We start from the raw sequence: 288,358 nt of genomic DNA on the forward strand, positions 1-288,358 counted from the left end.
GGTCCAATCATCAGGAACAAACAGTCTACCAGGTGGGCAACGATCCGGTCTATCCGCCTGAAACTCCTGCAAGGCCCGCCGCAGGTCTGGAGAAACGGCAGACAATATCACTCCATCCTTAAGGATACCTGTGGGCTCAGAATTACCAGGGGAGTCAGGCTCAAAACTCCTAGAAAGGGCATCCGCCTTAACATTCTTAGAACCCGGTAGGTATGACACCACAAAATTAAACCGAGAGAAAAACAACGACCAGCGCGCCTGTCTAGGATTCAGGCGCCTGGCAGACTCAAGGTAAATTAAATTTTTGTGGTCAGTCAATACCACCACCTGATGTCTGGCCCCCTCAAGCCAGTGACGCCACTCCTCAAAAGCCCACTTCATGGCCAAAAGCTCCCGATTCCCAATATCATAATTCCGCTCGGCGGGCGAAAATTTACGGGAAAAAAAAGCACAAGGTCTCATCACGGGGCAGTCGGAACTTCTCTGCGACAACACCGCCCCAGCTCCGATTTCAGAAGCGTCGACCTCAACCTGAAAAGGAAGAGCAACATCAGGCTGACGCAACACAGGGGCGGAAGAAAAGCGGCGCTTAAGCTCCCGAAAGGCCTCCACAGCATCAGGGGACCAATCAGCAACATCAGCACCCTTCTTAGTCAAATCACTCAATGGTTTAACAACATCAGAAAAACCAGCAATAAATCGACGATAAAAGTTAGCAAAGCCCAAAAATTTCTGAAGACTCTTAAGAGAAGAGGGTTGCGTCCAATCACAAATAGCCTGAACCTTGACAGGATCCATCTCGATGGAAGAGGGGGAAAAAATGTATCCCAAGAAGGAAATCTTTTGAACCCCAAAAACGCACTTAGAACCCTTCACACACAAGGAATTAGACCGCAAAACCTGAAAAACCCTCCTGACCTGCTGGACATGAGAGTCCCAGTCATCCGAAAAAATCAGAATATCATCCAGATACACAATCATAAATTTATCCAAATAATCGCGGAAAATGTCATGCATAAAGGACTGGAAGACTGAAGTGGCATTTGAAAGACCAAAAGGCATCACCAAATACTCAAAGTGGCCCTCGGGCGTATTAAATGCGGTTTTCCTCTCATCCCCCTGCTTGATTCGCACCAAATTATACGCCCCACGGAGATCAATCTTAGAGAACCACTTGGCCCCCTTTATACGAGCAAACAAATCAGTCAGCAGTAGTGTTGAGCGATACCGTCCGATACTTGAAAGTATCGGTATCGGAAAGTATCGGCCGATACCGGCAAAATATCGGATCCAATCCGATACCGATACCCGATACCAATACAAGTCAATGGGACTCATGTATCGGACGGTATTCCTGATGGTTCCCAGGGTCTGAAGGAGAGGAAACTCTCCTTCAGGCCCTGGGAACCATATTAATGTGTAAAAGAAAGAATTAAAATAAAAAATATCGCTATACTCACCTGTCCGACGCAGCCGGGACTTCAGCGAGGGAACCGGCAGCGTTGTTTGTTTAAAATTCGCGCTATTACTTGGTTACGTGAATTCCCGGCTTGTGATTGGTCAGGTCGGCCATGTTGCTGGGACGCGGACCAATCACAGCAAGCCGTGACGAAATTACGTCACGGCTTGCTGTGATTGGTCCGCGTCCCGGCAATATGGCCGCCCTGACCAATCACAAGCCGTGACGTCACGGGAGGCTGGACACGCGCTCATTTTAAAATGGGCGCGTGTCCAGCCTCCCGTGACGTCACGGCTTGTGATTGGTTGCGCCGCGGTCAACCAATCACAAGCCGGGAGGCTGGACGCGCTCATTTTAAAATGGGCGCGTGTCCAGCCTCCCGTGACGTCACGGCTTGTGATTGGTTGCGCCGCGGTCAACCAATCACAAGCCGGGAGGCTGGACGCGCTCATTTTAAAATGGGCGCGTGTCCAGCCTCCCGTGACGTCACGGCTTGTGATTGGTTGCGCCGCGGTCAACCAATCACAAGCCGGGAGGCTGGACGCGCTCATTTTAAAATGGGCGCGTGTCCAGCCTCCCGTGACGTCACGGCTTGTGATTGGTTGCGCCGCGGTCAACCAATCACAAGCCGGGAGGCTGGACGCGCTCATTTTAAAATGGGCGCGTGTCCAGCCTCCCGTGACGTCACGGCTTGTGATTGGTCAGGGCGGCCATATTGCCGGGACGCGGACCAATCACAGCAAGCCGTGACGTAATTTCGTCACGGCTTGCTGTGATTGGTCCGCGTCCCGGCAACGTGGCCGACCTGACCAATCACAAGCCGGGAATTCACGTAACCAAGTAATAGCGCGAATTTTAAACAAACAACGCTGCCGGTTCCCTCGCTGAAGTCCCGGCTGCGTCGGACAGGTGAGTATAGCGATATTTTTTATTTTAATTCTCTCTTTTACACATTTTAACATTAATGTTGTTGCGATACCCGATACCCGATACCACAAGAGTATCGGAATCCCGGTATCGGAATTCCGATACAGCAAGTATCGGCCGATACCCGATACTTGCAGCATCGGAATGCTCAACACTAGTCAGCAGTGGTAACGGATATTGATATTTAACCGTGATTTTATTCAAAAGCCGATAATCAATACACGGCCTCAAAGAGCCATCTTTCTTAGACACAAAGAAAAAACCGGCTCCTAAGGGAGATGACGAAGGACGAATATGTCCCTTTTCCAAGGACTCCTTTATATATTCTCGCATAGCAGCGTGTTCAGGCACAGACAGATTAAATAAACGACCCTTAGGGTATTTACTACCCGGAATCAAATCTATGGCACAATCGCACTCCCGGTGCGGAGGTAGTGAACCAAGCTTGGGTTCTTCAAAAACGTCACGATAGTCAGACAAGAATTCAGGAATCTCAGAGGGAATAGATGATGAAATGGAAACCAAAGGTACGTCCCCATGAGTCCCTTTACATCCCCAGCTTAACACAGACATAGCTTTCCAGTCGAGGACTGGGTTATGAGATTGCAGCCATGGCAATCCTAGCACCAAAACATCATGTAGATTATACAGCACCAGAAAGCGAATAATCTCCTGGTGATCCGGATTAATACGCATAGTTACTTGTGTCCAGTATTGTGGTTTATTACTAGCCAATGGGGTGGAGTCAATCCCCTTCAGAGGTATAGGAGCTTCCAAAGGCTCCAAATCATACCCACAGCGTTTGGCAAAGGACCAATCCATAAGACTCAAAGCGGCGCCAGAGTCGACATAGACGTCCGCGGTAATAGATGATAAAGAACAAATCAGGGTCACAGATAGAATAAACTTAGACTGTAAAGTGCTAATTGAAACAGACTTGTCAAGCTTCTTAGTACGCTTAGAGCATGCTGATATAACATGAGTTGAATCACCACAATAGAAGCACAACCCATTTTTTCGTCTAAAATTCTGCCGCTCGCTTCTGGACAGAATTCTATCACATTGCATATTTTCTGGCGTCTTCTCAGTAGACACCGCCAAATGGTGCACAGGTTTGCGCTCCCGCAGACGCCTATCGACCTGAATAGCCATTGTCATGGACTCATTCAGACCCGCAGGCACAGGGAACCCCACCATAACATCCTTAATGGCATCAGAGAGACCTTCTCTGAAAATCGCCGCCAGGGCGCACTCATTCCACTGAGTAAGCACAGACCATTTACGGAATTTTTGGCAGTATATTTCAGCTTCATCTTGCCCCTGAGATAGGGACATCAAAGCTTTTTCCGCCTGAAGCTCTAAATGAGGTTCCTCATAAAGCAACCCCAAGGCCAGAAAAAACGCATCCACATTGAGCAACGCAGGATCCCCTGGTGTCAATGCAAAAGCCCAATCTTGAGGGTCGCCCCGGAGCAAGGAAATTACAATCCTGACCTGCTGTGCAGGATCTCCGGCAGAGCGAGACTTCAGGGACAAAAACAATTTGCAATTATTTTTAAAATTTTGAAAGCAAGATCTATTCCCTGAAAAAAATTCAGGCAAAGGAATTCTAGGTTCAGACATAGGTGCATGAACAACAAAATCTTGCAAATTTTGTACCTTCGTGGCGAGATTATTCAAACCTGTAGCTACACTCTGAAGATCCATTTCAAACAGGTGAACACAGAGCCATTCAAGGATTAGAAGGAGAGAAAGAGAGGAAGGCTGCAGTATAGGCAGACTAGCAAGTGATTCAATTATGAGCACACTCAGAACTAGAGAAAAAAAAAATTTTCAGCAGACTTCTTTTTTCTCTCCTTTCTCAGCCAATAATTTAACCCTTTTGGGCCGGTCAAACTGTCATGATTCTCAATGGCGAGAGAACATAGCCCCGCAATATATAAGAACTAGCTCTTGGAAGATGGAATCTAAACTGACCATGAACTAAACCTGCCGCACAATTAACAGTGGCCGGGTAGCGTGCCTACGTTTTATCCCTAGACGCCCAGCGCCAGCCGGAGGACTAACTAATCCTAGCAGAGGAAAATACAGTCCTGGCTCACCTCTAGAGAAATTTCCCCAAAAGGCAGACAGAGGCCCCCACATATATTGGCGGTGATTTTAGATGAAATGACAAACGTAGTATGAAAATAGGTTTAGCAAAATCGAGGTCCGCTTACTAGATAGCAGGAAGACAGAAAGGGCACTTTCATGGTCAGCTGAAAACCCTATCAAAACACCATCCAGAAATTACTTTCAGACTCTAGTATTAACTCATAACACCAGAGTGGCAATTTCAGATCACAAGAGCTTTCCAGACACAGTAACGAAACAGCAGCTGTGAACTGGAACAAAATGCAAAAACAAACAAGGACGAAAGTCCAACTTAGCTGGGAGTTGTCTAGTAGCAGGAACATGCAAAGAAAGGCTTCTGATTACATTGTTGACCGGCATGAAACTGACAGAGGAGCAAGGTTATATAGAGACTCCCACATCCTGATGGGAACAGGTGAACAGAGAGGATGATGCACACAAGTTCAATTCCACCAGTGGCCACCGGGGGAGCCCAGAATCCAATTTCACAACACCTGCTTATATCACCAGCCATGCCCACCTGCCTGCCTAGAGTGCCAGCCATGCCCACCTGTCTGCCAGGAGTGCCAGCCATGCCTGCCAAGTGTGCCAGCCATGCCCGCCTGCCATCCAGAGTTCTAGCCATGCTTGCCTGCCAGAGTTCCAGCCGTGTCCACCAGAGTACCTATCCGTACTTGCTCACACCTGTCACTTGTGTTTTGTCCCTCAATGGGATCAGCTGCCACAGCCAGACACCACCCTGGAGTGGTACCTGGCAGCTTCCTGCCGCACAAGCCTGATCTCACCATCAGAGGCTCCAGTGAACACCAAGGTAGCTGTCTCGTCACGCCCCTTTCAGGGTAGTCTGGTTTGTGGCACAGTGGGACCACAATCCCCCCGCTCATGCCACCCAGTCAGGGTGTGAGAGTAACAGCAGTCATGGGGGCTGTCAGCAAGTTTCCAGGTTTTATGACAACTCATTGGCATAACATGATTGGGTAGGGTAATGATGACCACCTGGAATTATGCACCCATAGGATTCCACACCCTAAATGTCATTGTTGAGATTCACAGAAGCATTTAAAGGGAATATTTCAGTTTTTTTCTATATAATCTGAAAGCTGCATAATGTAGGGCATGAGAGTCTGATTACAGTGATGTATCACTTACTGGGTTGCTTGGTGAATTTTTCATGCAATACCTGCTTTGTCCAAAGCAAGTTTTGCAGAGCGAAGATTTCTGCTCCATGTATAACCCCGCCCACACCCCTGGCCGGCAACTTCCTGTTTACACTGTGCATTGTGGAGTGGTGGAAGCGGGGCTGCTGTGCACAAGACATATAGTCCTGTATTGTTAATCTTATGCTTATAAAACACTGTTTGCATTGAAACTACAACACACAGAAAAATAAGTGACACATCCCTGGATTCAAGGTCTGGTGCTCTATATTATGCTATTAAAAGATTTAATAGAAAATACCTGCTCACAGATTCCCTTTAATAGGTTAATAGCAGTGATCAAAGGCTAACTCTGATAGCTGCTATTACAGTTGGCATCTGCCAGTTAAGGTATGGGTCCCCCTGGCCGCTTTATACACCTACACCCAACATGTGCTGCACATGACTTTTCAAAGAAAATCTGTAGCAAAGAATGATATCCTGACTCCCAAATTATTATATTACAGCCAGAGTGGTGTGATAATGCCTCTTTAAATGGGAAAAAAGTTTACAATCTCCATAGGAGTCTTACTTTTTTGCTTTTCAACTGATTATTTTTACCATTTTTTGTACTCTATCTTTAAATACCAAATAAACAGTACACAGTATTGTCCAATACTTATTATGTAATATTTATTTTTCCATGAAAATAATGTGGATTTTTAAAATTAATGTTATCCAGGCACGTCCATACAAAAATTAATGTATTGAAACCATTAGATTTTTAGCCTAAATTTTCCATTCAGATAGCAATGCTAGATCAGTCTATATGTTGAAAATCTGATAAAATGATAATGATTTGCAGAGCAAATGTTTTTTAAAAATATTTTGCCTTTATTCTTAACGTTTCTGCACTTGTAATGATACTTAGAAAATGTAATAATTAGTGATGAGCGAATATACTCGTTACTTGTGATTTCTCGAGCATGCTCGGGGGTCCTCTGAGTATTTTTTAGTGCTCGGAGATTTAGTTTTTCTTGCCGCAGCTGAATGATTTACATCTGTTAGCCAGCATAAGCACATGTGGGGGTTGCCTGGTTGCTAGGGAATCCCCACATGTACTTACGCTGGCTAACAGATGTAAATCATTCAGCTGCGGCAAGAAAAACTAAATCTCCGAGCATTAAAAAATACTCGGAGGACCCCCGAGCATGCACGAGAAATCTCGAGTAATGAGAATATTCGCTCATCACTAGTTATAATTTATTTGATTTTATGTCAACTCTTCCAAGAAGACACGTTAAGAAGTTATTCCAGTTGGCAAAGCAAAATCACAATTCTGTGTAACCTGTAACATTGTACAATTTCAGTTATACTATAATTTCTTCCAGTATTCATACAAATATCAAAAGGTAACAAAAACTACATTTTCAGAATGTTTAATATGATGACTTATTAATGCTTAAGTTATGTGCACACAATGCATTTTTTATGCAATGGTCCAAAAACGTAATGGAGTACTTATACAATGTAATGCAATGACAATCCTGAAGTGTTGTTGACATGATCAGTAAATTTCCATCTGTATTTGCAGCATTTTATTTCGTGCAGCATGTCAATTCTTTTTAATTTTCTGCAGCGTTTTCGACTCATTGACTTCAATTAAAGGGGTTGTCCACTACTTTCAGTTAACCCACAATGTATCCCCCCGAGGCCCCTAATCAATTTTATAAATACCTTCTGTTGCCGTTTTCACCTGTGAGCGGCGCTATGGCGGTGGCTGAGTCCGGGTCACATGACGCCCAGGCTGCAGCCACCACTAATTTCCGCTGACGTCACGTCAATTTCCAGACTCTGGAAATTGACGTGACATCAGCAACAGGCGTGTCCCAGCTGCACAGTCAGCAGTCACGCCTGTGGGCGGGGCTGTGGGATGCCTGCGGGGCTGTGCTGGGGGTGGGCGGGACTGTGCTGGGATCTGCTGGTCGGCCGCGCTTGTGTGCCGAGATGTGCGGCCGGTGCATCGGCAGCGTTTGTTGCGGTGGCCCGTGAGGCTGCCGGTGCATCAGCGGCGGGCGGGGCCGTTGCGGTGGCCGGCAGCGGTGGCCGGTGCCGTGGCGGCGTTTGTTGTGGTGGCCCGTGCGGCTGCCGGTGCAGTGGCGGCGGCCGGTGCATCAGTGGCGGCTGGCGGCAGCGGCTGGTGCCTTTGCGGAGGCTGGCGGCAACAGTTGGTGCCTTTGCAACGGCGGCGGCCGGTGCCGTGGCGGCATTCTTTGCAGCGGCCCATGCAGGTGCCGTGGCGGTGGCTGGTGCATCAGTGGCAGCCGGTGCCGTGGCGGCGGCAGGTGTGGCGGTGGTGGTGGCCTGTGTGACGGCGGGGGTCTGCGCGGTGAAATCAAAGGTGCTGGAGTGTGGCTGTGCGGTGGTGGTGGCGTCGTCGTGTCTGTGTACAGGCATCGTCCGATGGGACTACAAGTCCCATCGTGCTCTGCCTGCTACAGTGACAGTCAGTGACACATTAGCCAATGATGGGACAGTAGTAGTCCCATCATCCGGCTAATTTGTTGAATGTGAAAAAAAACCACACACATATACAGTACATACATACATAGAACACACATACAGGACATGCGATGACATGCACTATGCGGTGCCATGCGACATGTGATGACATGCACCATGCGACAACATGCAGCATGCGAAATGTGACATGCACCATGCGACATGCGACAACATGCGCCATGTGATGACATGCGACGAAATGCGCCATGTGACATCATGCAACATGCAGCATGCGACATGTGACATGCACCATGCGACATGCTACATGTGACAACATGTGACGACATGCAGCATGCGACGACATGCAGCAAGCGACATGTGACATCATGCGACATGCAGCATGTGACATGCGACATGCACCATGCTACATGTGACAACATGCGATGACATGCAGCATGCGACGACATGCAGCATGCGCCATGAGACGACATGCGCCATGTGACAACATGCAGCATGCAACATGTGACATCATGCGCCATGCGACGACATGCAGCAAGCGACATGTGACAACATGCGATGACATGCAGCATGCGACGACATGCACCATGCGACGCCATGCGCCAACATGCAGCATGCGACATGTGACAACATGCGCCATGCGACGACATGCACCATGCGACAACATGCAGCATGTGACATCATGCGACATGCCACATACAGTACATACATACAGTACATACATACAACATACATATAGACATACAGTACATGTAACATAGAATACATACTCACCATCACTTGTCACTTTGTTCCCCGAAGCCAGTGTCATCTGTATAAAATATTAAAATAATAAACAACCAATATACTCCCTGATCTGCAGAAATCCAATTAAAACGAGTGTCTCTCGACGATCTCCCGTGGAGAGCAGGAGCATCTGCTGATGCGACTGCTCTCCAGGGGCTCCAGGAACACAATGATGGAAGGTGTCCTTCCACAATGTATTCCTCACAATGTATTCCTCACAATGTATTCCTATGCCCCTGTGAGAAAATAGTCCCTAGTCTCACTTTATGGCATTGCTGTATGAGACATTTTCCCAGGCAGCAATTGCCATAAAGTGAGACCAGTGAACTATAGTAACCTCTCAGTGATACACTGCAGGAGCCATTGTCTTCTGTCAGTGTGTCACTGAGGGTCCTATAGAGCAGTGACATCACCCGATGTCACTGTTCTATAGGGGAGATCATCATGGGACACACGTTATTAATTGGACTACGGCGGACAGGTAGTATGCGGTTTATTATTTTACGTTTTTTGCAGGCGCTGAATTATGGTAAGTATGGTGAAATAAAGAATATTAAAATACTTTTTTCCTAATGTGTGCGTGTTTTATTATCCCTTTCTTATTATTGGAATAATGACGGATAGGCGTCTTGTTGACGCCTCTCCGTTATTAAACCGGCTTAATGTCACCTTACGATAGCAAGGTGACATTAACTCCTTATTACCCCATATCCCACCGCTACACGGGAGTGGGAAGAGAGTGGCTAAGTGCCAGAATTGGCGCATCATACAGATGCGCCATTTCTGGGGCGGCTGCGGACTGGTATTTGTAGCCGGGGGGGACCAATATCCATGGCCCCTCTCTAGGCTATGAATATCAGCCCACAGCTGTCTGCGTAGCCTTTCTGGCTATAAAATATAGGGGGACCCCTTGTAATTTTTTTGGGGGTCTCCCTATTTTAATAGCTAGTAAAGGCTACGCAGACATCTGCGGGCTGATATTCATAGCAGGCTACAAATATTGGCCCCCGGCCGTCGGCTTTCCCCCTCTGGTGCAGAAAATTGCGCGGGAGCCCACGCCGTTTTTTTATTAAATTAAATGCTCATAAAGGCCTATTTCACCCTTGCATCAGTACGGGTCCGTCGCTATGCATCGGGCCTACGTACTGACGCACGTTGTGAAATTTGTGCACGTCGTGGGCAGCGATGCAGTTTTTCAACGCATCCGCTGCCCATTCTGAAGTCCAGGGAGGAGGGGGCGTAGTTTTGGCCGCGCATACGCGGTAGAAAATGGCGGACGCGACAAAAAAACTTTCACTTGAACGTTTTTTCATCCCGACGGGCCGCCAAAACACGACGCATCCGTTGCACGAAGGACGCGACGTGTGGCCATCCGTCGCGATTCGTCACTAATACAAGTCTATGGGTAAAAAACACATCCTGCGAGCACATTTGCAGGATCCGTTTTTTTCCCAAAAAGAGGGATTGCTAAAAACACAAGTGTGAAAGTAGCCTTAAGCTGCTTTCACACTAGCATCGGTAAGGGGCCGTCGCGCTGCATCGGCCCGACATACCGACGCATACTGGTCCAGTTTAAGATGCTTCCGCTGCCCCATTGCAAGGTCCGGGGAGGAGGGGGCTGCATTTCGCCCGCGCCATCAAAAATGGCGGACTAGACGCACCAAAAAACGTTACATGTAACTTTTTTTGTGCCAGCGGTGCGCCAAAACACGGCACAACTGTCGCACTGCGTCGCAATGCGTTGCTAATAAAAGTATATGGAGAAAAAACGCATCCTGCGGGCAACTTTGCAGGATGCGTTTTTTCTCCACAACGACGCATTGCGACGTGCAGTGCACGACGCTAGTGTGAAAGTAGCCTTAGAAACATCGGCCTTTCTATTATATATCTATGAATATATCTATCCATAGATATATTTATAGATAGATATATCTATAGATACATAGATTTATCTATCCATATATCTGGCTGCTTTCACATCAGGTTTTTGCCGTGAGGCACAATCCGGAGAGTTTTGAAAAAAACTGATAAATTTTTTTCCGCCGGATCCGTTTTTTTCTCATATAGATGTATTAGCGCCGGATTGCGCCTGATGGCCACACGTTTCATCCGTTTTTTGCTGGATCCGTCAAAAAAGCTGTTTCCGCCGGACGGAAAACACATACAGAGGAACATTTTTTCTGTCCAGCGAAAAAATGCACAGCGACAGATCCGTCAAAATAACGTATGAAACTGAGATGTGAAATGATGAATCCGGCCTTGGAATCCGTTTTTTCATGCATGTTTCCATTCAAATCATGCACATTTTCCGTTTATTTATTTATTTCCAAAAACGGCATTAAAACAGCGCATAATCCGCACCAAAAAAAGCATCAAAACTGCACCAAAAACTGCATCAAAACTGCATCAAAACCTGGTGCAGTTTTGCAGTTTTGGTGCGGTTTTGATGCAGTTTTTGGTGCAGTTTTGATGCGTTTTTTGTGCAGTTTTGATGCGTTTTTTATGCAGTTTTTTGCACGGTTTTGATGCATTTTTTAATCGCTTTTGGTGCAGTTTTTATGCGTTTTGGAAAGCTAAATAAAGATGTATTATTGAACAAAAAAAAAATTTTGTGATGTCATTATTGTCCAACCTCCTCTTTTACGTTTGTCCAACCCACACTCCATTACACACACAGACAGATAGATGAAATGGATAGACAGATCTACATATAGATAGATCTATAGATGCATACATCTATCTATTCATATATCTATCTATATATGTGTCTGGATAGATAGATATATCTATTGATAGATGAATGGATAGCGTAGGGTGTGTGTCCACTGTCCGGATTACATCCGAATGAGCTGCAGATTGGATGCTGCATACTTGTAGTCCCACCGGATGATGCCTGCACACACACCCCAAAAGACCCCCCGCACAGCCCAGCACACACCCGAACAGTCCCACACAGGGCCGCACACATCTGAACAGTCCCGCACACATCTGAACAGTCCCGCACACATCCGAACAGCCCGCAGACCCCCCGCACACACCTGAACAGTCCCGAACACACCCGAACAGTCCCGCACACACCTGAACAGTCCCGCACAGCGCCGCACACATCCGAACAGCCCGCAGACCCCGCACGCACACACATACATGCACACAGTCACCACCCACTTTCTGCCCACACACTTCCCTTCTCCCGAACTGCAGCATTTCTCGGACCCACATTTGCCTCTAAACTGCAGATCTTTTTTACATCTGCGGTTTTGCTGCAGATGTGCCCAACTCAATGAAAGTCTAAAGGTGCAGAAACGCTGCAGTTCCGCACAAAAGAAGTGTGCACAAGTCTGCGGCTCCCATAGACTTACATTGGTTGTGCACTACACTGCGGATTTGATGCAATTCACTGCGGCAAAAAATGCTGCGGATCTGCAATCAAATCCGCAACGTGTACACATAGCCTTAGCATTTAGTGAACCTAGCAAAAAGGCCAAGCAAAAAACAAGTGTGGGATTTGCACTTTTTTGCAATTTCATTGCACTTTGAATTTTTTTCACATTTTCTGTTACCCAACATGGTAAAACCAATGATGTCGTTCAAAAGTAGAACTTGTCCTGCCGAAGATAAGCCCTCACATGGCCATATTGACGGAAAAATTATGGCTCTGCAAAGAAGGGGAGCGATAAAAAAAAAAAGCTCCAGGGGTGAAGGGGTTTAGAAACATGGATATGGACATATCTATGGAAATAGACATAGATATATAGATATATCTGTATGTATTCATCTATCTATCTATCAATCTATCTATCTATCTATGTGTAATGGAGTGTGGGTTGGACAAATGTAAAAGAGGAGGTTGGACAGAAATGACATCACAAATCTTTTTGAAGATAGAGGGGGGAGAGGAGGGAGGGGTTGGGGTGTGTTTTGGAGTGGGTGTGCCAGGTGCAGAGTTACAGGCGAGTGCAATGCATCATGGAACTTGTAGTATTAGAGCGCAGTAAGTCAGGAGAAAGGAAGTTGTCGATTAACCCCATGAGAGCTGGATCCAGCAGTAAAGATGTGCTGCTACAGCATGATAAAAGGTAATATTGCTAAAATAAACACAGTAGATGTTTTTAGTGGCACATAATAGCAAGATTTTTTTTTTTTTTTAAAGTTATAGTAGTGGACAACTTCTTTAAGTCAGTCAGATCTGCAGCAAAACCGCAGGTATAAAAAGGTTTGCATATTTGCTGCAGATTTGTTGCCAAAAATGCTGCAATTTATCAAATGAAATGATGTCAGAAGGAGGAAGTGTGTGTGGGCAGAGAATATGTGCGCATGTCTTTGTGTGTGGGTGGAGAATATGTGTCTGTCTGTGTGTGTCTGTCTGTATGCGTCTGTCTGTGTGTGTGTACCCATGCAACGTGTGTACACAGGCATAATCTGATGGGATTACTACTCCCATCTGGCTATGTTTTTGACACATATAACAGAGACAGCATGAGCCAATGATGGGAGAATAGTGTCATCATCCAGCGCCTGTGTAAAATTGTAAAAAAAATTAAAACATTTACACAATTACATACATATTCACATACAAAATACATACTCACTAGTGTTGAGCATTCCGATACCGCAAGTATCGGGTATCGCCCGATATTTGCTGTATCGGAATTCCGATACCGAGATCCGATACTTTTGTGATATCGGGAATCGGGATCGATATTAATGAGTAAAATAAAGAATAAAAATAAAAAATATTGATATACTCACCTCTCCGACGCAGCCTGGACCTTACCGCTGTAACCGGCAGCTTCCGTTCCTAAGAAAGAGCGCTTGAAAGACCTTAGATGACGTCGCGGCCTGTGATTGGTCGCGTGAGCGGTCACGTGACCGCCACGCGACCAATCACAAGCCGCAACGTCATCTAAGGACTTTCAAGCGCTTGAAAGACCTTATATGACGTCGCGGCTTGTGATTGGTCGCGTGGCGGTCACGTGACCGCTCACGCGACCAATCACAGGCCGCGACGTCATCTAAGGTCTTTCAAGCGCTCATTCTTAGGAACGGAAGCTGCCGGTTACAGCGGTAAGGTCCAGGCTGCGTCGGAGAGGTGAGTATATCAATATTTTTTATTTTTATTCTTTATTTTACACATTAATATGGATCCCAGGGCCTGAAGGAGAGTTTCCTCTCCTTCAGACCCTGGGAACCATACAGGATACCTTCCGATACTTGGTGTCCCATTGACTTGTATTGGTATCGGGTATCGGTATCGGCGATATCCGATACTTTTCGGGTATCGGCCGATACTATCCGATACCGATACTTTCAAGTATCGGACGGTATCGCTCAACACTAATACTCACTGAACGCCTATTTCCCAAAGCCTATCTCCTGCAAAAAATTAAAAATAATAAACCAGCATATACTCACCTTTACGCCGTAGTCCATTTAATATCGTGTGTGTTAGGGCTAGCAGAACACACCAAATAATTAGAGAAAAGGAATAAGGTGCGTTCGCAGCCCGGGGTCCACCGTGCAGAGATGGAACCTGCTGCTAAGCAATGACGGAATATATGGCAGTACAATGAGGATACACACAGGTTAGCTTCACCCTGTGTGATGGAAGCGAACCCTGTTGCATCACAGGGCCGCAGTACCGCACGTAACAGAAATAATAATTAAGTAGCAAGAGAGTGCTTGTGGTGCCGCACTGGCGGACGCCACTAACCACCCAGACTTGGAAAGCGTGGTGATAGCGCACGGCGCCGCACTGGCGGTCACAGTAATAGACGCTGTTTGAGTACCAGTGTTGGTAACAAGTCGGGCGCTAGATTACAATCATCCTCCTTACACGAGTATTCAAACACAAGGGAGGGGATGATTAAAGAGTGACTTTCACTCACAACACACACACGTAAACAAGTGTATACTAGCGCATGGCCGTGCGGCCATGCGAACCTTTTATAGCTGCAGCAAGTTCAGGACCTTCCTAGAGGACCAATGAGAACTGCTACAGTAACTGAGCAACTTCAGGACCTTCCTAGAGGACCAATAGGAGCTACTGCAGTACCTGAGCATGTGACCCCAGACCTCCACTGAGAGGTCTTCCTTTGGGCATTCTCAGAAAGGGAAAAGCAGGACTTGGTCCCAGAGACGTCTGCTCGAAACTGATTAGTACAGGCTACAATGGCAGAGTCTGGAAAGGCAGGATGTAACCCTTTGCACAGAATCAGACTGAGCGAGATGCTGGGACCGACGTCTCCGTTGAGCAGGCTCCACAGTGGCTGATGCAGAATGAGAGACCGCAGAAGACATGTTTCGAGATCCCCCCTATTCAGCGGCAGGAACTTGACTACTAACATTACCCCACCAAGGCCCGTGCAGAAGGTAGCCGTGGAAGCGACATCAAGTGCACCATCTTAGAGAAATGATTCGTGACAACCCAGATAATGGTGCAGTTACGAGACTTGGGTAAGCTCACCACAAAGTCCATCCCGACCATCTCCCAGGGCCTGTCTGCCACCGACAGGGGGTAAAGTTGCCCTGAAGGCCGTTGCTAAGGAGACCGATTCTTGGAGCAGGAGACACATTCCTTAATATAGTCCCCGATGTCACGGGCCATTTGCGGCCACAAGTACGTCCTCGCCATAAGCTCAGATGTCCTCTTAGTTCCAAAATGTCCACCCACCCTGGACAAGTGAGCCCAAGAGAGAACCTCCAGTCACAAATTAGATGGAATGGAAGTCTTGCCTGGGGGCACAGACTCTAGCGAAACTGGAGCCACAGTTCTCAGGCTCTCAGAAGGGAAAATAGGCTGAGAAGGCTCCTCCTTCTCAGATGACACTACAGAGCAAGAGAGAGTGTCGGCACAAATGTTCTTCTCCCCGGAGAGAAAATGGAGAGTAAAATGGAACCAGAAGAAGAACAGGGACCATCTAGCCTGGCGAGAATTCAGCCGCAGGGCCATCTGTAAGTACACCAAATTCTTGTGGTCTGTGAACACTTGGCAGGGAAATCGAGCTCCCTCCAAGAAGTGTCTCCACACTGAGAAAGCCAACTTCATGGCTAACAACTCCCTGTCCCCAATGGAATACTTCCTCTTCGCTAGTGAAAAGGTCTTGGAGAAGAAGCAAGGATACTTCTGACCTTGAGCATCCTTTTGGAAGAGGACTGCTCCAGCACCAACGGATGAGGCATCCACCTCCATAATAAATGGCTTATCTACATCGGGGCATGTGGGATGGGAGCACTGGCGAAGTGTGACTTAATCAAGAGAAAGGCCTTGGAGACCTCCTCCAACCACAACTTGGGATTTGCTCCCTTCTTGGTGAGGGCAACCAAGGGAGCTACCAAAGTTGAGAAGTGTGGGATGAACTGGCGATAGTAATAAATGCACCCCATAAAGCGCTGCACCGCTTTAAGAGAATGGGGTTCTTGCCTGTCCATCACAGCCTGTAGCTTGCAGGATCCATAGCCAATCACTGGGCAGAGATGATATAGCCAAGGAAAGGCAAGGACTCCTGCTCAAATACACACTTCTCCAACTTGGCATAGAGGGAGTTTGCCCGTAAGACGTCGAAAACTTTGTGAACATCTCTCCGATGGGAGTCAATATCTGGAGAGTAGATGACAATATCATCCAGACAGACTACGACCGAGGTGGTGAGCATCTCCCAGAAGATGTTGTTCACAAAGTTTTGGAAAATGTCTGGGGCATTACAGAGCCCAGAGGGCATCACCAGATATTCATAGTGCCCATCCCTTTTGTTAAAAGCCATCTTACATTCGTCCCCCTCACGGATGCAAATCAGGTTGTAAGCACCCAGCAGATCTAACTTAGTAAATACCCTTGCTCCCCATAGCCTATCAAAAAGCTCAGATATCAGGGGTAGTGGGTATTTATTCTTAACAGTGATGGTGTTAAGACCCCTGTAGTCTATGCATGGACGTAGTTCTCCATTCTTCTTCTGCACAAAGAAGAACCCAGCCCCTGCAGGTGACACTGACTTCCTAATGAATCCTCTTGCCAGATTCTCTTGAATATACTGGGACATTGGATAACGGATAGACTTGACCCCAGGGAGGCTCTGCATCTGGCAAGAGGTCAATAGGACAGTCATAGGGGCCTTGAGGCAGAAGGGTCTCCGCAGCCCTTTTGGAGAACATGTCCGCATAGGACCAATAGTGCTTGGGGAGAGAGGAAAGATCAGCGGGTACCTCTTTAGAAGCAACCTGAACGCACTCCCTCTGACATCTACCCTCACATGATTTACTCCATCCCAAAATGTTCCCTGAGGACCACTCTATATGAGGAGAATGATAGCGAAGCCATGGTATCCCCAACAGGACCTCATCAATTCCCTCAGGAATGACTAATAGGGAAATAATCTCCTGATGTGATGGAGACATAGAAAGAGTGAATGGAATGGTCTGATGTGTAAACTGTGAGGGTAGTGTTGACCTATTTACCACTCGAACGGTCACAGGTTTGGCGAGCATCACCAGGGGTATTGCATGACGCTGGGCGAAAGCAGATGATATGAAATTGCCTTCCGCCCTGGAGTGCAGGCAAAGCTCTACCATAAGAGTGGATGGGCCTATGGTAATTGTCCTTTTGAAGGACAATTTAGAGGAGAAAGTCTCCTTGTCTAGTGTACCTTCTCCAACTACCTCTAGACGCTGACGTTCCCCCGAACGCTGAGAACACTTGGAGGCAAGATATCCTAACTGCCGGCAAACATGACAGACCATAAGTGCACGAGCGGACCGGGACTTAGATCCTGCACGCAACGCCTCTATGGCCTCATGTGACTCGGATGCCTGGACCGGAGATTCTTGAGGTTTGGCGAAGGTGGTAGCCAGCCGAAACCTCTGCCTACACTGGGCTTGCTCCAAGCTTCGCTCGTTAAAACGAAGGTCAATGCGGGTTGACATAGCTATGAGCTCCTCCAGTGTGGCAGGAATCTCCCTAGTGGCCAAAGCGTCCTTCACATGGTCAGCCAGCCCTCTCCAAAATACTGGGATAAGGGCTTTATCCGACCATTCCAGCTCAGACGCTAAAGTCCGGAAGTGGACGGCAAAATGGCTGACCATGGATGAACTCTGAGTCAATACCAGCAGTTGGAGCACCGTATCATGGGTGACTTGGGGTCCTAAAAAGACCTGTTTCAGAGTGCTCAAAAACCGAGGAGCACTCTGCACCACATGATCGTTGCACTCCCACAGTGGCGTAGCCCCCTCCAATGCCCTGTCCGACAGCAGAGAAATTATGAATCCCACCTTTGCCTGCTCTGTGGGAAAACGTGGAACCAGGAGCTCGAGGTGTATACCGCACTGGCTCACGAAACCCCGACAGTATTTACTGTAACCAGAGTATTTCTCTGGCAGCAGGAGGTGAGATAAGGTCAGAACAGAGATGGCAGTGGGTAAAGCGGCCGCAGCCACGCTAGCAGCCTGAACAGCTATTGCGGTAAGATCCACCACTGAGGTTGCATGCGCGAGAGCCACCAACCTGCCCTCCAGCAGCTGGATGTACCCCTGCAATCACTGTTCATCCGTCATTACTTAGCCAGACCCTGGCGCTAGTATAATGTTAGGGCTAGCGGAACGCACCAAATAACTAGAGAAAAGGAATAAGGTGCGTTCACAGCCTGGGGTCCACCATGCAGAGAAGGAACCTGCTGCTAAACAGTGATGGACTATATGGTGGTACAATGAGGATACACACACGGGTTTGCTTCACCCTGTGTGAAAGAAGCAAACCCTGCTGCATCACAGGGCCGCAGTACCGCACGTAACAGAAATAATAATTAAGTAGCATGAGAGTGCTTGCGGTGCCGCACTGGTGGATGCCACTAACCAACCAGACTTGGGTTTGGAAAGCACGGTGATAGCGCATGGCGCCGCACTGACGGTCACAGTAATAGATGCTGTTTGAGTACCAGTGTTGGTAAGAAGTCGGGCTGTTGTGAAATTGGATTTTGGGCTCCCCCGGTGGCCACTGGTGGAATTGAACTGGTGTGCATCATCCTCTCTGTTCACCTGTTTCCATCAGGATGTGGGAGTCGCTATTTAGCCTTGCTCCTCTGTCACTTCCATGCCGGTCAACATTGTAATCAGAAGCCTTTCTGTGCATGTTCCTGCTGCTAGACAACTCCCAGCTAAGTTGGACTTAGTCCTTGTTTGTTTTTGCATTTTGTTCCAGTTCACAGCTGTAGTTTCGTTTCTGTGTCTGGAAAGCTCTTGTGATCTGAAATTGCCACTCTGATGTTATGAGTTAATACTAGAGTCTTAAAGTAATTTCAGGATGGTATTTTGATAGGGTTTTCAGCTGACCATGAAAGTGCCCTTTCTGTCTTCCTGCTATCTAGTAAGCGGACCTCAATTTTGCTAAACCTATTTTCATACTACGTTTGTCATTTCATCTAAAATCACCGCCAATATTTGTGGGGGCCTCTGTCTTCTTTCGGGGAAATTTCTCTAGAGGTGAGCCAGGACTATATTTTCCTCTGCCAGGATTAGTTAGTCCTCCGGCCGGCGCTGGGCGTCTAGGGATAAAACGCAGGCTACGCTACCCGGCTACTGTTAGTTGTGCGGCAGATTTAGTTCATGGTCAGTTTAGTTTCCATCCTTCCAAGAGCTAGTTCGTATGTTTGCTGGGCTATGTTCTCTTGCCATTGAGAACCATAACAGTTTGACCGGCCATAAAGGGTTAAATTAATTGACAGAGAAAGGAGAGAAAAGAGAAGTCTGCTGAAGATTTTATTTTTTTTTTCTCAGTTCTGAGTGTGCTTGTAATTGAATCTCTTGCAAGTCTGCCTATATTGCAGCCTTTCTCTCTCTCTCTCCTTCTAATCCTGGAATGGCTCTGTGTTCACCTGTTTAAAATGGATATTCAGAGTTTGGCTGCAGGTTTGAATAATCTCACCACGAAAGTTCAAAACTTACAAGATTTTGTTGTTCATGTTCCTATATCTGAACCTAGAATTCCTTTGCCAAACGCTGTGGGTATGATTTGGAGCCTCTTGAAACTCCTATACCCCTGAAGGGGATTGACTCCACCCCATTGGCTAGCAATAAACCACAATACTGGACACAAGTAACTATGCGGATTAATCCGGATCACCAGGAGATTATTCGCTTTCTTGTGCTGTATAACCTACATGATGTGTTGGTGCTTGGATTGCCATGGCTGCAATCTCATAACCCAGTCCTTGACTGGAAAGCTATGTCTGTGTTAAGCTGGGGATGTAAGGGGACGCATGGGGACGTACCTGTGGTTTCCATTTTATCATCTATTCCCTCTGAGATTCCTGAATTCTTGACTGAATATCGTGACGTTTTTGAAGAACCTAAGCTTGGTTCATTACCTCCGCACCGGGAGTGCGATTGTGCCATAGATTTGATTCCGGGTAGTAAATACCCTAAGGGTCGTTTATTTAATCTGTCTGTGCCTGAACATGCTGCTATGCGAGAATATATAAAGGAGTCCTTGGAAAAGGGACATATTCGTCCTTCGTCATCTCCCTTAGGAGCCGGTTTTTTCTTTGTGGCTAAGAAAGATGGCTCTTTGAGGCCGTGCATTGATTATCGGCTTTTGAATAAAATCACGGTTAAATATCAGTATCCGTTGCCACTGCTGACTGATTTGTTTGCTCGCATAAAGGGGGCCAAGTGGTTCTCTAAGATAGATCTTCGTGGGGCGTATAATTTGGTGCGAATTAAGCAGGGGGATGAGTGGAAAACCGCATTTAATACGCCCGAGGGCCACTTTGAGTATTTGGTGATGCCTTTTGGTCTTTCAAATGCCCCTTCAGTCTTTCAGTCCTTTATGCATGACATTTTCCGTGATTATTTGGATAAATTTATGATTGTGTATCTGGATGATATTTTGATTTTTTCGGATGACTGGGACTCTCATGTCCGGCAGGTCAGGAGGGTTTTTCAGGTTTTGCGGTCTAATTCCTTGTGTGTGAAGGGTTCTAAGTGCGTTTTTGGGGTTCAAAAGATTTCCTTTTTGGGATATATTTTTTCCCCCTCTTCCATCGAGATGGATCCTGTCAAGGTTCAGGCTATTTGTGATTGGACGCAACCCTCTTCTCTTAAGAGTCTTCAGAAATTTTTGGGCTTTGCTAACTTTTATCGTCGATTTATTGCTGGTTTTTCTGATGTTGTTAAACCATTGACTGATTTGACTAAGAAGGGTGCTGATGTTGCGGATTGGTCCCCTGCTGCTGTGGAGGCCTTTCGGGAGCTTAAGCGCCGCTTTTCTTCCGCCCCTGTGTTGCGTCAGCCTGATGTTGCTCTTCCTTTTCAGGTTGAGGTCGACGCTTCTGAAATCGGAGCTGGGGCGGTTTTGTCGCAGAGAAGTTCCGATTGCTCCGTGATGAGACCTTGTGCTTTTTTCTCGCGTAAATTTTCACCCGCCGAGCGGAATTATGATGTTGGGAATCGGGAGCTTTTGGCCATGAAGTGGGCTTTTGAGGAGTGGCGTCATTGGCTTGAGGGGGCTAGACATCAGGTGGTGGTATTGACTGACCACAAAAATCTAATTTATCTTGAGTCCGCCAGACGCCTGAATCCTAGACAGGCGCGCTGGTCGTTGTTTTTCTCTCGGTTTAATTTTGTGGTGTCCTACCTGCCGGGTTCTAAGAATGTTAAGGCGGATGCCCTTTCTAGGAGTTTTGAGCCTGACTCCCCTGGTAATTCTGAACCTACAGGTATCCTTAAGGATGGAGTGATATTGTCTGCCGTTTCTCCAGACCTGCGGCGGGCCTTGCAGGAGTTTCAGGCGGATAGACCTGATCGTTGCCCACCTGGTAGACTGTTTGTTCCTGATGATTGGACCAGTAAAGTCATTTCTGAGGTTCATTCTTCTGCGTTGGCAGGTCATCCTGGAATCTTTGGTACCAGGGATTTGGTGGCAAGGTCCTTCTGGTGGCCTTCCCTGTCTCGAGATGTGCGAGGCTTCGTGCAGTCTTGTGACGTTTGTGCTCGGGCCAAGCCTTGTTGTTCTCGGGCTAGTGGATTGTTGTTGCCCTTGCCTATCCCGAAGAGGCCCTGGACGCACATCTCGATGGATTTTATTTCGGATCTTCCTGTTTCTCAGAAGATGTCTGTCATCTGGGTGGTGTGTGATCGTTTCTCTAAGATGGTCCATTTGGTTCCCCTGCCTAAGTTGCCTTCTTCTTCCGAGTTGGTTCCTCTGTTTTTTCAAAATGTGGTCCGTTTGCATGGTATTCCGGAGAATATCGTTTCTGACAGAGGTACCCAATTCGTGTCTAGATTTTGGCGAGCATTCTGTGCTAGGATGGGCATAGATTTGTCTTTCTCGTCTGCTTTCCATCCTCAGACTAATGGCCAGACCGAGCGGACGAATGAGACCTTGGAGACATATTTGAGGTGTTTTGTGTCTGCAGATCAGGATGATTGGGTTGCTTTTTTGCCTTTAGCGGAGTTTGCCCTCAATAATCGGGCCAGTTCTGCCACCTTGGTGTCTCCCTTTTTCTGTAATTCGGGGTTTCATCCTCGATTTTCTTCTGGTCAGGTGGAATCTTCGGATTGTCCTGGAGTGGATGCTGTGGTGGAGAGGTTGCATCAGATTTGGGGGCAGGTAGTGGACAATTTGAAGTTGTCCCAGGAGAAGACTCAGCTTTTTGCCAACCGCCGGCGTCGGGTTGGTCCTCGGCTTTGTGTTGGGGACTTGGTGTGGTTGTCTTCTCGTTTTGTCCCTATGAGGGTTTCTTCTCCCAAGTTTAATCCTCGGTTCATCGGCCCGTACAAGATATTGGAGATTCTTAACCCTGTGTCCTTCCGTTTGGACCTCCCTGCATCTTTTTCTATTCATAACGTTTTTCATCGGTCATTATTGCGCAGGTATGAGGTACCGGTTGTGCCTTCCGTTGAGCCTCCTGCTCCGGTGTTGGTTGAGGGCGAGTTGGAGTACGTTGTGGAAAAAATCTTGGACTCCCGTGTTTCCAGACGGAAACTCCAGTATCTGGTCAAATGGAAGGGATACGGTCAGGAGGATAATTCTTGGGTGACTGCCTCTGATGTTCATGCCTCCGATTTGGTCCGTGCCTTTCATAGGGCTCATCCTGATCGCCCTGGTGGTTCTGGTGAGGGTTCGGTGCCCCCTCCTTGAGGGGGGGGTACTGTTGTGAAATTGGATTTTGGGCTCCCCCGGTGGCCACTGGTGGAATTGAACTGGTGTGCATCATCCTCTCTGTTCACCTGTTTCCATCAGGATGTGGGAGTCGCTATTTAGCCTTGCTCCTCTGTCACTTCCATGCCGGTCAACATTGTAATCAGAAGCCTTTCTGTGCATGTTCCTGCTGCTAGACAACTCCCAGCTAAGTTGGACTTAGTCCTTGTTTGTTTTTGCATTTTGTTCCAGTTCACAGCTGTAGTTTCGTTTCTGTGTCTGGAAAGCTCTTGTGATCTGAAATTGCCACTCTGATGTTATGAGTTAATACTAGAGTCTTAAAGTAATTTCAGGATGGTATTTTGATAGGGTTTTCAGCTGACCATGAAAGTGCCCTTTCTGTCTTCCTGCTATCTAGTAAGCGGACCTCAATTTTGCTAAACCTATTTTCATACTACATTTGTCATTTCATCTAAAATCACCGCCAATATTTGTGGGGGCCTCTGTCTCCTTTCGGGGAAATTTCTCTAGAGGTGAGCCAGGACTATATTTTCCTCTGCCAGGATTAGTTAGTCCTCCGGCCGGCGCTGGGCGTCTAGGGATAAAACGCAGGCTACGCTACCCGGCTACTGTTAGTTGTGCGGCAGGTTTAGTTCATGGTCAGTTTAGTTTCCATCCTTCCAAGAGCTAGTTCGTATGTTTGCTGGGCTATGTTCTCTTGCCATTGAGAACCATAACATCGGGCGCTAGATTACAATCATCCTCCTTACGCGAGCATTCAAACACAAGGGAGGGGATGATTAAAGAGCAACTTTCACTCACAACACACACACGTAAACAAGTGTATACTAGCGCATGGCCGTGCAGCCATGCGAACCTTTTATAGCTGCAGCAAGTTCAGGACCTTCCTAGAGGACCAATGAGAACTGCTACAGTAACTGAGCAACTTCAGGACCTTCCTAGAGGACCAATAGGAGCTACTGCAGTACCTGAGCATGTGACCCCAGACCTCCACTGAGAGGACTTAGTCCCAGAGACATCTGCTCACCGCTGATCAGTACAGGCTACAATGGCAGAGCCTGGAAAGGCAGCAGTAACCCTTTGCACAGAATCAGACTGAGCGAAATGCTGGGACCGACATTTCCGCTGAGCAGGCTCCACTGCAGCTGATGCAGAATGAGAGACCACAGCAGACATGGTTCGAGATTCCCCCTGTGCAGTGGTGGGAACTCGACTCCTAACAGTGTGTCCCATGCCGATCTCACCCAACCACAGACGATACACTGACAGAAGGTAATCACTCCCGCAGTGTATCACTGAGCTGCCGTGAGAGTTCACCTGGAGTTCATCAGCTCATCAGCTCCGATGCTCTCACTTATGGCACTGCTGCATGAGAAAGTTCTCACACAGCGATAGTACCGTAAGTGAGAGCACCGGAGCTGGTGAACTCTCATGGCAGCTCTGTTATAAACTGTGGGACAAGTTAACTCCCATCAGTGTATCGCCGGAAGCCAGGTAGAGCGGTCACATCGAGATGTGACTGTTCTACATGTGAGATCACCGAGGGACACTTGGTATTAAGTGGACTACGTCAGACAGGATAGTATTATATGTTGGTTTATTATTTTTTGCTTGTTTGCAGGAGACGAGGGTGTCGGGGATTAGCTATTCAGTAAGTATGGTAAACTTAGATTCAGTAGGAGCCTGGGTGATTATTTCAAACAAAGGACTTTATTTTGGGTGTCTGTGTTTTATACAATATTACTATGGGGTTTGTAATGGATAGGTGTCTTGTAGACGCCTCTCCATTACTAACCTGTGGGCTAGATGTCACTTGACAATACAAAAGTGACATCAACCCAATAAATATGAAACTCACTTGCCACGGCTACAGGGCAAGTAGGAAGAGTGAGGTTAAGTGCCAGAACTGGGGCTTCTATAAGATGTACCATTTCTGGAGTGGATTAGAGCTGATGTTTTTAGCCTGGGTTGTGCCAATATCCATGGCTCTTCCCAGGCTATTAATATCAGCCCACAGCTGTCTGCCTAGCCATTGCTGGTTTGATATTTTAGGGGGACACATGTCAATTTTTTCTGGGGTTCCCCCTAGCCAGTAAAGGCTAAACAAACAACTGTGAGCTGATATTAAGAGCTTGGAAACCTTTGGCTATTGGCTCCATCCCAGAATATTAACATCAGCCCTCAGCCGTTGGCTTTCCCTCTGCTGGTTAAGAAAATTAAGAGGGATCCCACACAATTTTTTTAATTTTTTTGAAAAATAAACATTGCATTTCATGCAGATTTCTGACAGTTGCTGTCTTGTTACAGCATACATATGTTAATTATGTTAATTCTCCTACACAGGCTGGTGACTGTGTGTATGTGTGTATTTATTTAATTTTAATAAAGGTATCTGGCTGAAGTGGTTGAACAAGAAAATTACATCACAATTTTTTATTTTTAATAATGTATCTTGATTTAGCTCTGTGGAATTACAAAAATGCATGCAGAAATGCATCAAAAAAACCTAAAAAATGTGTGTATTTTCAGCTGCGTTTTTTTCTGCCAAGAGATGCAGAAACCTTGCAGAAACTTCTGCAAGCAAATATGCAATGTACGCACATAGCCTTAAATTAAAATACCAAAAAATCTATACAATGCAAAGAAAATAAAATGATGGGTGAGTCTAACAGTGAAGAAAAACATCACTACATTGTTGTAAGTTCTCGCATACATTTTGCCATTAGTCCTTTTACCTTTCATGACTTTATGTTATATGCTTATACTATGAGTTATAGAATATGGCTTAACATTTCAGGACTTAAAGAAGCTCTCCCATCATAGTTTTTATTCTCTTAATAATCATATTCTATGGCACTGTGTACTTACAATTGCTCATTTTGCCTTTCCAAACAGCTAATTCTTCAGTAAGACGCATTCCCGGGAAGATTGTCAACTGTCTAGAATGTTTTCCATTTGTGAATTATCTTTATTACTGTAAAATTATAGACTCGAAGACATTTGGAAATGGACTTATGGTGTAACCCTTCCTAGATCTTTGGGCTGCAACAATTGCTCCTCTAACTCATTGATGATGTCTTTGCTACTTGGCATAATGTTAATACTTGAATGCTACAGCCAACCACATTTTAAAAATATTTGCTGGTGAACACTGGGGCATTTGATTAGCAGTGTCTAGCCTCTACTAGCCTTCTTAATTTTTATAAGAGCAATAAGGGTGTACTTAATTTTTATCACACGACGTCTGCATTTTTAGATGGTTTTTTTAAATAAATAAATTACAATGTAATTTGTCATGACTGCTTTTCATCTGAGGCTGTAATTATCTAATTTTAAGACTTTAAAAAATATTGTTTTATTCTGTTCTTATCTATTAAACTGTATAATGCAAAGAGCACTACATTTTCTTATGATTGTGCATGAGTATTTCATTTTTTGCCACCTGCTTGGCTCACCCATCATCATCTTTTATCTGTCTCATTGTATGCATTTTGTTATTGTATTTTAATTTTTGCATTATTAGCAGTAATAACAAAATGTTCTGATTATGACCCACATACTGCTTTCTGGGTGGCTTTATAATAAGGTTATGCATGGGGACTATGAATATTACCATTGATAGCTTTATTTGCAAGTTATCCTCTTTATGCAGATGACCTATTTTGTTTCTAAAGACTATGTATTATTTAACTTGTTCGGAAAATGTGCACCATTCTCAAATTTGGCACAAACATAGCTCACTCAGTTTCGTGTTCGTATTCCAAAGCATTTTTCCTTAAAATAGGTAAAAGTTGGCCAAAGTTCAGTAAATGACAGAGTTCATTAAGGGCTCTCTTGGATGCCAATGTTCCAGTAGCAGCATGGGCTGAAAAATGTCCCACACACATGCACACTGATGACAGACAGATGACATCTGTGCATCACTGTAACACGTACTGGCACCTGGGAATCAGTGGTATTGTTCATGCTGCTCCCTAGTGCCAGGTGCTGAAGTGAAGACAGCTTTCATCACGGTAGCCTGAAAAAGTCACACAGTGCAGCGCTGGTCTCACTGAGGTCCCTGCATTTTAGGAATTCTGGCTGTGAACGCAGCCTTAGTGACCTGCACAAGCCACGATGACATCATCGCTAGTCATTTAGGCTGCGCTCGCAGCAGTTCATTCCTCAGTGGTTCTCAGCCTGGATGGTCGCATCTTGGCACCATCCAGATTGAAAACTGTTTATCTCCAAAAATGGATTAGATTGTGGGACAGAATGTTGGACCGGTAAGGGATATGGTTATTTTTTCTTTTGTTTCTTTGTTTTATTACAAAGAGACCATGGCTTCAGTGGAATAGGTTGTGATATGAGTATGGTTTAATTTAGATTAATTAATGGAATCTGAGTCATTCTTTCAAATAATGAACTTTATACTGGTGGTGTTTATTATACAATATGACTATGGGGTTAGTACTGGGGGGCACCTTATAGATGCTGTTCCATTACTAACTTCTGGGCTTGATGTCACCTGACAATACAAAGGTGACATAAACCCCCTAACTATTATGTCACTTGCCACCGCACCAGGGAAAGTGGGAAAAGTTGGGTAAAGCACCAGAATTGGTGCATCTAATATATGCACTTTTCTGGAGCGACTGCAAACTGCTATTTTTAGACTGGGGGCAATATCTATGGCCCATTCCCAGCCTGAGAATACCAGCCCAAGCTGTCTGCTTTTGCATGGTTAGTTGTCAAAACCAGTGTGGAAAACCACATGCCATTTTTTAAATTATTTCTTTAACTAATTAAAACTTCATGACACCCCTCTATTTTTAATAACCATCTTTGCTAATGCTGACAGCAGAGGGTTGCAGCCCGCTGCTGCCAGTTCTGTCTGGCTTGTTATCAAAAATACAGGGGAGCATATGTCATTTTTTTCCATGATTTTATAGTGCAGGCGTTGGATGATGAATACTTTCAGCAGCGATATCTGCTCTAACTGTTATCAGTGGCAGTAGGCGTACGCTGATGTGTGCAGTAGTCCCATCAGCCAACACCTGTAACCAGTGGTAAAATTTTTACCTCCGTTTATAGCTGCAAGCTCACACTGATAGATAGGCCATAACAACCACAGGGGTCTCCGGCAGACACCGGGTTGTCATGCCAACTCATTGGACCCCCACGGTCATGTGACAGCGTGATGAGCGTGATTTGTGGTGCATGCATGGTAAATGTTGCTCTCGAAACTCGACAGCAGCATATAACATGTTAACAGCCGCTTGTGGATCGTGTACCTGAAAAGGTGCAGGGGGAGGCGTGACTTTTGACGATTGATTTGTTGAACCGTTTGTTGTACATGTCAGCGAATATTTAAATGTTTGCCGAACCCAACATCAAAAGGTTCCCTCATCTCTCCTAAAGACAATATTTTTTATTTTTTTTTATTTTGCTGTTACCTTCTGGAACAGAGGTGAGATCAGTCAGCTGCAAATCGACTTTAAGTGGAGTATCCTGAAATGTGCAGGTTCCCGTGAATTAAAACTAGTTGCGATTAAATTAAATGTAAGAACTGGCACACTCCCTAATTTATTATCATTGCATTGCTGGTAAGTTGCAAGCCCACAAAAAACAATCTAGCATCTAGCAATTCTAAGCTTGAGTAGCCATGCAAAAAGTGGCACTATAGATACATAAATTGTTGATTTTCAGTTATTTTAATATATTGCACTTGTGAACTTACTTCCTCATACATTGTAGTATGTGATTTAACTGCATCCTGCTGGTAATGACAGATAAGTAGGAACTGGTATTTAAACCTGCCCTTTAATCTGTATAACCATGAACTTTATAGTGACATATTTAGTGAATCAGAGAAAACATAGTTTTAGTTTCTATGGCAACCATTCAAACTCTAAGTTTCATTTTCTAGTAAAAGCCAGAAAACTAAAGCTAAACTCTGATTGGCTTTTATAAGAAATTAGACTACTTTTTGTTTAAGACAACTTTGATACAGAAGGCCCAATGTGTCCTCTGGGATTTTTCTATTCTCTAATACTGCTTTGAGAGTTCCAACTGTTTTAGTTACAATTGTCACAAACGTTTCACCTCCGAAAGGATTGACAACCTTTATTCAAACTATAACCCTACATTATATGTAACGTCAATTTCTGAAACTGAACATAATCAACTTTGATATAAAAGGGATAGATTTAACATCAGTTACATACATCTTTGCAAGCTGTAGTTATATGAATAGGACACTTTCAGACATATCTGCTTTAAATCTACTATTTTTGAATATATATAATATATTTTATTATGACATGGTCACTGGCACTGTTTGTGAGGGGAGAGATGTGTCATAAGTTTCTCTCCAGCATGCTATGTGCTGAAGGGGTTAACAAGCCATTATAAGGGACTAGGATTTTTGGTGAGTAGGTGAGAGACTGGGTGGAGCACCTATTCACCATATCTCATCTCTAGGGCGTGACTGAGGAGTTCAATGTTCAGCCACTGTTTTTTTTTCTCTGTGTTGTGTGTTTGGAGACAAAAGACATTGCTCCAGGAGGTACCGAAAATATATGATGGTCTGAGCAGGCGAACCCCTCAGAGACAGGGACTTTGCAGTGATTTATCTTTTGTTTTGCCGCTATGCCAGAAAGACCATGTTTATTTTGTTAAACCCTGCCATGGTTTATGCAGTCTTCTAATAAACCAGGAGACTATTTACCCAAGAAGCATTCCTGTGTTTATCTCTGCAAGCAGCAGAGTGAGTCAACCCCTTACAGTTGGTAGCGAATGTGGGCAGCGATCCAGGAACACGCATAGTGGCTGTGGATGAGCTGCATGTCCTGGGTAAAATCCATCATTCAGCAGATGTCCAACAGCATGGAAGTCTTATCAAGCATATGTTCCAGGTCCAACAGCAGCAACAAGCGGCAAGTCAACAGCAGCAGCTGACGCAACAGGAAACAAACAAGCTGTTGGCACAGCAACTCCAACAGTAGCACCAAAAGCAGCAACAGCAACAGAAGGCACTAACATGGCATATGGAACTAGTTGCCGAGGCTGTTCGTCTGAGGCCGGCAGTCCTTTTCCCTACTCTAGGTGATGACTCGTATGTCCGAAAAGTGGTAAGAAGAGCCATGCAATAGATGACCCCTGCAATAGATGACCCCAGGGATGATGTTTAAGATTTTCTGTTTGTTTTCTAGAGGGTGGCTGAACAGTAGAAAATTCCGCCAGAGCAGTGGCCAGAGGTTCTGGCACCATATTTATCTATCGAACCCCAAAACGCGTATTGTGACTTAGCATTCCAGGATGCCAAAGAATATGCCTAATTAAAGACTTAAATCTTGGCATACCTGGGAGTATCTATGTCAGTTAGAGCTCAGCGAGTTCACCACTGGGCGTATGCTGATGACAAATCCCCTTGCTCGCAGATGTTTGACTTGTTGCATCTAGTCCAAAAGTGGTTGCAGAGACTTCCACTCCAGATGGTCGAGCGTGTGGTAATGGAGAGGTTCATCCACTCCCTTACCAGGCCAATACAGACAAATGAGGGGCGTCTCAATCTGGCTGAGTGGACCCCTAAGGCTGTTATTAAGGATGTAGTCTGTTTGCAATGTCCTGGAGCAAAACATCTGGGTATTTATATATTTTATTTACATATATACACACATATGTATATATATATATATATATATATACATATATATATATTAAAAAAAGGAACAGTACAATAGTTCACAGTGGGTGCGAGGCCTCCAGGCGAACAGTCTAATACTTGCCAAACTAAAGGAGGAGGAGCCAAAACTTTTCCCAGGATGAGTGGGGCAGAATAAAGTTTTTTCTCTTTTTTCCACCTGTAATAATTGGAGTGCTGCCTTCATTTTTTTCTTCTATATATATATATATATATATATATATATATATATATATATATATCAAGAGAGAGAGTGTTATGGTTGGCGGATTGCATTAAATTAAAATAAACTATAAAGTGCAATTGCAACACCCCCAGTGTCCACGGTGCAGAGATGTAAAACTGCTGCTAGTGTAAATAATGACAAAAAAAACTAGTGAACATTCATCCTTATACACACTGAGTTAACTCCACACAGTGTGAATGTAATGCAGAAAACCCAACCCAGATAACACTCAGAGGTGCACAGGGAGAGGAGTACCAACTCAGGTAACCATCGAGAGGTACAGGGACAGTAAGTACCAGCTCAGCTAACCACTGAGGGGTATAGGGAAGGGAAGCACCAGCTCAGCTAACCACCAAGGCTGGAGCAAGATGCTGGGACTAATGTCTACGCTAAGCAGCAGACTCAGTGGTCGGGCCTGAATGGGAAACCAGAGCACCACACAGTGCCTGCAATATATCCTACATGGCAGGGAAATAAATCCTGACCTCTATACATGAATTGGCCAATTTGTGCACTAAGAACCTTCATTTTTCATTCATAACCGTTTTTTTTTGAGTAGTAAAATCAAAATGGAATGTTTTTAATGTTTTTCTGTGTTTTCACATGGCCTTGTTTCATGCATAGTGCTACTGTGCTTTTTTCTCTATATAATGTAGTGTGATAGCGTGCACTTGTTCACATTAGGAGATGCTGGTCAGGTTTTTATATATATACTAGCTGAAGAGCCCGGCGTTGCCCAGGCATAGTAACTAACTGTGGTTAGTTATAACAAATTATAATGATTATCCTCCATCTCATAGTCCCTTGCCCATATACCCATCATATACTGTATATCCTCCATCCCATAGTCCCGTGCCCATATACCCATCATACATAACCTCCATAACACAGTCCCATGCCCATATACCCATCATACACATCCTCCATCCCATAGTCGCCTGCCCATATACCCATCATATATATCCTCCATCCCATAATCCCGTGCACATATACCCATCATACATAACCTCCATAACATAGTCCTGTGCCCATATACCCATCATACACATCCTCCATCCCATAGTCCCATGCCCATATACCTATCATACACTTCCGTCATCACAAATTACAATGCCCATATACCCATCATACATATCCTCCATCCCATAGTCCCATTCCCATATACTTATCATATACACTCACCGGCCACTTTATTAGGTACACCATGCTAGTAACGGGTTGGACCCCCTTTTGCCTTCAGAACTGCCTCAATTCTTCGTGGCATAGATTCAACAAGGTGCTGGAAGCATTCCTCAGAGATTTTGGTCCATATTGACATGATGGCATCACACAGTTGCCGCAGATTTGTCGGCTGCACATCCCAAAGATGCTCCATACAAGGCAGGATGGATCCATGCTTTCATGTTGTTTACGCCAAATTCTGACCCTACCATCCGAATGTCGCAGCAGAAATCGAGACTCATCAGACCAAGCAACGTTTTTCCAATCTTCTACTGTCCAATTTCGATGAGCTTGTACAAATTGTAGCCTCAGTTTCCTGTTCTTAGCTGAAAGGAGTGGTACCCGGTGTGGTCTTCTGCTGCTGTAGCCCATCTGCCTCAAAGTTCGACGCACTGTGCATTCAGAGATGCTCTTAGGCCTACCTTGGTTGTAACGGGTGGCGATTTGAGTCACTGTTGCCTTTCTATCAGCTCGAACCAGTCTGCCCATTCTCTTCTGACCTCTGGCATCAACAAGGCATTTCCGCCCACAGAACTGCCGCTCACTGAATTTTTTTTCTTTTTTGGACCATTCTCTGTAAACCCTAGAGATGGTTGTGCGTGAAAATCCCAGTAGATCAGCAGTTTCTGAAATACTCAGACCAGCCCTTCTGGCACCAACAACCATGCCACGTTCAAAGGCACTCAAATCACCTTTCTTCCCCATACTGATGCTCGGTTTGAACTGCAGGAGATTGTCTTGACCATGTCTACATGCCTAAATGCACTGAGTTGCCGCCATGTGATTGGCTGATTAGAAATTAAGTGTTAACAAGAAGTTGGACAGGTGTACCTAATAAAGTGGCCAGTGAGTGTATATTCTCCATTCCATAGTCCCGTGCCCATATACCCATCACATATCCTCCATCCCATAGTTTTGTGCCCATATACCCATTCTGACATCATTGTCGCCATGGCAACTTATAATGACATTATCATCATCATGGCAACCATTATGAAATAACCGTCACCATTACAACCTATTATGACATCATCGTCACCATGGCAACCATTATATCACCCTCACCATTGCAACCTATTATGACATCATCGTCGCCATGGAAAACAATATGACATCATCTTCGCCATGGCAACCTTTATGATATCATCATCGCCATGACAACCATTATGAAATCATCGTCGATACACACACATACACTCGCATATATATATATATATATATATATATATATATATATATATATATATATATATATATACGCTTTTAGCTAGCAGATCACACTTGTTTTGACTAGGGAGAAAATCACTATAGAATAAATGGTGGCTCTGTTATTACACTGAAAGACACCTGTCCTAAAGTTAAGCATCTACCTGTGCTCACCAGTGCTTTGTCACCCTCCCCTATGGCCAATGCCCTCTGCTGTGCAACACGCCAGTGTTTACAAGAGGCGCAGCATGCTCTCATCTGATTATCTGCCTAGGACTATATAAGGCCCATTAAGACATGCATCTTCATATTGGCATTAAGACCCTTAGTTCTGATTGTTTTTCTGTGCACCACTATCTGCTCCTGGCCTAATTTTACCCACCTTGTTTTGAACTTTCCTGCATCTTCTCTGCCTGTGGCCTCTATTGTCCCAAATCTGTGTTTCATATGCACTGGTGTTTTCTCCGCAAGCTTTAAACATGCCTCAATAACACCTATCCTCAAAAAGCCCTCTCTTGACCCATCCTCTGTATCGAGCTATCGCCCTATATCACTTCTCCCCTATGCCTCAAAAAACTACTGGAACAACACGTCCATCTTGAACTGTCCTCCCATCTATCTTCCTGCTCCCTCTTTGACCGCTTACAATCAGGCTTCCGGTCACACTACTCCACTGAAACTACCCTAACTAAGGTCACCAATGACCTATTAACCGCCAAGAGCAAGTGACACCACTCTATCCTCCTCCTGCATGACCTGTCCTCTGCCTTTGACACAGTGGACCATCCCTGTTGCTGCGGACCCTCTCATCCCTTGGCATCACAGACTTGGCCCTATCCTGGATCTCATCATACCTAACTGTCCAGACATTCAGCATCTCCCACTCACACACCAACTCCTCACCTCTCCACCTTTCTGTCAGAGTCCCCCAAGGCTCAGTTCTAGGGCCCCTGCTCTTCTCCATTTACACTTTTGGCCTGGGACAGCTCATAGAATCTCACAGTTTTCAGTATCATCTCTATGCTGATGACACACAGATCTACATCTCTGGACCAGATATCACTACCCTACAAACCAGAATCCCTCAATGTCTATCCGCTATTTCATCCTTCTTCTCTGCTAGATTTCTAAAACTTAACATGGACAAAACAGAATTCATCATCTTTCCCCATCTCACATGACTTCTCCAAATAACCTATCCATTACAGTAAATGACTGCCCACTCTCCCCAGTCCCACAAGCTCGCTGTCTTGGAGTAATCCTTGACACTGATCTCTCCTTCAAACCGCATATCCAAGCCCTTTCCACTTCCTGCCGATTTCAGCTCAAAAATATTTCACAAATCCGTACATTCCTCAACCAAGAATCTGCAAAAACCCTAGTCCATGCCCTCATCATCTCCTGCCTCGACCACTGTAACCTCCTGCTCTGTGGCCTCCCCTCTAACACTCTCACACCCCTCCAATCTATTCTAAACTCAGCTGGCCGACTAATCCATCTGTCCCCCCGCTATTCCCCAGCCTCTCCCCTCTGTCAATCCCTTCACTGCCTCCCCATTACCCAGAGACTCCAGTACAAAAGCCTATGACATACAAAGCCATCCTGTCTCCTCCATACATCTGTGACTTCGTCTCCCGGTACTTTCCTGCATGCAACCTCCGATCCTCACAAGATCTCCTTCTCTACTCCCCTCTTATCTCCTCTTCCCACAATCGCATACAAGATTTCTCTCACGCATCACCCCTACTCTGGAACTCTCTACCACAACATATCAGACTCTCACCTACCATCGAAACCTTCAAAAAGAACCTGAAGACCTACCTCTTCCGGCAAGCCTACAACCTGCAATAACCACCGATCGACCAAACCACTGCACGACCAGCTCTATCCTCACATACTGTATCCTCACTCATCCCTTGTAGACTGTGAGCCCTCACGGGCAGGGTCCTCTCTCCTCCTGTACCAGTTGTGACTTGTATTGTTCAAGATTATTGTACTTGTTTTTATTATGTTTTCCCCTCCTCACATGTAAAGCGCCATGGAATAAATGGCGCTATAATAATAAATAATAATAATACTTTCCTGTATCCTGTCTGCCTGTAGCCTCCAGTGTTCCAAGTCCTTGCTTCATGTGCTCCTTTGTGCTGCTGCCTCAAGGCCCAGTATTCATTTGTTCACCTGGACCAGGGAATTAGAGGTTCCACCATACAAGGGGAGCCTAACACCTAGACTGTTAATAAGACAGGTACAGTGGCTTGCAAAAGTATTCAGCCTTTTGACTTTTTACCTATTTTGTTACATTACAACCTATGTTTAAATATTTTTGCAATCTGATTTTTGTGTGTTGCATCAGCACTAAATAGTCTAAGTTGGTAAAGTGAAGTGAAAACAATATAGGCATAAATTAAATGTATAGGATCAAATAGCTAAAAATTGGAATGTGCATATGTACTCACCCTTTTTGCTATGAAGAACCTAAAACAATCTGGTGCAAGTAATTACCTTCATAAGTCACATGATTAGTGAAACGAAGTCCACCTGTGTGCAATAGTCACATAGTCTTTCAGTATACAGTATACATAACTTTTCTGAAAGGCCATAGAATCTGCAATACCATTAAGCAAGATGCACCATCAATCAAACAACACCATGAAGATCTCCAAATAAGTCAGGGACAAAGTAGTTGAGAAGTGCTAGTCAGGTTTTGCTTCTAAATAAAAAATAACCCAATCTCAAATCCATTATAATCAAGTAGAAAGAACATGGTACCAAAACAAACCTGCCAATAAAGGACTGCCCAGTGCCCACCAAATATCTCTGACCGGGCAAGGAGAGCATTAATCAGAGAGGCAGCTCAGAGACCAAATGTAACTTTGAAGGAGCTGCAGAGTTTCAAAGCAGAGACTGGAGTACCTGTCCATTCGACCACAATAAGCCATACACTGCAAAGTATTGGCCTTTATGGAAGAATGGGAATAAAAAAGCCTTTACTTACATACAAAAATTGTATGGCTCATTTTGAGTTTACCAAAAGACATGTGCAACACTCCCTAAATGTATGGAGAAAAGTCCTGTAGTCAGATGAGACAAAAATGTAACTTTATTGCCATCAAGGTAAACACTATGCCTGGCGCCAAACCAACAAAACTCATCACTCCAAGAAGACCATCCCCACAGTGAAACATGAATGTTGCAGTATCATGCTGTGGGGATGATTTTCATGAGCAGGGACAGGGAAAATCATCCGAGTTGGGGGGAAGATGAATGGTTCGAAATACAGGAATATTCAGGGACCTGATTTAATCTGTCATTGAATTGAGACTGGGATGGAGGCTCACTTACAACAAGACTGTAGAAGAGGAAGTGCCCCAAAATGTATATCTTTATATAGAGATGTGTTTAGTGCATGTTTTGGGTATTTCCCCCACATGCATACCACATGGAGCAAAGCCCTCCCCCCTCCAGCCTGCTGTAGAACAAAGCTGCCATGAGCTGGAAAAACACTGAGGAGGTGTATCTTAGTGGACAATAGACTCGTGACCTCATCCCCACACACCTGGGGCTGGACACACCTGTTCTTGGTTGGACATAAAAGGTGTTTAGAGGGCTCTCTCTTGCTGTGGCTGCATTTCCTGGAATCACCATGGATGGTGGATAAGTATACTCTGTATCCCCTTTTCTTACTAGGCCCTGCAACCTTTTAGGCCTTAGGGTTAGTAAGCTATAGATTGGGAGGGCTGATATTGCATGTGTGATTTGGGTAATTTCGACAGGTAATTCAGGGTGGGTTATTACTGTGTGATATTGTTATATTACTGCATACTGTAGTGATATTACTGTATTAGAGTTGTAGTATCTGTATATTGTGTGTGTATATATATATATATATATATTTATAGTCACCAGCTTGGGTATAAATATATATGTATGTTATAAACTGCAGACTTGTGTGTGTGTAATACATATCCTTTATTGTTACACTGTTTTGTCTTAGTTAGTATATAGTATAATGTAAAGATAACGTTGTGGTAATATTAAGTGGATATTAATTATTAATAGCTAAGTTCGGCGTTAATAGTTAATATCGGACCTCAATAGAGGTGTAGGGAGGTTTCCCCCCTTTAGTAATTTGTGGAGGGAAAACCCTGTCCTTTTGCAATGGCGAGCTACAGGCCCACTATTTAGATTTATTTTTCATGTTTAGCTGTGTGAATTTCTGGTCATCATCTGTGAACTGATCAGGCCGGAGGGACGTGGACAGATTACATTGATACAGGGTGAGCTGTTGTGTAATTCTGTGCGTTCAGAGCGCTGATAGTTCAGACGGGTGACGCAGATTTTCAATACAAGCTATACACAGAATAAAATCCATAACAGAGAACCAAGTCTTCTGATTTTTAACGGTTTTCTTTTTCCTTTGCTTGAGTATAATCTAGTTTGTGGTGATCTTTGCCAGTCCATTGTTCCAAAGAGTTATAGTCGTTCTCAAGGTAAAGTCCAGCTGGTCAGGAAAAGGTGTTCCAGAGTTAAAAGGACCTTTTCAAGCAGCAGAGAAGGGACAAGGAGGACGACCAAGATGGCTTCAGGAAGAGTGAGTATGGACTTATCGACCCTTAAAAGATTAGCAAAGCACAGTAAATTTAATCCAGTAACCCCCACTGTACCCAAATCTGCAGAAATGCTGTGGTCTGCCCTATTGGAACAAGCATGTGGGTATGACAGCATGTGCATAGAGAGACGGTCGGTCTTGAATAAATCAAGTAAACGACTACAAATGTTAGCTAAACTGATCTGTGTGTATGAGGTATCCCTGTGTAATGCAGATTCCCCAAATTTCCACTGCCAGTGTTGTGTGACTAATGTGCAGAGTGTGTGCCTTACAGACACAACTGGCAGAGAATGAACAGTATAATGTAGACAGAGATAAGCAGATTGCCAGCCTTGAATCACAACTGCTGAAAATTAAAAAATCATTGTGTTGATATGGAAGCACAGCTGACTCAGTCTGGGGCCGAGATCAAAGCTGTGAAGGAAATGGCAGCAGCTAGTGATGCCATTATTACTCAGTGCAGTGTGGAGCTGGACATTAGCTCCCAACTGATTACTAGTCTGAAAAATATCATCAATGATTTTTCAAATGTGGCGCCGGCCTTCTCTTTGTCTCTGAACACAAGGTCAGATCCCCGACCAATTGTGCCCTGTGCAGGGCTAAAAGGGGGAGTGATGGAACAGGTGAAGGATCAAATATTTTATCAAATTTTGATCCAATAACGAAAAGTAATGACAGGTATGGGCTGCCTAAATTACAAAGAAAGTTCAAACGTGACATTGTTAAGAGTGCATCCTTAGTAATGGAAGAGTTTAAAAGTTTCAGACAGAAGGAAGTATGTTCTGTCCAGGCCCCTAAATCAGGCATGGCATGTGTTAGATGTTATGTCTGTGCTGGCTCCGGCCATATAGCTAGGTACTGCAAATGGCCGGGTACAATGAAGGAGAGGAAATATTATTCTGTGAAATGTTTTAAATGTGGTCACTTTGGACATATTGCAAGGAACTGTTACTGCACAGGTAATTGTGAGGGGTCTAGCAATATTGTCAAGGAGCCCAGGCATTTTCACAGAAATAATGGCATTTTCTCTCTGTCTTTGCCCAGCCATGGGCAGACTCCTAAAAATGGCCAATTACAACCAGGGAGGCTAGTGAGGCCTTGATGTAAACTCAGATTATAAGAGTTTCTATCTGGCCTCTGGTCTTTCTGATTGTTTGTTTTGTTTTAGTTCCTTTTCTTCTTCTATTTGCTAAGTTTGCTCTTTTGTCATTGAAATGAATTGTTAGACCAGTGTGGTTAAGGGTACTGTCTCACAGTGGCACTTTTGTCGCTACGACGGTACGATCCGTGACGTTCCAGCGATATCCATACGATATCGCTGTGTCTGACACGCAGCAGCGATCAGGGACCCTGCTGAGAATCGTACGTCGTAGCAGATCGTTTGGAACTTTCTTTCGTCGCTGGATCTCCCGCTGTCATCGTTGGATCGGTGTGTGTGACACCGATCCAACGATGCGTTCGCTTGTAACCAGGGTAAACATCGGGTTACTAAGCTCAGGGCCGCGCTTCATAACCCGATATTTACCCTGGTTACCATCGTAAAAGTAAAAAAAAAAAAAACAGTACATACTCACATTCCGGTGTCCGTCAGGTCCCTCGCAGTCTGCTTCCCGCTCTGACTGACTGCCGGCCGTAAAGTAAGAGCAGAGCACAGCGGTGACGTCACCGCTGTGCTGTGCTTTCACTTTACGGCGGCACTCAGTCAGTCCGGGAAGCAGACGGCAAGGGACCTGACGGACACCGGAATGTGAGTATGTACTGTTTTTTTTTTTTTACTTTTACGATGGTAACCAGGGTAAACATCGGGTTACTAAGCGCCGCCCTGCACTTAGTAACCCGATGTTTACCCTGGTTACCCGGGGCCTTCGGCATCGTTGGTCGCTGGAGAGCTGTCTGTGTGACAGCTCCCCAGCGACCACACAATGACTTTCCAACGATCACGGCCAGGTCGTATCGCTGGTCGTGATCGTTGGAAAGTTGCAGAGTGTGACAGTACGCTTAGACAGGAGGCAGAAGGGCCTTATCTGAGGTGCAATGTGATTGCACTGATAACAAGATTTGTTAGTTGTTGTTTTTTTTGCTGTTTTCTATCAGACCCCCTGTGAAGTAAATGAGGTTATTTACTGGTACTTGTGTTTTTAGCTCTAGTTTTCCATGTAATTCATAATGATAAGAGTAACACAGATCGCAGGATAATAGAGTCACATCCATGGATGCTCTGATTTGTTACTTGAACTAATATAGATAGAGAGGTGTGTGTTCACCAAAGCTTTGAAGTTCAGCTGTAAAACTGACTTTGTTTTCCTGTGCATCTTAGGGTACCGTCACACAGTGCCATTTTCATCGCTACGACGGCACGATTCGTGACGTTGCAGCGTCGTATGATTATCGCTCCAGCGTCGTAGACTGCGGTCACACATTGCAATACACGGCGCTGGAGCGATAATTTCATGACGTATTTGCGATGTAGAAGCCGTTGGTTACTGTGCGCACATCGTATACAACCTGTGTCACACGATGCATCATGCCGCCACAGCGGGACACTAGACGACGAAAGAAAGTTTCAAACGATCTGCTACGACGTACGATTCTCAGCGGGGTTCCGGATCGCAGTAGCGTGTCAGACACTACGATATCGTAACGATATCACTAGAACGTCACGAATCGTGCTGTCGTAGCGATGAAAATGGCACTGTGTGACGGTACCCTTAGATTGGATAAAGGGTGTTGTTACCTGGGCTAAGATAGGCGAGGAAGCATGGACAGATAAAGGATGTACACGATGGAGTGTCATGTTATACTGTGTGCTGACCTTGAAGTTTGGACGGACAACATGGTTTTATTTAAGACCTGATGCAGGATACAACTAGAGTCAGTGTACCTTAGCTTAACATTTAGTTTTCCTAGGGTGTTAAGTAGCTGCGAGGGTTGTATGTTTCTCTTTTGAATTGTGGAAAACTGGTAGGGGTGTCTGTACAGAAAACAGAAGCAATTGACTAGGAAAAGAAAATTGCATTCATTTTGTGGGGTTCAGGAGAGTTGAGGCATTAGCTAATTACTAAGCAGCTCAAGAAAGGTCAACAGGGGGAGGTCACCCTGAAGTAAAAGTATAAAGAATGAGTGAGTTTGGGGAGACAAGGAAGCATCAAATAAGGATGTTTATTAACTGCACTGGGAGATCACCAGAGCGTATTGTTCCTTTTGTCCCAATTTAGGTATCTATGTAGAAGAGCACCTATCACTCCAGAGAAGAAGTATTGACCTTTGTCCAGATGCCCCTGAGAGACTCCAGAACACCCCTCTTATGTTTGGTGCCGAGCTGAAACATCTCCTCTCAGATTTCAGCCATGAGGAGGTGACTGTAATAAAATCCAATGCCACTTCGTCCTGTCATTTTCCTCCTGGTCATTATTTTATATATATTGGACTGTTATTATCTGCAAGAGAACCAAAAGACTGGACAACCAACTGCAAGGAAGTCAGAGAATGGGGTTAAGGACATAAGAATAATCCAGTCCTTTACCCCGAATCCAATATATATTGTATATAAATAATGTTATATTCATTGTTGTGTTACTGGGTAGTAATTCCATATGTGTGCATATAGACACTTTGGGTGTAAGTCCAGGACTACCTGTACATTGACATACTCAGTAAGTGTGTTCATGTGAAGGTGTCCATGCATTTACAGCCAGTAGATAACTCCAACTGTATGTGGATCAATGATCTTCATGTGCATTATGGATCATTAGCAGCCATGCTATTTTAGCTTAAGTCTCTATATGCATTATGGAATTGTAATATATGTGTTTTGTGTGAATGGGGAAAAAGTGAAGTTCTCTAGTGACAGGTCCCCACAGCTTCTAAGTTATTTGCCACTTTAACCCTAGCAATGGTGAAGTTCGTAAGGGATGGACTGAATGTCGGTTAGAATTAGACGGTGTTCTTCCCGCAGCCAACTTGGGTACTGTGACATCACTCCCTACTCCAGAAATTCTGACTTGCCTAGTAAAGATCTGCGTATCTATGGAGGAACCTCATCAACGCAAGATTACAGGAGAAGTGCCTGATGGATGTCGTGTCTGATGCATGTCTGATGAAAGTCATTTCCAGTGCCAGAGTCGAGTCGTTTCCAGTGCCTGAGTCTGCGAGGCCCAGAGAAAAAAAAACCTGTGACACCCAGCAGTCTCATCATGCCACATACTCAAAATCCTGCTGAATCAAGCTATAGGAGAGTAACGTGAAGTCTGGCAAGGTGACGGGTGAACACAGGATGATGTTGACTGACTATGAACTGTAAGGGTGAAGCCATTCCAGAGTCTGACCTGTCACTACTGGACAAAGATGGCTCTGGGATGGGCCAATACCTAAAGATTGACCATTATAGACCAGAACAGACTGAAGACTGCAATAAGACTCCAAGAAAGAAGAAGAAGGTGTACTCTGTGGATAGAGATGTGGGTTACAGTGAACAGCAGGGAAGAGCTGATGGCCGAGTGGATGATGTCTAGGTACCTAAATGCAGAATTATGCTTCATTCCATCCTGAACTGTCACTAGTTATAAATGGGGTTGAGTAAGCAAATAAATCCCAGCACAAAACATCCCTCAAATTTCATTGTCGTGTTCTCGACAACAGGGGAAATGTAGAAGAGGAAGTGCCCCAAAATGTATATCTTTATATAGAGATGTGTTTAGTGCATGTTTTGGATATTTCCCCCACATGCATACCACATGGAGCAAAGCCCTCCCCCCTCCAGCCTGCTGTAGAACAAAGCTGCCATGAGCTGGAAAAACACTGAGGAGGTGTATCTTAGTGGACAATAGACTCGTGACCTCATCCCCACACACCTGGGGCTGGACACACCTGTTCTTGGTTGGACATAAAAGGGACAACACATGTGTTTAGAGGGCTCTCTCTTGCTGTGGCTGCATTTCCTGGAATCACCATGGATGGTGGATAAGTATACTCTGTATCCCCTTTTCTTACTAGGCCCTGTAACCTCTTAGGCCTTAGGGTTACATAGTTACATAGTTATTAAGGTTGAAGGAAGACTTTAAGTCCATCTAGTTCAACCCATAGCCTAGCATGCCCTAACATGTTGATCCAGGTAAAGGCAAAAAAAAAAAACATGTGGTAAGAGTAAGCTCCATCATGGGGAAAAAAATTCCTTCCCGACCCCACATACGGCAATCAGACTAGTTCCCTGGATCATCGCCTTATCAAGGAATCTAATATATATACCCTGTAATATTATACTTTTCCAGAAAGGTATCCAGTCCCCTCTTAAATTGAAGCTATAGTAAGCTATAGATTGGGAGGGCTGATATTGCATGTGTGATTTGAGTACTTTAGACAGGTAAATCAGGCTGGGTTATTACTGTGTGATATTGTTATATTACTGCATACTGTAGTGATATTGCTGTATTAGAGTTGTATCTGTATATTGTGTGTGTGTGTGTATATATATATATATATATATATATATATATATATATATATATATTTATTTATTTAAAGTCACCAGCTTGGGTATAAATATATATGTATGTTATAAACTGCAGACATGTGTGTGTGTGTGTGTAATAAATATCCTTTATTGTTACACTGTTTTGTCTCAGTTAGTATATAGTATAAGGTAAAGATAACGTTGTGGTATTATTAAGTGGATATTAATTATTAATAGCTAAGTTCGGCGTTAATAGTTAATATCGGACCTCAATAGAGGTGTAGGGAGGTTTCCCCCCTTTAGTAATTTGTGGAGGGAAAACCCTGTCCTTTTACAAAGACAATGACCCAAAGTATACTGCTAAAGCAGGGGTGGGGGATCTTTTTTCTCCCAAGGGCCATTTGGATATTTAAACCATCCTTCGGGGGCTGTACAAACTCAGCCAACAAAGTACATTCTGACTCTGGCACTGGTTTCAGGATGTAATCTTTCATTGCATGCCCTTCAATGTTCAGTAGTGAACACTGCATGTGTGTGCTAACAGAGCAAGAAGAAATTAATGAGCTGGTTGTAATCAAAACACAGCTCCCTGCCCAAGAAAGTGGCCCCTAAGAATCTGCCCCGGGGACCTGAAAAAAGGTCATTGAGGCCCGTAAATGGCCCTGGGTAGAGTTGAGCAACTTTTACTTTTTTCGGATCGAGTCGGGTTTCGCGAAACCCGACTTTGTCAAAAGTAAGGTCGGGTGAAATCGGACGATTATTGCGTAAAGTCGGGGCCGACTGAAACACGAAACCCAATGCAAGTCAATGGGGAATCAAAGTCGGCAGTGAGTGGAGGACAGGAAAACACCTACAGTGCCCATTTTAATGCCAAAACATCAATTCTTATTACTGAAGCTTTTCAAACTTAATTTACTTTATAATAATAGCTAGGCATTGAAAACTGGGGGTCATTTGGCCAAAGTTGTGGGGGGGTAGGGCTGGCTCAAAATTTTTGTGGGCCCAGGAAACACGGAATACGTCACGGCAGTGGAGCAGAGAGAGGTAAGTATTTCAACTTTGCAAGTACTGTGATCCTGAGCAAGCAGGGGGGGCCCACTCATTGGCACTGGCACAGGGCCCCTCATAGTACGGCGGTGTGTTTGACGGCGGGTGGTGCCTCCCACCATCAGAGACACTTTCTGGCTGTGTAGAGTGCAAGGGGAATGTAGTGGTCTGGGTCAATGTATCAGCAGACTCATCTAGCAGTGGCTGGGCAATGGGCAGGATAAGGAGGAAACACAGTTAGTAGGCCCAAATAATAAAGTAGGCTAAATGCAGTTCAAAATTGGTAACAGGACTAAACAGGCGGCATTTCTTTGTTCAGTGGAGGACAACTGTAAGGAGTGGCAGACACAGTTAGTAGGCCCAAATAATTAAGTAGGCTAAATGCAGTTCAAAATTGGTAACAGGACTAAAAAGGCGGCATTGCTTTGTTCAGTGGAGGACAACTGTAATGAGGGGCAGACTGTTGTGAATTCCGTTCTCGGGCTCCCTCCTGTGGTCGTGAATGGTACTTTGGTGAATTCTGTCCTTGGACACCCTCTGGTGGCTTTGAGTGGGACTGCTGATCTTTGAGGTTGGCTTTCTCAGCTGCCCTCGTTTATTGCTGCTGCTGGTTTCCCTATTTAACTCTGCCCAGGTCGTTAGTCCATGCCAGCTGTCAATGTCTCAGTACTGGTTCAGATCTCTCTTGGATTTCTCTGATGACCTGTCTACTCCAGCAGAAGCTAAGTCCTTGCTAGTCCATTTGCTGTTCATTGGTTTTTGAATATATTTCTCAGACATGCTATGTTTTTTGTCCAGCTTGCTATTATGATATTTCCTTGCTAGCTGGAAGCTCTGGGGGTGCAGAGCTGCACCTCCACACCGTGAGTCGGTGTGGAGGTCTTTTTGCACACTCTGCGTGGTTTTTGTAGTTTTTAATACTGACCGCATAGTTCCCTTTCCTATCCTCTGTCTTTCTAGAGAAGATTCGGCCTCCTTTGCTAAAATCTGTTTCATTCCTGTGTTTGTTACTTCCCTCTTAACTCACAGTCAATATTTGTGGGGGGCTACCTTTACTTTGGGGAATTTCTCTGAGGCAAGGTAGGCTACTATTTCTATCTTTGGGGGTAGTTAGCTCTTAGGCTGTAAAGAGGCATCTAGGGAGAGTTAGGTACGCTCCACGGCTATTTCTAGTGTGTGTGATAGGATTAGGGATTGCGGTCAGTAGAGTTACCACTTCCTCAGAGCTTGTCCCAGGTTTTCCATTTTAACCATCAGGTCATTTCGGGTGCTCCTAACCACCAGGTCCACAACAGCAGACACAGTTAGTAGGCCCAAATAAATAAGTAGGCTAAATGCAGTTCAAAATTGGTAACAGGACTAAACTGGCGGCATTGCTTTGTTCAGTGGAGGACTACTGTAATGAGTGGCAGACACAGTTAGTAGGCCCAAATCATTAAGTGGGCTAAATGTCTGCCAAAAAATTGTTCATAAATAAACAGGTGGCATAGCTAGGTACAGGGGTGGGCTTCTCTGCTGAGTAGCAGACAGTGGTAGTAGGCGCAAAGTATTAACTGGTCTAAATGGAGGCCAGGGCCCCTGTATATTTTAACTATCATCTATCATTTCAAAAAATTTGTATTGCCAGTGCCATTGAAGGATTTAACAGCACAGACTACACAGTGGTGGAGAAGTAAGTATTGCAAGTGGTAGAGCACTGTTTGAGCTGGTGGGAACACTCTCTCGTGGGCGGCGGTACTGGCACAGGGCCCCTCATATTACGACGGTGTGTCTGACATTGGCTGTGCACCACCACCATCAGAGACACTTCATTGTACTATGAGTGACCCTGTGCCAGTGCCGTCGCCCAAGAGTGGGCACACCCACTTGTCCAGGCAAACAGCACTCGCACGGGTCCTTGCGCCAGGTGGTGACCACGGCCCTGTTGGGGGAGTCAGCCCATTTAGGGAGGTATAAAAATGGCCTATGGTGGACATTCAGCAGCTGCAAATGGAGGATTTGAAGCAGTCAGTAAGAGGAGACCAAAAGCAAGACATTTTTCAGGCAAGCGACGTGTCAGCAGGGGAAGGTGGGGCCAAAAAATTTGAAATCCATGATTGGTTCATTTTAATGAAGGTTAGATCATCGACATTTCGGGTAGCCAGACGTGTCCTTTTTTCGGTCAGTATTGAACAAGCAGCACTGAAGACTCTTTCGGATAGCACACTAGCAGCAGGGCAAGCGAGCTCCTGTAATGCATATTCTGCCAATTCAGGCCAGGTGTCTATTTTAGATGCCCAGTAATCAAAGGGGAATGACCTGTGAGGGAGAACATCGATGAGGGAGGAAAAGTAGTTCGTAACCATACTGGAGAAATGCTGTCTTCTGTCACTTTGAATCGATGCAGCAGTACGTGTCGTGTCAGCGGTCATTGCGAAATCACTCCACAACCTGGTCATAAAACCCCTCTGTCCAACGCCACTTTGGATTTGTGCACCTCTAACACCTCTGCCATGTTACCCCCTACGGCTCGTGTGAGAACCATCACCGCCGCTGTGTGCTGGAAATGCCTGAACCAAACGGTCTACAAGAGTTGCTTGTTTGGTAGCCAATATTTGCTCAAGGTTCTCATGTGGCATGATATTTTGTAATTTTCCTTTATATCGTGGATCCAGGAGGCAGGCCAACTAGTAATCATCATCGGTCATCATTTTGATAATGTGGGGGTCCCTTTTTAGGATATGCAAGGCATACTCAGCCATGTGGGCCAATGTTCCAGGTGTCAATTCACTGCTTGTGCTGGGTTGAGGAGCACTTTCTTGCAAATCAACATCACTTGTGTCCCGCAAAAACCCTGTACCTGACCTTGCTACGCCACCAGTTTCTATTTCCCCCTGAGAAGCAACTTCCTCCCATAAATATTCATCCCCATCATCCTCCTCCTCCTCTTCATCCACCACCTCGTCCAGGAGAGTTCCCTGAGCAGACAATGGCTGACTGTCATCAAGGCTTCCCTCCTCCTCGGCTGCAGATGCCTGCTCCTTAATGTGCGTCAAACTTTGCATCAGCAGATGCATTAGTAGGATGCTCATGCTTATGATGGTGTCGTCTGCACTTACCAGCCGTGTGCATTCCCCAAAACATTGAAGCACTTGACAGAGGTCTTGTAGCTTCGACCACTGCACAACTCCATGTCTGCCATCCAAGTGCCTGCCCGTGTATGTGTATCCTCCCACAAATAAATTACAGCACGCCTCTGTTCGCACAGCCTCTGAAGCATGTGCAGTGTGGAGTTCCACCTTGTTGCAACGTCGATTATTAGGCGATGCTGGGGAAGATTCAGCGATCGCTGATGGTTCAGCATGCGGCTGGAGTGTACGGGCGACCGGCGGATGTGCGAGCAAAGTTTTTGCACCATCAGGAGCAGGGCTGATAACCCCAGATAATTTTTCAGGAAGCACTGCACCACCAGGTTCAAGGTGTGAGCCAGGCAAGGTATGTGTTTCAGTTCTGAAAGGGCTATGGCAGCCATAATATTCCTTCTGTTATCACTGACTACCTTGCCTGCCTCAAGATGTACACTGCCCAGCCATGAATGAGTTTCTTGCTGCAAGTACTCGGCCAGTACTTCCGCGATGTGTCTGTTGTCGCCCAAACACTTCATTTGTAACACAGCCTGCTGACGCTTTCCACTAGCTGTTCGACAATGGGACACCTCATGTGCAACACTGGCAGCTGCGGATGGAGTGGTCGTGCGACTGCGCTCTGTGGATGAGCTTTCGCTTCTGGAGGAGGAGGAGGAGGAAGAGGGGTGGCAAACGCCTACAGCCAATTGTTTCCTAGACAGTGGGCTAGGCAGAACTGTCCTACTATGGCTGTCCCCAGTGGACCCTGCATCCACCACATTAACCCAGTGCGCCGTGATGGACACGTAATGTCCCTGACCATGCCTACTGGTCCATGCATCTGTTGTGAGGTGCACCTTTCCACTGACTGATTGCCTCAGTGCATGGACAATGCAGTCTTTGACATGCTGGTGTGGGGCTGGGATAGCTTTTCTCGCAAAGAAGTGCTGACTGGGTAGGTCATAGTATGGTACTGCATAGGCCATCAGGTCTTTGAAAGCTTCGCTTTCAACCAATCGGTAGGGCATCATCTCTAACGAGATTAGTATAGCAATGTGGGCGTTCAAATCCTGTGAACGCAGATGAGAGGATGAGTACTTTCTTTTCCTAACGAGAGTCTCTTGTAGGGTCAGCTGGACTGGAGAGCTGCATATGGTGGAACTAGCGGTGGTGGTGGTGGTGGACATGGTGGATTGAGAGAGGGTTAGTGATGGTATTCTTGATGTTGGCCTACATACTGTGTTTCCTACCAATAACCTTGTGATTCCCTGACTGCTTTGGCCTTGCGACTATACCTCCACATTTGCTGCTGGTGGTGTCCTTACTGGTGGGCTTACAGTGAGGGAAGCAATGTAGCGTTGCTGACTACCTTCATTCTGAGCAGGTGTACCAATGGTACATGACGTTTGGTAGTTAGTCCAGGCTTGCAAGTGAATGCTGGTTAAATGTCTACGCATGCACGTTGTATTTAAATTTTGAAGATTCTTCCCTCTGCTAAAGGTCTTTGAGCATTTCTTACAGATAACTTTTGACTGATCATTCGGATCTTGGTTAAAAAAATAGCCACACTGCACTCTTCCTACTATCGAATACCTTTTCAGGCATTGCACGCTGTGCTACTTTCACCGGATGGCCACGCTGTCCTAAAACTGTTTTTGTTTTTGACACACATTTTTGGCCTGATACGGGCCTGCCAGATGACAGCTGTTGCGATGTAGATGGCTGCTGCGGATCATCCACCTCCACTACTGAGCTACTGGCAGCAGCACCCTCTTCCCCCAATGGCTGCCAATCTGGGTCAACAACTGGGTCATCTATCACTTCCTCTTCAATGTCATGTGCACCTTCCTCTGTGTCACGATGTAAGGTGCTATAGCGTTCGGGATGGGGCACCATAGTCTCATCAGGGTCAGATTCTGGCTGAGTACACTGCGAGGGCAATGTAGTGATCTGAGTCAAAGGAACAGCATAATAATCTAGCTGTGGCTGTGCATCAGTGCACTCCATGTCCGATTCATCTTTAATGGGCAGTTAACAATTTCCCTTTCTAACCCAGGCACGGTAGGTGTAAAGAGCTCCATGGAGTAACCTGTAGTGTCGCCTGACGCATCCTTCACTTTTGGTTTGGGTGAAGGACACAAGGAAATGTCTTGTTCCTGACCAGGAGCATCCACTGACGACTCGCTGCTTTTATATTTTGAACTTTCTAAAGAGGAGGTGAAAGAGCTAGAGGCTGAGACAGCAAGGAAAGCCAAAACTTTTTCCTGCTGCTCTGGCTTTAAAAGCGGTTTTCCTACTCCAAGATAAGGGAGCCTTCGAGACCTTGTGTAGCCAGACGATGACGCTGGCTCAACACTTCCAGCCTTAGGTGCTATTTTGCTTTTCCCACTACCACCAGATGCTCCACCACCACCACCACCACCATCAGTACCAGCTGGCAACGACTGCCCACTGCCTCTTCCACCAGACTTCCTCATTTTTGAGAAAATCTAATCAAAATAACAACCATTATATGGTACTGTAAAACAAGGTAGAAGGTGTATATAAACTTGTTGAGAATTTAAATCTCCCTTTTTTTGAGGGGAGACTGCACCAAAACTCAGGTCCAGTGTATAACACAACACAATGTAAGTGGCAGAACGTGGCTGGCTGATATACGACAAACTAACAGAACTGACATATATCCACTTTGTGACAATTTGAATCTCCCTTTTTTTTGGGGGGAGACTGCACCAAAACTCAGGCCCAGTGTATACACAACACAATGTAAGTGGCAGAACGTGGCTGGCTGATATACAACAAACTAACAGAACTGACGTATATCCACTTTGTGACAATTTGAATCTCCCTTTTTTGGGGGGGAGACTGCACCAAAACTCAGGTCCAGTGTATAACACAACACAATGTAAGTGGCAGAACGTGGCTGGCTGATATACGACAAACTAACAGAACTGACATATATCCACTTCGTGACAATTTGAATCTCCCTTTTTTTTGGGGGGAGACTGCACCAAAACTCAGGCCCAGTGTATACACAACACAATGTAAGTGGCAGAACGTGGCTGGCTGATATACGACAAACTAACAGAACTGATGAATATCCACTTTGTGACAATTTGAATCTCCCTTTTGGGGGGGAGACTGGACCAAAACTCAGGCCCAGTGTATAGCACAGCACAATGTAAGTGGCAGAACGTGGCTGGCTGATATACGACAAACTAACAGAACTGACGTATATCTACTTTGTGACAATTTGAATCTCCTTTTTTTGGGGAAAGACTGCACCAAAACTCAGGCCCATTGTATAACACAACACATTGTAAGTGGCAGAACATGGCTGGCTGACATACGACAAACTAACAGAACTGACGTATATCCACTTTGTGACAATTTGAATCTCCCTTTTTTGGGGGGAGACTGGACCAAAACTCAGGCCCAGTGTATAACACAACACAATGTAAGTGGCAGAACGTGGCTGGCTGATATACGACAAACTAACAGAACTGACTTATATCCACTTTGTGACAATTTGAATTTCCCTTTTTTAGGGGGGAGACTAGACCAAAACTCAGGCCCAGTGTATACACAACACAATGTAAGTGGCAGAACGTGGCTGGCTGATATACGACAAACTAACAGAACTGACTTATATCCACTTTGTGACAATTTGAATTTCCCTTTTTTAGGGGGGAGACTAGACCAAAACTCAGGCCCAGTGTATAACACAACACAATGTAAGTGGCAGAAAGTGGCTGGCTGATATACGACAAACTAACAGAACTGACGTATATCTACTTTGTGACAATTCAAATCTCCTTTTTTGAGGGAGACTGCACCAAAACTCAGGCCCAGTGTATAACACAACACAATGTTAGTGGCAAAACGTGGCTGGCTGATATGCGACAAACTAACAGAACTGACGTATATCCACTTTGTGACAATTTGAACCTCCCTTTTTTTAGTGGGAGACTGCACCAAAACTCAGACCCAGTGTATAACACAACACAATGTAAGTGGCAGAACGTGGCTGGCTGATATCTGACAAACTAACAGAACAGACGTATATCCACTTTGTGACTATTTGAATCTCCCTTTTTGGGGGGGAGACTGCACCAAAACTCAGGCCCAGTTTATAACACAACACAATGTAAATGGCAGAACGTGGCTGGCTGATATATGACAAACTAACAGAACTGACGTATATCCACTTTGTGACAATTTTAATCTCCCTTTATTTTGAGGGAGACTGCACCAAAACTCAGGCCCAGTGTATAACACAAAACAATGTAAGTGGCAGAACTTGGCTGGCTGATATACAGCAAACTAACAGAACTGACATATATCCACTTTGTGACAATTTGAATCTCCCTTTTTTGGGGGGGAGACTGCACCAAAACTCAGGCCCAGTGTATAACACAACACAATGTAAGTGGCAGAACGTGGCTGGCTGATATACAGCAAACTAACAGAACTGACATATATCCACTGTGTGACAATTTGAATCTCCTTTTAGGGAGGGAGACTGCACTAAAACTCAGGCCCAGTGTATAACACAACACAATGTAAGTGGCAGAACGTGGCTGGCTGATATACGACAAACTAACAGAACTGACGTATATCTACTTTGTGACAATTTGAATCTCCCTTTTTGGGGGGGAGACTGCACCAAAACTCAGGCCCAGTGTATAACACAACACAATGTAAGTGGCAGAACGTGGCCGGCTGATATACGACAAACTAACAGAACTGACGTATATCCACTTTGTGACAATTTGAATCTCCCTTTTTTGGGGGGGAGACTGCACCAAAACTCAGGCCCAGTGTATAACACAACACAATGTAAGTGGCAGAACGTGGCCGGCTGATATACGACAAACTAACAGAACTGACGTATATCCACTTTGTGACAATTTGAATCTCCCTTTTTTGGGGGGGAGACTGCACCAAAACTCAGGCCCAGTGTATAACACAACACAATGTAAGTGACAGAACGTGGCTGGCTGATATATGACAAACTAACAGAACTGACGTATATCCACTTTGTGACAATTTGAATCTCCCTTTTTTGGGGGGGAGACTGCACCAAAACTCAGGCCCAGTGTATAACACAACACAATGTAAGTGGCAGAACGTGGCCGGCTGATATACGACAAACTAACAGAACTGACATATATCCACTTTGTGACAATTTGAATCTCCCTTTATTTTGAAGGAGACTGCACCAAAACTCAGGCCCAGTGTATAACACAAAACAATTTAAGTGGCAGAACGTGGCTGACTGATATACGGCCAAGTAACAGAACTGACGTATATCCACTTTGTGACAATTTGAATCTCCCTTTTTTGGGGGGAGACTGCACCAAAACTCAGGCCCAGTGTATAACACAACACAATGTAAGTGGCAGAAAGTGGCTGGAAGATATATGAAAAAATACAAGGTCTGTAGTACAATTTCAATCTCCCTGCAATGATCTCAGGACAAGTATGGCAGCAATATAAAGGACTGCTGCACACAAAAGTGTGGACAAATAAACAAGATAACTGTGCAGGAAGGAGCAACAGGATTTTTGCTTTGAAAGAAAGCAGTTGGTTTGCACAGCAGCGTGCAAATAGCAATGCAGCTATCAGGGAGCCTTATAAGGCAGCCTAATAAGCTACAGAGCTGATGCACAAAAATATAGCCTCCACTGTCCCTGCAAAAAAAAGGTGGTGTTGGACAGTGGAAATCGCTACAGCACAAGTGGTTTGGGGGTTAATCTTCCCTCCCTAACTATATCCCTGCTTCTGATGAAGCTGCAGTAACCTCTCCCTATGCTAAGATTGTCAGAAGTAAGATGGCGGTCGGCGTGCACACCCCTTTATACCCCCTGTGACGCCACAGAAAGCAAGCCAATCACTGTCATGCCCTTCTCTAAGATGGTGGGGACCGAGACCTATGTCATCACGCTGCCCACACTCTGCGTCCTCCTTCATTGGCTGAAAAATGGCGCTGAATGCGTCATATGAAACGCGACTTTGGCGCGAAGATAGCCGACCGCATGGCCGATCCCACATTAGGATCGGGTCGGGTTTCATGAAACCCGACTTTGCCGAAAGTCTGTGATTTTTGAATTTGTCCAATCTGTTTCGCTCAACCCTAGCCCTGGGGCCTCAGGTTTCCCACACCCGTGCTAAAACAACAATCCAGTGGTTTAAGTGGAAATGTGTCAATGTGTGGGAGTGGTCTAGTAAAATCCCATGCCTTTAATACAATTGGTCAGACTTGATGATTGCTGTTCATCAGAGGAAACCATCTAAATTTAGTGAGCTGGAGAGTTTTTACCTTGAGAAAAGGAAAAAAATCCCAGTGGCAAGATATTAAGCTCATAGTGACTTATCCCAATGACTTGCAGCTATATTTGCAGCAAAAGGAGACTTTACAAAGTGCTGACTTTAGGGAGGTGAATAGTTGTGTACCTGTATTTTTCAGTTATTTTGTCCTGTTTGTTGTTTTCTTCACAATAAAAGGAAAACCAAATGTTCATAGATGTATGCATATTCTTTACATGAACTGATGCAAGCCCTCAAAAAAACTGTGAAATTTCAGGTTGTGAGGTAGCAAAATACGAAAAATGGCAAGCAGGTGAATACTTTCACAAGTCACTGTACCTGTGAGCCCACAATAGCTGCTCCACATGCAGAAAGAGGTAGTAGGCAACAATGTGAGCAACCTCTTTTTGCCTGAGCAACTCATCTAGAAACCAGTATTAGATCCTATGGCACTTCCTACTGAATATTCTTATACCCACTAGTACTATTAACACTCTGGGTAACGATGAGCAGGTCATTTGTAATTTGAGTTGAATGTTAAATAAATTTGTGACAGATTGCAATATTAGAAATTTGTATAGACAAAATAAATGTACTAATGAGTCAAAAAGATTTTTATTACATTTTTGTATTTTACAAAAAGGGATTGTTTTATTGAAAATGTTCAAATATTTTTAACATTAATCAAAAAAATAGCTTCATTGTGGAAGTCTTCTGCTAGCTAATGTTGCTATTTTCAAGTTATGTTCTCTTCCTTCCCCTTCTTTCATCAGCTTTACACATATCTGTCTCAATTTGTGTACGGTCTGCTATCAGACGTTGTTCTGTAATGGATGACTGCTCTCCTAACTAAAGTATAAATGTCACTAAATCGGACCTAATTAAAACATGGTGCCAACACCACTGTTTACAGCTGAGGAAAGACGGGGAGGAGAAAAAAACTATTTTAATATTATACTGGGTAACATGTTTTAGCACTGTACCACAGAGCAAGATCGGAAAGAAGGATCTGGAGTTAATTGATTCAGTGATTTCACAGTCGAAGGAGCAAAACTCACTCTGAAAGCACATAGAAGATAATGAGGTCTCACTGGTTGATAAGATAATCCCTAGAGCTCAGTCTGTGAAGTAGTATCTAATGATAACACGGAAGAAGTAAAAATAAAGAAAGGTTAAAAAATATAATATAAATTATTGTAGCAGGTAAATGGCCCTACTTTCATCTGAAGAATCATGATTAGAAATCAAGAGCATCAAAGCAAGTAGATGATACTAAGAGAAAACTAATGAAGAGCGGTCCCTGTCCACATTGCTCCACAGATTGTATTTTGAAATGGTGCCACAATAATTCTCACCTTGGCAGGGAACCGAAAGGAAACTTTCTGGATGGAGAACCATGACCTCAGCAACATCTATCTGAGACTCTGGTTATTATTCTCTGTCATCTTCATCTCTTTACTTAATACAAAATTGTGTTTTGTGTCAAGCACTGAAAGTCGAATTTGTTGAGCTAACATTGTCTCAATAAATCTTTAGTTTATTATGATAGGTCTAGGGAATTCTACATTGAATACCTAATATGTCACATTAAAATTAACAATTACTCATACATCAAAATACACTCATACACTCTCTTGCAGAACATGCCATCATCTAGTTTTATACTATCTTACACTAGTAGTTCTTTGAGAGCTGGACTAGTTCTTAGACTTTTTAGAGTCAGTTCTGCTGCTAAATATTTTTAACTGTGGAATAAAAGGATTTGCACACTGGCTGCCAAGTGTTATGTCTCCTAAAGGAGCAGATGACTGACCACAATATTCTAGGACAGCATTGGGAGCTTACTAGGGGAAAGAGACATTACTAGATGCAGAACTGGATAAAAAATATGTTGAATTACGGAGTAGAGGGGGGCATGGTTTGCTAGGTTTGCTAGGGAATAGGAGCAGACCTACTTTATAGGAGCTCCTGCAATTTCCCTGAATTAAGTTGTCAAAGCTTACAAAAAAGTGGAATTTTTGGACCCAAAGCATTTATAAGTATGCATGGTACCAGTTACTAGAAGAGGGGACCCATATTAGTGGTGAAAAATCCTTCCCCAGGAAGAGAAAGCAGAGGGGGCTCTAGAGGAGTCTTTCCAGTGCCTGGAAATAAACATGTCGGACCTGCAGCTCGGAAGCCAACCCCCTGCTGGGCCCCGGCGATATTGGGGATTTCTAAGAAGCAGCAGACCCATGGGACACCGACCAGGTTGAAAATCCCTCTTACCGGGACTCCAGCAGTGATGAGCGGTGGCGGTGAGAAGAAGCAGAGAGCCATGGTGGACCCGGGCGCAGGGAGGAAGTACATAGTGGCTGAGGATGACTCAGTGATTTCCCTGCAGCTAGCACCCAGCAAGATGCTGCAAACCACCCAGAGCCAGAGGAGCAGAATGAGTCATAAAGCACAGGAGTTTGTGCCGAAGACCTGGGCTGCGACTGGATCCTGGACTCTGAGAGCAGCATCGCCGACACAAGAAGGGGCACTGCCGCATACAGAAGCAGAAAGCACAGGAACACGCTGGGGGAGCTTCAACATGGAGGAGAAAAGCACCATACCAGGAACAGCCGACAGGAGAGCGAGTTCTGGGCAGGAGACAGGAGGGGACCTTTAGACTTCAACGCTGGTAAGCCAACCAACACAGCTTCTCCCTACTCCCCACATACAACTAAGACTCAATATGCATAATACAGGGGATTTAAGGGGGTAAAGGGAAGTCATATATTCCTAAGACACAATCTAATGGCCATAGTCCTGTTGATATAAGCCCTCCCTGCCATAATACCACAATCAACCAGAATGGGGTATTTAAAGGGATGCTCTCAGACCTTTACAAAACTATTGAAATGTCTAAGGAAGAATTTACAGCTTACTTAAAGGGGCATATGTCTTCACATAAAATGGAAGTTCAACACACATATACAGTCGACACTGATAATGAAACCCGCCGAATCATTCGGATAGCTCTCTCAATTCACTAGAGAATCTAGAGAGCATACATTCAGAGAAATTCTTTATAGGTACAGACTCATCTGGCCATAAATTTAGTGATTTTTCTGATGAAAGCTCGTCCTCATATTCCTCTTCAGAAAACGCGTCTTCACACGATTATTTTAAGCCAGCTGAAAACTCCAACCACGAGCGTTCTTCTCCTGTCCTTTCACAAATAGATGAGATCCCTGCATCAGACGATCATCCCACATAACCAAGATGCTTAAAGCTTTTCTAATCTAAATGGATCTTTTGATATACAATAAAACTAACCACTGAGATATACAGGATGACCTTAAAATTAAATGGCCCGAGTCCAAGCTGATAAATAGCCCTAAAGCTACAGAAGCCTTCATTAAAAAGCTCATCCAGAACATACTAAAGACAGCGGCCAATGACAATCACTTCACTTCATCCGGAACCTCTGACAAAGCTACGAACCAAGGATAACAAATTCTACTTACAAAAAATGCGAACCCAACAATCTGCAATCTCTATACGCACTCTCAGACTCCATAAATAAAATCCAAAGAGACATTGCCTTCTTCAGATCCAATTTGGACAAAATAACATCAAGATTAGAGGAATTCCTGATTCGATCCAAACTTCTCAACTTAGGAGTTATGTTTCCTCAGTGATTTCTCATTTATTCCCTATTACTGATGAGAGCCGTCTGATTGATAAAATCCGCAGACCGCCTTCTCTCCTGCACGACTTAGCAATTGATGTCATAGTGTCATTCTACCCAAATTGGGTGAGGAATGCGCTCCTTGGCATGTCAAAAGAGCAAAAATGTCACTCATCTCCATGCAATCACCTAATTTTTTTCAAAGACATGTCAAAAGAAACTCTACAAAAAAGGAAAGCATTTTCCCAAATCACACATGCACTCCTGCAATCTGGGATCCCCTATACCTGGACCCAGTCTTCAACCCTCCAAGTGAAATATGCTCACAAATCTATCCCTATACTCTCTCCGGAGGAGGGAACTGTTTTCCTTAAAGGTGTTGGAATCAAAGTTTCAGTGGTCTCCTCCAGACGATCCTCTACAAAGGTCCTGGACCTCCTTCCTGATTAAAATAACTCTACGCTACTCCTTTATAACTAAAAGAAGTCTCCCACTTTCATAACTCCTTCAAAGAACCAAACTTTCCCTCCATTTAGTTTAGGGTCGCCTTAGGGTGCTTCCAGACATGACAGGCCTATATGTACTGCAGAATATAATGTATTTTTTACTTTACTTTACTTGTTTCTCTTACAGATCTCCAGGTTTACTTTAAAGCCTTAACTAGTAACAGATAGCTTACGTAATCTTCAAAAACATTTATATGTACATTAATACGCCTGTCTTCTCTTTCCCATTCCCCTTGTCGCAGGGAATTACCTATCCTTCCCCTTTTACCCACTTTCCCTTCCTCTTTCCCTTTACCTCCATAAAATTTTGTAAAACCTATAAAGTTTGTTGGAAAAGAATTACGGAGTAGAGGATATTCAGAAAACATCTTAAAATGAGCCAAATATAAGGTAGCAAAATTAAGAAGACATGATCTTATTAAAAATAATAAAAAAGTAATATCTCTATTGGTATGGGTTATATTAATTTCACTACCCAATATAGTGCTAACTATGTGCAAGTAGTAAATATAATTAGAAAATACGTACTGATGCTACACCAGGATCCACAGGTCAAACAACTTCTGGCAGAAAATATGGTTTGGTTTTCTGCCAAAAAAGCTCTCTCTTTGGGCACAATGATTTCACCCAGTCTTTTTGCTAGAGATAATACTACGAAAGCCAACAACTGGCTAAGTCTGACAGGATTCTATAAATGTGGCCAGAAAATATGTATCAGTTGCATGCATGCTATGAAATGTAAGGAGTTTACTTCATATCATACGGTTTGACATACCCAAAGACTTCATAAATTGTAATACCAGCGGAGTTATATATTTAATTGAATGTGTGGAGTGTAAGGTTCAGTATATTGGTTGCACGATCAGTCCCCTGAAATGTAGAATCAGGAGACATCTCTCTGATTCTATGGGAGAATTGAAAATAAATGTTTCAGCTGTCTCAAGACACTTTGCGGTGGGAATACTGCCGTATTACGATTCTGCGGCATAGAGAAGGTCAGATGCCCAATTTGGGACGGAGACTATAGAAGAAAAGTTCTAAATCGCGAAGCATTCTGGATGTTTAAGTTGGTTACTAGACATCCGGATGGTTTGAATATTAGGAGAAATTTAATCCTACAATATAATTAATATCTTGAAAAATTACATTGAATTATAGGAACCTGATATTTCTCCATTAAAACTTCTAAGTTGAGCCTTTCTATAAACAACTTTTTCTGAATTATATCCCACATGCCCGCTAACTGTTTATGCACCAGTTTCATTTAAAATAAAATAATGTAAATTATACTGATCGGGTTTTGGAATTTGGAACTAATACGAGATTCAGGTCTCATAGATTATGCAGAATTTTTAGGAATAATAGATAATTGTGATATATATGGATTATGTTATAAAATAGGTTATATAGCACAGATAGGTGGAATACCATTCTGTTTATATTTACCAGTGGATAATGTATGTTGCACAGGTATATTCACATTTTGATATCCCAATTATTTCCTTTTTATTTTTTGTATTAATTTTAGTGTTGAGCGATGCCTTCCGATATGCAAAGGTATCAGTATCGGATTGGATCAGCCGATATCCAAAAAATATTGGATATCGCCGATACCCATACCCGATACCAATGCATATCAATGGGACACAAAATATCGGAATGGTTCCCAGGGTCTGAAGGAGAGGAAACTCTCCTTCAGGTCCTGGGATCCATATTCATGTATAAAATAAAGAATAAAAATTAAAAATATTGATATACTCACCCCTCAGACGGCCCCGGTTCTCACCGGTCCAAGCGTTTGCCTCCGTTCCTAAGAATGCAGGGAGTGAAGGACCTTCGATGACGTCGAGGCTTGTGATTGGTCGCGTGACCGCTCATGTGACCGCTCACGCGACCAATCACAAGCCGCGACGTCATCGAAGGTCCTTCACTCCCTGCATTCTTAGGAACGGAGGCACCGCTAAGAGCCAGGGTCCGCCGGAGGGGTGAGTATATCAATATTTTTTATTTTTATTATTTATTTTTTACATGAATATGGATCCCAGGGCCTGAAGGAGAGTCTCCTCTCCTCCAGACCCTGGGAACCATAAGCACTGCACACTTCCGATTCCGATTTCCTATATCGCAAAAATATCGGAACTCAGTATCGGAATTCCGATACAGCAAATATCGGCCGATACCCGATACTTGCAGTATCGGAATGCTCAACACTAATTAATTTATGATAAAAGATAAAAAAGCATTAATGCATACAGCGCACATATAATACCATCAATATATCCCACTAAAGTCTGATTGTTAATGTTTTGTTATTTGCAACAAATTTCAGTAATCTATTATGCATCACATTAATTTTTATTGAGTATGGGAATATCCTGATATATGAAATGATACACTCTTTATAGTGTTGTTTTTTTATATAATATAATATGATTCCGTGCTATCTGGTTCTCATATTCATATGTATAGGTTCACATGAACGTTTTTTTTCTAGCTGCACTTCTCTGGTTACAAGGAATTACTGAAATTGAACAACCATGTTGAAACTATCTGCGTGCGTGCTGGACATGAAAGAGTTACTCACACAGCTGAAATTCCTGCTCTGAACCTAGCCTCTGTATGGACTCGCTTTTTGTAGATATTTAATGTTTGTGTCTGTTCAGTGCGACCATGACTAAAGCCTTGTTATAAGCTGAAACATGTTGTTCTAGATGTCCACTGGTTTGATCTGACTGCATGCAACTATGCTTTTTTACATATTTTAACTATTTCTCAATAAAATGGAAGTTTTATACAATTAAGAACTCTGAAGGTGCAGCGGATTCTTCATTGCCGGGTCATATATTTTTCATGGATTTCGTTGGTGCAGCTGCCGAGCCGCGACCCTGGCTGACGCACAAATCCCTGGAGTAACCAAAAAAAGACAAAGTGTATGCAGACAAATTTGGGATCACCACACTGAATCCAAGTTCAAACAAATAACATCTTTATTTAGGAAAACATCACACAAAGACATAAAAACATGCTTAAAAACACCCCCTAAAAAATGTGACCTGGGGTAACAGGTCCATACAAGTAGTAAATGAATGTTATAACATAACACATAGCCTTAAACAACCAATATATAGATCATAAAAACCATAGTGACCAGCATGTGGGCGTTATATGGTGCTAGATAATATAATACCACAAACCAAATGGTACACCCTCAATGTTCTGTGCCCCACAGCAAGAAATCAAAAAATAGGGTGGCACATATTGTTGTGGTCACAACTATGACATAGCCTGTCATAAATCTACATAACCAGCGCTGCTAGGAGCCCTTTTACCACCCGGGTGCTAGGCAGGGTGAGTTGATAGAGCATACAGGGGACCTGAACTTTAGGGTTTGGTTATCCATGCTGTGTTCAGTATGCCTTTAGGTGCATTATGTGCCACCCTATTTTTTGATTTCTTGCTGTGGGGCACAGAACATTGAGGGTGTACCATTTGGTTTGTGGTATTATATTATCTAGCACCATATAACGCCCACATGCTGGTCACTATGGTTTTTATGATCTATATATTGGTTGTTTAAGGCTATGTGTTATGTTATAACATTCATTTACTACTTGTATGGACCCGTTACCCCAGGTCACATTTTTTAGGGGGTGTTTTTAAGCATGTTTTTATGTCTTTGTGTGATGTTTTCCTAAATAAAGATGTTATTTGTTTGAACTTGGATTCAGTGTGGTGATCCCAAATTTGTCTGCATACACTTTGTCTTTTTTTGGTTGCTACTATATGTAGTACGCAGGTGGTGATCCCCCCCAGTGCTTATTTGATATGCAGATGGTGCCCGCTCACCAAGTGTTGTGTTGACAAATCCCTGGAGTGAGACGAGCGTGTGCGCACCTTGTCCCATGACTCCTGGAGCCTCCCACTGTAAGGGTACCGTCACACAGTGGCATTTTTATCGCTACGACGGCACGATTCGTGACGTTGTAGCGATATCGTTACGATCTCGCAGTGTCTGACACGCTACTGCGATCAGGCACCCTGCTGAGAATCGTACGTCGTAGCACATCGTTTCAAACTTTCTTTCGTCGCTTGATCACCCGCTGTCATCGCTGGATCGTTGTGTGTGACAGCGATCCAGCGATGTGTTCGCTGGTAACCAGGGTAAACATCGGGTAACTAAGCGCAGGGCCGCGCTTAGTAACCCGATGTTTATCGTGGTTACCAGCGTAAAAGTAAAAAAAGAAAAACAAACCGTACATACTCACCATCTGATGCCCGTCAGGTCCCTTGCCGTCTGCTTCCTGCTCTGACTGAATCCGGCCGTACAGTGAGAGCAGATCACAGCGGCGACGTCACCGCTGTGATCTGCTCTCACTTTCCGGCCGGCAGACAGTCAGAGAGGAAAGCAGACGGCAAGGGACCGGACGGACATCAGATAGTGAGTATGTACGGTTTGTTTTTTTTTTACTTTTACGCTGGTAACCACGGTAAACATCGGGTTACTAAGCGCGGCCCTGCGCTTAGTTACCCGATGTTTACCCTGGTTACCCGGGGACTTCGGCATCGCTCCAGCGCCGTGATTGCACAGTGTGACCGCAGTCTACGACGCTGGAGCGATAATCATACGATCGCTGCGACGTCACGGATCGTGCCGTCGTAGCGATGTAAATGGTACTGTGTGACGGTACCCTTAGTCAAGCCAGACTATGCATGTCCAAGTGAGGACATGTCATATCTCATAATGGGGAGGCATGGGAGCAGAGAGCTCAATGAATTATTGCAATTAACTGTGAACTGATTTGTGGCAAATCAAATATTAGGAAAGATTACTTGATCCTGGAAAATTTGAATTTGTAATAGTTCGATAATCTCAAATTAGAGTTATAGATGTGTTCTTATTCAGCTTACTAATATATTTCTTCCTTCATGGTTATCAAGCCAAAGTGTATTTGGAAGAAATATTAGTCCTATCCGAATGCAACTAACCTCTAAAAGATAGAAGGATCTTATCCAAAGCATTGTCATCAGAATTAGAGCAGAATATTGTTTTGCAGATGTTCAAGTTTTCTCTATATAATCTCCTGAAGTTGATAATGAGATCACCTGAAGACATTTTTGCTATTATCTTTCTCCTTTCTGCTGAAAAACATTGCCTAAGTGTACTGGCTTCTCTGTGATAAATTGTAATGAGGGTGAGGAGTTTTGGAATTGCAAGTCATAGAAGAAATATTTCTCAATCATAGTAATGCTACTTTCGCCTTCTCTAAAAGTGTACTGGAAGTATTATTTTATATCTAAACTTCTATAGATAATTATCTCCGTTTGTTATATAGTCCCATTAATCATTATGATTCTGACATACAGTTTTTAATTTACATGTATGATACAATCAATGAATATAATTATTTCATATTTTACAAATGCATGAGGTCTATATATGCAAATGTTTAATTTATTTTACTTGCTTATATACATCCATTAAAGGGAATCTATCATCAGATTTTTACTATGTAATCTGAGAGCAGCATGCTATAGATACAGAGACCCCGATTCAAATGCAATACTTAGTTTACTGGGTGCAGCAGATGTGATAGAATCAGAGCTTTCTTAACTGCAGATCTAGTGGTGCTCTGAATTCTGAAATGTGTATAACCCCACCCACACCCCTGATTGGCAGCTTTCTGTGTACACTGAACACTAACCCACCTCTGACAGAAAGCAGCTTACCAGTGGTGGGTCAGCAGGGTTGGACCAGGAGGCATGAGACATCTAGTCCTCTAGTGATAATCTCTTGTTGATAAAACACTAATGTTATTGAAATTTAGGCTAAAGTTCTGTACAGATATAAAAACAGTTCCCGAACTTCAACCTAAATCCCATTGTAATTAAAAGAAACCCGATCTTTGGAGATGGAAAATCTCTCCTTCTCGGACTTTACCTGGAACTCCAAACACTGAAATGGACTTCTGGGAGAAGTTTGTGTTTGGAGTTTAGCATTGGAAGCATTACAGTTCGAATTTTGCTCAACTCTATTGACGAACTATCCTAAAGATCGATCATCAATCAAAATGTAGTGGACAAACTCCTTAACACAGAGATAAGGCGTAATCTTGGATCACCCTCCAGAAATTTGCATTTCCTGGAGAGTTCTATCAAAAACATGTGAACTTACTCCACCAAATAGAGAAACAGCTTGGTTTTCCTACACTAAGGAAAGAGATTTAGTTCACTACACAAGGCTCTGACCATGGCAAAGTGGCTTTTTGACGCTCCTTAGTTGCTCTGAACAAGGGACACATATCTAGCTTGTCACCAGCTATATCCTCTGCCAGAGACATTAGGATACTCAACAGCTTAATATGAGAGGGATTATAGTAACATAGTTATTAAGGTTGAAGGAAGACTTTAAGTCCATCTAGTTCAACCCATAGCCTAACCTAACATGCCCTAACATGTTGATCCAGAGGAAGGCAAAAAAAAACCATGTGGCAAAGAGTAACCTCCACACTGGGGAAAAAAATTCCTTCCCGACTCCACATACGGCAATCAGACTAGCTCCCTGGATCAACACCCTATCAAGGAATCTAATATATATACCCTTATATTTAAATATCTCCTACCAATATTAGTGGAAGTCTAAATCGTATTTCTTGTTAATAAGAAGCAATAATACAATTAAATAAAACTATTGGATGAGTAGACATTTAGTGTCATGATTTCAATCTGCGTTTATTTCAAGCAGCATTTATAACCCATATAACATAGATATGAATTACAATAAAATAAATGACAGCGATATGAAACATATGTTCAATATATTTAATTTGAGAGTGCAGAAAGCCAGGAACAAGCATTGGGAACTGTGTGAGGCATTTGGACAGATTCCTGACTGCTTTACTATTCATCTAAATTTTTGGAAACAATTACCTTTAGAAATCTTGTGCATTTCCCATTGGCAATCACCACAGAAAATTATGATATAATGAACCCTGTGCTTCTCGTGCAGTTTTATCTGTCAATTAGAATACAAATTTCACCACCTAAATTCTAAATAAAAGGATTTATTTACCACAGGATTCATTTGAAAAGACCCCGGAAAAGGTCATTACTATTTCTTTTTGAGTCTAAGATTTTCAGAAACATCTCAAGTATTTTTCAGAAAAATCTGGTTATTTATAAGAAAGCACTCAGTCAATGGTTTGTTTTTTTACCCAATTAAATGAAGAGATAAAGTTCCATAAAAATTAAGCAGTAAGCAACAATAATGTAAGAGAAAATGTCACTCATGGCTGTCTGTAGTTCCCACTGTGCACTAGGTACACCATGCTGTGCATAAATTCCTCAACTTGAGCAACAACAGAGCAATTTTCTAGTAAACTAGATCGCTTATTTGTGATGTAGCTTAGATCCTTGAAGTGTAAAATAGAGACAGCTCCCTCAGCTGTCCTTTAGGAATAGATAGCAATACTTTTTAACTCAGGAAAATTATAAGGGAAATGTTGGCTGTGTATAGCGGCTCAGACTGATTTTTTTTTAAAGCAACCAATGGTCATACATAATAGAGCATGATGGTTCAAAGCTATATATTTAATAAAAGAAAATAGCCAATATAAAATAAAGCATATATAAAAATACTGTTTCTTATTTAAGAAAAATGTAACGTGAAGGAAGCTTAACCGGGGATATAAATTGAACTTAATAATGTAGGTTAATTTAATTTAACAAAAATTATTAATCTGTTTTAACTCTAGTGTTGTTCTTTTTATTCTATGTCTGCTGTGTCTGACGTCTTCAGCTCCTTTGAGCATTGGGTTATTATGTGTGTCAGGTTTCTATTTTGTCACTCCCCAAGGCATTATAGGCCAGCTCAGGCAGCAGTACGCAGAAATTATCGCTCCAGCGCCGTGTATTGCAACGTGTGACCGCAGTCTACGACGCTGGAGCGATAATTATACGACGCTGCAACGTCACGAATCGTGCCGTTGTAGCGATGAAAATGGCACTGTGTGATGGTACCCTTAGGGTTCGCTCACAACTGAGTATACAAAGTAGCTGAGATTCTCAGCCAGAAAAGTTGGAGAGTGTCAGGTGAGTGTAATGCGTTTTTATTCTCTCATAACTTCCGTATGCCATGCGAGTGCTATGCGAGTGTGAATTTTTTCTTCACCCTTATAACATGCAGATGCAATCTGTATAAAATGCATTTTTAACATCAGCTTTTACATACAGTAATTATCTATGTCATTTTAATTTAGTTTACAACTACTAAAAAAATGGATAGATAGATGGAAATGTGTCAGAGAGATAAATTACCAGTGCTTTGCAAGCTCCACATGATTTTTGTGGGTTCCCCCTTTCTAATAACCAGTAAAGGCTACATAGACAGCTGTGAGCTGATATTAATAACCTGGGAACCTCTGTGTTTATTTCTCCCTTCCCAGACTATTAAGACCAGCTCTCAGTTGTCTGCTTTCCCTCAGCTTGTTACTAAAATTAAGGTAGGCCGAACGACTAGTTTTTTCTTTTATTTATTGATTTAATTATTAGCTAAATACATGTAAAAAAAGTACCAACACATTGCACTAATCATACATTTCAATTATATATTTCTATCTATTTTACTCTGAAGGTTCATGCTATGAATTTACTATACTCAACTGATGAAATGTCTGGTTTCCTTTGAGATGGGTGCATAAAAATCTGATGGCACATGCATGGTCTCTGTACGGTGTAATTTTTTTCTCGCACGCATTGACGAGTCTTGGCCTTTTATGCAGCCTTACACAGCATATTGCAATTTTTTCCTCATCCCAATTCCAGGTGAGGAGAAACTCACAGATCAACATTGTTTCAAGTGCAATGTGATTTTTTCTCACATTGCGCTCGCCGATTATATACGCAAATGTGAGTGAAACCTTGGCTGTGTGCACACATTGCGTTTTTGCCCCGTTTTTTCGAACTGTATGAAAATCCTGAAGTATCATGCACATGTTGCTTATTTGCGACTGACACATTTGGTGCAGATTCAAATCTGAAGCACGTCAATTCTTTAAGGGTTTTGGCAGTGTTTTTCACACATTGACTTTAATGAAGTCAGTCAAAAATACAAAAAAAATGCAAGTCTAAAAATGATTGCTGATTTGCTGTGGTTTTGTAGGGTTTTTGCCTGCATTTTTTGCATGCATTTTTAGACAGCAGTGAATTCTATATAGATAGATAATAATAACATATCTGGGCTCAGTGTCAATATGAGAATCAAATGCAATGCCCCCTGTGTGCCCATAGGGCACATTTATATGAAAACTACAATATTTTCCTGCACTGTTTACAGGTGTACGAAAGGGAACCTGTCAGGAGGATTGTGCACAGTAACCTACACACAGTGTCAGGTTGGTGCCGTCATTCTGATTAAAATGATAACTTGGTTGATGAAATCCGTCTTGTGGTTGTTATTTAATCTTTATTTTCAGTTTTGAGTTAATGATATTCTCGTGAACCAGGGCAGTCTGGAGGGGGGTTCTTTATGTGGTGCTCTGATTAGGTATTCATATTCAAAGTATTTTGTATTCACGTTGCCACAGGAGGCAGAATAAAATGTGATTTTTTTCACCAACTTTTGAGGCACTGTCCTTTTTACTACTTGGTATGAACTTTTTTCTGGGATGAACTCCCTGGTTGTTTTGTGTGTCCTAAACAGTGTCCTGTAGGACTCTGGCTACATGAGGTGTGGTTTAACTTATAATCTTTGATTGACCCATTTTTAATGTCCTTGTGGAAGGAAGGTGGTTGTCACTCAGGATTTTACAGTGCATGGCTCCATCCATCCTCTCATTGATGCGGTGAAGTAGTCCTGTGTCATTAGCAGAGAAACACCCTCAAAACCTAATGTTTCCACCTACATGCTTGACACTGGGGATGGTGTTCTTTGGGTCATAGACAGCATTTCTCTTACTCCAAATAAGGTGAGTTGAGTTAATGCAAAAGACCTCAATTTTTGTTTCATCTGACCACAGCACCTTCTCCTAATCACTCACAGAATCATCCAGGTGTGCAATGGCAAACTTGCCATGTGTCTTCTTGAACAGGGGGTCCTTGCAAGTACTGCAGGATTTTAAACCTTTATGGCGTAATTCTGTTACCAATGGTTCTTTTGGTGACTGTGGTAGCAACTACCTTGAGATTATGGTTGAGCGAAACGGATCGGACAAATTCAAAAATCGCCGACTTTCGGTCGGCAAAGTCGGGTTTCATGAAACCCAACCCGATCCTAGTGAGGGATCGGCCATGAGGTCGGCAATCTGCGTGCAAAAGTCGCATTTCGTATGATGCTTTCAGCACCATTTTTCAGCCAATGAAGGAGGACACAGAGTGTGGGCAGCGTGATGACATAGGTCTCGGTCCCCACCATCTTAGAGAAGGGCATGACAGTGATTGGCTTGCTTTCTGTGGCGTCACAGGGGCTATAAAGGGGCGTGCACCGCCATCTTACTTCTGCCGATCATAGCATAGGGAGAGAAGCAGCTGCAGCTTCATCAGAAGAAGGGATATAGTTAGGGAGAGAAGTATGTCATGATTAAGGGAGCTTATTCTCCAGAAACGCGTTGAGATTCTTACCCATATGGTTGTGCTGAAGTCTGTATCCTCCATGTTCAAAGTTTGTGAATAAAGAAAACTCTTTTTTACAGATTCGGTGAAGCTGGACATTCTTTTCTTTTTTAGAGAAGATTAACCCCCAAACCGCTTGTGCTGTAGCGATTTCCACTGTCCAACACCACCTTTTTTTTGCAGGGACAGTGGAGGCTATATTTTTGTGCATCAGCTCTATAGCTTATTAGGCTGCTTTATAAGGCTCCCTGATAGCTGCATTGCTGTTTGCACGCTGCTGTGCAAACCAACTGCTTTTTTAAAAGCAAACATCCTGTTGCTCCTTTGTGCACAGTTATCTTGTTTATTTGTCCTCACTTTTGTGTGCAGCAGTCCTTTTTATTGCTGCCATACTTGTCCTGAGATCATTGTAGGGAGATTGAAATTGTACTACAGTCCTTGTATTTTTTCATATATCTTCCAGCCACTTTCTGCCACTTACATTGTGTTGTTTTATACACTGGGCCTGAGTTTTGCTTCAGTCTCCAAAAAAAAGTGAGATTCAAATTCTCACAAAGTGGATATACTTCAGTCCTGTTAGTTTGTCGTATGTCAGCCAGCCACTTTCTGCCACTTAGATTGCGTTGTTATATACACTGGGCCTGAGTTTTGGTTCAGTCTTCCCCCCAAAAAAAGTGAGATTCAAATTCTCACAAAGTGGATATACTTCAGTTCTGTTAGTTTGTCGTATATCAGCCAGCCACTTTCTGCCACTTACATTGTGTTGTTTTATACACAGGGCCTGAGTTTTGGTTCAGTCTCCCAAAAAAAAGGGAGATTTAAATTCTCAACAAGTTTATATACACCTTCTACCTTGTTTACTGACTTCTCCAATTCCTCCATTTGCAGCTGCTGAATGTCCACCATAGGCCATTTTTATATCTCCCTAAATGGGCTGACTCCCCCCACAGGGCCATGGTCACCACCTGGTGCAAGCACCCGTGCGAGTGCCGTTTGCCTGGACAGGTGGGTGGGCCCACTCTTGGGCGACGGCACGGGCACAGGGTCCCTCATAGTACAATGATGTGTTTCTGACGGTGGTGGTGCACAACCAAAGTCAGACACACCATCGTAATATGAGGGGCCCTGTGCCAGTACCGCCACCCACGAGAGAGTGTTCCCCCCAGCTCGAACAGTGCTCTACCACTTGCAATACTTACCTCTCCCTGCTCTACCACTGTGTAGTCTTCGCTGTTAAATCCTTCAATGGCACTGCCAATACAAATTTGTTGAAATGATAGATGATAGTTAAAACATACAGGGGCCCTGGCCTCCATTTAGACCAGTTAATACTTTGCGCCTACTACCACTGTCTGCTACTCAGCAGAGGAGCCCACCCTTGTACCTAGCTATGCCACCCAGGGCCGTATTTAGAGTTTCTGCTGCCCTAGGCACTTTTAGCGCTGCCTCCCCCATTGGTGAGTATGACACTATCGGCAGTGACTTTGGCAAGAATCGCTGTTGTGAAAATAGCCTTTTGCAGCAGATCGGGCAGTTTTTTCTGCATCTGCCGCGTAACGGATCACTTACGGCAACACTACGTGCGCTGCGGCAAATTTTAGGCCACACCTCTAACAACACCCATTTCACAACTAGTCACACCCATATCCAAGTCCCAACCACACCCATTTAGCACTGCTGATCACACTGTTTCATATACAATAATTATAACAAAAAACAATATGGCCACACAGTGCTCCATACTGTATAATGGCCACACATGATGATCAATACTGTATAATGACCCCACATGATGCTCAATACTGTATAATGGCCCCACATGATGCTCAATACTGTAAAATTGCCACACATGATGCTCCATACTGTATAATGGCCACACACGATGCTCAATACTGAATAATTGCCACACATGATGCTCAATACTGTATAATTGCCACACATGATGCTCAATACTGTATAATGGCCACACACGATGCTCCATACTTTATAATGGCCACACATGATGCTCCATGCATACTGTATAATGGCCCACCCCCCCTCCTGTATGCGTGGCTCATCTCCCCCTCCCTGTATGCATGGTTGGCTCTGGCTCATCTCTCATCACCCTATGTGTGGCTCATCTCCCCCTCCCTCCCTGTATGCATGGGTGGCTCAGGCTCATCTCCCATCCCCCCTATGCGTGGCTCATCTCCCCCTCCCTCCCTGTATGCATGGGTGGCTCAGGCTCATCTCCCACCCCCCCTGTATGCGTGGCTCAACTCCCCCTCCCTCCCTGAATGCATGGGTGGCTCTGGCTCATCTCCCATCACCCCCTGTATGCGTGGCTCATCTCCCCCTCCCTGTATGCATGGGTGGCTCAGGCTTATCTCCCCCTCCCTGTATGCATGGGTGGCTCAGGCTCATCTCCCATCCCCCCCTGAATGCGTGGATCATCTCCCCCTCCCTCCCTGTATGCATGGGTGGCTCAGGCTCATCTCCCATCCCCCCTATGTGTGGCTCATCTCCCCCTCCCTCCCTGTATGCATGGGTGGCTCAGGCTCATCTCCCACCCCCCCTGTATGCGTGGCTCAGCTCCCCCTCCCTCCCTGAATGCATGGGTGGCTCAGGCTCATCTCCCATCCCCCCTGTATGCGTGGCTCAACTCCCCCTCCCTCCCTGAATGCATGGGTGGCACTGGCTCATCTCCCATCCCCCCTGTATGCGTGGCTCATCTCCCCCTCCCTGTATGCATGGGTGGCTCAGGCTTATCTCCCCCTCCCTGTATGCATGGGTGTCTCAGGCTCATCTCCCATCCCCCTCTGAATGCGTGGATCATCTCCCCCTCCCTCCCTGTATGCATGGGTGGCTCAGGCTCATCTCCCATCCCCCTATGCGTGGCTCATCTCCCCCTCCCTCCCTGTATGCATGGGTGGCTCAGGCTCATCTCCCACCCCCCCTGTATGCGTGGCTCATCTCCCCCTCCCTGTATGCATGGGTGGCTCAGGCTCGTCATCTCCCATCCCCCCCTGTAGGCTGTATGCGTGGCTCATCTCCCCCTCCCTGGCTGTATGCATGGCTCATCTCTCCCTCCCTGGCTCTATGCGTGGCTCATCTCCCCCTCCCTCCCTGTATGCATGGGTGGCTCAGGCTCATCTCCCACCCCACCTGTATGCGTTGCTCATCTCCCCCTCCCTGTATGCATGGGTGGCTCAGGCTCATCATCTCCCATCCCCCCCTGTAGGCTGTATGCGTGGCTCATCTCCCCCTCCCTGGCTGTATGCATTGCTCATCTCCCCCTCCCTGGCTGTATGCGTGGCTCATCTCCCCCTCCCTCCCTGTATGCATGGGTGGATCTGGCTTATCTCCCATCCCCCCCTTATGCGTGGCTCATCTCCCCCTCCCTCCCTGTATGCATGGGTGGCTCAGTCAGACTCATCTCCCATCCCCCAATTCGTGGCTCATCGGCTGCCCCGCCGCTCCCCATCCACGGTCCTGCTTCATCCTCCCCGGCTCCCCCCATCCTCCCTGGCTGTCGTCATATCATACTCACCTCACACCGCGTAGAAGAACAGAATCCCAGCTCCACCTCTGTCCCAACTCCCGGCGGCGGCACAGCACCCTCGTCCTGTGTGAGCGCCGCGGTCAGGTAGTACCACTCATTAAGTTCATGAATATGCATGCATATTCATGAACCTTAATGAGCGGTACCATGTGACCGCTCACACAGGACGAGGCGAGGGCGTGCAGTCACTGAGACCAGACCAGGCATCGCTGGAGCAGGTGAGGTGAGTATGAATCAATCACACCGTATCATGATGTCTTCAAGGGGCAAGGAGGCAGCGGCGGGAGGGTGGGGGGATGTTTAAGGTGACCCCAGCCGAACCGGACTTAAAAGAAAAAAACACACACACCTGCTCAGGTGCCGCCCCCCCCCACATCCCGCTACCCTAGGCACGTGCCCTCAAGTGCCTAGTGGCAAATACGGCCCTGATGCCACCTGTTTATTTATGAACAATTTTTTGGCAGACATTTAGCCCATTTTATTATTTGGGCCTACTAACTGTGTCTGCCACTCATTACAGTTTTCCTACACTGAACAAAGTAATGCTGCCTGTTTAGTCCTGTTACCACATCTGAACTGCATTTAGCCTACTTTATTATTTGGGCCTACTAACTGTGTTTGCCAGTCATTACAGTTTTCCTCCACTGAACAAAGCAATGCCGCCTGTTTAGTCCTGTTACCACATTTGAACTGCATTTAGCCTACTTTATTATTTGGGCCTACTAACTGTGTCTGCCACTCATTACAGTTTTCCTCCACTGAACAAAGCAATGCCACCTGTTTAGTCCTGTTACCACATTTGAACTGCATTTAGCCCACTTTATTATTTGGGCCTACTAACTGTGTCTGCCACTCATTACAGTTTTCCTCCACTGAACAAAGCAATGCCGCCTTTTTAGTCCTGTTACCAATTTTGAACTGCATTTAGCCTACTTTATTATTTGGGCCTATATCTGTGTTTCATCCTCATCTTGAACATTGCCCAGCCACTGCTAAATGATTCTGCTGGTACATTGACCCAGACCACTACATGCACTCTACACAGCCAGAATCTGACCCTGCTGAAAGTCAGGTTCCCATTTCCCGCATACTATACCACCTTACATGGGGACAAAGAGGAAGGTGCAGATGAAAGTGCAGGTTCCTTCATCGGGTGGGGGGCATACTCGTTGGTGACATCACTGGCACAGGGCCCCTCATAGTACACAAAAGTGTCTCTGCCAGTGGGAAGCGCCACCCACCATCAAACACACCGCCGTACTATGAGGGGCCCTGTGCCAGTGCCAACGAGGGGGCCCCCTGCTTGCTCAGGATCACAGCACTTGCAAAGTTGAAATACTTACCTCTCCCTGCTCCACCGCCGTGATGTATTCCTCGTTTCCTGGGCCCATGAAAATCTTGAGCCAGCCCTACCCCCCCACAACTTTAGCCAAATGACCCCCAGTTTTCAATGCCTAACTATTATTATAAAGTAAATTAAGATTGACAAGCTTAAGTAATAAGAATTGATGTTTTTGGCATTAAAATGGGCAAAATTTTCCTGTCCTCCACTCACTGCCGACTTTGATTCCCCATTGACTTGAATTGGTTTTCGTGTTTCAGTCGGCCCCCAACTTTTCACAATAATCTGACGATTTCACCCGACCCGACTTCTGACAAAGTCGGGTTTCGTGAAACCCGACTCGATACGAAAAAAGTAAAAGTCGCTCAACTCTAATTGAGATCATTAACAATTACCCCCTCTGTAGTTTTATTCTGATCTCTCACCTTCCTCATGATGAAGGATACCCCACAAGGTGAGATTTTGCATGGTGCCCCAGATCAATTGACAGTCATTTTGTAGTTCTTTGTATAATTTTCTTACTATTGCACCCACAGTTGTCTCCTTCTCACCCAGAGTCTTACGTATAGTTTTGTAGCCCAATTCAGCTTTGTGCAGGTCTATGATCTTGTATGTGACATCCTTAGAAAGCTCTTTGTTCTTGCCCATGTTGTAGAGTTAACAGTCTGACTGATTAAATGAATCTGTAGACATGAATCTTTTTTAAAGGTGACAATGTAAGACAGCTGTCTTTAATGCAGGTAATGAGTTGATTAGTAGCATCTAACTGGTCTGTAGGAGCCAGAATTCTTAATGGTTGGTAGGGGATCAAATAATATTTATCACTGCAAAATGTAAATGAATCTATATAATTTATACTATGTGATTTTCTGGATTTTATTTTTTATACTTTATCTCTCAATGTTAAAATTAACCTACCCTTAAAATTAAAGACTGCTTGTGTCTTTGTCAGTGGGCAAACTTACAAAATCAACCAGGGATACTTATTTCCCCAACTGTATATATATATATATATATATATATATATATATATATATATATATATATATATATATATATATATATATATATATATATACACTCACCGGCCACTTTATTAGGTACACCTGTCCAACTTCTTGTTAACACTTAATTTCTAATCAGCCAATCACATGGCGGCAACTCACTGCATTTAGGCATGTAGACATGGTCAAGACAATCTCCTGCAGTTCAAACAGAGCATCAGTATGGGGAAGAAAGGTGATTTGAGTGCCTTTGAACGTGGCATGGTTGTTGGTGCCAGAAGGGCTGGTCTGAGTATTTCAGAAACTGCTGATCTACTGGGATTTTCACGCACAACCATCTCTAGGGTTTACAGAGAATGGTCCGAAAAAGAAAAAAAATCCAGTGAGCGGCAGTTCTGTGGGCGGAAATGCCTTGTTGATGCCAGAGGTCAGAGGAGAATGGGCAGACGGGTTCGAGCTGATAGAAAGGCAACAGTGACTCAAATCGCCACCCGTTACAACCAAGGTAGGCCTAAGAGCATCTCTGAACGCACAGTGTGTCGAACTTTGAGGCAGATGGGCTACAGCAGCAGAAGACCACACCGGGTACCACTCCTTTCAGCTAAGAACAGGAAACTGAGGCTACAATTTGTACAAGCTCATCGAAATTGGACAGTAGAAGATTGGAAAAACGTTGCTTGGTCTGATGAGTCTCGATTTCTGCTGCGACATTCGGATGGTAGGGTCAGAATTTGGCGTAAACAACATGAAAGCATGGATCCATCCTGCCTTGTATGGAGCATCTTTGGGATGTGCAGCCGACAAATCTGCGGCAACTGTGTGATGCCATCATGTCAATATGGACCAAAATCTCTGAGGAATGCTTCCAGCACCTTGTTGAATCTATGCCACGAAGAATTGAGGCAGTTCTGAAGGCAAAAGGGGGTCCAACCCATTACTAGTGCAGCGCCCCAGAGTCCTGGTCGTTGCAGTGCTGTGGCTTCGCCGCTAAGGGGAGCCATGGTACGTTCGATGGCACCGAAGGAGTTCCTCCAATCAGGTATCACAGACACCAATATGTTTCACAGCAGGGCCTCCGGGGGGAGCTAAGGGTGCTATTCATTAGGCCACTCCCCACCATAGTGGGTAAACTGGGGGTCAGGCAGGAAGTTAGGGAGAACGCTGACGGGATTGAACGGAGCAACACCCTGTGGCAGGGGGTGTTGTGAAGGGAGAGACTGTAGGGTCTCTGCCAGGGGTGGGATCCTGGCAGAGGCTTGGCATTGAAAGAACGTAACGGGTCCGCGCAAGCTCCTGGAAGCGGCGGGACTCAAGAAAGGACTAGAAGCGAGATAGATTGTGCTGAGTGAGAAACGAGATCAAGCAGAAGGAGAATACCAGCAGGGGTTTTGTTGAAAGAAGCAGCACCCTGCTGAGGCGCAATACCGGTGGCCGGAACGCCGAGGGAGTGGATTAGAATACAGCTTCAAGCCATACTCCAAACAGCGGCAGGACAGTCGGTCTCAGGCGGGCTGTCTACCACATATCACCTATGAAGTCTTGGGGGGCAATTGCGGGAGAGGGGCGACTCTAGGGTCCCGGAAGAACTCCAGGCCTACCTGACAAACGGGTGCCATTCCAACCTGAATACAGGGAAGGGGTGGATTACAGAGGAACATCAAATCGAGTTGTGAGGGAACTTAAGAAACAGACACAACCGTTGTGGGGTTACTTTCCGTAAGCACAGCAGGGAAGGACTACAACACATAGCGCTAGAAGGAAGGCACAGATTTCCACCTGAGAGGAGAACTCTGGAGGTGCCATTGGATCGGCCGGACTTGCGTAGCCTGGTGAACCGTGTTCTGGACTGAGGACTCAGAGATCTCCAGTAAAGAGGTAAAGAGACTGCAACCTGGTGTCCTCGTTATTTACCGCGACTTACACCCCACAACCGCACCGCTACATCGCTACCATTACTACCACCTATTTCACCGGACGTCCCCCACTGACGGACAGGGCCACGGACAGGGTCTAGCCACCGTGACAACCCCGAGACTGAGAACTAGAGGCCCGGCTCCGGGTACCCCTCGGCCCTGCGGCGGTGTGGGGGCGCTCCAAACTTGGCGTCACGAACAGGATCTACTTAAGCCTGAAGAATCAGGTCATGTGTGCCTAGAGACTGTGATTTGTTGTGCTTGGACTGTACTTTATTACAAAGACTGTGCTGCGCCAGTTGCCGCCAAAATCCGCCGCCATTGCAGCGCTGAGGAGAGCGCAGGAAGAGAAGAGGGGCGTGGAGTGGGCGTAGACGAGCTGGAGAGCGCGAAGAATAATGGCCGCCCAGTCTAAATATTTCTGTGCAGTGAGGACGTGTCCGTCAGCAGCAGAGATCCGCCTCCTAATCCTTAATGGGGGGCGGAGGCAGAGAAAACGAAACTGCTCACGCAGGAGAGAGCGGGAAAAAGACCAGGAAGCGACCCACGTGGAGGACGCTATGGCCAGCAGCTCCGAACCTGACAGCGGGGTTGAAGTGGAAGTCTCCCCTGACTACCCGGGTGAGCCCAGCAGCCTGTCCTCCGTGGATAACACCAAATTCCTGAGAGCCGAGATGGAGGATTTATATAACCAGCTCCTCCAACTGCATGTAAGAGTCCAGGCCCCGCATCAGGTGGGACCGGCAGTGGATTCCCGGACATCGGAAGAACCAGCGGGACCTGTTGCGGAAAGTGGAATCGTACCAGTGGGTGAGTCCGCCGATCCTGCCCCACCAGCAGAGGGTGTGTTAGTGGGTCCCGTAGCAGCACCACCTCTCCCGGGGACCCATAGACTTCAGCGCCTGTTACCATGGGAGGAAGCCACGGGCATGGAACACCGTATGCGAGCCCCAATCACCCCTACTCCCTTGCCGTGTGAGGTCAGCGCGGAGCGCACGGTGTGCCGCTGGGTGAACCCTGGATCCAATCTCATGGGGTTCCCCGGGGTGGAGACCCAGAAGGGGGAAATGGTACAGGCCCTAAGCTGGGAAGAATACCAGATCCAGCTAGAACAGCGGTGGCGAGAGGAAGAGGAAACACATCAGGCTAAACGGGAGGCCTACCATCAAAAAGATTTGGCGGTCAAGGACCGGGCCCGTAAGGACCCCACCACTCACCAGGCCCCGCGCAGGCAGGGCATCATCACCGTCTTTAAACTCCAAGGAGGCTGGGGCTTCATTAAAGAACCGGGGCTATACGCGGAGGTCTTTGTTAACCGACGGGATGTCGAGTCACACCTTAGAGAGGGTCACCCCGATCGAGACCTCTATCCGGGAGACAGTGTTACCTACACCCGGCATCTTGGGGAAAAGGGGTGGTTCGCTCTGAACGTCTACAAGAAAGAGAAACCAGCCCCTGTGGCCAAAGTGCCGCCGTGTGACCGATCTGTAACCACCCTGGTCGGCCCCACCTGCCTGACCACAGAACTTGCGATCTGCCACCCGATCGCCGCCACCACCGTCGTGCCTAAGGAGGTGCCCCTTCGAGTGACCGATGTTCCGGATGTACCAGCACAGAGAGAAGTGGGGACACAGACCTTGATCGCCGCGTACGACCTGGTCGTGCAACAGACCCGAACCCATGGGGTGTATCTGGCAGCGGGAGTGGACCTGAAACCTGAATTGCAGGGGTCCGCCCGCCAGGTGGCGCCTCATGGAAACTTCTGAAAGAAGAGTAAGGGTACCGTCACACATTGAAATTTCCATCGCTACGACGTTACGATTCGTGACGTTCTAGCGATATCATTACGATATCGCAGTGTCTGACACGCAGCAGCGATCAGGGATCCTGCTGAGAATCGTACGTCGTAGCAGATCGTATGGAACTTTCTTTCGTCGCTTGATCACCCGCTGACATCGCTGGATCGTTGTGTGTGACAGCGATCCAGCGATGTCTTCGCTTGTAACCAGGGTAAACATCGGGTAACTAAGCGCAGGGCTGCGCTTAGTAACCCGATGTTTACCCTGGTTACAAGCGTAAACGTAAAAAAACAAACCGTGCATACTCACCCGTCGGTGTCCTTCAGGTCCCTTGCCGTCTGCTTCCTGCTCTGAGTGCCGGCCGGAAAGTGAGAGCAGATTACAGCGGTGCTGCGCTCTGCTCTCAGTGTACGGCTGCACTCAGAGCAGGAAGCAGACGGCAAGGGACCTGAAGGACACCGACGGGTGAGTATGCACGGTTTGTTTTTTTACGTTTACGCTGGTAACCAGGGTAAACATCGGGTTACTAAGCGCGGCCCTGCGCTTAGTTACCCAATGTTTACCCTGGTTACCGGGGACTTCGGCATCGCTCCAGCGCCGTGATTGCAACGTGTGACCGCAGTCTACGACGCTGGAGCGATATTCATACGATCGCTGCGACGTCACGGATCGTGCCGTCGCAGCGATGAAAATTTCAATGTGTGACGGTACCCTAAGATTTCGCTTTGTGAAAATGTAAATAGTTACTGTTTGTTCTTTTAAGTTGCTGCTAAACCTGTCCAGGGTTAATGGATCCCTTTGTTGACCCGGGATCCCCTTTGTTTGTTTTTCTTTTTCTTGAAGTTTTTGCACCAAGTTACACAAACTGCAGAAATCATGGACTGTGCATGATTCGAACTTTCTTTTGTAAATAGTTTGCACCTTCTTAAAGGTGCTCCCTACTGGTTTTAGCTAAAGACACTTTGCGAAGATATTTGCCCTATTGGTTTGAGCCAAAGACACTTTGTGAAGATACCTTTTCTACCGGTTCTAGTTAAAGACACTTTGCGAAGATACCATACCGGAACCTTTGCGTGGGCTGGTAGGCTGAGAAGACGAGCTACCTCAGAAAGACTTGGTCCCCTCTTAAAGGGGATGTGAAGAATTGAACTTGAGAAAGATACTGTTGCAGAACAGTAATGCCATGATGATGCTTTGAAAAGAAATGTAACTGTTTTACATGCTAAGTTATATGTGTTGAATTTGTTGAAATGTGAAATCTAAATAATGTTTTGCAGAAAGAAAAGATGCAGAGAGCCCGTAGGGGTAGAGATAGAGATCTGCATAGCTGAAAGTAAGGAAGTAATGATGAAGGTGAGGATAGAAGGTCAACCCTGCGTCCCCATAGAAAGTTACTTTGTTACTAAGGACAGAAAGCGAACCCGTAGGGGTTAGAGAGTGAGTCCTTAAAGGAGCCGAGTAGAGCGGGCTCAGAGTTCTTTAAACAAAAGGAATGTTATGTCTATACTATGTATAGTAGCGAAAGGCAGTAGGCCCTGGCTGAACGGGGCGGTCCTGTAAAAGAAAGGAGAGGCAGTAGGTCTGGTGCCATAGGGACAGGCGGTCCTGCAGGTTCAAAGTAGGAGAATGTGAAGTTACCTTACCCTGTAATGTGATTATAGGAAGGCCTTTGGTAAACTAAGAGTGTATGTTTCTTAAAGGCAATGTTAATTTATTGTTCCAGAATTTGCACTAAGTAGAATACCCGGTTGGGTAACAGGAGTTATGCATAGCCTGTAATTTATAATGTTGACTATGTTTGTAACGTTAAAAGTGTCCTCACCTCCCATAAAGGGAAGCCTGTTCAAGTATACTTATTGTTTTGCACTCAACAAAATTGTATGTCTGTTTACTAATCTGTATTGTTGTTTTTCTTCCCAGTCCCGGAGTACTGTGTTTAACCAGGGGGGAGTGCAGCGCCCCAGAGTCCTGGTCGTTGCAGTGCTGTGGCTTCGCCGCTAAGGGGAGCCATGGTACGTTCGATGGCACCGAAGGAGTTCCTCCAATCAGGTATCACAGACACCAATATGTTTCACAGCAGGGCCTCCGGGGGGAGCTAAGGGTGCTATTCATTAGGCCACTCCCCACCATAGTGGGTAAACTGGGGGTCAGGCAGGAAGTTAGGGAGAACGCTGACGGGATTGAACGGAGCAACACCCTGTGGCAGGGGGTGTTGTGAAGGGAGAGACTGTAGGGTCTCTGCCAGGGGTGGGATCCTGGCAGAGGCTTGGCATTGAAAGAACGTAACGGGTCCGCGCAAGCTCCTGGAAGCGGCGGGACTCAAGAAAGGACTAGAAGCGAGATAGATTGTGCTGAGTGAGAAACGAGATCAAGCAGAAGGAGAATACCAGCAGGGGTTTTGTTGAAAGAAGCAGCACCCTGCTGAGGCGCAATACCGGTGGCCGGAACGCCGAGGGAGTGGATTAGAATACAGCTTCAAGCCATACTCCAAACAGCGGCAGGACAGTCGGTCTCAGGCGGGCTGTCTACCACATATCACCTATGAAGTCTTGGGGGGCAATTGCGGGAGAGGGGCGACTCTAGGGTCCCGGAAGAACTCCAGGCCTACCTGACAAACGGGTGCCATTCCAACCTGAATACAGGGAAGGGGTGGATTACAGAGGAACATCAAATCGAGTTGTGAGGGAACTTAAGAAACAGACACAACCGTTGTGGGGTTACTTTCCGTAAGCACAGCAGGGAAGGACTACAACACATAGCGCTAGAAGGAAGGCACAGATTTCCACCTGAGAGGAGAACTCTGGAGGTGCCATTGGACCGGCCGGACTTGCGTAGCCTGGTGAACCGTGTTCTGGACTGAGGACTCAGAGATCTCCAGTAAAGAGGTAAAGAGACTGCAACCTGGTGTCCTCGTTATTTACCGCGACTTACACCCCACAACCGCACCGCTACATCGCTACCATTACTACCACCTATTTCACCGGACGTCCCCCACTGACGGACAGGGCCACGGACCGGGTCTAGCCACCGTGACAACCCCGAGACTGAGAACTAGAGGCCCGGCTCTGGGTACCCCTCGGCCCTGCGGCGGTGTGGGGGCGCTCCACTAGCATGGTGTACCTAATAAAGTGGCCGGTGAGTGTATATATATATATAATTTTTTCTAAAATGGAAAGGAAATGTGTCATCTTTAACCCCTTTCTGACTTCAGACGTAATGATCCGCTCATCATGTGACCTGAACAATTTGACCATGGATGGACCATTACGTCTGAGCGATCAGCCGCGCTCACGGGGGGTGTGCAGGCAATGGCCACCAGGTTTCAGTGGATTCTGACAGCTGACACCCAGCTCTAGGTGCCAGGTACAGTAACAGACCACTCCCGGCACATTAACCCCCAAAATACTGCAATTGAGCAATATTGCAGTATTCCGGAAGCCGAGAGAGGGCTGACAGCCCCTCCGCCTATGGATGGGAAACCCCACTGTGTGACACGGGGTCCCAATCATTGCCATAGTGAGTGGATGTCGTCATGATGACATCCGTTTCACCAGAGCTAGGAAACTTGTTAATTCCAAATACATACTGATAGGGAATTTAGATTGTGAGCCCCATCGGGACAGCAATGATAATGTGTGAAACCTGTAAAGCGCTGCGGAAAATGTTGGCGCTATATAAATAAAAAGATTATTATTAGATTATTATTATCATGCGCAGTGCGTGATTAGCAAATCTCTCTGCCAGTGCAGCGCTGACAGCTTCTATGGCATGCAGATGCTGCTGCAAAAAATGATTGTCCCATAGTGGGACAAAGTAAAAAAGTAAAAAAAAAGTTATACAAATTGTTTAAATAATTGTAAAAATATTTGTTTAAGCAAATCTAAAATAATAAAAAAATCAATATACACTGCTCAAAAAAATAAAGGGAACTCTTAAACAACAGAATATAACTCCAAGTAAATCAAACTTCTGTGAAATCAAACTGTCCACTTAGGAAGCAACTGCTGTCGTGCAAATGGAATAGACAACAGCTGGAAATTATTGGCAATTATCGAGACACACTCAATAAAGGAGTCGTTCTGCAGGTGGGGACCACAGACCACATCTCAGTACCAATGCATTCTGGCTGATGTTTTGTTCACTTTTGAATGTTGGTTGTGCTTTAACACTCGTACTAGCATGAGACAGACTCTACAACACACACAAGTGGCTCAGGTAGTGCAGCTCATCCAGGATGGCACATCATTGCGAGATGCAAAAAGAAGGTTTGCTGTGTCTGTCAGCGTAGTGTCCAGAGGCTGGAGGCGCTACCAGGAGACAGGCCAGTACACCAGGAGAGGTGGAGGGGGCCGAAGGAGGGCAACAACCCAGCAGCAGGACTGCTACCTCAGCCTTTGTGCAAGGAGGAACAGGAGGAGCACTGCGCCAGAGCACTGCAAAATGACCTCCAGCAGGCCACAAATATCCATGGCCTCTTACCAGCCTGAGAATACCAGCCCCCAGCTGTGAGCTTTAGCAAGGCTGGTTCTCCCAAGTCTCTCCACATGGCTAAGTAGTACTACACAAGCACAAGCACATATGAGGTATTGCCACTTTCAGTAGAAATTGTGGAACAAATTATGGTGCCATTTTTATCTTCTTCTTGTGTGAAAATGTAAAATCTTTGGCTAAAACAAAATTTGGGTTTTAAAAATGTAGTTATTTTGTCTTCACTGCCCAATAGTATAAAATTCTGTGACACACTCATGGTGTCAATATGATAATTGCACCCCTAGATGAATTCATTCAGAGGTGTAGCTCATAAAATGGGGTCACTTATGGGGGTTCATCTTCAACTTGCATAACTGTTTACAGTAGCAGTAATTAACTTTTACATGCCTCTGTAGATATAAGCAGACATACAGAGATATAGGCAGACTTATAGGCAGACATATGAAGACAGACACACTGACAAGCACAAGGGTTACAATGTTTTGAACTTTTGACTTTTAGGCTCCATATCTCACCATCCACTACTGCTTCGAATGTGAAACTACCATACTTTTATAGATGATCATCTTGACTGTTTCATACATAAATTTGACCTGCAACTATGATGATCTGCATATGATTAGTTATGCAGATTCTTGTCATGTCACTGCATTGCTACTGTTTTGCTCCTAATATTCTAAATTTTCATTTTTATTATTTTGTTAGTATTTTGTTAATCCACCTTTGGCTTTCAATACTGCCTGAATTTTTCTGGGCATACTCTCTATCAGATCCAAACCTGTCTGGACTGAAATCTTATAAAAGGTCTCTTGTATACTTTTCCAAAGTTGGTGCATACTGGTTGACTCAATTGGGTATGTATACAGCTTTATCTTCAGCTGTACCCACAAGTATTCGATTGGTTTCAGTTCTGTGGGGACCAGTTTACTTCATTGTCATTGAACCATTTTGTTGCCAATCTCGTCTTATGATTCGTGTCATCTTCCTGCTAGAACACTATGTTGTCCTTTTCATACCCATAGTACTCTAATGTACAAAGTAACTCATTTTGTACGATACTTATAGCTCAGCATTGAGACCACAATCGATCCTAATTAAGTATTCAATGCCTTTGGCTCTGAAACAACCCCATATTATCAGGCGTCCTCCACTGAACTTGACAGTCACTTCAATTTCTGAATCCATTAGCCCCTGTTTCCCTTGTTTCTTCCAGACCCTTTTGCACCTATCAGAACCTAAATGTACTGACATTAGTCTCATCACTCCAAATCCCCCATTTCCAATTTTCTACTGTACACTTTTTTTTATTCTTTTACATTGAGGCAGCAGAGGGCGCATCACCGCGACTGAAGGTAACAATAGGTCATTGACCTACATTACCTTCATTCCCCAGGGTTTACAGGCACGAGCACAGCTGCATTAGCAGAGCTCCTGCCTGTAAAATATTTTAACCCTTTCAGATGGATATACATCGTGGGACATTACAGATCTACAGATGGTATGTATATTGTTGGTTTATTATGTTTCCTTTGTTACAGAGCGAGGGTCTTCAGGTGGATTGAGAGAACAATAAAATATTACAACAACCTGTGTGTTTATTTCATTAAAATACTTTGCAATATTGTGTGTGTTTTTTTTAACCATTTCATATAATTGGATTAATAATGGATAGGTGTCATAATTGACGCCTCTCCATTATTAATCTGGCTTAATGTCACCTTACAATAGCAAGGTGACATTAACCCTTCATTACCCCATATCCCACCGCTACACGGGAGTGGGAAGAGAGTGGCCAAGTGCCAGAATAGGCGCATCTTCCAGATGTGCCTTTTCTGGGGTGGCTGGGGGCAGATGTTTGTAGCCAGGGTGGCCAATAACCATGGACCCTCTCTAGGCTATTAATATCTGCCCTCAGTCACTGGCTTTACCACTCTGGCGGAGAAAATTGCACGGGAGCCCAAGCCAATTTTTTCCGCGATTTAACCCTTAAATTTAATAGCTACAGCGCCGAAATTTTGCACATACACACTACTAACATTAGTAGTGTGGAATATGCACAAAAAAGGGGGATATGACATGGTTTACTATATGTAAACCATGTCTCATATCATGTCGGGTTTAGGCAGGAGAAATTAAAAGCCGGCAATTGAATTACCGGCTTTTCACATATATCGCGCTGAAGTAAATATAAATATATATAGATATATATATTTATCTCAATGACATATACGTATATATATATATATATATATATATATATATATATATATATATATATATAAAAAAACGAAACCCGACTTTGGAGCGAAGATCGCCGACGGCCAACCCGATCCCACAGTGAGATCGGGTCGGGTTTCACGAAACCCGACTTTCCCAAAAGTCGGCGACTTTTGAAATTGGCCGATCTGTTTCGCTCAACCCTACTCATCAGTGTAAACAGGAGAATTAAATAAGAAATTAATATTTAGCTTCACGAAATTCACTGGACCTGGCAAATTTGAAAAATTTGATTCGCTCCAATAGCCAAAAAAATTGCCTGCTACCATTTTACATATAGCAGAAAATTGCAACCGTCAGTTTTAAGTTCCTCATAAGTACTTGAAACCATCACATTACATGACATAGCACAGATAATCAGGATTATCAATCTGTATAAAAGCCAAGGCAGAGAATTCAGAAGTCCCATTTTAGTTAAAGGGATCCATCTGAAATGGTTTACATCTGTCATGATAGAAATCCAGTGTGACGACAGTGGGTGTGGACCTACTGTGCCACTGGCTGGTCTTCCCTAAAGTTTCTGATGGTGAGGATATGCTTGGTTGTTAGGGTAGTCACCACGTGCCACTCCAAGGCAGTGCCTGAACTTGCAGCTGCTTTCCATCTGGTCAAAGCAGGGTTATGAGGCACAGAGGGTGAAAACTCTTTGGTCAGGAAGTTGGAGGTCAGGGCAGGCAGCACAGGCTCAAAATAAGAAGTTGGAGCAGAGAGATCAGACAAAATGAGAAGAGAAGTTGGGTCAGTAACAGGAGAGACAAAACAACAAAACATATGGACAAGGAGCTAGAGATGAGCTTTAGTGATGAGCAAGTGTGCTCGTTACTCGGGTTAGAATATTTTGGGCATGCTCAGAGATTATGCCTGAGTCGCCGCAGCCGCATGATTTGTGGCTGCTAGGTAACCTGAATTCATGTGGGGGTTGTTGCCTGTTAGTTAGGGAATCCCCACATATAATCAGGCTGTCTAGCAGCTGCAAATCATGCAGCTGCGGCGACTCAAACATAATCTCCGAGCACACCCAAAATACTCAGAGAACAAGATGGCATCTTGGTATTGACATTCTTGTGATTAGCTGGCCACATTATTAAAATTACAGGCGTCATCATGCTTGGCACACTGACGCCATTGCACAGCACAGGTACAGTTATTATTGGAGGGACAGACCAGCTAGATAGCTGGTCTGTCCCTCCAATAATAACCTGTGCAAACCTGTGTTTGCACAGTTTAAATAATCAGAGTCCTCTTGTGTTTATACTGGTGCTGATGCTGAACCACAATACTAACAGTCCTTCTAAGAACTAATTTTGTGCTTTGTGTTTTAAAACTCCATAAAATTAGTTCCTTCCACCCACCTTGTATCCAGCATTCTATGGAGTCATATATTTCACTGGTTCAGAGGGATGTTAGTGATGTATTACCTAACATTGGAAAGGGTTGTTGATACCTTAAATTTGACCGACATATGAAGAAGCTAAGATACTCATAGATATGAAAGAGAATAAAAATGTGGTTATAAAACCTGCTGATAAATGAGGCTTTGTCGTGATTATGGGCAAAAATAATTTTGTCTCAAAAAATATTCAGAACTTGTAGATACATCCACTTTTACGCCCATTTCTAAAGATTCAACTAGGATGGTTGCTTGAGATATAAAAAATCTGGTAGAATATTTCCAGTAGGGATGTATCATAGATAACAAATTGACTGAATTTCTTACCAACGCTAACTCCGTACCACCGGTCTTTTGTATAGTTTCCAAAATTCACAAAAATCTCACTATTTCATCTGGACGACCTATCGTTGCCTCTACAAATTCCATTCTTTACCCATTAGCAATGACCTTGTAGAAGATCCGTACACCTCTCATACCATATATTACACGATATGTTAAAGATACACTTAATTTTCTAATCATTTTTAGTTACATTAGGAATATCCCTTCTTGTAGCTATTTGGTAAGCATGGATGTTCGATGGGGATTAAGGCTGTACAGGAATTTCTTTTTCTCTTGGACAAAAACATTTTTTAATAGATATGTTGGGTCTTATTCTCACTAAGAATGTTTTTTATGTTTTAAAATCAGTTTTTCTTACAAAGCAAAGGTACAGCTCTTGGGTCAAATGTGGCCTCCCCATTTATTAACATCTTTATGGCTAGATTTGAGGATTCCTTTTGTATGTTATGGCCCTCTATTTCAACAATACACACTTCTCTGGAAAATATATATTGATGATATTTTCATTATTTCGCAAGGAAACTCTCACCCAATTTTTTCTAAGATTAATTTGTATGTCGTCACTTTCACTATGCATCTTAATAAACAAGCTATCCAGTTTTTGGACACTCTTGTTAAGCTTTAAGATGATGGTTCACTAAGCACTAGTGTTGAGCATTCCGATACCGAAAGTATCGGGTATCGGCCGATACTTGCGGCATCGGAATTCCGATACCGAGTTCCGATATTTTTGTGGTATCGGAAATCGGAAACGGAAGTTCCCAGTGTATGGTTCCCAGGGTCTGGAGGAGAGGAGACTCTCCTTCAGGCCCTGGGAACCATATTCATGTAAAAAATAAAGAATTAGCGTGCCGCTCATGTGACCGCTCACGCGACCAATCACAAGCCGCGACGTCATCGCAGGTCCTAAACTCCTCTAGGACCTGCGATGATGTCGCGGCTTGTGATTGGTCGCGTGAGCGGTCACATGAGCGGCACACGACCAATCACAAGCCTCGACATCATCAAGGGTCCTAAACTCCTCATTCTTAGGAACGGAGGCTGCCGGTTACAATCGGTAAGGTCCAGGGGCCGCCGGACGGGTGAGTATATCCATATTTTTTATTTTAATTCTTTATTTTTTACATGAATATGGATCCCAGGGCCTGAAGGAGAGTTTCCTCTCCTTCAGACCCTGGGAACTATCCAGGATAGCTTCCGATACTTGTGTCCCATTGACTTGTATTGGTATCGGGTATTGGTATCGGCGATATCCGATATTTTTTGGGTATAGGCCGATACTATCTGATACTGATATTTTCAAGTATCAGAAGGTATCGCTCAACACTAGTAAGCACTGATCTTTACACTAAACCCACTGACAGCAATAACTTGATAACCATATCAGAAACAGGTCATCGATAAAAGGATCATACCACCTGATATGAGAGGAGTAGGGATTGACGTTGGAAAAATATATTCCCTGCCTCAGTGAGGAACGTAAAGTCCTTTACCTCCACAATACATGAATTTGTCCTCTCTATACATTTGCTATTACTCTTGTACAAAAAGTTTGGCCTTCACAACTTGCATCGGCTCTACAATGGAAAATGTGGCTTGCGGCAGAAAGGAGTACTGGAAGGTTGGAACCAGCCTAGGTGGTGTTCTGACCCGAAAAGTTACTTGAGCTTGTTTCAGAGCTCACTCATGGAAACAGAGATGTAGCTAGGTGTATAAGAGCTTCCATGGAGGATGGAAGATCTCTGCCCTCCAATTCATCCTTCATACGACTGGACAGGTCGTGCCAGAAAGTTGCCATCAGGGCTTCTTCATTCCTAGCCAGCTTAACAGCCATGGTAGAGAAGTGTAAAGCATACTTAGCCATGCTGTCTTAGAGACAGAAGGTATGAGGGCACAGAAGAGCTGTGACCTGGTATCTCAAACACTGTCTGGAACTCCTACAGAAACATCCCTAAGTCAAGGGTCACTGGGCTCCCTTACTCCCAAATAGGGTTTATTCAAGCCAGGGCTTGGCTGGATAATTGAGAGACCATAAATGCAATCTTGGGTTGGTCCAATATTAAGAGATGGGCTTGGAATGTGAAGTGAATCTAACACATAGTGGTATGGAAGTGGAAGCTGGAGTTTAGTTGCTCCACCAGAAGCAATAGCATTAAGCAGTTCCCCTGGAAAGGATATCAATTCAGATGAAAGATGGTCTGTCACGGTGGAGGCGTATGGCAGGGTGGAAACTGAGGTGGACACATTCTGAAGCTTAGATTCCGTGACAGTAATTGCCTGCATCAGCTGGTCTTGAAGCTCACAATGCAAATTAACCTCCTCATACAGTATTTGTATAATAGACTTGGAGTCTCTAGGTCCCGATTTATTAGTGGGGGTTCATGGCCTCAGCTTAATGTGACAATAGTGGGTGTGGATCCACTGTGCCATAGGCCAGGCTTACCCTGGTGAGGCAAGACTAATTGACTACCTCGTCTTAGCTAGAGCCACTGATAAGGATAGGCTTGGCTATTAGGGCAGTCATCAGGTGACCCTCCAGGGCAATGCCTGGAACTGCAGCAGCTGACCTTTGAGTTAAAGCAGGAATACGAGACACAAAAAGTGAAGACCAAGATGTGGTTATGAAGAACAAAATTGGGGCAGGTATCACAGGGTCAAAGTGTGAAGCTGTGATCAGGAGATAAATCAGCAGAAGATAAATGCTTTCCTCACTGCCAGACTAGTCACTGTAACAACCCTGCCGGCATCTCTATATGGCCTCCCATCCCCCACTTGCATTACACACAAGCTCACTCACTTCACCGGGCCATGCTGTGAGTTCTCTCTGCTGCCGGCTCCATGCTGTGTGCCTCATGTCTCCTGCTTGCTCTGTGCATGCTTTCTGTCTGTGTGCATAGGGGGGCGGCGCTGGCAATTCCTGTTTCTTATTGAGACTGTGGGCACTTTGCTAAGGTGTCCCCAGCCAATTGCCATGAGGACTCCTGTACTTAAGATATCTCCACCCATTGGTAGGGGCCTGTGCAACTTACTTCCTCAATCAGTGTCTCTCTCCTGAGGTGCCAGGTCCCATCTCTGTCTAATGTGTCTGCCACCCAGTGGGGCATCTTACCCTGGCCTGTGTCTGTGTCTGCCAACCAGTGGGGCGTTGTACCCTGGCCTTTGTCCTTGTCTGCCACCCAGTGGGGCTTTGTACCCTGGCCTATGTCCTTGTCTGCCACCCAGTGGGGCATTGAACCCTGGCTTATGTCCTTGTTTCTGTGCATAATCCCGTTCCTGACCATGTCTTAGTCTAGTCCTGTTCCTGTGTCCATTTATATCCCGGTTTTGTGCCTTCCCTATCTCTCTGTGTGTTTCCTTGTGTTTATTCCTTTTGTTCTGCACTTTGTGACCTTACTTTTCACTTTGCTCTGCACTCTGTGGCCTTGATTTGCTCTTTGCACTGCACTCTGTGTCTTTGCTTTGCTCTGCTCTGCCTTCTGTGTCTTTGCTTTGCTCTGCTCTGCCTTCTGTGTCTTTGCTTTGCTCTGCTCTCGGCTTTGCACTCTGTGGCTCTGCTTTGCTCTCGGCTCTGCACTCTGTAGCCTTGCTCTGCTCTCGACTCTGTGGCTTTGCTTCATTCTCGCTCTACCTTGCTCCGCTCCTTGAGGTTCTACCTTGCTCTGCTCCTTGTGGTTCCACCCTGCTCCACTCCTTGTGGTTCTTCCCTGCTCCACTCCTTGTGGTTCTTCCCTGCTCCGCTCCTTGTGTCTCTGCTATTGACTCCATTTCCTTTGTTTCTGCTTTGCTCTGTGGTTCTGCTTTGCATCTGCTCTTGTGGTCTTTCTCTTCCTCCATTCCTCCAGTCTGAGCAGGTACCAACCTGTTCTCATATACCAGCCGTGCCTGCCTGTATACCGATCCTTATCAGTCCTGCCAGTGTACCAGCCCTGTCTGTCTGTCTGCCAGTGTCTCAGCTGTGCCTGCCTGCCAGTGTCTCAGCCGTGCCCGCCTGCCTGCCAGTGTTTCAGCCGTGCCGCCTGCCTGCCAGTGTTTCAGCCGTGCCGCCTGCCTGCCAGTGTCTCAGCCATGTCCGCCTGCCTTCCAGTGTTTCAGCCGCGCTTGCCTGCCTGCCATTGCCTCAGCCATGCCCATCTGTCCGCCAGTGTCTCTGCCATACCCATCCGCCTGCCAGTGTCACAGCCATGCCTGCCTGTGATCCGTCCCCCGGTGGGCAGCAGCCACAGCCAGACATCACCCTGGAGTGGTACCTGGTAGCTTCCTGCCGCACAAGCCTGACCTCACCATCAGAGGCTCCAGCGAACACCTAGGAAGCTACTTAGTCACGCCCCTTTCAGGGTAGTCTGATTTGTGGCTGTCTTCCACAGCCTCTCAAATAGTGTCCTCAAAGTCCCATATACAGGTCCTTCTCAAAAAATTAGCATATAGTGTTAAATTTCATTATTTACCATAATGTAATGATTACAATTAAACTTTCATATATTATAGATTCATTATCCACCAACTGAAATTTGTCAGGTCTTTTATTGTTTTAATACTGATGATTTTGGCATACTCCTGATAACCCAAAAAACCTGTCTCAATAAATTAGCATATCAAGAAAAGGTTCTCTAAACGACCTATTACCCTAATCTTCTGAATCAACTAATTAACTCTAAACACATGCAAAAGATACCTGAGGCTTTTAAAAACTCCCTGCCTGGTTCATTACTCAAAACCCCCATCATGGGTAAGACTAGCGACCTGACAGATGTCAAGAAGGCCATCATTGACACCCTCAAGCAAGAGGGTAAGACCCAGAAAGAAATTTCTCAACAAATAGGCTGTTCCCAGAGTGCTGTATCAAGGCACCTCAATGGTAAGTCTGTTGGAATGAAACAATGTGGCAGAAAACGCTGTACAACGAGAAGAGGTGACCGGACCCTGAGGAAGATTGTGGAGAAGGACCGATTCCAGACCTTGGGGAACCTGAGGAAGCAGTGGACTGAGTCTGGTGTGGAAACATCCAGAGCCACCGTGCACAGGCGTGTGCAGGAAATGGGCTACAGGTGCCGCATTCCCCAGGTAAAGCCACTTAAAAGCAGCACTGGACTGTTGCTAAGTGGTCCCAAGTACTTTTTTCTGATGAAAGCAAATTTTGCATGTCATTCGGAAATCAAGGTGCCAGAGTCTGGAGGAAGACTGGGGAGAAGGAAATGCCAAAATGCCTGAAGTCCAGTGTCAAGTACTCACAGTCAGTGATGGTGTGGGGTGCCATGTCAGCTGCTGGTGTTGGTCCACTGTGTTTCATCAAGGGCAGGGTCAATGCAGCTAGCTATCAGGAGATTTTGGAGCACTTCATGCTTCCATCGGCTGAAATGCTTTATGGAGATGAAGATTTCATTTTTCAGCACGACCTGGCACCTGCTCACAGTGCCAAAACCACTGGTAAATGGTTTACTGACCATGGTATTACTGTGCTCAATTGGCCTGCCAACTCTCCTGACCTGAACCCCATAGAGAATCTGTGGGATATTGTGAAGAGAAAGTTGAGAGATGCAAGACCCAACACTCTGGATGAGCTTAAGGCCGCTATTGAAGCATCCTGGGCCTCCATAACATCTCAGCAGTGTCACAGGCTGATTGCCTCCATGCCACGCCGCATTGAAGCAGTCATTTCTGCCAAAGGATTCCCGACCAAGTATTGAGTGCATAACTAAACATTATTATGTGATGGTTTTTTTGTTTGTTATTAAAAAACACTTTTATTTGATTGGACGGGTGAAATATGCTAATTTATTGAGACAGGTTTTTTGGGTTTTCAGGAGTTGTATGCCAAAATCATCAGTATTAAAACAATAAAAGACCTGACAAATTTCAGTTGGTGGATAATGAATCTATAATATATGAAAGTTTAATTGTAATCATTACATTATGGTAAATATTGAAATTTAACACTATATGCTAATTTTTTGAGAAGGACCTGTAAATAGTATATTGTCTCCTCATACCCTTTATACAGTTTGATGGCCCCACATCCCTCTATATACAGTATGATGTACTTCACCGTCCTCTTTACACAGTATATTGACCCCTACAGATCCTATACAGTTTGATCTTCCCCAAGGTCTCAGCTATCCTCAGCACCCCATGCTGTATAAGGGTCCTTACAGCCCACCTATATGATTACCTTACAGTCTTCCATACAGTTTGATGGATACCACAGCCCCACATATAGTATGATGTCCTCTTAACCCCCACACAGCAAAGTGTCCCACACAGTCTCCCATATGTATGATGTCCCCCATAAATGCCTTTACATACTATGTCTACCATAGCTTTCTCCACTCAGCATACAGCTCCTCACAAACCCCACACAGTATGATGTCACACGATTTCACCGCATATTGTTATGTCCCCTCAACCACCCATATAGCATTATGTTCCCCACAGGCCCCCTTACAATATATCTCCCTCTGTATACAGTATAATAGCCCCCGAAGCCCTCAATACACAGTATGATGGACCCACAGACCATATATACAAATTATGGCGTCATCACAGCTTTATGTATTGCATGCCATCCCCCACAGCTACCCTATACAGTAAGGTGCGTTCACATCCCTCCATACAGTATAAAGTCCCTTACAGACCCTAATAGAATATAATGCCCCCCACAGTGTTATGGAAATATTAGGGTTGGATAAATATATCCCTGTGTGTGCTGTGGCCGCTCCCAATTAGACTGAGTATTTTGAGCGCTCATCAAGAATGGACTGTACACAACTGTGACAGAACAACATTCCATCAATACTGATACTTTATTGTACATACATAGTTTTATATTTTCACATAGAAAGGAGTGGTTAGGGGTTGTCAGGGGTGGTTAGTTAATTACCATATTGTCTAGCTCCTCTGTCATTGGTTATCTAAACATATATGGAATATTGTGATTAATGCTCATATGACTGCTGATCAAGCAACTAAACTCGAGTTCTCTGTCTAGGACAAAGTGGAGACACCTGACCAGCAGTCACCAAACATCTGACTCTGTTCTGCTTTTAGGGGTGGAAAACCCCATATGATCTGTCTGGGTTATATCAGGCTTATATCAGTTCAGTTCGTGTCAGCCATTTTAAACCATTGATTATAATATATATATTAGCTGTGAGCATATAAGTATATATTTGATTATAGAGGAGTATACATGCAAGTGAGATCTACATGATATATATATTTCTATCACAAGCCCCCCTTAGATATCACTTGCCCTAATCCTAGCCTCCTGTCCCAAAGCGCTGCAACTCTTTTGTGCTGTTGGCGAACTGACACAAGCCTAACGCCTGTGCCCCACTCCATACAGACTTTTCGCAAATGGGCGGTCAGGAGATCTGTCCCTAACGGGGGTTCGTTGCAATCAGTCTCTTAGTCAATAGCATGTGTAGTGAGCGATGTGTAGTCTTTATCAGGGAGGTCATCTTTTCGGTCAGGCCGCAGCATCATTCTGGCTTGGGTGTCATCTTCTGGTAGGGGAGCTTTCTTGCAACGCGATGAGTGGATCCAAGTGGGTCTTCCCTCCAGTTTCACAGAGTTTGGTGTCATCAGCAGCACTTGAGCAGGACCATCAAATCTGGGATCGAGTGGTGTTCTCCTTACAAGCTTTTTCACCAACACCCAGTCTCCTGGCTTCTAGGAGTGCATACCGGACACTGAATCTGGATCTGGCAATGAAGAAAAAAACTCGAGAATGGATGTTAGCAAGTTTCTTGGTGATTTCAATTACATAAGCAGACAAAGTATCATATTACATAGTCAGCTGCTGAGGGAAAGGATACCCCTAACCTGGAACTAGACACAAACAAAATTTCATATGGTAACAGCTTTCCTGGGCCTCTGGGAGTGTGCCTAACACTGAGTAGTGTGATTGGGAGTGTGTAGGCCTAAGTCTGATCCTACTGCTGACTAGATCTCTCGTGTGAGATTTGCTGTGAATGTGGGTCCCTGGTCACTCTCTATCACTTCTGGGACCCCATAGCTGCACATCTCATCTCTGAGAGTAGCTTCTTTGCAGTAGTCTTTGCTGACTGGTTCCTCACTGGGAAAGCTTCTGGCCATCCTGAGAACACGTCCACGACCACAAGGGCATATTCGAATCCTCCACTTGGCGGCATCTGGATGTGGTCTATCTGGATCCTCTGGAAGGGGTACAGTGGTCTGGCAAGACGATGTGTGGGAACTTTCTTCATTCTTCCAGGGTTGCATTTGCCACAGGTCAGACAGCTGTTTATGAACTTGGCTGTTAGGGTGGAGATTTCTGGAGCAAACCAGTAAGCACCAATCGGATCATTCATCTGTGTCTTTAATCTGTGTGTGGGCCCATGTGCCCACTGGACCACCATAGGGTACATGCTTCGGGGTAAACAGGGTTTGTAGTCCATTTAGTATACCCTTCCTTCTTCATGTGTTGCTCACTTCTGCATCCAGCATTCCTTCTTGTCCTTTGGGGCTTGCTCTTGCAACCTTTTTGAGCAGATCCCAGGATGTCATCTTGTCAGGTTTCCTGTCTTCAGCCGTCCTGTAGTAGCCGTCCGGCTCTACGACCTCTTCCACTTGTCCATATTGTCTTCCCTTGACTGTTTCTTTGGCTGCCATATCCGCCATGTTGTTGCCTCGTACCCCTACTGTGTTCAGTTTTCCATGCGCTTTGACTTTTAGCATTGTCACCACTTTTGGAAGTTGAAGTGTGTTCAGCAGGTCCTTAATGGCTCCATTGATGCTTCACGGTTGTTCCGCTGGCTGTTATGAAGTCCCTTGCAGCCCAGATGGGTCCGAAGTCGTGTGCTATGCCATGCAAGTACCTTGAATCGGTATACATTTTCTCAGTCTTGTCTTCTGCCATCTGGTAGGCCTTCATCAGCGCTATCAGTTCTGCTTCCTGGGCTGACAGACTGGGCGGCAGACTTCTGGACCACAGGATCTCTTGATTGCTGGTCGCTGCACCTCCCGTGTGGAATCTTCCTTCATCATCTGCAAATCTGGAGCCATCCACATAGAGGATCAACTCTGGGTTGGTCAGTGGCTCTTCTGCCACCTTGGGTAGTCCTGCTGTTTCCTGTTGCATGATGCTGAAGCAATCATGGTCATCCGTCCGGAGCAAATTCAGATCCCTGCAGAAGGTATCATGCAGATTTTGATCAGACTTTTTATCTGAGGATCCGTATCTGTATCCCCCCTTGGGAGTGGGAGTAGAGTGGGCGAATTGAGGACTGTGCATCTGGAGATGGTGACATTGTCGGGCAGGAGTAGAGAGCACTGGAGGCGAAGATGCCTGGCGGTGGAGAGATGTTTTGGCTGGGTTTGGTTGAGGATTGCTGAGATGTCATGCAGAGCCAGGATTTCCAATGGTTTTTCCACTGATGTCAGTAGTCCTGTCCAGGAGGGCGTGTGCTGCAACTGCTGCCTTCATGCGGGAGGAAGAGGCTTCCCTTGCAACTGGATCCAGGCAAGCTGAAAAGTAGTCCGAAAGTCTCTGCTTTCCCCCCTGAAGCTGTGTCAGGACTCCAGTAGCAAGGCCTTCTCTTCTCATCAAGTAGAGACGGAATGGCTTCTTGTAGTCAGATAGGCCTAGTGCTGGCGCTGAGACTACAGAGCCTTTTAACTTCTTGAACGAACTGAAGGCCACATCTGTCTGGAGGAACAGGGTCACACTGACGTATTCACACAGAGGCTGCATTAGGATGGAAGCATCAGGGATCCAGGCTCTGCAATATGAAACTAGACCAAGGAAGGCCTGTAGCACCTTTGGAGTCGGAGGGACCATCTTCTCCACTGTGGTCTTCCGGTCATCTGTCAGGTGTTTCGCCTGGTGAGCAATACAGTGTCTCTGGAACGTAACTTGCTTCAGACACCACTGGACTTTGTTCTTTGAGATCTTGCAGTGCTGCTCCGCCAGGTAGAGTAGGAGATACAAGGAATGGGCTTTACACGTGTCAAAGTCAATTGCACAAAGGAGTAGATTGTCCACGTATTGTAGCAGGGTTACTTCTGCATGTTCTGCGACCCAGTTGGTGAAGACTGTGGACATTGCTTTGGTGAACTGTGAATGGCTTTTCTGGGCCCACTGTGGCATCACTGTTCATGTGTGGTGTCCCCCCTGGTGCATTAAGGCAAACAGGAACTGGTCATCCGGGTGAAGGGGGAACACTGGAGAAAACCTTAGTCAGGTCGGTCACTGTGAACACTTTTGCTGTGGCAGGCACATTCGAGAGCAGAGTGTGCGGATTCGGCATAATTGCAGTTTCAAACACCGTGGCGTCATTCACAGCTCTCAGGTTATATACCATTCTGAACTTGGCTGGCTCTCCTTTTACAGTCTTTTTCTTGACGGGGAAAAGCGGGGTATTGCAAGGCGATGTGCGAGGAACAATTATTCCTATTTCCAGGTAGACCTTCAGTTGGTCAGAGGCAGCTTGACTCTAGGCCTGGCCTGGGCCTTACGAGGGTACGGGGTACATGGCTTGAGTGACACCCGTACTGGGGCAACTTGAGGTTTTCTCACGTGCTGGGGTCCCTTAGACCATAGACTTTCTGGTACTACGTCCAGTACCTCCTTGAGTAGGCCTCATTGGTTGCTTAATGTTCTTGTAGGGCCGCCAGCATGACTCTTCTTGGGTCAGGGATGAAGAAAGTGTCACTGTCCCATCTCCCTGGAACACTGTGGTTGCCTTCAGCTTCTGCAGTAGGTTCGCTCCCAGTATGTTGAGTGGCAGGTCCTTTACACCACAAACTGGGACAGGATAGAGTGTCCTGGCTGAGTGCACACGTTCAGTGGCTTTGTAAGCTGAGAATGTCTGACTTGACCATCAATGCCCATGCGAGACACAGAGGATTCTGATAGGCAGGTGGGATCAGTGAGTTCCACATGTGTCATCACACTTCTGGCTGCACCACTTTGGATCTGACAACGCCATCCACTTTAAGGGTAATTTGAGGTATTGGTCTTGCAGATGAAGTTTTACATGTCAGGAGCATAGTGTCTTGCGGGCCTGGCTTGCTTGCCTTTGTCCTATGGACGGGGTACTTCACTGCTTTCTGCACTTCCTCCTTGACCTGTTTCTCTGGACCAACTCTTGGGTTGCATGAGTCCAGTCTCTTCGGGGGCATGAGTGCTTTGCACTGGTTCTGGAAATGGCCAAACTTGCCACAGATGTAACACTTGACACTTCTTCTGTCTTTGTAGGGTGGTTGCACTTCCAGGTCAGTGGTCACCATGAGAGGGGCTGTCTTCTGCACCCCTGGTTGGGACTCAATCCCTTTGGCTACTGTGGACAACGGCATGATGGGTACTGTAGCGGCAGCGGGGTCCGGCCTGCTGATTGAAGCTGCGGTGGTAAGACGGGGCCTGCAGGTGCATTCGTGGCGAGGCCCGGGGTGCCATGAGACCGGCGGCTGCATCCAACCCAAGGTCTTGGGGCGTTACAGGGGCTGTGGCTGCATCTGCCATCACTTCTTCCTCCTGCTCCGACATAGCTTCTCCCCTTTGCTAACCTTATTGAGGTCGGTGTCTCCTCTCTGGAGTCTGCAGCGGTTCTTCTGGTGTGTTGGTCGGCACTTTGCAGCGTCTTCACCTCTGGCTCCCCTTCCAATGTTCTCAGCAGCACGGCACCCGTTTCCTTCTTCGCGCTCTTTGTGGTGCTATAATGGCGGCAGTTTTGGTGACAATCGGCAATAAACAGTCTCCTAGGCGCACATAAAACATTTTTTCTGGGTCAGTCCACTGCTATTGACCTGTTCCTAGGCCTAGCCACTATCAGTGGTTTCCTAATTGGCTGTCTCAGTCCATGCACAAAGGCCTGTGTATCTGGTCATGGCTCATGAATGGTGAAGCCCAAGTCTTGGAATACTTGCATTACTCTGCCATGAAACTTCTTTACAGACTCTGTCTTATCTTGGCTCATGTCATGGCTTGTCCTGCCAATCTGCCTTTGGCCCACTCTCTGAGCTGTTATATTAGCTGTGGCCCTGACTCCCAAGCATGTACATCTGATTCTGCTGGAAGTTTGAATTGTTCCTTCATGATTGGCCAGAGTGCATCACCTGCTTCTATTTTCATTCATGGCCCAGAGATCATTCCAGGTGGCTGCATATGTTTGCTGCTTCTGCTACTTTCTTCGGTAAAATGGCATGGGATGCATCCCTGGGTCTGTAAAATTGTCACCTGACTTGAAGTGCAGTGCACATAGTGTAATGGTGGTGCCTCTATCTGCCCCTGCATTCTTGGTGCCTGTGGGTTTCTTTTCTAGTACTGGACAGCATGTATGATGTTCCCTCTTCATCTTCATCAGAGGAATAGTTGTGATAGCTTGTACTGGGGTCATACACTGACTGCTTTTGGACTTAGAAGTTGCTTTTTTGTGTGAGGATGTCTCCCCCCTTGCTGAAGCTATGATGGATTAGGCTTATAGTTTCATGTTGGTGTGAATGTGGATGTAGGCAGCTCTGACCGGTGCTGAAGCTGTACATTATCAATACATGGTGATATCAAAGTTCATGTAAAACCTTAAGGGTTACAATATTGTTGACTGTGAAATGAGGTAACGGAGGATCTGTCAGTGAGCTCGTCCTGATATCATTCCTCCCCCCTCTGCACCCAGGGCTGAGCTGACTGCTGCCTGATATGTCTGGGGCTGCCCACTGTAGGAGAAGGAGGGAGGAGAAGATGGAGGGTATGGAGGAGAGAGATAGAGAGGGGAAGAGAGAGAGAAGAGAAAAAAAAATGTGGAGGAAGAGGAGAGGAAAGGAAAGAGAGAATGCGGAGAGAAAAGACTGACAGAGAAAAGAAAAAAAAAAAAAAAAAAAAGAAAGAGGATAGAGGAGAACAACAAGAATAATAGAGAGGAGCAATTATGCCTTCTCCCTGTAGGGAGAGACGGGGCGCGCCCCATACTGTGCAAAAATAACTACCTATACCATGGATTCTGCTAAAAGCAGACTGCGCAGATTCTCCCGTCTCATACCCACAAAAATCACTTCCTGGTTTGCTCACATAACTTTCTGTACCACCTAAACGATGTAAGCTCTGCTGCCACTTCATACCATGTATTAGTATTCAGCAATCTAACATCAGCTACTGTAACTTCCCTTATTTTCCTTTCTACGTCATGCCACTCCGCAGCTTGAAGTCTGCCATTCTAATGAATTTCACGTACTTTATACCTTCCAAAAATCTTCACATACTTAACACCTTCGTATTCTGTCACTATCTAGGGGCTGTTTTCTCATCAGGAAGTAAAAAGACTTTCCTGTTGCTCGGCCACTTTATTCCCCATAGCAAAAGCAAAAAAATGAAAATGAAAAACACACAAAAATGAGAAAAGAAAACAGTACTAAAAAAAACTTCTAAAAATGAGTATATAAAACACTAAGAAAAACTCAAAACGATAAGAAAAACCGTCAAAAACTTAGTTCACAACCAAAAACTCAAAACTTTGATACAAGAGAAAAAAAACTTTTTTTCAAAAATAAATAAATAAAAAATAAAAAGGTAAAGAGATTGAAGATTGAGGAAAACTTAATTAAAAAACTTTAAAATGCCGCAAAAAGAAAAAGACCCTTTAAGAGAGTAAAAAAAAAATTAAAAATTAAAACGGCTTTTCTCTTTTTTTTTTCCTTTAGAATCTCTGCGCTCAAATGCAGTCAGAGACACACTTCCTCTTAGATATCATGTATGCCATTGCAATAATATCAAATGTCACTAAAATCACATTTCTGAAAACACGTAGGTCACATCAAAAAATGATAGATACAACTTAAATTTCACTTCTTCACAAAAAAAACTACACATACCCAGCATTGCAGCTGAAAACAGTCAGAGAAAAAAAAAAAAAAAAAAAACAGTTTGATTTACAATGCATATCTCTCTGCTAAACAGCACGGAGAAAGAGGAAGTTCGGACAAGAGAACTATTTCTGCTTCTTAAAGCGGCAATAGTACATGACACAAACAGACAGATAGACAATCCGAGAGATGCCCTTTTAAATTCTGTGACACATGCAGGCTGCGCTGGGAACAGACTACTGCCAATCGCACTGGACGCACCTGCGCCCGGGCCACCTGAGTGCTTGAGAAGCACAACAAGCGGGAAATCTACCACCCCGGTCCGGACGTCCTGAATGGATCGCCGGCACTACGGGAATCTGCAGTAGCCCTCTTAAGTTATCACTACCCGTGCCTGGAACATGGGACTACCTGCCCCGGAACTCTGCGTGTTCCTCCTATGCACGGGAATCCTGCAATAACTTATCGAGCGATTTGGCCTCCTGCGGTCTGTTTCTCAGCAACCACAAACAAAAGTCACTTTTTCTTCCTCTCTCGGATTTTACACAAAACATATACACGGTCCACAGCAGACACCTCCCAGGGTGGATTCGTGGCTACGGATTTTTTACACTACCTGGGAATTTGTGACCACATCTGACCGGCAAGAGGCATAGACAAGGACTGGGCACAGGGGACTTTCAGGTAAGATGATAACATTTTCTTACCTTACTTATGGAGCTGCGCAGTCTCCTGCCCCTGTGCCAGGCCACAGCCATAGCTTCCGTATCTCCGGTTAGAAGGATCCCGTGCGTTTCATCCGAGCCGTTGGGCGCCATTTGTTATGGAAATATTAGGGTTGGATAAATATATCCCTGTGTGTGCTGTGGCCGCTCCCAATTAGACTGAGTATTTTGAGCGCTCATCAAGAATGGACTGTACACAACTGTGACAGAACAACATTCCATCAATACTGATACTTTATTGTACATACATAGTTTTATATTTTCACATAGAAAGGAGTGGTTAGGGGTTGTCAGGGGTGGTTAGTTAATTACCATATTGTCTAGCTCCTCTGTCATTGGTTATCTAAACATATATGGAATATTGTGATTAATGCTCATATGACTGCTGATCAAGCAACTAAACTCGAGTTCTCTGTCTAGGACAAAGTGGAGACACCTGACCAGCAGTCACCAAACATCTGACTCTGTTCTGCTTTTAGGGGTGGAAAACCCCATATGATCTGTCTGGGTTATATCAGGCTTATATCAGTTCAGTTCGTGTCAGCCATTTTAAACCATTGATTATAATATATATATTAGCTGTGAGCATATAAGTATATATTTGATTATAGAGGAGTATACATGCAAGTGAGATCTACATGATATATATATTTCTATCACAACAGCACCCCATAGAGTATAACTGTTCACAAAGTTCAATATACAGTATGATGGCCCCCTACAACCCCCATACAGTAAGATGTAAAGCGTCATGGAATAAATGGTGCTATAATAATAAATTATAATAGTAATGTCCACCACATACCCCTTTACTCAGTGAAATGTACACCACAACCCCACATACATTATTATGTCAACCACAGCATGCAATATAGTATGATGGCCTACACAATGTAATGTCTCATACAGCCCCCTACACACAATATTTTGTCTCCCACAACCTCTCATACAATATAATGTCTCTCACAGACCTCACTATAGTATGATGTCTACCACAGCTCCGCACACAGCATTATGTAAGTCACAACTTCCTATATACAGTATGATGTCACCTATAACCTTCATATAGTATTAAGTCCTCCATAGTTTCCCATATAGTACAATGTTCCCCACAGTCCCCATACAATATTATAGGTTCCACAGCCCCAATACAGTATACTGGCCCTCATATCCACCCCCATACATAATATGATGGTCCTCAAAGTCTAAAATATGACATTTGCAATAGTCATCCAAACAGTATAATGTTCCCCACAGCTCCCTATATAGTATGATTTATGACACAGCCCCCATACAGTAGGATAGCTCCCACAGTCTTTCATTTAGTAAGATGTCCAACACAGTCCCCCCATACAGTATGATGACCATACAATCTCCATATAGTGTGATAGCCACCTTAGCTTCTCAAACAATATGATGGTCCCCACAGCTACACATACACTATGATGGCCCCCACAGGGTTTCAGTCACATCATACTGTATGGGGAGCTGTGGGGGACATAATACCATGTATAGGTAGCAGTGGTGTTATCATACTATAATTGGAAGTCTGTTATCACAATCATATTGCATACGGGGCTACGGTATTATGGACCCCACATCCCCCATACATATTACATATCTCACAACTCCCCATACAATATGATAGACCCCACAGTAGTCTGCCTGCTAGAGTAACTGGTGGAGCTGATAAGAGCTCCATTACCTTTGTCATAGTACTCACATCTTTAATTCTATTTGCATCTTAAAGATGCTAAGGCAATTGAATGCAGGGAGAGAATTCTGGCCAGGGTGCAGGCAGAGAGTGACAAGTGATCTTAGTAATTTGCTGAGACTGCTAACCTGCATGCCTGCACCCTCACCATCACTGTGCTGAGTCTGAAGGAAGGAGCCAGGTGGCTGCAGGCACAGCATTTAGTATTCCATTTTCAAATTTTGCCTCCATGGGAGGCATTAATTAGAGACCCAAGTGGGTGCCTGAAGGACCAATGGCCTAAGCTGCAGTATCTGATCATGTGACCCTCGATCTCCACTGAGAGATCTTACTCTGGGCATGCTCAGAACAAGAAAAGCAGGACTTAGTCCCAGAAGTGTCTGCTCGCCGCTGCCCAGCACTGACTTCAATGGAAGAAGCAGGGAAAGCAGCAGTAACTCTTTGTACAGAGTCAGACTGAGCAAGACGCTGGGACCGACGTCTCTGCTGAGCAGGCTCCACTGCAGCAGGAGAAGAATGGGAGACCACAGCGGAGATGGCCCGAGATTCCCCCTGTGCAGAGGCGGGAACTCGACCCCAAACACTTCTTAAATTTGTTTGGAAAGGGTAAAACAATTAAATAAAAAGGTAACATAGTTAAAAAATACTAGGCATTTAACTGTGATTGTATATTTTACACATCTGTTTTAGTAGTCAAATTTAAGATCCATACATGCCACACCAATACTGTGGCCTGTTGCTGCATTTTGCATTTGACCTTTACCTAGCATTTTTTGTTTGATACTTTTTCGAACGAGGACTGTGTTAAAAGAAATAGCAAAACAAGTTTAAAAAAAAAATCCAGATATATACACGTAACTGTGCTTTTTCTACATCTGTTTAAATAGTCAAATTTGACACTTGTCCATGCCACACTAATACTGTGATCTATTACCATTATTTGATTTTTGGTCATTTACCTAAATAATATTTCTTTGTCAGTCCTTTTTGGGAAAGGGGGAATAACTGTGTTACAAAATTAGTCAAAAGAAATGTAAAAAATCCAGATATACAACTGTAATTTTTTTTTTACACCCCTGTTTTAGTAGTCGAATTTGAATTCTGTACATGTCACACCATTGTGACTTTATCCTGTTACTGACTTTTTGGACTTGCACCTACTAGCCTTTTTTCTCCAGTCATTTTTTGGAAGGACAGAATTATTGTGTTAAAAATATCATTTTTTATATATCTAGGCATAAATCTGTAACTGTATTTTTTGCACCCTTGCTTTAGTAGTCAAATGTAACACCTCTAAATGCTACACCAGCTAGTAGGGTATATTGGTTCCAATGCTGGCTTTTTGAATGTCTGCCTACCTAGTATTTTTTTCCAGCAATTTTTCACTGAAAAGTTAATTACAGTGAAGTGAAAAATGGAAGGTAAAAAATGTGCTGATGGCAATATGAAAAGAAGAAATTCATGTCACGATATCAGGCAATAATAACATGTAGGTCACAAGCAGCAGCACCACTACTGACATCATTCATCTGGGCAGCAAAACTACAGTACCAATAGCAGGTCACAATTGTCTTTCCTTGCCTCTGGAAAGAATTATAATGGGAATGATATATAAAAATAGAGGACGTTATGGGATAAATAACACATCATTTGTCTAAGTCGAAGCAGAATGTTGTTACATCTTAAAGTTGAGTTAGTGTTCTGACCAGTCTTTCGCCATGGCAGTAACAGTTAATGTTTTACATTGAAGACTTACAATCTTGTCAATGATTACCCTAAGCCACAGCATTCTGTGGACTCATGAAGACATTTCACAACAGCAAATTCTTCCACTTGATTTATTAAACAAAATGAAGAGTCAGAAAAGTTTTCTTTTGTACTTGAATGATTTGAGGTTGGAGAAGATGGAGGATTCGATTCAAATGACTAGCTGTTTTGTGGCTCTGTCAGCCAATGAGATAAGAGCACTGGTAATGGCATCAAAGTTGGTAGTGGCACTCAAAGCCAGAGCAAATGGGATTTAGAGATGAGAACCAGGAGGAGGTCAATTAGCAAAGGACATTTCTCAAACTGAGACAACTGTCAGCCAGGTCATGGATAATGCTGGCCCTTCCTGACCATTGACCAACAGTGCAATGTAGATTTACTAAGCTTTAGGTCATGTAAAAGGTACACAGAGGGCAGAATTTTCTGGATGGCACATGGAACATTAAAGACCAGGAGCATGGGATAAGCTAGATGGCAATCAGCCAAGTGGTGCAGATCACAAAAGAAAACACAAAGCTAGGAGTGTAGACAAATGGACCTTAAATAGTATTAGCAGATCACTCTCTGCAAGTGTAGAAAACCTTACACTTCTGAAAATACAAAAGGCATGAATAAGTGACAATTTTCATTCGCTTACAACTGATTCCAAAGACGATACTGATAATAGCAACTTACAGTCTGTCCATTGTGTTTTATACTATACTGTTCTTCTGCCACCAGTTCCAATGCTGCACACAGATGAACATCTACTGGCTGTCCATCATGAGAGATCTATACTGTGCTGTTGCTGTCAGTCCTACCAATGCTGGCCCTAAATAGCTAGACATATTTTTGTATTTTCCATTACCATCGTTTGTATTCCATAATTATACTATACTCTTCTGTTGGGAACCCTATTCTTCACAGGGTAAACAGACAAAAAACTACTCCTGAAAAAGGGATCTTTTTAAATATCTTTTTAAAAATCCAGTGCTCTATAATTTTCCAAGCAGCAAATTATTTCTAAAAATGTACTTGATTCACCTGAATCATTTTTTTTTCAATTTGATGAAGCTGCCAAATGTGAATTTCAAAAGATTTGCTAACCTCTAATAACTATACTAGAACGCAATAATTTCTAAAGATTAGTTGTTAGTTTTTGGGATAAATTGCAATTCAATTTTTTGCTTTGATTCCATTTGTTCTAGACAATAGCAATAATGATTGCAATTGATTGATTAGTCCTTGTATTATTCCTTTATTATTACTTCTTTGGACAATAAAAGAACGACCAATCATATCTTTTCTGAAAGACGCACCAATTCATCTTAAGCATTAGCTCAATTCATCTGGCTCCCACTAGTCACTCTCCTAATCAATTCAATCTCGTTAGTTCCCATAGGAACAACCCAACTCAAAAGGCATACTTCTGTAGAACTGTAGTGAGAGTCAAGAATAAAGGTCATGGAGTGAAAAGAATGAAAAAAGTCATGTGAAGTGCCTACTGTATACAGTATATACAATGCTCAAAAAAATAACTGGAACACTAAAATCCCTCATCCCTCATCCTAGATAGCAATGAATGAAATATTCCAGTTGTAAATCTTTATTCATTACATAGTGGAATGTGTTGAGAACAATAAAACCTAAAAATGATCAATGTAAATCACAACTAATATTGCACGGAGGTCTAGAGTTGGAATGATGCTCAAAATTAAAGTAGAAAATTAAAAATGAAGTAACAGGGTGATCCAACTTCAGTGGAAATGCCTCAAGACAAGGAAATGATGCTCAGTAGTGTGTGTGGCCTCCACGTGCCTGTATGATGTTCCTAAAATGCCTGGGCATGCTCCTGATCAGGCGGTGGATTGTCTTTTGAGGGATCCTTCCAGAGTTGGACTAAAGCATCCGCCAACTCCTGGACAGTCTGTGGTGCAATGTGACATTGGTAGATGGTGCAAGACATGATGTCCCAGATGTGTTCAATCAGATTCAGGTCTGGGGAACGGATGGGCCAGTCCATAGCTTCAATGCCTTCATCTTGCAGGAACTGCTGACACACTAAAGCCACATGAAGTCTGGCGTTATCCTGCATTAGGAGGAACCCAGGGCCAACCGCACCAGCAAATGGTCTCAAAAGGGGTTGAGGATCTCATTGCAGTACCCAATGGCAGTCAGGCTACCTCTAGTGAGCACACGGAGGGCTGTGCAGCCCTCCAAAGAAATACCACCCCACACCATTACTGACCCACTGCCAAACCGGTCATGCTGAAGGATGTTGAAGGCAGCAGATCACTCTCTATGGCATCTCCAGACTCTGTCACGTCTGTCACATGAGCTCAGTGTAAACCTGCTTTCATCTGTGAAGAACACAGGGCACCAGTGGTGACTTTGCCAATCCTGGTGTTCTGTGGCAAATGCCAACCATCCTTCACTGTGTTGGGTTGTGAGCACAACCCCCATCTGTGGACGTCGGGCTCTCAGACCATCCTCATGGAGTCAGTTTCTAACCGTTTACGCAGACACATGCACATTTGTGGCCTGCTGGAGGTCATTTTTCAGGGCTCTAGCAGTGCTCTTCTTTTTACTCCTTGCACAAAGGCTGAGGTAGCGGTCCTGCTGTTGGGTTGTTACCCTCCTACAGCCTCATCCACATCTCCTGGTGTACTGACCTGTCTCCTGGTAGTGCCTCTGGACACTACGCTGACAGACATAGCAAACCTTCTTGCCACAGCTCGCATTGATGTGCCATCCTGCATGAGCTGCACTACCTGAGCCACTTGTTTGGTTTGCAGAGTCCGTCTCATGCTACCACGAGTGTGAAAGCACAACCAACCTTCCAAAGTGACCAAAACATCAGCCAGAAAGCATTGGTACTGAGATGTGGTCTGTGGTACCCACCTGCAGAACCACTCCTTTATTTAGTGTGTCTTGATAATTGCCAATAATTTCCATCTGTTGTCTATTCCATTTGCACAACAGCCTGTGAAATTGATTGCCAAACAGTGATGCTTCCTAAGTGGACAGTTGGATTTCACAGAAGTTTGATTTACTTGGAGTTATATTCTGTTGTTTAAGTGCTCCTTTTATTATTTTGTGTATGTATTTTTCAGTGTATGTATATATATATATATATATATATATATATATATATATATATATATATATATATATATATATATATATATACAGTTGAAACCAGAGGTTTACATACACTATATAAAAAGACACATATGCTCGTTTTTCTCAATGTCTGAAATGAAGTCAGAATAAACCTTGCTTGTTTTAGGTCAATTAGGATTACTATGACTATTAATAATTGCCAAATGCCAGGATAATGAGAGAGAAAGAATGCTTAAGGTATTTTTATTACTTACTGCAAAGTCAAAAAGTTTACATACACGAAGATTACTATGCTTTTAAACAATTCTGGACTTCCCATATGATGATGTCATGTGTTTGGAAGCTTTTGCTAGTTTTTTTGCAACATTTGAGTTAATTAGACACACCTGTGGATGTATTTTCATGTACACCTGAAACTCACTGCTTCTTTGTGTAGCATCATGGAACAGTCTAAAGTAATTAGCCAATATAACAGGAAGAGAATTGTGGACTTGCACAAGTCTGGCTCATTCTTGGATACAATTTCAAGATACTTGTTCATATGTACAAAAATCTATATGCAAGTACAACAACATGGGAATGTCCAGCCATCATACCGCTCAGGAAGGAGACGGTTGCTGTGTCCCAGAGATGAATATGCTTTGGTCCGACATGTGCATATCAGCCCAAGGACAAAGCAAAAGACCTTGTGAAGATGATGGCCGAAGCTGGTAAGAATGTGTCAATATCCACAGTTAAACGAGTATTGTATTAACGTAGGCTGAAAGGCCACTCTGCCAAAAAGAAGCCTTTCCTCCAAAAGAAATATAAAAAAGCCAGATTAATGTTTGCAAATGCACACAGGAACAAGAACCTTAATTTTTGGAGACATATCTTGGGGTCTGATGAAACTAAATTTGAATTTTTAGGGCATAATGACCATTGTTAAGTTTGGAGGAAAAAGGGAGAAGCTTGGAAACCTAAGAACACTATCCCAACTGTGAAACATGGGGTTGGCAGCATCATGTTGTGGGGTTGCTTTGCTGCAGGAGGGACTGGTGCACTTCACAAAATAGATGGCATCATGAGAAAAGAAGATTATGTGGTAATACTCAAGCAGCATCTCAAGACATCAGCCAAGAAGTTAAATCTTTGGTGGAAATGGGACTTCCAAATGGACAATGACCCGAAGCATACTGCCAAAATGGTAAAAAAGTGTCCTAAGGATAACAAAGTCAATGTTATGGAGTGGCCATCACAAAGCACTGATCTCAGTCCTCAGTCCTGAAAATTTATGGGCAAAGCTGAAAAGGCAGGTGCGAGCAAGGTGACCTACAAACCTGGTTCAGTTACACCAGTTTTATCATGAGGAATGAGCCCAAATTCCAAGCAACTATTGTGAGAAGCTTGTTAAAGGATATCCCAAACGTTTGATCCAAGTCATTCAGATTAAGGGTAATGGTACCAATACTAATGGAATATATGTAAACTTATGACTTTGCAGTAAGTAATAAAAATGCCTTAAAACATTCTATCTCATTATTCTGTCGGCAAATATTAATAATTAATCCTAATTGACCGATAACAGGAAAAGTTTATTGTTTATTCTGATTTACTGTCAGATATTGAGAAAGACATGCATATATGACTTTTTATTTAGTGTATGTAACCTTCTGGTTTCAACTGTAAATATATATACAGTGTATATATATATATATATATATATATATATATATATATATATATATATACCGTACATACACTACCATTCAAAACTTTAGAGTCACTTAGAAATTATCTTATTTTTGAAGGAAAAGCAGTTTTTTCCAATGAAGCTAACATTAAATGATTCAGAAATACACTTGATACATTGTTAATGTGGTAAATGACTATTCTAGCTGCAAACGTCTGGTTTGTAATTCAATCTCTTCATAGGTGTATAGAGGCCCATTTCCAAAAACCATCACTCCAGTGTTCTTATGGTACTTTTTGTTTGCTAACTGTGTAAGAAGGCTAATAGATGGTTAGAATACCCTTGAAAACCCTTGTGCAAGTATGTTAGCACAGCTGAAAACATTTTGCCTGATTAGAGAACCTATAAACCTGACCTTCCTTTGAGCTAGTTGAGACTCTGGAGCATTACATTTGTTGGTTTCATTAAACTCTCAAAATGGCCAGAAAAAAAGAACTTTCATGTGAAACGTGACAGTCTATTCTTGTTCTTATGAATGAAGGCTATTCCATGTGAGAAATTGCCAAGAAACTGAAGATTTCCTACAACGGTGTGTACTACTCCCTTCAGAGAAGAGCATAAACAGGCTCTACCCAGAGTAGAAAGAAAAGTGAGAGGCCCCGCTGCACAACTGAGCAACAAGACAAGTACATTAGTCTGCAGTTTGAGAAATCGATGCCTCACAGGTAGTGTTGAGCGATACTTTCCGATATCGGAAAGTATCGGTATCGGAAAGTATCGGCCGATACCGTCACAGTATCGGAATCCAATCCGATACCGATACCCGATCCCAATGCAAGTCAATGGGACTCAAGTATCGGACGGTATTCCTGATGGTTCCCAGGGTCTGAAGGAGAGGAAACTCTCCTTCAGGCCCTGGGAACCATATAAATGTGTAAAAGAAAGAAGTAAAATAAAAAATATCGCTATACTCACCTGTCCGACGCAGCCGGGACCTCAGCGAGGGAACCGGCAGCGTTGTTTGTTTAAAAATCGCGCTATTACTTGGTTACGTCAATTCCCGGCTTGTGATTGGTCAGGTCGGCCATGTTGCCGGGACGCGGACCAATCACAGCAAGCCGTGACGAAATTACGTCACGGCTTGCTGTGATTGGTCCGCGTCCCGGCAATATGGCCGCCCTGACCAATCACAAGCCGTGACGTCACGGGAGGCTGGACACGCGCTCATTTTAAAATGGGCGCGTGTCCAGCCTCCCGTGACGTCACGGCTTGTGATTGGTTGCGCCGCGGTCAACCAATCACAAGCCGGGAGGCTGGACGCGCTCATTTTAAAATGGGCGCGTGTCCAGCCTCCCGTGACGTCACGGCTTGTGATTGGTTGCGCCGCGGTCAACCAATCACAAGCCGGGAGGCTGGACACGCGCCCTTTTTAAAATGAGCGCGTTTCCAGCCTCCCGTGACGTCACGGCTTGTGATTGGTTAATGGCGGCCATGTTGCCGGGACGCGGACCAATCACAGCAAGCCGTGACGTATTTTCGTCACGGCTTGCTGTGATTGGTCCGCGGCCCGGCAACATGGCCGCCCTGACCAATCACAAGCCGGGACTTCGCGTAACCATGTAAAAGCGGGAATTTTAAACAAACAACGCTGCCGGTTCCTGCGCTGAAGTCCCGGCTGCGTCGGACAGGTGAGTATAGCGATATTTTTTATTTTAATTCTCTCTTTTACACATTTTAACATTAATGTTGTTCCGATACCCGATACCCGATACCACAAGAGTATCGGAATCCCGGTATCGGAATTCCGATACAGCAAGTATCGGCCGATACCCGATACTTGCAGCATCGGAATGCTCAACACTACTCACAGGTCCTCAACTGGCAAATTCAATAAATAGTAGATGCAAAATACCAGTGTCAAGGTCTACAGTGAAGAGGTGACTCCGGGATGCTTGCCTTCAGGGCAGAGTGGCAAAGAAAAGGCCATATCTGAGACTGGCTAATAAAAGGAATAGATTAATATGGGCAAAAGAACAAAGACATTGTACAGAGGAAGATTGGAAAAAAGTGTTATGGACAAAAGAATCCAAGTTTGAAGTGTTTGGATCACAGAGAAGAACATTTGTGAGATACAGAACAACTGAAAAGATTCTGGAAGAGTGCCTGACGCATCTGTCAAGCATTGTGGAGGTAATGTGATGGTCTGGGGTTGCTTTGGTTCTGGTAAAGTGGGAGATTTGTACAAGGTAGAGGGGATATTGAATAAGGAAGGCTATCACTCCATTTTTCCATACCCTCTGGACAGCGCTTGATTGGAGCCAATTTCATCCAACAATAGGACAATGACCAAAAGCACATCTCCAAATTATGCAAGAAATATTTAATGAAGAAGCAGGCAGCTGGTATTCTATCTGTAATGGAGTGGCCAGCGCAGTCACCAGATCTCAACCCCATTGAGCAGCTTGACCGTATGGTATGGAAAAAGTGCCCATCAAGCCAAACCAACTTGTGGTAGGGGCTTCTGGAAGCATGGGGTGAAATTTCTCCAGATTACCTCAGCAAAGAAACTGTTAGCATGCCAAAGATCTGTAATGCTGTAATTGCTGCAAATGGAGCATTCTTTGCTAAAAGCAAAGTTTGAAGGAGAAAATTATTATTTCAGATGAAAATATTTTTTTCAAACCTTGTCAATGTCTGGACTAGATCTTAAATTAATTTGGCACCTCATTTGATTAATACAAGCATGAGTTTTTATGGAAAACACAAAATTGTCCGGGTGACCCTAAACTTTTGAATGGTAGTGTATATATATATAAGTATTTGATCCCTTGCTGATTATGTAAGTTTGCCCACTTTCAAAGACATAAATAGTCTATAATTTTAAGGGTAGGTTAATTTTTGCATTGAGAGATAGAATATAAAATATAAAATCCAGAAAATCACATTGTATAAATTATATAAATTTATTTGCATTTTGCAGTGAAAAATAAGTATTTGATCCCGTACCAACCATTAGGAGTTCTGGCTCCTACAGACCAGTTAGACGCTCCTAATCAACTCGTTACCTGCATTATAAAAGAATCCTGTCCATAGATTCAATTAATCAGTCAGACTCTAACCTCTACAACATGGGCAAGATCAAAGAACTTTATAAGGATGTCAGGGACAAGATCATAGACCTGCACAAAGCTTGAATAGGCTACAAAACCCTAAGTGAGTCTACGTTCACATTAGCGTTTGGCGCCGCAGCGTCGCCGCATGCGTCATGCGCCCCTATATTTAACATGGGGGCGCATGGACATGCGTTGTGCTGCGTTTTGCGACACATGGCCACAAGCATTGGGCGCAGAGAACGCAACAAGTTGCATTTTTTTGCGTCCAACTTTTGGCCAAAAAGGACGCATGCATCGCAAAACGCAGCGTTTTAGCGTGCGTTTTGTTGCGGTTTTGTTTGCGTTGTGCGTTGCGTCGCCGACGCTGCGGCGCACAATGCAAATGTGAATGTAGCCTAAGATGCTGGGTGAGGAGACAACTGTTGGTGCAATAGTAAGAAAATGGAAGAAATACAAAATGAATGTCAATCGAAATCAATCTGGGGCACCATGCAAAATCTCACCTCGTGGTGTATTCTTGATCATGAGGAAGGTGAGAGATCAGTCTAAAACTACACGGGGGGAACTTGTTAGTGATCTCAAGGCAGCTGGGACCACAGTCACCAAGAAACCTTAATGATTTAGAGATGATCTGCAAAGGAGTGGACCAAAATTCCTCCTGACATGTGTGCAAACCTCATCATCAACTACAAAAAACGTCTGACCACTGTGCTTGCATGCAAGAGTTTTGCCGCCAAGAAGTCTTGTTTGCCAAAGGGATTAAATAGTTAATTCTCAATACAAAATGAAAATAAATGTATATAATTTAAACAATGTGATTTTCTGGATTTTATTTTTTGATATTCTATCTCTCAATGTTAAAATTAAAATACCCTTAAAATTATAGACTGTTCATGACTTTGTCAGTGGGGAAACTTACAAAATCAGCAAGTGATCAAATACTTATTTCCCCCACTTTATATATAGTATTTTTTGCCAGCATTAATTACTTAGTACAGGACATTCCCATGAAATCAAAAATGTGTCTGGTTGTGCAACCTTAAACCCTTCATGACCCGAGGTATTTTCAGTTTTGCATTTTCGTTTTTTTTGCTCCCCTTCTTCCCTGAGCCATAACTTTGTTTATTTTTCCATCAATATGGCCATGTCAGGGCTTTTTTCTGCGGTATGAGTTGTACTTTTGAACGGCACTATTGGTTTTAACATATCGTGGACTGGAAAACGGGAAAATTCCAAGTGCGGATAAATTGCAAAAAAAGTGCAATCCCATAGTTGTTCTTTGTTTTACTTTTTTACTATTTTCACCAAATGCTAAAACTGACCTTCTATTATGATTCTCCAGGTCATTATGAGTTCATAGACACCAAGCACGTCTAGGTTACTTTTATCTAAGTGGTGAAAAAAATTGGAAAGTTTGTTAAAAAAAGACATTGTGCCATTTTTCGATACCCGTAGCGTCTCCATTTTTCGTGATCTCGGGTTGAGTAAGAGCTTATTTTTTGCTCACCGAACTGCCATTTTTAATTATATCATTTTGGTGCAGATACGATCTTTTGATCGCCCGCTATTTTATTTTAATGTCGCGGTGACCAAAAAAACATAATTCTGGCATTTTTACTTTTTTTTTCACTACATCGTTTAGCGATCAGGTTAACCCTTTTTTTTATTGATAGATTGGGCGATTCTGAAATTGGCAACACCAAGTATGTGTATGTTTGATTTTTTTATTGTTTGATTTTGAATGGGGCGAAGGGGGTGATATGAACTTTTCCATTTTTTTAATTTGTTAAATATTTTTAAAAACTTTTTTTCACTTTTGGCATGCTTCGATAGTCTCCATGGGAGATTAGAAGCTGTCATAACCTGATTGGCTCTGCTACATACAGGCAATAATAATATAATATAATAATGATCAGATTGCCTGTATGTAGCAGAATATCTCACTTGCTATGAGAGCCAACCATCAGGCGGCACTCATAACAATCCAGAAGTGACAACCATAGAGGTCTGCAGGAGAACTCTGGTTGTCATGCCAACCCATCGGTGTCCCGCGATCACTTGACTGGGGTCACCGAGGGGCAGAAAACCAGCGTGATTGCTGGAAATGCATGTTAAATGCCGCTGTCAGCCCAACAAGCAGGCTCTCCATGCATGTGTCATAACTGTCACACAGCCGCGACACTTGCAGCTGCGTAAATGAACAGGTGATCGGCCGGAGCAATCCAGGAAGCCGGCTTCCCTCTGCAACTTATTCGGTAAGCACTATAGCTTGCCGAATAAGCAGAGACCAGAGCAAATTCGCTCAACTCTATACCTGACATGGGGGCCTCATCAATATTTAATTTGCTCAGATGCAGTAATATCTTTTGTATTAATTTAGTTATATTAAATGGTGAACTCTTATTACTGCCTTGTGGAATGATAACTAGTAGAGGCAGCACAATGATGAACACAGATGAAAAATTGAAAAGTTTATGTTTATTATTTTGGCCTCTTCCTTATCCCTTACAATTAAATTACTACGATTATCTTTTATGGGGCTGAACACATAGTAGTTTTTAGCACGTATATATTTTTAAAATGTTTTGGGATGTATTTTAATTTTGTTGGCTTTTTTTTTCTCAGTAGTGAGCTTTGCTAATTTAATCTTTTATTACATTTCCAATTGACGCCTAAAAAGTTTTAAATGCCAAAAATATCCCCTCTTACTTTTTCATTGTTCTGCCCTATTTAACATGAATGGTTTCCTTATATTCTTGGACATTTTGCTTTCAGAGGGTACAAAGGTTCTGCAGGATTCCAGTAATATAACTTTAAACACTCCTCATTTATTTTCGGCATACACAGTTCTCAGGACGTGATTGCAGTCTTCAAGACATGCAACTAGAGATGAGAAAATCAGGCAAAATTCAAATTTGCCTGTTTGTGCAGTTTTTCCCGAGAAATTCAATTCACAGATAAGTTATTATCCACTATTATAATGTCCTCGTTTATGCTTTAGGGTCTCTACAGACAAATGAATGATTAAAAACTTTGCATGAGTTCCGTCTCAAAGAAACGTTGATGATTATCAGGCAGTAGGCTGGGAAAATGACTTAATGGTCATGAAAAGGGTGTTTTGTAAGGGCCTGGAAAACCCCGAAACAAGCAAACAAACCAAAAAATCACTATATTGGGGTACTTTTCCCTACATACCACTGAGTATACTGCAATTATAACAATTTTGCAAAGGGTCTCATTTATGCATTAGCCTAATGACTGATTACATACACAAATCTCTTAACTTTTTTATATGCAAATTGCCTCTTCTGAGAAAAAGAGGACTTAACTCTATAGCGCCACCTGTTGGAAGTAGCGATCCTACAAGTCACAATCAACCCTTTAACGAGTCGTGCAATATGACTTAGGATAAAAGCCAAATCAGTATCTCAATTCACAAACACGGTGTTTCGGGCTGTTGGCCCTCATCAGTGTGAAACATGAGAACTGATTTGGCTAGGTGAGAGGCTCTGGACTGGGGTCTAAGGGGTATCGTTTCTCCTTATGGAGAGTGACATACCAGCTGGCTTGTCAAGGTAAGGAGGCTTATTTGCCGTACAATGCTCCTCTGGGAATTTAAATATGCAAATTGCCTCTTCTGAGAAAAAGAGGACTTAACTCTATAGTGCCACCTATTGGAAGTAGCGATCCTACAAGTCACAATCAACCCTTTAACGAGTCGTGCAATATGACTTAGGATTAACTTTTTTTTACAATTGTTTATTGAAGCATGCAAGCATTGTGACATTACACTTCATTATAAATAAAAAGACAGGAAAAAAATCAGTATGATGTCTTAATTACAGCACATAACTAAAAAAAAGGCCATAATCTGATGCAAGAAAGGAGACTTCCATTTCAACTTCTGTTTACCTGGCTGCGAGTTACTTGACTGTGCTGGGAACAAACTGCTATTTTCTCCACAGAGCCTATTCATGCGTAGTGTATTTTGGTCTTGGCATCTGTAGAAGGTATTGCATTATCACAGTCGATGCAGAGGATTTCTCAGCAGCCTACCTCAGCATGATCAGTAGTCATTCTTTATCAGGGAAAATGAACACAACAGTAAGGGCAGTATTATTTTGCAGAATAAAAAAACTGCAGCTAATATTTAATTAGCACAAAGTTTTGATTTGAAAACAGTATTAATTTTTGCCCTTTAGAGTTTTCCTTTTTCCTTGAAGTCTAAACCCCATCAGCAAGTGATGATGGTTGAGATAAGTTAACAAAAAAATCTAAATTTTTGTTTGTTTTTGTTTTAAAACTTCATATTTTTCTATTAAAATGTGTTTTGTTTCTTGTGGCTGTATTATGATCACATTGTGGATGTAGTGAGGACACAAAACCCAGGAACCACACTGTTATGCAAAGCCAAGCTCAGATCACTATATAATCATGCATTTCCAACTTCTAAAGGGTCATTCACACATCAATGTTTTATGTACGAGTGCTATCTATATTTTCACGATAGCACTCAGTGATTATTTTATAGACCAAATGATCCATGCAAAATCAAGCAGACATGTCCAATATTGATCCAAATGTTGGAGCAAACTCGGCAATGCAAGTCTATGGGTCTGTGAAAAAATCGGACAGCACTCGAAATCCATCAGAGTACTGTCTATTTTTCACTGACTTGGCTCATACCAATCAGCATTATTAAAATCGGTCCTATGTGGATCCTGAAAAGTCAGACGAGTGTCATACAAGTGTCCTGCTAGTCTAACATGATTTATTCCAAGAAGTATCTATATGACATCGGTTTGACAAGCATATGACATACACACATGGTAAAAATTGTTGGTACCCCTCGTTCAATGACATAAAAACCCACAATGGTCACAGAAATAACATGAATCTGGCAAAAGAAATAATAAATAAAAAATCTATGAAAATGAAAAAATGAAAGTCAGACATGGCTTTTCAACAATGTTTCCACAGAATTAAAAAAAATAAAATTCACGAAATATGCCTCGACAGAAACAATGGTATCCTTTTTTGTCTTACATGTTTACTTTGCAGTTTGTACCTTGGTTTACTGGCCACATTGCTCTCATTTATTCTATAGAACAAAAAACCTGACTTGCACCTCCATATAATATGATCTGGTGCCTACTACAATGAATTCATAACTTGCAAAAAGGAGGAACGCAGCAGAACTCTGTAGAGACCAATAAACATGCAAACACAAAATCTGTCATAATTGCTGAATAAACTGTAATAAAAAGTAAAAAAAAAAAATTTAAAAATTACTTACAAAAGTGAAGGTTCTTAGTGTATAAATTGGTCAATTCATGTGAGCCCATCAACCTCAACAAGGTAGCACTACTCTGATGGGTCCTATCATCTAATAAATGCCTCTTTTGTGCTATAAAAATCTATAGTGTGAATGGGCAAACATGCTTCTTCTGGGTTACAGACTTGCACATTAAAGTAAGCTGGTAGGAACCAGAGTTGATTCTAAACACCTTGGACTGATGGGTGGGGTGCAGAGTCAGAAAGGAGGAGGTAACAACCTCCAATGGATAACTGCGTAGAACATAAAACCTGACTTGCACCTCCATTTAGTATGAACAGATGCTTACTGCAATGATTACATAATTTGCAAAAAGGATTAACGCAGCAGCACTCTGTAGAGACCAATACAAATGCAAGCACAAAATCTATCATAATTGCTGAGTAAACTGTAAGAAAAAGTAAAAAAAAAATTAAAAACCACTTACAAAAGTGAAGGTTCTTTGCGCATAAATTGGCCAATTCAAGTGAGCCCATCAACCGCGACAAGGTAACACTTCTCTGATGAGTTCTATCATCTAATAAATGCCTCTCTTGTGCTATAAAAGTCTACAGTGAATAGGCAAACATGCCTCTCCTGGGTTACAAACTCGCACATTAAAATAAGCTGGCAGGAACCAGAGTTGATTACAAACACCCTAGGGTTGATGGGTGGGGTGCAGAGTTAGAAAGGAGGAGGTAACAACCTAATTTAATCCAGTAGTTTATAATCCATATAATATGATATAATTTTATTATTTTATTTTTTCATGTTTATGCCTCTTTAGCACTTTAAATGGATTGGGATGTTGTGTTTGCGACAGGTATTAACCATGCAGGATGCCAAAACTTTTGCATTTACCCATTTTCCTTTTTGTAATTTTTAAAATGTAAAATTTTTTCCCCCTAAAACACAAAGGAAATGTGTCATATTTAATGTTAGGTCTTTTAGAGATCGTCTTTTGACGAGGGGTGTACAAACGTTTACATGCCACTGTATACCTCTGCTTTATCTGAATTCACAATGCTAAAAAAAATAAACTGCATATAAAACTCTGAAAGAAAAAAGATTCAATAGACAGTGTATGTGATTTTTTTCTATGGGAGTCAAAGTCAGACATATACCATTCTGTTATACATGTTTTAGAACATTAATTTAAGACCAAATGACTAAACACTGTAGGAAACCATGTGTAACACTGAGTGAGTTAATGTTATTTTTTACTTAGGCATTTTTATACAATTAAAAACTAATGCGAAAATGACAGAAGCTACCTTTATTCTCCATGTTGCCGAGTTTTAGTAAAACTTAACATCATATCCTTAAAGATAACAAATATGGAAATGTCCTTGAAGTATTTTTATAGTCACCTGGCATAACTCACTTACCTGTGAAGCAGCATAAAATGAGCAGAGGGAATACATATCATCTCGAAACTACAGTATGCTCCATTGTAGGATGAATGACAACAGTTGCTTATGTGTTGTTCCTCATTATCTGCATCTCACTTCGTAATTAGCCACTTTCTACAACAGACGTAACCCAGAGCGTTAGGTGCATATAAGCTGTCATTTTCTTGTCCTACATCTGTAAAAAAGCTAGAAGAGAGCCATTCCCAGTGGCTCTATTGTTGTGGGTGCTCATGAAAACTGCTTCTACACTGCTTAAGCTGAAATTCAAACAGCTGTTTATTTCCTTACTGAGGATTCGTAAATCTGTCATGTTCTGTAGCTTAATAAACAGAAGTACGACTTCCCCTGAAAAATAAAATAAATATCCACAGCACATAAATCAGCCACATAATGAATTACTGGAGACTGGTTTTAGAAATGCAGAAACAATAAATTGGAGATGCTGGTCTGTGAATGGTTGAAAAGTTTCATATATCCTTTTATTATATAATAAATATAAAATATATTTACGAAAAAAATCTTTACAACCACACTTTAATCATGTGTGTTGTCCTTTTTTTTATTATTGCTCTTATTATAGATTCAAAAATTATATTTTGCTGTATTGTGCATTAAACCAAAATAAAGAAAAGAAGATTGTAAGATGCTGTACGCAGAGTTCACTCTCCCAGTCAGAGTCTTTAAAGGGAACCTGTCACCCCCCCCCAGGCGTTTTTAGCTAAAAGAGCCAACTTGTGCAGCACTAATGCTGCATTCTGTCAAGGTGGCTCTTTTAGTTCTGGTCCCTGCCAACGCTGCATTAATCGCTTTTATAATGTGCACCTTATACCTCCTCGAATTAGACCTGGGGGCAGGTCTTTCCCGACTAACACAGACGCACCACAGGCTTCACTCAGGGCCTCCTTTACTTCATTAGCGTCCCCAGCGCCTGCACTGTAAGTCTTTTTTGGGGCATGCGCAGTTCCGCTGCCCTTCGAACTTACAGCGCAGGTCCCGGGGACGCTAATGAAGGAAGAGGAGGCTGCGCCCGGCGCGCAGAGGCCCTGAGTGACGGTTGTGGTGCGTCTGTGTTAGGGGGGAAAGACCTGCCCCCAGGTCTAATTCGAGGTATCAGGGACAAATTATAAAAGAGATTGTTGCGGCGTTGGCAGGGACCCGAACTAAAAGAGCCACCTTGACAGAATGCAGCATTAGTGCTGAACAAGGTGGCTCTTTTAGTTAAAAACGCCTGGGGAGGGGTGACAGGTTCTTTTTAAAGGGGTCGTATTGTCTAGAACTACAATGTTGAAATTACTCTCTGGGGCTGTAGAGTTGTGAATCCTCACATTGTGTGCACTGCACGCTGTGAGGCTTCTTCGATGCTGGTGCTGGCAATGAGCGGTTATGTGACAGCAAGAACGCAATTTGTATACTTCTGGAACCATTCTGACTAGACTGTGTCCAGCCTAATTCAATACATTTGCATTGAGCAAGGCTGGAGAGTGTTTGCAGAATGTTTTGGTCCATTGCCTATCTTTGCAGTGAAGCACCATTCAATCAATCACATCATCAATAAACACCAGTGACCCAGTGCCATTGGAAGCATGAATGCCCAGCCATTACACAGCATCCACTATGCTTTATAGAGGATGTGGTGTGCTTTGGATCATATGCTGTTCCAAGCCATCTCCATATTTTCTTCTTCCCATCATTCTGGTACAGGTTGATCTTCAGTGGCTCAGTGATTAGCACTGCATTCTTGTAGCTATGGGGTCCTGAGTGGAGATGAGCGAATTTGATAGGGTCTCTGCTTATTTGGCAAACAATAGCACTTACCGAATAAGCTGCAGAGGGAACCCTGATACATGGAGTGCACCCGCTGAATAGCTGTTCAGCGCCGCAGCTGCATGTGTCACAGCTCTGTCACAGTCACAACACATGCATGGAAAGCACAATAATTGACCCCTATAAATCTATATAGTACTGCATATATACTTAAAATTCTGACATTTCTGTCTTTCTTTGTGTCTTTTGCCTTCTCCCCTGATCCAATTAGGGCCGGCAAAGCCAGCAGGGTGAGCCGACAATGAGCGAGGGTGCCAATGCGCAGGATTTAGGGTGCCAGCCTGTTTGATAGGGTAATTTCAGTATATCATAGGGATGGGCAACTCCCTAGGTATCTTCTATAACTGTTTATATAATTTTTGGTGGTGTTATGTGTTTATTTCACTTTTTAATGAAGTATATAAAAGCTGTATTTTAATATATTTTGAGGTTGGGTTTTCTCTCGGTGAGTCTTACAAGTCAAATGACAACAGCTTACTCTTCCTTCATTAAACAAGCACTCCTATAATTTTTTTTGTCCTTTTAATATATTGCAATCATCATGTTATATTGCACTATGTACTTTTACTTGCTCATTTTGCCTTTCTACCCAGCTAATTCTTGTGTTTTCCATTAGATGTACAGTACAGACCAAAAGTTTGGACACACCTTCTCATTTACAGATTTTTCTGTATTTTCATGACTATGAAAATTGTGACTGTACAATTTTCATAGTCATGAAAATACATGTGGAATACACATGTGGAATTATATACTTAACAAAAAAGTGTGAAACAACTGAAATATGTCTTATATTTTAGGTTCTTCAAAGTAGCCACCTTTTGCTTTGATGACTGCTTTGCACACTCTTGGCACTCCCTTGATGAGCTTCAAGAGGTAGTCACCGGGAATGGTCTTCCAACAATCTTGAAGGAGTTCCCAGAGATGCTTAGCACGTGTTGACCCTTTTGCCTTCACTCTGCGGTCCAGCTCACCCCAAACCATCTCGATTGGGTTCAGGTCTGGTGACTGTGGAGGCCACGTCATCTGGTGTAGCACCTCATCACTCTCCTTCTTGGTCAAATAGCCCTTACACAGCCTGGAGGTGTGTTTGGGGTCATGGTCCTGTTGAAAACTAAATGATGGTCCAACTAAACGCAAACCGAAAGGAATAGCATGCCGCTGCAAGATGCTGTGGTAGCCATGCTGGTTCAGTATGCTTTCAATTTTGAATAAACCCCAACAGTGTCACCAGCAAAGCACCCCTACATATCACACCTCCTCCTCCATGCTTCACGGTGGGAACCAGGCATGTAGACTCCATCCATTCACCTTTTCTGCGTCGCACAAAGACACGGTGGTTGGAACCAAAGATCTCAAATTTTGACTCATCAGACCAAAGCACAGATTTCTACTTGTCTAATGTCCATTCCTTGTGTTACTTAGCCCAAACAAGTCTCTTCTGTTTGTTGCCTGTCTTTAGCAGTGGTTTCCTAGCAGCTATTTTACCATGAAGATCTGCTGCACAAAGTCTCCTCTTAACAATTGTTGTAGAGATGTGTCTGCTGCTAGAACTCTGTGTGGCATTGACCTGGTCTCAAATCTGAGCTGCTATTAACCTGTGATTTCTGAGGATGGTGACTCTGATAAACTTATCTTCAGAAGCAGAGATAACTCTTGGTCTTCCTTTCCTGGGGTGGTCCTCATGTGAGCCAGTTTCTTTGTAGCGCTTGTTGGTTTTTGCCACTGCACTTGGGGACACTTTCAAAGTTTTCCCAATTTTTCGGACTGACTGACCCTCAGTTCTTAAAGTAATGATGGCTACTCGTTTTTCTTTACTTAGCTGCTTTTTTCTTGCAATAATACAAATTCTTACAGTCTATTCAGTAGGACTATCAGCTGTGTATCCACCAGACTTCTGCACAAAACAACCGATGGTCCCAACCCAATTTATAAGGCAAGAAATTCCACTTATTAAACCTGACAGGGCACACCTGTGAAATGAAAACCATTCCCGGTGACTACCTCTTGTAGCTCATCAAGAGAATGCCAAGAGTGAGCAAAAATGTCGTCAAAGCAAAAGGTGGCTACTTTGAAGAACCTAGAATATAAGACATATTTTCAGTTGTTTCACACTTTTTTGTTAAGTATATAATTCCACATGTGTTAATTCATAGTTTTGATACCTTCAGTGTGACTGTACAATTTTCATAGTCATGAAAATACAGAAAAATCTTTAAATGAGAAGGTGTGTACAAACTATTGGTCTGTACTGTATGACATCATGTGATTAAAAACTCACTAAGGCTAGTTTCACATTTGCGGTTGAGTCCACAGTATAGTAAATTCTTCTAAGCTCTATGTAGAAACAGGAGGTCAATTTTCTGCAAAAGTTCCTGGCAGGGGGTGAGGTGGAGCTGCTGGGTCAGAAATAGAAGAGTAGAAAGAGTCATGCACTGGCAGGAGACTTCCTGTTTCTATACAGAACAGGAAAAAGAGATTATTAACTGGGTAGAAAGGAAAAATTAACAATTGTAAGTAGTGTTGAGCGATACCTTCTGATATGCAAAGGTATCGGTATTGGATTGGATCGGCCAATATCCAAAAAATATCGGATATCGCCGATACCGATACCCGATACCAATGCATATCAATGGGACACAAAATATCGGAATGGTTTCCTCTCCTTCAGGCCCTGGGATCCATATTCATGTATAAAATAAAGAATAAAAATAAAAAATATTGATATACTCACCCCTCGGACGGCCCCGGCTCTCACCGGTCCAAGCGTCTGCCTCCGTTCCTAAGAATGCAGCATGAAGGACCTTCGATGACGTCACGGCTTGTGATTGGTCGCGTGACTGCTCATGTGACCGCTCACACGACCAATCACAAGCCACGACGTCATCGAAGGTCCTTCACTCCCTGCAACTTAGGAACGGAGTCACCGCTGAGAGCCAGGGGCCGCCGGAGGGGTGAGTATATCAATATTTTTTATTTTTATTATTTATTTTTTACATGAATATGGATCCCAGGGCCTGAAGGAGAGTCTCCTCTCCTCCAGACCCTGGGAACCATATGCACCGCACACTTCCGATTCCGATTTCCGATATCGCAAAAATATCGGAACTCGGTATCGGAATTCCGATACAGCAAATATCGGCCGATACCCGATATTTGCAGTATCGGAATGCTCAACACTAATTGTAAGCAAACAGTGCTACATAATATAATAATTGCAATAAACTAAGAGAATGAATACTTTGATGAGAGGGCCTCTTCAAATTGATATTTTTACTAACAAGTCCAGTGGAGAGAAAGGAAAGAGGTCGACGAAGAAAAACTTAGTGTCAACCTCTGTAATTTGCTTCCCTAGACAACGGCCCTCCTGTAATCCAAAATAATTGATCCAGCTCTGGATTTCTGCATTTCTTGTCAAATGCAGTGGTGAGATTTTTCAAGCTCTGGATTATATCAAGCTAATTGGCAAGCTGTCTTCCACTCTATTGGCTGGCCCTCCAGTGCCTCTTGCCCAATATTGCCCTGATTAAATAGTATATATATTTTTTCACTGAATCTACTGGTCATCATGATCTATTGTTATTTTTGCAATGAACAGGTAATATATATATATATATATATATATATATATATATATATATATATATATATATATATACAGTGGGTACGGAAAGTATTCATACCCTTTAAATTTTTCACTCTTTCACTTTTTGATTCATTGCAATCATTTGGTAAATTCAAAAAAGATCTTTTTTTTTCTCATTAATGTACACTCTGCACCCCATCTTGACTGAAAAAAAACCCAGAAATGTAGTATTTTTTTCAAATGGAATAAAAAAGAGTCTGCAATATCACATGGTCATAAGAATTCAGACCCTTTGCTCAGTATTGAGAAGAAGCACATTTTTGAGCTAGTACAGCCATGTGCCTTCTTGGGAAGTTTTTCACACCTGGATTTGGGGATCCTCTGCCATTCTTCCTTGCAGATCCTCACCAGTTCCATCAGGTTGGATGGTGAATGTTGATGGACAGCCATTTTCAAGTCTACCCAGAGATGCTCAATTGGGTTTAGGTCAGGGCTCTGGCTGGGCAAATCAAAAATGGTCACAGAGTAATTCTGAAGCCACTCCTTTGCTATTTTAGCTGTGTGCTTATGGTCATTGACTCATTGTCTTGTTGGAAGGTGAACATGTGGCCAAGTATGAGGTCCAGAGCACTCTGGAAGAGGTTTTTATCCAGGATATCTCTGTACTTGGCCGCACTCATATTTCCTTCAATGGCAACCAGATGTCCTGTCCCTGCAACTGAAAAACACCCCCATAGCATGATGCTGCCACCACCATGTTTCACTGTTGGGATTGTATTGGGCAGGTGATGAGCAGTGCCTGATTTTCTCCACACATACCGCTTAGAATTATCACCAAAAAGTTCTATCTTCATCTCATCAGATCAGAAAATCTTATTTCTCATAGTCTGGGAGTCACTCATGTGTTTTTTTATCAAACTCTAGTTTTCATATATCTTGCACTGAGGAGAGGATTCCATTGGGTCACTCTGCCATAAAGGCCCAGCTGGTGGAGGGCTGCAGTGATAGTTGACTTTGTGGAACTTTCTCCCATCTCCCTACTTCATCTCTGGAGCTCACTCACAGTGATCTTGGGGTTCTTCTTTACCTCTCTCACTAAGGCTCTTCTCCCACGATTGCTTAGTTTGGCTGGACGGTCAGGTCTAGGAAGACTTCTGGTGGTCTCAAATTTCTACCACTTAAGGATTATGGAGGCCACTGTGCCCTAAAGAATCGTGAGTACTGCAGAAATTCTGTTGTAACCTTGGCCAGATCTGTGCCTTGCCACAATGCTGTCTCTGAGCTACTTGGCCAGTTCCTTTGACCTCATGATTGTCATTTGGTCTGACATGCACTGTGAGCTGTGAGGTCTTATACAGACAGGAATTTGCCTTTCTAAATCGAGTCATATCAGTTTAATTAAACACAGCTGGACTCCAATGAAGGGGTATAACCTTATCAAGGGGTATCACAAGAAAATAAACAGCATGTGACTTAAATATGAGTATCTGAGCAAAGAGTCTGAATACTAATGTAAAAAAATGAACATTTTTGAATTTACTAAATGGCTGCAATGAAACAAAGAGTGAAAAATGTAAAGGCGTTTGAATACTTTCCATATCCTCTGTACTAATGAAATGTATGTAAACTTTTGACTTTGCAGTAAGTAATAAAAATGCCTTAAAGTACTAACAATCAGTATGTGAAAAATGGATGCCAGACCTTGCAGGCATAGACCGATCCTCAATATAGTAGAAAAAAAGGTGAAGACAGAACTCCTTCTTAGAAAAAATATTGTAGTGTATTAGCCCATGAGGGTTTCTGCTATGGTTCGGCTCGAGAAGTGGACCTTTCTCAAGCAATGTTAATTATGAACAAGCCGAGTATTTAACAACACATCCATAATTGGTCGATTAAAACAATAAAGTGCATAAGTGCCATACAAATTTGGAAAGATGATTACAATATTCATGTATACAATCAATATTTGACAAGTCACATAATAAAGTGCATATAAGTAGATAATGTACAGGGTGGGTCATTTACATGGATACACCTGGGTGGGCCATTTTTAAAGTTGGATCCAAAATGGCTGACTTCAAAATGGCCACCATGGTCACCACCCATCTTGAAAATTTTCCTCCTCCCATAAACTAATTTGCCACAAACAGGAAGTTGATATCACCAACCATTCCCATTTTATTTAGATGTATCCATATACATGGCCCACCCAGGTCTATCCATATAAATGACCCACCCTGTACAATAAAACATGCATAAACTCTGCAAAATACAATAATTGTCAATTAAGTGATTAGTGTACAGAATTTGTGACAGAACTCACCCCAATTAGCCAAATGTAAACATGACAAAACTCATCGTCTCCGGGGTTAATTTGCACATGTCACAGCAAACAGGAAGAACAGAAAAAAGGTATGTTGGTTATTCAGGTGCACTGGGTATGATTATCACCCACGCCATTTTTGATATGGTAAGTGCCAGTGTCCATTGTGCACATGACAGTAGGTCATATTTATGAAATCGCCACTCTAGGTGAATCTACGTCACCCACGCCATATTTGATATGGTAAGTGTCAGTGTCAACTGTACACATGACAGTAGGACATCTTAATGAATTTGGCGCTCTAGGTGATTCTACGCCATCAGTGCCGTACTTGCAAAGATACCGATACTTTCATCCTCTAATCATTTCATTTATCTCATAATGCCCAAGCTCAATTTGGCAACATGTTGAAAACGCCCATATACAAAAGAAAAACACTTATGTGCCCTGCAGCTTTCTGATGAAATAGCATAATAATGCTCCATCAATTAAATGCTGCTTAAAATGTTCAAATAGTAATATGAATATGTGCCAAATATAAGGCAGGGTAATGGACACAAATATTGAAGCACAACCATACAAAGGAATGGGTATCACTCCCCATTTGCTGGGGCTGGTAAACCCATATCCAGAAGAGTAAGGGGAGCCATATGACCTTTTCTTTTTGTTGCTTCTATACATCTTTATTGGAGTATTCAAATCTATTAACAAAATGGAAAAATGTACAACAAACTACAAATATGGTTCCAATAAAAAAATTTAACATATTTGTATAAATATAATGTGTAGCACCATTGGTGCTTCTGTTTCCAGAGATTTCAATGAAGACAGATGCTCTCCTGCATGGCCATTTTTCCTTTGACCCAAGATGCCTTGTACATGGTAGCTCACTCGACATGTAAAATAGGTATGAGAGTTCCTTATTTTTATAGATGAGGTATCCTGTAGATGTGGCCCACATATCCAGAGTCACAAAAGTCTTAATATATTAGGCTCTGAGTTATATTTGATTAGTGAAACTCCTTTGAGGCACGCATGTTGCAGATTTTGTGGCATGGAGGTCATGCAGCACTGGTTCTTGATGAAAGTGTATAAGGAGACCAGTTATTCAAGAGAGAACTTGTTCAGTGTTACCTCTCTTGCCTATGGAAAGCCTCACTCTTTTGTGGAGGCAACAATATGAAGCAAAATGTCCTCTCAGTATGGTCTGGAAGTAGATTTTGGGAGTAGTAGTCCTTCCTTTCTCTTCCTGAACTAGACTGATCTTGCTTGTACCAGCTTACGAGAAGTGTGTCAGCACTGAGCTGGGAGGCTCTTAGATGCTTCTATACAAGCTTATGGTGAGGAAACTGAATACCTAACTTTCATACACATGCATCAGCCAAAAGATGGCAACAAAGTACAAAGCACAATGCACATTTATCAGTCCTCAGTGTATGCACATTTCAACACTTAATGCATTACACATTTCCTATCTCACAAATAAATCCTGGCACACTTGAACAGATATAATGCCACATGGCATTCATTTCACTCAACAGCAATAATAATAATAAATAATAATAATAATTTTATTTATATAGCTCCAACATATTCCGCAGCGCTTTACAACTTATAGAGGGGACTTATACAGACAACAGACATTACAGCATAACAGAAATCACAGTTCAAAACAGATACCAGGAGGAAAGAGGGCCCTGCTGCTCGCAAGCTTACAATCTATGAGGAAAAGGGGAGACACAAGAGGTGGATGGTAACAATTGCTTTAGTTATTTGGACCAGCCATAGTGTAAGGCTCGTGTGTTCATGTAAAGCTGCATGAACCAGTTAACTGCCTAAGTATGTAACAGTACAGACACAGAGGCTATTAACTGCATAAAGTGTATGAGAACATGATGGAGGAACGTGATTATGTTGTTGTTTTTTATTAATAGGCCACACAGGGATAATTAGGTTAATGCGTTGAGGCGGTAGGCCAATCTGAACAAATGAGTTTTTAGTGCACGCTTAAAACTGTGGGGATTGGGGATTAATTGTATTAACCTAGGTAGTGCATTCCAAAGAATCGGCGCCGCACGTGTAAAGTCTTGGAGACGGGAGTGGGAGGTTCTGATTATTGAGGATGCTAACCTGAGGTCATTAGCAGAGCGGAGGGCACGGGTAGGTTGGTAGACTGAGACCAGAGAGGAGATGTAGGGTGGTGCTGAGCCATGGAGTGCTTTGTGGATGAGGGTAGTAGTTTTGTACTGGATTCTGGATTGGATGGGTAGCCAGTGTAATGACTGGCACAAGGTAGAGGCATCGGTGTAACGGTTGGCGAGGAATATGATCCTGGCAGCAGCATTCAGGACAGATTGGAGCGGGGAGAGTCTGGTAAAAGGTAGGCCAATTAGTAGAGAGTTACAATAGTCCAGACGAGAATGAATAAGTGAGACAGTAAGAGTTTTTGCAGAGTCGAAAGTAAGAAAAGGGCGAATTCTGGAAATGTTTTTGAGATGCAGATAAGAAGAGCGAGCCAGTGATCGGATGTGGGGGGTGAATGAAAGCTCGGAATCAAGGATGACTCCAAGGCAGCGGGCATGTTGCTTTGGAGTAATGGTGGAACCGCACACAGAGATGGCAATGTCGGGCAAAGGTAGGTTTGTAGAGGGAGAGAACATGAGGAGTTCAGTTTTTGACAGGTTCAGTTTCAGATAGAGGGAGGACATGATGTTAGAGACAGCGGTAAGACAATCACTGGTGTTTTCTAAAAAGGTCGGCGTGATAACAGGAGAAGAGGTATATAATTGGGTGTCGTCAGCATAGAGATGGTACTGGAAACCAAATCTACTGATTGTTTGTCCAATAGGGGCAGTATACAAAGAGAAGAGGAGGGGGCCTAGGACTGATCCTTGAGGAACCCCAACAGTAAGGGGAAGGTGAGAGGAGGAGGAACCAGCAAAACAAACAGTGAAGGATCGGCCAGAGAGATAGGAGGAGAACCAAGAGAGAACGGTGTCCTTGAGGCCGATGGAGCGGAGCATAGTGAGGAGGAGCTGATGATCCACAGTGTCGAATGCTGCGGAGAGATCCAAGAGAATTAGCATGGAATAGTGACCATTAGATTTAGCTGTTAGTAGGTCATTAGAGACTTTAGTGAGGGCAGTTTCAGTAGAGTGTAAAGAGCGGAAACCAGATTGAAGAGGGTCGAGAAGAGAATTATCTGAGAGATAGCGGGTAAGACGGGAGTGGACCAGGCGTTCCAGGAGTTTAGAGATGAAGGGAAGATTAGAGACAGGTCTATAATTAGCGGCACAATTTTGATCGAGGGAGGGTTTTTTAAGTAGTGGATGTATGATGGCATGCTTAAATGAGGAGGGAAAAATACCGGAAGTGAGGGAAAGGTTGAATATTTTTGTTAGGTGAGAGGTGACAGCCGGGGAAAGGGACTGAAGGAGATGCGACGGAATGGGGTCGCTGGTGCAAGTGGTCGGGCGAGAAGATGCAAGGAGCCTGCTTACTTCTTCTTCTGTAACTGGTTCAAAGTCAGAGAGTGAACTAGATGCAGTGGGGGAGGGAGGGCAGTGCTTGGTATGAAGAGATTGGGAAATGATTTCCTGTCGAATGTGGTCAATTTTTTCTTTGAAGTAATTGGCCAGATCGTCAGCGTGGAGATCTGTGGTTGGGGCCTGCTCTCTTGGGTTGAGTAGGGACCGGAAAGTGTCAAAGAGACGTTTAGGGTTATTGGACAGCGAGGTGATGAGGGTGTTGAAATAGGTTTGTTTGGAGAGGTGAAGGGCAGAGTTGTATGTTTTTAACATGAACTTATAATGGATGAAATCTTCAGGCAGATTAGATTTTCTCCACAGACGTTCGGCGCACCTGGAGCACCGCTGCAGGAAACGTGTTTGCAGTGTGTGCCACGGTTGTCGCCGTCTGTGCCGAGTTGTTCTATGTATAGGAGGTGCAGCTTCTTCCAGGGCACTTTGCAGGGTTTCATTGTAATGCTTCAGAGCAGAATCAGGACAAGATATGGAGGAGATTGGGGCCAATGAAGACTGCAAGTTCTTCATAAGTTTCTGGGTGTTAATGGCCTGTATGTTTCTATAAGTGTGGAAAGTGGGGATGACCTGAGCGGGATGGCAGTTCTTGATAGAGAATGAAAGAAGGTTGTGGTCAGAGAGCGGGAGAGGGGAGTTTGTGAAATCATCCAGTGAGCAAAGCCGGGAGAAGACCAAATCAAGGGAGTTTCCATCATCATGTGTTGGAGAGTTAGTATGTTGCGAGAGGCCGAAAGAGGAGGTTAGAGATAAAAGGTGAGAAGCAGATGGGGAGAGGGGAGAAGCAATTGGGATATTGAAATCACCCATGATGAGGGTGGGGGTGTCATAAGAGAGAAAGTGTGGAAGCCAGGTGGCAAAATGATCCAGGAACTGGTGAGAGGGGCCGGGAGGACGATACACCACCGCCACTCGCATGGAGAAGGGGACGTAGAATCTGACAGCATGGACCTCAAAGGAAGGGAATACAAGTGAGGGTACTTGGGGGATAACTTGGAAGGTACATTTGGGTGAAAGGAGCAGACCAACGCCTCCACCTGCTCTGTTGTCTGATCTTGGGGTATGAGAAAAGTGTAGTCCACCAAATGAGAGAGCAGCAGCAGCGGTGGTGTCTGACTGCTGGATCCAGGTTTCAGTAAGAGCCAGGAGATTAAGAGAGTTAGAAAGGAAGAAGTCATGAATGAAGGAGAGTTTATTACACACAGAGCGAGAATTCCAAAGGGCACAATTGAAAGAGACAGAAGGCATGCATGGAATATTAATAAGGTTAGAGGGGTTTCTGGGTGTAATAGGACGGGTACCGAAATTTCTCACCTTTCAAACATAGTCATCCAATCAAAATAATTGTCACCAATTTCTTAATATATTATTATCTTACAAATGAATTTGCAAATGGAAAGTCATTCAAACTAAATTTGGCATCAGTTATTTTACTTTGCGCCACACACAAATCTAGACAACAGTACAAACCAACTTTCCATAGCAACAATATCAAAAGTCTTTCTCTGTCTACCACATCTGTCATGGCAACATAAATACTAATTCCTTTTCATTTTAAATTGCCATCATGATCTTTATTTCTCCATTGAAATGTGTATACGGCATCAAGAGATTATCTTTGCCATCTGTTAAATATAAAATGACGCTGAGAGTGTTCAACATCAAACTTCCTTTCTTCAGGATGGAGGAAGTTTATCTTGTTTCTTCATCATAGAACTTCTGGAGTGTGCCGAGTCACTTGTTCAGTATTCATTCTTCTGCATTCTGTCAAAAATATGTGCAACATAAAGCTTCATTCAGTATTTGGCCCAATGTCTTTTTAAGAAACATAAACTTTACAATTTGTCTTTTGCAAGAATTTCATTTGTTTAAAATTACAAGCAGCCCAATGTCATGTGTCAGCAAGTCTAATATGACATTGATGGTTTCCTACAGGGTCACACATATTGCATAAGCCTTTGATTTAGCTGGACAGGGGTCCATGAGAATGTGGTGTCCAGTTGCACTACAAGATGCTTAAACACTGCTGTGATTACTATCTCCACATTTATCTCTTTATGCTGTCATTTCTATCTAATCACATATTTGCCTTTTTTTTAAGTATGATCTGTCCCTTGATCTAAACTCACAAACTTTTACTTGGCAGGCAGGCACTTTAGCAATGAGCTGCGTGCTACATTGCTAAATGTAGGAGAATTACTTTTACTAAAGAACTAAAAATTATTTTTCTATACAGCCAAATTAAACTATTACAGTCAATATAAGAAGTCTAAAAACCACTGTTAAAATGCCAAGTGTTGTTATGTAAAATAAATCAAAAAGATTAATATCAGAACTTTTTCCATCTTTAATGCCACTCATATTTTGTACGATTTAATAGAAAAATAAACTGAAACTTTTTGAGGTGGAAAATAAATACTGTTAAAATAAAATAATGTGGTTACATAAATAAGCACAGCCTTAAACTAATACTTTAAGTATCTTTTGAATTTATTACAACATAAAATCTTTTTGGGTAGTAGTCTACAGCATGGCACATCTAGAATTGGCAATCTTTGCCCACTTTTCCTTGCACAAGCTCCTCAAATCTGTCAAATTAAGAGCGCAACTCCTTTGTACAGCCCTTTTCAGGTCAACCCACAGATTTTCAATTGGGTTCGGGTCTGGGCTCTGGCATGACAATTGCAAAACTTTGATCTTCTTCTGGAAAATACTTATTTTTAACTTGGGGGTATGCCTAGGGTTGTTGTCATGCTGAAAGGTGAAATTCCACTTCCACTTCAGCTTTTCAGCAAAAGTCTGGATTTTTTGTTACAAAATTTACTGATATTTAGAACTGTTCACAGTTCCCTCTACCTTGACTAAAACCCCCATTCCAGCTGCTCAGAAACAGTCCCAAAGCATAATACTTCCTCCACCATGCTTCACTGTGAATATATATTCTCTTGTGATGCACAGTGTTGGCTTTGTGCCAAATATACCTTTTGTTACATGTTTTTGGTAAACTTGATGCTAGTTTTTACAAAACATAGTCGTGTTGGATATTTTTCTTTGTAAGAAAATTTTTTCATCTTCCCACCCTACTCCACAGATCAGGCATATGAAGAATACAGAAGATTGTTGTCACGTTCAGTAAGCAAGTACTTGCCTGAAATTCCTACAGCTCTTTTAGTGTTGAAGAAGCCATCTTGGCAGCCACCTGGACCAATTTTTAATCATTTTTTTATGCATATACAGTTTCAGGTAATGTCAATCTTGTGCCAAATTAAAGCTACTTCTTGATGGCTCTTCTTCATAGTGTTCCATGAAATATCTAATGTCTTGGAAATTATTTTATTCCTGACTGCTAACTTGCCACAATGATGAGATCCTTTGTCTGTGTTGTAAGGTATACACTGACCAAGGAATTTGCTGCAAAATGCAACTAAGAAAATTTCAGGAAAATTCTATTAGAGCAACTAAACTTTATATGATGTAAATAGAATTTATTTATATGATGACAGCTGTATACTGACTATGATGTAATGTAAGAGTTTAAATGGGATTGGCTAATTATGTACACATCCACATCCTTAATTATGAAAGGGTGTTCTCACATATGTGATCACATTATTTTATTTTTTCTATTTTTATTTTCCTTCTCAAAATTCTTTCATTTCATTTCTCAAAGGTTTTGCACAGAATTTAGGTGACATTAGAGGTGGTAAAAGGTCTGACCTAAATCTTCTTGGTATGATTTTTTACATGTCATACACCTATCATTTTAACAGAGGTGTGTGAACTTTATACATTCAATATATGCAGAGATACATCTTTATATACAATTTATATCTACCTGTTTACTAGAATAAAATAAGGTCAAAAAATATTTTCCTTTTAAAATTATTCAAATTAATGAAAAACAATTACACTAAGCACATTTGTATTGCCCTTTTTAAAGATAAGCATAACAAACTAGTATATATCTTGGACAAAAAGTTCTGCTGTTACTTTACACAGTGTTTCCTTCCCTACCCAGTACTCCATCGTCAGCTATAATCAATCACCGCAAGCAGCAGTGTCTGAATTACCTTTCATTAAGCTCAAATGAAGTGGATACCTACCTCTCAATACTCATATGTTCTACAAGGTTGTCTTAATCTTTAGCCCTTATAATTTTAGAAACACCTTTCACATTTTCAGACTATTATTATATAGCCATTTTAAAACAGTACTGGATAAGTGTAAACTCTCTGCAGATTTGTAACTACAGCACAACAAACTATAATTATAATATCTTTCTACTTGTGATTGTGATGACTTTGTCGCCAGTGTTCTCTCAAATTCAAATGTTTTTGAGTTAAAAGGAACTTAAAATATTCAATTTGCCTTTTAGCTTGCTATCTCTCTTTTGTGTCCAGCCAGGTCAGAAATAATTAGAGAATTGGAAGAGCCAGCTATATAATTAGACCCAATCCTTTTGGTGAAAATGCCAGATTATTCTCCAGTATAATGTTAAAACATAGTCTTAATCATAGTCAAAGTCGCTTCAGAGGTATTATAATTCCAATGAGGCAACCTCAGGCATCTCCTTGTACTAAGTATGTGATATTTACTTTGCTTATCATAATGGCTACAATATAAGATGTTAATTAAAATGTACAAAGCATATCTCGCTCAAAGAGCAGTATTTGGACTACATTACAAATCATATGAAAATAACACTATTTCTGTTGTAGACATATTGCAATGTATTGCATGATTTGGCCATTTGAAAAGGATATGCTCCTTTAAGATGCATTTTGCTCAATCCAAGGACCAAAATCATATAATATAGTAGTCCACAGTTCTTGCCGCCAGCAGCAAAGATGAATAAACAAACTTGTTTGTAGACAAGATGATACATTCTTAAGCAGGAGTTTTTAATGTGCAAACAAGTCCATAGAACAGTTCATCATCACAGCAGATGAATGATTGATCAGTAGGTCTGAGCCAGGAAATAGATGCAAGTAGTGGAAACCAAAAAAGTTATATCTCAGTGATTACTAAGAAACTTGGATGGTGGCAAACTCCAAAGAACATGTAACTGAATACATGACTTCCACAATGCTCATGCATATATTTGTATACAATAAAGGTCTATCATAATGATATAATTGAAGTTCGCCAGACAACTTGTGAAACCTGAAGTGAATCATAGCAAAAAGTGGCGGCCAAAGGGGAAGTGAGTCCATCTCCAGAGTTGATACATGTGCATAACAGCAGTTAACCTTTTAGGACAACTCAAAGAAGAGTCAGTAACTCAAGAATGAGGATGCTTGATTTGAAATCGTTTGAGCAAGATTGAAGTAGTAATGTCCTTTTTGGTACTCAACATCTCTCTTAAGAACCAAATCTATCAACTAAAAGAGATTTGCATAACATTTCTTTGACATTATGCTCTGTGTCTGGATCAAAGAAAGAAGCAATTCCAGACTTGAGAGTAGAAAAGAATTTGTTAAGGATCAGAAGACATAGTATGGCAATAAGAAAAATATCAGGAATTTTTAACATTGAAGGCAGCTTCAAGAGGACAGTGACCAGATTACGATTAATTTGCTGAACAATTTGGAATGAGTTGATTATCTTCAGATCTAACTTTTTGCAATGGGTCTTTAAACAGATGTTTTGGTGGAAAGCTAAACCTTATGTCCAGGAGATGATTATTCCTGTCAAAGTAAGATTATTTAGGTAGTTAAGCAGAAAAAAAATCCTCTCATATGCAAAAGAAAATTTAGTGGCTATCTATTAGTGTTTCCCTTTCCATTCAACAAGTCCTTAGTTTGAAACCTGGCATAGATTGATATAATTAAAGAGACTGAGAGTAAATTAAATACAGGTTCCCTTTTAACTGCATGACCTATCACAGGTCTACAAAAAATATTTTATGCAATCATCGCAGCTGACTTTGTACTTTTCTGAATCATCTTTTTGTCCTGATTTCAAAAATGTCAATAGTTTTCATGGAGCAGCATTATTATTATGAGGTAAAGGAAATATACTGGCAACATTAAGAAAACAGTAACCTACATATCAGAAAAAAATTGCTTCACCTTACAAAACAGTTTCTATTTAACCAAAATAGGGTTACATGCAAAATAGAAACCAAAATACAGTATGAGCAGATATTAAAAGTGCTTAATACTAGACTGTCGTTGATAGGATTTTTCTGGGTTGTTCCTATATAACATCCAACAGTAATCTGCCATCTTTGAGTCATTCCAAAAACCCTGGTAGTGGTGATCCACTACTTTAATGACCTGGTGATACAACTCGCCTTGTTCATCACATACATCAACAAGATTTTGAGGGAAGAAACCTAAATGTGAATGCAAAAAGTGCATTTTCAGAGACATGTGACATCCAAGACACTGGTATACATTTAGCAGTCTTCATGTCTTCACCAGTAGCTTCAGCTCCATAGTCTTCATATTCATCCATTTTCAGACAACGGTGGTACAGGAACTGGCAAGGTACCATCATGTAGAACTGGCCTAATCGCATATTCAAGTTCAGGGTAATTAATCTTAAGTTTGTTCTTTGTAGAAAAGCCCTTCGGTTTGACAAAAACAAAAGTAGCAGTCATCACTATGATTTTTGGGTTCTCTCCAAATCATGGGAACAGCAAATGGCATAGTCACTTTCCTCATATTCAACCAGTCATGAAGACCATTTGAGCAACTTGAGCATATCACATGAGAGGCCCAGCTTTTGTCTTGATCACCAAGTGGACACTTAAAGTACATCTGGTACATCTTTTTAATAACATGAGTGATTGAACGTACTTGGCCTTTTGATGTAAAAGAACCACACACATAGCAGAACCTGTTTGGATAATTGATACACTCTCAGGGCGTTTTTCTCCTTTAAATCAGATCAGAGTAAGTTCAGGTCAATCGTGGTGACAAACTCAAAAAAGAATGCGATGAACCAAATGACTATATGTAGATATTTCCCCAGAGACAACAGAGGCAGCTTGTATTTAGAACTGGTTTTACTGGAGGTCATCTGGTAGATAAGTATATACAGTTGTGAGGTAAATGGGTCAGCCTATTCCTTACAGATGAACATTTGCAGACAGGCAGTTTCTCAGTGTGATATTGGCTGTGATCAGGTTCTCTCTCTGTTGATACCCTCATTCAGTTACACCTCAGTGGCTGATCTGTTTTCTTCCCTCTGAGGTGACTTGCCCTCCCAGAAATGAAGTGAAAATACTCTCACATTGGAAGCTGTCTGCTGCCTTCACTTCTTTCTACCTGTGGCAGGGCTCAGATCCCTATAGAGGCCTGTCTCCTGTCAGAGTCTCACATACCAGTCCTTGTTGCCATCACCATCCTTTTCTGACTAACTCAAGTCTTACCGTCTCATAAGTTAGCTCCTCCTCATAACATGTGACTTTCCCGGAAGCAGTCATTGGCTGACTGCACTGTCAATACTCCTTCACATAAAACTCACTAAAACCTTTACTGATGTTGTCCCTTTAAGACAATTCACAATTAAGTAAGACAAGCAAAGAAATGGGAATAAAAAATGCAGAAATAACGTAATAACAAAAATACTTCTATCTCAGAAACTTTATGTGATAGAGCAAAACTAAGCATATTTTTAGAATCAGCACATCAAACTCCATAAAACAGACATATTACCTTTGCTGATGTGTTGACCAGTGTCATCAGACAAGTAAATATTTTGATTATAATATCATTTGTACGCATATTTTCCAACTCCAAGTTGTATAAAATCTGAAATCTTGCTGGTTTGAAGCTTATTATATGATGTGTATTTGTATAATGAGGGAGAATGTGGCCTAAGGATATTAACTCCATTTAGCAAGGTATGCATAATTATTAAGTGCCTTCCTTTCAATAGGAAAAATCAGCCAAAAAGATTTGACTGTTTAAAAAAAAGTAAACAATTATTAAAAGTATTATAGGCAGATGCAGCAAACTCAAAATTGCTAAGATACTGGGGCATGGTCACAGATCCATCAAAAATTTTGTTGCAAATAGTTACCATGTCACCAAAAATGTGTTAAAAAAGATGCACGTTAACTGCCAAAGATATGAGAAGAGTTCAATGGGGTGAGATCTGAAACCTATTATTTTCCAGTGCTGCTGTATTCCAGAACTGCAACCTACATGAAGTGCTCAGAAGTATAAGGTGTTCAGCTCTAAGAGAAATGGCCAAGGTAAGGAAGGCTCAAACCTGACCACCGCTTTTAAGACACAAAAGTTGAAACATCAAAAACTGGGCCAAAAAATGTCCAAGTATAGAAAGACAGATTTTGCATAGGTTTTATGGACTGATTTCATGAGAGTAACTGTTGATGGACCAGATGGATGGGCCCATGGCTGGACGTCAGCAAGGTGGAGGTGGGGTTATACTTTGGGCTGCTAGTTGGACTTTGTCATGTTGAACATGGACTCAAAATTAACTCCCAAACCTACCACATGTTTCAGAAGACACTTTCTTTAAGCAGTGTTGCAGTTAAAAGTCTGCATCCTTCAAGAAAATCACTATTGCCGGACAATACTCCATTGCGTGCCTTGAAGTTCTCCACTACTTGGCTAGCCAATAAAGGCCTTAACAATGAAAGAATAATGACATGACCTCCTTCCTCATCTGTCCTAAACCCTATTGACAATTTGTAGGCCTTAAATGGGAGACTTACAGTGGAAATAGTACACCTGTACATGTCTATGAATAGTGTCTTGGAGGCTGTAATTGTTACAGTCTAAAAATTTGATCATCAACAAATTAAGATACTCATAGACTACATGGATATAAGTCTTATCACTGTTATTGAAAATAAGGATGACTATGTTGGTCACTTATTATTTTAGATGTCAAAAATATATTTTATACATTTTGAGTTGTGTGGTTATTATCTTATTTAGTTACATAATAATTCTGCACACTACTAGTTGTCCAATAATTTTTCACACACTGATAGTCTCCTAAGAAAGGCAATACCTCACTTTTACTTTCTTGCATATTTAGGTTTCAGGTTTATTAAATTTTTGGATTGAGTGACAACTAGTGTTGAGCATTCCGATACCGCAAGTATCGGGTATCGGCCGATATTTGCTGTATCGGAATTCCGATACCGAGTTCCGATATTTTTGTGATATCGGAAATCGGAATCAGAAGTTCCCAGTTTATGGTTCCCAGGGTCTGGAGGAGAGGAGACTCTCCTTCAGGCCCTGGGATCCATATTCATGTAAAAAATAAAAAACTAAAATAAAAAATATGGATATACTCACCCGTCCGGCGGCCCCTGGACCTTACCGATGTAACTGGCAGCCTCCGTTCCTAAGAATGAGGAGTTTAGGACCTGCGATGATGTCACGGCTTGTGATTGGTCACATGAGCGGTCACATGAGCGGTCACGTGACCAATCACAAGCCGCGACGTCATCGAAGGTCCTAAACTCCTCATTCTTAGGAACGGAGGCTGCCGGTTACATCGGTAAGGTCCAGGGGCTGCCGGAGGGGTGAGTATATCCATATTTTTTATTTTAATTCTTTATTTTTTACATAAATATGGATTCCAGGGCCTGAAGGAGAGTTTCCTTTCCTTCAGACCCTGGGAACCATCCAGGATACCTTCCGATACTTGTGTCCCATTGACTTGCATTGGTATCGGGTATCGGTATCGGCGATATCCGATATTTTTTGGATATCGGCCGATACCATCCGATACCGATACCTTTGAGTATCGGAAGGTATCGCTCAACACTAGTGACAACACTATAGCTATACAATAATAAAATAAATTATCAAAAATGTAACTAGCCTAATTATTGTGGACACGTATGTTGTTTCTCCTCTCCTGTGTAAGAGAAACTGCAAATAAAGAACACCCAGAGAGCAGCAGTGTGCCCCATTGTGGGTCCAGATTTTCATTGTACTGAAACATTTCTGAAGGCTACTACTTGTTTGAGTGAGTATACAGTATTGTATTACAATACTAATAGAGTTCACTACAGTAAAAGTAAGATTAAATACAAACCATAAGTTTTATACATGACAAATGTTCTTAATAGCCCACAATTAACATATAATTTGGTTAGTCTGAATTGAAATAAAGCAGGAGCTGGTTTATGCCTGCTATTAAACAGAAATGCATATCACAGCCAGCATAAACCCTTGAAATTATTACCATTCAATTATATAGCTTTTGATGACATTTTTAGCAACAGAACCATGGATTAAATTAATTCAGCTATAAGTATTATTGACGGGCTTTCCTTTAATGCTAAAAGTAACTGACATGGAATGACATATAAAAGAGGAACTGAACCGCTTGATGTTTAGAAACATGAATGCACATATTACATTAGGGACTTTCCATTCATAATTATCTTCTTTATTAATAATGGACTGATTTCAGCTCCAAGCAGAAAATAATATTTTACAAAATGAATTCAACAAGGGGGAATTAGCTAGAAGAGAAGATAAAGCTCTGGTGGCAGATGGAAGTGAGAACAAAAAATGCTGTTGTCAATGTATTTCCGCTACAGGAGAAGACTGTGAGCTCTGAATAACAGGGGAAAGTTTATACTGTCGCCGAACAATGAGATTGATAACACAGCTACTGGATAGAGAAAACCAGCATGAGTGGTGCAGACATAATGACCCAGGCGCTCAAATCAAAATGTTTATCTTCTTAATATATTGCAATCATTATATTATATAGCACTGTGTACTTACAATTGCTCATTTTGCCCTTTGCCCAGCTAATGCTTCTCTTCCCCATCAGGTCTATTACATCATGTGAATCAAAACAAACTAGCTTAATCCTTCTAAGCTCTGTGCAGAAACAGAAAGTCTCTTTTTCCTGCATCAGTCAACAATGCAAAAGTCCATGGCAGAGGGGAGGAGCGGAGAAGCTGGTTCAGTAGTTGAAGGAAGGGATAACTCATGCCAGGAAAAGAAACTTCCTGTTTCTACATAGAGCAGAAAAGAGAAAAGAATTGCCTGGGTAGAAAGGCAAAATGAGCAATTGTAAGTACACAGTTCTATATACATGTAATATGATGATTGCAACATATTAAGAGGATAACAACTTTGAAGGAAGTGCTTCCTTAACCCTTGAATTTCCCTTTGAAAGATAACTCCAATAATGATCACTTTCATAACTCCTGGCAAGCTAAGCCAGAAAAGTGGGTGGTCTGGCCAACTATGCTTCTCATGCCCTAGAGTTAACTAAGATGTTCAACTTCTAATACTGCCTGCTTGGTTAAGCATCTCTACAGTCCATTGCTACAGCCATATATCATACTGTCTTCGATTACACTGGTCCACAGCAAAATTGGTTCAGACATGAAAACAGTTCAACTTAACTAATTTTGCGGTGCTTAAAACAAAAATAATGCTTAAATTTTGAAATTGGCTCTAGTTTTTATGATACACGGTTGCGTCGATATTTCTCACAGCCTTTGATACAATTCTAGGCAAGGAATACATCATCAGCCTTGCATCATCTGTTTTGCAACATCCAACTGAGTAATGGATTGCTTCATCACTATTGCATCATCTCCAAATGGCTAATGAATTGAGTCATCAGTATTTCATAATCTCTAAATGGCCAACGATAGACACCAAAGAAAGAAAGATGATGCCATCCTAAATAAACTTGCATCACACAACTCTATAAAAGGCATATGTTCTCCCTCTATCAGTCACACAGCAATTTCAGCGGTCCACTGATATCATCGTTCAGCTATTCAGTGATGCCTCGGACTTGCATTAATAAAGCAGATTATTTCTGCTTTATCTGTGGTGAGGTGACTTCTGAGTCACAAAAGCGAAACTTGACTCATATGGTTAAGATACAGTAGCCTACAACCTGTATTTAGGCTGCAAAGTATGAGATCAGGACAAGAGTTGGGCTCCACATACATGTAGCAATTGATGTTCATCACACCTCACACAGTGGTTGAATGGGAAAAGACAATCAATGCCTTTTGCAGTGCCAATGGTGTGGAGAGAGCCAACTGACCACACTGCCAATTGTGACTTCTGCATGGTGCTTCCAATTGGGAAAGGAATTTCTAAGATAAAGATGTGGACTATACATTACCCAAATATTCCATCTGCAATACGCCCAGTAGCTCATTCAGAACAATTCACAAAGTACTGTTGTTTCCTATGTAAATGGGACAGTTGTGCAAGGCAAGAACACTGTAAGAAAAGAGACTGGCCCCTCAGAAATGCACTGTAGCCATGGACTAAAAATGTTCTTCATCCAGGACTTGTCAAACCACAGAAAATTCTGTTACCTCCATTGCATATCAAGTTGGGTCTCATGAAGAACTTCGTAAGCAGAAGCATTCAGGTATCTCATTTGTAAATTTCCAAGGTTGAGTGAAGCAAAGGTAAAGGAAGGAGTCTTCATTGGTCATCAGATTTGTGTGCTTCTGCGTGGCAAGGAGAAGGCTTCATGGGTAGTATTCCAGTTAGTGGTAACAAATTTCCTTGGAAACACCAAGTCGGACAACTATAAAGAGCTGGTGGAAAATCTTCTTCAGGCATATCATAATCTTGGCTTCAACATGTCACTAAAGACTCATCTCTTGCATTCGCATCTAGACTTCTTTGCACCAAACTGCGGAGCAGTGAGTGATGAGCACAGTGAGCGATTTCACCAGGAAATTGCGACTATGGAAAAAAGATATCAGGGTAATTGGAACCCTTTGATGCTTGCAGACTACTGTTAGGGTACTGTCACACAGTGGCACTTTGATCGCTCCGACGGCACGATCCGTGACGTTGCAGCGTCACTTGATTATCGCTCCAGCGTCGTAGACTGCGGTCACACTTTGCAATGCACGGCACTGGAGCGATAATTTCATGACGTAGTTGCAATGTAGAAGTCATACGGGACATTGGGAATATCGTGCACACCTTTGTTACATGCTGCGATCATGCCGCCACAGCGGGACACTTGACGACGAAATAAAGTTTCCAACGATCTGCTACAACGTACGATTCTCAGCGGGGTCCCTGATCGCAGTAGCGTGTCAGACACAGCGATATCGTAACTATATCGCTGGAACGTCACGGATCGTGCCGTTGTAGCGACCAAAGTGCCACTGTGTGACAGTACCCTTAGACAATCACCAGAGATAATCCAATGCTTGAATACAAGAGACAAGTAAAAAGGAGCCAAGTATCTAGTGACTAAGGACATACTTTGTACTGTGCAATAACATATATTAAAAGTTACAATTAAAATTGTTCAATTAATTATATAGTAGATAGTGATGAGCGAGTATACTCGTTGCTTGGGTTTTTCCGAGCATGCTCGGGTGACCTCCGAGTGTTTGTTAGTGTTCGGAGATTTAGTTTTCATCGCCTCAGCTGAGTGATTTACAGCTACTAGCCAGCTTGATTACATGTGGGGATTTCTTAGCAACCAGGGAACCCCCACATGTACTCAGGCTGGGTAGTAGCTGCAAATCATTCAGCTGAGGCAATGAAAACTAAATTTTCGAACACTAACAAATACTCGGAGGTCACCCGAGCATGTTCAGGAAAACCCATGCAACAAGTATACTCGCTCATCATTAATAGTAGATTTAAATACACTTGAGTTTCCTCTGAATACATCGATTAAAATGTGTTTGACAATACATGTGCAGTTTTATATTTGTAGAAGTAATGACTACATGTTATAATTATTAATTTACATAACAGTAAAACTCAAACTCTTCGATTTCATGGAAACTAGAGCCAAATAACAGTTTTCCTTGTCATATTTGAATTCAGGACATCAAAATCATTAGGAAATGGCTAATTTGATTTCTGAACCAGACAACTTTTGAAATTTTGTTGCCTAGTGTTATCATTATAGATTCCCCTTTGACATATTTTTTGATAGATTTGTGAACTATCAGAACTACTATTCCACTCCTATGAATGCAAAAAGTGGTGCTATACAATTAAATCAGGTGAAATATATCCAAACATATAGGGAACTCCTACAATTATTTATTGATCTGTTCAGCATAACAGTTTCTTACGTTGACTATAACAATATCATCTGTTATATTAGCACTCTAATGTGACATTGAAAAGCAGTAATTTTCCTTGTCTTTAAGGAATATTATTCCTTAGGACAGCAGTACCTATGTGCCCTAGAGTACATTAAATGCTCATGTCATCTTTTACTGTTATATGGTGACAGATCAGAATTTAAGATATTTTTAAAAATTTCCAATTAGATTTTTTTTGTAAATGTTTTATTTAGGAATGTTGAAATGAATAACAACATAATTGTACACAATAAAGAGAAAAACATACAGTGTGTACATTTGAGTATAACAACACTCATTTATACAGTTAGGTCCATATATATTTGGACAGAGACAACATTTTTCTAATTTTGGTTATAGACTTTACCACAATGAATTTTGAACAAAACAATTCAGATGCAGTTGAAGTTCAGACTTTCAGCTTTCATGTGATGGTATCCACATTAAAATTGGATGAAGGGTTTAGGAGTTTCAGCTCCTTAACATGTGCCACCCTGTTTTTAAAGGGACCAAAAGTAATTGGACAATTGACTCCAAGGCTCTTTCATGGACAGGTGTGGGCAATCCCTTTGTTATGTCATTCTCAATTAAGCAGATAAAAGGCCAGGAGTTGATTTGAAGTGTGGTGCTTGCATTTGGAAGATTTTGCTGTGAAGTAAACATGTGGTCAAAGGAGCTCTCCATGCAGGTGAAAGAAGCCATCCTTAAGCTGCGAAAACAGAAAAAAAAAATCCGAGAAATTGCTACAATATTAGGAGTGGCAAAATCTACAGTTTGGTACATCCTGAGAAAGAAAGAAAGCACTGGTGAACTCATCAATGCAAAAAGACCTGGGAGCACAAGGAAGACAACATTAGTGGATGATCGCAGAATAATCTCCATAGTGAAGAGAAACCCCTTTACAACAGCCAACCAAGTGAACAACACTCTCCAGGAGGTAGGCGTATCAATATCCAAATCTACCATAAAGAGAAGACTACATCAAAATAAATGCAGAGGGTTCACTCCATGGTGCAAGCCACTCATAAGCATCAAGAATAAAAAGGCTAGACTGGACTTTGCTAAAAAACATCTAAAAAAGCCAGCACAGTTCTGGAAGAACATTCTTTGGACAGATGTAACCAAGATCAACCTCTACCAGAATGATGGAAAGAGAAAGGTATGGCGAAGGCATGGTACAGCTCATGATCCAAAGCATACCACATCATCTGTAAAACATGGCGGAAGCACTGTGATGGCTTGGGCATGCATGGCTGCCAGTAGCACTGGGTCACTAGTGTTTATTGATGATGTGACACAGGACAGAAGCAGCCAAATTAATTCTGAGGTATTCAGAGACATACTGTGTGCTCAGATCCAGCCAAATGCAGCCAAACTGATTGGTCATCGTTTCATACCACAGATGGACAATCAATGACCCAAAACAAAAAGCCAAAGCAACCCAGGAGTTTATTAAAGCAATGAAGTGGAATATTCTCGAATGGCCAAGTCAGTCACCTGATCTCAACCCAATTGAGCATGCATTTCACTTGTTAAAGTCTAAACTTCAGACAGAAAGGCCCACAAACAAACAGCAACTGAAAACCACCGCAGTGAAGGCCTGGCAGAGAATCAAAAAGGAGGAAACACAGCGTCTGGTGATGTTCATGAGTTCAAGACTTCAGGCAGTCATTGCCAACAAAGGGTTTTCAACCAAGTACTGAAAATGAACATTATATTTAAAATTATTGAATCTGTCCAATTACTTTTGGTCCCTTTAAAAACAGGGTGGCACATGTTAAGGAGCTGAAACTCCTAAACCCTTCATCCAATTTTAATGTGGATTCCCTCAAATGAAAGCTGAAAGTCTGAACTTCAACTGCATCTGAATTGTTTTGTTTAAAATTCATCGTGGTAATGTCTATAACCAAAATTAGAAAAATGTTGTCTCTGTCCAAATATATATGGACCTAACTGTATATGGGGTACGAACGTAGGGAGAACTGGTGGAAGGGAGGACAAACTTTGAAAGGAGGGGTGGGGGAGGAAAATGGGAAGGAAGTCCTGTTGAGAACTAGCAAATATTTTCCTTTATAGTGGAGAAATGAAAAAGAAATATAATTATATGAAGCATAATCATAGTTTATTACTTAGTTCTAAGATTTATATCGTAATCTTTTTTATATATTCATGCCATTGGTGCCAGTTTTCGAGGAGCTTGCCCTGTTTGTGGTGAGTCAAGCAAATTTTTTCAAATTAATAGATACTATTAGATCTGTTAATCCATTCTGAGAGGGAATTGGGGTCAGTGTCCTTCCCATGTCTTGCTATGAGGATTTTAGCTGCATTAAGGAGATGTAATATTATTATATAGGTACTAATATGTTGATGTTGAGAATAAATTTTAAGAATTAATTGGGGTGTTAGAGAGAATGATATACGCAAAGCTTTTTCTATATGTTTATGAATAGTTTCCCAGAAAGGTGTCATTTTAGGGCAATTAAACCAGATGTGGGAGGGAGTTCCAACTATCAGATTGCATTTCCAGCAGGATTTATCGATTTTGTTAAGAATATCTGGGGTTTTGTACCATCTTGACATGATTTTGTAGTTCAACTCTTGATGTTTGATTGAAGGAAAAATGAAGAGTACATCTGTTAGTAGTTTTGAAACTGTGTCTCGTTTCAAGGCAATAGTTAATTATTTTTCTCATTTGCTGATAAATTGGGGTAATTCACCTGAGTTGCAAAGGATTTGGTATATTTTTGGCATAAAATCCAATGAGATTTTAAAATCCTCTGTGCTTACTATATTATAATAGATTTTACTGGTTCCAGTTAGGACAATTATATCATATTTCCTGTGTAGTTTATTAACTTTTTTGATAAATTAGTTTATTTGTTACAACAGCTTGTGGCTAGCTGATTTATAGTCCTCTAAGATTTGTGCTGTAATACTCAGCGACCGACCGGAAGAGTGAGTCTCTGTAGAGCTTATCAAGAAGGCTTGCTCATTTGTTTTGTGCATTGTCCTGACAGGGTTAGTACAGGGTTACCAAGCATCCTTATCTATATTGTCTGTAGTTTCTATATATTACCAGCCACAAATCAATTTCTATTTTAAATCCTTTTCATGAGAGTCTTCCGCTTTGTGCAGGTTGGCAACAAACCGATCTGAACTTTTCTGCTGATGTTCATGAGAAAAGGAGCAGCAAGTAAAAGTATTTTTTATTTAAGCCTTGATATCTTATCATTGTACATAAGTGCAGTAAGGGATTGTTAAAATTCGTGTTTGGACTAGCCTTAGCATCATCAACTAGTTTTTACTGCTAAGACTCACTGCAATTTTGTCTAACAAGTTGGTAAATGTTGACATATTTCTCTCTTTGTCAGTTCATAATATGAACATTAATTTGAGAGTCTTTTACTCTATTACATAGTTACATAGTTACATAGTTATTAAGGTTGAAGGAAGACTTTAAGTCCATCTAGTTCAACCCATAGCCTAGCATGCCCTAACATGTTGATCCAGGGGAAGGCAAAAAAACCCCATGTGGTAAGAGTAAGCTCCATCATGGGGAAAAAAATTCCTTCCCGACCCCACATACGGCAATCAGACTAGTTCCCTGGATCAACGCCTTATCAAGGAATCTAATATATACCGTGTAATATTATACTTTTCCAGAAAGGTATCCAGTCCCCTCTTAAATTGAAGCAATGAGTCACTCATTACAACATCATACGGCAGAGAGTTCCATAGTCTCACTGCTCTTACAGTAAAGAATCCGCGTCTGTTATTATGCTTAAACCTTTTTTCCTCCAGACGTAGAGGATGCCCCCTTGTCCCTGTCAGCGGTCTATGATTAAAAAGATCAGCAGAAAGGTCTTTGTACTGTCCCCTCATATATTTATACATTAACATAAGATCACCCCTTAGTCTTCGTTTTTCCAAACTAAATAGCCCCAAGTGTAATAACCTATCTTGGTATTGCAGACCCCCCAGTCCTCTAATAACCTTGGTTGCTCTTCTCTGCACCCGCTCCAGTTCAGCTATGTCTTTCTTATACACCGGAGACCAGAACTGTGCACAGTATTCTAAGTGTGGTCGCACTAGTGACTTGTATAGAGGTAAAATTATGTTCTCCTCATGAGCATCTATGCCTCTTTTAATGCATCCCATTATTTTATTTGCCTTTGTAGCAGCTGCCTGACACTGGCCACTGAATATGAGTTTGTCATCCACCCATACACCCAGGTCTTTTTCATTGACGGTTTTGTCCAGAGTTTTAGAATTAAGCACATAGTTATACTTCTTATTACTTCTACCCAAGAGCATGACCTTACATTTATCCCCATTAAAGCTCATTTGCCATTTATCAGCCCAAGCTTCTAGTTTACATAAATCAGCCTGTAATATAAAATTGTCCTCCCCTGTATTGATTACCCTGCAGAGTTTAGTGTCATCTGCAAATATTGAAATTCTACTCTGAATGCCCCCTACAAGGTCATTAATAAATATGTTAAAAAGAAGAGGGCCCAATACTGACCCCTGTGGTACCCCACTACTAACCGTGACCCAGTCTGAGTGTGCTCCATTAATAACCACCCTTTGTTTCCTATCCCTGAGCCAACTCTCAACCCACTTGCACATATTTTCCCCTATCCCCATTATTCTCATTTTATGTATCAACCTTTTGTGTGGCACTGTATCAAAAGCTTTTGAAAAGTCCATATACACTACATCTACTGGGTTCCCTTGGTGCAGACCGGAACTTACTTCTTCATAGAAGCTGATCAAATTAGTCTGACATGATCGGTCCCTAGTAAACCCGTGCTGATACTGGGTCATGAGGTTATTCCTCTTCAGATACTCCAGTATACCATCCCTTAGAATGCCCTCCAGGATTTTACCCACAGTAGAGGTTAAACTTACTGGCCTATAATTTCCGAGTTCAGTTTTTGTCCCCTTTTTGAATATTGGCACCACATTTGCTATACGCCAGTCCTGTGGTACAGACCCTGTTATTATGGACTCTTTAAAGATTAAAAATAATGGTCTATCAATGACTGTACTTAATTCCTGCAGTACTCGGGGGTGTATCCCATCCGGGCCCGGAGATTTGTCAATTTTTGTGATTTTTAGATGCCGCCGTACTTCCTGCTGGGTTAAGCAGGTAACATTAAATTGGGGATTATTATCACTAGTCATATTGGCTGCCATGGGATTTTCTTTTGTAAATACTGATGAAAAAAAGTCATTTAGCATATTGGCTTTTTCCTCATCCTCATCCACCATTTCACCCAGACTATTTTTAAGGGGGCCAACACTATCATTTTTTAGTTTCTTACTATTTATGTAGTTAAAGAATATTTTGGGGTTATTTTTGCTCTCTCTAGCAATGAGTCTCTCTGTCTCAATCTTTGCTGCCTTGATTTGCTTTTTACATAATTTATTTAATTTTTTGTATTTATTTAATGCCTCCTCACTACCTACTTCCTTTAATTCTCTAAATGCTTTCTTTTTGTCACTTATTGCGCCCCTTACAGCTTTATTTAGCCATATTGGTTTCCTCCTATTTCTAGTATGTTTATTCCCATACGGTATATACTGTGCACAGGTCCTATCCAGGATGCTAATAAATGTCTCCCATTTTCTTTGTGTATTTTTATGCCTCAGGATATCGTCCCAGTTAATTGCACCAAGATCCTCTCTCATCCGTTGGAAATTTGCCCTCCTGAAGTTTAGTGTCCTTGTCACCCCTCTACTACACATCTTATTAAAGGAGACCTGAAAACTTATTATTTCGTGATCACTATTCCCCAAGTAACCCCCAACTCTTATATTTGATATGCGGTCTGGCCTGTTGGTTAATATTAGGTCTAGCAGTGCCCCCCTTCTTGTTGAGTCCTGAACCAAATGTGAAAGGTAATTGTCTCTCATAGTTGTCAAAAACCGATTACCTTTACTGGAACTGCAGGTTTCTGTTCCCCAATCTATTTCAGGGTAGTTGAAGTCCCCCATAATAATGACTTCTCCTTGAGTCGCAGCTTCATCTATTTGCTTTACGAGGATATTCTCCATTGCTTCCATTATTTTTGGAGATTTATAACAAACCCCTATCAGTAATTTATTATTTTTTCCCCCTCCCCTTATCTCCACACACAGGGACTCTACATTTTCATTAGATTCACCTATATTATCACGCAGGATGGGTTTTAAGGTCGATTTTACATACAGACACACCCCACCCCCTCGCTTATCTGTACGGTCATTTCTGAACAGACTATAGCCCTGCAAGTTAACAGCCCAGTCATGGCTCTCATCCAGCCATGTTTCAGATATCCCCACCATGTCATAATTATGTTCCAACAACATTAGTTCTAATTCGTCCATTTTGTTGGCGAGGCTTCTGGCATTAGTATACATGCACTTGATGTTCCTCTCTGTACCTCTATTCTTTCTTAAATTACTAACTGTTCTAACCCCACCCCCCATGCCACCGCCACCCCCAGCTTCCATATTTGTGCCCAGGTCTCTATCTGCACTATCTTCCCCTCCTATAAAATGAATACCCTCCCCCCCAATCCCTAGTTTAAACACTCCTCCAACCTTCTAACCATTTTCTCCCCCAGCACAGCTGCACCTTCCCCATTGAGGTGCAGCCCATCCCTAGCGTAGAGCCTGTAGCCAACTGAGAAGTCGGCCCAGTTCTGCAGGAACCCAAACCCCTCCTTCCTACACCAATTCTTGAGCCACTTATTAACCTCCCTATTCTCCTGTTGCCTCTCTGGCGTGGCACGTGGTACAGGCAGTATTTCAGAAAATACCACGTTGGAGGTCCTTGCTTTCAGCTTGCAGCCTAATTCCCTGAAATCATCTTTAAGGACCTTCCACCTACCTCTAACTTTGTCATTTGTGCCAATGTGCACCATGACCGCTGGGTCCTCACCAGCCCCTCCCAGTAATCTGTCCACCCGATCAGCGATGTGTCGGACTCGAGCGCCAGGTAGGCAGCACACCGTTCGACGATCCCTGTCTTTGTGTGACATTAAATATGTAGAAGGTGAATAACTTTAACCTTACATAAGATGTATCAGTATAGTCAGACACAATACTGAGAAATAAAAGTCCCTCCTTTTAGTAGGAGCAAAACGCAACATACAATAGCTATGAAAGAGGCAACATTCAGAATTTTATTAGGAAAAAATGATCATTAAATCTTCCAGATATTTCCAAACTTGTAACCTGCAATGGGAGTGTATTATCATGAATCAATGTTTGCTACATGTAAATTAAATACTTTAACCCCATCACAACATATAATGTACAGTTACATCATACATCGGGTCACTAACTTTGATGCGGGCTCACCAGCAGAGCCTGCATCTTTTCCAGCAGATGATGGCTGAATTATTCTGTCATCATCTGCTTCTAACTGCTGCGGGTGGAGCAGAGCAGAGCTCTACCTGAAGCTATTAACATGTTAAATGCTGCTGTCAATCACCATCAGGGGGTGCTTAATTCCTTGAGCTGATGGGTAGGCATGACAGCCAGGGGTTGTCATGACAGTCAGGGGTCTGCTGAATATATTTGTGCTTGTGATAATGATTCACCTGTCAAACCCATCAAATAGCTGGCATTCATAAAAAAGCATGATTTTTGCTATACACTGCAGTGTTGATGTACTGCTTTGTATAGTGCAAGCAATCAGATGATAGCAGGTTCAAGTCCCCTAAGGGAATTAACAAATGCAGTAAACAGTGATTAAAAAAATATTTTAAAAATATTAATAAAATAAATATATATGAATGTTTAAATCACCCTCTTTTTCCCCACTAAAAATAAAGCAATTAAAAAAAATAAACATGCACATACTTAATACCACTGTCTTTGTAAAAGTCCAATCCATCAAAATATAAAATAAATTAATCTGACTGGTAAACAGTGTATTGAGAATAAAAATTATAACACCAGAATTGTGTTTTTTTGGCGGCTGTAACATTTCAATAAAATGCAATAAGAGTAGTGTTGAGCATTCCGATACCGCAAGTATCGGGTATCGGCCGATACTTGCGGTATCGGAGTTCCGATACCGAGATCCGATACTTTTGTGGTATCGGGAATCGGAATCGGAAGTTCCCAGTGTATGGTTCCCAGGGTCTGAAGGAGAGGAAACTCTCCTTCAGGCCCTGGGATCCATATCCATGTAAAAAATAAAGAATTAAAATAAAAAATAGGGATATACTCACCCTCTGATGCGCCCTGGTAGTAACCGGCTGCCGGCTTTGCTTAAAATGAGCGCGTTCAGCACCTTCCATGATGTCACGGCTTCTGATTGGTCGCGTGCCGCTCATGTGACCGCCACGCGACCAATCACAAGCCGTGACGTCATTCTCAGGTCCTAAATTCCTCATTCTAGGAATTTAGGACCTGAGAATGACGTCACGGCTTGTGATTGGTCGCCTGGCGGTCACATGAGCGGCAAGCGACCAATCAGAAGCCATGACGTCATGGAAGGCCCTAAACGCGCTCATTTTAAGCAAAGAAGGCTGCCGGTTAACAGCGGTGAGGTGCAGCGGCCTCCGGAGAGGTGAGTATATCAATATTTTTTATTTTAATTCTTTATTTTACACATTAATATGGATCCCAGGGCCTGAAGGAGAGTTTCCTCTCCTTCAGACCCTGGGAACCATCAGGATACCTTCCGATACTTGGTGTCTAGTGTTGAGCATTCCGATACTGCAAGTATCGGGTATCGGCCGATATTTGCTGTATCGGAATTTCCGATACCGAGATCCGATACTTTTGTGGTATCGGGTATCGGGTATCGCAACAACATTAATGTAATAATGTGTAAAAGAGAGAATTAAAATAAAAAATATTGCTATACTCACCTCTCCGACGCAGCCTGGACCTCAGCGAGGGAACCGGCAGCGTTGTTTGTTTAAATTTCGCGCTTTTACTTGGTTACGTGAAGTGCCGGCTTGTGATTGGTCAGGGCGGCCATGTTGCCGGGACGCGGACCAATCACAGCAAGCCGTGACGAAATTACGTCACGGCTTGCTGTGATTGGTCCGCGTCCCGGCAACATGGCCGCCATTAACCAATCACAAGCCGTGACGTCACGGGAGGCTGGACATGCGCGTATTTTAAAAAGCGCGCGTGTCCAGCCTCCAGTGACGTCCCGGCTTATGATTGGTCACGGCGCCATGTTGCCGGGACGCGGACCAATCACAGCAAGCCGTGACGAAATTACGTCACGGCTTGCTGTGATTGGTCCGCGTCCCGGCAACATGGCCGCCATTAACCAATCACAAGCCGTGACGTCACGGGAGGCTGGACATGCGCGTATTTTAAAAAGCGCGCGTGTCCAGCCTCCAGTGACGTCCCGGCTTATGATTGGTCACGGCGCCATGTTGCCGGGACGCGGACCAATCACAGCAAGCCGTGACGTAATTTCGTCACGGCTTGCTGTGATTGGTCCGCGTCCCGGCAACATGGCCGCCCTGACCAATCACAAGCCGGGACTTCACGTAACCAAGTAAAAGCGCGAATTTTAAACAAACAACGCTGCCGGTTCCCTCGCTGAGGTCCAGGCTGCGTCGGACAGGTGAGTATAGCAATATTTTTTATTTTAATTCTTTATTTTACACATTAATATGGATCCCAGGGCCTGAAGGAGAGTTTCCTCTCCTTCAGACCCTGGGAACCATCAGGAATACCGTCCGATACTTGAGTCCCATTGACTTGTATTGGTATCGGGTATCGGTATCGGATTGGATCCGATACTTTGCCGGTATCGGCCGATACTTTCCGATACCGATACTTTCAAGTATCGGACGGTATCGCTCAACACTATTGGTGTCCCATTGACTTGTATTGGTATCGGGTATCGGTATCGGCGATATCCGATACTTTTCGGGTATCGGCCGATACTATCCGATACCGATACTTTCAAGTATCGGACGGTATCGCTCAACACTAAATAAGAGGTGATCAAAATATTGTATCTACCCCAAAATGGTATCTGTAAGAATGTCAGCTCAGGGAGCAAAACGTAAACCCTCAAACAGCCTCTTATCCTCCTTTTGGGTCTTGGAAAATGGCGACACAAGAAGATTTTATTTTCTTCTACAAATTTCCACTCTTTTTTTCATCACTTAAATGAAAACAAAATATACATGTTTCGTAACTGTGTAATTGTACAGACCTGGAGAATCATTAAAAAAATTACCAGAAAATCTGAGTTTTGGAGAATGTGAATTTTTCTTTTAAATTTGAGTAGAAATAATTTTCACTCAATTATATTCTCTCATCTTTTAAAAATCGTATCCAGTTATTTTTCCTCTATATGGATTTGAAATTTCACCATAAAGCATTTAAACACTAAAAGATAAGAATATACTGCAGGTATTATGCAAATAATAATTTAACTCCTTAGTGACTGAGCTAATTTTAACTTTAATCATCAGGCCAAATTATTGAAATCTGACCAGTGTCACTTTTTGTGGTAATAATGAGGGATAAGGCACTTTAGCGGCAGCTGTTTTAATGCGTATCGATGGTCGTTAAGGGGTTAAGCACTGTAAAAATAAATGCACACTGGGTTAATAATAATAATAGTAATAATAATTCCACAGCACTTTACAATTCAGTGGAGACATGTAAAGACAAAATAATACATCGCAGTGTAACACATAATTCAATCATTACAAGAGGATTGATGGGCCTGCTTGCAAGTTTATAATCTAACAGGGACTATGAGTGACACTAAAAGTAAGAAGTGCTTGTCATGTATGGGCCAATCATTATCATAATATATAGGAGTATTCTAATAAAGCCAATATCTGTGCAAGTATTGAGCGCTATTGAGTGCATGAAGATGCAGAAGAGGATTATAGCAGGGACCAGAATCTGAGGAAAATTAAGGTAGTGGAAAGATTAGATTGGTGGTGTGTTTTTAAAGCATGCTGTAGACTGGAAATTAATCTAATTAAATGTGGCAGAACGTGCCAGAGGACTAGTGCTGCAAAAGAGTAGACTTGAAGATGGGAATGTTAAACAGAGGATGTGGCGATGTGAAATAGTCTTGGATCATTAACAAAACAGAAAGCATAGATAGACAGAGATAATGGAAAAAATGTATGGAGTAACAAACTGTGGAGAGCTTTGTGGGTGAGAGTGATAAGTTTATGTTGTGTTCTGTTGTAAATGGACAGCCAGAGCAATGGCTGGCACAGCCAGGTGGTATTAGTACAGCAGCTGGATAGAAATATGACCTTGGCTGCAGCATTCGGAATATATTGGACAAGAGAGGCTGTAGTAAGAGGGAGATCGATTAGTAGAATTGAAGTGGTCCAGGCAATTTAGTAAATCGACTTTTCTTATCTGACCTGTGTGGCTCCTGATTCAGAGCATGGCACCCTGTGGATTTCCATCTCCTACCTTTCATAGTTTTTCACTGTTTCATGACTCCTGAGCAGGAGTGTGCGTAAGGTGCTTACAGCACTCCGGGGCCACTGTCATTTAATCGTTAGCATCAGCGTTGTGCCTCAGACACACAACTAAGAAAGATGACGTGAATACCATTCTTAACATGGAGCGCCTTCCTTTTGTCTATGTTTAGTAGTCCAGACTAGTGATGATTGAATCTTTCAGGGTTTGGATTTGCTGAACAGACCTCCGTTCACTGAACAGTTCATTGCACATACCAAAACCCCATTAGATTCAATGTGAGGCAAAACCAAACCTGTAGAAAACACCTTAAGAAGTGACAAAAAGCTTCCCAAACAGCTAAAATTAGGGGCAGACACCATGAAAAGTGGCATCAATTGACTCACAGTAGAAATTTGCAAATGGCCCAGCAGCAGTCAGTCATGGACCATGCATGGTAGAAAAATGTAAGAACAGTAACACAGGTAGTTGACTGATAAATTGAACCACAGTAGAACCTCTTACAATGGCACACAAGAAGTCAGCCATGGCCAATGCATGTGGTTTCAGGATCTAATACAGCATTTACAGCTTGTAATTGAAGTTTTAATGAGGACCTGGTGGTTAAGGAAGCGGTGTAAGCCTTCTTAACTGGGAGACATCACACCTCACGCAGCTCAGAGACAGGGACATAAAAAAAAATAATAGTATTTCAATATTTTCATATTGTACAGGTATACACGAGGTCATAAAAGGACGTTGCAGAGATATTAAAATTGGAATATATGGAATATATAAGAATAAATGGAAAAAATATACGTACATCTCATATTGATGACAGTTCCCTTTTGGAGAGTTTATTTTGGTTTTTAATTAGTAACGGGCATCTGAAAAACACCCTTGCACAAAAATGTAGTGACTTTTGCATCACGGAATATGTTCACCCTGGTGTTGTACTGGTTGCGGATGATGAGGATGAGGATAAGGAGGATAACATCATACAGATGAAATCAGGAAGCGGATAGTCATGTGTGGTTGTGGAGAGGTGCATGACAAAACACCTCCACAAAAAAGACAATGTATTACAGGTTATGTTTCGCTGTTTTGACTTGGTGGTGGACAGAAATCTTGCCCAATCCAGCTCTTGTTCATTTTTATAAGAATCAGCCTGTCAGCATTTTCAGTTGACAGGTGGATGCTCTTATCTGTTATAATTCCACCAGCGGCACTAAAAACCTGCTCTGACAGAACGCTAGCAGCAGTGCAGGTCAGGACCTCCAAGGTGTAGAGAGCCAATTCATGCCATGTGTCCAGCTTGGATACTCAATAATTACAAGGCACAGAGGAATCACGGAGGACGTTTGTACGATCTGATAGATTATCCCTCAGCATCTTCCCAAACATTGCACTTCTTGTGACAGCACCTGTTGTGAATTCCGTTCTCGAACTCCCTCCTGTGGTCATGAATGGTACTGCGGCGAGTTCTGTCTGTGGACTCCCTCTGGTGGCTGTGAGTGGAGCTACTAGTGTTTGAGGTTCCTTCTCAGCTGTCCTCGTTGTGGCTTGACTGGCTGCTCTATTTAACTCCACTCAGATCGTTAGTCTATGCCAGCTGTCGATGTCCTAGTACTGGTTCGGTTCTCTCTTCGATCTTGCAGATTACCTGTCTACTCCAGCAGAAGCTAAGTCCTGCTAATTCATTTGCTGTTCATTTTGTACTTGCTATTTTCTAGTCCAGCTTGCTATCATGATATTGCTTTGCTAGCTGGAAACTCTGGGGGTGCAGAGTGGCACCACCGCACCGTGAGACGGTGCAGGGGTCTTTTTGCGCACTCTGCATGGTATTTTGTAGTTTTTTGTGTTGACCGCAAAGATCCCTTTCTATCCTCAATCTGTTTAGTTAGACTGGCCTCCTTTGCTAAAACCTATTTCATTCCTGTGTTTGTAATTTCCTCTTAACTCACAGTCAATGCTTGTGGGGGGCTGCCTTTTCCTTTGGGGAATTTCTCTGGGGCAAGGTGAGGCTATATTTCCTATCTTTAGGGGTAGTTAGCTCTTAGGCTGTGAAGAGGCGTCTAGGCAGAGTTAGGCACGCTCCACGGCTGGTTCTAGTGTGTGTGATAGGAGTAGGGATTGCGGTCAGCAGAGTTCCCACTTCCCCAGAGTTGGTCCCGATTCTGAGATTAACTATCATTCTGGGTGCACCTAACCACCAGGTCCATAACAGTACAGCTGGCCAGAAAAGTGTTAATGCATCTCAATAGAGGGATAAGAGAAGTTCTGAGACCATTTTTTTTTCTCTGCAGTGTGTTTTGTCTTTCTTTTCCCCTTAACCTCTGGGTGGTTCAGGACTCAGGTGCAGATATGGACATTCAGGGCCTGTCCTCTAGTGTGGATCATCTCACTGCAAGGGTACAAAGCATTCAAGATTATATAGTTCAGAAACCTATGTTAGAGCCTAGGATTCCAATTCCTGATTTGTTTTCTGGGGATAGATCTAGGTTTCTGAATTTCAAAAATAATTGTAAACTGTCTCTTGCTCTGAAACCCTGCTCTTCTGGTGACCCCATTCAGCAAGTAAAAATCATTATTTCTTTGTTACGTGGCGACCCTCAAGACTGGGCATTCTCCCTGGCGCCAGGAGATCCTGCATTGCGTAATGTAGATGCATTTTTTCTGGCGCTGGGATTGCTTTATGATGAACCGAATTCTGTGGATCAGGCAGAGAAAATTTTGCTGGCTTTGTGTCAGGGTCAGGATGAAGCGGAGGTATATTGTCAGAAGTTCAGAAAGTGGTCTGTGCTTATCCAATGGAATGAGTGTGCCCTAGCAGCAATTTTCAGAAAGGGTCTTTCTGAAGCCCTTAAGGATGTTATGGTGGGGTTCCCCACGCCTGCTGGTCTGAATGAATCAATGTCCTTGGCCATACAGATCGATCGGCGCTTACGTGAGCGCAAAACTGTGCACTATTTGGCGGTATCCTCTGAGCAGAAGCCTGAGCCTATGCAATGTGATAGGACTTTGACCAGAGCTGAACGGCAAGAACACAGATGTCAGAAGGGGCTGTGTTTTTACTGTGGTGACTCCACTCATGCGATTTCTGATTGTCCTAAATGCACTAAGCGGTTCGCTAGGTCCGTCACCATTGGTACTGTACAGCCTAAATTTCTTTTGTCCGTTACTCTGATTTGCTCTTTGTCGTCCTACTCTGTTATGGTATTTGTGGATTCAGGCGCTGCCCTGAATTTGATGGACTTGGAGTATGCCAGGCGCTGTGGTTTTTTCTTGGAGCCCTTGCAGCATCCTATTCCATTGAGGGGAATTGATGCTACGCCTTTGGCCAAGAATAAGCCTCAGTACTGGACTCAGTTGACTATGTGCATGGCTCCTGCACATCAGGAGGATATTCGCTTTTTGGTGTTGCATAATCTGCATGATGTGGTCGTGTTGGGATTGCCATGGCTGCAGGTCCACAATCCAGTATTGGATTGGAAATCAATGTCTGTGTCCAGTTGGGGCTGTCAAGGGGTACATGGTGATGTTCCATCGTTGCCAATTTCTTCCTCTACTCCTTCTGAAGTCCCTGAGTTTTTGTCGGATTACCGGGATGTGTTTGATGAGCCCAAGTCCAGTGCCCTACCTCCTCATAGGGATTGTGATTGTGCTATTAATTTGATTCCTGGTAGCAAGTTCCCTAAGGGACGACTTTTCAATTTATCTGTGCCAGAACACGCCGCTATGCAGAGTTATATAAATGAGTCCTTGGAGAAAGGGCATATTCGCCCGTCGTCGTCACCATTGGGAGCAGGGTTCTTTTTTGTGGCCAAGAAGGATGGTTCTCTGAGGCCTTGTATAGATTACTGCCTTCTCAATAAAATCTCGGTCAAATTTCAGTACCCTTTGCCTCTACTGTCTGATTTGTTTGCTCGGATTAAGGGGACTAGTTGGTTCACCAAGATAGATCTCCGAGGGGCGTATAATCTTGTGCATATGAAACAGGGCGATGAATGGAAAACAGCATTTAATACGCCCGAGGGCCATTTTGAGTACCTGGTGATGCCATTCGGGCTTTCTAATGCTCCCTCTGTGTTTCAGTCCTTTATGCATGACATCTTCCGAAATTATCTGGATGGATTCATGATTGTATATTTGGATGATATTTTGGTCTTTTCGGATGATTGGGGGTCTCATGTGAAGCAGGTCAGAATGGTGTTTCAGGTCCTTCGTGCTAATTCCTTGTTTGTGAAGGGATCTAAATGTCTCTTTGGAGTTCAGAAGGTTTCCTTTTTGGGCTTCATTTTTTCCCCTTCTACTATCGAGATGGATCCTGTTAAAGTTCAGGCCATTTATGATTGGACTCGGCCTACATCTGTAAAGAGCCTTCAGAAATTCCTGGGCTTTGCTAATTTTTACCGTCGCTTCATCGCTAATTTTTCTAGTGTTGTTAAACCGTTGGCTGATTTGACCAAGAAAGGTGCTGATGTGGTGAATTGGTCCTCTGCGGCCGTTGAGGCCTTTCAGGAGTTGAAACGTCATTTCTCTTCGGCTCCTGTGTTGTGTCAGCCAGATGTTTCCCTCCCTTTTCAGGTCGAGGTTGATGCTTCTGAGATTGGAGCTGGGGCTGTTTTGTCTCAGAGAAGTTCTGATGGCTCTGTGATGAAGCCATGTGCTTTCTTTTCTAGAACGTTTTCGCCTGCTGAGCATAATTATGATGTTGGCAATCGGGAGTTGTTGGCTATGAAGTGGGCATTCGAGGAGTGGCGACATTGGCTTGAAGGAGCCAAGCATCGCGTGGTGGTCTTAACGGATCACAAGAATCTGACTTATCTCGAGTCTGCCAAGCGGTTGAATCCTAGACAGGCTCGATGGTCGCTGTTTTTCTCCCGTTTCGATTTTGTGGTTTCATACCTTCCGGGTTCTAAGAATGTGAAGGCTGATGCCCTTTCAAGGAGTTTTGTGCCTGATTCTCCTGGAGTTCCTGAGCCGGCTGGTATTCTCAAAGAGGGGGTAATTTTGTCTGCCATCTCCCCTGATATGCGGCGGGTGCTGCAGGAGTTCCAGGCTGATAGACCGGACCGTTGTCCAGCGGAGAAATTGTTTGTTCCTGATAGATGGACTAATAGAGTTATCTCTGAGGTTCATTGTTCGGTGTTGGCTGGTCATCCTGGGATTTTTGGTACCAGAGATTTGGTGGCTAGGTCCTTCTGGTGGCCTTTCTTGTCACGGGATGTGCGTTCTTTTGTGCAGTCATGTGGGACCTGTGCTCGGGCTAAGCCCTGCTGTTCTCGTGCCAGTGGGTTACTTTTGCCCTTGCCGGTCCCGAAAAGGCCCTGGACGCATGTTTCCATGGATTTTATTTCAGATCTCCCTGTTTCTCAAAGGATGTCTGTCATCTGGGTGGTCTGTGATCACTTCTCTAAAATGGTCCATTTGGTACCCTTGCCTAAGTTGCCTTCCTCCTCTGATTTGGTTCCATTATTTTTTCAGCATGTGGTTCGTTTGCATGGCATTCCAGAGAACATCGTGTCGGACAGAGGTTCCCAGTTTGTTTCGAGGTTTTGGCGGTCCTTTTGTGCTAAGATGGGCATTGATTTGTCTTTTTCTTCGGCTTTCCATCCTCAGACAAATGGCCAAACCGAACGAACCAATCAGACTTTGGAAACATATCTGAGATGCTTTGTTTCTGCGGATCAGGATGATTGGGTGACTTTCTTGCCATTGGCTGAGTTCGCCCTTAACCCCTTCACCCCCAAGGGTGGTTTGCACCTTATGGACCGGGCCAATTTTTACAATTCTGACCACTGTCCCTTTATGAGGTTATAACTCTGGAACGCTTCAACGGATCCCGGTGATTCTGACATTGTTTTCTCGTGACATATTGTACTTCATGATAGTGGAAAAATTTCTTTGATATTACCTGCATTTATTTGTGAAAAAAACGGAAATTTGGCGAAAATTTTGAAAATTTTGCAATTTTTCAACTTTGAATTTTTATGCAATTAAATCACAGTGATATGTCACACAAAATACTTAATAAGTAACATTTCCCACATGTCTACTTTACATCAGCCCAATTTTGGAACCAAAATTTTTTTTTGTTAGGGAGTTATAAGGGTTAAAATTTGACCAGCAATTTTCACAACACCATTTTTTTTTTAGGGACCACATCTCATTTGAAGTAATTTTGAGGGGTCTATATGATAGAAAATACCCAAGTGTGACACCATTCTAAAAACTGCACCCCTCAAGGTGCTCAAAACCACATTCAAGAAGTTGATTAACCCTTCAGGTGTTTCACAGGTATTTTTGGAATGTTTAAATAAAAATGAGCTTTTAACTTTTTTTTCACACAAAATTTACTTCAGCTCCAATTTGTTTTATTTTCCCAAGGGTAAGAGAAGAAATTGGACCACAAAAGTTGTTGTACAATTTGTCCTGAGTACGCTGATACCCCATATGTGGGGGGTAAACCACTGTTTGGGCGCATGACAGAGCTCGGAAGCGAAGGAGCGCCATTTGACTTTTCAATGCAAAATTGACTGGAATTGAGATGGGACACCATGTTGCGTTTGGAGAGCCCCTGATATGCCTAAACATTGAAACCCCCCACAAGTGACACCATTTTGGAAAGTAGACCCCCTAAGGAGCTTATCTAGAGGTGTGGTGAGCACTTTGACTCACCAAGTGCTTCACAGAAGTTTATAATGCAGAACCGTAAAAATAAAAAATCATATTTTTTCTCAAAAATTATCTTTTCACCCCCAATTTTTTATTTTCCCAAGGGTAAGAGAAGAAATTGGACCACAAAAGTTGTTGTACAATTTGTCCTGAGTACGCTGATACCCCATATGTGGGGGGTAAACCACTGTTTGGGCGCATGGGAGAGCTCGGAAGGGAAGGAGCGCCGTTTGACTTTTCAATGCAAAATTGACAGGAATTGAGGTGGGACGCCATGTTGCATTTGGAGAGCCACTAATGTGCCTAAACATTGAAACCCCCCACAAGTGACACCATTTTAGAAAGTAGACCCCCTAAGGAACTTATCTAGAGGTGTGGTGAGCACTTTGACCCACCAAGTGCTTCACAGAAGTTTATAATGCAGAACCGTAAAAATAAAAAATCATATTTTTTCACAAAAATTATCTTTTCACCCCCAATTTTTTATTTTCCCAAGAGTAAGAGAAGAAATTGGACCCCAAAAGATGTTTTACAATTTGTCCTGAGTACGCTGATACCCCATATGTGGGGGTAAACCACTGTTTGGGCGCATGGCAGAGCTCGGAAGGGAAGGAGCGCCATTTGACTTTTCACTGCAAAATTGACAGGAATTGAGATGGGACGCCATGTTGCGTTTGGAGAGCCACTGATGTGCCTAAACATTGAAACCCCCCCACAAGTGACACCATTTTGGAAATTAAACCCCCTAAGGAACTTATCTAGAGGTGTAGGGAGCACTTTGACCCACCAACTGCTTCACAGAAGTTTATAATGCAGAGCCGTAAAAATAAAACAAAAATTTTTTTCCCACAAAAATTATTTTTTAGCCCCCAGTTTTGTATTTTCCTGAGGGTAACAGGAGAAATTGGACCCCAAAAGTTGTTGTCCAATTTGTCCTGAGTACGCTGATACCCCATATGTGGGGGGGAACCACTGTTTGGGTGCATGGGAGGGCTCGGAAGGGATGGAGCGCCATTTTGAATGCAGACTTAGATGGAATGGTCTGCAGGCGTCACATTGCGTTTGCAGAGCCCTAATGTACCTAAACAGTAAAAAAAAAACACAAGTGACACCATTTTGGAAAGTAGACCCCCTAAGCAACTCATCTAGATGTGTTGTGAGAGTTTTTAACCCTCAAGTGTTTCACTACAGTTTATAACGCATAGCCGTGAAAAAAAAAAAAAAACATTTTCACCCCAAAATTATTTTTTAGCCCCCAGTTTTGTATTTTCCCAAGGGTAACAGGAGAAATTGGACCCCAAAAGTTGTTGTCCAATTTGTCCTGAGTACGCTGATACCCCATATGTGGGGGGGAACCACTGTTTGGGCGCATGGGAGGGCTCGGAAGGGAAGAAGCGCCATTTGGAATGCAGACTTAGATGGAATGGTTTGCAGGCGTCAGATTGCAATTGCAGAGGCCCTAATGTACCTAAACAGTAGAAACCCACCACAAGTGACACCATTTTGGAAATTAGACCCCCTAAGGAACTCATCTAGATGTGTTGTGAGAGCTTTGAACCCCCAATTGTTTCACTACAGTTTATAACGCAGAGCCATGCATAAAAAAAAATTTTTTTTCCACAAAAATTATTTTTTAGCCTCCAGTTTTGTATTTTTCCAAGGGTAACAGGAGAAATTGGACCCCAAAAGTTGTTCTCCAATGTGTTCCGAGTACGCTGATACCCCATATGTTGGGGTAAACCCCTGTTTGGGCGCACGGGAGAGCTCGGAAGGGAAGGAGCACTGTTTTACTTTTTCAACGCAGAATTGGCTGAAATTGAGATCGGACGCCATGTCGCGTTTGGAGAGCCCCTGATGTGCCTAAACAGTGGAAACCCCCCAATTATAACTGAAACCCTAATCCAAACACACCCCTAACCCTAATTCCAACGGTAACCCTAACCACACCTCTAACCCAGACACACCCCTAACCCTAATCCCAACCCTATTCCCAACCGTAGATGTAGTCCAAACCCTAACCCTAACTTTAGCCCCAACCCTTAACCCTAACTTTAGCCCCAACCCTAACTGTAGCCTTAACCCTAACCCTAGCCCCAACCCTAACCCTAGCCCCAACCCTAACCCTAGCCCCAACCCTAACCCTAGCCCCAACCCTAGCCCCAACCCTAGCCCCAACCCTAACCCTAGCCCTAACCCTAGCCCTAATGGTAAAATGGAAATAAATACATTTTTTTAATTTTTTTTATTTTTCCCTAACTAAGGGGGTGATGAAAGGGGGTTTGATTTACTTTTATAGCGGGTTTTTTAGCGGATTTTTATGATTGGCGGCTGTCACACACTGAAAGAAGCTTTTTATTGCAAAAAATATTTTTTGCGTTATCACATTTTGAGAGCTATAATTTTTCCATATTTGAGTCCACAGAGTGATGTGAGGTCTTGTTTTTTGCGGAACGAGTTGACGTTTTTATTGATAACATGTTCAGGCACGGGAGATTTTTTGATCGCTTTTTATTCCGATTTTTGTGAGGCAGAATGATCAAAAACCAGCTATTCATGAATTTCTTTTGGGGGAGGCGTTTATACCGTTCCGCGTTTGGTAAAATTGATAAAGCAGTTTTATTCTTCGGGTCAGTACGATTACAGCAATACCTCATTTACATCATTTTTTTTATGTTTTGGCGCTTCTATACGATAAAAACTATTTTATAGAAAAAATAATTATTTTGGCATCGCTTTATTCTGAGGACTATAACTTTTTTATTTTTTCGCTGATGATGCTATATAGCGGCTCGTTTTTTGCGGGACAAGATGACGTTTGCAGCAGTAGCATGATTATTTATATCCGTCTTTTTGATCGCGTGTTATTGCACTTTTTGTTTGGCGGTATGAGAATAAAGCGTTGTTTTTTGCCTCGTTTTTTTTTTTTTTTTTACGGTGTTCACTGCAGGGGTTAACTAGTGATATAGTTTTATAGGTGGGGTCGTTACGGACGCGGCGATACTAAATATGTGTACTTTTATTGTTTGGTTTTTTTTTATTTAGATAAAGGAATGTATTTATGGGAATAATATTTTTTTTTTTCTTTATTTAGGATTTTTTTTTTTTATTTTTTTTTTTACACATGTGGGAATTTTTTTACTTTGTCCCAGGGGGGGACATTACAGATCGCTGATCTCACAGTGTGCACAGCACTCTGTGAGATCTCCGATCTCACTTACAGCCGTGCAGGCTGCAGCTTTCATCTGCAGCCTGCTCGGCACCCGGAAGTGATCCCTGCAGGACCCGGATGCAGCCCCGCGGCCATTTTGGATCCGGGGCCTGCAGGGATAGGAGGTAGGAGACCCCCGGAGCAACGCGATCACATCGCGTTGCTCCGGGGGTCTCAGGGAAGCACGCAGGGAGCCCCCTCCCTGCGCGATGCTTCCCTGTACCGCCGGCACACCGCGATCATGTTTGATCGCGGTGTGCCGGGGGTTAATGTGCCGGGGGCGGTCCGTGACCGCTCCTGGCACATAGTGCCAGATGTCAGCTGCGATAGGCAGCTGACACCCGGCCGCGATCGGCCGCGCTCCCCCCGTGAGCGCGGCCGATCGTGCTGGACGTACTATTCCGTCCTTGGGAATTAGGGCCCACCCCACATGGACGGAATAGTACGTCCGATGACAGAAAGGGGTTAATAATCGGGCCAGTTTGGCTACTTTGGTTTCACCTTTTTTTGTAACTCTGGTTTTCATCCTCGTCTTTCTTCTGGGCAGGTTGAGCCTTCGGACTGTCATGGTGTAGATTCTGTGGTGAACAGGTTGCAGCAAATTTGGACTCATGTAGTGGACAATTTGACATTGTCCCAGGAGAAGGCTCAACGTTTCGCTAACCGCCGTCGCTGTGTTGGTCCCCAACTTCGTGTGGGGGACTTGGTTTGGTTGTCGTCTCGTTATGTTCCTATGAAGGTTTCGTCTCCTAAGTTTAAGCCCCGTTTCATTGGTCCTTATAGGATTTCTGAGATTCTTAATCCTGTGTCATTTCGTTTGGCCCTTCCAGCTTCTTTTGCCATCCATAATGTGTTCCATAGGTCGTTGCTGCGGAGATATGTGGCGCCTATGGTTCCCTCCGTTGATCCTCCTGCTCCGGTGTTGGTCGAGGGGGAGTTGGAGTATGTGGTGGAGAAGATTATAGATTCTTGTATTTCGAGACAGAAACTTCAGTACCTGATCAAATGGAAGGGCTATGGTCAGGAGGATAATTCCTGGGTTGTTGCCTCTGATGTCCATGCTGCCGATTTAGTTCGTGCCTTTCATTTCGCTCGTCCTGATCGGCCTGGGGGCTCTGGTGAGGGTTCGGTGACCCCTCCTCAAGGGGGGTACTGTTGTGAATTCCGTTCTCGAACTCCCTCCTGTGGTCATGAATGGTACTGCGGCGAGTTCTGTCTGTGGACTCCCTCTGGTGGCTGTGAGTGGAGCTACTAGTGTTTGAGGTTCCTTCTCAGCTGTCGTCGTTGTGGCTTGACTGGCTGCTCTATTTAACTCCACTCAGATCGTTAGTCTATGCCAGCTGTCGATGTCCTAGTACTGGTTCAGTTCTCTCTTGGATCTTGCAGATTACCTGTCTACTCCAGCAGAAGCTAAGTCCTGCTAATTCATTTGCTGTTCATTTTGTACTTGCTATTTTCTAGTCCAGCTTGCTATCATGATATTGCTTCGCTAGCTGGAAACTCTGTGGGTGCAGAGTGGCACCGTGAGTCGGTGCGGGGGTCTTTTTGCGCACTCTGCGTGGTATTTTGTAGTTTTTTGTGTTGACCGCAAAGATCCCTTTCTATCCTCAATCTGTTTAGTTAGACTGGCCTCCTTTGCTAAAACCTATTTCATTCCTGTGTTTGTAATTTCCTCTTAACTCACAGTCAATACTTGTGGGGGGCTGCCTTTTCCTTTGGGGAATTTCTCTGAGGCAAGGTGAGGCTATATTTCCTATCTTTAGGGGTAGTTAGCTCTTAGGCTGTGAAGAGGCGTCTAGGCAGAGTTAGGCACGCTCCACGGCAGGTACTAGTGTGTGTGATAGGAGTAGGGTTTGCGGTCAGCAGAGTTCCCACTTCCCCAGAGTTGGTCCCGATTCTGAGATTAACTATCAGGTCATTTCGGGTGCACCTAACCACCAGGTCCATAACAAACACCCTTGCCTCTGTGCCGGCACGATGGGACAGTCTGAGAAAACTGTCCCACAACTTTGCCATTGTTCCCCTGCCTTAGCTGGATTGCACATCTGTCTCTCTCGCTTGGACTCCTTGCTTGTACAAGAAAATCTAACGTCTGCTGCCAGAGTTCTCACATGGGAAATTTCTAAGTAATTCTGCTACAAGGACTGTTATGATCCTTGTGGCTTAGGATCACAAATCTGACCAGCTAAGTAGGAACATAGAACGAGCTCTGGGGATGTGGTAACTAGACTGACCGCAATGCTGATCCTAACCGCACACACTATAAGCAGCCGTGGAACGTACCTAGAAATCCTAGACGTCTCTTCACAGCCTGAGAAACTAACTACCCCTAAAGGGAAACAAAGCCTCACTTGCCTCAGAGAAATAATCCCAAAGTATAGAACAGCCCCCCACAAAATATAACGGTGAGTAAAGGAGAAGGCACAAACACAGTAATGAAAACAGATTCAGCAAAGGAGGCCCGCTAATCACTAGATAGACAGAGGACAGCAAAGAGTCTATGCGGTCAGTAAAAAACCCTATCCAAAAATATCCACGCTGAGGATGCAAGAACCCCCACACCAACTAACGATGTGGGGGGAGCACCTCAGCACCCAAGAACTAACCAGCGAGCAAAAAATCACATAAAAGCAAGCTGGACTGAACTCATAATATACTGAGAAACATTTAAGGAAATCATGAGCAAATAAACAAGCAAACTTAGCTTCTCCTAGCAGAAGACTGGTCACAAGGAATATTCAGGAGAGCAATGAATCAGGACTGAATACACCGACAGCAGGCAACAAGTAAAGGTCCAGCTGGCTTAAATAGGCCCCGCTTAGCAGCAAAAATGAAACAGCTGAACCCAGCCAAGACCAGCCATATAGCTAAAGGCCACCAGAGGGAGCCCAAGAACAAATTCACAACAGAGCCCAAGAACAAATTCACAACAGTACCCCCCCTTAAGGAGGGGTCACCGAACCCTCACCAGGGCTCCCAGGCTGATCAGGATGAGCCAAATGAAAGGCACGAACCAAATCGGCCGCATGGACATCGGAGGCGACAACCCAGGAATTATCCTCCTGACCATAGCCCTTCCACTTAACCAAGTACTGAAGCTTCCGTCTCGAAATACGAGAATCCAAGATCTTCTCCACCACATTCTCCAACTCCCCCTCGACCAAGACCGGAGCAGGAGGATCAACAGAAGGGACCACAGGCACCACATATCTCCGCAACAATGACCGATGGAACACATTATGAATGGCAAATGATGTAGGAAGGTCCAAACGAAATGACACAGGGTTGAGGATTTCCAAAATCTTATAAGGACCGATGAAACGAGGCTTGAACTTAGCAGAGGAAACCTTCATCGGGACATAACGAGAAGACAACCATACCAAATCCCCCACACGAAGTCGGGGACCCACACAGCGACGGCGGTTAGCAAAGCGCTGAGCCTTCTCTTGGGATAAGGTCAAATTGTCCACCACATGGTTCCAAATCTGCTGCAACCTATCCACCACAGAATCCACCCCAGGGCAGTCAGAAGGCTCAACCTGACCCGAGGAAAAACGAGGATGAAAACCAGAATTGCAAAAGAAAGGTGAAACCAAAGTAGCAAAACTAGCCTGATTATTGAGGGCGAACTCAGCCAATGGCAAAAAGGTCACCCAATCATCCTGATCAGCAGAAACAAAACATCTCAAATAAGCCTCCAAGGTCTGATTAGTTCGTTCGATTTGACCATTCGTCTGAGGATGGAAGGCCGACAAAAAAGACAATTCAATGCCCATTTTAGCACAAAAGGACCGCCAAAATCTAGACACAAACTGGGATCCTCTGTCAGACACAATGTTCTCCGGAATACCATGTAAACGAACCACATTCTGAAAAAACAGTGGCACCAAATCGGAAGAGGAAGGCAGTTTAGGCAAGGGTACCAAATGGACCATTTTAGAAAAACGATCACAAACTACCCAGATGACAGACATCTTCTGAGAGACAGGAAGATCCGAAATAAAATCCATGGAAATATGCATCCAAGGCCTCTTCGGGACAGGCAAAGGCAAAAGCAATCCACTGGCACGAGAACAGGAAGGCTTGGCCTGAGCACAAATACCACAGGACTGCACAAAGGAACGCACATCCCGCGACAAGGAAGGCCACCAAAAGGACCTCGCCACCAAATCCCTGGTACCAAAAATCCCAGGATGACCCGCCAACACCGAAGAATGTACCTCGGAAATAACTCTACTGGTCCATCTGTCCGGAACATACAGTCTCTCCGGTGGACAACGGTCAGATCTATTGGCCTGAAACTCCTGCAGATCAGGAGAGATGGCAGACAAAATCACCCCCTCTTTGAGGACACCAGTCGGTTCAGAAACTTCCGGGGAGTTAGGTACAAAACTCCTAGAAAGGGCATCAGCCTTCACGTTTTTCGAACCCGGAAGATATGAAACCACTAAATTGAAATGAGAGAAAAACAGCGACCATCGAGCCTGTCTCGGATTCAACCGTTTGGCAGACTCGAGATAAGTCAAATTCTTGTGATCCGTCAAGACCACCACACGATGCTTGGCTCCCTCAAGCCAATGTCGCCACTCCTCAAATGCCCACTTCATTGCCAACAACTCTCAATTACCAACATCATAATTCCGCTCGGCAGGCGAAAACTTTCTTGAAAAGAAAGCACATGGTCTCATCACAGAGCTATCAGAGCTTTTCTGCGACAAGACAGCCCCTGCTCCAATCTCAGAAGCATCAACCTCGACCTGAAAGGGAAGAGAGACATCGGGCTGGCGCAAGACAGGAGCCGAAGAAAACCGACATTTCAGCTCCTGAAAGGCCTCCACGGCCGCAGGGGGACCAATTCGTCACTTCAGAACCCTTCTTGGTCAAATCCGTCAAAGGCTTAACCACACTAGAAAAATTAGTGATGAAGCGACGGTAGAAATTAGCAAAACCCAAGAACTTCTGAAGACTCTTCACAGATGTAGGTTGAGTCCAGTCATGAATAGCCTGGACCTTGACTGGATCCATCTCAATAGCAGAAGGAGAAAAAATAAAGCCCAAAAACAAAACCTTCTGGACTCCGAAGAGACATTTAGAGCCCTTCACAAACAAGGCATTGGCACGCAGGACCTGAAATACCATCCTGACCTGCTTCACATGAGACTCCCAATCATCAGAAAAGACCAAAATATCATCCAGGTACACAATCATAAATCTATCCAGATACTCTCGGAAGATGTCATGCATGAAGGACTGAAACACAGAGGGGGCATTAGAAAGCCCAAAAGGCATCACCAAGTACTCAAAATGGCCTTCGGGCGTATTAAATGCTGTTTTCCATTCATCGCCCTGCTTTATGCGCACAAGATTATACGCACATCGAAGATCAATCTTGGTGAACCAACTGGCCCCCCTAATCCGGGCAAACAGATCGGACAACAGTGGCAAGGGGTACTGAAATTTGACCGTGATGTTATTTAGAAGGCGATAATCTATACAGGGTCTCAGAGAACCATCCTTCTTGGCCACAAAAAAGAACCCCGCACCCAAAGGAGACGAGGACGGGCGAATATGTCCCTTCTCCAAGGACTCCTTAATATAACTCCGCATAGTGGCATGTTCTGGTACAGATAAATTAAAAAGTCGTCCCTTAGGGAACTTACTACCAGGAATCAGGTTTATGGCACAATCACAATCCCTATGAGGAGGTAGGGTACTGGATTTGGGCTCATCAAATACATCCTGGTAGTCCGACAAAAATTCAGGGACCTCAGAAGGAGTAGAAGAAGCAATTGATACCAAAGGAGCATCGCCATGAATTCCCTGGTAACCCCAACTTGACACAGACATTGCTTTCCAATCCAGAACTGGGTTATGAGCCTGCAGCCATGGCAGGCCCAATACGACAACATCATGCAAATTATGTAGTACCAGAAAGCGAATCACCTCCTGATGTGCAGGAGCCATGCACATGGTCAATTGAGTCCAGTACTGAGGTTTATTCTTGGCCAATGGTGTAGCGTCAATTCCCTTTAGTGGAATAGGGAATTGTAAAGGCTCCAAGATAAAACCACAGTGCCTGGCAAATGACAAATCCATCAAATTCAGGGCAGCACCTGAATCCACAAAAGCCATAACTGAGTAGGATGACAGAGAGCAAATCAAATTAACAGACAAAATAAATTTAGGTTGTACAGTACCAATGGTGACAGACTTAGCAAAGTTTTTTGTGCGCTTAGAGCATGCTGAGATAACATGAGCAGAATCACCACAGTAAAAGCACAACCCGTTCTGACGTCTGTAGTTTTGCCGTTCAACTCTGGTCAGAATCCTGTCGCATTGCATAGGCTCAGGTTTCTGCTCAGAAAATACCGCCAGATTGGGCACAGGTTTGCGCTCCCGCAAACACCGATCAATCTGAATGGCCAAAGACATTGACTCATTCAGACCCGTAGGCGTGGGGAACCCCACCATAACATTCTTAAGGGCTTCAGAAAGACCCTTTCTGAAAATCGCCGCCAGGGCGCACTCATTCCACTGAGTGAGCACTGACCACTTCCTGAACTTCTGGCAATAAACCTCTGCTTCATCCTGACCTTGAGAGAGAGTCAGCGAAACCTTTTCTGCCTGGTCTACTAGATTAGGTTCCTCATAAAGCAATCCAAGCGCCAGAAAAAACGCATCAACATTTAGCAGTGCAGGATCTCCTGGCGCCAGAGAGAATGCCCAATCTTGAGGGTCGCCACGTAACAAAGAAATAACAATTTTAACTTGCTGAACAGAGTCACCAGATGAGCAAGGTCTCAAAGAAAGGAATAACTTACAATTATTCTTAAAGTTCAAAAACCTAGACCTATCTCTGGAGAACAGCTCAGGAATAGGTATTTTAGGCTCTGACATAGGACTGTGGATTACATAATCCTGAATGCTCTGTACCCTTGCAGTGAGATGATCCACACTAGAAGACAGACTCTGAATGTCCATATCAGTAGCTGCATTCAGAAACACCCAGAGATTAAGGGGAGGAGAGAAGCTGAACACAGTGCAGAGGAAAAAAAAATGACCTTAGGATTTCTCTTCTCCCTCTTCTGCTGCATTTAACACTTTCAGGCCTGCTGTACTGTTATGATCCTTGTGGCTTAGGATCACAAATCTGACCAGCTAAGTAGGAACATAGAACGAGCTCTGGGGATGTGGTAACTAGACTGACCGCAATGCTGATCCTAACCGCACACACTATAAGCAGCCGTGGAACGTACCTAGAAATCCTAGACGTCTCTTCACAGCCTGAGAAACTAACTACCCCTAAAGGGAAACAAAGCCTCACTTGCCTCAGAGAAATAATCCCAAAGTATAGAACAGCCCCCCACAAATAATAACGGTGAGTAAAGGAGAAGGCACAAACGCAGTAATGAAAACAGATTCAGCAAAGGAGGCCCGCTATTCACTAGATAGACAGAGGACAGCAAAGAGTCTATGCGGTCAGTAAAAAACCCTATCCAAAAATATCCACGCTGAGGATGCAAGAACCCCACACCAACTAACGATGTGGGGGAGCACCTCAGCACCCCAGAACTAACCAGCGAGCAAAAAATCACATAAAAGCAAGCTGGACTGAACTCATAATATACTGAGAAACGTTTTCAAGGAAATCATGAGCAAATAAACAAGCAAACTTAGCTTCTCCTAGCAGAAGACTGGTCACAAGGAATATTCAGGAGAGCAATGAATCAGGACTGAATACACCGACAGCAGGCAACAAGTAAAGGTCCAGCTGGCTTAAATAGGCCCCGCTTAGCAGCAAAAATGAAACAGCTGAACCCAGCCAAGACCAGCCATATAGCTAAAGGCCACCAGAGGGAGCCCAAGAACAAATTCACAACAGAGCCCAAGAACAAATTCACAACAAAGGACCCTCTGGTACTGCAACATTTTAGTACACCTCTCTGCCCCTGGCAGAAGAGATTGAAAGTTCTCCTTGTAGCATGTTTCTAGAAGTGTCACCAACCAGTAATGAATGTCACAAAAAACAGATGATATGACAGCTATGCTTGTAGTACCGTCTATAGAGCATGAAAGTAGCTCTTGTTCTTCCTCCTCTTCCTCATTGCCTTCCAATCCACATTGGGAAGACATGATGCTGGGCTGAGTTTAATCCCCCTGTATGGTTCCTTGGTTCATGTCCTTGTGCTCTGTCTGTAATGCATTGTTAGGGTTGGCAGAACGCACTGAGTATATATATATATATGTATTAATAGGTACGTTCGCAACCCAGGGTCCACCGTGCAGGAGAGGAACCTGCTGCTGGCAAATGGTGGCACTATATAGCAGTATAAGCAAACTCTGTTAACTCCACAGATTCGCTAGAAACAAGATGCTGTGCCCTGTTAACCTCACAGAGGTACACAGCTACCAAACTGTGGTCATGCAGTCAGAGAAACAGGCAAACAACTCCTCACCGGAGGTGCCGGTATTCTAGCGGCTTATTTCAGCCAAGGCCCTGAATACACACATACAAACTCCTCACCGGAGGTGCCAGTATTCTAGGGGCTTATTTCAGCCAAACCCTAACCACATCGAGACATGACCACACTGGCACTGAGCTCATAGACTTTGGTTTGATACTAGAGCATGGCCTTGCGGCCATGCAAACCTTTTATAGCTGTAGCAGACAAGGACCTTCCAATGGGTCCAATAGGAGCTGCTACAGGGCCTGAGCATGTGACCACAGACCTCCAATGAGAGGTCCCCCCGTGGGCATGCTCAGTGTGTGCAAAGCAGGACTTAGTCCTAGAAAAGCCTGCAAGCCGCTGACCAGTGCTGGCTAAAAAAGCAGAACCTGGAAAGGCAGCAGTAACCCTTTGCACAGTATCAGGCTGAGCAAGATGCTGGGACTGATGTCTCTGCTGAGCAGGCTCCACTGCTGCTGAAGCAGAATGGGAGACTGCAGCAAACATGGCTCGAAATTCCCCCTGTGCAGCGGCAGGAACTTGACTCCTAACATGCATCCCCTTTAATTGTGAGCAGAGAGGTTTTCAGAATGCTGAGAAGTGGGATGGTGATGCTAATTATGGTGTCATCACCGCTCACCATCTAGGTGCAGTCCTCAAAGTTTTGTAGGATGGTATATATGAGGTCTTATGTGTGGAGTCTGAACTGAATATCGATGGCCTTGTTGATGTTGGTAGTCAACAACTGCCCTCCTCTGCTCACAAATCCTTTCCAACATATGCAGGGTAGAGTTCCAATGTGTGGGGACATCACACACCAGTCAATGAGCCGGAAGCTGCAAACGCTGCTAAAGCACGTCAAGGGCGACTGAAGCTGTAGCTGACTTTCTAAAATGGGCAGACAGCCAGATGGCGTACTTTCACTAGCAGATCTGGCAGCTCCGGGTAGCTTTTCAGAAAACGTTGAACCACAAGGTTAAGCACATGGGCCAGGCAAGATACGTGTGTGAGCTCACCTTGCCTCAGAGCCACCACCATATTCTGGCCTTTGTCACACAAGAGTATGCCTGGCTGAAGGTTCAGCAGAGTCATCCAAATATCTGACTGCTCTTTCAGTGCTGTCCACAACTCTTCTGCAATGTGCGGTTTGTCACCTATGCAGATTAGCTTCAGCACAGCCTGATGCTGCTTGGCTAAAGCAGTGCTGCAGTGCTTCCAGCTTCTGACTGATGTGCTGATTTCAGAGATGGATGCTGAAGAGAAAGAGGACGAGGAGGTGAAGGAGCTGTAGACTGTGGGGGCAACCCTGATTGACGTAGGGCCCGCAATCCTCGGCGTGGGGAGGATGTGTTGCATCCCAAGGTCTGACTGGGTTCCGGCTTCCATTATGTTAACCCAGTGTGTCATCAGTGAGATGTACCGTCCCTGTCCACAAGCACTTGTCCACGTGTCTGTGGTTAGGTGGCCTTTCCCAGTAACAGCATTCTTGAGGGCATGGGTAATGTTGTGGGACACATGCTGGTTTAATGCCGGTATGGCACACTGGGAGAAATAGTGATGACTGGGGACTGAGTATCTTGGAGCGGCCGCCGTCAGGTTGCAGAAAGCTTCTGTCTCAACGATCCTAAAAGGCAACATTTCGAGCGCAAGCAGAAGAGAAATCCGCACCCTGCTCCTCCTCCTGACTTTCTGGAAATTGTGTCTCATCATCATCCACCTCCTGTGACACTTTCCCACCATTGCCTTTGTGTGACTGTGGCTGGTCAAAGCGTTGGGCATCGCTACATGCAATCTCATCTGGCCCCTCTTCAATTTGTCTGGCCGAGAGTACAGAATCTTGAAAGGGAAAACTGAACAGCTCTTCAGAGTGTCCAAGTGTGGGATCCGGTGTCTCAGGGCACTCTGCATGGTGGAAGGAAGGAGGATTTGGGTAAGGAATATCCGGTCCACACTCACGGCTACTCAGACTTGACCGTGTGGAAGACATGGTGGTGATGGTGGTGGCTAAGTGTCTGGAAGTATTATGCGCTATCCATCCAACAACCATTTTACACTGCTCTGGCTTTAATAGTGGTGTGCTGCGATCCCCTAGAAACTGGGACTGGAAAGTCGAGGGAGAAGATGTGGGTCTTTGTTGTGTCCCACTTTCAGCTTGGCCACGGCCTCGTTCTCCGCATGCACCATCAGCATCACGTCCACTTCCCGGTCTCTTGCCCCTTGCCTTGCCCATTTTAAATGGACTACTGAACTATTTCAAAAGCTCAACACAAATGTATTTATTTGGAGAATAATTATATCTGATCAGTATGCCTTCAAAGCTATGATTTTTCCACCACAGATGCAACAGGCCTCAGCCTGACATAACAAACTGTATAATGTTTTTTTGTTTTTTAGAGAATTAAAAAAAAAAAGAGTGGAACAAGACTAGCAGACAGAACTATGGAACTTATGCCTGTGAAGTTAAGATTTTTTCAAACATAGATACACCAGGCCTCAGCCTGACATAACAGACTGTATAATTTTTTTTGGGGGGGTTGGAGAATTTTTAAAATTAAAAAGAAAGAGTGGAACAAGGCTAGCAGACAGAACTAATAAACTTATGCCTGAGAAGCTACGATTTTTCCACCGCAGATACACAAGGCCTCAGCCTGACATAACAGACAGTATAAACATTTTTTTGGGGGGTTGTAGAATTAAAAAAAAAAAGTGGAACAAGGCTAGCAGATAGAACTATGAAATTTATGCCTGCAAAGCTACAATTTTTCCACCACAGATACACAAGGCCTCAGACTGATGTAACAGACTGTATCATTTTTTTGGGGGGTTTACAGAATTTAAAAAAAGAAAAGAGTGGAACAAGGCTAGCAGACAGAACTGTGAAACTTATGCCTGCAAAGCTATGATTTTTCCACCACAGATACACAAGGCCTTAGCCTGACATAACAGACTGTATAATTTTGGGGGGGAGTTTTTGAGAATTTTTTTTAAATAGTGGAACTAGTCTAGCTGTCAGAACTATGAAACTTATGCCTGCGAAGCTACGATTTTTCCACCACAGATACACAAGGCCTCAGCCTGACATAACAGACTGTATAAAATTTTTTGGGGGTTTTGGAGAATTAAAAAAAAATAAAAAGTGGAACAAGGCTAGCAGACAGAACTATGAAACTTATGCCTGCAAAGTTACGATTTTTCCACCACAGATACACAAGGCCTCAGCCTGACATAACAGACAGTATAAACATTTTTTTGGGGGTTGTAGAATTAAAAAAAAAAGTGGAACAAGGCTAGCAGATAGAACTATGAAATTTATGCCTGCAAAGCTACAATTTTTCCACCACAGATACACAAGGCCTCAGACTGACATAACAGACTGTATCATTTTTTGGGGGGGGTTTACAGAATTTAAAAAAAGAAAAGAGTGGAACAAGGCTAGCAGACAGAACTGTGAAACTTATGCCTGCGAAGCTATGATTTTTCCACCACAGATACACAAGGCCTTAGCCTGACATAACAGACTGTATAATTTTGGGGGGGAGTTTTTGAGAATTTTTTTTTAAATAGTGGAACTAGTCTAGCTGTCAGAACTATGAAACTTATGCCTGCGAAGCTACGATTTTTCCACCACAGATACACAAGGCCTCAGCCTGACATAACAGACTGTATAAAAAAATTTTGGGGGTTTTGGAGAATTAAAAAAAAATAAAAAGTGGAACAAGGCTAGCAGACAGAACTATGAAACTTATGCCTGCAAAGTTACGATTTTTCCACCACAGATACACAAGGCCTCAGCCTGACATAACAGACTGCATAATTTTTGGGGGTTTTGGATAATTTTTTAAATAAAAAAAAAAGAATGGAACAAGGCTCCAGACAGAACTATGAAACTTATGCCTGCAAAACTATGATTTTTCCACCACAGATACACAAGGCCTCAGCCTGACATAACAGACTGTATAATTTTTTGGGGGTTGGAGAATTTTTAAAATAAAAAAAAAAGAGTGCAACAAGGCTTGCTGACAGAATTATGAAACTTATGCCTGCGAAGCTACGATTTTTTCACCACAGATACATCAGGCCTCAGCCTGACATAACAGACTGTATAAAATATTATTTTTGGAGTGAATTTTTGAAAAAAAAAAAAGGACAAGGCTTGCACACAGAACTATGATATGTATGCCTGCAAAACTATGATTTTTTCCACCGCCGATACACCAGCCTTCAGTCTCAGATAACAGACTGATCTAAATGTGGCCTTGATTTTTTTGGGCCTAACTAAATTGTGTCAACAAGCTGGCTATGAGCCTATGACACACACACAAAAAAAAATTTTTGGAGCACTCACATCTGGTGTCTGGGACAAAAAAAAATGGTTGATTTGCACGTTCTTAGATTTCAATAACCTGGCTGTAGTGGGCAGCGTGAACAAGCAAATTAATGTTAAAATAAAGGGGCTTTGGATTGCTTTAGATTAAAAGGAGCAGGTATCAGGTGAAGAAAAAAAAAAGCCACAGAAAACGGCAGCTAGATACAGTATATATTAAATAAGCAGCAGACAGTAATGGTGCTTTTGGAGGTATGCAGTGAGAGCTATGTACTCACATACAGTGCTTGCAGGCCTTGCACTGATTTGGTAATGCACACGTAGACTCCCCTGCCTACCTAGCGCTGCAATCTCGGGACCCCTGAACTAGCCCTAAAAAGGAATGCTGGTTTCTCAGGAGTTGTGGACTGAACAGTTGCAGACCTACACTATTAAAAGCACAGAGAAAGGATACTATATCTGAAACATTGCCACGCCGTTCAGGCATTAAAGCCCATTTTTTTCTTTAATTTTTGTGCTGTTTTCCTTTTTTATCTTTATATATATATATATATATATATATATATATATATATATATATATATATATATATATATATATATATATATATATATATATATATATTTATATAGTGCAGACCAAAAGTTCAGACACAGCTTCTCATTTAAAGATTTTTCTGTATTTTGATGACTATGAAAAATGGAAATTCACAATGAAGGCATCAAAACTATGAATTAACACATGTGGAATTATATACTTAACAAAAAAGTGTGTAACAACTGAAAATATGTCTTATAGTCTAGGTTCTTCAAAGTAGCCACCTTTTGTTTTGATGACTGCTTTGCACACTCTTGGCATTCTCTTGATGAGCTTCAAGATGTAGTAACTGGGAATGGTCTTCCAACAATCTTGAAGGAGTTCCCATAGATGCTTAGCACTTGTTGGCCCTTTTGCCTTCACTCTGCAGTCCAGCTCAATCCAAACCATCTCGATTGGGTTCAGGTCTGGTGACTGTGAAGGCCAGGTCATTTGGCGTAGCACCCCATCACTCTCCTTCTTGGTCAAATAGCCCTTACACAGCCTGGAGGTGTGTTTGGAGTCATTGTCCTGTTGAAAAATAAATGATGGTCCAACCAAACGCAAACCGGATGAAATAGCATGCCGCTGCAAGATGCTGTGGTAGCCATGCTGGTCCAGTATGCCTTCAATTTTGAATAAATCCCCAACAATGTCAACAGCAAAGCACCCCCACACCATCACACCTCCTTCTCCATGCTTCATGGTGGGAACCAGGCATGTAGAGTCCATCCGTTCACCTTTTCTGCATCGCACAAAGACACGGTGGTTGGAACCAAAGATCTCAAATTTGGACTCATCAGATCAAAGCACAGATTTCCACTGGTCTACTGTCCATTCCTTGTGTCCTTTATCCCAAACAAGTCTCTTCTGCTTGTTGCCTGTCCTTAGCAGTGGTTTCCTAGCAGCTATTTTACCATGATGGCCTGCTGCACAAAGTCTCCTCTTAACAGTTGTTGTAGAGATGTGTCTGCTGCTAGAACTCTGTGTGGCATTGACCTGGTCTCTAATCTGAGCTGCTGGTAACCTGCGATTTCTGAGGTTGGTGACTCAGATAAACTTATCCTAAGAAGCAGAGGTAACTCTTGGTCTTCCTTTCCTGGGGTTGTCCTCATGTGAGCCAGTTTCTTTGTAGCGCTTGATGGTTTTTGCAACTGCACTTGGGGACGCTTTCAAAGATTTCCCAATTTTTCGGACTGACTGACCTTCATTTCTTAAAGGGCCACTGTCACCCCCCTCCAGCCATTATAAACTAAAAGAGCCACCTTGTGCAGCAGTAATGCTGCAGTCTAACAAGGTGGCTCTTTTAGTTTTTGATTCATTTATTACCTCAATAAAGCATTTTAATAATTGGCCACAAATACCAGATATTGTACCTGGAGGCGGTCCGAATCGTCCTCTATGAATCTCCCAACTGCCGTCACTCTTCTCTTCAGGGGCGATGGTCGCCGCCCCCTTCGCGGTGTTTCTTCTTAAATCCAGCGCCTGCGCTGTGCGTGCCTGCCTGGGGCCTGCGCAGTCTTCATTGTCAGTCACAGCTCAGAAGCAGGGTGCCTGACTGCGCCTGTGCGGGCAGTGCGGCCACCCTGTTGCTGAATCCCCGCCCCGCACTGTGTTATTCATTATGCACAGTGCGGGGCTGGCATTCCTGGGCATGCGCACTGCGCTGTTTAGACGCTCCCCAGCTCAGATGCTCCCCCAGCTCAGACGCTCCCCCGCCTTCCCAGGAACCCCAGCCCCGCACTGTGCATAATGAATAACACAGTGCGGGGCAGGGATTCAGCAACAGGGTGGCCGCACTGCCCGCACAGGCGCAGTCAGGCACCCGGCATCTGAGCTGTGACTGACAATGAAGACTGCGCAGGCCCCAGGCAGGCACACACAGCGCAGTCGCCGGATTTAAGAAGAAACGCTGCGAAGGGGCGGCGACCATCGCCCCTGAAGAGAAGAGTGACGGCAGTTGGGAGATTCATAGAGGACTCAACACAAATGTAAAATTATACAGAGTAACCGGCACCAGGCTCATGTGAGTCACGCCACCCTTTATGGAAACAGGATATCTTGCGGACTTTCCGACGTGTGCTAGTAGCAATCAATAGGTGGTGCTCAACTGAAGAAGGTGTATATGAACAGTTCGATACAATAAAAGAAAAAAGTGGCACTCACCGAAGATCTTGCTGAATTGTGGTTTGTCCTTTTATTGAAGTTTCACAACATAACGAACTTTGCATGGAGAGGCGGCAGGTGAGAGATAGGGTGCGGGGAGTGACTCCCCGCACCCTATCTCTCACCTGCCGCCTCTCCATGTAAAGTTCGTTATGTTGTGAAACTTCAATAAAAGGACAAACCACAATTCAGCAAGATCTTCGGTGAGTGCCACTTTTTTCTTTTATTGTATCGAAAGATTCATAGAGGACGATTCGGACCGCCTCCAGGTACAATATCTGGTATTTGTGGCCAATTTTTAAAACGCTTTATTGAGGTAATAAATGAATCAAAAACTAAAAGAGCCACCTTGTTAGACTGCAGCATTACTGCTGCACAAGGTGGCTCTTTTAGTTTATAACGGCTGGAGGGGGTGACAGTGGCCCTTTAAAGTAATGATGGCCACTCGTTTTTCCTTACTTAGCTGCTTTTTACTTGCCATAATACAAATTCTAACAGTCTATTCAGTAGGACTATCAGCTGTTTATCCACCAGACTTCTGCTCAAGACAACTGATGGTCCCAACCCCATTTATAAGGCAAGACATCCCACTTATTAAACCTGACAGGGCACACCTGTGAAGTGAAAACCATTTCCGGTGACTACCTCTTGAAGCTCATCAAGAGAATGCCAAGAGTGTGCAAAGCAGTCATCAAAGCAAAAGGTGGCTACTTTGAAGAACCTAAAATATCAGACATATTTTCAGTTGTTTCACACTTTTTTGTTAAGTATATAATTCCACATGTGTTACTTCATAGTTTTGATGCCTTCAGTATGAATTTACAATTTTCATAGTCATGAAAATAAAGAAAAACCTTTAAATGAGAAGGTGTGTCCAAACTTTTGGTCTGTACTGTGTATATATATATATATATATATATATATATATATATATATATATATATATATATATGTATGTATATATATATATATATATATATATATATATATATATATATTTATTTATTCAGAAGTACAAGCCCTACACATTTCTTTACAGAAAAATAAAAAGGTATGGATCTCAAAAATAAGTTGAGCAAACCATTCATTGTTTGAAAAAATAATTAAATCTTGATATTATTATAATCATACTGACCCACAGAATGAAGGTGATATACAATCTTTACTATTTAGTGAATGCTGTAAAAAAACAGTTGCAGAATTGAGTTTTTTCCTTTTCAATTTTACACTTTTTTTCTCAAATTTGTTTTCATGTTTCAGAACATTATATAGTAAATTAAATGATGCAACTGAAAACTGCCACTGCCACCATACAATTTTGTAGACATAAAATTATAGAAAAAAATAAAAAAATGCTTCTGTTTTCTAACACAAGTGCATGATTTAAAACCCACATCTCATTGTGCTCATTGTATATACAGTACATCAAGTCCCTTATGTATTGAATTTTTAGATAACTCTGACTTTGCCCATTATTCTGATTTCTACAATTCTCACTGCTCTTGTCTGCTGAATTCTGAATGTGCTTTTAACTTTTTCTCTTGTATGCCCTGTTACTACTTAATGAATATAAAACATATAAGCCAGACCATACATGCACCACTAACACACCAATACCGAGGGTGCACAGATATACATGAACGGTTCAGTGCAACAGAAAGTAACCATGTGTTGCCAAAGGTACATAAAAATTCTGTTACACCTCCTGGGAGACCCATAGTCTCGGGGGTTGGGGGACTTACGGATAACATTGGCAAGTATGTTGATTCTTTCCTCAAGCCCCTGGTGGAGACCATTCCATCTTATTTAAAAGATACTTCTGATTTTCTGAAAAAAATTTACTCCATCCATGTTGAAGATGAAACTCTTCTTGTTTCATGTGACGTAGAGTCTTTGTATACGAGTATTCGACACCAGGATGGCTTGAGGGCTGTTTCACAATTTTTGTCCATGACCTCTCTCTCACCCAGTGACACCAATTTTTTGACTGTCATTTTACAATTTCTTTTAACTGACAATTTTTTTTTTTTCTTTTCAATGGATCCTTCTTCCTGCAGCTCCAGGGAACAGCAATGGGGGCGGCTTGTGCGCCCTCTTATGCTAATTTGTTCCTGGGGCTGTGGGAGAGGGATCTTTTCTCGTCAGATGGGGCTCGTCGATCGAGCGGGTCCTATTCTGGGCCCGCTACATCGATGATATTTTCCTGATCTGGTGGGGTACTTCTCTTGAGTTACAATCTTTTTTTGAGGAGCTTAACAATAATGATTTAAATATACGTCTTACTTACAAATTTGACTTCTATCATATAGATTTTTTGGATGTCCTGCTGGAGAGAGAGGCGGATGGTCTTCTGAGTGCCAGTGTTTTCCGTAAGGATACATCAGTGAATTCTGTTCTTCACGCCACATCTTCCCACCAGCCCCATGTGATTAATGCGGTCCCGGTTGGGCAATTCCTTCACCTTAAAAGAATTTGTACATCGGTTGAAACATTTGATAAACAAGCCGAGGATCTTAAACAACGTTTCTTGGCTCGTGGATACAGCAAGAGGAGCGTGAAAAAGGCTTATAACAGGGCTAGGAATACTAATCGGCAGCAACTTTTGTTTTTGAAACCACAAGTCAAGACTAATCAACAGGTAAGAATGATTACTCAATATCCATTTCCGGTCACAAGTTTTGGCCAAACATTGGCCTATACTCTTAGCAGATCCAATCCTTAAACAGTATTTACCACCTCATCCATCTGTTGTTGCCCGTAGATCTAAAAATTTAGGGGACCATTTGGTACGGAGTTACTTCTCACCTGTTACCCTGCCACCCATCTTTCCAACTGCCTCAAGTAAAAAACCCCCTTGTTGGGGCTGTAAACCTTGCGGCAAATGTATTGCGTGCCCCAATATCAACAGTGCCACCCATTTTGTATCCTCGGATGGACAAGAATTTTTAATTACGCACTCTATCAACTGTTGCACTACTATGGTAGTTTATCATGGTACGTGCCCATGGGGTAAAATCTATATTGGTCCCACAACACGTACCTTGAAGGTACGTGTACAGGAGCATGTCCGTGACATCCTGGCAGCTAAGAAAGTGGATAATATTGAAAGCTTAAAGACAGTTCCTTGGCATTTTAAACGCCATCATGATTGTGATCCTTCAGGCTTTATAGTCATAGGTATCGACCACCTCATCACAACTTTACGTGGTGGTAATCTTAGCTGCCACCTTGCACAAAAAGAATCACGTTGGATCTGGCGGCTCAAAACCTTACAACCTCAGGGACTTAATGAGACTCTTAGTTTCTCTTCATTCCTCTGAATCATCAGTCCATGTTTTTTAATTGGCTTTTAATTTTTGTTTGTTTATGTTGTTTTTAACATTGTGTCTACCTTTCTCTAGATTCCCTTTTATGTGATGCCGCAATCTTCATGTTTATCCAGTGTTGGGTCCAGGAAATAATATCTTCTAGTGTGAGAAGTCATCCACCATAGCGGAGGGAGTGCCCTATATGTAGTTGTTTTAATATTCACCTATTCATATATGCACATTGTATATTATTGTTCACTATTATGTAAATATATATGTTTATGTTTTTTACTTATATATGTTTGTATTTATATACATTTTATGCCGGTCTTATCTTTATCTACGTGATAGTGTTAATATGTCTTATTCACTTTGGATCATATGTACTATATTATATTGCTGCTATTTTACTCAATTTTCTTTTTATATTCATGTCACTGGTTTTTGTAATATTAGCAATTATGTCACATTATTGTTTCTCCCCCTGTTTTTTGGTCTCTCCATTTTTTGTAGCGCCTGCACACTGTCTTTTTCGTTGCTAGGCAGCGGTGTTTGCACCTTTGAGAGCTGTGTATGCGGGGATTCGACTTCCCGGCTCACGCCTTACTGGTGGGCGTGACCTGGCTAGTGCCCGGCGTCCTCCTCTCTCCGTTGTCTGGGTTACGACTCGCGCACGCGCAGTCGGCTTACCGTAGTCCGGATGTCATTTACTGCGCATGCACGGCTGGTTGGCATCTTGTTCTGTAATCCGGGACCTGATTGGTCTTTTTTTATTCCGCCGTGTTATATTGCGCTATTGTATGTGCATGCGTGGGCCCGTACACAGTGCGGCATCTCTATACAAGGGGCGATTTGATTGGTTGATACTACCTTTAAATATCCCATATGTTAGTATCATGCCATACCCCCGGAAGAAGGCATCACGCCGAAACGCACATTGGGGCTCGTGGCAGTGTGGTTCCCCCTTCAGGTATTATGACTAATTGTTCATTTATTACTTTTCTATCGGTCCTGTAGTGCATGTTCTGGTGATATATATCTTTGCACTTATGCTCTTGAATTATTCACATACTCATGTACTTTCAGAGGCTGATTTATTCTGTATGTGCAGTATTATACAGCGCACTTGATACGTTTTGTATGTAACATCAGTCTTTGATATGTAACTTACCTGTCGGGACCTACACTGCCACAGTTTGGTGATCATTGTCTTATCTTGTATTCCCCTTTTTTTGATACTATTTTGATGTTCCTTTTTAATGTTAACTTAATAAAGAATTATTGTATTCTTATTTGGTTCTTGTAGTGCTTCCCTTTCTTTTTTAGTTTCTATACTTAATGAACATATTTGGCTTTAAAATTTGACAGTTCCATGGTTGCCACCAATAGAGGATTACAAGGATTATACTATTAATCATGACAACCATCATGATTAAGGGAGCGTAGTCTCCAGAAACGCGTTGAGATTCTTACCCATATGGCTTGTGCTGAAGTCTGTATCCTCTATGCTTAAAAGTTTGTGAATAAAGAAAACTCTTTTTTATGGATTCGGTGAAGCTGGACATTCTTTTATTTTTTGGACAGCTACAGCAACCAGCATTAGGCAGCATTAGCATGAGGACAACCTGCAGGGGGCGCATCACCGCGACTGAAGGTAACTATAGGTCAATGACCTACATTTCCTTCAGTCGCGGTGATGCGCCCCCTGGTGGATGTCCTCATATGACCTGGAGCGTGGGAAAAAGTTCCCAGGCTGCAGTTCATGAGAACATCCAGCAGGGGTGCATCACCGTGACTGAATGTAAGTATAGATCACTGCTTTCCTTTCAGCACCCGGGGATTACAGGCACGAGCGAGTGGTTTATCGCAGCTCTGCCTGTAATATTAGTTAACCCCTTCAGATGGATTACTTCGTGGGACGTGACAGTTCATCAGAGAGGGTATGTATCTTGTGCGTTTATTGTTTTGCCAAGCGAGGGTCTGAAAATGGAATGAGAGAGCAATAAAATATTAAAACAACCGCTGTGTTTATTTCATTAAAATACTTTTAAATCATGTGTGTGTGTGTTTTTTAACCCTTTCAGACAATTGGATTAATAATGGATAGGTGTCATCATTGACGCCTCTCCATTATTAATCTGGCTTAATGTCACCTTCCAATAGCAAGGTGGCATTAACCCTTCATTACCCCATATCCCACCGCTACAGGGAGTGGGAAGAGAGTGGCCAAGTGCCAGAATAGGCGCATCTTCCAGATGTGCCTTTTCTGGGGTGGCTGGGGGCAGATGTTTTTAGCCACGGGGGGGCCAATAACCATGGACCCTCTCCTGGCTATTAATATCTGCCCTCAGTCACTGGCTTTACCATTCTGGCGGAGAAAATTGCGCGGGAGCCCACGCCAATTTTTTCCGCCATTTAACCCTTTATTTTAGCAGCTACAGAGGCCAAATTTTGCACATACACACTACTAACATTAGTAGTGTGGAATATGCAAAAAAAAGGGGGATATGAGATGGTTTACTATATGTAAACCGTGTCTCATATCCTGTCGGGTTTATGCAGGAGAAATGAAAAGCCGGCAATTGAATTACCGGCTTTTCACAGATATCGCGCTGAATGAAATATAAATACAGAATATATATATATATGTGTCTCAATGACATATATATATATATATATATATATATATATACAGTATATATATACTGTATATATGTTTTCCCGAACATTTGAGCACATAAATCCATTAGATGTCGGTTTTGCAAGCTTGCGAGAAAATCTCGGCATATGAATGCCATACGGATGTCACACGGATGTCACACGGATCATTTGATGCGAGGAAATCGCATCCTCGCACTGCACACGGATCACTGTTTTTGAAACGTTTGTGCGATTCTTGGCCGTGAAAAACGGACCGTTTTTTTATACGTTAAGTGTGTCCCCGGCCTAACTCGAGTTTCTCAGAGCATGCTCGGGTTGTCTCCGAATATTTTGGCGTGCTCAGAGATTTTGTTTTTGTAGACGCAGCTGCATTATTTGCGGCTGCTAGACAGCTTGAATATATGTGGGGATTGCCTGTTTGCACTGTCCCATTAAAATCTACATTGGGAATAAATTAGTCTATCAGTCTTTCTGATCAGTGTTGAATTTCATTTTTTTAGGAAATAATTTAGTTTTTCTATCATTTTATTGCATTTTATGAAGAAAACTATGCTCTTGTCAGCATAGCTGCAAACATGGAATGAAAATATAAAAATGTGGATATAATATACAGTATAATAATAATTAAAATAAAGAGCCACGTGTCATATCAGCTGTGGGATTTTTAGCTAACGTTGCTCATTATTCTAGGATAATTTGAAGTGCCATTTTTATTCCCAGCTTGAAGACAGTCTTTTTGTTACTTATTAAATTGGTTCAATGGCTTTAATATTATATAATTAATGATGCTCTCCTGTAGCTTCAATTAGACGCATTGAAACTGACTCTCGCAATTAACTCACTGGTTCAGGACTTGAGATTTATAAATAGCAATGGTTGCTGAATTCATGGTTTTGCATATGGTGGAATGGTTTTCTTATTGCACTATGTATTTTCAAGTGGGTGAATCCATTTTACATCTTATTTAATCAACTTAGGCGTTCAGACAAATTGCTGTATAATCATAAAAAAACAACAGTTTATTAATATTAGGTAATGTAATTTATTTTATTATCTCTTCAGTGGTGTGTTTCAGGAATTGCTTTGTATAACAACCTCCAGGTATCTGATTATGCAAAGTTTATTAATTAAACATGTTTAGCTGGTTTCTTTCCTAAATTTTAATTTAGATTTGTTACACCTAAATTAGATGTTTGTACATTAATGCAAAAAAGTTGGACAAGAAGATGTGATGTTTCAAAATTAGAATTATTAGAAATATTGTTACTGGTAATATATTTATATAAGAAAGAAAATAATAACATATATATTAAGAAAAACACTATATTTATCCAACCCTTAAATAGAAAACAAATGTTTAGTATATATTTCTATTACCCATGAAATTATGATGCTGGATCATCTTATTTTAGAACTCTACATTGTGCAGTTCATTTGTTATTCCCCATCGACAGTATATCAATACATTGATGAAGGCATCACCCAAACTGTTATCAATAGGGTGTGGCTCTACTGTCAAGGCCAATTCACACTACATGATTTTGTGACAGTATAATAACTGTGGTTCAATAAAATATTTACCGATTGATGGTAATTTAATGGCCAATTACATAGATAGAGCTCACTTTAATGGATCATTTAGTGCCCATAGGCTGCCAATGTTTGTACAGTATGAAGCACTCCTGAAAATCATAATCTTTTACGGAAAGCAAAAAAATTATGTTATAGAACAAATAATAATTTTGATCATCATTGGGTGACTGGAAGACTGGATAAATGGACCTTAACTACTTCAAAAGTGCCAATAGATGATAAACGTCTAAGCGGTCCATCATCTACATAGTAAAGTGCTGCATGCAATCTTGTATTGGAAGCAGGAACCTGGCTGTCAAGGACAGCCGATAATCCAGCATAGAAGACACAGATGGCTTATTACTGTGTCTACCTTCCAAATTGCTCTATACACAGCATTAAACCAGCAAAGTTTTCATAGTAATAGGTCATTTGATCACTGACTTTAGAGAGGAACCAGGAGATAAAAGGTCATAGGGAATGCATTTAGCCCTGCTATGCAGCCAGGAGATTGCATTTTCATTCACCGTATCTGGTACTAATATATCAGCCCCAATTACTGGGTAAATCAGATTACAAAAAAAGTATTTCAATGTTGAAATGCCCCTTCCCCCTGAAAGCTGTTTAACAATATCATAGGGGCACAAAGTGTGAAATAAATTAATAAATAAAAAGTAGCTAAAAAAATATAAAGTAGCTGCTAGTGATGGGCGAGCACTAAAATGCTCGGGTGCTCGTTGCCCGTGTCGAACAATTTGTAATACTTTGGTACTCGGACAGAACAACGAACCCAATGTACTGTAAGTCTATGGGAGACCCGAGTATTTTTACCGCGATCCTTCCCCCCCCCCCCCGGTTCCATTTAGGCCTAAAAATGTCTAAAAATTATGGAAACACTGCTCAAATGACATTGAAACATCATGGCAAATGTCCCTGGAAGCATTCCTGACTCCTAGGTCACAGCTGTAAACAATGGTTGTCAGGGTTTCATATCATTTTTACAGGTGCACCAAAAAACATACAAAACCGAAACCCAAGTGGATTTTGCCAGGAAAAATGTTAAGGAACATCCTTTCCAGGGTACTGACTTGTATAAAAGGCAAAATAATTAAATCCAAACAAAAATGTTCCTCCACTATTTGGGCTATGTTCACACGCAGCGTTTTTGATGCATTTTTCAACAGGTACAACACTTTCAACCAATACAAATGCATTCACTGGGTAATGTCATTGTAACATTTAACAACCCCAGCTGGCCATGTGATGTGTGACACATAAGCATTTATGAAGGAGGGACTCTTAAAGTCACATAGCATATTTTTAGAGGGGCATCAGGCGCATTATTCTTCTTAAATGGCCATTGTGGGTCTCTTATACTGTTATTGCCTATGCAGTGAGTGTCTGGGCTGCCAAAAATTAGGACGCAACCCAATAGCCCTTTTACGAAACATACAGGAGGACCTCCTGAAAAAATATTTCATTTAATGCAAGGCCTTCCCTGCACCAAAGTTATATGCACCCCAATAACCATTTCAGCAGATGTACTTGTGGGCCTCAGGACAACATTTTTCCCATTAGAAAAAAGTGTGTCTCCCTTACTGTTTGCTTATGCAGTGAATGTAAGGCCTGCCCTGCACCAATGTTACATGCACCCCAATAACTCTTTGAAACCACGTAGTAGATGGCCACATGAAATAAAAGTTCCCATTATTTTTTTTTATTACCGTAAATTTTGTCCATGAAGTGAATGCAAGGCCTGGCCGTAATTTGCACGCACCACAATCCCCCTTGGAAGAAACTGGGAGGCGGGTGTCATAAAAAAAATTTCACATTACAAAAGAGTGGTTCACCTATACTTGGAATGTCCATACGCTGACAAACATTTTCCCCTGGGGGGTACACATCAACATAGTGTGTACATTTTTTTAGGGGCATTATAAACATCTTGGAAAACATTAACTTAGTTTCCTGCACAGTTGCTACTGGGAAGGTGCAGATTTTGAGCCTCACTCTTATCATAACTCTTTACTGCCAAGACATCGTAAATCTCTCCTGATGAACCCGGTTGGGGGAAATGCGTCGAGAGTTTGCTTCCTTCATCTAAGGAGTTCTATCATCACGATCTTCAGCCGCATGCATGCAGTGCCACATTATAGCAGATAAGTACAATTTTGGGGACATAACTTTGTTTGTGCCCCTAATATATTATTTAACCCTTTGCAGGATTGCATTGTGCAATCACATGTGTAGCAACATTTATCTAGTTATTAGTGCCATGCAGTGTGGCATTATATATATCTGCTTAAAATCTATGTGAGTCGTTTTGTGTCAGCACCCATTTAAGCCCTGGTTTATATTGGAGGTGAGGGTTTTTTAGTGTTAAGTGCTGCCATGGTACCTAGATACCTTTAAATCTTGAATGTATTTGGTATGAGTGGCTAAGGTTGATTGGACTGTCCTTTTATGTATACACATATATCCTATTTTTTTGGTATTTATATATTGTACTAGATGGTAGCCCGATTCTAATGCATCGGGTATTCTAGAATATGTATGTAGTTTATTTATGAAGATTTTAGAATAATACATTGAATACACAGGATTTGGCCCCCCCGCGACCAAATAGCGAAGTGTGGTTCAAATCCCGCGCCAATTCGCGGCCGGACTGCGCCTGTCGCTGATTGTTCGCAGCAGGCCACGTAGTATATAGCACAGCCATGAAGTATATAACAGCCCACATAGTAAATAGCACAGTCACGTAGTATATTGCACAGCCACGTAGTATATTGCACAGCCACGTAGTATATAGCACAGCCATGTAGTAAATAGCACAGCCACGTAGTATATAGCACAGCCCACGGAGTATATAGAACAGCCCACAGAGTATATAGCACAGCCACGTAGTATATAACACAGCCCAAGGAGTATATAGCACAGCCACGTAGTATATATTACAGCCCACGGAGTGTAAAACAGCCCACATAACATATAACACAGCCACATAGTATATAACTGCCCACACACGCAGTACATAACACAGGCCATGTAGTGTATAACACAGGCCACGTAGTGTATAACACAGGCCTTGTAGTGTATAACACAGCCCACGTAGTGTATAGCACAGCCATGTAGTATATTGCACAGCCCACATAGTACATTACACTGCCCACATAGTATATTGCACAGGCCATGTAGTATATTGCACAGGCCATGTAGTATATTGCACAGCCCGCGCAGTATATTGCACAGCCCATGTAGTATATTGCACAGCCCATGTAGTATATTGCACAGCCCACGTAGTATATTGCACAGCCCACGTAGTATATTGCACAGCCCACATAGTATATTGCACAGCCCACATAGTATATAGCACAGCCATGTAGTATATTGCACAGCCCACTTAGTATATAGCACAGCCCACATAGTATATTGCACAGCCCACATAGTTATATTGCACAGCCCACATAGTATATTGCACATCCACGTAGTATATTGCACAGCCCACATAGTATATTGCACAGCCCATGTAGTATATTGCACTGCCCACATAGTATATTGCACAGCCCACGTAGTGTATTGCACAGCCCACATGCTATATTGCACAGCCCATGTAGTATATTGAACAGCCCACATAGTATATTGCACAGCCCATGTAGTATATTGCCCAGCCCACATAGTATATTGCACAGCCACGTAGTATATTGCACAGCCACGTAGTATATTGCACAGCCCACATAGTATATTGCACAGCCCACATAGTATATTGCACAGCCCATGTAGTATATTGCACAGCCACGTAGTATATTGCACAGCCCACGTAGTATATTGCCCAGCCCACGTAGTATATTGCCCAGCCCACATAGTATATTGCACAGCCACGTAGTATATTGCACAGCCCATGTAGTATATTGCACAGCCCAAGTAGTATATAGCAATGTGGGCATCATATCCCTGTTAAAAAAAATAATTAAAATAAAAAATAGTTATATACTCACCTTCCGTTGGCCCCCATATCCAGGCGAAGCATTTACCGACGCTCCTCGCGCGCTCCGGTCTCAAGAGTGCATTGCGGTCTTGTGAGATGATGGCGTAGCGGTCTCGCGAGACCGCTACATCATCATCTCACAAGATCGCAATGCATGGAGCAGTCACCGTCGCGTCGCGAAGAGCAGGGAAGGCCTGTTCTAGATCCGAGGGGCCGACGGACGGTGAGTATATAACTATTTTTTATTTTTTTATTATTTTTAACATTAGATGTTTTTACTATTGATGCCGCATAGTCAGCATCAATAGTAAAAAGTTGGTCACACAGGGTTAATAGCAGCGTTAACGGAGTGCGTTACACCGCAGCATAACGCGGTCCATTAGCGCTGCCATTAACCCTGTGTGAGGGCTGACTGGAGGGGAGTATGGAGCGGGCACTGACTGCGGGGAGTAATGAGCGTCCATTTTAATGCCGAACTGTGCCCGTCGCTGATTGGTTGTGGCTGTTTTGCTGCGACCAATCAGCGACTTGGGATTTCCGTGACAGACAGACAGAAGGACAGACAGAAAGACGGAAGTGACCCTTAGACAATTATATAGTAGATACTTGTAACATCTTACCAACAACTTATTATATCATATAGTTAACACAGGCCATCTGGCCCTCTCTTTCTTACTGTCAGTCTTTTAGGGTTAAATAGGAGCTAAGGGACAGCCATCGCACGAGCGGGGGTGCCAGTCTCATGTTTCTTAGGGTGCCAACCTCCGCACCTAGGTAGGAGCTCAGATAGAGGTGGTATCCAGGGATAGGTCACTCACTTCTACACATCAGCTGAGTGAGTATGTTGTGACATTGTAGCACTGTCTATATTATCACTATTTAGTCATTAACAATGTTGGTGCTGTCAGTTTTGCTTTTATGAGGTATAGAGCTGGGCATACCTCTGTATATATACATAATTATTATCTATGGAGGTTTTTTCCTGGTATCATAGTATTATTACTTACTAGCTAACAAGAGAGTATACTATATCTATCGGGGTTTTTTTCCCTATTATCTCTCAGCCCGGTTTTTGAGGCATTCCCAGCGAGGGGGACTAAAACAATATATATTGTGTTTGGGGATTTTTTTTTACCTATGTGTTTATTATTAAAGTTTACATTTTAATAGCGTTTTTTTCCTTGGTAAACTGAAGGTGCAGGTTTTTAGTAAAAATATGGTGGACGAATCGTTGGATGAAGTGATCAGGAAAAGGGGTATGGTGATGGCAGGAATGGGAATGTACAGGATTGATAACAGCGGTGGCTATGGGAGGTATGACATCCAGGATACAGCTTACAATGATTAGTCATTTAGCCACCCCACCACCAATTACCAGAATGTTTCATACCCTTCATAAGATTGGTGTAACAGATGCGTGTGAAGCTCGGCATAAAAAATGCCTGTAAAAAAAGTTGCCAAAGGCGCAGATCCATGAATAGAAAGCATTCTATCTGAGCCATTCACGCATGCGCACATTTTTCCACAGATGACGGCATTTCACTGCAGTACTCGGCCTCTTTCGGATGACGCATGCGTACTACACCTCGTTTCAAGTCAACTTTAATCCGGAAGTATTTGCACACATGCACGCACCGGCTGTAGATATAAAATAACCGGCGCAATATCTCACTTTCACTTGGACTAACCACTGAACGCTTCCACTGGTTCTTTCTCCGGATCTTGCCAACTAGATTTACCCAAACGGATTTCACTTCAGGATATTTACAGGTATTTAACCTGGCCAGCATCGTTTGTATGTAAACCATGCATGGTACTTTTTACTCATCCATAGTGACGGTCATATATCAAACACATGAGTTTTTCTTTATTCCTATAATTTGGTCTCTACTCCTAAGCTTCGTTTATTTTTTCAGTGGTATCTATATTCCTAATTTTTTGACTAAGAGGACCTTTACAAATGTAAGGTATAAACTCATCGTACTACTCTCTTGCATGCAATGTTTTCACTAATTGGACTCGTGATTTATGGCGGTCAATGACTCCCCTTTTACAACACTTCTATGTTTCATTGTGTGTTACTTCACAGATATCTAAGAGGTGTTCCCCTCTTGTTTTCAGTGTCTAATGCTAATAGAATGGATGCACTTGGAATAAGATACCCTTCTCCTATTGACCAGTAGTGTCTCCTTTTTCATTTAAACAGATATGTCTTGTTCCTCCTCATGCTCGATGGTTGACTTGACTATGATATTTTGTTTTGCAATGAGATGTATTGTCTTATATTATTTTGTTATATATTCAGAAACAGACATTTCTTGAAAAAGGCTAGAAAGCCGAAACGTTGAACAACATTACATGTGTCTGTATGAATCATACTAAATGATATTTTTCATTTTTGGAGTCAATCATCTGATTTGTTTGTAAAAATGAATTTATTGAATTTACCCCAGTATAAACCCTGGAGTTTACCTTTCTCTTATTAATGGCAACGATATGGATGAGAGTCTCTAGCCTAACTGTCCCTAACTTTAACTTGGACACCAGACTAGAGTCAATGAAGTTCATGGAAGATCCACAGTCCACAAACGCCGAAGTGGATGCAAAACCACCTCCATAACACAGTTTCATGTCTAACAAAACTTTTTGAAATGAAGAAAATGGTAACTGAGAGTCTGGATGACCTCCTAGACCATCACCCAGACTCGGCAGCTCGTTACTCGATGGACAAGAGGGGCAGTGCTTCTTCCAATGTCCCGGATCTCCACAATAAAACATAATTTCCCATCAAGTCGTCATTTTCTCTCTTTCTCCTTGAAGTTGGTGGCACCAACTTCCAAAGTCTCTTTGAATGACATCACCTTAGACTTGACAGGCAATACAGGCATCTCATGCTGGATAATTCCTCTCTCCCGTAACCTCTGGTCCATACGAATGGCCTGGGTCATGGCCTCCACCAGGGAACTGTGAGGCTTATGAAGGGCCAGCGCATCCTGGAGATGATCAGAAAATCCTCTCTCAAACAGGCATCTCAGAGCAGAGTCACCTCAAGACACCTAAACGGCCTAAACTCAGAACAATACTGTTCAGCAGTGAGGTCATTCTGGGAGAGATTCATAATCATGTCCTCTTCTACCCTGACCGGGTCTGGTTTGACATAAATCAGTCCCAAAGCCGCAAAGAATCTGTCCACAGACACACATTCAGGGGCAGAAGTAGGTAAAGAGAAAGCCCACGACAGAGTTCCCTCACACAGTATGGAAATGATTATCCCCACCTGCTGACTCTCTTCTCCAGAAGATCGGGGTCTAAAAAAAAAAAAAAGCTTGAAACTCTCCTTAAAAGTATGGAATATCTCCCTCTCCCCAGAGAAGATATCTGGGAGCATGACTGCAGGTTCAGGAGAGTTCAATGAGACATCAACAGTGTTAGAGTGCTTACAGTCAGTTTTGCAGGTGGTTATGAGACAAGTACAAGGCACTCTGTTCTACAAACAGGTCTTGTATGATCACTGTCAAACTGTCCATTTGATCCTCCAAGGTATGGAGCGGATTCATAGCAAACAGAGCAGAAAAAAAAATGCAGAAATCCCTTTGAATGTATGTGGTCAGCTATAATGTCAAGCTGCTGCAGTGCAGTATAATGCAACCTCCACCAGAGGGAGCTTGAGAGGTAAGTGATACTGCGTACACAGAGATGCACCTGAGAGCAGCAGCATAAGCTCCACCAAGTGGCGAGAGAGTGGTCAAACAAGCCAAGTCAAAAAAACAACAATAGGCAGAATTACTAAAGGGATTAGCAACACAGGTGGTCAGGAGAAAGCCAGGAGGTTCAGCAACAGTCAGAAGCAGATAAGACAAAGTCAGAAGGCAGAAGAGAGTCCAAATACAAGCCAAGTCAGAAGCCAGAAGAATCAAAACAGAAACGCTGGGAAAAGGGCAGACAGAGGGAGTCAACAGGCATGGGGCAAGTCAGGGATCACAGCAGGGCAAACGAAGAGCTACCAGAGTCAGGTTCACATGCCGAAGGCAGTACTATAGCTGACACTGCCAGCAGAATGCATGGGAGCTAAATAGCAAATCTGCACCCAGAACAAAGTTAACCCTTGACATGATCAGCCCGGAAAAAGGGCAGACAGGATTAAACCCTGGAACGGATCATGACACCAGGGTCTTTTTTTGGGAGGTCTATTTCCATGCACCTCTTCACACCCGCACATAGGTATACGCTTCCAGATTTGGGCTATTTGCTGTTGTCCTCCTCCTTCTCCTCATCTTCATTCTTCACCACCATATCTCCAGGGTGACCGTTGTCTGTGATTCAACACCCACATAATTTTTTTAAAGGGTGTTTATGATGACCGTGTAAAAAAATTGGGATATTGTATGTTCATGTATACTCCCAGGGGTAAATGTTTGTCAGCCCATACACTTTGTGCATGTGCATTACAAGTATAAGAGATCCGCTCCTTTATAATGGGAACATTTTTTCATAAGGCTCTCCTCTACGTCTCTTCAAAGGGGCATTGGAGTGCCTCCAAATTTTTGGCAGCCCTTGCATTCACTGCATAGGAAAACGGTATTGGAGACCCACTTCCTAATAATGGGAACATTGTTTTCCGGAGGTCCACCTGTACGTCTCCTCAAAGGGGTATTGAGGTGCGTCCAAATTTTGAGCAGCCTTGCCACTCACTGCATACGCCATAGCAGTATAGGAGACCCACTCTTTAATAATGGGAACAGCAAAGCATAGCCGGCTTATGGCTCTCTAAGAATAGTGAGGGACAACTGCTGGCTCTTTAATAATTGCAAAGGCCCTATAAAAGGTTTTGTGATTTTCAGAGTCCCTCCTTCATAAATGAAACAGACCACATGGACCAGATAAGGTTGTAAAATTTTACAATGACATTTCCCAGTGAATGCATTTGTCTTGATGAAAGCACTGCTAAAGTTCAAAAACACATCAAAAACACTATGTGTGAACATAGCCCAAGGTGTGGTGGGGCATTATTATTTTTGGTTATTTTTTTGCCTTATATACAATTCATTACCCTAGAAAGGATGTTCCTTAATATATTTCCCAGGAAAATCCATTTTGATTTTGTTTTTGTATGTTTTATTGTGAGTCTGTAAAAGTGGGTTAAGACTCTGACAACATTGTTCACAGAAGTGACCTGAGAGTCAGAAATGCTTCCAGGGGTATTCCCCATGCTGTTCCCATGTCATTTGAGCACTGTCCCCATTGATTTCTGCAATTTATAGTCCCTCTGCAGACCGTCGGGGGAGCCACCAGAAAAATGCTCAAGTTGCCCATAGACTTACATTGGGCTCGTTGCTCGGGTTGAGCATTCCAATTTGCTCAACCCAAGGAGCAAGCACCTGAGCATTTTAGTGCTTCCATCAGTAATCTAAGAGCTTTGGCAACCTTGGTATCTCTTTATTTAGTTTATAATATTATCCTGTGAGGCCATCAGCACTAGGTGCTTTCTCATTTTGCAATGTTTGTAATGCATCATCTAGTTCCTGCAAGTCCAGGGGCTGACCTGTTATGATCCGGTGACCTAGGAGCCGCATGAAACTTTCTCAGGAGAAGTGTAATCTATACTGACCGCAAACCCTGAACTTAACACCGCTACTAGAAGTAGCCGTGGGGTGTGCCTAACATACCCTAGACACCTCGACACAGCCAGAGGACTAAATACCCCTATAGATGGAAATAGGAACACTAACTTGCCTCAGAGCAGAACCCCAAAGGATAGGCAGCCCCCACAAATATTGACTGTGAATAGGAGAGGAAAGACACACACAGGCAGAAAACAGATTTCAGCAAAATAGGCCACTCTAGCTAAATAGGGAAAGATAGGACAGAATACTAAGCGGTCAGTATTAAAAACTCTACAAAAATATCCACAGCAGAAAATACAAAATGTTCCACAATCTAACTAAAGACATGGAATGTATATCTGCAGCTCCTGAGAATCCAACAAGACTGAGAAAATACTGACACAATCTAAGCTGGACAAAAAAACAATGAATAGAACTAAATCATTAAGCACACAGCATGTGTGCAACAATAACAAAACCAGAAACTTATCTTTGCAGATTTGACAGCAAGGCAGAGGAACCAGGCAAGGACAAAACCTCCAAAAACAATGGACAACTGGCAAGGACTAATGAATCCTGCAAGCCTAAATACCCCAATCAGAACTGCAATCAGCAGATACACCTGACCAGGGCTGCAACCCAGAGACAACTGCATTACCACCTACAACCACCGGAGGGAGCCCAAAAGTAGAATTCACAACACTGACCCAAATCCTCCCTTGTTGCGCCAGACAATCAAGGAAGAGCAATTCCATATAGGCAAGATGCAATATCTCCCTCCAAAACATTAGTCTTAGATGTCTACACATTCCTATAATTGAAATGGAGATGTTTAATAACCTCCTCAATGCTTGTAACCAATCTTCCATCTGTTGTGACCAGTCTATTTATATGGGCTTTTCCCGTCTGTGCTTTAACTATAGTTGCTTGCAGATTGGCTGCATTCTCATCCTCTATAAATTATTTTTGCCTAACAAACAATTTTTTCTGAGAATCTAAATAACAATTTTATGATGACTCCATGTACATATCACCTACAGTATATGGTCTATATATATAGTTCAGACCAAAACTGTTAAAAAATACATGGACTGCATATCCAAAAAGTATTCATTGATGTACTGTGGTAAGGCAATTTTGAGCAATGTGCCAACGTTTAAATCAAAATATAAAGCCTGCTGTCACATCAAGGGGATATCTGTATTGGGTCCATACTTTATTAAATGCAGTACTACTTAGTGGCTCTCTTTATGGTCAATATGATCCCTTACTTTGGACTACTTTCTGCAGGGAGAGTATAACATGATTTAACTGAAGTGTATAATGACATGTGCTGCAAAATATAAACTAAAGTATAGATTCTGACACTAGGTACAATTGAACTTTAGTTCCTAAAAAATTGGTTAGAGATTTTATGAATTTGCCTGACAACATGCCAAATAACTCACCTTTCAAATCCACCATGTTCTATCACTGTGGCACCCAGTAATGAAAACTACTACTTAGAGCATAGAGAAGGGTCCTCTGTCAGGTCAGCACACTATAAGGAAAATTTAAGGCCTACCAATTTTCAGGATTCTGGTTGCTTAGAGGTAAACAACTCCCTGTTGGTGTCACATCTATTACATACCTCATGTACTGTATATTTGTATATGTCATTAATTTGCCGTTTCCATTTTCATGATTGACAATACACTATTTGATTTTATACAATGTTATTTTCCACAGTTAAGATCTTCTGTCGTATAGTTCAGATGAAACGTGAAGGGCAGAGCTATTCAATGCAGCATATTGACACAAGCTGCCAATTCTTCTCACTCTTTCTTTTCTAGAGGTGCCTAGCAATTGTAAAGATCCTCTATTCTTTTTTAAATGATGCTGTTTTTTTCTCCTATAGCCTCTTGTGAAGCAAGGAAAATGTTGCCGCGAGTTACTTCTTTTTGATTAGACCAAAGTAGGGCCTCAAGGTGAGTGTCCAAGGTTACTCTTCCAGGACAGATGAGGTGGTGTCGGCCTTTGATGTTTATTCCTGTCTCTCTGCATTACTTGTCCTTCCCATCGGCTTGCGAGCAATTATTTTGAATGTTATTTACTACAGGGGATGAAAAACAATTGCAAGTGCATAACACAGTTGAAGAGCTAACAAATAAATCCAGATTCTTGGGAACTCTGAATGTATAAGTATATATTTTTCCAGTGCTTTAAGAAGACACAAAACAAAAAATGTACGGATAAAACAAGAATAAAAGGTAATTTCAAGATGATTTATATAATGAATCTTCATTTACTATAGTATATTCTGGATAATGCATGCAGAATTTACACAAGACACAATATTGCAAACTGATTTAATGAAAGTACACATTATTTAGTGCTAACAATTTGCAGAACATCATGATATAGACAATATAAGGAAAAAAGGTGCAATAACATCTCTCATTAAAGGACTGTCACATCTTATTAAATGTGTAAAACTGTAGGCAAAATAGAAAATTACCACAGGTGTGTACTCTAATAAAATAATGCCAGCTGCAACAGATAACAATGGGGTTTATACACCCCGGTGAAAATATATTAGTAATCATAATTAATTCTGTGTGGCAAAACACTCAAAATATAAATTAGTGCAGGGTAATGTGAGCACCAAAACTTAAAGCTATACCATTCCTATCAAACATTACCACAGAATGTTACAAATGACACCAACTTAGTAACCGAGGGAAGTCACTCATGCTGACTGTTTAGAGAGCTGTGGATAGTAGTGTCAAGTTGATTATCAAATTGCCTTATAAGTAATCATTACAGTAGTGGTGATCTTACTTGTAGCATTAAAGATGATTAAAAGCAAGTATATTGTTATGGTCAACATGGAATATGTAACATGTCATGAGAGTGTGAAATCTCAGGTAAGTCCATGAGGGCCTCCACTGGCAAGGACATAATTTTGCAGCTGTGTTCTGGCTGCTAGAAGTGTGGGCCTTTCAAAAATGACTCTCCTTACTTATCCAGCGTTGCTGGTAATTCCCAAAGGGGTATGTACACATCACACTTTTTTCTCAGATTCAGCCAGAGCTCGAATAAAAAGGCTCTCAATAAACATTAGAAGGAATGAACATGTCATATACCACTTCCAACTTATTACACAAATTGGATTTAAGTGTCATAAAGATGTAATTTTTTTGTTTCTCCAATAAACTTATAGATGGTATTGTGTCTCAAGGCTCTTTGGATAACTGAAATCAATCTCAAACACCTTTGAGAAATAATTTGGCAGGTGAGCCTAAGTTAAAGAAAACTACAGTACTTGAAAAGGATGTTTCATATTATAAAGCAGGCCACAGGTTTCATGTAATATAAGAAAGTAAAAGGATCTTTCTACTGCTGCAAAAAGTCAAATGGTGCAATGCCTTGGATATTTCTTGAAAATTTAGGTAAGATCATCATAATTTGAAGAGATTTGTGGCTGATACAGAGCACAAATAATTTTGTGGTGAAAATTGCATAATGAGCAAGGTTTCTGCCCGACAAATTAATACGATTAAGAGAGCAGCTCTTAATATATCATTACAAAGCAGCAAACAGGTATTTGAAGCTGCTGGTGCCTCTCCAGTCCCGCAAATCTCAACGTGTTTGACCCTCCAGAAGCTTGCAGTTGTGCATAAACCTATTATTCGGCCACCCCTAAAAAGTGCTCACAAGCAGAAACAGTTGCATTGCACCCAGACATACATGAAGGCTAATTTTAAACCAATCTTGTTAACTGATGAGTGCCGTGCAACCTTGGATGGTTAAAATTGTTAACTAACTTTAACTATTGTTTAACACGTGCTAATGTAACATGGGGACAGCACACTGGGAAAAATAGTGTCGGCTGGGAATCGAGTACCATGGGGCTGCCACTGCCAAAAGGTCACGGAAAGACTCAGTTCCCACAAATCAAAATGGCAACATTTCCAGAGCTAGCAATCTGCCAATGTGGGTATATAGCATTTGGCCCTGTGGGTAGCTGGATATTTCTGCATTCTAGTAAATGCCTTGGGCAGGGACAACTGAATGCTGTGCTGAGACAAAGACTGGTTGTGGGCAGGAGATATCAGCGCCTGCTTCATGGTCAGCAGATTGGTAAGGCCGTAACACAGGAGAAGGTGCAGTTTTTCACCCTCATACACAGATTTGGTACCCAGGTGTTCTGCCCACCTAATGGGGTGCTTGGCTGCCATATGCTTTTGCATACTGGTGATGCTCAGGTTGGAAGTATTCTTGCCTCTTTTTAGCTTGGTTTGGCAAATGTTGCAATTTTCAGTTGTTTTATCTTAAGGACTTTCAGAAAAAATCTGCCATACAGGGGAATAACGCACCCTTGGCCTGGTATCTAGCTGAGTGGGGGGGCTCTGTGGAACAGTTGACTGAGTTCTACTTCTGGGCAAACTACTACACATTTGCATATCTGATAGATGTGCCTTTTCTGGGCATCTACAGGCTGCTATTTTTAAGCTGGGGGGCAAAATCCATGGCCCCTTACCAGCCTGAGAATGCCAGCCCAAATCTGTCAGCTTTAGTAAGGCTGATCGTCAATAATGGAGGGGGACCCCACATAGTTTTTTAAAATTAATTATTTATTTATAGTGTAGACAGTGGGTGAGGAAAATTCCCATTAACCGCTCCTGCTCTCATGGTTGTTAGTGGCAAAAGGTGTAGGCTGAAGACAGTAATAGTCTCAAAAGCTACTGCCTGCTGTCATTGTTCTCACATGAATCCAACTCTCATCATTCTTTCCTGCTCATGCTGATTGCCGGCAGAGCAGGGGAGAATGATGACAGTTGTCTTAAACACCAGGCACTAGCAAGCAACACTTATTGTACTGCTGCTTTCCTGGCTCCCATCATTTGGTACTGATGCACATATTACACACACAGACACTGACATCTCTGGTACCATTCTGACATTGACGTGAGCACCATGGCAACATTTCTAACAGTGCTCGCTCTGACGTTAGTTAGGTGAAGTGAGTTCACTGGCTGTGAATTCCCAGGACCTTTCTGACGACACCGCGAACATGAGAACTTTCTCACGCTCGCGGTGATGTCAGACAGGTCATACGATCTCACCACGAGACACTGGGCAGTGATAGCAGGTGCTTCTCAGTGCCTCTGCTGAATGACAGGCTGTATGGTTGCATCATGCAACCATGCATCATGACATCTAGATGTAGCAGAAAAAGACCTGTTGTGGGACAAATGGATAATTATCTTCTCTGCGGAGAAATTAGAAATGTTTTGTATTTTAATTCTCTTGCAGGAGACAATAGCAATACTAGAATGGGCGATGCAGAAAGGATGGTTTAATTAAGATTTATTAAAGGAGTCTGTGTCAATCCTTCAATTAAAGGACTTTATTCTGTGTGTGTGTTTCATGATATTACTATGGAAAAATAATGGTATTTCTCAACAACATAGCTGTTTTTTAGTATTATAACTTTTCTTTTCTCTTTTTCTTTTCCATTTTTTCATTTTTTTCTTAGTGGGTCGCCAATTTTTGAAATAGCCATAATCTGTCTTTTATAGGTGGTGATGGGGGTGGGAGTTCTATAGGTGATTGCCCCTCTAGTGTGGCTGTGTAATGCCATGTTAGTCGACATACAATTGCAATACACGGAATGGTGGCATTGCACCACTGATGACATCATTTGAGGTCTCCGGTACTTTGTATATGTGATACCCACCTTCTTTTTTTCCCTTTCCCCTAATGATATGGCTACTATGTCTCTATCCTGCAATGTGAACTAGCGGTGATGCCGTCTGTACGCATGCGCACATGGCCCCGCCACTCCGGACGGCTTGCGGCGTCTTGATGCTGGGGCAGTTGCCATGGTTTGGCGGCGCCCATGCATGCCGCCACCGCTGTGAGTCGCGGGTTGCCGTGGTAGCGCCTGCATCACTTCCGGCCAGCATCACCACTACTTCCGGTGGGACGACAAAAATATCCCAGCACTTCGGTCATTTGATACGCCCCCTGACGAAGGAGTTTACCTCCAAAACGCATGTCGGGTAGACGTGCAGACCGCGGATTGCTATACACCTGAGCGCCACCTAAAAAGGTAATATGCAGAGTGGCGGTTACCACGCCCGAACTGACGCTAGTGTTGGATAACTGTAATTCTTCTTGGAGAGTGGTCCCAGAGCGGTGTATTTATTACTTGGGCACACTATAGGCTGGCTGCTTTGTGGTAAGCCCGTGGATCGGGTGCTACTCTCTGCATAGATTATTTCCAGCCTAATTGATACCACCAGTATAGATTCAGCCCAGTGTGACAACAATATGGCTAATTGGTCTATTGTATAAGAGGTATATAACAAACCAATGGTGTAACATCCTGTTATATAGGCTATGCCCACATATATAGTTGTTCACTTTGCTCTTTTGTATAGATCCCTCATACTAACAACAGAGATATATGATATTACCTTCCTGGTCTGCATGTATATGTTTTGCACGGTAGCACTTTGTTTGTGGCTAGCATTGACTTCTCATTGTGTTGGATCATTGTCCTTTTACTGATATTTCTAGACTGTGTCTTTTTGTACTAAATAAAGATTTTTTGGTTTATATAACATATGTTTCTGTTTGGTCGTCTTGTGGTTTCCACACCGCCGTTGTATTATATTACTATGGGGCTAGTAATGGGGTCATCTTATTGATGCTTCTCCATTACTAACCTCTGGGCTTGATGTCACCTGACTAGTGTTGAGCGATACCTTCCGATATCGGAAAGTATCGGTATCGGAAAGTATTGGCCGATACCGTCAAAATATCGGATCTAATCCGATACCGATACCCGATCCCAATGCAAGTCAATGGGACGAAAATATCGGAATTAAAATAAACCCTTTATAAACTTGTAGGTTCATTCTACATGAAGGAAAACAACTAAGAATAATGTAGGATGTATTGGGGGACGTGGCGGAGACATTAAAGGCACAGAGGTTTAGCCCAATGTAATAGAATAGCAGGATTTTTTTTTTTTTTTATGACGTTCGGCGTTAGAAAGATTTTGACTATGTTAATTTTTTTTTTATTTTGTCAGATATTGATGTTTCACTACTTCCACGCCCTTCACCTTCTTTTTTACTTCTCCCACACTTTCTTCTTCATTATCCTCATCATCAGCTTCTTTGACATCAACTTCTTCACCTTATTCATCTTCTTCTTCATCTTCTACCTATTATTTTTTTGGTTACATTGTTCATATTCTTTTTATTTTACTATTATCTTCATCATATTCAACTAATTCATCATATTCTTATTTGTGACAGGCATTCCCGTAGTTGTTATCTATAAAAGTTTGAAGATTACACCTTCCGTTCTGCCTGTCACAAAACAGTTACATTTGTCCGCGTTCAGTTTGGCCTGCAGCATCAGGCTTTATCCAGGGGCACCACGAGGAGGAACGGACTCACCCCCATACACTGCTTAGTCTTCTTCTGCTTATAATTTAGATAATATTTTTTGCTCTGATATTTAGTGTTATGCTTAATGTTCTTCTGCTCTTTGTTCTGCAGCCTCTTGTTCTTCTGCTTCTCGGTCTTCCAGGTCGTCGTCGTCTCCAGGGTCGTCGTCTCCGGGGTCGTCGTCATCGGGGTGGTCTTCAGGGTCGTCGTCTCCGGGGTCGTCGTCATCGGGGTGGTCTTCAGGGTCATTGTCTCCAGGGTCGTCGTCATCACGGTGGTTGTCGTCTCTGGTGTCGTCGTCATCTTAGGGGTGGTCTTCCGGGTCATCGTGTTTAGTCTCTTGAACTTGGAAATGTAGCAGAAGGTACAAGAAGGCTGAGAAAATGCCGAGAACCAGCTGATGGAACTGGAACTCGGATGGCTACCCGAAGGTCCAAGAGCCAATGGAACTACCGAGGACCAGCTGACGTTACTGGAACCCGGTTACTAAGCAGGAGGTACCCGTGCCTGAAAGCACTACCAAGGACCACCTGATGTTGGTGGAACTCGGATACCCAGAGGGAGGCACCTAAGCCAAAGGCTCTGCCCGGAACCAGCTGACGGTACTGGAACCAGGATGGGGAGCAGAAGGTACAAGAGCAAAAGACACTGCCGAGAACCAGCTGACGGTGCTGGAACCCGGATGGGTAGCCGAAGGTCCAAGAGCCAATGGAACTACCGAGGACCAGCTGACGTTACTGGAACCCGCTTACTAAGCAGGAGGTACCCGTGCCTGAAAGCACTACCAAGGACCACCTGACGTTGGTGGAACTCGGATACCCAGAGGGAGGCACCTAAGCCAAAGGCTCTGCCCGGAACCAGCTGACGGTACTGGAACCAGGATGGGGAGCAGAAGGTACAAGAGCAAGTGTCTGCATGGCTTTTGCAGGACACGATGCCGGCTGCACAGCAGGGGAACAGCTGGCGGTGCTGAACCCCACTGACACATTGGCTGGTGTTTTTCTCTGTGCAGCTAGCAGTACCGGGCCCCAACTGGCGGTGTTAGAGCCCGGGGTCAGCAGGAGGAGGAGATGGAGCAGAGTGTAGGCCGAAGCCTGCACTGGCGGCAGCTTTGGGTCTGTTGTGCCTGCGTGGCAGTTGCAGGACACGTTGCCGGCTGCACAGCAGGGGAACAGCTGGCGGTGCTGAACCCCACTGACACATTGGCTGGTGTTTTTCTCTGTGCAGCTAGCAGTACCGGGCCCCAACTGGCGGTGTTGGAGCCCGGGCTCTGCAGGGGGAGCAGAGTGTAGGCCGAAGCCTAATTGAACCAATTTCAAAGGTAACCTTTAACCCCCCCTCAGGGGTTACAAAGTAGAAGAGCCACAGCTTATGCAGCAGTAGTGCTGCACAAGTCAAAGGTTGCTCTTTTAATTTTGCTCCTTGCACACGCTGAATGAAACACGTATAACATTTAGCCCTTTATACAGTCAAACTGTGTTGGAGGCGCGAGTTCCCTTTGTAATGAGACGCAGCACAGATGTCAAGAATCCCACCTTGGTGCTGGGTGCAGCCTCCTGAGCGTTGTTATTTGCTGTACAGGAGTCTGCGCTGTCGTGTTATCCCCTGGCCTAGCGCTGTTAGCGCTGCCCATCTTCTGACATCATTTAATGTCGGCCGGTGCGGTTCGCGATGACCATGAATCCCAGCCCCGCAGTGTCTTAACATTGTTAAAACACTGCGGGGCTGGGATTCATGGCCTGGCGCAGCACATATGTTCGCCTCTCACACTCGGGTCCTTACACCCGCTTCAGACTGTGCGGCGTCAGCTGATCCCTTATCGCATGCCACGGCCATGAAGCCGCACAGTCTGAAGAAGGCGGAAGGAGATGAGGGACAGGCGAACTGATGCACTGATCATGCCCATCAATCACACCCTCGCAGTCCCAATAAATAAGACACCGAGGGGCGTTATGTGGGTCAGGGCGGCCGCAGAGGCGCAGGCAGCCAAACAATGATGCCAGGAGACGGGCAGCGCTACCAAGGGGGTTGCAGCGTGTCATTACAAAGGAAAGTCACACCACCGGGACGGTTAAATGGTCACACAGAGGACACATTTTAGACGTGTTTTCAGTTCCACATGTGCGAGGAGAATACGTTTATGAGCCACCTTGCACACATGCAGTATTACCGCTGTACAAGGTGGCTGTAAAACGTACAAACGCCTGGGGGAGGGGGGACAGGTTCCCTTCAATTTCAGTTCTGGTGTCTGCGTGGCTTTTGCAGGACACGATGCCGGCTGCACAGCAGGGGAACAGCTGGCGGTGCTGAACCCCACTGACACATTGGCTGGTGTTTTTCTCTGTGCAGCTAGCAGTACCGGGCCCCAACTGGCGGTGTTAGAGCCCGGGGTCAGCAGGAGGAGGAGATGGAGCAGAGTGTAGGCCGAAGCCTGCACTGGCGGCAGCTTTGGGTCTGTTGTGCCTGCGTGGCAGTTGCAGGACACGTTGCCGGCTGCACAGCAGGGGAACAGCTGGCGGTGCTGAACCCCACTGACACATTGGCTGGTGTTTTTCTCTGTGCAGCTAGCAGTACCGGGCCCCAACTGGCGGTGTTGGAGCCCGGGCTCTGCAGGGGGAGCAGAGTGTAGGCCGAAGCCTAATTGAACCAATTTCAAAGGTAACCTTTAACCCCCCCTCAGGGGTTACAAAGTAGAAGAGCCACAGCTTATGCAGCAGTAGTGCTGCACAAGTCAAAGGTTGCTCTTTTAATTTTGCTCCTTGCACACGCTGAATGAAACACGTATAACATTTAGCCCTTTATACAGTCAAACTGTGTTGGAGGCGCGAGTTCCCTTTGTAATGAGACGCAGCACAGATGTCAAGAATCCCACCTTGGTGCTGGGTGCAGCCTCCTGAGCGTTGTTATTTGCTGTACAGGAGTCTGCGCTGTCGTGTTATCCCCTGGCCTAGCGCTGTTAGCGCTGCCCATCTTCTGACATCATTTAATGTCGGCCGGTGCGGTTCGCGATGACCATGAATCCCAGCCCCACAGTGTCTTAACATTGTTAAAACACTGCGGGGCTGGGATTCAAGGCCTGGCGCAGCACATATGTTCACCTCTCACACTCGGGTCCTTACACCCGCTTCAGACTGTGCGGCGTCAGCTGATCCCTTATCGCATGCCACGGCCATGAAGCCGCACAGTCTGAAGAAGGCGGAAGGAGATGAGGGACAGGCGAACTGATGCACTGATCATGCCCATCAATCACACCCTCGCAGTCCCAATAAATAAGACACCGAGGGGCGTTATGTGGGTCAGGGCGGCCGCAGAGGCGCAGGCAGCCAAACAATGATGCCAGGAGACGGGCAGCGCTACCAAGGGGGTTGCAGCGTGTCATTACAAAGGAAAGTCACACCACCGGGACGGTTAAATGGTCACACAGAGGACACATTTTAGACGTGTTTTCAGTTCCACATGTGCGAGGAGAATACGTTTATGAGCCACCTTGCACACATGCAGTATTACCGCTGTACAAGGTGGCTGTAAAACGTACAAACGCCTGGGGGAGGGGGGACAGGTTCCCTTCAATTTCAGTTCTGGTGTCTGCGTGGCTTTTGCAGGACACGATGCCGGCTGCACAGCAGGGGAACAGCTGGCGGTGCTGAACCCCACTGACACATTGGCTGGTGTTTTTCTCTGTGCAGCTAGCAGTACCGGGCCCCAACTGGCGGTGTTAGAGCCCGGGGTCAGCAGGAGGAGGAGATGGAGCAGAGTGTAGGCCGAAGCCTGCACTGGCGGCAGCTTTGGGTCTGTTGTGCCTGCGTGGCAGTTGCAGGACACATTGCCGGCTGCACAGCAGGGGAACAGCTGGCGGTGCTGAACCCCACTGACACATTGGCTGGTGTTTTTCTCTGTGCAGCTAGCAGTACCGGGCCCCAACTGGCGGTGTTGGAGCCCGGGCTCTGCAGGGGGAGCAGAGTGTAGGCCGAAGCCTAATTGAACCAATTTCAAAGGTAACCTTTAACCCCCCCTCAGGGGTTACAAAGTAGAAGAGCCACAGCTTATGCAGCAGTAGTGCTGCACAAGTCAAAGGTTGCTCTTTTAATTTTGCTCCTTGCACACGCTGAATGAAACACGTATAACATTTAGCCCTTTATACAGTCAAACTGTGTTGGAGGCGTGAGTTCCCTTTGTAATGAGACGCAGCACAGATGTCAAGAATCCCACCTTGGTGCTGGGTGCAGCCTCCTGAGCGTTGTTATTTGCTGTACAGGAGTCTGCGCTGTCGTGTTATCCCCTGGCCTAGCGCTGTTAGCGCTGCCCATCTTCTGACATCATTTAATGTCGGCCGGTGCGGTTCGCGATGACCATGAATCCCAGCCCCGCAGTGTCTTAACATTGTTAAAACACTGCGGGGCTGGGATTCATGGCCTGGCGCAGCACATATGTTCGCCTCTCACACTCGGGTCCTTACACCCGCTTCAGACTGTGCGGCGTCAGCTGATCCCTTATCGCATGCCACGGCCATGAAGCCGCACAGTCTGAAGAAGGCGGAAGGAGATGAGGGACAGGCGAACTGATGCACTGATCATGCCCATCAATCACACCCTCGCAGTCCCAATAAATAAGACACCGAGGGGCGTTATGTGGGTCAGGGCGGCCGCAGAGGCGCAGGCAGCCAAACAATGATGCCAGGAGACGGGCAGCGCTACCATGGGGGTTGCAGCGTGTCATTACAAAGGAAAGTCACACCACCGGGACGGTTAAATGGTCACACAGAGGACACATTTTAGACGTGTTTTCAGTTCCACATGTGCGAGGAGAATACGTTTATGAGCCACCTTGCACACATGCAGCATTACCGCTGTACAAGGTGGCTGTAAAACGTACAAACGCCTGGGGGAGGGGGGACAGGTTCCCTTCAATTTCAGTTCTGGTGTCTGCGTGGCTTTTGCAGGACACGATGCCGGCTGCACAGCAGGGGAACAGCTGGCGGTGCTGAACCCCACTGACACATTGGCTGGTGTTTTTCTCTGTGCAGCTAGCAGTACCGGGCCCCAACTGGTGGTGTTAGAGCCCGGGGTCAGCAGGAGGAGGAGATGGAGCAGAGTGTAGGCCGAAGCCTGCACTGGCGGCAGCTTTGGGTCTGTTGTGCCTGCGTGGCAGTTGCAGGACACGTTGCCGGCTGCACAGCAGGGGAACAGCTGGTGGTGCTGAACCCCACTGACACATTGGCTGGTGTTTTTCTCTGTGCAGCTAGCAGTACCGGGCCCCAACTGGCAGTGTTGGAGCCCGGGCTCTGCAGGGGGAGCAGAGTGTAGGCCGAAGCCTAATTGAACCAGTTTCAAAGGTAACCTTTAACCCCCCCTCAGGGGTTACAAAGTAGAAGAGCCACAGCTTATGCAGCAGTAGTGCTGCACAAGTCAAAGGTTGCTCTTTTAATTTTGCTCCTTGCACACGCTGAATGAAACACGTATAACATTTAGCCCTTTATACAGTCAAACTGTGTTGGAGGCGCGAGTTCCCTTTGTAATGAGACGCAGCACAGATGTCAAGAATCCCACCTTGGTGCTGGGTGCAGCCTCCTGAGCGTTGTTATTTTCTGTACAGGAGTCTGCGCTGTCGTGTTATCTCCTGGCCTAGCGCTGTTAGCGCTGCCCATCTTCTGACATCATTTAATGTCGGCCGGTGCGGTTCGCGATGACCATGAATCCCAGCCCCGCAGTGTCTTAACATTGTTATAACACTGCGGGGCTGGGATTCATGGCCTGGCGCAGCACATATGTTCGCCTCTCACACTCGGGTCCTTACACCCGCTTCAGACTGTGCGGCGTCAGCTGATCCCTTATCGCATGCCACGGCCATGAAGCCGCACAGTCTGAAGAAGGCGGAAGGAGATGAGGGACAGGCGAACTGATGCACTGATCATGCCCATCAATCACACCCTCGCAGTCCCAATAAATAAGACATCGAGGGGCGTTGTGTGGGTCAGGGCGGCCGCAGAGGCGCAGGCAGCCAAACAATGATGCCAGGAGATGGGCAGCGCTACCAAGGGGGTTGCATCGTGTCATTACAAAGGAAAGTCACACCACCGGGACGGTTAAATGGTCACACAGAGGACACATTTTAGACGTGTTTTCAGTTCCACATGTGCGAGGAGAATACATTTATGAGCCACCTTGCACACATGCAGCATTACCGCTGTACAAGGTGGCTGTAAAATGTACAAACGCCTGGGGGAGGGGGGACAGGTTCCCTTCAATTTCAGTTCTGGTGTCTGCGTGGCTTTTGCAGGACATGATGCCAGCTGCACAGCAGGGGAACAGCTGGCGGTGCTGAACCCCACTGACACATTGGCTGGTGTTTTTCTCTGTGCAGCTAGCAGTACCAGGCCCCAACTGGCGGTGTTAGAGCCCGGGGTCAGCAGGAGGAGGAGATGGAGAAGAGTGTAGGCCGAAGCCTACACTGGCGGCAGCTTTGGGTCTGTTGTGCCTGCGTGGCAGTTGCAGGACACGTTGCCGGCTGCACAGCAGGGGAACAGCTGGTGGTGCTGAACCCCACTGACACATTGGCTGGTGTTTTTCTCTGTGCAGCTAGCAGTACCGGGCCCCAACTGGCGGTGTTGGAGCCCGGGCTCTGCAGGGGGAGCAGAGTGTAGGCCGAAGCCTAATTGAACCAGTTTCAAAGGTAACCTTTAACCCCCCCTCAGGGGTTACAAAGTAGAAGAGCCACAGCTTATGCAGCAGTAGTGCTGCACAAGTCAAAGGTTGCTCTTTTAATTTTGCTCCTTGCACACGCTGAAAGTAACACGTATAACATTTAGGCCCTTACACAGTCAAACTGATTTTGAGGCGTGAGTTCCCTTAGTAAAGAGACGCAGTACAGCTGGCAAAATTGCCACCTTGGTGCTTTGCGCGGCCTCCTGAGCATCGTTATTTGTTGCACAGGAGTCTGCGCTTTTGTGTTATCCCTTGGCCTTGCGCTGTTAGCGCTGACCATCCTCTGACATCATGTTATGTCGGCTGTTGCGGTTTGCGATGACCATGAATCCCAGCCCCCCAGTGTCTTAACATTGTTAAAACACTGCAGGCCTGGGATTCATGGCCTGGCGCAGTACATATGTTCGCCTCTCGCTTGGGTTCTTACACCCGCTTCAGACTATGCGGCGTCAGCTGATCCCTTATCACATGCCACGGCCATGAAGACGCACAGTCCGAAGAAAGCGGAAGGAGATGAGGGACAGGCGAAGAAATGCACCGTTCATGCCCATCAATCACACCCTCGCAGTCCAAATAAATAAGACACTAAGGGGCGTTGTGTGGGGCAAGGCGGCCGCAGAGGCGCAGGCAGCCAAACAATGATATCAGAAGACGGGCAGCGCTACCAAGGAGCTTGTTGCGTGTCAATACAAAGGAAAATCACACCTGAGGGATGTTTTAATGGTCGCAGAGGACTCATTTTTAGACGTGTTCACTTCAACATGGGCAAGGAGAATAAGTTTCTGAGCCACCTTGCACACATGCAGCATTACTGTCGTACAAGGTGGCTGTAAAATGTAAAAACGCCTGGGGGAGGGGGGACAGGTTCCCTTCAATTTCAGTTCTTGTGTCTGCGTGGCTGTTGCAGGACACGTTGCCGGCTACACAGCAGGGGAACAGCTGGCGGTGCTGAACCCCACTGACACATTGGCTGATGTTTGGCTCTGTGCAGCTAGCACATCTGGGCCCCAACTGGCGGTGTTAGAGCCCAGGGTCAGCAGGAGGAGGAGAGGGAGCAGAGTGTAGGCCGAAGCCTGCACTGGAGCAAGTTGAAAGGGAAACTTTAACCCCCCCCAGGCGTTTGTAGCTGAAAGAGCCATCGTGTACAGCACTAATGCTGGAAAAGGTAAACTTAGCTCTTTTAATTATGGTCCTTGCACATGCTGAACCTAACACTTATAAAAAGTGTCCCCTCCTACCGTGATACCGTCCGGTAGGTGGAACTTTCCTTTGTGATGTGACGCAGCACAGCCGTCATTCTTACCCCCTTGGCGCCGTGCGCCGCCTCCTCAGCGTTGTTTGAATCAGTCCCGGAGCCTGCGCTGTTAGGTTAGCCCTTGGCCATGCACACATTTTGCGCTGCCCGTCTTCTGACATCATTTGGTGTCAGGCTGGCTGCGCCTGTGCGGCCGCGCTGGCCGAGAGCCCGCCTCGTACTGTCTTCTGATTTAATCCCACTGGGGGCCTGAGATCCATGGACATGCGCAGTGCATATCTGAACCTCCACCTCTCACTCATCTCCCTACGGCTTCTTCTGACTGTGCGGTGTCACGGCCGTGGCATGCTATTAGGGACCAGCTGACACCGCACAGTTTGAAGAAGCCGTAGACGTTACTGAACCCCAATAACAGAGGAGGGACTGTTGACTGTGCGTACAGCACTACCAGGCAACAAATAGCGGTGTTGGAGCCCAGGGACAGGTGGAGGAGGAGGAGGTGGAGGAGGTAGGAGGGATTGCCACACACACAGCAGGGGAACAGCTGACGTTACTGAACCCCAATAACAGAGGAGGGACTGTTGGGACTGTGCGTACAGCACTACCAGGCAACAACTAGCGGTGTTGAAGCCCAGGGACAGGTGGAGGAGGAGGAGGTGGAGGAGGTAGGAGGGATTGCCACACACACAGCAGGGGAACAGCTGACGTTACTGAACCCCAATAACAGAGGAGGGACTGTTGGGACTGTGCGTACAGCACTACGAGGCAACAACTAGCGGTGTTGGAGCCCAGGGACAGGTGGAGGAGGAGGAGGTGGAGGAGGTAGGAGGGATTGCCACACACACAGCAGGGGAACAGCTGACGTTACTGAACCCCAATAACAGAGGAGGGACTGTTGGGACTGTGCGTACAGCACTACCAGGCAACAACTAGCGGTGTTGGAGCCCAGGGACAGGTGGAGGAGGAGGAGGTAGGAGGAGGTAGGAGGGATTGCCACACACACAGCAGGGGAACAGCTGACGTTACTGAACCCCAATAACAGAGGAGGGACTGTTGGGACTGTGCGTACAGTACTACCAGTCAACAACTAGCGGTGTTGGAGCCCAGGGACAGGTGGAGGAGGAGGAGGTGGAGGAGGTAGGAGGGATTGCCACACACACAGCAGGGGAACAGCTGACGTTACTGAACCCCAATAACAGAGGAGGGACTGTTGACTGTGTGTACAGCACTACCAGGCAACAACTAGCGGTGTTGGAGCCCAGGGACAGGTGGAGGAGGAGGAGGTGGAGGAGGTACGAGGGATTGCCACACACACAGCAGGGGAACAGCTGACGTTACTGAACCCCAATAACAGAGAAGGGACTGTTGGGACTGTGCGTACAGCACTACCAGGCAACAACTAGCGGTGTTGGAGCCCAGGGACAGGTGGAGGAGGAGGAGGTGGAGGAGGTAGGAGGGATTGCCACACACACAGCAGGGGAACAGCTGACGTTACTGAACCCCAATAACAGAGGAGGGACTGTTGACTGTGTGTACAGCACTACCAGGCAACAACTAGCTTTGTTGGAGCCCAGGGACAGGTGGAGGAGGAGGAGGTGGAGGAGGTAGGAGGGATTGCCACACACACAGCAGGGGAACAGCTGACGTTACTGAACCCCAATAACAGAGGAGGGACTGTTGGGACTGTGCGTACAGCACTACCAGGCAACAACTAGCGGTGTTGGAGCCCAGGGACAGGTGGAGGAGGAGGTGGAGGAGGTAGGAGGGATTGCCACACACACAGCAGGGGAACAGCTGACGTTACTGAACCCCAATAACAGAGGAGGGACTGTTGACTGTGCGTACAGCACTACCAGGCAACAACTAGCGGTGTTGGAGCCCAGGGACAGGTGGAGGAGGAGGAGGTGGAGGAGGTAGGAGGGATTGCCACACACACAGCTGGGGAACAGCTGACGTTACTGAACCCCAATAACAGAGGAGCGACTGTTGGGACTGTGCGGACAGCACTTCTGGACGGCAACTAGCGGTGTTGGAGCCCAGGGACAGGTGGAAAAGCAGAGGAACACAATGTAGGCCGAAGCCTGAGAAAGTCGAAAGGGAACCTTTAACCACCCCCCCAAGGCGTTTGTAGCTGAAAGAGCCAGCTTGTGCAGCACAAAAGATGCAAAAGGAAAAGGTGGCTCTTTTCATCATGCTCCTTGCAAACACAGAACTAAACACTTATAAAATGTGTCCCCTGAAACCGTGAAACCGTCCCGGAGGTGGGACTTTCCTTCGTAATATGATGCAGCACAGCCATCATTCCTACCCCCCCGGCGCCGCGCCCCGGCTCCTCAGCGTTGTTTGATTCCGTCCCGGAGCCTGCGCTGTTATGTTATCCCGTGGGCAGGCACACTTAGTGCTGCCCATCTTCTGACATCATTTGGTGTCAGGCTGGCTGCGCCTGTGCGGCCGCGCTGGCCGAGAGCCCGCCTCGCAGTGTCTTCTGATTTAATCCCACTGGGGGCCTGGGATCCATGGCCATGCGCAGTGCATATCCTCGCCTCTCACTCCCCTCCCTACGGCTTCTTAAGACTGTGCGGTGTCACGGCCGTGGCATGCTATTAGGGACCAGCTGACACCGAACAGTCTGAAGAAGCCATAGGGAGATGAGTGAGAGGTGGAGGTTCAGATATGCACTGCGCATGTCCATGGATCCCAGGCCCCCAGTGGAATTAAATCAGAAGACACTGCGAGGCGGGCTCTCGGCCAGCGCGGCCGCACAGGCGCAGCCATCCTGACACCAAATGATGCCAGAGGACGGGCAGCGCTAAGTGTGCCTGGCCATGGGATAACATAACAGCGCAGGCTCCGGGACGGAATCAAACAACGCTGAGGAGCCAGGGCACGGCGCCAAGGGTGTAGGAATGACAGCTGTGCTGCGTCATATTACAAAGGAAAGTCCCACCTCCGGGACGGTTTTACGGTATCAGTGGACACATTTTATAAGTGTTAAGTTCTGCGTGTGCAAGGAGCTAAACAAAAATAGCTACCTTTTCCTTGTGCAGCATTACTGCTGCACAAGGTGGCTCTTTCAGTAACAAACGCCTTGGGGGGGGGGACAGATTCCCTTACATTTCAGTTGTTGTGTCAGCGTGGCGGTCGCATGACACATTGCCGGCTACACAGCTGGGGATCAGCTGACGTTACTGAAACCCAATAACACTGGGTCGTATGTTTTGACTGTGCAGACGGCACTTCTGAGCCTCAACTGGCGGTGTTGGAGCCCAGGAATTTAAGTTCAGGTGGTAGAAAGATGAACACAACAGGAGACCTGGATAACGTATACAGTGACCTAATTATTTAATCAGGAGGAGGAGTGGCAAATTCCTGCGAGATCCAGGCCTTGTTCATTTTCAGGAAAGTAAGCCGGTCAACGTTATCGGAGGATAGTCGCATGCGACGGTCAGTTAGTACACCACCTGCAGCACTAAAGACACGTTCCGATAATACACTGGCCGCAGGGCAAGACAGCACCTCCAATGCATACTGGCTTAGCTCTGGCCATGTATCCAGCTTTGAGACCCAAAACTTGAAAGGGGAAGAGCCGTCTGGGAATACAGCAAGAGGGCAAGACATGTAGTCTGTCACCATCTGACGGAACCGTTGCCTCCTGCTGACTGGAGCCGTCTGTGATGGTGTAGACTTTTGTGGGGGGCACAGAAAACTGTGCCACAGTTGGGCCATACTGGTCTTGCCTTGGGCAGAGGCACTGCTTCTGCTCCCTCTTTGTGCAGAGCCTCCACCACTGCCTGGACGCACTGAGCTGCTTTGGAATGCACTAGCAGCACTTCTCTCATTTGGAATGGAGAAGATGATGGAATTCACCAGTGTGTCTTGGTACTCCCGCATTTTTCGCTCCCGGTTCAATGGTGTGATGAGGCTTTCTACGTTGTCCCGGTAGCGAGGATCGAGGAGGGTGAACACCCAATAATCAGACATGTTGAGAATGTGGGCGATGCGGCGGTCATTTCTCAGGCACTGCAGCATGTAATCCACCATGTGCTGCAGACTGCCAACTGCCCAAGAAACGCTGTCCCCTGCTGGAGGCGTGATCTCTGCCCGCTCGTCATCACCCCACCCTCGCTGTACACACTGAGTACTGGACAATTGTGTAACTCCCTCCTCTGGACGGATGTCTTCCTCCTCCATTGACTCCTCCTCATCCTCCTCACAAACTGTCCCCTGCCTACGCGTTTGTGAGGAACCACGTGGCGCTGACTGTCTAGAAGATGATGGAAATGGTGAATCCTCATCCTCCACCTCTTCCACAACATCATCCCTTAGCGCTTGCAGTGATTTTTCAAGCAGGCAGATAAGGGGGACAGTCATGCTGACTAGTGCATCATCTGCACTCGCCATCCGCGTGGAATAATCAAAGGGACGCAAAACCTGGCAGACGTCATTCATAGTGGCCCACTCTGTGGTTGTGAAGTCTGTACGGCGCTGACTGCGACTTCTTTGCGCCTGAAGCAGCTGGTACTCCATTACAGCTTGCTGCTGCTCACACAACCGCTCCAACATATGTAACGTGGAATTCCACCTGGTAGGTAGGTCACATATGATGCGATGTTCCGGCAGGCGGTGTCGGCGCTGCAGAGCCGCAATGCGCGCTTTTGCCGTGCTGGAACGCCGCAAGTGAGCACACTCTAGGCGGACCTTGTGCAGCAGTGCATCAAGATCCGGATAGTCCCTCAAAAAGCTCTGCACGACCAAATTGAGCACATGTGCCAGACATGGGATGTGAGTGAGGTTGCCGAGGCCCAGAGCTGCCACCAGATTTCGGCCATTATCACACACTACCATGCCTGGCTGGAGATTCGCTGACACAAACCACACATCGCTCTCCTGCTTGATGGCATTCCAGAGCTCCTGCGCTGTGTGGCTACGATTCCCCAAAAAAATTAATTTCAAGACGGCCTGTTGACGTTTGGCCATGGCTGTGCTCATGTCGGTCGTAACAGGTACACGTTCATCACGGGTCCATGTGGAGGTGGACTGTGACGGCTCCTGCAGCGATGATTCTGAGGAACTGGTGTAAGAGGAGGAGTCAATGCGTACAGAATGGATTCCTGCAATCCTTGGAGTGGGCAGGACACGTCCTGCGCCACTCGCACGGTCTGTACCCGGCTCAACGACATTAACCCAATGGGCAGTGATGGAAAGGTATCGCCCCTGTCCATGTTGACTGGTCCACGCATCGGTGGTGAGGTGGACCTTGCTACTGACGGCGTTCAGTAGCGCGTGTTTTATGTGTCCCTCCACATGCTTGTGCAGGGCAGGGACGGCTTGCCTGCTGAAGTAAAAGCGGCTGGGCACATTGTACTGTGGGACTGCCAATGACATCAAGTCACGGAAGCTGTCAGTCTCCACCAGCCTGAATGACAGCATTTCCAGTGACAGAAGTTTGGCAATGCCTGCAGTCAGAGCCTGTGCTCGTGGGTGGTTTGATGAGAAAGGCCGCCTTTTCTCCCATGCCTGTACTACCGATGGCTGTAGACTGGGCTGGGAGTGTGTGGATGACTGGGAAAGTGGTGCTGCGGGTGGAATTACAGCGGGTCTCTGGACAACAGGGCCAGAGGTTCTTCCACGGCGATCCTGGGAGGAAGCCGAACCAGCTGCGTGTGAGCTGGAGGAAGAGGCAACACGAGCTGAAGAGGTGGTAGCTTCCTCTGTTGGTTGGCCTAGCTCTTCAGTGTGTTTTTCTAACTCCGCCGGGTGCCTGTTGCGCACATGTTTCCACATGTTGGAGGTATTGAGGTTGCTGACATTTCGACCTCTTTTGACTTTTTGATGACACACCTTGCATCTGACATAGCAAATGTCATCTGCAACTGTGTCAAAAAAGGACCAGGCACTGCAAGTCTTGGGAGCGCCCTTTTTGGCTTTTGGAAGAGACATGCTCCTAACGGGTGCCAAAGCGGAGGCTGCAGGATCCGCAGTCTTCCCCCTCCCTCTCCCTCTTTGGGCCGTACGGGGAATCTCTTCCTCAGAGCTGCTCCCACCACCTTCCTGTCCCTCACGCCAAGATGGGTCAAGGACCTCATCATCTACACTACCCTCTGCCCCCAACTGCTCCTCCTGGGTAGTCTCAGCAGCAGAGCACGCACCAGTAAGTGGCACCTGAGTGTCATCATCAGCTGATGCGGCCTGCGATGTGGTGACCGGAGCCACTGGCTCACCCGCCTCTTCAGAGGAAGAGAGAAAAAGCTGTTGGGCATCACTGCACCCTGCCTCTTCTTCCATTTCTCCAATGCTGCTTGGCTGGCCCCCTGTTTCCAAGCCAAGAGATTCAGAGAACAGAAGTAGAGACGGCTCCTGTCCTGGGCTCTCTGTCTGCCTGGGCAATTTGGCAGGTGGTGAAGAGACAGATGGCTGCTCTCCAGTGCTCTGTGTCTGAGAGGATGTGGCACTAATTGAAGTTGATGCATTAGCTGCCATCCATCCGACAACGGCTTCAATTTGTTCTTCACGCAGCAGTGGTGTACGGCGCTCTGACACAAAGCTGCGCATGAATGACTGTTGCCTGGTGAAAGTGGGTGCTGATGAGTCACCGGTGCCCGCAGCAGGCACAGAATCCCCACGTCCCCTCCCTGCTCCGCGCCCATGCCCACGCCCACGTGCCTTACTCACTGCCTTCTTCATCTTGGTTGACTGATAAAGATAAGCAGAAAAGTACTAACGGATTTGTGTGCTTATTCCTGAGCAACTCCTCCTAACAGGTATAAGAAACACTAATTTTCTAAAGTGTGGACTAGACTTTAATATGAGCTAATGTGGCCTACACAAATGTAAAGTGGTGTAACTGGTGTGTTTGGTGAACTTTATTATTTATTTATTTTTTGGGGGCTGAACTGACAACAGATAGAGCTGCAGTCACACGGAGTCCGTGCAGACAGACGTAAACGGCGCTGCAAGGCCCAAAAACCCTTCTCTACGTTATCCTATGTAGTGTTTTTCCACAAGTTAGCTGGAGACGGGTGGAAAGACACTAATAGGATTTTTTTGAAACAATGTGCAGCAGCCTGCACTACTTAAAACAAAATGAAAATTGATTTGGCGGTATGACGCAGTGAAGAACCCTGAGCTGGAGACAACCAGGCTATGGCTGCTCACAGACTACAGGGCGAGCTGCAGTCACACGGAGACCGTGCAGACAGCCGTAAACGGCGCTGCAAGGCCCAAAAACCCTCCTCTACGTTATCCTATGTAGTGTTTTTCCACAAATTAGCTGGAGACGGGTGGAAAGACACTAATAGGAATTTTTTGAAAAAATGTGCAGCAGCCTGCACTACTTAAAACAAAATGAAAATTGATTTTGCGGTATGACGCAGTGAACAACCCTGAGCTGGAGACAACCAGGCTATGGCTGCTCACAGACTACAGGGCGAGCTGCAGTCACACGGAGACGGTGCAGACAGCCGTAAACGGCGCTGCAAGGCCCAAAAACCCTCCTCTACGTTATCCTATGTAGTGTTTTTCCACAAATTAGCTGGAGACGGGTGGAAAGACACTAATAGGATTTTTTTGAATAAATTAGCAGCAGACTACACTACTTGGAAAAAAAAAAAAAAAAAGAACAGTATGAGGCAATGAACCACCCTCCCTGAACTGAATACAACCAGCTATGGATGGCCTATGTGGCTGCACTCAGACTAGAGAGTGGGCTGCACTCACACACACACACACACACAGACCTTGCAGATCGCTGTGAAAACAGCGCTACAAGGCAAAAGCAAGGTGAATAGTAGGTGAACACAGCGGTTGCTAAATTAGCCTTTGGAAAGCACAAAGAAGCAAATCGCTATCTCTAAACTGTCCCTCAGTCAGCAAACAGCGTCCTGTCACTAACTGAATTCACAGCAGAGTGATCGCAAAATGGCGCCAGCGACTTTTAAACTGCATCATGACACCATTTCAGCAGCCAATCACAGCCTTGCCAGTAGTTTCATGCCCTCCATGCTAAACAGGATGTGCCCACACTTGGAATCATTCTCATTGGCTGAATTTGTGCATTTTGAATCTGGGAACTTCCGATTCTGGTATCCGATACGCGGCAAGTATCGGAATCCCGGTATCGGAATTCCGATACCGCAAGTATCGGCCGATACCCGATACTTGCGGTATCGGAATGCTCAACACTACACCTGACACTACAAAGGTGACATCAACCCCCCTTCTATCACCCCACTTGCCAACGTTACAAGGCAATTGGGAAGAGTGAGACTAAGTCCCAGAATTGGCACATGTTTTAGATGCGCCTTTGCTAGGGTGGCTGAGAGGTGATGTTTTTAGCCTGTGAGGGCATTATCCATGGCCCCTTCCTAGGCTATTAATGTCAGCCCGCAGCAGTATGCATAGCTTTTGATGGTTATTAATTATAGGAGGACCCTACATCCTATTTTGGGGGTTCCCCATTTTAATAGCCTGTAAAGGCTGATTATACAGTTGTGAGCTGATATTAATAGCCTGGGAAGCTCCAAGGGTATTACCCCCATCCCAGGCTATAAAAATCGGTCACCAGCTGTCGACTTTCCCTCTGCTTTTTAAGAAAATTATGCTGGAGGCCATGTATTTTTTTTTTTTAAATAATATTTTAGTAATTAAATACATTTACAGTAAGCTGCACACGCATTGTACTAATTGTATATGTCGCTGACATCTCTATATCTATCTATTCTATATGTATATACTGTATGTAATCTGTCTATTCTATCCTGTCAGGTCCTGCTGTGATTTTACAGTACATGGCTGCTGAATTGCCAACTTTTATTCTATTTATGTAATATATGTATATGTATATATAAATATATATATATATATATATATATATATATATATATATATACATATATATATGTGTGTGTCACTGACATCTATATAACTATTCTACGTGTATATACTGTATGTAGTCCATCTATTCTATCCTGTCAGGTACAGCTGTGATTTTACTGTACCCGGTTTCTGAATTCCTGGCTTTTTATCCATCCATCTATTTATCATCTACTTTGAAATAATTTAGTGGCAACGCAATTATTTTCTCGCACTTTTACCGAATTCTACCGACTTTTTACGATTTTAAGAGAAATGCTTGTGTTTTTACTGAATAAGCTATTGCAAATTTTCTTCTTTTTTTCACATAGTATTTGTCCTCATTTAGAAGTATTGGGAGATTTTTGTAATGCAACAGTTCATGAACTACTGACGGTATATTTTAGATGAAGACATCAGTAGACAATGCATACCATGGATTTTTCATCTAAATCCCTAGTCTACCTCAAGCATTCACTACTTTGCTAGTCACTTACATGAACTGTAGATACTTTATATTTCCTCAGCCAATGTTTATAGTTGAAGTTTTGTTCTGGAGAATTCCAATGACTTATTTCTTCTAACAGGGCAGATACAAGGCATTTCTGGACTGTGCTGGGTTTAGCCTCACTAAATTTTGTGCAATTGTCATGATGTTAAAGGGTAAAAAAATACCTATGAACCACACTGTAGACACCTTGTTTCTAAATTGTAAGCATACTTAGAAGGACTCGTATCTAATTTATCTTGTACTGAATTGTAACGTGAAATTTATGTCCCAATTTAAAATTTTGTAACATCTCCAAACACATATCATATGTAAGTTATAATAACGAACAGAACAGACTGTATTCTTCACAGAATAGTGAGTGCAAATACCCATTTATGGTAATAGAGCTACTATCAAGTAAAAAATAGAAAACACATATTCAAAAACCTAAATCATGGGGTAGTTACCTCCAATGAAGGTGTACCATATGTCATGTACTAGTCAATGTAATAATCTCATCAGCAAAATTATATATATATCCCATCATCAGGCTACATGGTAATGATGACTACATACGTGTAGTTAAAGTGATAATGCTATAACAGAAATCCCAGCTAAAGCTTATTATCAGCATGTGATGCTTACATGGTGTCAAAAGTTGAAAAAGAATATGTGATTGTATACAGGAATCAATGTAGCTGAAAAGCAAAAAGCAAGTACTGTACCTTTAAGTGTCCGTGGCAGGGAATGTGTGTGCTTTTATACTATGCTGATTACATTGGTGGCAGCAGTTTGATTACGGCGTTTCCGCCGGCAAACCCACATGACGGCGGCAGGGATCAGCGTCATGTGTCCTCCGGCCCACTTTTCAGCTTTTGAATTTCCACAAAAAATTAAAATGACCAATAAATTTCTTTCAACTTCACAATTGTGTTCCACTTGTTGTTGATTCTTCACCAAAAATTAACATTTGGCATCTTTATGTTTGAAGCATGATATGTGGGAAAAGGTTGAAAAGTGCCAGGGGGCCAAACACTTTGTATATATATATATATATATATATATATATATATATATACTGTATATACCGTTCTCTAGCCCTATGAATCTAGATCAGTCAATCAAAGAAGGTAGAGGATTCAGATAGAGGGAAAATAAGCAGATTGAAAGGTGTATTTAAATAAGTGGCCCCACCATGAAGTACCGAGCTTCAGTACTTAGTTGGAATAGTAATTCTGTACTGAGTCCCTTTAAGAACCAATACCTGAATTAGTATAGACTGTTTTTTCATGTAAGTCTGAAACAGTGATTTCAGGAAATGTAACAAGTTGTCTAGATTTGGATTCTTATGATATATATATATATATAAAAAAGCCAAAATGTTATTTTATGAGAATTCTCTGTAATTTTTGATTCTTAACTCCATATTGTGCATCTAACAGTATTTGACCTAAAACACAATTTTAAAAAAATTAAATGTTTCAACATAAATCACAATATTAAAAGAAAACTCTCATCTTCAGACCTTCTAATGTTAGACTTGGATAAATCAACCCATCACAATTATTAATATTCAATTACAGTTATACCAGTTAAAAATACCTTTCAGAAAAAAAAGATTTGGAAATACAATAGTGGTGAGCAATACATTGCTATTCATTTCCAAGAATAAAGTATCATCTATTGCAGACAAAAGACAATTAGATATGATGCACAATTAGCTTTTTTTAGCTCATTTACTGTAATTTTAAACCACTCTTTTTTGTATCTATTAGGTACACACAAAAAATTAACCCTATCCTTCCAAGTTGATAGTTCATTTTCAGGAATTAGGAAGAAGATAAGAAACAAGAAAATAACAATTATGCAAACTCAAGCACTATGAGAACTATGTGGGCCCATTATACTCTATTGAGCACTACATGGGGACATTATACTGTAGGGAGCACTATCTGGTGCCCATAATACTGTATGGAGGACTATGTGGTGCCCATAATGCTGTATGGAAGATTACATTTGTGCTCAAAAGTTTACATACCCCCCCAGAATTTTTGCTTTCATGGCCTTTTTTCTGAGATTATTGATAACACCAAAACTTTTTCTCCACTCTCGGTTACTGGTTGGGTGAAGCCACTTATTGGAAAACTACTGTGTTTTCTCTTTTTAACTCATAATGACAACCCAAAACATCCAAATGACCCTGATCAAAAGTTCACATACCCCATTTCTTAACCCTGCTGTTGTGTTAGGGTCATATTGACCCGTAGAGAATTTGTGAGGCCCTGTATATAATTTTCAATAAGTTTCTAAAACCTGACTTTTCCTCATTTGGGGGACCTATCTATAAGGTTTTTTTTTGTGTTTACTTTTTGCTACATGCCAATGCGTACACTTGTCGTGTTCGGGTCATAGTGACCCGGCATCATTTTTTACAGCTGTGGGGCCATATCATTTCAGTGAAATAAAGGAGTTATAACCTCAGTTGGGTCTATTTATTGCATCTACTATTGTATATCAATTTATTTATTTCCTAAATTATTTCAATGGGGTCGTACACGCGCTCTGCTGGGTGTATGCATTGAGATCTGCGCACCATAAAAATGGCTTTATATTGATTATTTTTGGTGCACAGTCTATACTAAAATGCAGAGCTCATCCAGAAAGATCACTAGGTGTGCCCTACACGTGTATACTCTGCGCAGAACGGGCTGCACAGAACGCACTGTGTAAGAGGGCCTTATTTTGTAAAGCTGAGCTCTAAAAGCCTGGAAATGATTTTTTTTTGGCTAAGTAAGTCTGTCTTCCTGGCTTATCTCCTTGTTTTCAGAACGGAAGGAGCAGCAGGCCTTGTACAGAGCATCCAGCAACATGCTCAGGAAAGTGAAACCATGGCTTCCACAACCACTTCTACCCCCATGGCCTCTACCAGCGGTGCTTCCAGAATAAAAAGAAAAAGGTGCAGCTATTGCCTTTATTCTTGTGATAATAAAACAAGTATTGCATGTTCTGGATGCAAAAAATTCTTATGCAAAGCCCATGTTTATTGTTCTTCATGCAAGAATACATAAATTTATATTACCACGTAAATATGTTCAAATTGAAGTGTTTATTATCTTTAATTTTTTTATCACAAAATGTTTGATTTGCTTGTTTTGGTTTAGTTTTTTTTACCACATATGTGTAGTTTGCTATTTTTCCTTTTTGCTTATTACTAAGTTTTTTTTAATAAAAAAAAATAAAGATTTCAATTTCATTTTACAAACATGTTCCCATACAGTCTAGTAAGCAAAAGATATAAAAATAATTGAGTTAGAGTATATAAAATCGAGATTTAATAAACCGGGTCATAGTGACCCAGGAGCAATACAAGTGTATAGTACATGGGAACAAAACAGCAGTTAATACTGTGTATTTCCCCCTCTAACATCAGTGACACTTAAAGTAATTTGTGGTAGTTGTGGATGAGGTTCTTCATTTTATCAGATGGTAAAGCTGCTCACTTTTCTTGGCAAAAAGCCTCCAGTTCCTGTAAATTAATGGGCTTTCTTGCATGAACTAAGAGCTTGAGATCTCCTCAGAGTGGCTCAATGATATTGAGTTCAGGACACTGAAATGGCCACTCCAGAACCTTCACTTTGTTTTGCTGCAGCCAATGACTGTTAGGGCTAGCGGAATGCACCAAATAATTAGAGAAAAGGAATAAGGTGCATTCGCAGCCCGGGGTCCACCATGCAGAGATGGAACCTGCTGCTGAGTAATGACGGACTATATTGTGGTACAATGAGGATACACACACAGGTTAGCTTCACCCTGTGTGAAAGAAGCAAACCTTGTTGCGTCACAGGGTTGCAGTACCGCATGTAAGAGAAATAATAAATAAGTAGCATGAGAGTGCAGGCGGTGCCACACTGGCGGATGCCAGTAACCACCCAGAGTTGGGTTTGGAAAGCGTGATGATAGCGCACGGCGCCACACTGGTGGTCACAGTAATAGATGCTGTTTGTGTACCAGTGTTGGTAACAAGTCGGGCGCTAGATTACTATCATCCTCCTCACGCAAGCATTCAAACACAAGGGAGGGGATGATTAAAGAGCGACTTTCACTCACAACACACACATGTAAACAAGTGTATACTAGCGCATGGCCATGCGGCCATGCAAACCTTTTATAGCTGCAGCAAGTTCAGGACCTTCCTAGAGGACCAATGAGAACTGCTACAGTAACTGAGCAAGTTCAGGACCTTCCTAGAGGACCAATTGGAGCTACTGCAGTACCTGAGCATGTGATCCCAGACCTCCACTGAGAGGTCTTCCTTTGGGCATGCTCAGAAGGGGAAAGGCAGGACTTAGTCCCAGAGACGTCTGTTCGCCGCTGATCAGTACAGGCTACAATGGCAGAGCGACGTCTCTGCTGAGCAGGCTCCACTGCAGCTCATGCAGAATGAGAGACCGCAGCAGACATGGTTCCAGATTCCCCCTGTGCAGTGGTGGGAATTCGACTACTAACAAATGACAAGTCTAATTAGCCTTGTGTTTTGGATTGTTGTTATGTTGGAATGTGCAAGTACATCCTATGCCCAGCTTCTGGGCTGATGAATGCAAATTTGCTGATAACGTGCTGCATTCATCTTTCCTTCAACTTTGACCAAGTTTCCTGTGCCTTTGTAGCTCATACATCCCCAAAACGTCAGCGATCCACCTCCATTCTTTACAGTAGAAATGGTGTTCCTTCCATCATAGACCCTGTTGACCTCTTTCCAAATGTAACATTTATAGTTGTGGCCAAAAAGTTCAATTTTGGTCTCATCACTCCAAATTACCTTGTTTCAGAAGTTTTGAGGCTTGTCTCTGTACTGTTTTGCATATTGCATATTGATACTTTGTGGCATTTGCGCAGTAATGGCTTTCTTCTGGGACTCGACCATGCAGCCCGTTTTTCTTCAAGTGCCTCCTTATTGTGCATCTTGAAACAGAAATACCGCTAGTTTTCAGCTAGTTTTCAGACAGTTCTGTATTTCAGATGATGTAATTTGGGGTTTTTTTTCTTTGCATCCCGGACAATTTTCCTGGCAGTTGTGGATGAAATTTGTTTTGGTCTACCTGACCATGGTTTTATATTTACAGAGCCCATGATTTTTCAATTGTTAGTCACAGTTTAAATGCTGCTGACCGGAATTATCAACTCTGGATATCTTTTTGTATCCCTTTCCTGTTTTATACAGTTCAACTTCCATTTTCCATAGATCTGTTGACAATTCTTTTGCTTTCCCCATGACTTGCAATTCAGAAACCTCAGTGGCTGGATGAAAGATGCAAGAGTCTGTCTGGATCCTAGAAACTCACTCAGCTTTTCTGCACACACACTGATTACAAGCAAACAGGTCACAGGTGAGGATGTTACCTTTAGTAGCCATTCAAACCCATTTGTGTCAACTTCTGTGCATATTATCAGGCCAAAATCACCAGGGAAGGTGATCTTTTGATCAGGGTCATTTGGATGTTTTGGGTTGTCATTATGATTTAAAAAGAGAAAACACAATAGTTTGACAATAAATAGCTTCACCCAACCACTAACCATGAGTGGAGAAAGAATGTTGGTGTTATCATTTATATTCTCTGAAAAAAGGCCAAGAAACCAACAATTCTGCCGGGGTATGTAAACTTTTGAGCACAACTGTATGTGGTGTCCATAATACTATGTGGGGTATTATAAATGCTATTAATACAACATGGAGGACTATGTTGTGTTCATAATACCATATGGTCTCATTCCCTTAACCTTCTGGCTATTACAGAAACCTGGATCCAGGACTCAGACACCACCGCCGCTGCCGCTCTCTTGTTTGGTGGGCTGAAATTTTCACATACCACCAGACCTGAGAACAGACAGGGTGGAGGTGTTAGTTTGCTCCTCTCATCACAATGTGCTTTCCAGGTCATCCCCCCGATTCCCTCACTCACATTTCCTTCCTTTGAAGTCCACGCCGTTAGACTCTTTAAGCCCTTCTCCTTGCGAGTGGCGGTTATTTATCGTCCTCCAGGCTCCTCCCGCCAGTTTCTAGACCACTTTGCCACCTGGCTTACTCACTTTCTATCCTGTGACATCCCCGCCCTCATCATGGGAGACTTTAACATCCCCATCAATGATCCCCCCTCCCAATCTGCCGCTCAACTTCTTTCTCTAACTTCTTCATTCGGCCTCTCACAGTTTACTAATTCTCCTACGCATGAGGATGGGAATACTCTGGACCTGATCTTCTCCCTTCCCAGCTTGCTGCACGATTTTACGAACTCCCCTCTCCCGCTCTCAGACTACAACCTTCTTTCCTTCTCTGTCAAGAATTGTCTCCTCACCCGAGACACCCCCACTTACCACACTTATCGGAATACACGTACCATTAATACCCAGCAGCTTATGGACAATCTCCACACATCTCTAGCCCCCATCTTCTCCCTCTCCTGTCCAGACTTAGCATTGTCACACTTCAATAATACACTGAAGAATGCCCTAGATGAAGCAGCACCTTCTACACGCAGAAAGACACGACACAGACAACGGCAGCCCTGGCACACTATGCAAACACGCTTCCTGCAGCGTTGCTCAAGGTGTGCAGAGCGGCAGTGGAGAAAATCTCTCTTAGCAGAAGACTTCATCCACTATAAGTTTATGCTCAAAACCTACAACTCTGCCCTTTATCTGGCCAAACAATCCTACTTCACCACCCTCATCACCTCACTATTCAACAACCCAAAACGACTTTTTGAAACCTTAAACTCCCTCCTGAAACCTAAAGTGCAGGCCCCCATCACCAACCTCAGCGGTGAGGATCTGGCCACTTATTTCTTAGAAAAAATCAACCTCATCCATCAGGATATCTCAGCGCAATCTCCTCAGTGCCTGGATCCCCTTCCCTGCCGCATCTCAAGCTCACTAGACATCTTCGAGCCTGTTTCAGAAGAAGAAGTCTCCAAGCTCCTCGCTTCTGCTCGGCCTACAACCTGCAACAGTGACCCCATTCCCTCACCTCTCCTGCAGTCTCTCTCACCAGTGGTTACCACTCACCTGACTAAAATATTTAACCTCTCTCTTTCTTCAGGTATCTTTCCCTCCTCATTTAAACATGCCATCATAACCCCTTTACTTAAAAAGCCATCCCTGGACCAGAACTGCACTGCTAACTACAGACCTGTCTCTAACCTTTCCTTCATCTCTAAACTCCTGGAACGCTTGGTTCACTCCCGTCTAATCCGCTATCTCTCGGATAACTCTCTTCTCGACCCCTTACAATCTGGTTTCTGCTCTTTACACTCCACTGAAACTGCCCTCACTAAAGTCTCTAATGATCTAATAACAGCTAAATCCAAAGGTCATTGCTCTCTGCTGATTCTCCTGGATCTATCTGCCACATCCGACACTGTGGATCACCAGCTCCTTCTCACTATGCTCCGCTCCATAGGCCTCAAGGACATAGCCCTCTCCTGGTTCTCCTTCTACCTATCTGACCACTCCTTCACTGTAACTTTTGCCGGCTCCTCTTCCTCTCCTCGTCCCCTTACTATCGGGGTTCCGCAAGGCTCAGTCCTAGGTCCCCTCCTCTTCTCTCTTTACACGGCCCCTATTGGACAAACAATCAGCAGATTTGGGTTCCAGTATCATCTCTATGCTGATGACACCCAATTATACACTTCTTCCCCTGTCATCACCCCTACCCTAATTCAAAATACCAAGGATTGTCTGTCTGCTGTCTCTAACATCATGTCCTCCCTCTACCTGAAACTAAATCTCTCCAAAACGGAACTTCTTGTGTTTCTCCCTTCTACTAACCTCACTCTACCCAACATCGAAATTATGGAGGGTTCAACCATAACTCCCAAGCAGCATGCCCGCTGTCTTGGGGTCATATTCGACTCCGAACTTTCCTTTACTCCCTACATCCGATCACTCACTCGCTCTTGTCATCTGCATCTTAAAAACATCTCCAGAATCCAACCTTTTCTCACCGTTGAAACTGCTAAGACTCTTACTGTCGCTCTTATTCATTCTCGTCTGGACTACTGCAATTCTCTTCTAATCGGTCTCCCTCTTACCAAACTTTCTCCTCTCCAATCCATCTTGAATGCTGCAGCCAGAGTCATATTTCTGTCCAGCCGCTTCACCGATGCCTCCATCTTGTGCCAGTCATTACACTGGCTACCCATTCGCTACAGGGTCCAGTATAAACTCATCTCTCTCACCCACAAAGCTCTCCACAGTTCTGCACCGCCTTATATCTCCTCTCTCATCTCTGTCTATTGCCCTACACGTGCCCTCCGTTCTACAAACGACCTAAGACTAGCATCCCCCATAATCCGAACCTCACACCTCCGTCTCCAAGACTTCTCTCGTGCTGCGCCAGCTCTCTGGGATGCACTTCCCCAGACGATCAGACTGATACCTAGCCCCGACCTATTCAAGCGAGCTTTAAAAACCCATCTCTTCAAACAAGCCTACTACACCAACTACTCAGTAAACTAACTTTGCCCTGTTCCCTCCTTCCAAATATTACTCTGAATCTGCACCCTACTATTCATCTGTCTCCACACCCTCCATGCACACGATAACTGCACTTGATACTTGACTATTGCACTTAAACACACGGGCTGATGACCGGATCATGCAGCTTTGTATGAAAATCCCTATGTATTATAATTGCCAGACCTGAAATAACAAGCACTTTTCACCTATTGTGTCCCCCCATTTCCTTGTAGATTGTAAGCTTGCGAGCAGGGACCTCACTCCTAATGTCACTGTTTAAATTGTCTTAACCTGTATTGAATTTATTGTTTGTACATGTCCCCGCTTAATTGTAAAGTGCTGCGGAATATGTTGGCGCTATATAAATAAAAATTATTATTATTATTATTATGGAGCACTATGTGGTGCCCATAATACTGCATGGAGGACTATGTGATACCTATAATGCAGTATGGAAGAATATAAAAAAGGAAAATTACTTTGTAAGGGCTGAAAACTTGTAACATGTGCTCTTCTGTGACCCTGCCAAATATTAGGGGTTTTTGGGGGTGGCCCCAAATAGAGCTTTTGTTATGGAGCCCCATGATTTTTATGTGCATCCCTGAACATAGGGTGCTTAGTTAACATTATATGCTTAGATAACATTAAAAGTTATCCCACCAGGTCAAGGTGACCCTATAAAAGACACTCCTAACCTATAATAATAAAACCTTACCATATGTCAAATTATGTAAATGTGAATAAGGGCCGAGCAGGACCAAGACCCATACTAATGGACACCCAGTAATGAGGAGCTTTATAAAAAAATAATGTCCAGCTTAAAGAAAAAGGAGGCCATGTCCTTGTTTGTACAGAGTGAAAAAATTGAAACAAAAACCTAAATAGATGAACTGGAATCCCAGTGACGTCCATTTGTAAGACTGGGCTAGTTCCTGCTCTACTGAGCATGCATCGGTTGTGAATTCTGATGTATGCTCAGTAGGTTCTTGTCACTGTACAATATGCACAGTGACAGTGCAATCGCATACCAACTCTGATTAAAAGAAACAAACGGGCAAAAGAGTAGGCTGTCAGTGCACATTTTAAGGGGAGAATCAGCAAGAGCAAAGACCAGCTCTGTCACTTGTGAGGGCAGTGCTGGTTTCCTACATGCCGGGAATTCTTACGACATGCACTAAATATATATATATTTATTTTTTTGCCATTCACTTTGAAAATAAAATGCTATTTGTGCAACAAATCCTAATTAGACAACACATTTTGATAATTTGAGTTAGCTGTATGGAACATGTCCCCATTGCTAGGACAAAGCTTTCATATCTACGGCAAATAAAATCTTTTCAATGGCATAAGATTAGAGTTTAGTACAGCATACAATTTACATAGTGAATGAGTTATTCATTATGTGTCATTCAACTGCTCTTCAACTAAAGTCCTATTGCTTTTATATAAGAATTAACAAGCGGTGGTGAATCTAACCCCATTGACTTATTAAAGATCATTAAAATGGCTAAGAGACTGATATACAAATAAACCTGCTAAGTGGAACTTAGGACATGACACGTCTCAAGTTTTAAATGCGGGGGTTGAATGATTTGGCATGAAAAGAGGCACAAGAACAGTGTTCTTCCAAAAAACGATAAGACAGGTCCAGGGCAAATCGTGAGCGCTACCCAGCCGTCAAATGCCTTTTCACAAACATCAAATACCTTGTGTTATTGTTAAAGACAATAATCAGAGAATGCTACACAGAAAATGAAAGGAAGAGAATATATTAATGATTAATTACTGAGCCATCTTCAAATAGTTATTGAGCACTGCTGTGACTTTGACAAATTACCTTTCCATTTTTGTGACTGATATGCAATTTGAATAATACAGCTTTGCTGTAGTCTTGTCAGTAGAAGACCTTTTAATGGGATTCCTGGGGTCTTATAAAGACAGCTTTGTCATGCTATGGTAATAGATGATATTTTCAGCTTATAAATAAGACATGTTAAGAAAAAAAAGGCAAAGAATAGGAAATGTGATGAGCAAGTTGAAATATAAAAAAGGCAGGTTAATTAAATTGTTTATAGGCACAGTGATAGGCTTCAATTTTCTTTGAGGTATAGTTTATTAGTTCTTTATTTACTACTGCCAAATATAATAACATATAACTGGTCTTCTAATCAATGGAAAAAAAATAATGATTACATGCTCGCCAATTTATTAATTTCTTATTGTGCTTCATAATTTTAAAACTTACCTAGCTTTTAAAATTATTTGCCATTTTATTTTAAAATAGACAAATTTTATTTTTGTTCCTTCTAAAACAAAAAGTCAAAATTAGCGAACATACTATAGGGCAGCATAACATGGAAATAGATATATTTAATTATGAATAATTTGAGATTTTTAAAACAGTCTTTTTTAATCTCTTAATTTTATACAAATATTGGGCTGAAGAGTAAATAGAATCTGACACTGAGAAGAGTGGGCAGCAATGAGGTTTTTATTGATGCCATAAAATTTGAAACAACAGAAAAAAATGAGTCATCCGAGAGAAGGGACATTAAACATATTGCAGAATGGCATTGTATATTTGCACATAAAGAGCACACCTGTGCAAGATCCGCAATATGAAGTACCATCCAAAAAACAAAACAAAACAACACATTGTTAAAATCTTGCTTTATATTAAATATCCTTTAACAGCAATACAAAATGTTCCACTATGTGCATATTTTGTCCAATAAAAATACAAGTCCCAGAAGTGTTGACTGGTTGACATGTTTCGAACCTAATATGACCCAGGATTACGCCTAGGACTGGTGTTAGACAAAGTGGGGCCCTGAGCAAGTTGGACCTCAATGCTTACATATGGGATCATCACACAGAAACATTTACACAAATTGAATTCAGACAGTATAACAAGCAAGATCGACTGTATCAAAGTTCTTTGGCGCTTGTTTATTGGCCTCTTTACACAGACGGATAAAGAATGATGGGGACAGAATGATCACTAATAAATCAATCTATCCCCTACAGTATAATGTTATCAGCAGAATATGTGTTTACACTGGGCAATGAGTTGCTGAGAACAAGAGAATCCAATCACCCGATGAATGAGCTTCATTTTGCTTGCTCAATGGGTGAGTGCTGACATGTTTACACCTTTATACTCTCATCTGTGCTGACAATATTTATAAATGTAGATACTACACACACAGAGACACTGGATGTTACTCAAGCGCTGTGTGTTATACATACATCACTAACTCATGCACTTCATGTTACACACAAGCAAACATGATAGTCATACAACCTTGATATCACCAATAGGTTCTGCTGCCCTGTTAACATTGGTAACTTCAATGGTAAGGCAGAACTGCTATTATCAGTGCAGTTTGTAATTTTAATTAGTCATGGGTAAACCCATCGGGTCAAGCAGGTTAAGCCAAACAGTTAAAAAGAGTTTTGTTTGGGTACCAGAACAGTACTTGAACCCGGACCCCATTCACATGAATGGGGATCCGAATATCCAGTGTTTGCCATGCTATCATGTGCATGACAGTGTGGCATACTCTGCCTCTGATTGGTGGTAAACTCATTACCACCTGTCAGAGTGCTGCAAGTCTCTCATTGTCAAATAACCGTGTGAGCCACAGGTCTGACCAGAGGTAAAAAGTTTACCTCCGGTAAGAGGCATTGGCAGAAAGGACTACTACTCCCATCAGCCTACGCCTGCTGCCACTAATAATATCTAGAGTAGGCGGTGGCTGATAGGAGTGTTCATCAGCTGGCATCTGTGCTATAAATATATAAAAAGGCATGGGTTCCCTTGTACTTTTGATAACCAGCCAGGCAAAATTGATAGCTGCGGGCTGCAACCCTTAGCTATCAGTTTTAGCAAGGCTGGTTATCAAGAATAGAGGAGTCCCCATGCCTTTTTTTAAATTATTTAATGAATAATTTTAAATAAAGGCATGGGTCCCCCCATTTTTGACAACTAGCCAAGCTAAAGCAAACAGCCGGGGGAAAGTATTCTCAGGGTGGTAAGGGGCCTACTTGCCTTGCACACAGCCAGTATAAAGTCTTTTATTTGAAATAAAAACACACTTCTCTGTTTTATTTAAAAATTTAAAAATAACAAACACAGTTATACTTACCTACTGAAGCCATCGTCTCCTGTAAAAAAAACTGAAATTAATAAACAAAAATATTCACCTAACTCCCATTTCATTGAAGCCATTGTCTCCTGTAAATAATATAAAAAAACAATCATATCCCTCACCTGTCTGTCTTTTTGTCCCATGCCGTAATTCATGTCTGCGATAGTTTTAAACCTGGATGGTACCAAGATGCGACTGTCCAGACTTAAAACCATTAGAGAATGAGCAGCTACAAGCTCAGACTCAGTGACTAGCTGAGACGTCATCAAGGTTACCGCAGGTCATTGAGGCTGCATTCCTGGCCAGGTCCCTGAGTGAGAACACTGCTGCACCGTGAGAAAAAGACTCACAGTGCAGTGCTGAGCTCAGTGAATTTCTCACAGTGAACTGTGGTGAACGAGCTGATGCCTGTGATCGGAGGTAAACCTTTTACCTCCGAACACAGCTACGAGCTCACGCTGTCATCTGACAGAATGAAAACCGCAGCTCTCTGACCATTTCTGTTAATCTTACCATAGATTAGAGCTGCTGGCGTTCAGGGGGCTGAACTCAAACAGTAACACAGACTGCCTGGTAAGGTCCATGCTCTGGGTCCATGCCCAAACAGTAGGTGTTCAGTACTGACCCTGAACTTTACTGTTTGGGTTCACCCATCTCTATTTGTAATCACTGTGGGACCATAAAGGAGACGGGGCTGTGGGAAATTGTCTAGTTTGCACCCCATACTAATTACAGCCCTGATAAAATCTATAACAGTTAGATTTAATATCTCCTTTGGCAGATGCACACCCCAAATTGTAACATGATTTATCAGATCATTAAAGGAAACTATCATTAGAAAATTACCTATTTACATCAGGTTTTTGTTTAACATATATATTTTTTTAAAAGACACATTTTTTTCACATATCATGAAAATTAACAAAATTAGTAATCTTACAATTATCATACTGGTCATTAGAACTTTTTCAGATTCCTACTTTCTGTGCTTTCTGTACTTTAACCCCTTCCCAACCTGTGAAACAGCATATGTGTCATGAAAGTTGGTGCCAATCCGACCTTTGATGCATATGCTGCTTCACAGAATGATCGCGTTCCTGCAGATCGGGTGAAAGGGTTAACTCAAATTTCACCTGACCTACAGGGATGGGGGAGTGGTACTTCAGCCCGGGGGGTGGCTTTGGCCCCCCATGGCTATGATCACCCTGTCTGGCTGTTGAAAGTGAAACAGCCAATCAGAGCAATTTGTAATATTTCACCTATGAAACGTCATTCTCAGGTCCTAAATTCCTAGAATGAGGAGTTTAGGGCCTGAGAATGAGCGGCACGCGACCAATCAGAAGCCGTGACGTCATGGAAGGCCCTAAACGCGCTCATTTTAAGCAAAGAAGGCTGCCGGTTACCAGCGGTGATGTCCAGGGGCCTCCGGAGAGGTGAGTATATCAATATTTTTTATTTTAATTCTTTTTTTTACACAGTAATATGGATCCGATACCGATTCCCGATACCACAAAAGTATTGGATCTCGGTATCGGAATTCCGATACCGCAAGTATCGGCCGATACCCAATACTTGCGGTATCGGAATGCTCAACACTACTTGTCAAACTAAATGTGTTGTCTATGTCATTTGGTGCCCGTGCGGTAGGTATTATATAGGCAAAACCATCAGATGTCTCTATATACGCTTTAGGGAACACTGCAGATCGGTTACAACAGGGAAAGGGGTACAAAGACTAATTGGCCACTGTTGTGAAATTGGATTCTGGGCTCCCCCGGTGGCCACTTGTGGAATTTAACTTGTGTGCATCATCCCCTCTGTTCACCTGCTCCTATCAGGATGTGGGAGTCGCTATATAACCTTGCTCCTCTGTCAGTTTCATGCCGGTCAACAATGTAATCAGTAGCCTTTCTGTGCATGTTCCTGCTACTAGACAACTCCCAGCTAAGTTGGACTTTTGTCCTTGTGTGTTTTTGCATTTTGTTCCTGTTCACAGCTGCTGTTTCGTTACTGTGTCTGGAAAGCTCTTGTGAGCGGAAATTGCCACTCTGGTGTTATGAGTTAATGCTAGAGTCTTAAAGTAATTTCTGGATGGTGTTTTGATAGGGTTTTCTGCTGACCATGAAAGTGCCCTTTCTGTCTTCATGCTATCTAGTAAGCGGACCTCGATTTTGCTAAAACCTATTTTCATACTACGTTTGTCATTTCATCTAAAATCACCGCCAATATATGTGGGGGCCTCTGTCTGCCTTTTGGGAAAATTTCTCTAGAGGTGAGCCAGGACTGTCTTTTCCTCTGCTAGGATTAGGTAGTTCTCTGGCTGGCGCTGGGCATCTAGGGATAAAAAAACGTAGGCATGCTACCCGGCCACTTCTAGTTGTGCGGCAGGTTTAGTTCATGGTCAGTATAGTTTCCATCTTCCAAGAGCTAGTTCTCATATATGCTGGGCTATGTTCTCTCGCCATTGAGAATCATGACAGTTTGACCGGCCCAAAAAAGGGTTAAATTACTGGCTGAGAAAGGAGAGGAAAAAGAAGTCTGCTACAATTTTTTTTTTTTTTTTCCCTCTAGTTCTGAGTGTGCTCTTAATTGAATCACTTGCTAGTCTGCCTATACTGCAGCCTTCCTCTCTTCCTCTCCTTCTAATCCTTGAATGGCTCTGTGTTCACCTGTTTCAAATGGATCTTCAGAGTGTAGCTACAGGTTTGAATAATCTCGCCACAAAGGTACAAAATTTGCAAGATTTTGTTGTTCATGCACCTATGTCTGAGCCTAGAATTCCTTTGCCTGAATTCTTCTCGGGGAATAGATCTCACTTTCAAAATTTTAAAAATAATTGCAAATTGTTTTTGTCCCTGAAGTCTCGCTCTGCCGGAGACCCTGCACAGCAGGTCAGGATTGTAATTTCCTTGCTCCGGGGCGACCCTCAAGACTGGGCTTTTGCATTGGCACCAGGGGATCCTGCGTTGCTCAATGTGGATGCGTTTTTTCTGGCCTTGGGGTTGCTTTATGAGGAACCTCATTTAGAGCTTCAGGCGGAAAAGGCCTTGATGTCCTTGTCTCAGGGGCAAGATGAAGCTGAAATATACTGCCAAAAATTCCGCAAATGGTCTGTGCTTACTCAGTGGAATGAGTGCGCCCTGGCGGCGATTTTCAGAGAAGGTCTCTCTGATGCCATTAAGGATGTTATGGTGGGGTTCCCTGTGCCTGCGAGTCTGAATGAGTCCATGACGATGGCTATTCAGATCGATAGGCGTCTGCGGGAGCGCAAACCTGTGCACCATTTGGCGGTGTCTACTGAGAAAACGCCAGAAAATATGCAATGTGATAGAATTCTGTCCAGAAGCGAGCGGCAGAATTTTAGACGAAAAAATGGGTTGTGCTTCTATTGTGGTGATTCAACTCATGTTATATCAGCATGCTTTAAGCGTACTAAGAAGCCTGACAAGTCTGTTTCAATTAGCACTTTACAGTCTAAGTTTATTCTATCTGTGACCCTGATTTGTTCTTTGTCATCTATTACCGCGGACGCCTATGTCGACTCTGGCGCTGCTTTGAGTCTTATGGATTGGTCCTTTGCCAAACGCTGTGGGTATGATTTGGAGCCATTGGAGGCTCCGATACCTCTGAAAGGGATTGACTCCACCCCATTGGCTAGTAATAAACCACAATACTGGACACAAGTGACTATGCGTGTTAATCCGGATCACCAGGAGGTTATTCGCTTTCTGGTGCTGTATAATCTACATGATGTTTTGGTGCTGGGATTGCCATGGCTGCAATCTCATAACCCAGTCCTCGACTGGAGAGCTATGTCTGTGTTAAGCTGGGGATGTAAAGGAACTCATGGGGACGTACCTTTGGTTTCCATTTCATCATCTATTCCCTCTGAGATTCCTGAATTCTTGTCTGACTTTCTTGACGTTTTTGAAGAACCCAAGGTTGGTTCACTACCTCCGCACCGGGAGTGCGATTGTGCCATAGACTTGATCCCGGGTAGTAAATACCCTAAGGGTCGTTTATTTAATCTGTCTGTGCCTGAACACGCTGCTATGCGAGAATATATAAAGGAGTCCTTGGAAAAGGGACATATTCGTCCTTCGTCATCTCCCTTAGGAGCCGGTTTTTTCTTTGTGTCTAAGAAAGACGGCTCTTTGAGGCCGTGTATTGATTATCGACTTTTGAATAAAATCACGGTTAAATATCAATATCCGTTACCACTGCTTACTGATTTGTTTGCTCGTATAAAGGGGGCCAAGTGGTTCTCTAAGATTGATCTCCGTGGGGCGTATAATTTGGTGCGAATCAAGCAGGGGGATGAGTGGAAAACCGCATTTAATACGCCCGAGGGCCATTTTGAGTATTTGGTGATGCCTTTTGGTCTTTCAAATGCCCCTTCAGTCTTCCAGTCCTTTATGCATGACATTTTCCGCGATTATTTGGATAAATTTATGATTGTGTATCTGGATGATATTCTGATTTTTTCGGATGACTGGGACTCTCATGTCCAGCAGGTCAGGAGGGTTTTTCAGGTTTTGCGGTCTAATTCCTTGTGTGTGAAGGGTTCTAAGTGTGTTTTTGGGGTTCAGAAGATTTCCTTCTTGGGATACATTTTTTCCCCCTCTTCCATCGAGATGGATCCTGTCAAGGTTCAGGCTATTGGTGATTGGACGCAACCCTCTTCTCTTAAGAGTCTTCAGAAATTTTTGGGCTTTGCTAACTTTTATCGTCGATTTATTGCTGGTTTTTCTGATGTTGTAAAGCCATTGACTGATTTGACTAAGAAGGGTGCTGATGTTGCTGATTGGTCCCCTGATGCTGTGGAGGCCTTTCGGGAGCTCAAGCGCCGCTTTTCTTCCGCCCCAGTGTTGCGTCAGCCTGATGTTGCTCTTCCTTTTCAGGTTGAGGTCGACGCTTCTGAAATCGGAGCTGGGGCGGTGTTGTCGCAGAGAAGTTCCGACTGCTCCGTGATGAGACCTTGTGCTTTTTTTTCCCGTAAATTTTCGCCCGCCGAGCGGAATTATGATATTGGGAATCGGGAGCTTTTGGCCATGAAGTGGGCTTTTGAGGAGTGGCGTCACTGGCTTGAGGGGGCCAGACATCAGGTGGTGGTATTGACTGACCACAAAAATTTAATTTACCTTGAGTCTGCCAGGCGCCTGAATCCTAGACAAGCGCGCTGGTCGTTGTTTTTCTCTCGGTTTAATTTTGTGGTGTCTTACCTACCGGGTTCTAAGAATGTTAAGGCGGATGCCCTTTCTAGGAGTTTTGAGCCTGACTCCCCTGGTAATTCTGAGCCCACAGGTATCCTTAAAGATGGAGTGATATTGTCTGCCGTTTCTCCAGACCTGCGGCGGGCCTTGCAGGAGTTTCAGGCGGATAGACCTGATCGTTGCCCACCTGGTAGACTGTTTGTTCCTGATGATTGGACCAGTAGAGTCATCTCTGAGGTTCATTCTTCTGCGTTGGCAGGTCATCCTGGAATCTTTGGTACCAGGGATTTGGTGGCAAGGTCCTTCTGGTGGCCTTCCCTGTCACGAGATGTGCGAGGCTTTGTGCAGTCTTGTGACGTTTGTGCTCGGGCCAAGCCTTGTTGTTCTCGGGCTAGTGGATTGTTGTTACCCTTGCCTATCCCGAAGAGGCCTTGGACGCACATCTCGATGGATTTTATTTCGGATCTGCCTGTTTCTCAGAAGATGTCTGTCATCTGGGTGGTGTGTGACCGTTTCTCTAAGATGGTCCATCTGGTTCCCTTGCCTAAGTTGCCTTCTTCTTCCGAGTTGGTTCCTCTGTTTTTTCAAAATGTTGTTCGTTTGCATGGTATTCCGGAGAATATCGTTTCTGACAGAGGGACCCAATTCGTGTCTAGATTTTGGCGGGCATTCTGTGCTAGGATGGGCATAGATTTGTCTTTTTCGTCTGCTTTCCATCCTCAGACTAATGGCCAGACCGAGCGGACTAATCAGACCTTGGAGACATATTTGAGGTGTTTTGTGTCTGCGGATCAGGATGATTGGGTTGCTTTTTTGCCTTTGGCGGAGTTCGCCCTCAATAATCGGGCCAGCTCTGCCACCTTGGTGTCCCCGTTTTTCTGTAATTCGGGGTTTCATCCTCGATTTTCCTCCGGTCAAGTGGAATCTTCGGATTGTCCTGGAGTGGATGCTGTGGTGGAGAGGTTGCATCAGATTTGGGGGCAGGTGGTGGACAATTTGAAGTTGTCCCAGGAGAAGACTCAGCTTTTTGCCAACCGCCGTCGTCGTGTTGGTCCTCGGCTTTGTGTTGGGGACTTGGTGTGGTTGTCTTCTCGTTTTGTCCCTATGAGGGTTTCTTCTCCTAAGTTTAAGCCTCGGTTCATCGGCCCGTACAAGATATTGGAGATTCTTAACCCTGTGTCCTTCCGTTTGGACCTCCCTGCATCCTTTTCGATTCATAATGTTTTTCATCGGTCATTGTTGCGCAGGTATGAGGTACCAGCTGTGCCTTCCGTTGAGCCTCCTGCTCCGGTGTTGGTTGAGGGTGAGTTGGAGTACGTTGTGGAAAAGATCTTGGACTCTCGTGTTTCCAGACGGAAACTCCAGTATCTGGTCAAATGGAAGGGATACGGTCAGGAGGATAATTCTTGGGTCACTGCCTCTGATGTTCATGCCTCCGATCTTGTCCGTGCCTTTCATAGGGCTCATCCTGATCGCCCTGGTGGTTCTGGTGAGGGTTCGGTGCCCCCTCCTTGAGGGGGGGGTACTGTTGTGAAATTGGATTCTGGGCTCCCCCGGTGGCCACTTGTGGAATTTAACTTGTGTGCATCATCCCCTCTGTTCACCTGCTCCTATCAGGATGTGGGAGTCGCTATATAACCTTGCTCCTCTGTCAGTTTCATGCCGGTCAACAATGTAATCAGTAGCCTTTCTGTGCATGTTCCTGCTACTAGACAACTCCCAGCTAAGTTGGACTTTTGTCCTTGTGTGTTTTTGCATTTTGTTCCTGTTCACAGCTGCTGTTTTGTTACTGTGTCTGGAAAGCTCTTGTGAGCGGAAATTGCCACTCTGGTGTTATGAGTTAATGCTAGAGTCTTAAAGTAATTTCTGGATGGTGTTTTGATAGGGTTTTCTGCTGACCATGAAAGTGCTCTTTCTGTCTTCATGCTATCTAGTAAGCGGACCTCGATTTTGCTAAAACCTATTTTCATACTACGTTTGTCATTTCATCTAAAATCACCGCCAATATATGTGGGGGCCTCTGTCTGCCTTTTGGGAAAATTTCTCTAGAGGTGAGCCAGGACTGTCTTTTCCTCTGCTAGGATTAGGTAGTTCTCCGGCTGGCGCTGGGCATCTAGGGATAAAAAAACGTAGGCATGCTACCCGGCCACTTCTAGTTGTGCGGCAGGTTTAGTTCATGGTCAGTATAGTTTCCATCTTCCAAGAGCTAGTTCTCATATATGCTGGGCTATGTTCTCTCGCCATTGAGAATCATGACAGGCCACATACGTGAAAAACATGATGGGAATTTAGGGGTAATGACTTTTGCCGGCATAGAGCAGGTTAAAATACCAAAAAGAGGAGGTGACCATCATAATTTATTACTAAGGCGAGAAGCGACATGGATTTTGCGGGCAGGAGCCATGGGTCCCGCAGGACTTAATGAGAAGATCGACATGTCAATATTTTTATGAGTAATATAGTTATGTATATAGTGATAATTTGGTCCAATAGCACTTTCTTGCCTGGAGCTGGCATTAAGGAGCCCTCATGTGGGCATAGACGCGTGAGGCTCATACGTTATTATTAGCCGCTTAGATGAGAAAGAGTTAATGTATACACCCCATCTGTATCATTGGGGGGAAAATGAGCAGTTATAGCGGTACGTTTACTTAAATAGAGCGTGGACTCATATAGAAATGCAGTATAAGATTAGTAGATTTGACTTGTGTTTAATGTTTGATTGCTGTTCAGTTGACAACAAGTTTCGCAGATTATTGCTAATGTGTACACTTATGTATTTTGCTGACCTTGTTTTTAATGTCTGTTTTTAACATGTTTTGTGCCATGAGTGGGCGGAGTAGGGCTGCAAGGAGGTGCACAGATTGTGCACACTTCTTAAGGCGTCATGTCCGCTCACTTATTGAACCCGTTGAAGCACCTGTCAGGTGCGAAACGGCCGTCGTTCAGCTTCCACATGTCCTTGTTAATACACCCCCGTGCCGTGAAGATGTCATTGTAATAAAGTGACCTGTATAGGAGATTGCTGAGTGCTGCAGCATTTCTTCTTTTTGCTTATGCACATATTTGATACTGCCACTTTCAGAATCGCCCGATCTATCAATGTAAAATAAAAATAACCCGATTGTTAAACAGAGTATCAAGAAAAACAGTAAAAAGCCAGAATAACATTCTTTTGGTCACAACAACATTGCCTTAACCCCTTCATGACCCAGCCTATTTTGAGCTTAATGACCTGGCCGTTTTTTGCAATTCTGACCAGTGTCCCTTTATGAGGTAATAACTCAGGAACGCTTCAACAGATCCTAGCGGTTCTGAGACTGTTTTTTCATGACATATTGGGCTTCGTGTTAGTGGTAAACTTAGGTCGATAATTTTTGCGTTTATTTGTGAAAAAAATGGAAATTTGGCTAAAATTTTGAAAATTTTGCAATTTTCAAATTTTGAATTTTTATTCTGTTAAACAAGAGTTATGTGACACAAAATAGTTAATAAATAACATTTCCCACATGTCTACTTTACATAAGCACAATTTTAGAAACCAAATTTTTTTTGCTAGGAAGTTATAAGGGTTAAAATTTGACCAGCAATTTCTCATTTTTACAGCAAAATTTACAAAACCATTTTTTTAGGGACCACCTCACATTTGAAGTCAGTTTGAGAGGTCTATATGGCTGAAAATACCCAAAAGTGACACCATTCTAAAAACTGCACCCCTCAAGGTACTCAAAACCAGATTCAAGAAGTTTATTAACCCTTCAGGTGCTTCACAGCAGCAGAAGCAACATGGAAGGAAAAAATGAACATTTAACTTTTTAGTCACAAAAATGACATTCTAGCAACAATTTTTTTATTTTTCCAAGCGTAAAAAGAGAAATTGGACCCAAAAAGTTATTGTATAATTTATCCTGAGTATGCTGATACCCCATATGTGGGGGGAACCACTGTTTGGGCGCACGACAGGGCTCGGAAGGGAAAGTGCGCCATTTGACTTTTTGAATGAAAAATTGGCTCCAATCTTTAGCGGACACCATGTCGCGTTTGGAGAGCCCCTGTGTGCCTCAACATTGGAGCTCCCGCACAAGTAACCCCATTTTGGAAACTAGACCCCCAAGGAACTTATCTAGATGCATAGTGAGCACTTTGAACCCCCAAGTGCTTCACAAATTGATCCGTAAAAATGAAAAAGTACTTTATTTTCAGAAAAAGTTTCATTAGCCTCAATTTGTTCATTTCCACATGGGCAACATGATAAAATGGATCCTAAAATGTGTTGGAAATTTTCTCCTGAGTACACTGATACCTCATATGTGGTCACAAACCACTGTTTGTGCACACGACAAGGCTCGGAAAGGAAGGAGCGCCATTTGACTTTTGAATGAAAAACTAGCTCCAATCGTTAGCGGACACCATGTCGCGTTTGGAGAGCCCCTGTGTGCCTAAACATTGGAGCTCCCCCACATGTGACCTCATTTTGAAAACTAGACCCCCAAGGAACTTATCTAGATGCATAGTGAGCACTTTGAACCCCCAGGTGCTTCACAAATTGATCCGTAAAAATGAAAAAGTACTTTATTTTCACAAAAAAATTATTTTAGCCTCAATTTGTTCACTTCCACATGGGCAACAGGATAAAATGGATCCTAACATTTATTGGGCAATTTCTCCTGAGTACACTGATACCTCACATGTGGGGATAAACCACTGTTTGGGCATACGGCAGGGCTCGGAAGGGAAGGAGCGCCATTTGACTTTTTGAATGAAAAATTAGCTCCAATCATTAGCGGACACCATGTCACATTTGGAGAGCCCCTGTGTGCCTAAACATTGGAGCTCCTCCACATGTGACCCCATTTTGGAAACTAGACCTCCCATGGAACTAATCTAGATGTGCGGTGACCACTTTAAACCCCCAAGTGCTTCACAGAAGTTTATAATGCAGAGTCGTGAAAATAAAAAATCATTTTTCTTTCCTCAAAAATTATTTTTTAGCCCGCAATTTTTTATTTTCACAAGAGTAGCAGGAGAAATTGGACCCCAAAATTTGTTGCCCAGTTTGTCCCGAGTATGATGGTACCCCATATGTGGGGGTAAACCACTGTTTGGGCACACGTCGGGGCTTGGAAGGGAAGTAGTGATGTTTTGAAATGCAGACTTTGGTGGAATGGTCTGCAGGTGTCACGTTGCATTTGCAGAGCCCCTGATGTGCCAAAACAGTAGAAACCCCCCACAAGTGACCCCATTTTGGAAACAAGATCCCCCAAGGAACTTATCTAGATATGTGGTGAGCACTTTGAACCCCCAAGTGCTTCACAGAAGTTTACAACGCAGAGCCATGAAAATAAAAAATAATTTTTCTTTCCAAAAAAATGATGTTTTAGCAAGCAATTTTTTATTTTCACAAGAGTAAAAGGAGAAATTGGACCCTAATAGTTGTTGCCCAGTTTGTCCCGAGTATGTTGGTACCCCATATGTGGGGGTAAACCACTGTTTGGACACACGTCGGGGCTCGGAAGGGAAGTAGTGACGTTTTGAAATGCAGACTTTGATGGAATGGTCTGCGGGCGTCACGTTGCATTTGCAGAGCCCCTGATGTGCCTAAACAGTAGAAACTCCCCACAAGTGACCCTATTTTGGAAACTAGATCCCCCAAGGAACTTATCTAGATATGTGGTGAGCACTTTGAACCCCCAAGTGCTTCACAGAAGTTTACAACGCAGAGCCATGAAAATAAAAAATCATTTTTCTTTCCTCAAAAATTATATTTTGGCAAGCATTTTTTTATTTTCACAAGGGTAAAAGGATAAATTGGACCCCAATAGTTGTTGCCCAGTTTGTCCCGAGCATGCTGGTACCCCATATGTGGGGTAAACCACTGTTTGGGCACACGTCGGGGCTCGGAAGGGAAGTAGTGACCTTTTGAAATGCAGACTTTGATGGAAAGGTCTGCGAGTGTCACATTGCATTTGCAGAGCCCCTGATATGCGTAAACAGTAGAAATCCCCCACAAGTGACCCTATTTTGGAAACTAGACCCCCAAAGGAACTTATCTAGATATGTGGTGAGCACTTTGAACCCCCAAGTGCTTCATAGAAGTTTACAACGCAGAGCCGTTAAAATAAAAAATCATTTTTCTTTCCTCAAAAATGATGTTTTAGCAAGCAGTTTGTTATTTTCACAAGGGTAACAGATGAAATTGGACCCCAATAGTTGTTTCTCAGTTTGTTCCGAGTATGCTGGTACCCAATATGTGGGGGTAAACCACTGTTTGGGTGCACGTCGGGGCTCGGAAGGGAGGGAGCACCATTTGACTTTTTGAACGCAAGATTTGCTGGAATCAATGGTGGTGCCATGTTGCGTTTGGAGACCCCTGATGTGCCTAAACAGTGGAAACCCCTCAATTCTATCTCCAACACTAACCCCAACACACCCCTAACCCTAATCCCAACTCTAGCCATAACCCTAACCACAACCCTAACCCCAACACACCCCTAACCACAACCCTAACCCCAACACACCCCTAACCCTAACCACAAGCCTAATCTTAACCCTATTTCTAACCCTAGCCCTAATTCCAACCCTAACTCTAATTCCAACCCTAACCCTAAGGCTATGTGCCCACATTGCGGATTCGTGTGAGATTTTTCCGCACCATTTTTGAAAAATCCGCAGGTAAAAGGCACTGCGTTTTACTTGCGGATTTACCACAGATTTCCAGTGGTTTTTGTGCGGATTTCACCAGCGGATTCCTATTGAGGAACAGGTGTAAAACGCTGCGGAATCCGCACAAAGAATTGACATGCTGTGGAAAACACAATGCAGCGTTTCCGCGCGGTATTTTCCACACCATGGGCACAGCGGATTTGGTTTTCCATAGGTTTACATAGAACTGTAAACCTGTTGGAAAACTTCTACGAATCCGCAGCGGCCAAATCCGCACCGTGTGCACATAGCCTAATTCTAAGGCTATGTGCACACGCTGTGGAAAATGCTGCTGATCTGCAGCGTTTCCGCAGCTGCAGGTCCACAGCAGTTTCTCATGAGTTTATAGTTCAATGCAAACCTATGGGAAACAAAAAACGCTGTGCACATGCTGCGTGAAAAACTGCGCGGAAACACAGCGGTTTACATTCCGCAGCATGTCACTTCTTTCTACGGATTCCGCAGCGGTTTTACAACTGCTCCAATAGAAAACCGCAGTTGTAAAACCACAGTGAAATCCGCAGAAAAACCACGGTGAATCCACAATAAATCCGCAGCGGTTTTGCACTGCGGATTTATCAAATCCGCTGCGGAAAAATCTGCAGAGGACCAGAATACGTGTGCATAGCCATAGCCTAACCCTAACCCTAACCCTAGCCCTAACCCTAACCCTAACCCTAGTTCTAACCCCAGTTCTAACCCTAGTGGGAAAAAAATAAAAAAATATTGTCTTTATTTTATTGTTGTCCCTAGCTATAGGGGTGATAAAGGGGGGGTCATTTACTATTTTTTTTATTTTGATCACTGTGATAGGTTTTATCACAGTGATCAAAATGTACATGGAACGAATCTGCCGGCCGGCAGATTCGGCGGGCGCACTACGTATGCGCCCACCATTTTGGAAGATTGCGGCGCCTATGGAGAAGTCGGACGGACACCGGGAGGCTCAGTAAGTATGAGGGGGTAGGGGGGAGCACGGGGGGTGGATCGGAGCACAGGGGGGTGGATCGGAGCACGGAGGGAGCGGACAGGAGGACGGGGGAGCAGACAGGAGTACGGAGGGGAGCGGACCACAGAACGGAGGACTGGGGAGGAGATTGGTTTTGGTGAGGGGGCAGATCAGGGTTTCCAGCCATGGCTGATGATATTGCAGTATCGGCAGTGGCTGGATTGTAATATTTCCCCACTTTTCATAGGTGAAATATTACAAATTGCTCTGATTGGCTGAAGTACCACTCCCCCTGTCCCTGCAGATCGGGTGAAATTGGAGTTAACCCTTTCACCCGATCTGCAGGGACGCGATCATTCTGTGACACAGCACATGCGTCACAGGTCGGATTGGCACCGACTTTGATGATGCATACGCTGTGTCACAGGTCGGGAAGGGAATAAAATGCAATAGCGGGCGATCACAAGACCATAGCTGCACCAATATGTTATCATTAAAAATGTCAGCTTGGCATGCAAAAAAATAAGCCCTCACCCAACCTGAGATCACTAAAAATGGAGACTCTATGGGTATTGGAAAATGGCACAATTTTTTTTTCTTTTTTAACAAATTTAGAATTTTTTTTTCACCATTTAAAAAAAAAAAACTGTACATGTTTGGTTTCTGTGAACTCATAATAACCTGGAGAATCATACTGGCAGGTCAGTTTTAGCATTTAGTGAAAAACAACAACTGTGGGATTGCACTTTTTTTGTAATTTCACCGCACTTGGAATTTTTTTTCCGTTTTCCAATGCATGATATGTTAAAACCAATAATTTTGTTCAAAAGTACATCTCGTCCTGCATTTTGACCAAACGATAAAAAATGTATGCCTCTGGGATAAAAGGGAGCAAAAAATGAAAACGCAAAAACAGAGAATGGCCGGGGGTTAAGGGGTTAAAGCTTGTTCCTATGTAGATTAAATGCTATTGCTTTTTTTCTCACTGTATGTTTTTTTGTACAGAAAATCCACTGCATTTAATATAGTGGATGCGATTTCATGAAAATTTATGTAAAAAACACAGTTTCATTTTTATGTACAATGTCCAATCATTTCTTTACTAATAATGCTGTTTCAAATTTGTGCCAAAAACCCACCAAGAAAGTTAACAAAAAAAGCTGCAAAACATGATAATCAGAGTATATTTCTAAGGCATATTTTGGTTCAAACATATGCAGAAAAGAAGCACTAAGAAAAAAGCAGATTTTTTGCTCTTAGCAAAGTGAACCTAAAAGTTACCTCTAAAATTTACATGAGTGTGTTGATGTACATTTACTGTATGTCTGTATTATGTTACAGATTGTCCATAGTTATTACAAATAAATAAACAAAACAAATACAATGTTGAAAATTACCCAGAGAATAAAAATGACATTCAGGAACATAACTTCGGACAGTGTTTGCTAAAGGATAGTATGGCTGCTGTCGCAAGTCACTCCAACAAATGGAGCTGTGCTATATGTAATTAATCCTGCAGCAGTGACAAAAGATCAATACCTTGATGCTAATGGATATACAGTCAAAACACAAGACGTGACCACTCACTTAGGATAAAACCTGTGAAAACGCTACTATCTGTGTAAGAAAGCCTCTTTATTGTCAGTAGATTTAACAGCTTCAGTAGCAAGTCTTAAAGATGGCGCCATGTATTAGTTATCATTGTAACACAAGGTCAAAACAGCTATTGTTAATTTACAACTCTGGGACAACCTGCAAGATAATACCGAACATCATCCTAAAACAACCAGGGGACCTTTTTTTAGTTACTTTTTGGGTTTATTTGCTTTGGTCTTTGAAAAGCTGGCGCCATATGTGTATTGTTACATTTTCAATGGGTTGCCATTAAAATTATCTATTTGCCAAGTACAAAGCTGCATAGTAGTTGCTCATACTGGCCCTCTCCCTTGTGCCTTTAAATAATTAATCACCTTATGCATTATACACTAATCTAAATGCATTAACAAGTACTTAATTGGGTCCCACTTGATCCTAGTACCCTCCAATATATTGTATTACTTGTAAATCAATTCTACATCTTTGTGCCTCCTCTGGACAGTCTATGTAGGCGCTCTGCAGGTAGTGACACAGGCCCCGTCTCTTGATCTGTTCCTGATATCCATCTGGCAACTAGTTTGTCTTTTTATGTACATTATGAATTTTTAAAGAAGTTGAACGTTGCAATCTACACTTGATTGATTTGATGCCATCAATCTACTGTAGCTGATTTTGTTCTCTTGTTTCAGAACCTGCTGACCTATTGCTAATTCCCCATTAAGACAGATTGCATGATAAAAAACGAGCTTATATTTTAATGTTTTTATTTTGCATTACATTTATTTTTTTTATCAATTTTATCTTCACCAATGTTTACAATAAATCTTACTATTTGTCAAAAATATGAATTTCTCATCAATCAGTAATTAAAAAGAGAATCAGCCTTACAACCTCACAATATACTGTAGCCATGTTTTGTCATGTGCATTTTTTTTCAACTCAGTAAACACAGGATATTTTCACTTCAGCTGCCATAGCTCCATTTAGCCCCATACATACAAAGAAATGGGGCCTCTAGTAGCCCCATATTAATGTTACTAGCTTTTGACAGTATTTACAGTCAAGCCTAGTGTTCTTTTCCTCCTCTACATCTTTTTGATTACCTTTAGACCTGTTTTCTTTTTGTTTTTTGCTGATATTATAGTATTTCTTAAGAGAGGAGAGAGAATCTGTATTCCAACCACACAAAATGAAATAGAGGCAACAAAGGCTGGGCGCCAGCTCTTCAAGGAGTTTACAGTAATTACGGTATGTAGGAAACAGTTGTCACTTGGTGAAGTCCATGGACATAAGTATGACAAAGCAAATGTAAGCAAGCAATGTGTTACTCAGGAAAATTAATCTTACTCATTTGTTGTCCAAGAAGTGAAAAAATGAATATTCTCCATAAAACAAAGAAACCAGCACTGCGATGTGGAAATCACATCTGGATCCCATCTAAGTGATATGTAAAAAAAATGAAAAGGAGCTCATTGAGTTGAACTGAAAAGTTGCTTACATCTTCAGCAGTTTTTGCTTACATCTTTAGCTGTTTTTCCCAGTACAAGATATGGGGTATGTTACCATATAGCAACTCCAATATGGACCTCCCATTAATGGAAATGTTGCGTCAATATCATTGCGAGAAATGATGCACACATTCACACTTTTAATTCACACTTACATAAATGATCTCAAACCTGCAGCTCTTTTCTATTTGCTCTACGAATATGTATTTTCAGTGTGAGCATGAGACTTTTTCAAATCTTATTTTCCATGCTGACACTGTAAAATGCGTGTGTTTTTCTACAAGCAAATACACAACAGAAAATCTATTGCATTTTTGCAATATGGTTATTTACCCTTGAAATATTCTATCTTTTGCTTTTTTTCTTTTTTGCTCCAGTTTTTCTAGTAGCATTTCATTTTTGGGATGTGAGGCATGCATTCTGATATATAGTACCCATATCAACTGAAAAAGTATTCAAGCATATCAGTTTGTATGCAATAATTATCCACAAGTGACATAACATGAACTCACTTTTTAGTTAGTAGACAGTTCTGTTACAGTTAGGAAATATCATCTTTTCACATATTTATAGAGCACCTTTCACCTAATGCATGCTGCCTAAACCATGGGGACAATGAATCACAGCGTGGCTGCACAATTTTAGTAAGGTATTTTCTAGTTCAATTTTACACATGCCTGAAAGGTGACATTTTTCATTTTAAATAATACAATATCTTATCTAGCATTGATTATCTTTATGTTCACATAAGCTATCTTGCTCTCATTGAAAGCGGATTTTTGAACATATTCAGTCACTAGCAGAGATGAGCAAATCTTGAAATTTGTATTCGCCAATTTCAACTAATTTTCCCTTAGTTTGATTTGAAATTAATAAATGTGCAGAAATTTCAATAAATGAAAACTTGTAGTTACTCATAATATACACATGGGTGAGAGGACAGAGCGAACTTCACTGACCATAAGAGCTTACGCGTTACAAGGAAAAAAGAGATGACCCTGTTGAGCATAGAGATGACCTCAGTGACCATAAGAGCTGATTGTAAGAGCTAAAACTTTACAGGTGAGAGAGAAAACTCTGCTGGCCGTAAGAGCTTACAATCTACAGGAGAAACAGGACCCCACTGAAAGGGCCAGTTTTAGACAAAATGGGGATCTGGGCAAAAGTTTAAAGTGGGGTCCCACATGCTAATGTATTGCACATCACCCAGAAACATTTTGGTTGTGTTTACATGTGCTGATTTCAGGTTGTTAAACAAGCTTGATCGACAATATTGAAGTTGTTCGACTCCTGTTTCCCAGCCTCTTTACACCGGTTGAGGAAGAATAATGGGCACAGAATGATCACTAGTAGATTAATCTGTCCCCATACAGTATAATTTTATCAGCAGCATATCTGCAGTTTTCAACAGGCGATGTGTTGCTGAGAACAATGATTTCTGTTCCGGCATAAGCAATCCAATCACTCGAAGAATAGGTGGCATTTTGCTTGCTAAGTATAATATACTCCATAGTCCTTAATAGAGTATAACGCACCCCATATAGTATAATGCAACCTACATATAGTATTATGCAGCCTACATATGGTATAATACAGCCTTCATATAGTATAATGCAGCCCAATATGTTATAATAGAGCCACCATAAAGAACAATGCAGCCCCATAAAGTATAATGCAGTACCCATATGGTAAAATGCAGCCCCTATATTGTATAATGCAGCCCATATATAGTATAATGCAGCCCCCATATACTATAATCCAGCTACATATGGTATAACACAGTCACCATATACTACAATGCAGCCCTCATATAGTATAATGCAGCCCCTATAGTCCTTCAGTTCCACATAGTATAATGCACACCACATAGTCCTCTGGTATTATGGCCAACATGTACTCATTGATTTAAAAAAATATCTAATACTCACCTCTCCCCATCTTCCCCCTGCTCCGGTCTCCACAGCGCATTTCCTCAGTATCCTAACTGCCCGGCACAGAGTGGAACCACCTGGGGGCCCCTAGGGTAGTGGAGGCCTTAGGCAAATGCCATGTTTGCCACTTCCTAATGATGGCCCTGCCCACTGACCATAAGAGCTTACACTCTACATTAGTGAGATACATTCCCTGTGACTCTAGAGATGGTAAATGACTCTGCCATACAAACTGTGCACTATTGGGAACTGCTGATCTCTAATGGTTCAGTTACTGTCCATCACTGTACAAGGTATGAAAATTCTGTGAGATGTTATAGGTGCAGTGCATTATAGGGAAGTGACAATGCAAAATTACTTTTCCCTCCTTTCTGATGTTTCAGCAGTGTGAAAAATGGTGCTAGGAAGGTTTTTTGTGAGTTTAATCTAAAAATCTTGGCATTCACATGAAACCATGAAGTTTAGGAAATTCAACTTGAACTCAATCCTCATTGGACTTGCATGAATGAGGTCAAGTATATCTCTGCACAATTAGAAGGCAGGGAAATAAAGAAACCTTTCGCAGAAACAGTATTCTAGGAAGGGCTGAAAGAGGGAAGAAATTCTGGATGATAGAGCAACAGAAAAGGAAGTCTCCTGTCAGCTATTGTAAATACTGCATATCTGAAAATGGTAGCTGCCAGACATCTTTCTCCTGTTCCCGATACGACTAGAGCCTAAATAGCTGATTTTACAAAAGAAAGACTGCACATTGTTAATTTGCATTATTTAGCATGCAGAATTTGCCTAAAAATAAAATAATGTTTCATTGCTACTTACAAAACTAGGACATCTCTCTGCTACAAAACCATAAAGTATGAAATCATTTGTTATTCAAAGTTAACATAATTTTGAACAATGCAATTTATCAAATAAAGCCTGTTGGACACGGCTTTACATTTTGTATATTTATTCAAGACTAAGAATGCCCAAATGTCAAACATTTCAGAATTGATTCACATATTTCTGTGTAGTGACAGAACAGGCCTTTGTTAAGGCATGCACTATTCATTGTATTATTCCTCATCATAACGTTGGATCTGATCATCTCTAGATAGAAAGAAATAGAGATGATGTCCATTTTTACCATCTGTGTTGATAACCAAGAAATCATGCATACAAGATTTATTTTGTCCAGCTTGGGAATTCTTTTTGTGTCAAGACTTAAAATACTGAGCACAAACCTAACCTCAAATCAGTCTATGGAATCAGTTTTTCCACTAGCTTTCTTTTTGGTACTAGATGACTACATAGGTCCTTAGTTTAAAGAAATATAAAATAATATTATATAATATAAATTAGATATATGGATGAGTATATGTGAAAATTGAGAGAGATTAAGAATAATAAAAGAAGCATAAGTGAAAAATGTGAATGCATTATTAATTAGGATAGGATCAGATTTTAGCTCTGTTTACTAAGAGCCCATCTCTGGAACTAAGTTCTCTCTCAGGGTACACAGAACACTGAATGAGCCCAAAGGCTCCACATTTAGCTTCTGGATGATACACTGGAGTGGAGATAAGGTGAACAGCCTCCCACCCACTCTTCAGCTGTTCACTAAAAAATATCCCTTAACATGGCCGATTAACCCCTCCCAGTGTGGAGCATTTCTCCAGGTTCAAATCACTGAGGCTAACATCCTCAGTGATACATATCTCACCTCCAGTATTTTACCTTTTCACAGTGTGAAAATGATAACAATATCTGTGTGACTAATAAGTGTAAAGGGATGGGATATAAAAAGTGTAAGTGTGTAAACATAAATTTCACATAAAATTAAAGATAAAAAAAATCTGAAAACAAAAATCATATATATACACAGTATACACTCACCGGCCACTTTATTAGGTACACCATGCTAGTAACGGGTTGGACCCCCTTTTGCCTTCAGAACTGCCTCAATTCTTCGTGGCATAGATTCAACAAGGTGCTGGAAGCATTCCTCAGAGATTTTGGTCCATATTGACATGATGGCATCACACAGTTGCCGCAGATTTGTCGGCTGCACATCCCAAAGATGCTCCATACAAGGCAGGATGGATCCATGCTTTCATGTTGTTTACGCCAAATTCTGACCCTACCATCCGAATGTCGCAGCAGAAATCGAGACTCATCAGACCAAGCAACGTTTTTCCAATCTTCTACTGTCCAATTTCGATGAGCTTGTACAAATTGAAGCCTCAGTTTCCTGTTCTTAGCTGAAAGGAGTGGTACCCGGTGTGGTCTTCTTCTGCTGTAGCCCATCTGCCTCAAAGTTCGACGCACTGTGCGTTCAGAGATGCTCTTAGGCCTACCTTGGTTGTAACGGGTGGCGATTTGAGTCACTGTTGCCTTTCTATCAGCTCGAACCAGTCTGCCCATTCTCCTCTGACCTCTGGCATCAACAAGGCATTTCCGCCCACAGAACTGCCGCTCACTGGATTTTTTTTCTTTTTCGGACCATTCTCTGTAAACCCTAGAGATGGTTGTGCGTGAAAATCCCAGTAGATCAGCAGTTTCTGAAATACTCAGACCAGCCCTTCTGGCACCAACAACCATGCCACGTTCAAAGGCACTCAAATCACCTTTCTTCCCCATACTGATGCTCGGTTTGAACTGCAGGAGATTGTCTTGACCATGTCTACATGCCTAAATGCACTGAGTTGCCGCCATGTGATTGGCTGATTAGAAATTAAGTGTTAACAAGAAGTTGGACAGGTGTACCTAATAAAGTGGCCAGTGAGTGTATATATATAAATACAGGTTGGGCCATTTATATGGATACATCTAAATAAAATGGGAATGGTTGGTGACGTCAACTTTTCAAGATGGGTGGTGACCATAGTGTCCGTTTTGAAGTCGACCATTTTGATTCCAACTTTATTTTTTCCAATGGGAAGAGGGTCATATGACACATCAAACTTATTGAGAATTTCACAGGAAAAACAATGGTGTGCTTGGTTTTAATGTAACTTTATTCTTTCATGAGTTATTTACAAGTTTATAAAAAAGGGGTGAAGGGTGGTTTGAATTGGAGCGCTAAATGGGTAGCCCCAGAAGAGGAGAAAAATGAGGGAGAGAGAAGTGCAGAGTCCCCGCAGCTCCAGCTGAACACCTCCAATGGAGGATACAGTACAGGGTAATAAAAGAGCTCAGTCCAAGGAGCGCCAAAGGAAAAACTCTGACACTAAGTTGGAGTTAACCACAACGCGTTTCAACTGGCATGCCATCTTCATCAGGTGGAATTTTCACCTGATGAAGATGGCATGCCCGTTGAAACGCGTTGTGGTTAACTCCAATTTGGTGTCAGAGTTTTTCCTTTCGGCGCTCCTTGGACCGAGCTCTTTTATTACCATTTACAAGTTTATGACTACTTATAAAATGTGTTCAAAGTGCTGCCTATTGCGTTGGCTTGTCAAGGCAACCCTCTTCTCCCAATTTTGACACACTGATAGAAAGACTGCAGAAGAAATGCTAGCACAGGCTTCCAGTATCTGTTGTTTCAGGTGCTGGGGTCATCTGAAGGCAATTGTCTATGCTGTGAATATACAAGATCTGCAGCATCTGAAACTAACAGTCCTTCTGAGGACTAATAAAGCTGCCTAGATATCAGTGCTAGGAAGGCAAGCAGTGTATGTGGCAGACTTCAGTGCATATAGCAAGAGGATACATTCCAGTTCTGTCTGCTGCAGATGCTGCCTATTACAGATATTTCTAGACATAGCCCCAGGTATCAGGGGCGAAGAATATTTTTTTTAATCTTAATCATGTTTATTTAAAAGCAATCCAGAGAATACAGTTTTTCTGCTCCATTTGCTTGTTGGCACTGCAGAAAACAGCCAGATCCTTTCCATATTACAGTGCTTAAAATCCAGCTATTTTAAACTGCTGGTTGTCTGTCACACGGATCACATATCAGTGAGCTCAAAATTGTGCCATTTCAGGCCTCCATTTAAATTTTGTTGCAGTGTCTGTTAGGTGTCGAGTTCCAGCTGCTGCACAGGGGAAATCTCGAACCATGTCTGCTGCGGTCTCCCATTCTCCTCCAGCCACAGTGGAACCTGCTCAGTGGAGACTTTGGTCCGAGCGTCTGGCTCAGCCTGATATTGTGCGAATGGTTATTGCTGACTTTCCAGGCTCTGCCATTGTAGCCAGCACTGGCCAGTGGCAAGCAGGCTTTTCTGGGACTAAGTCCTGCTTTTCATGCACTGAGCATGCCCACGGGAGGTATTCTCATTGGAGGTCGGGGTCACACGCTCAGGCCCTGTTGCAGCTCCTATTGGTCCACCAGGAAGGTCCTGTAGAGCTGCAACTATAAAAGGTTCGCATGGCCGCACGGCCATGCGTTAGTATCAAATGTGTTTGGCTTATGCCAGTGGATACTATACCACTCTATACATATGTGGTTTGAGGCTGTAGCTTTGGGACTGTACACTCAGGCAGGCAGCTAGCATCAGTGGGTGTTAGGGCAAGCAGAACGCACCGAGTAAATATAGATGTTATTATTGATGCGTTCGCAGGCCAGGGTCCACCATGCAGGAGGAACCTGCTACTAGCAAATGACGGCACCATATGGCAGTATATGCAAACTCTGTTACTTCACAGAGTCGCACAGAAAGAAGATGCTGTGCCCTGTTAAGGTCACAGGGGAACACAGGTAACTGCTGAGCTGATGGCAGTCAGTGGTCACGCACTCAGAGAAGCACACAAAACACTCCTCTCCGGTGGAACCAGAATTCTAGAGGCTATGAGCCAGCCCTGAATACATTCATACAAAACTCCTCACCGGAGGTGCCGGTATTCTAGGGGCTTATTTCAGCCAAACCCTGTCCACATACAGCTGTAACTACAATAGCAAAGCTCATACACATGTTGATACTAGTGCATGGCTGTGCGGCCCTTTTATAGCTGCAGCAACTTTAGGACCTTCCTAAAGGACCAATGGGAGCTGCCACAGTACCTGAGCAACTTCAGGACCTTCCTAGAGGACCAGTGGGAGCTGCTGCAGTACCTGAGCATGTGACCCCTGACCTCCAATGAGAGGTCTTACCTTGGGCATGCTCAGAAGGGGAAAAGTAGGACTTCGTCCCAGAGACGTCTGCTCGCTGCTGACCAGTACTGGCTATAATGGCAGAACCTGAAAGAACAGCAGTAACCAGGTGCAGAGTATCTGCCTGAGCCAGATGCTGGGACCGACGTCTCCGCTGAGCAGGCTCCACTGTGGCTGGAGAAGGATGGGAGACCACAGCGGAGATGACTCGAGATTCCCCCTGTGCAGAGGCCGGAACTCGACACCTAACATTACCCCCCCACTAGGGCCCCGCTCCTTGGACCTCACTACGTTCAAAGGTGGCAATGAGCTGCGGAGCTCGAATTTGCTCAGCAGGCTCCCAGGACCTGTCCTCTGGGCCATAACCCTTCCAATCCACCAAATAAATTTTTTTGCCACATACCACCTTGCACCCCAAGATAGCGTTCACCTCGTTATCGTCCGAAGATGAACCCGATGTCCCGGCAGATGCCTCAGAAAATCGGGACATGTATACGGGTTTTAAGAGGGACACATGAAAGGTGTTGGTGATACCTAGGCGTGGAGGAAGGGCCAGATGGTAGATCACAGGGTTAACCTGTTCGAGGACATTGAAGGGACCCAAGTAGCGAGGTGCAATCTTAGTGGACTCAACTCGCAGCCTGATATTACGGGCGAGGAGCCACAATAAGTCTCTAGGGCAAAGGTTGGAGCGAGGCGTCGATGTGCATTGGCAGAGGACCTCATTTTCTCCTTAGAGGCCTGGATGGCATCCTGAGTGCGGTACTAAATGTCCCGTGCCTCCACAGCCCAGTCTGCCACCCTGGAGTCGGCGGAAGACATGGGCATAGGCAAAGGAACCCGCGGATGCTGACCGTAATTAAGCAGGAATGGAGTTTAACCGGTGGAGTCAGCCTCGGCGTTGTTATGCGCAAACTCTGCCCACGGTAGCAAGGATGCCCAGTCATCCTGCCTGGCAGAAACAAAATGTCGCAGATATGTGACCAGAGTCTGGTTGGCCCTCTCTACCAACCCATTCGTCTCAGGATGATATGCAGAAGAGAGATTCAACTCAATGCTGAGAAGACGACAAAGCTCTCTCCAGAACCGAGACGCAAACTGGGGTCCCCGGTCACTGACAATTTTGTCCAGCATACCATGTAGGCGAAAGACATGTTTAATAAACAACGCTGTAGAGCCCGTGCAGAAGGTAGCCGTGGAAAAGGCACCAAATGCACCATTTTGGAAAAATGGTCAGTGATCACCCAAATAATGGTGCAGCCACGGGACTTGGGTAAGCCCACCACAAAGTTCATCCTGACCATGTCCCAGGGCCTGTTTGCTACCGGCAGGGGATAAAGTAACCCAGCTGGCCGTTGTCGAGACTTATTTTTGGCGCAGGAGACACACGCCCGAATATGGTCTCCGACGTCCGGGCCATATGCGGCCACCAGTACGTCCTCACCAGAAGCTCAGATCTCCTTTTGGTCCCAAAGTGTCCACCCACCCTGGACAAGTGAGCCCAAGAAAGAACCTAAGGTTGCAAATTTGCTGGCATGAAAGTCTTACCCGGGGGCACAGACTCTAGTGAAACCGGAGCCATGGTCCTCAGGCTCTCAGAAGGGACAATAAGCCGAGGTTCCTCCTCCTCCTCCGCTGATGACACTATGGAGCGGGAGAGAGCATCAGCACGAATGTTCTTTTCCCCGGAGAGAAAATGGAGGGTGAAATGGAACCGGGAGAAGAACAGGGACCATCTGGCCTGGCAAGAATTTAGCCGCTGGGCAGTCTGAATATAGACCAAGTTCTTGTGGTCGGTGAAAACTTGAAAGGGAAAACGAGCCCCCTCCAAGAGGTGTCTCCACTCCGAGAAGGCCAACTTCATAGCTAGCAACTCCCTGGCCCCATGGAATAATTCCTCTTCGTCAGTGGGAAGATCTTAGAGAAAAAGAAACAGGGATGTTTCAGACCTTGAGCATCCTTTTGGAATAGGACTGCTACAGCACCGACAGACGAGGCATCCACCTCCATTATGAAAGGTTTATCTACATCGGGGATCTAGAATGGGAGCGCTAGCAAAGTGGGACTTAATAGAGAGGAAGGCCTTGGAGACCTCCTCCGACCACAATTTGGGATTTGCTCCCTTTTTGGTGAGGGCAACCAAAGGAGCTACCAAAGTTGAAAAGTGGGGAATGAACTGGCGATAGTAATTAATGAACCCCATAAAGCGCTGCACCGCTTAGAGAGAATGGGGTTTCTGCCAGTCCATCACAGCCTGTAGCTTGGCAGGATTCATAGCCAATCCTTTGGCCGAGATGATATAGCCCAGGAAAGGCAAAGACTCCTGCTCAAACACACACTTCTCCAACTTGTCATAGAGGGAATTTGCCCGTAAGAGGTCGAAGACTTTGCAAACATCTCTCCGGTGGGAGTCAATATCTGGAGAGTAGATGAGAATATCATCCAGGTAGACTACAACTGAGGTGGAGAGCATATCCTAGAAGATATCATTTACAAAGTCTTGGAAAATGGCGGGGGCATTACAGAGCCCAAAGGGCATCACCAGATATTCATAATGCCCATCCCTGGTTTTAAAAGCCGTCTTCCATTCGTCCCCCTCACGGAGGCAAATCAGGTTGTAAGCACCGCACAGATCTAGTTTTGTAAACACTCTTGCTCCCCGAAGCCTGTCAAAAAGCTCAGATATCAGGGGTAATTGGTACTTGTTCTTAACGGTGATGGCATTAAGACCCCTGTAATCTATGCATGGATGTAATTCTCCATTCTTCTTCTGCACAAAGAAGAACCCAGCCCCTGCAGGTGACACAGACTTCCTAATGAATCCCCTTGCCAGATTCTCCTGGATGTACTGAGACATTGCCTTCGTCTCTGGGAGAGACAATGGGTAGACTCAACCCCGGGGAGGCTCAGCACCAGGCAAGAGGTCAATAGGACAGTCATAGGGGCGGTGAGGCGGAAGGGTCTCCACAGCCCTTTTGGAGAACACGTCCACATAGGGCCAATATTGCTTGGGGAGAGAGGAGAGATCTGTGGGTACCTCTGTAGTAGCAACCTGAATGCATTCCCTCTGACATCTACCCCCAGAAGATTCACTCCATCTCAAAATCCTGCCTGTGGACCACTCAATATGAGGAGAGTGGTACCATAGCAAAAGGTATGCCTAACAGGATCTCATCAATTCCTTCAGGAATGACGAGCAGAGATACAGTATTATCTCTTGATGAGATGGTGACATGGATAGAGTAAATGGGATGGTCTGGTGTGTAATCTGTGAGAGCAGTATAGACCCATTCACCACTCGTACGGTCACTGGTTGGGCGAGCATCACCAGAGGTATTGCGTGTCGTTGGGTGAAGGCAGAAGACATAAAATTGCCTTCCGCCCCGGAATCCATGCAAAGCTCTATCGAATGAGTGGATGATCCAATGGTAATTGTCCCATTAAAGGACAATTTGGAGGCAAACGTCACTGTGTCTAGTGAACCTCCACCTACTACCACTAGACGCTGATGTTTCCCAGACCGCTGGGGACATTTGGTGGCAAGATGTCCTGACTGCTGGCAAACATGACAGACACTAATTGCACGAGCGGTCCGGGACTTAGATCCCACTCGTGACACCTCCATGGCCTCATGTGACTCGGGCTCCTGGACCGGAGATTCCAAACGTTTGGCGAAGGTGGGAGCCAGCCGAAACCTCTGCCTACACTGGGCTCGCTCTAACCTCCGCTCGTTAAAACGGTGGTCAATATGAGTAGATACAGCTATTAGCTCCTCCAGTGTGGCGGGAATCTCCCTAGTGACTAGAGGGTCCTAAACATGGTCAGCCAGCCCCCTCCAAAATATAGGGATGAGGGCTTTATCCAACCACTCCAGCTCAGATGCTAAGGTGTGGAAGTGGACGGCAAAATAGCTGACCAAGGACGAGCCCTGAGTCAATGCCATTAGTTGGAGCGCCGTATCATGGGTGGCTCAAGGTCCTAAAAAGACCTGCTTCAGAGTGCTCAAAAACTGAGGAGCACTCTGCACCACATGACCGTCGCGCTCCCACAGCGGCGTGGCCCACTTTAATGCCCTGTCCGACAGAACAGATATAATGAATCCCATCTTTGCCCGCTCTTTGGGAAAACGTGCAGCCAGGAGCTCGAGGTGTATACCGCACTGGCTCACGAAACCCCTACATGATTTACTGTCACCAGAGTATTTCTCTGGCAGCGGAAGGTGGGATAAGGTTGGAACAGGGGTGGCAGTGGTTAAAGTTGCTGCAGCCACGCTAGCAGCCTGAACAGCTATTGCGGTAACATCCACAGCTGAGGTTGAACGCTTGAGAGCCGCCAATCTGCCCTCCAGCTGCTGGATGCACCCCTGCAATCGCTGTTTGTCTGCCATTACTTAGCCAGACCCTGGCACTATTTCTCGCAGTGTGCTGTCCTCGCATTACACAAGCACGTGTCCAACAACATTAGCCGTGCACTCAACAGTACAGTTACTGGGAAAGTCCACCTAACCATGGACACTTGGACAAGTGCTTGTGGGCAAGGATGGTACATCTCGTTGACGGCACACTGGGTTAATTGTTGTGAATTTGGATTCTGGGCTCCCCCGGTGGCCGCTTGTGGAATTGGACTTGTCATCCTCTTTCCTGTTTCACCTGATTCCATCAGTAGTGGGTGTCGCTATTTAAGCTCATTTCTCTGGTGGTTTCTTGCCGGTCAACAATGTTATCTGATGCCTCTCAGTGCTTGTTCCTGCTTCTAGACAACTACTGATAAGTTGGACTTTTGTCCATGTTTTGTTTTGCCTATTTGTTCCAGTTCGCAGCTGAAGTTTTGTTACTGTGTCTGGAAAGCTCTCGTCGATCAGGGATTGCTACTCTGGCGTTATGAGTTAATGCCAGAGTTTAAGGTAATCTCTGGATGGTGTTTTGTTAGTATTTTTCTGCTGACCATGAAAGTATACTATCTGTCTTCTGCTATCTAGTAAGCGGACCTCAAATTTGCTAAGACTATTTTCCTGCTGCGTTTGTTGTTTCATCTGAACTCACCGTCATTATATGTGGGGGGCTACTGTCTTCTTTGGAATATTTCTCTAGAGGTGAGCCAGGTCTTATATTTCCCTCTGCTAGCTATTTAGGTCTTAGGCCAGAGCTGGGCATCTAGCTATAAATAGGAAATGCTACCTGGCTATTTCTAGTTGCGCGGCAGGCTTAGTTCATGGTCAGTATAGTTCCATCTTCCGAGAGCTTGTCCCTCTATAGGCTTGCTATGATCTCTGCCTGCAGAGATCATGACAGTTTGACCGGCCACTAAAGTGTTAAAGACCCAGGTTGAGAAAGGAGAGTTATAAGAAGTCTGCTGGAATTTTTTTTTTTTTTTTTCTCCTCCAGTCTGCCTTGCTGCAGTCTTTTTTCTCTCTCTCCTCCTAATCTCTGTATGCTCTGTGTGCACCTGACAATAATGGATCTCCAGAGTGTAACTGCGGGTTTGAATAATCTCATCACGAAAGTACAAAATTTACAAGATTTTGTAGTACATGCTCCGGTATCTGAGCCGAGAATTCCTTTGCCGGAGTTCTTCACAGGGAATAGAGCTAGCTTCCAGAATTTCCGAAATAATTGTAAGCTTTATTTGTCCCTGAAGTCTCGTTCAGCTGGAGACCCTGCTCAGCAGGTTAGGATTGTGATTTCCTTGCTCAGGGGTGACCCTCAAGATTGGGCCTTCTCATTGCCAGCAGGGGATCCTGCGTTACGCGATGTGGATGCGTTTTTTCTGGCCTTGGGCTTGCTTTATGAGGAACCTCATTTGGAACTTCAGGCAGAAAAAACTTTGATGGCACTATCTCAGGGGCAAGACGAAGCTGAAGTTTTCTGCCAAAAATTCCGTAAATGGTCTGTGCTTACTCAGTGGAATGAGTGCGCCTTGGCGGCAACTTTCAGAGAAGGTCTCTCTGATGCCGTTAAGGATGTTATGGTGGGGTTCCCTTTGCCTGCAGGTCTGAATGAGTCCATGACAATGGCTATTCAGATTGATAGGCGTCTGCGGGAGCGCAAACCGATGCACCATCTGGCGGTGTCTATGGAAAAGACGCCAGAAAGTATGCAGTGTGATAGAATTCTGTCCAGGAGTGAGCGACAGAATTTTAGACGGAAGAATGGATTGTGTTTCTATTGTGGGGATTCTACTCATGTTATATCGGCATGCTCTAGGCGTACAAAGAAGCTTGATAAGTCTGTTTCCATTGGCACCATTCAGTCTAAGTTTATTTTGTCTGTAACCCTGATTTGCTCTTTGTCATCCATTGCCACGGACGCCTATATTGACTCTGGCGCCGCTCTGAGTCTTATGGATTGGTCCTTTGCCAATCGTTGTGGTTTTGATTTAGAGCCTTTGGAGACTCTTATTCCTCTGAAGGGGATTGACTCCACCCCATTGGCTAATAATAAACCACAATACTGGACACAAGTAACCATGCGTATCAATCCGGATCACCAGGAGATTATTCGTTTCCTGGTGCTGTATAATTTACATGACGATTTGGTACTGGGATTGCCATGGTTGCAGTCTCACAACCCAGTCTTGGACTGGAGAGCTATGTCTGTGTTGAGCTGGGGATGTAAGGGTATTCATGGGGACGTACCTTTGGTTTCTATTTCGTCGTCCATTCCCTCTGAAGTCCCTGAGTTCCTCTCTGATTATCAAGACGTCTTTGACGAACCCAAGCTTGGGTCGTTACCTCCGCACCGTGAGTGCGATTGTGCCATAGATTTGATACCGGGTTGTAAATATCCAAAGGGTCGTTTGTTTAATTTGTCTGTGCCGGAACATGCTGCTATGCGGGAATATATAAAGGAGTCTTTGGAAAAGGGACATATTCGTCCATCTTCTTCTCCCTTGGGAGCTGGGTTTTTCTTTGTCTCAAAAAAAGACGGCTCTTTGAGACCATGTATTGATTATCGGCTTCTGAATAAGATCACTGTTAAGTATCAATACCCATTGCCATTGCTTACTGATTTGTTTGCTCGTATAGAGGGTGCTAAGTGGTTCTCTAAAATTGATCTTCGTGGGGCGTATAATTTGGTGCGGATCAGGCAGGGGGATGAGTGGAAGACCGCATTTAATACGCCCGAGGGCCACTTTGAGTATTTGGTCATGCCTTTTGGTCTTTCTAATGCCCCTTCAGTTTTCCAGTCTTTTATGCATGATATTTTCCGCGATTTTCTGGATAAATTTATGATAATATATCTGGATGATATTCTGATTTTTTCTGATGACTGGGACTCTCATGTCCAGCAGGTCAGGAGAGTTTTTCAGGTTCTGCGGTCTAATTCTTTATGTGTGAAGGGGTCTAAGTGCGTTTTTGGGGTCCAGAAAATTTCCTTTTTGGGGTATATTTTTTCTCCCTCTTCCATTGAGATGGATCCCGTCAAGGTGCAAGCTATTTGTGACTGGACTCAGCCCTCCTCTCTTAAGGGTCTTCAGAGATTTTTGGGCTTTGCCAACTTTTACCGCCGATTTATTGCTGGTTTTTCGGATGTCGTTAAACCACTGACTGATTTGACCAGACAAGGCGCTGATGTTGCTAATTGGTCCCCTCATGCTGTAGAGGCCTTTCAGGAGCTTAAGCGCCGTTTTGCCTCTGCCCCTGTGTTGCGTCAGCCTGATGTGAATCTGCCTTTTCAGGTTGAGGTTGACGCTTCGGAGATCGGAGCTGGGGCAGTGTTGTCGCAGAAAGGTTCCGACTGCTCCGTCATTAGGCCTTGTGCCTTCTTTTCTCGCAAATTTTCGCCCGCAGAGCGGAATTATGATGTTGGGAATCGGGAGCTTTTGGCCATGAAGTGGGCGTTTGAGGAGTGGCGCCATTGGCTCGAGGGGGCTAGGCATCAGGTGGTGGTATTGACTGACCACAAAAATTTGATTTATCTTGAGACTGCCAGACGCCTGAATCCTAGACAGGCGCGCTGGTCTTTATTTTTTTCTCGCTTTAATTTTGTGGTGTCATACCTACCGGGTTCTAAGAATGTTAAGGCAGATGCCCTTTCTAGGAGTTTTGACCCGGACTCTCCTGGTAATTCTGAACCCACAGGTATCCTTAGGGAGGGAGTAATTTTGTCGGCCGTTTCTCCTGATCTGCGGCGGTCCTTGCAAGAGTTTCAGGCGGATAGACCGGATCGTTGTCCGCCTGATAGACTGTTTGTTCCGGATGATTGGACCAGCAGAGTCATCTCTGAGGTACATTCTTCTGCATTGGCAGGTCATCCCGGAATTTTTGGTACCAGGGATTTGGTGGCAAGATCCTTCTGGTGGCCTTCTCTGTCACGAGATGTGCGAGTCTTTGTGCAGTCATGTGACGTTTGTGCTCGGGCCAAGTCTTGTAGTTCTCGGGCTAGCGGACTGCTGTTGCCCTTGCCTATTCCTAAGAGGCCTTGGACACACATCTCGATGGATTTTATTTCAGATCTGCCTGTTTCCCAGAAGATGTCTGTCATCTGGGTGGTCTGTGACCGTTTCTCTAAAATGGTCCATTTGGTTCCTCTGCCCAAGTTGCCTTCTTCTTCTGAGTTGGTTCCTCTGTTTTTTCAGAATGTTGTCCGATTGCACGGTATTCCTGAGAATATTGTTTCTGACAGAGGTACCCAATTTGTGTCTAGATTTTGGCGGGCATTCTGTGCTAGGATGGGCATAGATTTGTCTTTTTCATCTGCTTTTCACCCTCAGACTAATGGCCAGACCGAGCGGACTAATCAGACCCTTGAGACATATCTGAGGTGTTTTGTCTCTGCTGACCAGGATGATTGGGTTGCTTTTTTGCCATTGGCAGAGTTCGCCCTCAATAATCGGGCCAGTTCTTCCACCTTGGTGTCCCCGTTTTTCTGTAATTCGGGGTTTCACCCTCGATTTTCCTCCGGTCAGGTGGAATCCTCGGATTGTCCTGGAGTGGATGCGGTGGTGGAGAGATTGCATCACATCTGGGGGCAGGTTATGGACAATTTGAAGTTGTCACAGGAGAAGACTCAGCGTTTTGCCAACCGTCATCGTCGTGTTGGTTCTCGGCTTTGTGTTGGAGATTTAGTGTGGTTGTCTTCTCGTTTTGTCCCTATGAGGGTCTCTTCTCCTAAGTTTAAGCCTCGGTTCATCGGCCCTTATAGAATATTGGAGATTCTTAATCCTGTTTCTTTCCGTTTGGACCTCCCTGCGTCCTTTTCCATTCATAACGTTTTTCATCGGTCGTTATTGCGCAGGTATGAGGTACCTGTTGTACCTTCTCTTGAGCCTCCTGCTCCGGTGTTGGTTGAGGGTGAGTTGGAGTACGTTGTGGAGAAAATTTTGGACTCTCGTGTTTCCAGACGGAAACTCCAGTATCTGGTCAACTGGAAGGGTTACGGCCAGGAGGATAATTCTTGGGTCAATGCATCTGATGTTCATGCTTCTGATCTTGTTCGTGCCTTCCATAGGGCTCATCCTGGTCGCCCTGGTGGATCTGGTGAGGGTTCGGTGCCCCCTCCTTGAGGGGGGGGTACTGTTGTGAATTTGGATTCTGGGCTCCCCCGGTGGCCGCTTGTGGAATTGGACTTGTCATCCTCTTTCCTGTTTCACCTGATTCCATCAGTAGTGGGTGTCGCTATTTAAGCTCATTTCTCTGGTGGTTTCTTGCCGGTCAACAATGTTATCTGATGCCTCTCAGTGCTTGTTCCTGCTTCTAGACAACTACTGATAAGTTGGACTTTTGTCCATGTTTTGTTTTGCCTATTTGTTCCAGTTCGCAGCTGAAGTTTTGTTACTGTGTCTGGAAAGCTCTCGTCGATCAGGGATTGCTACTCTGGCGTTATGAGTTAATGCCAGAGTTTAAGGTAATCTCTGGATGGTGTTTTGTTAGTATTTTTCTGCTGACCATGAAAGTATACTATCTGTCTTCTGCTATCTAGTAAGCGGACCTCAAATTTGCTAAGACTATTTTCCTGCTGCGTTTGTTGTTTCATCTGAACTCACCGTCATTATATGTGGGGGGCTACTGTCTTCTTTGGAATATTTCTCTAGAGGTGAGCCAGGTCTTATATTTCCCTCTGCTAGCTATTTAGGTCTTAGGCCAGAGCTGGGCATCTAGCTATAAATAGGAAATGCTACCTGGCTATTTCTAGTTGCGCGGCAGGCTTAGTTCATGGTCAGTATAGTTCCATCTTCCGAGAGCTTGTCCCTCTATAGGCTTGCTATGATCTCTGCCTGCAGAGATCATGACAGTTAATATAGTGGAAGCTGGGACCCAGGTGGGCCTTGGGATGGAACACATCCACCCGACACCAAGGATTGTGGGCCCCAGGTCAATCAGGGTTACCCCCACAGTCTACAGCTTCTGCACCTCATTCTGCTCCTCCTCCTCTTCTTTAGCCTCCATGTCCAAAATGATCACACCAGTCACAAGCTGGAAGAACTGCAGCACTGCCTCAGCCAAGCAGCAACAGGCTGTGCTGAAGCTAATATGCTTAGGTGACAAACCACACTATTCTGAAGATTTAAGGACAGCTCTGAAAGAGCAGACAGATCTGTGGCTGAGACGGCTGAACTTACAGCCAGGCATGGTCATGTGTGACAATGGCTGGAACCTGGTGGCAGCTCTTAGGTGAGGCAAGCTCACAGATGTACCATGCCTGGCCCATATGCTCAATTTCGAGGTTCAGTGATTTCTCAAAACCTACCCGGAGCTGCTGGATCTCCTTGTCAAAGTACACCGCCTGTGTGCCTATTTTAGAAAGTCAGCTACAGCTTCCACCTCCCTTGCTGTGCTTAAGCAGCATTTGCAGCTTCTGGCTCACCAACTGATGCATTATGTCCCCATGCTTTGGAACTCAACATTGCAGATGTTGGAAAGGATTTGTCAGCAGAAGAGGACAGTTGTTGACTACCAGCATCAACAAGGCCATCGGTATTTAGTTCAGGTTCCACACATGAGGCCTCAGGAGTGGAGATAGATGTCAGATATATGTACCATCCTCCAAAACTTTGAGGACTCCACAATGGTGAGCGGCGATGATGCCATAATTAGCATCACCATCCCGCTTCTCTGTCTCATGAAACACACTCGGCTCACAATCAAATGCATTGCAGGCAGAGCACGATGAGATGGAGCAAGGAACCATGCAGGGTCATTAAACACTGCCCAGCCTCATTTCATTTCAACATGCAGTGGGTGGCAATGAAGAAGAGGAGGAGAAGGAGGAGGAAGAACAGAATCTAGTTTTATGCGCTATAGATGGTACTACATGCACAACTGTCATACTGTCTGTTCAGTGTGGATGGTCTGAGGACAGGGAGGTGGAAGAGAGCATGGTCAGTTGTCCTCCGGCGAGGACACAAAAGTCTTGCCTGTTAGCAGTCTGGCATGCGTGGCTGAGTTTATGTTACACTGCCTTTCCCTTGTCCCTCGCGTTCTCCAAATTTTGGGTGACAGTCTTGGTGACACTTCTAGACCCACGCTACAAGGAGAACTTTCTATCCCTTATTCCCGATGTGGACAGGTCTACTAAAATGGGTCAGTACCAAAAGGCCCTTGTTGGCGAATTATTAAAAAGATTCCCATCTGAAAATGCTGGCGGCAGAGGTCACAGTTCCTTGGACAACCAAGGAGTACAGGTGGGAGAGACACAAATCCAATCCAGCAGAGGGAGGGGAACATTGTCAAATTTCTGGAAGAGTTTTCTCAGTCCCTCATATCGCAAAGGCCCTGAGATGCAGGGTACTCTCACAAGGAGTGCAACATTTGAGAAGATGCTAACCGTAGCAATGTCCTCCATGATTCCTCTGTGCCTTATAAATATTGGGTATCAAAGCTGGACACATGGCATGAGCTGTCTCTGTATGCCTTGGAGGTCATGGCCTGCCCTGCTGCTAGCATTTTGTCAGAGTGGGTTTTTAGTGCCGCTGGTGGAATTATAACTGATAAGCGCATCTACCTGTCAACTGGAAATGCTGACAGGTCAACTCTTATTAAATGAACAAGGGCTGGATTAGGCCAGACTTCTCAACACCAACGAATGATAGAAGAGAAACATAAACACAAATCCAGTGGCTTTTTTGGGGAGGTCTATTCCAATGCACCTCTTCACACCTACACATGGGTATACTCTTCCTGATTTTGGCTATTTGCCGTTGTCCTCCTGCTCCTCATCTTCATCTTATACCATCATATCACCAAGGTGACATTTGTTCATGATGCAACACCAACATAATTTTTTTAAAGGATGTGTATGATGCCCGTAAAAAAAGTGGTATACAGTATGTTCATGTGTACCCCCAGGGGTAAATGTTTGTCAACCTATACACTTGCATAGGTAATGCATGGGCATTACAAGTATAGGAGACCCGCTCCTTTATAATGGGATCATTTTTCATAAGGCCCTCCTCTATGTCTCTTCAAAGGGGCATTGGAGTGCCTCTAAATTTTTGGCAGCACTTGCATTCACTGCATAGGAAAACGGTATTGGAGACCCACTTCCTAATAATGGGAACATTGATTTCAGGAGGCCCACCTGCATGTCTCTTCAAAGGGGTATTGAGGTGCATCCAAATGTTGGGCCGCCCTGCCACTCACTGCACAACAGTATAGGAGACCCACTGTTTATTAATGGGAGCAACAAAGCATAGCCGGCTCATGGCTCTCTAAGAAGAGTGAGGGCCGACTGCTGGCCCTTTAAGAATAGTAAAGGCCGCCTGATGACCCTATAAAAATAGGCTTTGTGACTTTCAGACTCCCTCCTTTATAAATGAAACAGGATGTGTCTGATGATGTGTCACACACCATATGGCTAGATGAGGTTGTAAAATGTTAAAATTACATTTCCCAGTGAATGCACTTGTCTTGGTTGAAAGTAATACGAAAGTTTAAAAATGCATCAAAAACGCTACGTGTGAAAATAGCCAAGGTGTGGAGGAGCATTTTTGTTTTTTGGTTATTAACTTTGCCTTATATACAAGTCATTACCCTGGAAAGGATGTTCCTTAACATATTTCCCAGGAAAATCCATTTTGGTTTCGTTTTTGGATCTTTTATTATGAGTATGTAAAAGTGGCGTAACACTCTGACAACATTGTTCACAGCAGTGACCTGGGAGTCAGTAATGCTTCCAGTGGTATTCCCCATGCTGTTCCCATATCATTTGAGCACTGTTCCCATCGATTTCCGCAATTTTTATTCCCACTGCAGAAAAATGCTCGAGTCTCCTATAGACTTACATTGGGCTCATTGCTCGGGTTGAGCACCCAAGCATTCCAATTAGCTCGACCCGAGCACCCAAGCATTTGAGTGCTCGCCCAGCACTACTTTTTTAAAAATCTTGCAAATTTGCATCACCTGGCCTTTTCTAACTATGATAGTGAACAAGCCATAACACTAACAGGTTAATTAAGGGCTCATAGCTTGATCAAAGATGTCTGAGGACACAAATCTCAAAGGGTGTCCAAACTCTTTCATTGGCCCATTTTCATTTTTTGTAATTTTTAAAATGTAAAAAATGACAATATATATATTTAGTTTGCCTTAAATGCAAAGGAAATGTGTCCTCTTTAACTTTACGCCTGCTGGATATTATTTCATCTTCAACTTGTTTAACTGTTCACAATAACAGTAATTTTGACCAGGGGTGCCCAAACTTTTACATGCCTTGTTAAGGTTCAAATGCATAAACATATGAATCCATATATTTTCCCCAATTAGCTCACGGTTTTTGATAAGTCCAGAAAAAGCTCCTTAAAATATGTTAAATGCAGAATAGATCTAATAACAAAACATGTAATAAAATAAAATAAAAAAGCTGGTCACAAACATGAGGGTTAAATGTCATCATTATAATAATTATTGGAATGGTACAAAATTTAAAGTTTCACTTAATCCCATCTATTATAATGTGTCCAGGGTCCAGATCCATTTACTTTAGCACAAAGAAAACCTACGTGAAATGTAGTTTAAAGAAATGTAACTGATATATTGATATAGACAATACATACACAGTATTTTTCGGACTGTAAGATGCACCGGACCATAAGATGCACCCCAAATTTTCAGAAGGAAAATAGGGAAAAAAATTAATGTGTCAAATTGAGGACCATCTTACGGTCTGAATTCAGCTTTCCCAAGGGGATCGGCAGCGCTGGTGGAGCGTGGCCACAGGGGGTGTTTGGTGGTCTGGCGACATGACTACCATCCCAGGCTGATGTGGCAGGAGCTGTGGCATCTGGGAAATCCCGTCCCAGGGTGATGTGGCTGGTGTGGGCAGGTGAGGCTGGTGTGGGCAGGTGCGACTGGTGTGGGCAGGTGAGGGTGGTGTGGGCAGGTGCGGCTAGTGTGGGCAGGTGAGGCAAGTGTTGGCAGGTGAGGCTGGTGTGGGCAGGTGCCACTGGTGTAGGCAGGTGAGGCTGGTGTTGGCAGGTAAGGCACTGGTGCTCTGTGGTGCATGGGGGCTCCGCTGGCATTTTGTGAATGCCCGGAGGCTCCGCACATCCATTGCTGTGATGCAGTGGCCTCCGGGAAAATGGCCACTGTGGGCGGTACTGTTTCTGAGATCTGAATCTGAACATGCACCACCCCTGGTGGGCATTTTTCCTGAAGCCAACACATCACAGCAATTGATGTGCAGGGCCTCAAGGCATTCACAAAATGCAGGCGGAGCCCAACTGCACCATAGAGCACCACCACCGAACCTGCCGCACCTGCTGCACCAGCCGCATTAGCCTGGGAAGGGAGTGTGATCATCTCCCGGCAGTGTCGGACCAGGACTGCCGCAGAATCTCCCGACTTCTACTGCCGCCACAGTATTTTTAAGTATATTCCGACTGTAAGACACACCCCCATTGTCCCCCAAAATTTTTTGGGAAAAAAGTGAGTCTCATAGTCTGAAAAATACGGTGCATTGCAGTGCGAACATTTGTGGCATGGAAAGACATTTCAAGCAAACAGGAAATACATGCATCAGAGTAAGAAAACTTGCTTTGTGAACTTTGACTACTTGGATGCAAAATCCAGAATAGGGTAGGATTTCTGGTTTGGTGCAAGAACAGTGGGCTTCCTTTCCACCCAGAATGATTCGTCTAGAGCCAAATAAGCTAGGAAAGTGAGACATTGGGAGCCATCAACACAACTGGTATAGATGCTGTTTGTGTTGAAGTTCTGGAAATAGGTAGATTGTACTGTGAAAAATATTGCTTTGTCTGTATAAAAAGAATACAGCTACTTCAAGCTATTATAAATATGCTTATCCTCTTTTTAAATTCGAATATATATGCATGTATTTTGATAAATCTTTAGAGTAAAGCCTCAAGAGCATGATCCTGAGTGACAAAATCAAATAATATTTATAATATGCTGCATTATTATCAATCAAAATTTTGTCATGATACTTTTTCTAAATATAATATTAACACTAAAACGGAATATATTCTCTTGTATAATAGCTTTCATAGATTAGTTTAATTCATTAATATAACATAACATGTCCTCTGAAGCCAGGAGACTGTGTGATCCAGTAAGGGGGAAAACAGAAGTACAGGGCAGGCAAGAAGTAGCTGTTAGTGGGGGATTCCATTATTTGGGAAATATATCTGGCACTCAATCCCAAAAACAGGGATCGCCGAATTGTGTTTTGTGTTCCTGGCTAACAAATTTGGCACATAATTGATTGGGTTGACAGATTACTGGGAGGAGTTGGTGAGAATCCAGAGAATCCAGCTAAACTAGGAAAAATTGGTAACTAGGCTAAAAACTGGCTTAGTGATAGAAAACAGAGCATGGCTATTAAGGGAACATGTTCAGTCTGGGTCACAGGTAACAGGGAAGTACCACAGTGGTTGGTATTGGACCATCTTCTTTTTAACATATTTATTAATGACCTTGTAGAGGTCATGCTGAGTAGAATTTCAATCTTTTCAGATGATACTAAACTCTGCAAGCTAATGAACACAGAGGAGGAGGATTTAATATTGTGAGGGGATTTACTGTATGTAAGCATGAGATTTGAGCTGAGAAATGGCAATTAAAATGGTGATAAATGTAAGGTCATGCACTTGGGCAGTGGAAAGAAAATGTATAAATATGTACAAAATTGTAAAACACTTGTTAAAACTGTCACTGAAAAAGACTTGGGTGTATGGGAGGGCAGGAAACTCTACTTTAGTTATCAGTACTGGTAGCTGCTGCAAAGGCAAATAAAATAATAGGATGCATTAAAAGACGCATAGATGCTCATAACAAATACATAGTTTTAGCTCTATGGAAGACACTAGTGTACCTACAATTTTGGTTTCCAGTGTATAAGAAGGACATAGTTGAACTTCAGCAGGTGAAGAGAAGAGCGAAAATAGTTAATAAAGGAATGGATGGATTGTAATACCAAAACAGGGGTTATTACATTTGGAAAAACAAAGGTTTAGCGGTGATTAGTGATGAACGAATATACTCGTTGCTCGAGATTTCTCGAGCATGCTCGGGGGTCCTCCAAGTATTTTTTAGTGCTCGGAGATTTAGTTTTTCTTGCCGCAGCTGAATGATTTACATCTGTTAGCCAGCATAAGTACATGTGGGGGTTGCCTGGTTGCTAGGGAATCCCCACATGTACTTATGCTGGCTAACAAATGTAAATCATTCAGCTGCGTCAAGAAAAACTAAATCTCCGAGCACTAAAAAAAATGCCTGGTTGTTGAGGAGTTAGTATAGTTTTAGAAAGTATGTATACTCTCAAAAAAAGAGCACAATATTACAATATTCTATACAGAAAAGTACTTATTCATTATGCAAAACCATCGGTCTCCAAAACTGTTCTGCAGCAAGACAATGACCCTAAACATGGAGTCAATGTCATTAAGAACTATCTTCAGTGCAAAGACTAAAGCATCCTCAAAGTGATGATATGGCCCCCATAGAGTCCTGATCCCTGATAGAAAGATTTGTTCAAGCTTACATTCACAGAAGATCTGTGGTTGGTTTTCCAAGATGTTTAGAATGACCTATTTGCCGAGTTCCTTCAGAAGCTGTGCCCAAGTGTACCTAGAAGAATTGATGATCTGACCATGTTTTGAAGGCAACTGTTGTGAACTCTATTTTTGGGCTCCCTCTAGTGGTCACAAGCGGTACTGTGTATGAGGAGTTTGGGACCTTCGATGATGTCGCGGCTTGTGATTGGTCGCGTGACCGTTCATGTGACAGCTCACGCGACCAATCACAAGCCGCGACGTCATCGCAGGTCCTAAACTCCTCATTCTTAGGAATGGAGGCTGCCGGTTACATTGGTAAGGTCCAGGGGCCGCCGAAGAGGTGAGTATATCCATATTTTTTATTTTAATTCTTTATTTTTTACATGAATATGGATCCCAGGGCCTGAAGGAGACTCTCCTCTCCTCCAGACCCTGGGAACAATACACTGGGAACTTCCGATTCCGATTTCCGATATCACAAAAATATCGGAACTCGGTATCGGAATTCCGATACAGCAAATATTGGCCGATACCCGATACTTGCGGTATCGGAATGCTCAACACTACTTGTGCAGTTTTTTTTATTCTTACTTTTGCAGCATTTTTTTCCGAACCTACCTAAAACTTGTGAACAAATCTTCAGTGCTAATCCACAATGAAATACAGCCAATTCTGAAAAGTCATCTGAAACTATAGGAATGGTTGAAATATTCTGCTGTTTTGAGAGCAAGAAATGCAAGGCAAAACCAAAACAGAACTTTTAAAAGAGGATTACAATGAAATGTTGATTAAATATATATACAGTGCCTACAAGTAGTATTCAACCCCCTGCAGATTTAGCAGGTTTTCACATTTGGAATTAACTTGGCATTGTGACATTTGGACTGTAGATCAGCCTGGAAGTGTGAAATGTACTGCAGCAAAAAAGAATGTTATTTCTTTGTTTATTTTTTTTAAAAATTGTGAAAAGTCTTTTCAGAGGGTCATTTATTATTCAACCCCTCAATTCTGTTTGGTTCCCCTAAAGTATTAAGAAGTAGTTCAGGCACAAAGAACAATGAGCTTCACATGTTTGGATTAATTATCTCTTTTTCCTGCCTTTTCTGACTATTTAAGACCCTCCCCAAACTTGTGAACAGCACTCAAACATGGTCAACATGGGAAAGACAAAGGAGCATTCCAAGGCCATCAGAGACAAGATCGTGGAGGGTCACAAGGCTGGCAAGGGGTACAAAACCCTTTCCAAGGAGTTGGGCCTACCTGTCTCCACTGTTGGGAGCATCATCCGGAAGTGGAAGGCTTATGAAACTACTGTTAGCCTTCCATGGCCTGGACAGCCTTTGAAAGTTTCCTCCCGTGCCGAGGCCAGGCTTGTCCGAAGAGTCAAGGCTAACCCAAGGACAACAAGGAAGGAGCTCCGGGAAGATCTCATGGCAGTGGGGACATTGGTTTCAGTCAATACCATAAGTAACGTACTCCACCGCAATGGTCTCCATTCCAGACGAGCCAGTAAGGTACCTTTACTTTCAAAGCGTCATGTCAAGGCTCGTCTACAGTTTGCTCATGATCACTTGGAGGACTCTGAGACTGACTGGTTCAAGGTTCTCTGGTCTGATGAGACCAAGATCGAGATCTTTGGTGCCAACCACACACGTGACGTTTGGAGACTGGATGGCACTGCATACGACCCCAAGAATACCATCCCTACAGTCAAGGATGGTGGTGGCAGCATCATGCTGTGGGGCTGTTTCTCAGCCAAGGGGCCTGGCCATCTGGTCCGCATCCATGGGAAGATGGATAGCACGGCCTACCTGGAGATTTTGGCCAAGAACCTCCGCTCCTCCATCAAGGATCTTAAGATGGGTCGTCATTTCATCTTCCAACAAGACAACGACCCAAAGCACACAGCCAAGAAAACCAAGGCCTGGTTCAAGAGGCAAAAAATCAAGGTGTTGCAGTGGCCTAGTCAGTCTCCTGACCTTAACCCAATTGAAAACTTGTGGAAGGAGCTCAAGATTAAAGTCCACATGAGACACCCAAAGAACCTAGATAACTTGGAGAAGATCTGCATTGAGAAGTGGGCCAAGACAACTCCAGAGACCTGTGCCGGCCTGATCAGGTCTTATAAAAGACGATTATTAGCTGTAATTGCAAACAAAGATTATTTCACAAAATATTAAACCTAGGGGTTGAATAATAATTGACCCACACTTTTATGTTTAAAATTTATAAAAATTTAACTGAGCAACAAAACTTTTTGGTTTGTAAGATTTATGCATCTGTTAATAAATCCTGCTCTTGTTTGAAGTTTGAAGGCTCTAACTTATATGCATCTTCTTAAACCTGCTAAATCTGCAGGGGGTTGAATACTACTTGTAGGCATTGTATATATTTTTTGTTATTTATATTTAGCAAAACTGGGAACTACTGCGGCACTTGAAAAATTCAGGTCGAGTTTTAAAGAGCAGAATAATATATAAACATCAGGCAATACAATATATTAAAATATGTATAGGCAAGGAGAAATAAACCTACATTAAAATAGGTTTTGTAAGATTTCTCATTTGTGACACCAGATATTTGAATGCAAATGACCCCTCTACAGATACAGATGTCTAATTTACATAAAACTGTTAGTGTATTAGTATTACCCTATAACTATAAAGAGATTAAACTAGCTGAAGCAAAAAAAATACATAAGTTCAGTTGAGGATATAGAAACACATTAGGGTAGACTTTTTATATTGGCACAGCTTCATGAGTTTTTCTGTTTTCATTTTCATAAATACCTTCACCTAGGAATTTGTCTCATTTTACTGCTATCATTAAAACTTATACAACTGAGTCATCAGAGTTTTCATCTTGCTCAGCAACTAAGTAGTTAAGAAATCTGATGTACAATTCCAAAGATTAACTCATCTCCCAGGTGTAGGAGGAAACACGAGGCTAGGACATTATTAAAAAGCAATGGACCATACGCTAATTTGTTCATGTTTTCAGTTAGCAGTCATTTATTAAGAATGTCTGACTTCATTCATATTCAGGTCAGCCTAATAATATCATATTAACCTCCTTCTCCATCCATGCAAAAAACCTAAAGTCTAATCACATTTTTGTACTATTCTGTGTAGATAGATAATGATTTTCTTATTCCTTTCTCTATTTTTGGGTTTTGCTATCAACAATAAAGCATTGTCAGATTGATCCTACCGGTGTATGCACATGGTACGCTACACGTAGCATTGTTTACTTGTCACAATCACTCACGCAGTTGTCTGCTAAGAGTGTTACAAGGTTTTATTAGAAATTAATATTATCTACAAGTTTGAAACAAAATACAAGTGAACCACATGTCAACAAGATTGTGAACGAGACATTGTATGCTAAAACTAATACAAAAGGCACATTACAGATCAAAATTCAGCATCCAAATATTCCGCAGTTCCAATCCAAATCTCAGTATGTGGTTGTGGTTCTTTTTCATTTTTTCCTCAGGAGTTCCATTAGATTCAGAGAGCAAAAAAATGGAATTAAGTTCCATTACAAATTGAATTCCAAAAATTTTGTAATGCTTTAAAGAGGACCTTTCGAAAAATTTTACTTTCTCATTTTTTTTCTCCACTTTGTTGTAGAGATACAGTGCATCAAAATTACGGGCCCTTAGTGTGTTAATTTTGTTATAATTCAAGTGGGTATTTCATTTTATTTCATCTCTGAGAGCCTGTACTTTAATCCAACTATGAAGATGAGCATTCTTAAAAAAGAAGTGTCGTAGGGACGAAAACATTGATGCCCATAGTTCTAGCTAAAATGAAAAGTCTGTAGAGATGATAAGAACTGTGCCAATGTATACATACCCATCCTCAGTCCTCCTGCGACACTCCTCACTGTTTCTGCTGCTCCTGCATTGTGATGCTGCAGTCCTATTTCTCGCTCCGCGCTTTTCCAACAAGAAGTTCATGGAAGGAGGCATTATCCACGTGGTCACGTGAGAAGTTCCAGAAGGAAAGCATTGTGAGCATTGTACATGAGAAGTTCTGGGAGGGAAATGTCAGTATGGTCATATGAACTCCCTGAGCTTCTTGTAAAGTATTGCGTCGGGAAATGAGAATCACATTGTCAAAGCCGCAGCAAGAGTGAGGAGCCTCTCACAGCTGGGGAATGAGGATTGATAATTATCATGCTGGCACAGTTCTGACCCTTTAGTCATTTCATTTCAGTTACAACTGTGGGCGTCTACTTTTTCATCCACGTAATGCTGTAGTTTTTTGACTGGACAACGTCAAAGATGGGTAAAAGTGCTGAAAGATATGCCCAGATAAAGGATTCACTTTCCATGACGGGTGCTCTTCGATGTTTTATCAGATAGCAATCGGCCCAATGCTATACTGTACAATGTGGCAATGCTGATCTGCGATTATTTTCTCATGTTGATTCATGCATCCAAGAATTGGATCACACCCATTCATACAGATCTATGGCTGCCAGTGAAACATTGGATTGTACTTGGATTTTAACCGAGTGCAGTGCGATTATCGAGGATTCTGGCAATGGGGAGTTAGAAAAATTACTTTTGTTGTCTCCCTCACACCTGTGCTGCGATTCTGTCATGGAAGAGAATCAGGTCACAGCAAAATGACAGTCGGTGGAGTTTGAGCCGAGAGTCATTTGCATATAGCATCTCATTGTCTCACATGAGAGATTCATTGTATGCTACTTGCCAGTGTGAGCTAGGCCAAACAAAAAGAAAACAAACACATTAAACGCCAGAAATTTTGGCACCCTATTTTTCCACAACAAGGTGTAGAAAAAAAGGAGAAACAAGTTTTTGTCTAAATTCCTACAACTATGTGCAAAATATTATTCTTTAAAGTCAAAATATGTGAAAAGTCCTCTTCAAGGCTAAGTTCCTACATTGCAAACTTGGTACTGATTTCCTGGACAGTTTTGCATGTAGAAAATCCAAAGTATACTACAACACCAGCTAAGTAGCTGACAGTTACGCAAATATTATGTACATATTGGAGATATTTCAGGCCTGTAAATTAATCGATGGTGCAAATTTTAAAATCAGCTGCATTTCAGTTCTTTATGCAATTTATGAAAAAATGAAATGTGCACCAAATCTGAAACAATCTGGTGCAGACTTGGTCTGTAACATGCACAGATTTTTCTGTAGATAAGTCCTCTATACAATGCAGAAAAATTCACACCAAATATACAATGTGGAAACTCTAATGCCGAGCTGGCTGTCAGTCTGTGATACAGCCTGTTAGGAGTCGAGCTCCCGCCGCTGCACAGGGGGAATCACGAGCCATGTCTGCTGCGGTCTCCCATTCTGCATCGGCAGCAGTGGAGCCTGCTCAGCGGAGACGTCAGTCCCAGTGTCTCACTGAATCTGACACTGTGCAAAGGGTTACTGCTGCCTCTCCAGGCTTTACTATTGTACCCTGCACTGTTCTGCAGCGAGCAGGCTTTTCTGGGACTAAGTCCTGCTTTGCACACACTGAGCATGCCCAGGGCAAGATCTCTTAGTGGAGATCTAGGGTCACATGCTCAGGTACTGCAGCAACTTCCATTGGTCCATCTTGGAAGGTCCTGTAAGTGCTAGGACTAAGTCCTGCTTTGCACACACTGAGCATGCCCAGGGCAAGATCTCTCAGTGGAGGACTAGGGTCACATGCTCAGGTACTGCAGCAATTTCCATTGGTCCTTCTTGGAAGGTCCTGTAGGTGCTGCGAATATAAAGGGATCTCATGACCGCACGGCCATGCGCTAGTATCAAATATGTATGAGCTCAGCGCCAGTGTGGTCGTGTGTGTGGTTAGGGACCCGGCTGAAATAAGCCCCTAGAATGCTGGCACCTCCGGCGAGGAGTTTTTGTGTGTATGCAGTCAGGGACCCGGCTGAAATAAGCCCCTAGAAAGCTGGCACCTCCGGCGAGGAGTTTCTCATGAGTGAATTCAGGGCTGGCTAATAGCCATTAGAATTCCGGCTTCACCGGAGAGGAGCAGCGTGTTTGGTTGGGACTGCATGACCACTGTCGGCTCTACTCAGTAGCTGTGTTCCCTGTGAGCTAAATAGGGCACAGCGTTCTCTTTACTATGGCTCTGTGAAGTAACAGAGTTCGTTTATTCTAATTTACTTCACTGCCTTACTTAGCAGCAGGTTCTTTCCTACACGGTGGATCCCGGGTTGCGAACGCACCTATCTCATTAATAAATATATTCGGTGCGTTCCGCCAACCCTAACAGTATACTAGCGCCAGGATCTGGCTAAGTAATGGCGGATGAACAGCGATTGCAGGGGTAAATCCAGCTGCTGGAAGGCCGGTTGGCGTCTCTTGAGCGTGAAACCTCGGCGGTGGATGTTACCGCAATAGCTGTTCAGGCTGCTAGGATGGCTGCAGCAGCTTTACCCACTGCCACCTCTGTTCCGACTTTATCTCACCTCTAGTGTTGAGCGATACCGTCCGATACTTGAAAGTATCGGTATCGGAAAGTATCGGCCGATACCGGCAAAGTATCGGATCCAATCCGATACCGATACCCGATACCAATACAAGTCAATGGGACTCAAGTATCGGACGGTATTCCTGATGGTTCTCAGGGTCTGAAGGAGAGGAAACTCTCCTTCAGGCCCTGGGATCCATATTAATGTGTAAAAGAAAGAATTAAAATAAAAAATATTGCTATACTCACCTCTCCGACGCAGCCTGAACCTCAGCGAGGGAACCGGCAGCGTTGTTTGCTTAAAATTTGCTCTTTTCTTTCCTTACGTGAAGTCCCGGCTTGTGATTGGTCGTGTGCCGCCCATGTGGCGGCGACACAACCAATCACAGCAAGCCGTGACATAATTTCAGGTCATTCAGTATTTTAAAATTACGCTCCGGCTTTGTGATTGGTTGCGTCGCAGTCACATGGGCGACGCAACCAATCACAGCAAGCCGTGACGTAATTTCAGGTCCTTAAGGATTTTAAAATTACGTCCCGGCTTTGTGATTGGTTGCGTCGCAGTCACATGGGCGACGCAACCAATCACAAGCCGTGACGTCACGGGAGGCTGGACACGCGCGCATTTTAAAATGCGCGCGTGTCCAGCCTCCCGTGATGTCCCGGCTTGTGATTGGTTGCGGCGCGGTCAACCAATCACAAGCCGGGAGGCTGGACACACGCGCATTTTAAAATGCGCGCGTGTCCAGCCTCCCGTGACGTCCCGGCTTGTGATTAGTTGCGGCGCGGTCAACCAATCACAAGCCGGGAGGCTGGACACGCGCGCATTTTAAAATGTGCGCGTGTCCAGCCTCCCGTGACGTCACAGCTTGTGATTGGTTGCGTCGCCCATGTGACTGCGACGCAACCAATCACAAAGCCAGGACGTAATTTTAAAATCCTTAAGGACCTGAAATTACGTCACGGCTTGCTGTGATTGGTTGCGTCGCCCATGTGACTTCGACGCAACCAATCACAAAGCCGGAGCGTAATTTTAAAATACTGAATGACCTGAAATTACGTCACGGCTTGCTGTGATTGGTTGCGTCGCCGCCACATGGGCGGCACGCGACCAATCACAAGCCGGGACTTCACGTAAGGAAAGAAAAGCGCGAATTTTAAACAAAGAACGCTGCCGCTTCCCTCGGTAAGGTGCAGGCTGCGTCGGAGAGGTGAGTATAGCAATATTTTTTATTTTAATTCTCTCTTTTACACATTTTTACATTAATGTTGTTTCGATACCGATACCCGATACCACAAAAGTATCAGATCTCGGCATCGGAATTCCGATACCCGCAAGTATCGGCCGATACCCGATACTTGCGGTATCGGAATGCTCAACACTACTCACCTCCCATTGCCTGAGAAATACTCTGGGGACAGAAAGTCCTGTAGGGGTTTCATGAGCCAGTGTGGTATGCACCTCGAGCTCCTGGCTGCACGTTTTCCCACAAAGCGGGCAAAGGTGGAATTTATAATCTCTCTCCTGTCGGACAGAGCTTTGGAGTGGGCTACGCCGCTGTGGGAGCGCAATGATCATGTTGTGCGGAGTGTTCCTCAGTTTCTGGACACTCTGAAACAGGTCTTTGTGGGACCTCAAGTCACTCATGATACAGCGCTCCAGCTGCTTGCTTTGACTCAGGGTTCAACCATGGTCAGCCATTTTGCCGTCCACTTCCAGACATTAGCGTCTGAGTTGGAATGTCAGATAAAACCCTCACTTCTGTATTTTGGAGGGGGCTGGCTGACCATGTGAAGGACGCTTTGGCCACTAGGGAGATTCCCGCCACACTGGAGGAGCTCATAGCTGTATCAACTCGCATAGGCTGGTTTCACACTTGCGTTTTGATCTGCAGCGTTTGTAAAAAAAAACGCAGGTGGTGAAAAAACGCATGTAAACGCGCGCAAACGCTGCGTTTTTTAGATGCATGCGTTTTTGCATGCAGAAAAAAAACCGCTGCGTTTTGACGCATTTACTTGCGTTTTTTCCTGCGTTTGCGTTTTTGAAACGCATGCTGAGAAGTGTGTGACAGCTGCCAATCATCAAAATCAACTAGAAAACCCACTATTAATAGAATTAGATAGGGTTAGGGTTAGGGTTAGGATCCCTAGGGTTAGGGTTAGGGTTAGGGGTAGCTTTCTATTAGAAGAATGTCCTGGTCACCAGGTCACTGATAAGCCACCCCCCACCATCAAGGTGATAAAGGGATCCAAACCCTTACCCTAACCCTACCCCTAACCCTACCCCTAACCATAACCCTAGGGATCTGTTGTGAACTCCGTTTTCAGGCTCCCTCTTGTGGTCACAGATGGTATTGTGTGACTTTGGTTTTTTGGCTCCCCCTGGTGGTTTGGTTTATTATCCTGCGGGTCTGCTGGATCAGCTGCCTCGTTATTCACCAGGGAGGCTCCTATTTAGCTCTGCTTCACTTCCACTTGTTGCCGGCTGTCAATGTATTCAGTGCTATTCTGATTACTCCTGATTATCTCGTTTTCTGCCTCTTCAGGATAAGCTAAGTTCTGTTTGAATATTTTTTGCTCATCTGCCTGCAATATGATTTCTGTGTATGATGAGTCTAGTCCAGCTTGCTAACATGTGATTTCTTTTTGCTGGTAAGCTCTGGGGTACGGAGTTGCTTCCCCCGCACCGTTAGTTGGTGCGGGGGCTCGAGCAATCTCTGCGTGGATATTTTGAATAGGGTTTTTTATTGACCGCACAGTTTCCTTCCTATTTTCTGCTATCTAGTATTAGCGGGCCTCATTTGCTAAATCTGATTTCATCTCTGCGTTTGTGCTTTCCCCTTAACTCACCGTTAATATTTGTGGGGGGCTATTCTATATCTTTGGGTCTTCCACTGAGGCAAGTGAGGACTTACTTTCCCTCCAGGAATAGTCAGTTTCTCAGGCCATGACGAGACGTCTAGGATTTTTAGGTAACGTTCCACGGCTGCCTATAGTTGTTTGCGGATAGGATCAGGTTGCGGTCAATCTAGTTACCACTTCCCCAGAGCTAGTAGTCTGTTCAGTTACTTAGCTAGTCCGACCTGCAATCCTTGCCACTAGGATCATAACAGTACAGCCGGCCTATAAAGTGTTAATTGCATGGCAGAAGCAGGAGAAAAGAAGCTTGGAGAATTTTTTTTTTTTTTTTTGCTGCCGTGTGTCTAGCTGCTGTGTGTCTGGCTTCTCTCCTCCTCTTAATCTTGGTGTGGCTCTGAGTTTAGCTGCTGATATGGATATCCAGAGTTTAGCCTCCAGTGTAGATCATCTTGCTGCAAGGGTACAAAGTATTCAGGATTTTGTTGTGCACAGTCCTATGTCAGAGCCTAGAATACCTATTCTGGAGTTGTTTTCTGGAGATAGATCTAGGTTCCTGAATTTTAAGAACAATTGCAAGTTGTTTCTTTCTTTGAAACCTCATTCCTCTGGGGATTCTGTTCAGCAAGTTAAGATTATTATTTCTTTCTTGCGTGGCGATCCTCAAGATTGGGCTTTCGCATTGGCTCCAGGGGATCCTGCATTGCTCAGTGTGGATGCGTTTTTTTCTGGCCCTTGGATTGCTCTATGAGGAACCTAATCTTGAGAACCAGGCTGAAAAAGCGTTGTTGGCCCTCTCTCAGGGGCAAGATGATGCAGAGGTGTACTGCCAGAAATTTCGGAAATGGTCGGTGCTTACTCAATGGAATGAGTGTGCCCTGGCTGCAAATTTCAGAAAAGGTCTTTCTGAAGCCATTAAGAATGTCATGGTGGGGTTCCCTACGCCTGCAGGTCTGAATGAGTCAATGACTCTGGCCATTCAGATTGATCGGCGTTTGCGGTAGCGCAAACCTGCGCACATTTAGCGGTGTCTTCTGAACAGACACCTGAGTCTATGCAATGTGATAGAATTCTGACCAGAAGTGAACGGCAAAATTATAGACGGCAAAATGGGTTGTGCTTTTACTGTGGTGACTCAGCTCATGTTATCTCAGCATGCTCTAAGCGCACAAAAAAGATTGATAAATCTGTCACCATCGGTACTTTACAGCCTAAGTTTATTTTGTCTGTTACCCTGATTTGTTCCCTGTCATCTTACCCAGTTATGGCTTTTGTGGATTCAGGTGCTGCCCTGAGTCTGATGGATTTGTCATTTGCCAGGCGCTGTGGTTTTGTTTTGGAGCCTTTAAAATTCCCTATTCCACTAAGGGGAATTGATGCTACACCATTGGCTACGAATAAACCTCAGTACTGGACACAAGTGACCATGTGCATGACTCCTGTTCATCAGGAGGTGATTCGCTTTCTTGTATTGCATAATTTGCATGATGTTGTCGTGTTGGGCCTGCCATGGTTGCAGACTCATAATCCAGTCCTGGATTGGAAAGCAATGTCTGTGTCAAGTTGGGGTTGTCAGGGAATTCATGGCGACACTCCTGTGGTGTCAATTGCTTCATCCACTCCTTCTGAGGTCCCTGCGTTTTTGTCAGATTACCAGGATGTTTTTGATGAGCCCAAACTCAATTCTCTACCTCCTCATAGGGATTGTGATTGTGCTATAAATTTGATTCCTGGTAGTAAGTTTCCTAAGGGACGACTTTTCAATTTGTCAGTGCCGGAGCATGCTGCTATGCGGAGTTATATAAAGGAGTCTTTGGAGAAATGACTTATTCGCCCCTCCTCCTCCCCTCTTGGTGCGGGGTTCTTTTTTGTGGCTAAGAAGGATGGTTCCTTGAGACCTTGTATTGATTATCGTCTTCTAAACAAAATCACGGTAATATTTCAGTATCCTTTGCCATTGTTATCTGATCTGTTTGCTCGCATTAGGGGGTCTAGTTGGTTCACCAAGATAGATCTTCGTGGTGCGTATAACCTTGTGCGTATTAAGCAGGGTGATGAATGGAAAACTGCATTTAATACGCCCGAAGGCCATTTTGAGTACTTGGTGATGCCTTTTGGACTTTCTAACGCTCCTTCTGTCTTTCAGTCCTTTATGCACGACATCTTCCGCGAATATCTGGATAAATTTATGATTGTGTATCTGGATGATATTCTGGTTTTTTCAGATGATTGGAAGTCCCATGTTAAGCAGGTCAGGATGGTGTTTCAGGTTCTGCGTGCCAATGCTTTATTTGTGAAGGGCTCAAAATGTCTTTTTGGAGTCCAGAAGGTCTCTTTTTTGGGTTTAATTTTTTCTCCTTCTGCTATTGAGATGGACCCAGTCAAGGTTCAGGCTATTCATGACTGGACTCAGCCTACATCTGTTAAGAGTCTTCAGAAGTTCTTGGGTTTTGCTAATTTTTACCGTCGCTTCATCGCTATTTTTTCTGGTGTTGTTAAGCCATTGACGGATTTGACCAAGAAGGGTTCTGATGTTACTAATTGGTCTCCTGCGGCTGTGGAGGCCTTTCGGGAGATGAAGCGCCGGTTTTCTTCGGCTCCGGTCTTATGTCAGCCAGACGTCTCCCTTCCTTTCCAGGTCGAGGTTGATGCTTCTGAGATTGGAGCGGGGGCTGTTTTGTCGCAGAGAAGCTCTGATGGCTCTGTGATGAAGCCATGTGCTTTCTTTTCAAGAAAGTTTTCGCCTGCCGAGCGGAATTATGATGTTGGTAATCGGGAGTTGTTGGCTATGAAGTAGGCATTTGAGGAGTGGCGACATTGGCTCGAGGGAGCTAAGCATCGTGTGGTGGTCTTGACTGATCACAAGAATTTGATTTATCTCGAGTCGGCCAAGCGGCTGAATCCTAGACAGGCTCGTTGGTCGTTGTTTTTCTCTCGTTTTGATTTCGTGGTCTCATACCTGCCTGGTTCGAAGAATGTGAAGGCT

The sequence above is a fragment of the Ranitomeya variabilis genome, chromosome 3 (assembly GCF_051348905.1).
Source record: "Ranitomeya variabilis isolate aRanVar5 chromosome 3, aRanVar5.hap1, whole genome shotgun sequence".
NCBI lineage: Eukaryota > Metazoa > Chordata > Amphibia > Anura > Dendrobatidae > Ranitomeya > Ranitomeya variabilis.